The 288,358-nt window shown below is 42.2% G+C and overlaps 3 protein-coding genes across 4 annotated transcripts; 2 read left to right on the top strand and 1 right to left on the bottom strand.

Moving 5' to 3' along the window:
- Nucleotides 1–90,524: 90,524 nt before the first annotated feature.
- LOC147626893 (abscisic acid 8'-hydroxylase 1-like) lies at nt 90,525–94,408 on the top strand. Of its 2 annotated transcripts, none has more exons than XM_086815436.1 (9): nt 90,525–91,316; nt 91,570–91,888; nt 92,000–92,149; nt 92,469–92,717; nt 93,024–93,113; nt 93,370–93,448; nt 93,537–93,643; nt 93,758–93,876; nt 93,982–94,408. In XM_086815436.1, exons 1-9 carry the CDS (start codon nt 91,132–91,134, stop codon nt 94,070–94,072), a joined length of 1,389 nt encoding a protein of 462 aa, XP_086671562.1. In that variant the 5' UTR covers nt 90,525–91,131; the 3' UTR covers nt 94,073–94,408. The 2 variants fall into 2 exon arrangements, with proteins under 2 accessions (XP_086671562.1, XP_086671563.1); XM_086815437.1 differs by having other exon boundaries at nt 90,552–90,684.
- A 37,102-nt stretch (nt 94,409–131,510) lies between these two features.
- LOC147626892 (beta-glucosidase 42-like) lies at nt 131,511–196,767 on the top strand. The gene is made up of 13 exons (XM_086815217.1): nt 131,511–131,693; nt 152,566–152,647; nt 153,070–153,128; nt 153,370–153,445; nt 153,557–153,631; nt 153,890–153,977; nt 154,088–154,337; nt 188,511–188,626; nt 194,944–195,179; nt 195,267–195,298; nt 195,504–195,606; nt 195,979–196,087; nt 196,163–196,767. The coding sequence occupies exons 1-13, from the start codon at nt 131,511–131,513 to the stop codon at nt 196,341–196,343; spliced, it is 1,590 nt and encodes a 529-aa protein (XP_086671343.1). The 3' UTR covers nt 196,344–196,767.
- Nucleotides 196,768–211,249: 14,482 nt separating this feature from the next.
- Nucleotides 211,250–273,304, bottom strand: LOC147626891 (uncharacterized). Its single transcript, XM_086815435.1, has 10 exons — nt 272,992–273,304; nt 248,173–248,345; nt 247,270–247,428; nt 246,776–246,925; nt 214,815–214,958; nt 214,546–214,702; nt 212,420–212,592; nt 212,063–212,118; nt 211,636–211,738; nt 211,250–211,508 (listed from the first exon to the last, which is right to left on the bottom strand). Exons 1-10 carry the CDS (start codon nt 273,182–273,184, stop codon nt 211,419–211,421), a joined length of 1,398 nt encoding a protein of 465 aa, XP_086671561.1. The 5' UTR covers nt 273,185–273,304; the 3' UTR covers nt 211,250–211,418.
- Nucleotides 273,305–288,358: the final 15,054 nt, after the last annotated feature.

The raw sequence follows: 288,358 nt of genomic DNA, 5'->3' as shown, positions 1-288,358 counted from the left end.
AACCTTCACCTTGGAGGAAAACTTGGTGAAGGGGTGAGAAGAGCTTGGCCGGGAGATTGGCAAGCTTCAACGCGCGTCCTCAACAATCCTCACCATCGACTTTGTGGATGCATTTGGGCAATGGGGCCCCTTTTCCGTCATATTGTGTGGATATTGCAAATGCTTTGATGGACAAAGAGTGCATATGATTGTTCATGACATTGTGGGATACAAAGAGTATTGCATTGTGATTTGAGAAGTTGCATTTTCATTTGAGATTTGGTTCCAATTACAAATGAGACTATGGCGGAATTTTTCCAACAAGGGAGCCAAACAAGCTTATTGATTGGAGATTTACCCCATGGATACACTTGAAGAGTTATTCACAACTACCAAGGGGAGAAACACCAATCATTTGTAGCCGGATTGAGCTTTGGGACCGAATTTTGGGAATTTCTGGGATTTTACAAAATCCTAATTCAGTCCTAGGGTTTTTGGGATTAGGTCCGAGTGATTACACGACTCTATTCTACTCCTTGAGAGTTTTCAAATGAGCCATAGAACCCCTTAATCGGATATCACAATCTAGGTCAAAGTAGTCTTGTTGACTTTCTGGTCAAAGTCAAATAGAATATACTTCCACTTTGACTGAATCAAAATGCTTTTAGGGGTAGGTTCTATCTTCCGTTAGCTTTCTATAGAGCCATCAAAATCCTAATTCCGACATATATTTTGCATTTTAGAGCCAAATTACTACTTTCAGCTGTCCCGCACAAACCCTAAAACAGAGAGTACTTGCCCACATCTAATTCTTACTGTGTTCATTTGGGAGGATAGTAGACACCATTACCTACCCATAGAACCTTCTTTTGTCCAATTCCGACATCATTTGGGCATTCTACCAACATCTTGCATTTCTTCACTATGCCGAAGGGAAGACCACGCAAGGGTGGGGATGTTGTGCAAGACATGATCATTGGTGATGAGGACATGGAAGGTAATATGGATGCAAGGGATGCATTCATCAATGAAGACAATGGGGGCAATGTACATAATCAAATTTCTCAAGGGACACAAGCGGCGGGTAACCATGACACCCTCATGCAAATGCTTGTACAACGATTGGAGACCTTAGACTCCAAGCTTGATTCTCATTTTGAAACATTATCCTCACGGATTGGTGTGATGGAGGACAAGTTTGGGAAGTCTCAAGCACAAGAAAAGCATGGGAATTATGGTGACTATGAGCAAAGAAAAGGCAAGGGCATCTTGAATGAGGATTCCATGAAGGCCGTACAAGAGGATCCATTGGGAGCATCCACTCGGGGATTCATGGCGGATGCACGGAGACCTCTTGTCAAGGACATGTTTCCTCCTTCTTTTCATTCGGGTTTGTCTCACCCTAATGCATCAAAGGGTCCTACCTCTTCTAGAGCAATGCATTCCAGGGAAGAGGATGAGGCGTTTGTGAATGATGAGGAGACTGCACTCGATTTCAAGAGGGATTACAAAGACTTTGCACAATTTATGGAGTCATACTCAAAGATGCAAAGATTCAAGCCCTCTACCCAACATGATAACCCATCCCACATATCTTCCAAGGATGTCAAAGACAAAATCTCACTATCAAAGTTCAAAGGTGACGGGTCATCTCCGCAAGAGTTGGAGGAGTGGGCTACCAAGCTTGACACCTATTTCCAACTTTACCCAAAAAGTGAGCGTGATATGGTACAATTTTCCTCCTTACATCTTGAAGATTATGCTCATCAATGGTGGAGGCACTTGGTCAAACAAGGGAACACGCCATCAACTTGGGAAGGATTGAAGCGGGAGATGAACTTGGCCTTCATTTCACCCTTAGTGCTTGACCGATACCATGAAGAATGGTATGAGCTTTCTCAAAAGGGGATGATGGTGAGAGGTTACATCAAGAGATTTTTGAAGCTTTCAATGTACGTGGAAGGCTTGAGTGAAGACATGAAGATGAAAAAGTTTGTGCATGGGCTTGAACACTTCATCAAGGCGGATGTGTCGGCTCAAAGGCCTAGCTCTCTCAAAGAAGCTATGAGGTTAGCCGAACTCTATGAGCCAAAGTACAAGAGGTCTCAGCCCATGACCTTCACCAAAGACACACTCAAACCAACCACTACTTCTTACAATTTTGGGAAAGGTCCTACCTCTACATTACCATCCTCTAATCCAAGAACTCCTACATCATTTGGGGGTGGACAGCCAAAGAATGGGATACATCAATTTGATGCCAAAAAGAGTAGTGACTTCATGAAGAAGAAGCCCTTTCAACCCTTCAAGAAGACTCAAAGAATGGATGATCCAAAGATTGAGGAGTTGAGAAGCAAAGGGCTATGTTTCAAGTGCAAAGAGAGGTGGTCACCCGGGCATGTGTGCAAATCAAAGAAGATTGTGGCCACTATGATCCTCATGGATGAGGAAGAGAACAAGGATGACTCTCATGACATTGAGGAATGGGAGGATTGCAATGAAGAAGCACATGAGGAGTCACTTGAAGACCATTCTTTCATCACGGAGGATGGTGAGTTTCCGTTTGATCCGGGAGGTGGAGTTAAGGAAAGCCTTGTGGACGGAGACATGCCTACCAATGCAGAAATTTCAGCTTGATTATGCTCTATCTCACAAGAGTTGTTGGCGGGTTGCAAGAACCCAAGCACACTAAGGTTGGTGGGGACCATCAATGGGAGGGTTGCACATATTCTTGTGGATTCCGGGAGCACTCATAGCTTCATCAACTCTAAATCCATCAACTCTCTCAAACTCAACACAAGGAAGACACCTACAACGTTCCAAGTGCAAGTGGCAAATGGGGAAAGTGAGAAGACTAGCTTGGTTTGCCCTTCTACAAAAGTGGTTTTATCCTCTTCATACACTTGGGAAGGTGATTTGGTGGTTTTGGATATGGGTCCCATCGACATTATCATGGGGTGTGATTGGTTGGCTTCACTTGGTGACATTCACATGAACCTTCAACAAGGTTTCATGAGCTTTCTACATCATGGGCAACAAGTGGTACTTGCTGCAAATGCACCTAAGAAGCTCTCTTTGATCACTCCAAGGTGACTCAAGAAAGAGATTAAGGCTTTTGGCACTATCTATGTGTTACATGTTACCCAAGAGGGGATGGAAGGCAGTGGACAGCACATAGATGAGGAAATGGCAACTCTTCTTAAGGAGTATGAAGATATTTTGCAAGTGCCAAAGAGTCTACCACCTAAGAGGGAGATTGACCATGCCATAGTACTTGAACCGAATGCAAAGGTTGTCAACAAGCCTCCTTACCGTTTGTCTAAGGTAGAAAGAGAGGAAGTGGCTAAGCAAGTGCAAGATTTGCTTGCTATGGGTCTTATTCAACCTTCACAATCTCCATTTGCATCTCCCGTTCTCTTGGTGAAGAAGAAGGATGGATCCTTTCGCATGTGCATTGATTATCGTGACTTGAACAAGGTCATAATCAAGAATAGGTATCCCATACCTCGCATTGATGATCTTCTTGATGAGCTCAAAGGGGCAAAGTTCTTCACCAAGATTGATTTGAGATCGGGATATCATCAAATAAGGATGAAGGAAGGTGATGAAGAGAAGACAGCATTTAGGATGGAAAGGGGATTGTTTCACTTCATGGTGATGCCCTTTGGTCTTACAAATGCTCCGGCCACTTTTCAAGCATTGATGAATTGGATATTGGCTCCCCTTCTTTTCAAGTTTGTGCTAGTGTTCTTCGATGACATCTTGATCTATAGCAAGAGCAAAGGGGAACATCTATGTCGTGTGAAGCAAGTGTTTGAAGTGTTGAGGAAGCACAAGCTTTATGCAAAGGAGAGCAAATGCACATTCATGGTCAATGAAGTGGAATATCTTGGACACTTGGTGGGTGAGAATGGCATAAGGGCTGATCCTAAGAAAGTGGCATGTGTCAAAGAGTGGCCAACACCAAGCAATACAACTCAATTGAGAGGATTTTTGGGATTATCTTCTTTCTATAGAAGATTCATGCAACATTATGCATCCATTGCGGCACCTCTTACCGACTTGCTCAAGAGGGAGGCTTTTTTTTGGGATTCCATTGCCAACAAGAGCTTCAATGAGCTCAAGGAGTTGCTCACTTCAGCCCCTATACTTGTATGTCCGGATTTTGCAAAGACATTTTATGTGAGGGCGGATGCAAGTGGTAGAGGAATTGGGGCAGTTTTGTATCAAGAGCATGGAGTCATTGCATTTGAAAGCAGAAAGCTTACCGAAAAGGAGATGGGGCTTCATGTTTATGAGCAAGAGATGCTAGCCATACTTCATGCCATCAAGAAGTGGCATCACTATCTTTATGGTGCTCATTTCAAGGTGAGAAGTGATCATAGGGTGCTGAAATTTTTCCTCTCCCAACCAAATCTTTCTCCAAAGCAAAAGAGATGGCTGGCCACACTTCAAGGATATGATTTTGAGATATCCTACACACCCGGGAAGGACAATGTAGTGGCGGATGCATTGTCTAGAATGTGGGCATGCGCTACAACTTCAATCATGGAGGTATATAGTGAATGGATCAAGGGGATTCAAGAGGAATACCTCATCAATGAAGGTGCTGCCCATATTTATACCAAATTACAGCAAGGTGATGGTGGAGAGTTTCCTCATTACAAGCTTCACAATGGTCTCTTGTGGTACAAGGATAAGGTGTACTTGGTTCCTACCTCATTCTACATACCAAAGGTGCTTCATGAGATGCATTCTTCACCACTTTCGGGCCATCTTGGTGTACTCAAAACCTATGATAAAGTGAGCAAGAGTTTTTATTGGAAAGGTATATGGGGAGATGTGAAGAAGTTTGTGATGGAATGTGCTTCTTGTCAAAAGAATAAGGATAGCCATCAACTCCCAAGTGGTTTACTTCATCCATTACCTATTCCGGATGGTAAATGGACTCACATTTCTATGGACTTCATCACGGGTCTACCAAAGACAAAGCATGGATGGGATCAAATATTTGTGGTGATTGATAGGCTTACAAAATCAGCCCATTTCATTGCTTCAAAGACCACTTATGGAGCATCTCATATTGCCAAGCAATTTTTGGAACATGTATTCAAGATACATGGCTTGCCACTCAACATAGTTTGTGATCGAGATACCAAGTTCATGGGGACTTTTTGGAGGTCATTATATTAGAGCTTGGGTACTCAAATCACTCCATCTACGGCCTATCACCCTCAAACGGATGGGCAAACGGAGTGCACAAACAAATGGCTTGAGGTGTACTTGAGGCACTATTGTCATGACATGCAAACATCTTGGGATGAGTGGCTTTATCTTGCTGAATTTTGCCATAATTCAAGCAAGCATTTGAGTATTGGCATGTCACCATTTGAGGCTCTCTATGGATATCAAGTACATGTGCCATCGATAGCCTTCCATGAAGACAAAGTGGTCAATCCATTGGCAAAAGAAGAGTTGGAAAGAATGAGACAACTTCTTCAACTTTGCAAGGACAATATGAAGAAGGCTCAAGATGTCATGAAGGCTAATGCGGATGTTCATAGAAGGAATGTGGAGTTTGAAGAGGGTGATTATGTGCTATTGAAGCTTCCCAAGAGTCGGCATAACACTCTCAAAGGTGTAACCAACTCAAAATTGGCTCATAGGTATTATGGACCATACTTGATTATCAAGAGGGTTGGTGATTTGGCCTACAAGTTGGATTTGCCTTGGATCCATAATGTGTTTCATGTATCTAACCTTAAGAGGTTTATGGGATCTTTGCCTCAAGAGATGGAAGAGCTTCCACCCATGAATGAAGAAGGTGAGATCATTTATGAGCCGGAGAGGGTTATTGGCAAGAGGACAAGAGAGTTGAGGAATCGGAATATTGATGAATACCTTGTCAAATGGAAGCAATTACCCATGGATGAGGCTACTTGGCAATCATTGGAGTATGTCCAACAACATGGCTTACTTGTGGATGACTTTCCGTGACCAAGTGGTATGGTTTACTTGAGCAAATTGGGTAATATGAGGAGAAGTATACATGCTGTAATTTCTGGACAGCTTTGGGAAGGTCTACTATTGGGCCTATTTTTCTACTCCAACAAGCTTCATGGCGTATCCTAATGAAAGATTATGATGTGGGCTACATATGGATAGGAAACATATCATTTTCAGCCCAATATATGGAGTCTAAATGAAGGATTTTCAAGGGTCTTCATCGACTAGAAGGGCTGTCATAACAGTCCCACTCATACACTTTGGGCTTGAAGCTTTGTGGACTTGTATACATCTGGATTTTCATTGTATATGTGCTTTGGATGTACTTGAGAACTCTTAACCACTTCCCATTGATTACATTAGAGTCTCATACTTTGAGATTGTACATGTTATTGATTTTGAGGACAAAATCTTTGGGAAGGGATGGTTTGTAATAAAGTAGGAACTTTATTCAATAGGGTTAATAATGGGACAAGTCCATGTATAAAAGAGGGGACTTGGACCATGGTTGTAACTTTTGATGATCATTTTTAGAAATGGAAACTTATGTTTCTTGGAGCTCATGGCTTCTCTCTTGGCTTGTGGAAGGCTATTTCCATTCTCTTGGTGAGAGACTAAACACACTTAGGCATCATGTTTACATGGTGATTACTCATATTTTTCATGCATTACATCCCTTCATTCCAAACACTTTTATATTAAAATTAATAATCTTTCATGCATACCTCTATGCATGAAAATCAATTATGCATAATATAAAAATCAATTTCTCTATGATTACAATGAATATCTTTCAATTAATCTAGGATGATAATTCCTAGAATATGGTAGGAAGTCCTCTTTTCATGCTTTGAATGAAATTATTTTATGTGTAATTTTTGTAAAAATTTTGCCATAGCTCCGCTGCTATGACTGATAAATCTCAATTATTCTAAGGGATAAAGTTTGTCATTAAGGAAATAATTAGAATGATCCCTAATTGGATCATTAATCCATAATGGATGGAATCATCAATATTCATGAAATACATAAACTAAAAGCATAGAAAAAAGCCATTAATTTGGCCTCAAGCATAGATTAATCTTGGATTAAGGAAAAGCTTTATGAAAAGCTTCATTTGGATTGAGAATGGGTCATGAGTATGACCATTTCTTGAGTGAGAGAGAGAAACTACATAAAAACCATTAGAATTAAGCATAAATGGAAATTTATATAATTCTTTACTATCAATTAACTTCAATAGCATTCATCAAATTATGTAACTCTTCACTACCATTCATCAATTAACTTCAATAGCATTCAAAAACCATTCCAATTAAGCTTCTCAAGCTTGAGAGGGGTTGAGAAGAGAGAAACATTGAGAAATTATAGAAAAGATCAAAATTCACCATTTACCTTACAAATTGCTTGATTCTTTGTTCACGGTAGAGGCCCCCAACCAATCAATTGGTCAAGTATGTTGATGGAGCCACCAATGGGGATTGAAGAAAGAGGGAAGCTCCAATTTCATCAATTTGGAGAGAATTTTAGAGAATAGTAAAAATTAGCATTATTTTAACATAATTCTAATATAGTAAAATTCTCCTATTTTTTTCAAATGATTCATGTTCTATTTATAGAAGAGGGAAGCTCTAACCAAAGTTAACTGATTTCTAGAATTTTCTAGATTTCAGTTTGGTTGAATTTGGACTAGATTTGGACCTAGTTTGGTTTCTTTTTGATTCGGTTTGGTTCCATTTTGATTTGGTTTGGTTCAAGAGAGAGGAGAGATAAAAATATCACATTATATTTTGAGTTTAAAACTCATTCAAGCATGTGAAGTATGCACCTCCTTTAATGGACTCCCCTTCCTTACATATGTGTCAAAACGGAATCATTATACCCAAAATATCTCATATTTTTTATATTACTCATAGTTTCTTACTAATAAACCTTGTACATAGTCAACTCTTCATCTTATGTAAGCATTTACTCATTTTTGGGTATCTTCTTTTACAAATTGGATTTATCTCCTCCCCACACATGGATTGATCCTATTGGCCCACAGGAACCTTAATTGGACCATAATCCAAAAATTTCTGAAAATCTAGACCCTTAGGCTAAGGTCCTTTATACCCATTTCCAATTAATTCCAATTGCACATTGAAAAGTTCTTTTTGAATTTCTATTTTCAGGGGAATTCATTTTAATAAGATGAGATATTTTTCTATCCAAAAATATTCAAATTTTGAATATTCTCTCTCTAGAATACTTTCTCTCTCTATGACAAAACAGGCAGAGACGAGATCTCTTATTTTTCTGAAGAGGGAATTAATTACAGGGGGAAGATGCTGGACATTTTGAGAGGCTGGGGAGGAATCTTACATATCCAAAGGCAAAGAAATGCATCTTCATTGGTTATGCTATGGAGCAAAAAAGTTATAGATGCTATAACCCTAACATTCGTGAGATGGGAGTAAGAAGAGATGTTATCTTCAATGAGATGAGTAGCTAGTATGCACCAGTAGTAGTGAAGGTAATAGAAGATGCAGATGTAAGAAGTGTTCATGTTGCACCACATGTAGAGTAGTAATCACAGGTGCTAAGTGGACCTGAGGAGTCCTCGAGCAATGGATCCAATGTTAGTCCATGGTAGGCAGGTTGAGGAATGATGCAGGTGCACATGTATCATGAAAAGGGAAGGAAAAGGTAGATCAACCTTTTGTGCCTGATCTATCACAGCAGGTCACGTATATGTGGATGGTGACTCTAGTGGCTCTAAGCAGAGCCTTGATGAGGAGCTTGGCATTCCATCTGTGGTTACACCTGGTATAAGGAGAATAGGGTTATTTTGAGGGTAGGTCTACGAGGGTTAGATACCCTGTTGATGACAGGTTAAGATATAATGGATGTACAACCCATCATTATGCTTACATGGTAAAAACAATATAGGAGGTTGAGCCCACTTGCTTTGAGCAGGCAATTGGAAATAAGAAATGGGAAGATGCCATGGATGAGGAGATGGCAGTGTTGGATGTAAATGCAACATGGGAGTTAGTGCCTTTGCCTAAGGAAAAGAAGGTAATTGGATGTAAGTGGGTGTATTGATGGTTCAGTGAGTAGGTACAAGGCAAGATTGGTTGCCAAGGGCTATGCGCAGACTTATGGCATAGACTATGAAGAGACATTCAGCCCGGTTGCAAGAATGGCAACCGTGAGAGCTGTCATTGCTATGGCTGCAGAGGGTTGGTCTTTACATCAAATGTATGTAAAGAATGCTTTCTTACATGGTGATTTGTAAAAAGAAGTGTACATGATGCAGCCACCAGGTTATGAGAGTGATACACATCTAGATTTATATGCAGGTTACGCAAAGCCTTGTATGGCTTGAAGTAGGCACCCAGAGCATGGTTAAACAAGATCAAGGAGTATCTTGTTACCATTGGATTTTAGGTATCCAATGCGTATTTTTCACTATATGTGAAAAAGACATATAGAGGGATCATGCTATTAGTCATCTATGTGGATGACTTGATTATCATTGGTGATAGTGAATGTAGACATACATGATGTCAGGATGCTTTTGAACCAGAAGTTTGAGATGAAGGATTTGGGTGAGCTACGGTATTTCTTGGGCATAGAGGTGGTGAGATCACCTCATGGCATTTTGCTATTACAGAGGCAGTATGGCTTGGACATGTTGTCGAAGTATGGTAAGATAGGCTATAAGCCTATTTCAATGCCATTGGCGTGCAGAACACAAAGCTTATTGCACTTATAGGTGAGCTTTTGGAGGACCTCACTACATACAGGTGCATAGTGGGTAGTTTTATCTACATGACCATTACAAGACCAGACTTGAGCTATGTTGTTGGACTTATGAGTTAGTTTATGCAAGCCCCTAGGAAGCCACACGTGGATGCAGCTAGATGGATCCTCAGGTACATAAAGTCCACAGTTGATTATGGACTTTTGTATGATGTTGGTACATAGATACAAATGCATGGGTACACAGATGGTACATAGATACAAATGCATGGGTACACAGATGCTAATTGGGCTGGTAGTATTATAGATAGGAGATCTACCATTGGTTTTATGTTCTCATTTGGGAGTGCTACTGTGAGTTGGAGCAGTAAGAAGCAGCCAACAGTTGCCTTGTCAATTACAGAGGCAGAGTATAGGGGTGTTGCTATGGCATCTTGTGAGGTAGCTTGGTTTTAGAAGCTACTTGGTGACATGGGAGAGCCCGTGGATAGGGAAGTTGTCATATATTGTGACAACATGATCAGCATAAAGTTGGTCAGTAACCCAGTATATCATGCTTGAACAAAGCACATTGAGGTGCATTATCACTTTGTGAGGGAGAAGGTTCTAGCAGGAGATGTAGATCTGGTATATGTCAGCACAGAGGATCAAGTGTGGCTAACATCTTCACGAAGGCATTGGGCACAAAGAAGCTCCACAGGTTTAGGAGCTTACTTAGAGTGTAGTGTGTGGAGTTGAGCTCGAGGGGGAGTGTTAAGATATTGAGCTCAACTAGTGCTATGGGCGGACATCGATGACCCGCCTGGGTGATAGCTTCCTCATCTACACCACTGGCATGGTTGGTGAGATTATGGGTGATATGTGGCCAGTGGGATGACAGGCTATGTAACAGCCATTTTGGATTACTAGAGACTGGCATAGTTATAGCGCCAGCTCATTTAGTCGGGTTCACATTATGGACCGACCCTTGTATGTTATAGTAGTTAAGTACTAACCCATATAGTGTGTACTCTTATCTTTATGTTATGTCAGTTGAGTAGAGAAGAAGAAGATAGAAGAAAATTCAGCTATCCATCTCTCTCTTTTGTCTTACTCTCTCTTGTGTGTGTGTGTTTGCTTGCTAGGGTTTGAAGCTCTCCCTCTCCCCCACATCTCTTTATGTAAGGACACAATGGGGTTCAAGGGCATATGATCCTTGAAACAAGGGATTGCCACGTGATGGCATTCATCACATCGTTTGACATACTCAACAACGTTAGCCATTAAGGTGGGCTACCATAACACACCAACTGTGAGAACCTTACGACAAGCAGTGATGTTTGTTGCAAAGTGCCCACTAGCACAGGCAGAATGAGCAACCACTTGGTGATTCTGCCTCTTATATAGGGCTTATTTACTAGGTACAAGAGGGCTTGATGGTCTACAAAGAAGACAAACTTGGTCGCCCCAAAAGATAAAATGGCAGAATTTCTTAACAGTGTAAACCATCGCTAATCCTTCTCTCTCAATTGTGGTGTAATTTCTCTCAGTTTCATCGAGGTGGCGGGCTAGCAAAATGGGGAAGTCCATCTTGTGTTGTGACATGGTTGGGGGCCAGCACGCATCCTATGGCAAATGCTGAGGCATCAATATGGACATGGAAGATGAGATCCCAATTGGGGGATCTAAGGATTGGAGCACTTGCCAAGGCTTTTTTGAGTGTGGCGGCATAGGCCCTTTGGCATTCTTATGTCCACTTGAAAACTATAAGGAGTCCGTAGTAAAGAGGTCTAACAATATCAGCGTACATAAAAATGAATCGCCGATAATAGCCGACGTGTCCCATAAAGCGCTAGACACCCTTGAAGTTGGTAGGTGGGGGCAGCTCGAGAACGAGCTGCACCTTGTTGCCATCAGTTGATACTCCTTTTTTGGAGACAATGTGTCCTAGGATCCCTCTGTGTCGAACCCAGAATTGGAATTTAAGAGGGTTCAACGAGATGCAGTATAGTCTGTGCATCACTCTAGCACCTTTGCATAAGGCACGTCCCTAATATACAATGGAGACACCTCAAGTTGTACCCAAATCAATAGTCCTATTGGAAGAAGAAAATACCAAATTTATGGTTAAAATTTCACTTAACAAACTAGGACAATAATTTGAAGGTGATGAGTCTAATGCACTACTACCAATTACGGCCAAGGGTTTCATAGTAATGGGAGTCCTTGATGGTGGTACAAGAGTCAGTATAATCACCAAGAAATGCTAGGAGAAGATGGATAAGCCATGTCTAGAAGTCTCAGACATCATTATTAAGATGATTGATGGGATTGTCGCCAAACCTATTGCACCAAACCTATTGGGATACTACAAGACTTATTAAAGATCAAGGTTCTCGGACATCGGGTTAAACATACCTTCATTCTTATGTACTTTCCCAAACAACAAGAATCATATGAAATAATCTTAGAACTCTCATTCATGAGAAAAGTAAAGATGGTAAATGACTTGTCTAAGAACCATGTCTATCTCTAATTCGATGATTCGATCACCATCAGGGTTGATATTGTAACTAGCCACGTACATCCTATGGGTAGTCAAGGACTTTTTGAAAATCGTTCAAATACCACCACTTATTTAGCCCCATTGCTATATTGTTATACTTGCAAAGAAGAGACTGATGTAGGGAAGAACCCACCCTACAAAGATGCTAAAAAACAAGCTATTAAGCCTAAAGATTATCTAAAATGGATACATATAATGGCTACAATTGATAACTAGGGAACTAGAGGATCTACATGGGCTACACGAGCACCCTATGTTTGTTCCCCTATGAATGATTTGTGCTCTACCTTCTGATATCGAGGGATTTGTTATAGTGAACTTGAGTCCACATGGGATGACTCAAGCTTAAGCACCAATAGTGGTGAGTGTGGTATGAAACAAAGGCTGAAAGCAACACCAACTCCTCAGTCACCCCACAAGAAAAATAGAGCCCACAAGATCCAAAGAAACTAGGAGTAGCTCCAAACTTGATACAGATTCCCAATCTGAAGAAAGGAATGAAGTTATTCAAGATGCCAAGGAGAATCTCCAAAGATGACAGAGACATAAATGCTATGCAGTGAATCATCATCATAAAAGGCTGCAAGAAAGAACAACTACCGCCCAATGGCTCTAGTACATGGGTGTAGTTGACTTACATCGAAAGATTATAACTATTAGGGAGAGGAGTTACAATAGGTCAAGTATTGTAGACCACCCCCAATTGATATAGCTAAGGTGGAAGTCTCTGATGAACAAAAATTGAGTCACTCAGATAGAAGGAAACAAAATCTTAAACTTGCAATAAAGAAGGAATGAGAGGCTAAGGTTGCAGCTAAAGCAGCTTCTGATGAAGGAAAGGAAAATGAGCCTGATTTGCACCCAGCACCTAAGCATTATAAGTCTTACACCATAGGGGAACACAAGTTAGTTTTTGATAATGCCAAACATAATCCCATAAGTGAGAGTGGAGGAGTCTATGAGATGAGCCTGTAGAGGTCAAGGGAGTAGACTTGGTTGAACCAGGAGAAGATCCTAAGCTTGTCTACATAGCGAAGGACTTAAGTACGGCCAAGGAGGCTGAACTTGTAGCTCTCCTCAATAGGAGTATAGGGATTTCTTTGCATGGACATACCATGATATGAAGGGAGTTCTTGCAGAGGTGGTACAACACACTATCACCATGGTACTCGAAGCTAAACCAGTCCAGCCTCCTAAATATGCAAGCATTGTTAAGGAGGAAGAGATCGATAAACTCATTGAGTGTGGATTCATCTATGAGATTGAACACTAATAATGGATCTCACCCATTGTGGTTGTGCCCAAGAAGAATGGAAAACTTAGAGTGTGTGTTGATCTCAAGAAAGTGAATTCTACCACGTGCAAGGATTATTGCCCCTTGCCATATTCATAACATGTGCTTGAACAAGTTGCAGGCATAGAGACATAGCTTTTTGGATGGATACTCAAGCTATAATCAAATTTCAATCATACCTGAGGACCAAGCCAAAACAGACTTTGTCACTGAGCATGGTGTATATGCTTATAGAGTTATGACATTTGGTCTAACCAATGCACTAGCCACGTTCCAAAGACTTATAAATACTACTTTTAAGGACTTCTTAAGAAATTTTCTCAAAGCTTTTTTGGATGATTTGTGCATTCATTTGTCTTGGAAAGAGCACCTAGCGTGTCTAAAAAGGGTGTTTGAAAGGTGTCAATTTTATTGCATATCCTTAAACCCTTATAAATGCCAATTTTGGGTGAAACACGAAGTTATTCTTGAGCATATAGTGTCCAAAAATGGGATTTTCACTGATGAGAGAAAAATCAAGGTCACCTTGGAATTGCCCCACCAACAAACTACAAAGGAGTCCAGAGATTCATGGGCCATGTTGGCTACTACCATCAGTTTATTCTCTTTTGTGGAGAAATAGCTCCTCCTTTGTACACCGAACTAAGATCTCATCTTTCATGTACACATTGATGCCTCTAATTCTATAATTGGATGTGTCCTAGCACAGCCAGGGGAACACAAATTGGACTATCATATTAGTTTTGCAAGTCGGCAACTAGATGATGCTAAATTCAATTGCACCACCATTGAGCATGAAGGGCTAGCAATGGTTTATGCTGTAAAGAAATTATGACATTACCTTCTTGTGCTAGCAAATTTATTTTCTATGTTGATCATTAAGCCTTGTTATATCTGGTAAAAAAACCATGCTCCACGGGAAGGCTCACAAGGTGGTTGTTGGTCTTCTTGAGTTTGATTTTACAATGGTTGTGAGGCCTGGCAAGAAATATGTCATGCAGATCATGTATCCCGCATACCTAATGTGGCGAAGCACCAATCGGGGTTGGTGACGGGCTACTGGATGCTACACTATTCAAGGTTGAGGCTATTCTAGAATGGAGTGAGAAAATCATTAACTTTTTAGCTAATGGTTTTCCAGAAAGAGAGGAACTCAGGAAAGATTTAGTAAGAAAAGTTGCTAAAAGAGAGTGCACCTTACCAACTTATTGCCAGGACTCTTTATAGACGAGTTAAGGATGACATATTAAGACGCTTCCCCAAGGAGGATGAATACTTATACATCAAGCACACGGGGTAGCTCATGGACACTTTGTAGGTGACGTTCTAGCAAGAAAAATACTCCTATCAGGGCCCATGCTCATCAAAGATTGTGCACTATTTGTCAAGGGATGTGATGAGTACCAACATTGTGCAAAGCCACAAAGAAGGACATGATGCCACTGCATCTTGTCAGAGTCAACCAACCTTTTGAAAAACAGGGCTTATATTTCATTGGCCCTATTAGTTTTGCTGCACCTGGCACACAAGCACACTTTATTTTTGTTGCCACAGATTATGTAACCAAATGGGCTGAAGCAAGAGCGTCACGAAAAGCAAATACCATGGTGACTACTAAGATTCTCTGTGAGAATATCATTACCCACTTTGGATGTCCATTTGAGCTAGTGAGTGATCAAGGTAAGCATTTCATTAACGAGATGAAATAAAAAATCTCACTAACACATTCATGATTGCTCACTGTAAGTCAATGCCATATTACCCATAGGGAAATGGCCAAGCAAAGAGCACAAACAAGGTTCTTATTTTGATATTGACAAAGATTTTTGAGCTTGATGCACTGATTGGGAATCTAAGCTCATAGAAGCTTTATGGGTCAATCGTACATCATACAAAGTTGCAAATTTGTTGTAAACCATTTAAGAGACGGTGTATGGACTTGAGGTAGTAATGCCTTGGGATTTCATGATCCCTAGCTTAAGGGTAGCTGTAAGTGAAAAGCTTTATGGTAATGAATTGGCTCACCAGTTATTTATTTTAGAACAACTTACAGAGGAGAGACAAATTGCAATGCAAAACATGCTTACAAAAAAGGATTGAAGAAACAAATGGTTTGACCAAAATCTCAATGTAAAGGAGTTTGAGGTAAAAGATCTTGTACTTATGGGGTTTGCAATGAAAAGAAAAGGCTTAAACATACTAGAAAGGGACTGTTTAGGGTTTTTGAAGTTACTCCACAAGGTACTATACGTGTTGAGACTCTTGATGGACTTGAAAATATTGGTTTCCTACGTGCTTTTCATGACAAGAAAGCCGCCAAGGAAATGGCCGCTCAAAAGGAAACCCAAGCCCCAAGAGGAGCCAAGGGAAAGACAAGCCAAACTTCAACGACGTCAAGAGAAGAAAACCTAAGACCTACTACATAACCTTATGTTGGAGAGGTAATCAACAACATGGAGGATCACATCCTAGCTCTTAGAACATCCATCCAATTGCCTAGCCCTTATGGTAAAGTTCTTTAGAATGCATTACTTGATATGGGGGCTAGTCACAATCTAATTTCCTTCAATGCATGGAACCAATTAGGACCACCCCAACTCGTAGAGACCTCCTTAAAGGTGAAAGGTATCCATGGTAGAAATACCAAGGTTCTTATGCTATTATAAATAGAGATATAATTTGATGGCATCAAGCAACTGGTGGGAGACTTCCTAGTTATGCTTGCGGAACATTACCTATACTAATAATACTTGGCCATAAGTGGAAAAAGGCTACAGGATGTATGATTGACAAGGGGAAGACAAGCCAAACTTCAACGACATCAAGAGAAGAAAACCTAAGACCTACTACATAAACTTATGTTGGAGAGGTAATCAACATGGAGGATCACATCCTAGCTCTTAGAACACATCCATCCAATTGCCTAGCCCTTATGGTAAAGTTATTTATAATGCATTACTTGATATGGGGGCTAGTCACAATCTAATTTCCTTCAATGCATGGAACCAGTTGGGAAAACTCTAGCTCATAGATACCTCCTTAAAGGTGAAAGGTATCCATGGTAGATATACCAAGGTTCTTATGCTATTATAAATAGAGATATAATCTGATAGCATTAAGCAACTGGTGGGAGACTTCCTAGTTATGCCTACGGAACATTATCTACACTAATAATATTTGGCCATAAGTGGATGAAGGCTACAAGATATATGATTGACAGGTTCGACAAGGTGTGTCTTTGTGGGTGAAACCACAACTAAATAGTCTACTCATAGTCCCGTGCCCCCTCTCCCTATTATCGAGGGTACAACAAGGAGGAAGCTTCAATATCCACAAAATCTATGGAAACCCCCTTTGCTTCAGCTTCCACTATTCAAAAAACTCTCGATTGTTCTACCTCCACATAGCAAACACTTGCATATCAAAAGAACGAACAAATACGACGAGCTATAAAGTGGCAACCCAAATCTACCTTGAAATGGGTTTCCAATATTTCTCCATCCATACAACCTCAACCAACCAAGGAGGACCTCAACACAAGAATCAGCGCAAGATGTCCAAGTTATAAGTTACCCCAAAATGGCATTAGAATAATTCGGAACTCATTTTGGAGCCCTATAAGAAATTCTCAATTTCTTTATTTTTCTCATCTCCAAAATGTACAAAATCAAAAAGTGCATCCAACAAAAATAATAAAATATGTGCACTCACTGCAAAAAGTGAATCTCTAGAGGAATAAAGAAACTGACGTTGATGGCACGGAAGCGGTAGAGCTGTCTACGCCCTTATAGCATGCCACACTTCCACACACGCATATAAACACACCAGAACACCAGACCAAAGAGCATGAACAAGACTCATATTTCATAAAAGACCTTGACCTTTACAGAGGTGGATATCCCAAGATATCCCTGACACCAGCTACACCAAGCACCTGCTCGCTGCCAGTTCCCCAAAACAAAACCCAGTCACACGAGTGATTCCTTTGCACTATCAGGCTTACTCCCCTTCTCTTTGCTTCAGCTACCACTGGCGGTCCAAAACAGTCTGAGCCTGTGGTTGTTGCCCACCTATTGCCAACCTCACACAGTTGGCTTCCTTCTCTCCTCGTCGCCCAGCTCCAAAGGTGACCCTTCTCCTTCCTGTTGCTTGCAAGTCCACATCTCTGCCAGTAGCCCCACCAGCCTTTACTTTTTCCTAGACCCTCAGGCGGATTCCACACACAGCTGCTCTCTCAGCTCTCTGTGATCAGCCCTTCACCCGGGCGGCTATTTTCTTTGTCTGTCTCTGCAGTCTCCAGAGGTTGTATTTTGCATCTCTCAGCTGCCCCATCAGCTTTATCTCTACAACTGCGTGCTGCTAGTCTCTCTTACGATGCCTTCTATCTTGCGCTCCCTTCTCACCAGGCGGCTGTTCACCCCCCTGGCCACTCACTCTTGCAGCACTTCGGCGACTCCCTTCGGCTTCCCTCTCTGGCTACTTCTCTTGCTTCCTTCTGGCGACCACCCTGGCGACTCGCACCTTCCCCTTCCTTCAGCGACCACCTTCGACTTCTCTTGGCGACCTCACACCTTCGCTTCCCTCTCTTCAGCGACTCCTCAGGTCACCTCTCCCTTTGGCTTCTCTGGCGACTTCTCAACTTGGCTGCGACTCGCTTCTTGGCGACCCTCTTACACTCTCTACAGAACACTTTTGTGGTCCTCCCCTCTGCAGCACTTCGAACACACTCCCAGCGGCCCCAGCTTACCTCTCCCCAGGCGTCTCTGTTTCCTGCAAGGCCTCTGCACCAACACCTACACCAGCCTTCACACAACAGGGCGGCTGCTCTGCTCTCCCCTAGCGTCCCTGTTCAGCAAGGCGACGACGACCCTTGACAGCACACCGACAGCCTTTTTCTCCAATTCTTCGTGAGCCACCTTCGCCAGCTTCCAAAGCCTTCGAGATGTTGCGCTGGTGGCTCCACGAGCTTCCATGTGGCCATTTTACAAAGTGGCCATGTGGATTATATCTAATATATTTAAAAAAAACTCCAACCACATAATGATAGCCACCCACAAATGCTAAGAGAGCCCCTTCTCCTTATACTTTTTCCAGAAGATACGGTACCCATAATTTCCAAATAAATGCGAGAGTTGCCCGCCGTCTTCAGCATCATCCACTTACTAATCATGACCACTTCCAGCTGGTGCTCTGCTTAGTAACCACCCGCACACCATACAATTGCCATAAAACTCCCAGTCTCCAGATCACCAGCATCTACTCCGAAACAAACACGTGCAAATACCAACTCACAACAAAATCACTCGGCCTGTACACTTGCCAGGGCATTCAGGGCAAATTTATTCACACACCACACACACCATATGTACACGTTTCAACTCCTATTTTTGTCCACACATATTTAGCAACCCCCTACTTCTGCTGAGACATTCATGTCCAGCAGCTGTACAAAGAGGCATGAAATATTCTGATCTTCCTTTGTACTTTCCACATCTTCCTGACATGCATCACAAGCTTCCTGATCTTCTTCTTTCACGGCTAACATCAATCGAGCAAAATATTTCTTCAGTCGTAGACCATTCACTCTCCTTTTATGCTTCTTTCCATCCAAATCAGCAAGCTGATAACTCCCATTATCAAATTTTCTCTCAACTTTATACGGACCCTCCCACTTTGTCTGGAATGCAGTATGAAAAGTGCTATCCAGCTTGCTATTATACCTGAGAACCAGATCACCCTCTTCAATTTCTTTCTGCTCCACCTTCTCATTCTCTCTCTCTTGTCTTTTCAATTGCATAGCTGCATAGTGATCAAATGCAAGCTCTCTGTCCAGCTGAACTATTTGCAAAGCCAGTAATCTTTCTCTGTAACAATTAATAGGTTCATGCCCTTCTTCAATCAAAAACTTCAAAGCTGGAATTTCCACATCAATAGGCATGAGTGCTTCTTTCCCATAAACTAAATGAAAGGGTGAGAATTGTGTACCAGATTTTACAGCAACCCTGTATGCCCATAATACACGATTCATCTCTATATCCCAATTCTTGATATGGCCTTCTGTCATTTTGGTTATCATCAGCTTAAATTCACCATTGAACCTTTCATTCAAGCCATTGCATTGAGGGTGATAAGGAGTGGAGTACTTGTGGTTGATATTCAATCTTCTGCATAAATGGTCAACTACCTCTCCTCTAAATTCAGGTCCATTATCTGATAGTATCTCCAGAGGAATTCCAAACCTGCAGCATATATGTTCATACACAAAATCAGCCACCTCTTTACTATCCACTCTCTTTACTGCCTTCACTTCTGCCCATTTTGATAGGTAATCCACCGCAGTAAGCACATAACACTTTCCTCTGGCTGTCCTGGGAAATGGTCCAACTGCATCTACTCCCCATCTTTCAAAAATGTCATATACCAGCATGATATTTCTCGGCTCCATTTTTAAGATCCTCTTCCCCATTCTCTGGCACTCATGGCAAGACCTGCACCAGTGTTGAATATCCTTCTGGATGGAAGGCCATACATAACCCTCCAGTAATATCTTCTGCAAGGTGATCTTAAATGCATAATGACCCCCACATGCTCCCTCATGATTTGAAGATAGAATATAATAAATCTCTTCTCTCCAGGGAATTCTCCTCAATACCTGATCAGCTCCCTGCATGTATAATTCATCCCCAATCATGACATAATGCTTACTTTTTCTGATGAAATGATACCTTTGGCCTTTTTTGAGCTCCTCAGGCAAGCGACCTGAAAGTAAATAATCCACCACCCTGGATAGGTATTCTCTCCCTCTGTACAATGGCTCTTCGATTTTTGCAATCACTGGATCCTGATTAATTGCCTCCTGAGCCAACTCATGTGCCATATGATTTTCCTCCCGCCGCACATGTTGAATACTCCATGCTGTAAATTGATGTAGCAGCCTTCTAACATTAGCCAGACATTCTTTTAATCTCGGATTCTTTGCTCGCCAGCTACCCAAGACCTGCTTTACCACTAATAGAGAATCTCCCTTTATGATTAGCTTTTGAATTTTCTGCTTTAAAGCAGCCTGCAACCCTTGAAACAATGCTGTGTACTCAGCCTCATTGTTACTTTCAGCTTCCAGATGTATTCCATTCTTTAGAATCAGCACACCTTCTGAATCCTGGATTATATATCCTCCGGTGGCCTGATGTATACTCCTTTTATACGAACCATCAAAGAATAAAACATGAGCTCCAGGAATAATAATCTGTTCCTCTTTTTCTATCTTTGAATCCACTTCCTTCACCAGTATCGGGCCATCTTTGTATGTTAGAAGATCTGCCAGAGTTGCCTTACAAGTATCCTCAATCAAAAATGAGAAATCATACTCTTGAAGCTCTACTAACCATCGCATCATACCTTTTGAGAGTGAAGTACCATTCACCAGCTGAGGGAGTAAAGTATAATTTGTCAGCACCACAAATGGTTTCATCAGGAGATATGACCTGAATTTCCTGCAAGCATACACCAGACTTGATAAAACCAATTCAGCCTCAGTATATTTCCTCTCTGCTTCTGTCTTCACTCTACTTGCAAAATACACAGGCTTCATATATCTGGATTCATCTCCTTTCTGCATTAAGATTGCTCCAACTACATCCGGACCAAAAGATGGATTCACATAAAAGACCTGAGAGAAATCCGGAGCTTTCACACTGGAAATACCTCCCAATACCTCCTTTACTTTCTCAAACACTTCCTCGCATTCTTCATTCCATTGCAATGGTTCCTTCTTCATAGCCTGCTGAAGAGGATAAAGCAGTTGAGACATTAAAGGAACAAATCTTGCCAGATATTTTACCTTCTGGACAAAAGTTTGCAGCTGCCTGGATGTTGATGGTGCAGATAATAAGACAAGAGCTTTTATCTTCTCTGGATCAGGTTCAATTCCATTCTGAGATATCATATGCCCCAACAGCTTCACCTTTGAATGTCCTAAATGACACTTCTTTGGATTCAGCTGTCCACCTGCATCATCCATTTTAGAAAATACTTGCTCCAATTTATTACCATGCTCTTTTTGAGAACTATATACACATATATCATCCAAAAAAGCTCTCACAAAATGATCTGTAAGAGGTGCAAGTACTCTATCAGTGTTCCTCTGATACCACGAGGGTGCATTTTTCAAACCAAATGGTACTACTCGGTAACAGAAGCAACCCCACGGTGTAATGATAGTGGTTTTAGCCTGATCTTCCTCAGCAATTGAGATCTGAAAATATCCAGAGAAGCCATCGCATACACTATACCTCTCATATCCAGCTACCTTGTCCAAAATATCATCAATAAATGGCAGAGGATAATGATTGCTTTTTGTTGCAGCATTCAGAGGCTTGTAATCAATACAGACTCTCCAACCACCTGTATGCTTTGGAGTGAAGACCACTGGATTTGCCCAGTCTGAGTGATCTACTGGATAAATTAACCCTGCTTTTAACAACTTACTCAGCTCCTCTCTTAATACAGGCAACAACTCTCTATTTATTCTCCTCAGTTTCTGAAACACTGGCCTCACACCCTCCTTCAATACTATGGGCATTGGCTCACATTTGAATCCTCGGATCTCTTCATATGAAGTAATAAACAAATGAGGGAATTTATGTATTACCTTCATATACTCTTCTTTCTCCACTGGCTGCAATTTAGGATTCAGCATGCCCTGTAACAGCTTCTCTTTCTCCGCACTGGGTGATAGAGGCTGCATCAGACTGTCCATATCTTCAAGTCTGCTCTCTTCTTCCTTCTTTATCTCCTCTTCAGCTTGCATCACATGCTCATTTTCTTCCTTCATTATAAATGATACCTGGCTCTCATCATCTGAAGTAGAACTCTCTTCTTCAGTTTCACTATCTGAATACCCATCAGCACTTGTTTCTTCAGGCTCACTCTTCATTTCCCGCTTACTACTCATGTTAAATTTCCTGGCTCTCCCTCTCCTATTATGTACTGTTATGGTTCCCCTTTTCCAGTTTTGGATGGCACCCACCTGTCTGAGCCAAGGTCTGCCCAAAATCAGCGGATAAGCTCCCAAACCAGCCGGCATAATATGGCAATTTATATTGCAAACCACACCAAAAGCAGTCACTGGCACTTCTGTGCATACACCCAGACACTTTACTTTTGCATGATTTGCCAGACGGAGTCTAAAATCTGAACTAGCATTCAGCTTTAACCCCAATCTCTCCATACAGGACTGAGTCATCACACTGATTTGTGCACCGCCATCAACATATGCCTCTCCAACACTTACATTTCCACACCAGGCATCAACTGATGGACAAATATCAGGAAGGTCTTCCACAGACATCAGCTCCATTTCGCCTTGTGTGGGTTCCTGCTCATTTACTTTCCTCGGATTTGCCAACTTCTTCCACTCTCTCTTAAGCTTCGGACACAATCCAAGCAATTGGGCAAATGTTATATTGGCTACCCTTCCCTTTAAGTCTCCCATCAATGTATACTCCTCTTGGCCTTGACCAATATGCAAATCTGAAGTTTTATAATGTTTTCTTGGCTTCCTTTTCTTCTTCTCTGGTTGAGGACTTATATCAAATTGGACATGTTTACCTTTTTTAGAAGATGGTTCAGGTTCTGCCATTGTACTCCTCGTCCTCTTTGCCACAGGCATAATCTCTGGAATGGTCTCCACTTCTATCAAGCTGAGAGCCGGTCCCTTTCCCTTATCCTCCCATTTGACTCCACTGGTAGAGGGTTGATTTGGATCTTTTACTTCAACACTATGATCCCCCGATCTATCATTAGTCCTCTGCATCACAGGATATATTCCACCACCTGCTCTGGGCGGCTTGTCACATTGAGGGCTGATATGTCCCCGCTCCCCACAATTCCAGCATTGAACATTACTCAAATAGTAGCCCCGTCCTCTCCCTGTTCCTCCCAATGTGTTCCCTTCACCTGTTGAGATACTGTCCCTTCTATTATTTGGTGCACCTCGGCTTCTTCCCTTTCCACCTGCTTCCATCCAATTCAAACTTAGAGACTTCATGAGCTCCACTGCATCATGTATGTCCCTCTTCAAAGTGTCTTCCTGTTCTGGAACAACAGCAGCTTCCCTTTCAGGATGTATACTCTCAATCTCTGGCATCTTCATAAACTTCTTCGGCTCTTCCTGTATTCCCATCTGCCGCAGACGCTTCACCTTCCACTCCTTCTCACGAGCTACTCTGACAGCCTCCTCAAAGCTATCCAGGTTCTTCAGCTCCACCTTCAGACGGAGGGTTGGCTCCAGACCAGCCACAAACCGGTCTCTCTTTATCATCTGCGGGGGTACTTCAGGAATCAGAGCCTCACACCATAGACTCCACAGTCTACCAAACTCTATCAGGTACTGATCCACATCCTGACCATCCTTCTGCTGAATGTTGCACAATTCCTTCCACACCTCATTTGGACTCCTCACTCGGGCAAACTGTGCCAAGAATGCAGCTCTGACTACACGGTACTCAGGATCCTGCTGATGAATGTTCCTGTGTGTAGCCACAAACATCTGTAACCATGTTTTTGCATCACCCTGCAAGCAATAAGCTAAAATCTGAGAAAGGATCTCCGGGGTTGCCCTGTCTTTCATCAAGGCTGTAAATTCCATCTTCTCCAGAAACCTGACTGCACTTTCCTATGGCAATCCCCAATACTCTGGAAAATCTTGAGCCATCTTTCCAAATCTTGCTTCACACAGCCCCTATCTTCTTTCACAAACCAGAGGAAATCTGCTCCCCTGTGGAGGCACCAAAAAGTGATGGCACGGAAGCGGTAGAGCTGTCTACGCCCTTATAGCATGCCACACTTCCACACACGCATATAAACACACCAGAACACCAGACCAAAGAGCATGAACAAGACTCATATTTCATAAAAGACCTTGACCTTTACAGAGGTGGATATCCCAAGATATCCCTGACACCAGCTACACCAAGCACCTGCTCGCTGCCAGTTCCCCAAAACAAAACCCAGTCACACGAGTGATTCCTTTGCACTATCAGGCTTACTCCCCTTCTCTTTGCTTCAGCTACCACTGGCGGTCCAAAACAGTCTGAGCCTGTGGTTGTTGCCCACCTATTGCCAACCTCACACAGTTGGCTTCCTTCTCTCCTCGTTGCCCAGCTCCAAAGGTGACCCTTCTCCTTCCTGTTGCTTGCAAGTCCACATCTCTGCCAGTAGCCCCACCAGCCTTTACTTTTTCCTAGACCCTCAGGCGGATTCCACACACAGCTGCTCTCTCAGCTCTCTGTGATCAGCCCTTCACCCGGGCGGCTATTTTCTTTGTCTGTCTCTGCAGTCTCCAGAGGTTGTATTTTGCATCTCTCAGCTGCCCCATCAGCTTTATCTCTACAACTGCGTGCTGCTAGTCTCTCTTACGATGCCTTCTATCTTGCGCTCCCTTCTCACCAGGCGGCTGTTCACCCCCCTGGCCACTCACTCTTGCAGCACTTCGGCGACTCCCTTCGGCTTCCCTCTCTGGCTACTTCTCTTGCTTCCTTCTGGCGACCACCCTGGCGACTCGCACCTTCCCCTTCCTTCAGCGACCACCTTCGACTTCTCTTGGCGACCTCACACCTTCGCTTCCCTCTCTTCAGCGACTCCTCAGGTCACCTCTCCCTTTGGCTTCTCTGGCGACTTCTCAACTTGGCTGCGACTCGCTTCTTGGCGACCCTCTTACACTCTCTACAGAACACTTTTGTGGTCCTCCCCTCTGCAGCACTTCGAACACACTCCCAGCGGCCCCAGCTTACCTCTCCCCAGGCGTCTCTGTTTCCTGCAAGGCCTCTGCACCAACACCTACACCAGCCTTCACACAACAGGGCGGCTGCTCTGCTCTCCCCTAGCGTCCCTGTTCAGCAAGGCGACGACGACCCTTGACAGCACACCGACAGCCTTTTTCTCCAATTCTTCGTGAGCCACCTTCGCCAGCTTCCAAAGCCTTCGAGATGTTGCGCTGGTGGCTCCACGAGCTTCCATGTGGCCATTTTACAAAGTGGCCATGTGGATTATATCTAATATATTTAAAAAAAACTCCAACCACATAATGATAGCCACCCACAAATGCTAAGAGAGCCCCTTCTCCTTATACTTTTTCCAGAAGATACGGTACCCATAATTTCCAAATAAATGCGAGAGTTGCCCGCCGTCTTCAGCATCATCCACTTACTAATCATGACCACTTCCAGCTGGTGCTCTGCTTAGTAACCACCCGCACACCATACAATTGCCATAAAACTCCCAGTCTCCAGATCACCAGCATCTACTCCGAAACAAACACGTGCAAATACCAACTCACAACAAAATCACTCGGCCTGTACACTTGCCAGGGCATTCAGGGCAAATTTATTCACACACCACACACACCATATGTACACGTTTCAACTCCTATTTTTGTCCACACAACGTGCATTTAACACAAGGGAGTAACTCACGTCGCATTTAAGACTCTAGGTGCTTATAACTATCTTCGGATATGCAGACTCTTTGTTCTTTTGAACATTTTAGACCTTCAATGCCATCGCAAAGTTTTGATTCATGAAGAGATGCTGCATTGTGAGAACGTAGAGAAAAACAATGGCAACCTGCAATCCAATGGGACTGAAGAATCTAATAAGAAAAGGCTATATCATCTGCACATGGACTTACAAGAGAAGAGTATGCTCCTCTTCAAAAATGAAGAAAATGTCCAAGAATAGATGCCATGCACATAGAAAAAATGAGGAGAGAAGGCTTGCACCATATTGATTTATGGTGTGATGGAACAATCTACCCCAAATGCCCAATCAAAAACTCCACTCCTCCTTTTTCTAGTCCAACACAACTATTGAAGTTTGTAGGTGACAGCCACAAAGGCTTGGTTGGATACATATCTAGCCAATATTCTATTGCTGATATGTATAGGTGTCTATACCAACAAGCGGTAGAAGAGAAAGCTCAGAAGGTTGCTGAGTGCTGAAAACTAAAAGAACAACTTCAAAAAGAGGTTGACAAACTAAGGATGACCCAATAGAAGCTGAAGAAAGCAAGGACAAAAGCTACCCCATTGGGAGATAGACATAGATGTAAAAAAATTCATAATATTGCTAAACTGAAACCTAGTAGTGGAGGGTGCAAGCACAAGGTCAACCAAGCAAGGTAAGATTGTTTATATCTTTACTATTTTGAATGCAATGATAATATAGATTTAAACTAGCAATTGATTGAAACCACTCTTATTGCAAAAACGTTTTAAATCCTGACAAAAAGAATGTCAATCCTAATATCCTTTCAATCAAACAAATGAAAGGTTTGCTATCGAGCAGCATTGCAAAAAACATGATTGAAGAGAAGAAGTACATGATAGTCAAACAGAATGTTGTTCAACAATTTGTGGACACCAACCCAATTGATGTAAATGCTATTCAAGAGGCACTAGATGAAAGTGGAGTTAGAAAAAAAGGCTACACCTCTATCTTTAAGGCTATGTCATCGACTTTAAAAGATCAAAGAATCAAACGTGTGCTTTTTCATACACCTGCAGAAGTTTGGAAGCTGAGAGGCCTACTAAATCAGCAAGTGGATGACTACATTGGCCAATGCTTCCATATTGAAGGACTGTTTGAGGATGAGAAGGGAAGTACTATATATAATCATTGGAACAATATTTTTGTTGATCTCCAATAAGTGCAAATAAGAATGGTTGAGTACATGGTATCACTTTTGAAGAGTGCCAACAAGGACGTCTGAAGTTTGTTATAAAACTGGATGAATGTGAAATTGTTAAAGAGGAAAAGATTGAGCATGTGACAATCACACTCATGAGTAGAGCATTGGACCCATCAATTACAGAAGGTAACCCAAAATATTCTAGTGTGCAATGAAAAAAGCACATTTGGTGGTTAGGGGTATTTGAGGTTAGTAAACACTTGTAATTGGCACACTATTTGTTGTGATGTCTATGTTTGTTACTAACACAAGCTTACAATTATCAATGATAGATTAAGACAAAGGACCATGAAACACTTGAATAGGTATTCCACAAAACAAAAATAACAACTATAATTAAAAATCGGGTGCAAGGAGAGCATCTTCATGTGGAAGGCAAAGGTGATTTTCAAGTCGAGTGGCATATGGCAGGTGACCTTAAAACCCTTAAATGCATGTACAACATAAGAAAAGGAGGTGTACTACAAACCAGCATATGTCTTAGACCCTAAGTGGTGGAAGAGAGAAACTAATAGAGACAAGAAGGATTCTACATTAAAAGTTGTGTTGGACATCCCTTTGTGGAATGTTCACATACGCACATCACGTGCCTTATGTTGGATTATCAAAAAGTTGGTGTTTCTATATATTGGTTTTGCTTGGAAGATTCATCCTAAGAAACAAAAGAAGAATTCTATTCAAGCATTAGAGAGGGTCTTGTCTGACATTGGTCTTCATGGAGGAGATGTTCGTATAACAAAGAATCTAAAGAAATCAACAAACAGAAAAGAAGTTACCTTTTTTTGTGTCTTAGATGATATAAGTGCACTCACAATAGAATAATCCTATCAAAATCAAAAAGGATCTCTTCATTGAATGTAAACAATTGTATATTCAATAAAATATGATTCTTATTTCTTTTTTTTTTTGAATTTCACTTTGTTTTCGTAATTTCTCCACCAACGTTAGTTGGACTTTCTCTGATTGGTGGAGAGGGATTTTTCGTTTTGGGAAAAAGGCCCCAAAATGAGCTTTGTTCTCCCCTAATAATCCCCAAACTCTTATTAAAAGCTCAAGGCTACTATGAGGGTAACCAATGTATATGGATCCTAAAACATAAAAGTATACCACTATAGTCTCATTGTCGCCCCTACCGCCTCTCACAATTATCGATGGGGAGGAAGCTTCAATATCTAGAAAATCTATGGAAACCCCCTCCACTTCATCATCCACTATTCAAAAAACTCTCGATTCTTCTACCTCCACACAGTGAACACTTGCATATCAAAAGAACGAATAGATACAACAAGCTATAAAGTGGCAACCCAAATCTACCTTGAAATGGGTTTGACAGCAAACACCTCTCACTATTATCGAGGGTGAAAGGAGGAGGAAGCTTCAATATCTATAAAATCTATGGAAACCCCCTCCCTTTAGTGTCCATTATTCAAAAAACTCTTAATTCTACTACCTCCACACAGCAAACGCCTACATATCAAAAGAAAGAACAAATATGATTAGCGATACTATCGAGGGCAGCTAAGTATTCCTCCTTTCCAAACCGACTCACGCTATTTTTGTGCACCACTAGGAAAGAGATGTTGTGGAGCCACCTTTGTGGACCTGCTCTACCTACAGTTCCATCCCCTTTCACCATGCATTACCTAAAGGCATCGCATGTTGTACACGGCGTCCTACCTATGTTGGAATTGTAGAACTTATTTTAGGAACTATGGGATAGGACTATCATAGTCCATGGTAGGAGAGACACCACAACAACACATCATGTGAGTGTACGTTACCCAGTGGGAGGACCCAATCAAGATAGAATTGCATAGAAACAACTTATAAAGCAAGGAAGGAGGGTAAGAACTTAAGGACTTACACCGTCATTTGCGGTAATGTTTCTTCTTCCTTGTCCCTTTTGGAGCATGGTAGGTGATTTCCTATACTACCCATGCCATTTCACAGCAGTGAGGATGCACTCAAACCATTGCTCTACTAGTATACCATAGGACACATTGGAGAGACGGAAGCCTCTCTCACTTGTAGCATGAGTAGTATGATCCGTGTGTAGCTCAATTCAATGGGATTTGCATCCCTTTCGGAAGGGATTCAACCCGTACCGGTGCACAAAAGCTTATCCACAAATGGAGAGAATGCTTATGGCTACCATCACATGACACTAGACTAAGCACACACACACAAGCTCAACTTGCCCTCATTCCTACACACCCATTCATTCACAAATACAAGCAAGAGGAACACAATCACTATGCACACAAGAAAAGAGAGAGACCTCACTCCACTCCTATCTTCCTATAAGCATGCACACACTCAAGCATCAAGCTTCCATGAAAGCTTCAAATCAGCCCACATACACAAAAACGAAATACTAAAAGCATGCATAAGAGTAAAATGATTAGAGAAGAGGATGAGAAAGACTCATGACATTGCTATTGATTCAATGGAGAGATTTATCTCATACAAAGATGTAGATGGGGTGAGAGAAGAGTCTTCACCTCTATGGAGAAGAGGGAGAGTAGCTCTCTCAAAGGAGCTCTTGCATGAACTTAGCCCAAAGTGTACCTAAGCTCTCAAATGAGCCACTTTTTATACTAAAACTCCTAAAACTCCCAAAACTTCCCATGTGGGATTATTCTTAAGCCCACTCCCACACTCATCTACAACTTGGAACTCTTTACAAGAGCCCTAAATAAGAATGTCACTTGTTTTCCTGCTTGCATCTTTGTGTTGCATCCTTGCATTGATCACCACTCGTCACGCAACACTCCCCCCTTTCTATTTTGCGCACGTCCTCGAGCGCGGTAGAAGCAAACGCTACAAAAAACAATGGATACAAGTAAAGCCTTTATTGAAAAAAAAAAACCAGCAATGACAATCTCACACGTGAGCATACAAGTGAAAGGCTGATTAGAGTTTTAAAGAGTGCTAAAAGAGGTGAGTAAAGACTAGTCAAAGTGAGACTAGGTGGTAGATAGTGCTATGCAAAGGCAAGTGTGCTTGTACACCGCAGGTTATGACCGCAGTCTCAATGTTCTACAATTGTTTAAGTTATTCCTACGTGGCAACCCGACTCCTAAATATGAGCAAAGGTGATTGGACCTCTTTTTTTTTGTGTATGTGTGTGTAAAAGTTGAATAACGAGGAAGGTTCCATCCCAATGAGACCCAAGCAATGGCCAAGAGACCTCCGCCAAGAGAATCTAAAGGCCGCTAAGTATCTCAAGGGCGACAAACCCTTTTCTTTTTTTGTGACATAAGGAGTACCCCATGAAGATGAGAACATCGGTCTCGAGGGCCCATAATGTACCCCAGAGAGTCCTACCAAAATCTATCAAGGCGATAGAGTCCTTGAAGGTCTTTTTCTGAATCTTTTAGACGTCAGTGTTCACCCCATGGAAACCAAGGCATCGGCCCCAAGGTGCTAAGACAACCCAAGGTCCTACCAAGCATTCCACATGGCTGTAGACACGTCATGTCTCGATTCACTTGTATATATTTTTTTAGGGCATGATTTTCGTAAATTTTTTATTAATCCTAGCACCTAGCCCATACCTAAGAGGTAGCTACCACTAGGGATAACTAATATACATCGAGAGCATAAGAACTTGGCATACTCCGTTGGTATATATCCTACACCATCTTCAAATAGAAATACCTTCTACTAAGTCCTCGAATCACTCACCACATTTTAACAACTAATTTAAAACTTAAACCAGCCAACTGTGTGTGAACATGCAAACAATATATCCAAAAGTTAAAAGCACATAAAGAACAAAAGATTATGATTTGAATACACCTGTTGTAGTGCTCGTTGATGTTGTGCGTTTGCATTGATGCATTGCTGATGTTGTGTAGATTGCTTCTCTTTGCTCTTTGTAGGCATTGCATGTCTCCCCCCTTCCTAATTTGTGTGCACGGTAGGTGGACTATTGGGGCGTGTTTATATGCTCTTGTTTAGCTGAGATCTCTACAAAATGTTTATTAACAAACAAGAAAAGAAAAGAAAGGAATAAAATTTGTTATTGGTGCCAATCACCGAATATAGCCGAGGGGAAAAACCCAGTGGGAGAAAAGTACCCTGGCTTGTTGATCTTATTGTGGAGTTGATAAGCTTACCCTTGTACTGGTGGTGGATCCGTGTGCACTTCTGTTGGAAAGATGGTATCAATCACTTCAGGATACAGGGACAACCCTGTACAAAAATTGGCCTCTGGAGAAGGTGGTAGAGGAAGGAGTGCTTCCTCGCTAAAATATAGCATTGGTTCTATGGGAAGGTTAAGCAGACAATTTCGATTTTGGAACTGCTCAATATAGGTACTCATAGTGATCCAAAATTGACATGTTGAGGCTGGGGGAAGGAGGGCTTGCAAGATAGGTGGTTACAAGTCATTTATGCATGTATCCCTCCATTGTTGTGTTTGAACCTCCTCAGGTAATCTACGTTGATTTGGTCCTTGGTCTGGTACTCTCACATTAAGAAGGTTATGGCGTTGGGGTGTAATTCCCACAATTTGTTTCATTAAGCCCGTGCCATATCATCGAAAGTAAGAGCGGCATAGCCAACAAATGTGTGAAGCTTCTCCTAATACGAGTCGTGCACACTCTTGACAATGTGAAAATGGGTGATGCTGTTGATAGAATAAAGTGACAAAGTGATGCCCACAGCAATTTTCACCTAAGGGAGCATAAAAGTACCTAGAATGAGTTTGAAAAGGAGGAGCACTATAACCCCCGCGATGTTCAGGTTGAGTACTATCAGGGTCAATGCATGGTGGACATGTATCTCGCCAAGTATCCATCAGGAGGTATCTGGTCGTAGAACAATGAAATTTAGAAACTTCAAACTTTATACACTCATATTCATCATTACAATCCCAATCAAAAACATTGTAGATGATATCATCTCAAAAAGAACACAATCCTCTAAAGGCATAAGGAACCACATTAGTAAATGTGAGACTATTCAAACACTAATCTACCAAAGAGCTTCAATTGTAGTGTTAATGCGTTACCTTTGGTTTTGGGTATGTCCTTCTTAAGAGGTGGGAAGGTTAGCAATTGTCGAGAAATTTGAGCAAGATAAGAGGATTTAGGCATTGAAGTGCTAGAATCTATGCTCAAAGGAGACTCATGTAAAGTTGGATTTATCTTAGGTACAGAAGTTGATGGTGGAATTGTGTAACAAGGAGAAATTGGGACAAGTGGTGATTCAATACATGTTTTGGGAAGGTCAACACAAGGAGATTTGTAGGTGCTATCACAACCACCTATCCTATCTTGAAGAGGTTGTGTTGATTTCCTTTGCACCCACTGATATGGAAAACCAAGGGTGGCTTTTGGAATCTTATTGATACACTCTTTTACCTCTAGTAAACCATGGCATTTGGGAAGCCAAAGTGCTGTTGCACCCTCATAATAGCCTTGTGCTTTAAGAAGATACTTTGGGACCCAATGAGTAACAATCTGAGGTTTAGGTTTGGAAAAGATGTGCTTTTTAGGAGGCTTAGCAACTAGGCTAGATGGTACAAGTTTGTACGCATCTTTGGGTAGCCAAATTGATAATTTCTTCTTGCCTGGCCTTCTTTGAGCAGTGACTAAAGTAGTTGGAACATGCCAGCCATGGCCCTCACTTGAGGACTCATCGATTATCCACATCATTTGTGTTGGAGCTTCAAGAGCAGATTTTGAAAGTGGGTTGTGTAAGGTAGAAACACCACCCTTTTGACATGATAAAGCTCGTGGAGTAGCAGATCCCAGGATGCAATCAGAATCAATTTGCAATTTGTATTGTCTATTCTTCCAATCTAATGAATAATTGGTAGCACTTAACCATGATCGACCGAGAACAGCCTCTACCACTACCTTGGACTTACTTGCCACATAAAAGGGAACTGACATCTGGTGATCTTGAATGGACATCATAATGACACATTTTTCCTCTATAGGGTTATCTTCATAAGTCAATAGGAATGTGCACAAGTGTTGGTTGTCCCAAGGCTATCCATGTGTTAAATGAGAGAACATTATAATCTGCACCAGAGTCAATTAAGGCAAAGACAAAGTAGGTAGTCTCATGAAGATGAAGGCACACTTGAATATTGAAAGGATCGACATATTGTTCGATCAGTAGCTAACTGTAAGGCCAACATAGAAGCCTTGCGATGCTCCTTGGCTTTTGCAACTCTAGCTTTAGCCTCTTCTTGAGCCTAACGTTTAAGTAGGTCATGTGCTTCTTTCCGTGTGTGTGCAGCATGCATTTATTGAAGCATGGCTTCAGTTAATGGTTCATTGTGTTTCTTGAGACGACTTCCATTAATGAAGTTAGGCATTTGCTCACCTTCTAGTGTCTCTAAACGCACTGCACCACTTGGAGTAAGCTCATTAATCACAAATGGTCCTAGGCCACGTTTCTTGAGCTTTCTCTTATGCTTCTCAAGTGTGTACAAGAGCACAAGGTCCCCTTTTTTGAATCGGCCAGTTGTTACATCTCTATCATACCATTGCTTTTGTCTCCTCTTCTCGGCATACATCCCCATTACCACCAATAAGCGGGTCTCATCAAGCTTTTCCAATTCATCAATGCGGTGTGAAAGCTCATGACCAGTCCAGTCCAATTGTTTAGCAACTCGTAGAGTAGGTACAAGAAATTCAATGGGAAGAATTGCATCTAGCCCAAAAGCAAGCTCAAATGGGGTTGTGCCCACAGATGTTTTATAGGTTGTCCTATATGCCCAAAGAACTGAGTGCAACTTTTGCTCCCAATCAGTCCTATGTCCCTCAATAATCTTTGTGAGTGCTGTGCAGAGAATCTTGTTAGTACTCTCAGCTTGTCCATTGGTCTGGGGATGATAGGGTGCAGAACGTTTGTGAATTACCATAAATTCTTGAAGCAAAAACTCTATGACCTCATTCACAAAGTGCACACCTTGATCACTAACGATTTCAATAGGTAAGCCATAGCGTGTAAACACTCATACAAGAACTTGGCTGTGGTTCTGGCATCATTTTTAATTGTAGCCTTTGCCTCTACCCATTTGGTCAAATAGTCAGTTGCGACTATAATATATTCGGCATGCGTGTGACGAGCTGGGGGTTTAATGGGACCGACAAAATCAATACCCCATTTTGCAAAAGCACATGTGCTTAACATAGGCTGCAATGGCATATTGTCCTTTGTGATGGGAGGTTTGGTCCTTTGACAATCGTCACAACGTTTTACATATTCTTCGGCATCCATTTTTAAGGTTGGCCACCAAAGCCCAGACCACCTAATCAACTTAGCTGTGGTATTGCCCGAAAAGTGTCCACCCCCAACACCTGCATGTGCATGAGTCAAGATTTTCAAGTAGTCGGCTTCAGATACACACATGCGTAAGTTGCCATCCTTGCCCCTCTTGTAGAGTTGGCCCTCTATCAGCATATAGTTTGCCGCTTCAACTTCAATAGCATGCTTTCGATATTTAGGAATTTTTTGATCAGTATGACCATGCTGAAGATAGTCCACAATATACTTACTCCAACTTGGTGTAGTTGAAATTTGGAATAATGTGACATTATGAATTGGCTGTTGAATTTGACATGAAGCACAGTTACGAACAAATTTTTCAGCATCCGCATGCATGGTAGGCCACCATTGCCCATCCTGAGATATACGTCGCACACAAGTAGTAGCTGATGCATGGATTCCACCGATACCCGCATGTGCCCATTCCAAGATCTCCTCATATTGGTCAGGGTTAGGTATAAGCCGCAACACTCCATCATTACCCTGACGATATAATCTCCCTGAGATTAACTTGAATGGTCGCATAGGTCCACATTAGGACCCGCTAGTTGTATCTGCCCACTTGTCAAAATTTCTAAGATGGATTCAGACCAGTTAGGAGCTATCTCTACAAGGAAAAGTGTTGAATCTAACATATCATCATCCACACCCACAGGAGCTTCGCCAGAGGTGATTCGAGACAAATGATCTGCCCTAAGATGAGTTGTTCCTTTTCAGACTGCCACTTCAAAATCAAACTCAAGAAGGATGACAAACCACCTCACAATCCTTCTAGTTGCACAAGGCTTATTCACCAAATATAGCAATGCTTGATGGTCCACAAAAAATATGAATTTGTTTGCCAAAAGGTAATGGCGAAACTTTTTCACTGCATATATCATGGACAAACCTTCTCTTTCTGTTGTGGTATAATTCTTCTCAGCATTGTTCAACTGTCGACTAGCATATGAGATTGGGAAATCCTTATTATGTTCTCTCGATTGAGCCAAAATACATCCAATTGCAAAGTTTGAAGCATCAATATGGACATGAAAGATTTGGTTCCAATCTGGTGCCTGTAAGATGGGTGCAGTCACTAATGCATGCTTCAACTTTTCAAAGTATTCCTCACACTCATCAGTCCAATTAAACTTTACAAGAAGAGCATATAATGGTCTGGCTAGGACAGCGTACATGTAGATGAATCGACAATAATAGCCACAATGTCCCATGAATATTTGTACCCCTTTAGGGTTGATAGGCCGAGGTAATGAGATAATGGCATCAATTTTATCCATATCTGTTGAAATCCCATTGTGAGAAACAATATGGCCCAAAATTTTCCCTTGTCTTACCATGAATTTGCACTTGTCAGGATTCAAGCATATACGATAAACTTGACACTTTTGAAACACAAGTCTGAGGTGTTCTATATGATCATCATGCTCTTGTGAGTGAACACATAAATCATCCATGAAGATCTCAAGAAACTGCCTAAGGTACTCCTTGAATACATGACTCATTAACCGCTGAAAGGTTGCTGGTGCATTTGTTAGACCAAATGGCATAACACGATAGGCAAAGATGCCATCTTCAGTAGCAAAGGCTATCTTGTGTTGATCCTTTGGATCAATTGACACTTGATTGTAACCAGAGAATCCATCCAAGAAACTATATGCCTTTTTCCCTGCAACTCGTTCCAAAACATGATCCATGATTAGAAGTGGGTAATGATCACGTACAGTAGCTGCATTTACCTTCTTGAGGTTTACACATACTCGAAGTTTTCCATTTTTCTTGGACACCACTATAATAGGGGAGACCCATTCAGTGTGTTCAATCTCATAGATAAATTTTGCCTCTAAGAGCTTGTCTATTTCTTCTTTTATTTTTCGTGCAAAATTCTCATTGTAAGTATAAGGACGTTGCTTGGAAGGCTTTGCATCCTCTCGCAATGGAATGGAATTGTATGCTGACATATGCTTGGATCAACTCCTTTGAGGTCTTTATAACTCCAAGCAAAAACATCGCGATACTCCTTTATTGTTTGAATTAATAACTTCTCCTCATCTAAGGACAAGTCTGTGGCAATCCACACATAGCGAGGCTCTTCTCCTGGCTTAGCGATATCAATTTTTTTGCGTCTTTTGGACCATCATATGAAACCCCTGGCATGCTTGGATTTTGTCGCATGGGCTGTTGAAGAACAATCTTCCGATCTTGAAGAGTGTACTATGTGAAGTTAGGGGGAACATTGAGACCTTGTTCTTGTCCACTTGAGTCATCACTCATTGAAGACCATGCGGTTTTGAGCTCTCCTTTGCAATCTTGCATCAGATTTTTTTGTTCAACCGTTATCTTTGCACTTCCGACATTCTCTTTTGAATCGATTTTAGACTTGAGTTTTGGGTTTGGTTTTTGTTTCTTCGTTTTTTTACAATTTTTGCTAACAATTTTTAGCTTTTCTCCTGGTTGGAATCCATCTAATCGTTTTACTTGGTCTTTGATACTATCTTGTGCTTGGACATAGTATAGATATCCATTCTTTCCTGAGAAGTGAGGTGGTGTTCGAGAGTGTTCATTCTTAAACTCCTCCTTTTCTTTTTGTAGTCTCTCACGTCATTCCCTCTCATCTTGTTTACGGATTCTCTTATGGCTCTTACAGCATTTACGTTTAGGTCGGCTTCGAGGGATCTCTACTTGAACCTCCCTTCCTCTCAAGAGCAGGTGTGCCTTTCCTAACTCTTCCTCAGGGATTATCACATCATTATCAAAATCAGAGTCCCATCCATCTTCCTTATCAGCATCATTAGCAGATTCGAGTGTTAAATCCTCCACTGAGACTTCCTCTACATGCAGTGCTGTTGTGGATGCATCCCCATAGTACAAAACATCTAGAAGGTCACGTGGTTGTACCATTCGTATAGGAATAATGTCATATCCATCTAAGTCACAAAATTGAATTGGCTTAGGTAAAGCACATGTCGATAATGTTGCAAGGACATGACTCCATTCTAGTGGATCAATTAAGTGCTCAGGGAAGGGTTGTGGAATGTATGCCTCATCTGATACACTTCGATTACCCTTAAGTCTCTCAGTGTTGAGATCCCTACATGAGGCTCCACACATCCATAGATCTTCTCGCCCATCTGACAATGTAACTCTTGAGCCCTCAGATGAAGCAGAATCAAACTCATCTATTGGAGACCTTGTTACATCACGATATGAGTGATTCTTTAGGTTGACCCTTGTGATGACAGAATCATGTCGGAGGTACAAATAATTGTATCCCCAATCTTGAATCATTTGAAATTGTGGCATGAATGGTCTACCCAATATCACTTCATAGTTTGGATGTTTTCCAAAATCCACTACTGCAAAGGTGTGCTCATATTCAATCCCACATGTGGTGACCAATATGTTCTCAAGCAGCCCAAGGGGATGTTCTAAGCTTCCATCTGCTAGCTGCAAGCGCATCCTGGTACTTCTAATAGCTGGTTTGCCCCACTTTTCCCAAATGGACCTTGTCACAATGCCCACTCCTGCACCACTACTATCAAGTATTGCAGTTGAAGCTACTTTTCGCACTTCTAATGGGAGGGTAGCATTTCCCTGATCATCCTCACAAAATTTTCCTACTTTGTTGATAGGAACTGGCATAACATGCTTTGTCTCAGGGTGTATAGTACAATGATGGTGACCCTTTTGTAGCAATACCTGCTCTGACAAACATGTGGCAATATCATTCCACAACTCAGGTCGAAGCTTTATCAAATCAAGCAAAGGTAAGGTACAAGCCACTGGTGCTGACAAAATAGCTTGCACGATACCCATATCCATCTCCTTTGTCAACCTTCTATGCATGGAGGGTATCCTCAAGGTTTAAAAATAGTTCTCATATTCTCCCAAATATGATGGTAAGGTTTTCATTGTATGCTTACTTCTAGGAGAAACAATTGTTTGAACTTCCTCCTGGATGCTTGGGCGTCTAAAGTTGTTTTCTGTGCCCCTGGTAAAATCCACCTCAGAGAATGGAGGTGAAATAATAGAGGACATATTCTCATTAACTCTCATGAACTGCTGCCCACATCTCATTTGCCATGTCCTCATTAGCATCAATAACTTCATCATTGCATGGGAAGGCAAGGCTAGGTGGTGGCAGAATACCTTCTTTCAATGGGGTGGCAATTGGTGTAGACTTCTCGCTATGAGATCGTGAGATGAGATCACTTTTCATTTCCCAACTTGATGACACTTCTGGTATGGTTTCTAATGTTGGCTTAAGAGAGGTTGGGCCCCGAGGGATAGGTGGAGGTGGGCCCTCAAGTATTGATTGAGCTTCCCTAATGAGTTGCTGATGTACAGCTAGATTGATCTTCTCCTCACGAGGGTTTGGGTATTCTTGAAGCTTCTTGGGTAGCTCAGATAAAGCTGCAATGCGACTTCTATGAGCATCAATGATGGCATCTAGAGTCTCATTCACCTTATCCACAAAAATAGAACCCCCAGAACTATCCTCGGTCGTACTAGCCTCATCTTGTTTAGCACGAGGTTGATGCTCCTCATGCACTTCTTGGGATGTAAAAGTTTGATGCCTCATGTTTTGTTTATAGACTTCTTGAGAACTAGTGGATGCACTCTTAGTTTGCTTGTTGCGGTTCTTTTTCCTCCTAGTGGTCCTTTTTCTATTGGAATGTAGGGTCTTGTCCACTAGATTTGCCTTTGCATCCCTAGTTCGAGGTGTCTCATCAGTCTGCATTTCAGCATTTCGTGTCTGTGATCTAGTCATGACTCTAAGTGGCACGACATCCTCATTCTCTAATGAAGGTGGTGATGGAACTGCCCCTACAAAGTTGAGTGAGACCTTTGGTTTAGAGGTGCCTTCCTCATGTGGTTTCAGCAAACAATCCTTTGGGAAGTGTTCTACACAACACCCTAGACAATATCTTTCAATTGGTGGAAACTGTGGTACTATTGTATTGGATCGAGCTGCTTGCCTTGATCGATGTCGACAATCACGAGCCCAATGGGGTTCTCCACACTCATAACAGGGGCCCATTAGTTTGGCTTCTACTTTCCTTTGCTACCATTGACCTGAGGGGCTTGGAGTCCTAGGTTGGTAGCCGCCTAGCAACATCAAAGAATTTTGTTCCCCTTGGATATGCGGGACTTTCAAAGAGATTTCCCTTCAAAGAGATTTCCCTTGGATGAATATGATGCATATTCCTCCTCCACATAGCCTGGGTTTACCAAGTCTCTACACATATTTGAATTGTTGTAGTCAACAACCCTCACAGGAGCAGTCCCAGGAGCAGGAGGTTGAGCACCAAGAACAGGTCGTGCTTGCTCTTGCGCCATCGGTGGCTTACATTCAAAATTAGTGGAGTCACTCCACCCCTTTGCTGCTCACGCTCCTGTCTCATTCTTGCAATGCGAGTACATTCCTGTGTGGTGTGGGTAAAGTTCCAAGCACAGGCCTGGCACCACTTCTTTGTGGGTTGGTTTGTGACTAGAGGGGGAAAGGTATTACATTCTTCGGTTTTATGGTTACCACCACATGCTCCACAAAGATGAGGACCTGTAGGTAGTACACTCCTCATTCACTCTGCTACTACTGCTGCTGTTGTTGTGGCTGCATGGGTGGGCGATAGGTTTGTCCCAATCCCCTTAGTACTAGGTTAGCTATCTGGTCTGGATTTACTAGCGCACTAGACCCTGAACTTTGTTCATCACCCCACTGATCTCTAGGTTTCACCTCAGGGCCAGTACCATCTTGGAATTTGAAGTTATCGGTGAAATCCATAGCATCATGGCAACACTCATTGAAATTTGTATGCTTCTTTGCATAGAGATGTGTATGCAGTGTTGAATTTTTGAGTCCTTTTAAGAAGAGAGAAATTAATCGACTCTGGGTGGGCTTCTCATCTTCTGGGCAACGATTAATGTACTACTTCATCCTATTTACACAATCTCTAACACTCTCAGTCTCGCCTTGCTTGAAAGAGTAGATGTTTGCTACTGTGTCATGTTGAATCCCCATCAAGGAAAAAGCAGCAATGAATCTCTCTTCCAGAACTCGTAAAGAAGATTTGTCTGAAGCCTCTAGTGCCTGAAACCAAGCAAGGGCCTTTCCCAAGAGTGAGCCCAAATCCTTCAATTTGTGTATGCTTGTCAGCTCGAACTGCTTGCCTAAATGTTGCTACATGGTCATATGGATCTCCCGACCCTTCGTACTTCTTTACCAGTATCTAAAGAGTTGATGGCCTTACTTGTCTTGAATACTCATCATCATAGGGCCTACGGCCTCTCACTCTCAGTGGGAATTGTTCCTCTCTTTGGTAAGATGGTCCACATGCATCCCAAATTGGTGTGGGTCCCCTATTACCTGCCTCACCAACCCCCTCCAAAGATCTTGTTACCCGCATTTCAGGAGGTGCATTTATGGGAGGCCAAGTTGGCTCCCCTACCCTCCGATTGTCATAGTGAGAGAAACGTTGTTGTGGTGTGATCTGTGGTCGCACTTTTGGTGTAGGATAATATCTTGGTGCTAGAGTTGGGCTACTTGCAGTGGTCCACTTTGATGTTGAGGGTCCCTCTCTAATGAACTCTCGTAGGGGAGGAGCAGCAGTTTCTCCAAGAAAGGCTATCTCTCCTGGTTTAGCTGTATTTGTTGAGAACACTTCCATGAATAATGGTTGTCCTTTCCACGTGAGCTCCCGAATCTCCTTCCAATCTAAGGTTCGGTATTCATTGGCCCATTTATCAACGATTCAGTTCTTGTATTCTGCAAGCTTCTCGACTACCACCACAAGTGCTAGAGGAAGATCTAGCTCTGGCAATATAGTTGTGGCATAATATCCTTCTAAAGAGTCCTTATAGACCTCTTGAAGTGGGTCATCCTATAAGACCTTTGTCACTAGAATTTGTCGTACAAACTCCCATTGGTTCTCAGTCCCCTGATCCATTTTGCTCTTGCCTTTCCTATCCCTTTTCAAATTTAGTTCTACAAGAAGTAAATCATCTATGGATGGCTTTGAGGACTGGGCATTGGATGGTCCAAGCATGTCCGGCTTAATGAGCCAATCATCTCTAGACTCCCTTGCTCTGGAAAGCTTTGATAAGTCCAAGAACTCGCTTTTAGAGAGCTCCCCTAATTTGTCTACATTCTCTGGATGATCGGTGACTTCGTAGCGAACACCATCTCCACCCATGTACATGTTACCCTGGTCATTGACTAGAGGTGCTCTATCAAGTTCTGAGAAAAAGTCTGCGATCTTAACAAGATACCGTTGTTGTGGATCCCTAAAGATCTCATCTCCTTGAGCATTCGTGTAGACATATTGAAGTCTCACATTGAGTGGTAACCCCATGGTGTCGGCTTCAAATGGATTAAAAGATCTTGTGGGTGTCCTATTTGGGGCTAAGGGATGACTATTTGACGGCCCTAGATTGTCCATGGACAATGAGCTAGTTGTTCTGGAAAGGGTATCAGATTGGGATTAGAAAAAGGTTTCAGCAATATCTGCCAAATTTTCTACCAATTGGGTCCCACTTTCCTGCGTAGGTACTCTAGAAGGTGCCCTAGGCCCTATGGCAGCAGTGTCTATATGACGTCCCGACCGCAAGTGCATAAGGTCAAATTTTAAGTTTTTTTTAAAATATATATATCTATATATGTTTATGTATATATATATATATATATTTTTAGACCCTACCTAACCACCACTAAATGCAACTAACATGAATATGTGTGTAACTATCTATTTTTTTATTTTTATTTTTTTTTTAATTTTTTAATTTTTTTATTATTATTGTTTTTTTAAAAACTAATTACACAAAAATACTAATTATGCACAAAATTACAAAAAAAAAATTTAAAAAAATGCAAGTTACATTAATTATGCAAAAAAAAAAATTAAAAAAAATACAGATTATGCAAAAAATGTGGACTCAAAATAAAACACATAATTTACAGATTTTTTTCTTTTCTTTTCTTTTCTTTTCTTTTCTTTTTTTCTTTTCTTTTCTCTTTTTTTTAAAATTATTTTTATTTATTTTTATTGTTTTTTTTTCTTTTTTTCTTTTTATTTTTATTATTTTTTATTAAAAAAATGTAAAAAACATGAAAATTAACAAAAGAATAAAAAATAAAAAAAATACTAGCCTTATCTTTCTGTCGGTGTGCCTTCTTTTTCGCCGCCACACGTTCTCTGCACGTTCGCCTCCTTCACACCTCCACTCTGCCTGCGGATGCCTTCGCCCGCAACTTCACTTTCCTCTTCGTCTCCTTCTCGTCACCACCGGCCTTCTTGCCTTCTTTTTTTTTTGAGCCTTCGCCGGCCCCTTCACGCCTGCAGTTGCCTCCTCGCCCTATGCCACCGCCTGCGCTTCTTCGCCTTTTGCTTCTCTTGCAGCTGTCGCCTTTCTCCTCTGCTTCACTTCCACCGGCTCTCTTCAGCGAACTCACCTCCCTCGCGTGCGTATAAGTTTTGGGAGAGCCTCAGCTGCAGCCGCCGCCAACAAGCATGGGCCTACGCCACCTCCTTCGCGTGTGTGTTAGCCTCCTTGCAAGCAATTGGATCCTCTAGCTTCGCCTCCTTCGCTTTCGTCTGCTATACAGCCAGCCTTGGCTTCTTTGCCTCAGCGGCACCACTACTTCGCCTCCCAGTAGCCTCGCTGCCTCCACCTTCGCTCTCAACGTTGCTCTCAGCTGAGGCTCACCTTCACCGGCCCAGCTGACTTCTCTTCGCAGCCTCCACCTCCTCTTGCTCTCTACGTGGGCTACTACAGCCTGCAGATAAAGAGAGCTAAGGTTCTGAATTAATAAAACTAAGGCTAGTGGCTATGTTAGCTATTTATAGTGGCAGTTATCACTCTTCGCTATCGCCACCTTCCAGCCTTCGCACCGCAGCGCCACCTTCACACTTGAGAGCCTATGGGGCTTGCATAAGCTATGGAAGAGCTTAGCAACGCACCCAATAGCATTCTGCAATGCTCCATGAGAGCTACAACCCGTCACAATGCATGGTTTCTTTGTGTGTTTTAAAAAAAATATAACAAAAATAAAGAATAAAATTTGCAACCTTATCCGGCCCCTCCTTTGTCTTTGTAATCTACCTTTTTTCTCTTCTAATCACTAGCTCCGAGATTCCACACTCGTGCTAACCCTAAACCTAAAAACAAAAAGAAATAGTGGTAGTAATGCAAGCTTCTCAACCGATTTTGTCTTCTCCCCGCGACAACGGCGCCAATGGAGAGACGGAAGACTCTCTCACTTGTAGCATGAGTAGTATGATCCGTGTGTAGCTCAATCCAATGGGATTTGCATCCCTTTCGGAGCTAGGGATTCAACCCGTACCGGTGCACAAAAGCTTATCCACAAATGGAGAGAATGCTTATGGCTACCATCACATGACACTAGACTAAGCACACACACAAGCTCAACTTGCCCTCATTCCTACACACCCATTCATTCACAAATACAAGCAAGAGGAACACAATCACTATGCACACAAGCAAAGAGAAAGACCTCACTCCACTCCTATCTTCCTACAAACATGCACACACTCAAGCATCAAGCTTCCATGAAAGCTTCAAATCAGCCCACATACACAAAAACGAAATACTAAAAGCATGCATAAGAGTAAAATGATTAGAGAAGAGGATGAGAAAGACTCATGACATTGCTATTGATTCAATGAAGAGATTTATCTCATACAAAGATGTAGATGGGGTGAGAGAAGAGTATTCACCTCTATGGAGAAGAGTCTTCACCTCTATGGAGAAGAGGGAGAGTAGCTCTCTCAAAGGAGCTCTTGCATGAACTTAGCCCAAAGTGTACCTAAGCTCTCAAATGAGCCACTTTTTATACTAAAACTCCTAAAACTCCCAAAACTTCCCATGTGGGATTATTCTTAAGCCCACTCCCACACTCATCTACAACTTGGAACTCTTTACAAGAGCCCTAAATAAGAATGTCACTTGTTTTCTTGCTTGCATCTTTGTGTTGCATCCTTGCATTGATCACCACTCGTCACGCAACACACACATATATATGAAGCAAACCCAAGTGAGGGGGAAGATCAGCCTAATGACACCGAATTGGAGCATGCCTACGAACTATGGTTATCTAACACGAATGAGCTTACTTATTAACTATGGTCTGATGATGAGCTTGCTAGATGAGTTTGATTTACAAGTTATTGAGGTGCAGTCATGTAGACCTATCCAAATTTATAACTTACAGTGGACGTGCAACCTCACTATGGACAAGATTTTCCTCATTGCCCAAGTGTATTCTAACCCATCCTCACCTTTTGCTACTGTTTCAATCTTTTTGTTAATTCCCCATTTAGTGTTTTTTGCGTGCTCTCTTGCAACATTATGTAACTAGTCTATCAATTTTCTAGTTATTACTTGGATAACCATTTAGGCTTTGGTCCTAGTTCAATACTCCCTGAGATCGATACCTTTTGATTTTTGTCATTGACAACAAGCACCGCATCCTTCCAAAGGTTAATGCTTGAAGAGGACTCTCCTCACTCTTGAATCTCCCCATGTGCTCAATATTTAACCTTTTCTGTATTTGTTGAAATTCATCTTCACTTGGAAGACCTTCTATCTCGTGAGCATCATTGTACAAAAGAGCTAATGTACTTAACAACATCCATATATTCATTGTCTTTTATCTTTATATCCAAATTCAAATATTTGTTAGGCTTCAGATCAACAAAAACTTTCTCTTGTTCTAAATGTTGAGCAATTATTGCAAGGCAGTAACCCTCCCTTTTGTCAAAGACTTTTTGAATATCTGTAGTTAACACATATTCATAGTCTCCAAATCTAAATGATGGGAGCATAGGAGTAGCGACAATGATGGTATCCACCATTTCACCACTTTTTGGATCCGGTCTGACAATTGTCTCCTCTTGAATCCTCCTCACATTTAGCTCATAGCTCATCTCTGTCTCTTCCTCTAGGTTCAATGGCTTTTCTTGTTCACGTCATTAGAATGTACTAGCTCCTTCACATGGTCTGTTTTCATTGCACTGGTTTTTTTCCTTAGGCTTTTATCTTCCTCTAAAAGCATGAAAAGATAGCAAACAAATCCAATGTGATAATCGAGAAATTTGCATTTTTTTATATGCCTTGCATACTTGGGCTTTGTTGTTTTATAGTCTACATGCAACTCTATGATGCTTCTATTTAGCTTACTTCTTAAATAATTTGAAGGAACCAAGTCATTAATGTGGAAAAACTTCTTTTTCTCAAAAACCACAGAATCTTTGTACGTGATTCTATCATACTCTTCCAACTTCTCATTCAAATAATATTCCAAGTTCCTAAGAATATCAAGAAAATTGAATTGCATATTGAGCAGCTATTAGTTGCATAAGAGAATGAATGGTGAGAATACAAATTGACCCTTATCTTGGCCCCCAACCTTCACACCTTGGGTGGCCATACTTAAAATATAGATCCATGGCTATCCAGGGCCACCTAGGCTTGTGCAAACACTTAATCTAAGAATGCAATCTCCATAATTAATCCCATGGCATGTCTTTCATAGAGAAGCAATAATCGCACACATAAAATATACAATGTTAGCATTTTTAATGTCAATGACCAAATGAAGTGATGGTTGGCAATGGATGTTATCAATACTGTGGAGAGGTGTCCAATGAGGGCTAACATGCCGCCCTTCTTGATGCAGATTCCAGGTCTTCAAGGCAATAGGGAACCACAAGTAATGTGCTCTTGTGGAAAATAATTGAATTTAAGCATAATGCAAACACCAATCAAGAAGTGAGGAAATATTTTTACGACTGGTCAAATTTTCTAGTTAAGACAAGGGTAATATTAAGGTTGGTCCAAATTTGATCTAAACTAATATAGAAAAAAAGCATGCCTCTGGTTAGTCTCGACACACTATCACTTTGGTGAAACCATCTCTAGGTATCTAGCCTCATAAATGAAAGTGATAAGTGATTATTACAAGCGTTCATTTTTTATTATATAAAAATATAAAAGTAGGGCACCATTTTGTAAAGACCCAAGCAATGGTCTAGAGACCTCATACAGAGTATCTAAGAACCGCTAAGTGCCTCTACAATGATGTTTTTTTTTTTAAAGTGATAGTTTTTAGCCACAAGGTCCCATCCCATGGAGATCAAAGCTATGGTCCCAAGGCTTCATCACTAAGAGCCAAAAGTTTATACCTAGATCACACATGGCGATGGTTATCTTCTTGTGGGTCTTTTTTTATATTTTTACTTTGTTATTTTGTTTTTGTTTTATTTTATTTTTTTTAGTTCACTTTCACAATTCACCTAGAAGGCTCTATCATTAACTAAAGAGGACACACTAAGGAAGGCGGATGCATTCAAGTACTCTCTTAAAGTGTGGTGGTATAGTTCCTTGTCTATGAAGACAAGTTCTTGAGTCAAACAAAAGGAAAAAGAGTCGGTGGGCTTAGAAAGGATGTAGCATTGGCAGAATATCTAAAGTGGTTCAAGAAACCACAATTCCTAGTACTTCACAAAAAAATTCTCCAATAATCAATATGTGGTGTCATTGTTTGTCATCAAAACACTCTCTAGATATCTAGGTGGATATTTAATATTGTGGGATGCTGACAAAATAATAATTAGCTTTGTGCATATTTGGACAAGGGCTAGGATTTTATGCATTAAAAAATACCTATTATTTGACATACTTATCATATGCACTAGCATGTGGAATAGAGGAGTCAAGTCAACTTGCATACTATGGAAAACATGAGCTTGTTCAATACAATAAGAAAATGTTATCAGGCAGAGGTTTCTACCCCAAAAAAGAGAAGACCATGCAAAGCCAAAGATTTCTATCTAGTGAAGAGATCTCCTAGGCTTGAGGATTGATGTTTTCATTTTCTGATTCTATAAATAAGGCTACCAAATTCTGAAGTAGTGACCCATCTTTTTTTGCATCTTTGTCTTAATGACCTCCACTCAAGACATTTTAATGCTCCATTTGATCTATGCCAAGTTTTGTCTTCTTTGTTTTTGAATAAAAGTTGTATTGCATTTTTATCCCTTGCCACACTTGAAGTTTCTTTTCAAGAGCTTGAATCCTTCTGTGTCATCTTTCATTTTTTGAAGACTCTGTTCTAATTTTTGTTTCATGAAATCAATCTAACAATCAGCAAGATGATTTTCTACTTTAAGAACATCATATTTCTTATATTACCATAAAAACCATATCATAAATTAAAACTTTCTTACAAGGACAATAAAGTTAATCGTAAGTAAATCGGTTCTAGTAGCACATATGTGAAAGAATAAATAACACAATGAAGAAGAAAGGTGATATCTCTTCAATGATAGCATCATCGTCTAAGCAGGCACAACCACAAGAGCCAATTATATTGAAGCTATATCATGAAGTAGAAAAAGTCGATCCTTCTTTTATTCCAAAAGATACCGGTAGTATAGAAAACATGATGGATGTGTGTGTTGATACAAGTACAACAAAAGAGCCAAAGGATGAAGCTATGTCTAGCTTCCTTCTGTGCTCAAGAGTGTGTAGCATTGTTGATGTCTTGACATTTAAAGCATCATTCTTGCATTTTAGGTACCTTGAAAAAGTCATAAAAGTGAGTCAAATGCATATAAAATCTTATTGTGTTTATGTAATGTATTATAATGTGTTTAGTCAAATTATACCTTTTGATTATTTACTTGAAAGAATAAGTTACGCCTTCTTCATTCTGTAAGACAGCTCTAAGTTGTGCCAAAGAACATTTTCACCTAATGGATATTACATTAATACTATTTTCATTAATAAACATTTCAATATCTATGAGTGGATTATCACAGAAGTCATTCAAGTTATGATCCAAAGGAATAAGTCGTCCAGCACAGTGTGCCCACAACGACTATAATATAAAGATAGCAAAAAAATTTGACTCCCTATCATGTATTTCCATGACAATGAATCTGATAGGACTCGACATTCCACACCATTTTCTATTTTCTTATTGCATCCTTGATCTGAGAATTCTAAATGTAGAGACTTGCATATAAACATTATCTTTATTTTTATTTGCTTGGTAGCTATATGCGATTTCATTGACTTTCATAATTATTGGAAAATCTTGCATCTATAGCTCACACTTAGTGCAAGTTCTTGGCAGTAAACTTTACTCACCTCTAAAGTTGAGCAAAGTCAAGCTTTGTAGTGACACAAATTGGTCATTACTGCGTGGTGCATTATAAAAAGAGTCATAGAAGAATAAACCACTTTCTGCAAGTGATCTTGGACTTCTTCCTCTGTATTTTTACATTAAAGATTCCTATAATAGACTCCACAGGTTCCGAATCCATAAGAGTTGAAGGGTACACGTGTAAAAATACTACAAAACTTCATGTAAGTATTAAAAGATATACCTATGCAAAATATGTTAAAAAATAAAGAAATATTCTTTCAATTCGGTCGATGGAAAGGAAGTTCTCTATGTCTTTTTGGCAAGCAAAGTTCTTTGTGTATGTACACATGCAGTACAAGAACTTCTTTGATAGACTTTTTTATTTTTTCCAAGTCTAAAATCTTTTGTCCTTCACTTCCATGTGATAAGATAAACTCATTCAAAGTTGATGTTTGAAACTTGAATTTTTGTAGAAGAACCCAGCTTTCTTTCCCAATCATTGTGGGTATCCAATTGTTATCTTCATCTAGTGTATTTTATATAGAAATAGAATTAATTAATGAAGAAGGGCGACGAGAACATAACATTGTTTGTAATAATGTATTAGAAAATGATACATATACAGATAAGAGATACACAAATAATTGAAGATAAGGAGGAAAGGTAATAGAAGATAAAGAAGAAGATGGTATTGAATGTACTTGTTTTCAATGAATAGTTTATCTTTTATGAAATGTTATATGTAATAAGTGAGTTTTTAGTAAAGATTTTATATAAAGATTTTATATAAAGATTTTGAGTACAATCACTGTCATATCAAAAGTATTATAGGATATTTATCTCTATACTTTTATATTGAGAAATAATAAGAGGTAAATAAGAAACTTTTTTTATAGATGCCTTTCTCCTATTGGTCTAGGACCCTTCTCTCTCTAGAATGAAATGACCCAAAAATGGCCTCTTAATTCCCCTAATGTAGTGGTGGTGACTTAGATGCACATGAAGAGCAAGCCAGTGTGCACACAGACTATTACTAAAGATGTAAGATATTATTTCTGCAACTATATGACCTATTTGTAGGGAGTATGAGTATGTTTTTATGTATTCACATTGGGAAGTGAATGTAGAATGGATCTTGCAAACAAATGAGTATGTATTCACATTGGGAAGTGCATGTAGAATGGTTCTTGCAAAAAAATGAAAAATAGTGACAATGGTTTTAAGTTTACAAGAATTATGTGAGATTTAATCAATGTATTTAATCTTTGCCAAGGGGAATTTCAAAATTAGTTCATGGGTTAGAATTACAAAGTAGGAGAGGGTTCTATGTTTACAAATGAGCAGCTTCTAATTGAGTCCCCACTAGAGCATATAGCTACACCTACAAAGGATAACACCCAGCCATTTGAAAATACAACCGGTCGTGAGTTGTAGTTTTGAGAGACCAAAAAAATCCTTTAAAAACAATCCAAATCTAGCACCAAAAGAATCTTTGACGTGCCCAATAAAGTAGAACTTTAAAAAGAGAACTTTTTGCTTAACTTGAAACATACTTGCAAGTGATTCATTCGCTAAATTAAAAATTTGCCAAATTTTCCACTATTTGATATCTAAGTACAAGCCTATCAACTACAAAGTCTTAGAATATTTCAAACAAAAAAAACATGACACAAAAGTTGCATTAGAGACTCACAACAAAGAGCTTCACTTTGAATACAAAATTATTGCTATCGTTACTAGAAAGCAAAATATAACTACTTTTACTGCACAACTTCAATGTCATGATTAAATTAATCTTCATTGATTAAAAAAACAAGTCTAATTACGAGACAATTCCTATAAATGCTTCAATAGTGGACAACATTTGACCAATTTTTTTAACCAATCTCAAAATGCAAGCTCCTCAAAAAGATTTGTGATGCTAGTTTTGAATACAAACAAACGTTGTTCAAAACACTCTCAAAACCTAGAAATCCTTGAACACCCCCAATGAGGATTTAAATACCAAAAATTGTTTGAAACTACAAGTGTTTAAATCTATTCTAGCACAAGAAATTCCTCCTCTTCATGACTAACTTCTTCATGAGTTTGCTCGCGTCCTACAATGAGTGGTGTTGACTCCGTAAGAGGAATATCAATATCCACAGTATGTGGATCTTCATAAGGCTCAAGATCTGCAAACTGCATTTCATCATCAGGTCTAAAGGGAGGCTGAGGTTCTCCAGATGCATCCACCACTCTTGGTTTTGCTGCCATGTTTTTCATTCCAACCTCTTGAAACTCGTGCGGCAATTCTTTCATTGCAGTGACTCGTTGTTGAATAAAATGAACTTGAACTAGATCTAGCTCAACAGCAACAACATTCCTTCCTTTTCTAAGAGCACTAATAGTGGTTGTTTCTAAGAAAAAAAGAATCAACATGGGAAAGCTCACTTAAATGAGCAATATAAAATATGTAAAAAGTTAAGGTTGCATAATTACCTGTCCCCGCAAAAAGATCCATGATCCACTCTCCTTTTAAAGATAGAAGCTCAATTAATTCCATCATCAAAAGTTGTGGTTTTTGATAAGGATGCATGATCTCATTTGAATCACCAGAAAGATCCCTAAGCTTTCAACACACGCCTGGTCTATCAAAAATATTTGTTCAGTTAGGTTTCAAAGCAAAAATTAAAATTTCCTTTACTGTTCAAACCCGCAGGAGACCAGAAACCAATGGTAGCAAAATCGGCAGCAAAAGAAAGTCTGTCAAGCTTATAGCCTTTGATGTTAGGCTTTGTCCTACAAAAGAAAAAGTTAGGCTTTAACTTAAGCTTTTATAACTTGCAAAAGAATCCTTGAAATTTAACATATCATATGCATAGCTGATGGACCATTTGATTGCCAACGAATGCTTTCTCTGCAGAGCAGAGATTTGATCATGAGCATGAAAAATTACCAGTGCCCATGATTCAGCCGTTGTGACCTTCGATGACTCTTTTATATGCACTTACACCATAGTTTACTTCGTTGTGTATTGAGTGTGGTGCCTTAAATCCATACAAAGCATCAGCAATGGCTAAAGTAAAATGTTGTGCAATCACAAACGATTCCATGTTCTCTACTTTGTCTTCATGAACAAAATATTGAACTAGTTCTGTAGACAAAATATTGAACTAGTAAAATGTTGTGTAATCACAAACGATTCCATGTTCTCTACTTTGTCTTCATGAACAAAATATTGAACTAGTTCTGTAGACACATCATCAGAAATGAAAATATTTGCCTCTTGAATGGTCTCCAAAGTTTGTGCCTCTTCTAATCTCTTCTGCTCTGCCCTTGCGCGACTCAAATGTTGCTCAAACTCTTGAGGAATGCTCTTTATGGGAGCACAAGGTGCTCGAGACTTGTTAAAATGAAAATAAGTAAACATTAAATGTATTCTAGAATACACATTGACTGGATTACAAAAATCAAAATCAATTTTTTGAAATATTTGATCTAAATTTTTATAAAACCTTCAAAAACACTCAAATTAAAAAAATTCTATTCAAATATGTAGTTTACTTACCGCATTTTTGAAAAGATAAATGAAATGCTCTAAGGAGCTTGGTTGACTAGTGATGGGATGAAACATTTGAACCTCGTTCCAATCCTTGCAAAATTAAGTTTTTCAATCATGATTCTTTGCATGTACAAGAAAGTCTTTTGCCTGTTTTAAAAAAACACAAAATGAAAAAACAACTTTAGATGAAATAAAATAAGTAGATTTAAAAAGAAGAATTAGCAACGTACTGTTCTAATTCCTTTGCCATTTCATCGAGTGTCAAAGAACCTCCTTTCACTCGCCAAGATGGGTATGATAGTATTTTTCTCGCGTATTCCTTACATTGCTTGCCAATTTGTGATACGCATTTCTTCAGGAATTGGCTTCAAAGTGTCCTCATTCCCTGTTCCTTTGCCCTTTTGACTTCCAGGTGGGAGCTTTACTTTTTGCCCTTTGATTTTACCTTCCTCCCAAAGCTTGAAAATGTCTTCTTGTAGATCCCATATCTCTCCACGAAAGGCCAACTGAAAGAAATTGTCATGACTTCGAACATTTGTTTTTCCAGAGCGTCCAGCTTTGCTTGACTTCTTTGTGACAACGCTAACTTGCTCACAAAGCTTGATTTTGAAAGCTTCATCAACTTTATGACCTTGCTGAATATGATTGATCCACTCGTTTGTGAAAAAATCTTATCTTTGTAAGAAAGACATGGATATTCGCATCTCGGAATCAATGTTGTGATCAAGGGCAAGTAGCTTTGCATCATCATCACTTAACCCAGCATAGACCCATGCTAGGACTGTCTTATAGCTCTCTACATGAGGATACTCAGCACATAACTCTTTTTTAGCCAATGAGAGAGTGAGTTCCCCCCAAGACAAAGTATTTGTATTGATTGATTTTTGATCTCTCAAAACTCTCTTTGTTAACACAAGAAGACTTATCCACAAGAACAAGAAGAGGTAAAACATTTGCTGTTGGTTTCTCCTTCATCTCATTACTTTAAGATTACTCACATGTCTAGGGACAATGGTTCAAACTTCTAGTGGTCTCTTATTTGAAACAGGATCCAATGGAGGACGTTCTATGTTAGACACTAGTAAAATTAAGGGTCTCTCATCAACCATATGAAACCTTTTGGCTTTATTTCTTATGGTATTAAGACCAGAAGATTCTGAAGAATCAGACTTTGGAGCTCCAGGTCCAGAAAGCAAAGTATCACTCACATCTTGAGACTTTGACCCAGAAACCTCTTCAAGAACTTCAACATCTTCCTCTGAGTCATCTATGTCTGTACCTTCATTCTCTTCATAATCAAAATTATCAGTGGAGTGGTTGGTATTGTACAAATTGTCATGATGCTCTTGGAATGCTTCAGAAAAAGACTACATTTAAAAAAAAGAAAAAATCATTCTAAGTAGAAGAGGATTTGAAGACTTGATAGAGTGAACTTAAAAGTAACAACTAAAGCGTAACTTATACAAAAGTAAGAACACTATAAAACCATCTCTTTGTATACTAGAATACATGGTAAACTCATTAAACCAAACATAAAAAGTAAGCCAAACTTTTTTCTTGCTAAAATTCATTCAAACTAAACAAGACAAACTTCTTGTATACTAGAATGCATTCTAGCATATGCTAGAGCAGACAAACTTCTTGTATACTAGAATACATGCAAACTAGACTTGACTAGACCTCTAAGTGTTTCAAGATATGAGCTAGAAAGACAAGAATTAAATAGACTAAAAAACAAAGAATAGTTCTCAACGTATTCTAGAATACACAAAGACAAGAAGTTTTATGAACTACGCGTACACTCGAATACATACAAACTAGACTAGACAAACTTCATGTATATTAGAATACATGCAAACTAGAGTTGACTAGACGTCTACATATTCCAATATATGAGCTGGAAAGACATGACTCAAACAAACTTGAAAAAGAATAATAGTTCTCTACATATTCCAGAATACACAAAGATAAGAAATTTTTTTAACACTAATGAAAAAAAGGTCAAGAGAAAGACATTCATACCCGTTTGCGAGTAATCATTGCATCTTTAAACTCTTGCTGGGTAGAAATAGGATTCATCTCTTCAAGCCAAAAATCTGTAGAGAAAACTCTAACTGCAAGAAACTTCCCTTTGTTGTTGTTTACCAGATGATGAATGATCCCACGAGATATACTTTCTTTGACTTCAACAATGCGATCATAAGTTAAATACTTTGTATTTTCAAAGTAGTCTCCTTTTTCTTCAACAATAGAAAGGAAAGGTGTGTTTGGCTCAACGATTGTCTTGTGCTTACCTACCATGCCAAAGTGAATTGTCCAAGCAAATCCTTCTCGTGCTTTACCTCTTGCACTACTCCAAAGAGTTGTAGCTTTGATGCTTGAAGACTTTTTCTGCTGATGTTGAGTTAAAGGTGTGCTTCCTTGAGATCATGGAGGAAGTCCATGAGTAGCTAAAACCATTCTTCTTGATGGTATTTGATCTTGTAACTCTGGAAACTGGTGAGCTGCTAAAAGTTGTCTTCTTGGCTCACTTGGACGCCTATCAGGGTTTGGAAGAGTCACAGTCACTCGAGGTGCCTGAAAGTGAGGACTAATTGGAGCAGGTTGAGATCAGGAAGGTGTCAAGACTCCTGAAGGTCCTGAGTCACCCACAGGGACAGATGCAGTTGCTTGATTACTTTTCTTTTGCTTCTTAGAAGTTTGAGCATCACGTATTAGTGAGGCCATCTTAATCCTAAACAAGACAATAAAAATTCATTATCTCATTTGATAAGATAAACAAACAGAGACAAAATCATATTTCTCATGAACAAATATGATTTGTTAAGTGAAATAACATTTAAGATTAGCAAACGTGTATGTAGGGCAAACAAACGAGAAAGACAAAAAGTGAAAGAGAACAAATAGACATAGAGAGAAAGAGAGAGTGTGTGTGTGTGTGTGTTAACCTCCATGCAAGAACGGACCTAGATGTGTAAGCAAACATGAGATAGGAATGTAAGAGAGAGAGCTCCTCAACACACTAGAGATAAAGAGGGAGAGAGAGAGATGTATTCTAGAATACAACAAGTTGTTTTCCTCCAAAGATGTGTTTTGTAATTGAATGTCAACAAATGACTTTCTAGAGCTATGTATTCCAGAATACAACTCACAAGAAGCTTCAAAACACAATACAGAGATATAAAAGAGAGGAGAAAGCACAAAGAGATGAATAGATCAAACCCAAAAGAATTAGGACCCTTTTTATCACCAAAGTACTTACAAAACCTCTTTCTTGAACACAATTTGAGAAAAATTTACCCCCAAAATCCATCTTTTGCTACGTTGCTCTGATGGAGATTCTGACTGCTCCATTGGCTTCAAAAGGGGGGTAAAACCTAGGACACCTAGTCCAAATACTCTCGGGTCGCTCCTCCTCCGATTTTTATGTTAAAACTACAGTTTGCTATTTTTTAGTCGTGCGCGCATGCGACGCAAACTCGAGAGCTTTTGCTTTCTTTGCATATCTTCTAAAATTAGATAATAAAGCAAATCCTTTTTACATGAAGGTCTATTCTAATGGTTTACATTGAGTTTGGATTATTGTAGAACACAGCTTGCCGAAGCCGTGTATTCTGGAATACAACTCAAGTGTAGAGAGAAGTTGTATTCCAGAATACAACTTGATGAAGCTGTGTATTCTGGAATACAACTCAAGTGTAGAAAGAAGTTGTATTCCAGAATATAGCTTATTGAAGCTCTGTATTCTAGAATACAACTCAAGTGTAGAGAGAAGTTGTATTCCAATATACATCTTGCTGAAGCTGTGTATTCTGGAATACAACTCAAGTGCACAGAGAGAAGTTATATTCTAGAATATAGCTTGTTGAAGCTGTGTATTCTGGAATACAATCTCAAGTATAGAGAAAAATTATATTTTTAAATACAGCTTGTTAAAGCTTCATATTCTGGAATACAACTCAAGTGTTGAGAGAAGTTGTATTCTAAAATACAACTTGTACAAGCAATGGATTCTGGAATACAACCTCAAAGTGCATAAGTGTTAAATTTTTAAAAATGTAACTTCAAACTTTGTATTCTAGAATACAAACTACTTAATACACAAGAAACATGGCAACTTATCGATTTTTGTGTTGTATTCCAGAATACAACACAAGAATTAGCTTTTTTAAAAATGAAGTCATTATAATTTTTAAAAATTATTAATTAAATCTTTATTTTATAAAATATTTTTTTTCAATCCCTTTATTCTTAATTTACATATAAAATCTTCTTTTTGGTATTTTTGTGTATTTAAAAGACAAATAATTCTTTCAAAAAAATATCTTTTAAAAAAAGTCTATTTTTGAAATCACTTACCTCCTTAGATAATGTTTTTGTTTTCTTCCTAGCCATAATTTCCTCGTATAGCAAACTTTGAACCAAATGACAATGAAAGAAAAATTCAAAATTGTAGCAAATAACAAAGTAATCAAGAAAATGCATACCTTACAGAATTGAACTCAAGAAAAATGCTCCAAATTCAAAAAAACACTCTTGTGGCTCTCTTAGCCGGTAGACCCTTGGAATGTGTGTCTAAAAAGGACTTCCTCTCATCTTTTTTAAGTCCTATTTTTTATAATAATTAATAATTTTTAATATTTAAATTAATATTATTATTTTTGAATCCAACCATTAAAAGTAAGTTATTTGGATTTGAGATTACACTCCACTTTGTAGCTTAGACCATTGTTTTTTTAGAGAAACTTAGAGGTTTGAAGTTCCTAGTCATGGTGCAGGGCAACAAAATTCTCTCTCAAGCTCGTTTTGCTCTTTTCAAGTGCCTGTATCTGTACTCACTCCTAAAAGTCTGAGCCAGTCTATCAGTGAGATGATGATGTTACAAGCCCACTATTTGCTAATTTATCAAATTCTGATACCGATGTTCCAGTTTCTCCATCATTAGTTCAGCCTATTCGTGTGGAGACAACCGCTCCCTTGAGAAGAAAAGACAAGTTTTTGCATCGCAATGTGTTGAGAGGGGCATATAGGGTGTATTGTTGTAAAAAAAACTGCTTGAGGACACTTGGATTCAGAAAAATTAAGCAGGAACGTGAAAACTTCTTTGCTTTAAAACGTGCTCAATAGAATACAGCATTACATGGTTTTTTATAAAGGTCTGGAGAGAAGATAAAATATACAGTTTTCGGCACGATTGTGTGTCGAAAGTGTTTTCTTCAAGTGTTTTCTTCAAGCAATCAGTAGATGCAAAAGATATTAAAGCGGTTGCAATAGGTGGAAGAAGATTCACGGTACTCATTTAGCACACGTGACACTCCTCAGCTGTGTTTTCTCAAGAGCTGGATGGAACGATTTGTCACTTACAATGGTGAGCGCATGCCAAATTTAGAATTCGCCCATTTGCCTGATAATTTTACAAAGGGAGAAGTTTATAACCTCTACGTGGAAACGTTGAAAGGAAGGAACATGTCATTTCTTTCATTAACTTCAGTTTGGAGACAATATTTTGCTGATGTGAAAATTCCCAAGAAAACTAGAATGGGGATTTGTCAAATTTGTGCAAAGCTCAAAGCCAAAAGAGATGTTGCAAAGACATTTGAAGAAAAAGGTATGTTTGATTTGTGTTTTTTGTACGTTTTAATTTATGAATGAGAATTCCAAGTGGTATAATTTAAACTAGCTTTACATTGTTTTGAGTTTTTAGGTCCTATTCTACAAGCACTTAAAGCTCATCGAGAACAACAAAGTACAGAGCGTCAAAAGCTAGCAAAGCATCGAAAGAAGTGCCTTGTGAGCAGAAAGAAATGTATTTGGAATTAGTCATAGATGGAATGGATCAAAATAAGACGATACCCCATTTTATGCGTGCTCCAAAGAATTTGAAGGAAGAGAATTTCATACAACTACACGTTGTGGCATCATGACGTCGAAAGTTTTTATAAACTTTCCAAATTTACACAACGACCCTAACTTGACCATCACCATAATTCAGAAAATAGTAAGTGAATGGCAAGGAGAATTACCTGGCACACTTTATGTGCAGCTAGATAATACGGCAAGGGAAAACAAAAATCAAATAGTGCTTGCTTATTTGAGTATGTTGGTGCAGCAGAAAGTTTTCAAAAAGGTCAAACTTGCATTTTTGTTGGTGGATCACACTCATGATCAAATTGATCAGATGTTTAGCAGGTTTTCAGTCAAACTTGCAAGAAAAGTGCATTTGACCTTCCAGAGGTGTGCACAATTCTTAAAGAAGCTTATGATCCTGCGCCAGAAATTCATGTTTTGAAAGGCACCTATGATTTTAGAGAGTTTGCAACATGTGGAGATTTTGCAAGCCCTGCATTCGCTCAGCTTAATGACCATAGTTTCCAACATTAATTCAAAATAAAAGAAAAAGAAGCTGAATCACATTTGTGGTGTAAGAAGTACTCTAACTCAGAGGCATGGCATCCTCCGGATAGTTTGAAGTTTTTACTCCAGTGTCCCAGAACAACAAATTCTTCAGGCAGCAAAAATGTTTTTGGCATCAAGCATTGAACAGCAAAAGCTCAAAAAGAAAAGCGAGCCATCAATTATCAACAATGTTTGATAGAAATTAAAGAGACCATATAATCAACACATGTGTATTTTCCAGCTTGCTCACTTGGATGATGGAATACATTTTTTTATGAGCAAGAAATCTTGATTGAGGAAGTTCAAAGCAATTTAAGATCACTGATGAATCTGGAGTCCTTTCTTTGGAGGGTACAAGAACTTGAAGACCGTGATGATAATATTCAAATGCCAAATCAACAAACAGAATTGCCTGAAGAATTGCAAACATTGGTGCATGGGGAGACTCGCGAAGCGTATGTTGGTGCTAGAAGGACTAGTCAACGACGGCTGCAAGAGAAGGAAATGTGGGAAGTAAATATTGAGGAGCTCACTATAGGTGCAATGATTGCAGTGTTAGCAACAGATGATGAAAGCGAATGTCCTTTTTGGTTGGCAAAGGTACTTAAAGTCCTTGAGGAAAATGGAAAAGTAAGCTCAATTGAGGTCCACTAGTACAAGGTCAATGGAGATGATGCATTATCAGGAAAATATTATCCAGAGATGATTCGAGTAAATAAAAAGGGAAAGAAAGCAAATCGTAGTCAACGTTGCGTGGATAGCCTAAGCATGGAGGATGTGGAAGTTCTTGTTTATGGTTTACCTTGAAAAAGTCGAGTCATCTACGAGAACAAACCAAAAAAATTCTTCTAGAGAAAGTCAAAGATTTAACATGAGAGGCATAAGACCTATCATTGGTAACCAATTTTGTGGACATTATTATTTTATTGCAAATTGAGTATTTTTTTTCTCAAAAAATGTGTGATTTTATGAGCAACTCTATTATCTTTCAAAGTATTGAAGTGTAAAACTTGCACTTTTTAACAACTTTTTTGGAGCTTTTTAGGAGCTCGTGCTCTTTTTGGTTTAAAAATAGTGTTTTTTGAGATATTTTAGCATTTTCAAAAATGGGTTGTATTTTTGATGGTTTAGTTGTACTTTTAAATGGCTGGATGTTGGATCATAAAGGGGAAATATTAGACTTTGTTGATCAGCTTCTTCATGATAGACCAAACACAACAAGTGTTTAAAAACACACCTAGTTCTCATTTTATTGGTAAGATAGTTTTTTCCATTGTGATATATAAGTAAATGCCCTACGAATATCATCAGTTAGATTTGTATGTATGTTACTTATGATCTTGACTTGGTAAAAGAACTTCTATTTCATATTGTCAAATTAAAAGACACTATTATTGAGATAACTTGACTACATCATAATTTGTTCATAATGTGACAAAGTGACTACATTATAATTTGTTCATTGTTATAAAGTAAAACATATGCCATATTCATTAGATCAATTTTAGACCATGTGTTTACGATTTTTTGATTGACACCCCAAACAAAGATTTGAACACTTGTTCAAAATTAATCCTCGCATATAGTTGATCGTTTGGGTATGTTAATATGGCCACATAAAGTTCATAAGATTTGGATAATTGGCCAAATCCATAGCATTAACACCCATGACATAGATTTGAACGAGTTACCAAATCTAGAAATTCACATCCATCGATAAGATTTGACCACTAAGATTACCCACCCTTAACATACTATGAATTGTATATATATTTGGATAATTATTCAAAACTATATTGAACGGTTGGTCAAATCTAGTGAGAGGAGCATTAGGCAAGTCCCCAACAAGGGTTAGTATTAGAAAGTCTTTAATAGGGGTGAGTTCTAGTGAGAAGAGCATTAAGCAAGTCCCCAATATAAGAGTGAGCTATGAATTGTAGATAGGTTTGGATTGTCCAAATATGTATTAAATGGTTGGCCAAATATAGTGGATGGCCAAATATAGTGGATATGAGCATTAGGCAAGTCCCCAATAGGAGTGAGGTATGGATTATATATAGATTTGGACAATTGTCCAAATTTACATTTAATGATTGGCCAAAACTATTGAGAAGAGCATTAGGCAATCCCCTAATAGGAGCATTAGGCAAGTCCCTAATAGAAGTGAGCTATAAATTGTATATAGAGTTAGACAATTGTCCAAATCTACATTGAGTGGTTGGTCAAATATAGTGACAGGAGAATTAGGAAAGTTTGTGGTCAGGGTCAGCATTAGGAAATTCTCTAATGGGGGTAATGTCTAATCAAAGGGTAATTAGGTAAGTCCCCAATAGGAGTGAGCTATGAATTCTCTAATGGGGGTAATGTCTAATCCAAGGGAAATTAGGCAAGTCCCCAATAGGAGTGAGCTATGAATTGTAAAATAAATTTGGATAATTGTCCAAATCTGTATTGAATGTTGGCCAAATATATTGAGAAGAGTATTAGGCAAGTCCCTAATAGGAGTGAGATATGAAGTATTTATAGATTTGGAGAATTGTCTAAACCTATATTAGACGGTTGGTCAAATCTAGTGAGAGAAGTGTTAGATGAGTCCCCAATAGGCACGAGCTATGAATTGTATATAGATTTGGATAATTTTCCAAATCTATATTGAGTGGTTGGTCAAATCTAGAAAGAGGAGTATAAGACAAGTCCCCAATAAGGTTTAGCCTTAGGCAAGTCTTCAATAGGGGTGAGGTGTCTAGTGATGAGAGGAGTATTTTGGAAGTCCCCAATAGGAGTGATGAGAGGCGTCTAGTGATGAGAGGAGTATTTTGGAAGTCCCCAATAGGAGTGAGCTATGAATTATAGTTAGATTTGAAAAATTATCCAAATCTTTATTAAATGGTTGGCCAAATCTAGTGAACTGAACATAAGACAAGTCCCCAAAAAGGGTTAACCTTAGACACAATAGGGGTGATGTGTAGTGAGAGAAGCCTTATAGAAGTCCCTAATAAGAGTGAGCTATGAATTGTAGATAGATTTAGACAATTGTCCAAATCTATATTTAATGGTTGGCCACATCTAGAGATGAGAATTAGACAAGTCGCCAATTTGGGTGAGCTATGAATTAAAAATAGTGAGAGAATCATTAGGCAAATTCCCAATAAGTGTTAGTATTAGGTAGGCCCCTCTATAGAGGGATGTGAGGTCTAGTGAGAGGAGCATTAGCTAGGTCTCCCAGAGGAGTGAGCTATGAATTGTAGAGAAATATTTGGATTTGTCCAAATCTATATTGAATGGTTGGCCAAATATAATGATAGGAGCATTAGGTAAGTCCCAAGGTAAGTCCCAAATAGGGGTGAGGTATGGATTGTAGATAGATTTAGACAATTGTCCAAATCTACAATTAATGTTTGGCCAAAACTATTGAGAAGAGCATTCGCAAGTCCCTAATAATAGGAATGAGCTATGAATTATGTATAGATTTGGACAATCATCCAAATCTACATTGATTGGTTGGCCAAATCTAGTGAGAGGAGAATTAGGCAAGTTTTTAGTCAAGATTAGCAATAGGAAATTCTCTAATGAGGGTGAGGTCTAGTCAAAGGAGCATTAGGCAAGTCCCCAATAAGAGTGAGCTATGAATTGTAAATAAAATTAGATAATTTTCCAGATCTATATTGAATGGTTGGCCAAATCTATTGAGAATAGCATTAGGCAAGTCCCTAATTATAGGAGTGAGATGTGAATTGTTTATAGATTTGGAGAAGTGTCTAAATTTTTATTGAACGGTTAGTCAAATCTAGTAAGAGGAGCATTAGGTGATTCCCCATTAGGAGTGAGCTATGAATTATAAATAGATTTGGACAATTCTATATTGAATGGTTGGTTAAATCCAGCGAGAGGAGTATTAGAAAAATCCCCAATAAGGGTTAGTAGCCTTAGGCAAGTCTCTAATAGGGGTGAGGTCTAGTGAGAGGAGCATTTTAAAAGTCCCCAATAGGAGTGAGCTATGATTTGTACTTAGATTTGGACAATTTCCCAAATCAATATTAAAAGGTTGGCAAAATCTAGTGATATGAGCATTAGTAGGCAAGTCCCCAAAAAGGGTTAGCCTTAGGCAAGTCTCCAATATGGGCGATGTGTAGTCAGAGGAGCATTATGGAAGTCCCCAATAGGAGTGAGCTATGAATTGTAAATTGTCCAAATCTATATTAAATGGTTTTCCACATCTACTGATATGAGCATTAGGCAAGTCCCCAATTGGGGTGAGATATGAATTGAAAATAGTAAGAGAAGAATTAGGTAAATCTCCAATAAGAGTTAGTATTAAGAAATCTCCCAATAGGGATGTGAGGTCTAGTGAGAGAGGAGTATTAGGCAAGTCCCAAATAGGAGTGAGCTATGAATTCTAGATAGATTTGAATTGTCCAAATTTGTAATAAATGGTTAGCCAAATATAGTTATAGGAGCATTGTTCCCAATAGGAGTGAGGTATGGATTGTAGGTAGATTTGGACAATTCTACATTTGATGATTAGCCAAAACTATTGAGAAGAGCATTAGGCAAGTCCCTAATAGGAGAGAGCTATGAATTGTATATAGATTTGGATAATTGTCCAAATGTACTTTGAGTGGTTGGTTAAATATAGTGAGGGGAGCATTAGGCAATTCCATGGTAATGGTTAGTATAAGGAAAGTCTCTAACAAGGGTGAGGTGTAATCAAAGGAGCATTAGGCAAGTCCCCAATAGGAGTGAGATATGAACTAAGTTTTGAACAAATCTAGTGACATGAGCAGTCAAGTCCCCAATGGGGTGAGCTGTGAATTGTAAATAGATTTGGATTGTCTAAATCTATATTAAATGGTTAGCCAAATGTAGTTTGATAGGAGCAATAGGCAAGTACTCAATAGGGGTGAGATATGGATTGTAGATAGATTTGGATAATTATCAAAATCTACATTTAATGGTTGGCCAAAGCTACATATAATGGTTAGACAAATCTGGTGAGAAGAGCATTAGGTAGGCAAGTCCCTAATGAAAAGATGTAGGGGGGAAGAGAGCTTGAGCTCTTGCAAGCACACACACACACTCACAAAACCCTAATAGAGAACACACAAGGTGAGAGGCTGAAAATCTTCTTCTTCTCTTTACTCAACACTCAACACACCATATACAAGAATAAGAGTACACATAATATGGAAGGTACTCAACCAATACATACACGGGTTCTCTATAGTGTGAACCCGACTAAATGAGCTGGCGCTATAACTATGCCAGTCTCTAGAATGGCTGTCACACAGCCTGTCATCCCACTGGCCGCATATCACCCAAGATCTCACCAACCATGCCAGTGGTGTAAGTGTGGGGCCTATCCCCCAGGCGGGTCATCAGTGTCCACCGCCTCACTAGACGAGCTCGATATCTCAACACCTAATAGGACTGAGCTATGAATTATATATAGATTTAGACAATTGTCTAAATCTATATTAAGTAGTTGGCCAAATCTAGTGAGAGAAGCATTAGTCAAGTCCATGGTCAAGGTTAGCATTAGAAAAGTCTCCAAGGGGTGATCTATAGTTAGATGAGAATTAGGCAAGTTCATGGTCAAGGTTAGAATTAGAAAATTCTTTTAGGGGGGTGAGGTGTAGTCATAGGAGCATTAGGCAAGTCCCCATTAGGAACTATAGATAGATTTGGACAACTGTCCAAATCTGTATTGAACTCTAGAGCCAAAGATATCCATTCGAAGAGTAAAAGAGCAAAAGGGAATCCATTCGAAGAGCAAAAGAGTCAAAGGGAATCCATCCTAAGAGCAAAAGAGTCAAAGGGAATCCATGTATAGGTAAGCAATAGGTCTTTCTTATTTAAATGACTAACTCATCAAGATAAAAAAGCATGTTAATATAAGCCTAATCTTAGATTAAATGACTTGCAATAGATTATAAATTAAAGATAGTTTAATTAAATGTATTAATAGATAATGATATACTAAATCTGCTAATCTCATAAGTTAGTCTAATTAGTGACTGTGATGAATTAGCATATTCAATTTAACTAGTGAGATGATTGATTAAATATATTAATCAAGAGCAGTTAATAAAAAATCTAATTAGTGATAATATTAACTATAAATAAAGATTAGTTAATCAAGATTTGCATGTAGCTTCTCTACTCTATAAGTGTGTGTGGGGAGAGAGAGAGAGAGAGAGAGAGAGAGAGAGAGAGAGAGAGAGAGAGAGAGAGAAAGGAGATAAACTCTCCTTCTACCAAATCTTTATTGCACAACAAGCTATTTTTTAGATTATGCTTGGTGGAGAAAGAGGAAGGGAAAGATTGATTTTGATTTACGGTATCACCATCACCATCATACAAGAAGTCATTTTCACAAGGCCACCAGGGTGAGATGATTTATATGGAGAGAGAGAGAGAGTGAGAGACAGAAGATGATTTACACACACACACAAACACACACACAGATGTCCTCTTGAAAGACTCACATTTGAGGATGGCTTAATAATCCTCGTTCAAGATTATTCCAATGATATGGATGACCAGTTCATCAATGAATGTGTTGATGCTCCAACTAAGAAGAGGAGATACTACATGGTGAAGAGGTAGCCTAAAGTGTTGGGCATAATAGGGAATTCAAAGAGGACAACACTAGATGTTGTTTCCCATGTATCTATAATTGATTGTTATAGGAGAAAATGTTGCCAAGTTGTTGACCATGACAGAGTGATAGAATCGCACAACGATTTTAACGAGTGTTGCTTGTAATATTGCACTAATTATGTGTATGATTCCATGGAAATGGCATGCCATATGGATGGACTAGGGACAAGATAGTATAGCTTCACATTCAATGGTGTGGAAGTATGTTCAAGGGAATGGTATTCCAACTACAATATTTTACAGATACAAAGGTTAGTTTGAGAATGGTATACGAAGGTCAATGTAGGAAACAAGGGGATTGTAAGAAAGGCATGGGATCACACTAAACTAGGAAAGGAAATGATTTGATAATTTATACAAACAATTTTGAGCAAATGCCTCATAGAAGTAAGACAATGATAGATGGTTCTAGGGAAACCCAACTCGTTATCCTGGATGTCTACAAGCAGGTGGACATTGCAAAACAAGTGAGTTTTCAAAGTGCACTATATAAAGTGACATAAAGGATCAGTTTTGGGAGCCACAAAGTGCTAAGATGAACATAATAGATTAATATGTCAAAGAAAATCCCAGATGTTGCAAAATAACTTAGTTCTAGGAACCTGTACTATGCTTGGAGATTGTAGCGGGCTGGGATGCCCATTGTACAGGCACACTAAATCACTAGGGTCCTCTTTAGGGTAGTATACCCTCAAGAGTTGGCACAGGCTAGGGAGATGGCGACCTCTCTGTCCCACTCCACTATGCACGCACACTAACTCAAGAATGGAACACCACACAAGAGCTACCTAGGTAACATACACGCAACACAAGATGTAAGTAGGCAAAAGTTGGGACACCACAAGACCATGTATTGCATTGGGGATCCTCTCTCGATACAACAGAGTCTCTCTATATACAATGGGTGTGGCACCTTGGGCTATCATGAGCCAAGTGCTAAAAATGGCCACTTATAAATGCAGTTGGAGTAGGTGAGAGGCGCCGAGCTTAAGTAGGTGTGACAAATGTCATTGGAGTAGGTGAGAGGCATCGAGCACGAGTAGGTGAGTGCCGCTTCATTGGTCAAGTGGGTAGCCAACTTGGGAAGTGGGGCCTCCAGAGATTCCCTACTTGTGTGACTAGTGAGTAGCCTTGAGGTTCACGAACTTGGGATGCTCGATCTTAGGGGTGCTCGACCAAAGGCAGTGAGGGATGCCAACTTGGGGATGCCCGATCTTGGGGGTTCACGGGCTTGGGTGCCCGACCACATGCAGTGAGGGATGCCGACTTGGGGGTTCACGGGCTTGGGTGCCCGACCCACAAGCAGTGAGATGCGGCGGACTTGGGGATGCCCGATCATGGGGGTTCACGGGCTTGGGTTCCCAACCACAGGCAATGAGGGTGGATATACAGAGATTGACCTCACAATTAAATCCTAATAAGTACTATGCATAATACATGATAAGATGGACTAGAAGAAAATAATGATTTCGAGATCGAAGGCGCATTCCAAGGAGACTCACAAGTCAACATAATTACTAATGGCAATAATAACCCATGGACATGGACAAGGGTACTATGGACATTTTTCTATTAGCTTATGGCCATATGATCCAAATTTCACAATACTCAAAATTAAATCCTAATAAGTACTATGCATAATACATGATGAGATGGACTAGAAGAAAATAATGATTTCGAGATCGAAGGTGCATTCCAAGGAGACTCACAAGTCAACATAATTACTAATGGCAATAATAACCTAGTAGGTTTTCTGAGAAACTATGAGGACTAGCCAAACATTCACCTTCCCACATTTAATGAAAATATTTAAGGATAACCAAGTATCTGCTCCAACCCCATTCTTGATGACAAATATCCTAGACTTCAAGGGATTCATTGATGGGTACTTGTCTTATGGACACGATATGCTACTGGGGCACTCAAGACCATTACAATTCAAATTCTTCATACGAGAAAAGGTTTCAATATAGGAAAAGATGGGCTGATGTTCAAGGATATGATGTAGCTTTCACCTTGTACATCAGCAACAGTGTGATTGAGTATTGGGAGACCATGGTTCAGGAACTAGAGAGACCAAGTGTCTAGGATGGAGGCTTCTGTACTCTAGGTACACATGTGGATGATATTACTATTGATATTGATGATAAATTCTTGGGATTAGAGGAATTTGATGCTCACACCCTTTGGTCGAGCATCCCTCACACTGCCTTTGGTCAAGCACCCCTAAGATTGGAGGAATTTGATGCTCACTGCCTTTGGTCCAGCATCCCTCACTGCCTTTGGTCGAGCACCCCTAAGATCGAGCATCCCAAGTTCGTGAACCTCAAGGCTACTCACCAGTCACACAAGGTGGGAATCTCTAGTGAGTAGCCTTAAGGTTCACGAACTTGGGGTGCCCGATCTTGGGGGTTCACGGGCTTGGGTGCCTGACCCACAAGCAGTGAGATGCGGACTTGGGGATGCTCGATTGTGGGGGTTCACGGGCTTCGCTGCCCAACCACAGGCAATGAGGGTGGCTACAGAGATTGACCTCACAATTAAATCCTAATAAGTACTATGCATAGTACATGATAAGATGGACTAGAAGAAAATAATGATTTCGAGATCGAAGGTGCATTCCAAGGAGACTCACAAGTCAACATAATTACTAATGGCAATAATAACCCATGGACATGGACAAGGGTACTATGGACATTTCTCTATCAGCTTATGGCCATATGATCCAAATTTCACAATAGGTTCTCTTGCCTTGTGTCAAAGAAACCTTGAGAGGTGTGACAGATCTGAGTATGGAGATCTTGCCAATGATGGTATGCCCAGATCTACTAGCACATTGTTAAATGCTTTAAACTCCAAAAAGTCTCTTGGTTATCATTACCTGCATGATGGATACATGGGTGTTTGTTTAACTACATTTAATGATGTTGGGATAGCAACAACAAAAGTGTTGAATGAACACAAATTATAGTTCAGAATACAAGTGGTTTTGCCAAAGGATTTGATGTCGCAAATTGGACAACTGTGCCTCCAAGAAAACAGAATTGGTATTTGTTTGCCTATCTAGGCTACCAATGGAGTATTTAGGATGGTCCCGTTAGGATTTTTTATTTTCGTTAATCATACACAAGAGGGTATTGATGCAATGTTTAGTAGGTTTTCTGAGAAACTATGAGGACTAGCCAGACATTCACCTTCCCACATTTAATGAAAATATTCAAGGATAGCCAAGTATCTACTCCAACCCCATTCTTGATGACAAATATCCCAGACGTCAAGGGATTCATTGATGGGTACTTGTCTAATGGACACGATGTGCTAGTGGGGCACTCAAGACCATTACAATTCAAATTCTTCATACGGGAAAAGGTTTCAATATTGGAAAAGATGGGCTGATGTTCAAGGATATGATGTAGCTTTCACCTTGTACATCAGCACCAGTGTGATTGAGTATTGGGAGAGCATGGTTCAGCAGCTAGAGAGACCAAGTGTCCAGGATGAAGGCTTCTGTACTCTAGGTACACATGTGGATGATATAACTATTGATATTGATGATGAATTCTTGGGATTAGAGAAATTTGATGCTCACTTCCTTTGGTCGAGCATCCCTCACTACCTTTGGTCAAGCACCCCCAAGATTGGAGGAATTTGATGCTCACTGCCTTTGGTCGAGCATCCCTCACTGCCTTTGGTCGCGAGCACCCCTAAGATTGGAGGAATTTGATGCTCACTGCCTTTGGTCGAGCACCCCTAAGATCGAGCATCCCAAGTTCGTGAACCTCAAGGCTACTCACCGGTCACACAAGGTGGGAATCTTTAGTGAGTAGCCTTGAGGTTCACGAACTTGGGGTGCCCGATCTTGGGGGTTCACGGGCTTGGGTACCCGACCACATGCAGTGAGGGATGCCGACTTGGGGGTTCACGGGCTTGGGTGCCCGACCCACAAGCAGTGAGATGCGGAGTTGGGGATGCCCGATCATGGGTGTTCACGGGCTTGGGTGCCCAACCACAGGCAATGAGGGTGGCTACAGAGATTGACCTCACAATTAAATCCTAATAAGTACTATGCATAATACATGATAAGATGGACTAGAAGAAAATAATGATTTCGAGATCGAAGGTGCATTCCAAGGAGACTCACAAGTCAACATAATTACTAATGGCAATAATAACCCATGGACATGGACAAGGGCACTATGGACATTTTTATATCAGCTTATGGCCATATGATCCAAATTTCACAATAGGTTCTCTTGCCTTGTGTCTAAGAAACCTTGAGAGGTGTGACAAATCTGAGTATGGAGATCTTGCCAATGATGGTATGCCTAGATCTACTAGCACATTGTTAAATGCTTTAAACTCCAAAAAGTCTCTTGGTTATCATTACCTACATGATGGATACATGGGTGTTTGTTTAACTACATTTAATGATGTTGGGATAGCAACAACAAAAGTGTTGAACACAAATTATAGTTTAGAATACAAGTGGTTGCCAGAGGATTTGATGTCGCAAATTGGCTCCAAGAATAGAATTGGTATTTGTTTGCCTATCTAGGCTACCAATGGAGTATTTAGGATGGTCCCATTAGGATTTTTTATTTTGGTTAATCATACACAAGAGGGTATTGATGCAATGTTTAGTAGGTTTTCTGAGAAACTATGAGGACTAGCCAGACATTCACCTTCCCACATTTAGTGAAAATATTCAAGGATAGCCAAGTATCTGCTCCAACCCCATTCTTGATGACAAATATCCCAGACTTCAAGGGATTCATTGATGGGTACTTGTCTAATGGACACGATGTGCTACTCAAGACCATTACAATTCAAATTCTTCATACGGGAAAAGGTTTCAATATTGGAAAAGATGGGCTGATGTTCAAGGATATGAAGTAGCTTTCACCTTGTACATCAGCACCAGTGTGATTGAGTATTGGGAGACCATGGTTCAGGAACTAGAGAGACCAAGTGTCCAGGATGGAGGCTTCTATATATATATGAACTTTTGGCCAAGAACTCTAGGTACACATGTGGATGATATAACTACTGATATTGATGATGAATTCTTGGGATTGGAGGAATTTGATGCTCACTATTGCAAACCACAAAGTAAAAGGCCAAAGTAAGATTTTCAGCTCATGGTTGATGTTAGAAAGAGAGACTTTGTTCTTATTCAACCATCAGAACCAATATACCCTATATGGTTTGGGTGTAGCTCAAAGTAACATATATGCCAATAGATCATCTAAAAACTACAAGAGGAATTCAATACAATATTGGGCACATGCATGTAGAAAGAGAAATATTATTGATGCTAAGGTTTATAGAGATTGTTGGATCAAATTCTGGATGTGTGGTAACAAGAAGAATCCTGTGCACTGGGAACTAAGACACGATAGTTTTTGCTTGGGTCACTATTAATCCAGTTCTAGGATTAACAAGAGCTACCGCCATTATCTTATATCAAGGAGTCACGGTAGATACACCAAAGGGCATACATTCAAGATATGAAGCAATAGTGTCCAAAGCTACAACTTGGATGGGCTCCTGTTAATGGTGTGACAAAGTATTTATGGTGATTCCCGCTTCAAGAGCGAGTGGTAGCAAGATAGGATAAAGTCCTAAGTGATGTACTTCATGGATATATTATGAGAGTAGTCATTGTAATAGCATTAGGCCTCTTATGAGCCTAAAGTGCCTGACCGGCCACAGTTTAAGTGAGTGTGAACATTTATGGCCATGTATATAAGTGAATTTCTCTCATAATACAACATACTCTCCCATTGTGCAATTGAGTCTTGCTCTTGCTAATCTCTCTCCCTAATGCATGCTAGTGAGTGTGTGTGAGTGAAGTGAGGTGAGAGGAGGGACGAGGACCCATAGTGCAACGCGGCAGTGTGACAACGCTCATGGGAGACGCGGTGGAATTGCTTCTCAAGGAGTTGTAGAGCTTGGAGACCTCAAGGGTTACGAGCTCGGCCATTGGAAATATCCTCACGACAATTGCTGTTCACCAGGTAATCTCTTTTTAAATGTGTTTCAAGGAGGGTTAGGGTGAGCCATAACATTTTTGCCACCGCCGCTACTGGGGAGCTATCCCTTGGCTTTTCCCATCGTTTTGTCCCTAATCTAATCATAACCCATTGCCCATTATCTTTATTAATGGTTTTCCATGAAAAAGATGTGGATTTGATGGTGATTTGTGTGAGATTTGGTTTAGAACAGCTCTCTTTTTGGTTTTTGAATTTTGAAAAGAATGTTTTTTGCTTAATTTTTAGATTAATTTGTTGTTTTTGTGGTTTTTCATGTTCTTAGGGCTTACACATAGTTTGTATTGGTCTTATTTTGCATCCATTGCATCAAACAATGCAATAGAATGTAATTTTTAGTGAATGTTAGCTCTTTTTAGTATTAAACATAGAACTAAGATCATTAATTCTAGTTTAATTGTGTGTTTTTTGTTGAAATTGTTTGGATTAGAGTGTTAGCAAGCATTAGGAGTAGCTTAATCTTTCAAAAAAAATTAAAACCATCAAAAAATCCTTGAATTTGACTAATTTCTCTTAATGGACTAGTTTTTGTCATTAAGGGTGATTAATCTTGTTCAAAAGGCCAAAAATTTAGAAAATGTGTTAATTGGGGTCTAAATGGATTATATGAGTAGTCAAAATTGGTGTTTTTGAGTGTTTTGAGAGCATCTAGATGCATCAAAACACCTAATCACATCAATTGGAGAAATTTGACTCTCTTTGCTTAAATTTGCCTTAAAAGAGGAGACCATAATTAAGAGTCTAATTAATCCCCTATTTTAGATTATTTACACAATTGTTGATGCACAAAGATTAGCATTCCTTTGCTCTATCCTAATGTGCTCAATTGTGTAAATTAATTAGGGATTAATGGTTAATTAGTGTCTTTGATTAGTGTAAAAGAGAGAAAGATTAGTGAAAGGATTAATCTTGGATTAATTCTTAATCACTTTTTTACATAACTTATTAAGGCTAATGAGAGTAGATGCTCATGAGTTGTCAAATTATCCATTTTGGGGGTCATTTATGAAGGGTGTAAGGGGTGTCATTAAAAGGTTGACTTTTTTGATTCCCACTTACTTTTTTGGGAAAATGCCCTACCCCTTTCATTTTAAATTTAAAAATATTCCCCCTCCAAAAGAAGGGAAATTCGTATTTCCCACTAGACTTTTTTTTAAAAAAAAAGAAGTTCGGCTGTGAAAATTCAAAAAGTCCAGCTATGATGAAAGAATTCCGACGAAAAAATCCGGTCGTGAAAGAAGTTCCGGCCATGAAAGAAATTCAGGCTGTGAAAGTTCATGCCAGGCTGTGAAAAAGTTAAAAAAATGAATTTAATATTCCATGGAGTCCGGTTCACTGCATGAAACCATGAACCGGACTCCATGGAATATTAAATTCGATTTTTTTTAAACGCCATGAAAACCTAAGGTTTCACGGCATTTTAAAAAAAATCAAATTTAATATTTCATGGAGTCTAGTTCACGGTGTGAAACATTTAATGTTTCACGAGACGTGAAAACTCAAGGTTTCACGGCGTTAAAAAAATAAAAAATCAAAATTTATAAAACTCATGAAGTCCATCGATGCGTGAAAAGGGGTCCGTTTGCAAAAAACAAAAAAACAAAACTAGAAACCCACCCTTGTTTGGAGGCCCATATCTCCTAAATCGTGTATCCGATAAAGGCGCTCTAGGGCTCATCGGAAAGCTGACATCGAGCTCTTCAACTTTGGACTCGGCCATCCGAAGTCAAAATCAACCATTTTGGCCTCTAACTAGCAGCCTCAAAATTCGACCCGAAAATCGAGGCAAAAAAAGCTCAAAAATAAAAAAAATTATAAAAATTAGCGCAAAAACGAGACGAGCCACATTCGGGCTACTTTTTGAGGGTCTAAACGACAAAATCACGGATAACTCAGGGAAACAAACTCCCTCATACAGAGTTTTTCAAAATTCTTTTTGGAACTCTCTAAAAAATGTGCTGCAAAACAGGGAAAATTTTCTCAAAAATTTTTTTCGTCTTGAGACAATGCTAGAAAATAGGTTTTAGGACCTCCTCTTCCATCTGGGAAGTTTCTAGCATACATTTTTTTTAGAAAATACGTGCGTATAGTGCCTAAGATAATTAGGGTGAACGGACACCCGTTTGACCCAATGAAGAGTACGCCAAGCCTCTTGAGGCTATAACGGGTTGTGGGAAAGTATAAAAAGCAAAAAAAAAAAACTGTGATTGCTCATTAAGGAGCATTTAGGCACTCTCACATAGCCACAACAAAGGGATTGCCAGGAATCAACCCAATGGCTGACATCTTCGAGCAATTGAGATCTATGTAATTTTATGCAGCCTTGCTTAAAACCTTACAAGCAACATCTCTAAGAGAGGATAAAAACCTTCAAACCCAGACATCCTTAATGCCTCTAAAAGTGAGGAACGAAATGCCTTGTGTTAAGTGCAATCACTACGACCATCCCAATCCTCATTGTGCATACAAGGCACCTGTTCTTCTATACTACATATATTATTAAACCTTTGACCATGATACTAAAAAGTGTCCCACTTCATCCACAATGGACTCTAAACTTCCATCTCCCATGCACCAAACAGAAATAGTCCAAAGGGTAGAAACTACTCAGGAAGCAGTTAATCGAACAGTTCAGTGTTTCTATTTTTGTGGACCTCACAGGGTGGCAAACTGCATAGTTTGGAATACTTCCATACCCATAGTCACTGACACCTTGCGACCAATGTGTGAACGATGTGGCATTGATCACATGCTCCAAGATTGCCCAAGAACGAGTTGCTTCAATATGCAACTTGTCTCACAGAATACAACTATTAACATCTTAAGTGTACAAAATGGGCAACTGGCCACGGTACCCTTGAATGTGCTTACATGCTTACAAGCTAAGGCACGAGAAATAGTCAAAAGGAATACAAAAGACAATACCTCAATATGGGTAGCAGAACATGCTTTAAAACAGAACCCAAAAGAAGGAGCAAAACCTTCTAAAAACAAGAAAAACAAAGGACAACGAACTATCGAAACCGAGGTCGAATTAAAAGATAGGAAAAAGGAGTCTATAGAGGACATAAACCCAAAAGGGGACATAAATACAAAAGAGCCAAAAGCTATACAGGATACAGAAGCATCCACATCAAAATCCACAACACAAACCACAACACCCATATGTGCGACACAGGATATAAAAACCCAAAAGAAAATTCGATCTTGTCGCATGGGTAAACATAATGACAAACTGACAAACCAAAGAAAGTCAGAAAATGAAACAAGTTCTAGTGCATCACTAAGTGAGGATGAAACAAGTTCTTACTCTTCGCTCAGTGCACCACATAGACCAATCAAGAAACTAGAACCCACCCAACCACCCCAAATGGATAATAATGATCACATGACATATGCGGAATGCAAAAAGCAAGCTCAGGAGAGCATGCTTAGCTTGGTTGAATGTCTTACAGGGTCACCAATTGTGATTGAGCCTCATAATGCCAATCCTAAAACAACAACCAAAATACAAAGCCCAGAGGAGTATCGCTTTCCCTTTCAAGAGGAAGACATGCTCTCTACAGAAGAGTCATTTGAAACAGATTGTACAAATTAAACGCTTGAGAAAGCACGTGAGGAATTCGATAATTCCCTTATAAGATTAAAATAGTCTCTCAAAACCTAATTTGGAGGAATGCTCTTCTCTCATGAGGATAAAGCCAGCATCACATCAACACTTGCACCTTTAAGGGCTCAACCTGAGTTATACAAGGACATAAATAACTCCATAAAATAAGACTGTGAGGATTCACAAGTTTTCAAATAGACCTCATGAGGACCTCATTAAGAATTGTCAGAGAGCCAAGTGTGTACACATTGGGTAAAGATGAAAGCCAAAATGAGGATGAAAGTGAATGGGAGTATGAAACAAAAATGAGATCTGAAGCCGAGTCAATAATCGAAACATCCATGGCTCCTTTGGAAGATTCTATCATGGTATGGTTGGGTTTCCCTATAGGCAATGATGTTAAGCGCAAACACACATTGATTAGACCTTAAGCTAGTCATAACATCGTGGATAATAGACACTTGGGTGTCATTCGGACAACCTAAACTCATCCCTACAAGCAATAGTCTTGCAAGAAGAGCCAATGGACAAAACATTGAAATTCCAGGTTACTTCAGATACACTACTCAAACAATTGATGGCGATATGGAATTTACATTCCATGTTACCCTAGATTCCCTTGAGTATGATGTCGTCCTTGGTGGAACTTGGATAAGTGAATCATTGTATTCACTAGATGAATCCATGCAAATAGTCACCTTGAACACTCCTGCAAGCAATGTACAATTGCTATTATTACGGGAGGAAGAAACCTTGCAAGAGCTAGAACTACCAACATATCTTACTGTGAAAAGATCCCTAAGATTCTAGTTGGATTGGAAATTTCAAATAAAATCACCATAGCTCAAGCACAACTTTATCCAACACGAGAACACAATCTCATGACCCCCGAGCTATGGGATTTGTTAGGTCAACCAACACTCAACGGCACATCCTGAAAGAATATACTTTACACAAGACTTGAACATGCCATGTTTGGGGTACTTTAAACATACAATATATATTGAAACTAACCCTCTCACTTGCAAGTTTTTGGTGGTTGAGTATGTGTTGGAAGCAGATTTGATCTTGGGACATAAATGGACTATTACTGCCCAAGCACCACTGTGCTTTGCTAGTAGCGATAGAGTCATCATGATAGTCAACGAGCGACAAAAAGTTGACAATACCATATTGCAAGGAAGAGGATCCAACCTTAATGGATATCTATGATGTTGAACGCAAAAGGATACAAGCCTCTTCCACAAAATCCCCTCTATACAATGACCTACCATCTGCGTCGTCAACGACCAACTCCGATAAAGCCTGTACTCCTTCAACCCTATCCTCACCTACGTAGTTCAATGCCAAAACCTCGCAAAATCAACAGCTATTCCTGAAGAAGTTCCCATAGCCAAACCATCTATCTCTCAAGGAAAGACCCACCCTGGAGCCTATGCATCTTCATCGACAAACCTCACCAAAGGAGACAACCACATGCTCAAAGGCCTCATCATCGTCGATAGCCACTCCACAAGAGACTCTAACCTCATCATCAATAATGCCCATGAGTCTTAAACTTCCAGCCTCAGCGCCAACCAAAGTCAAGGAGGGCCCCAAACATTCCACATCCACCCAAAAGAAAACTCCACTAGGACTACCACAATCACGATACCTTAATAGTCTCAAAATGTGGGTCGAGAAGCGGCTACTTGGGTGCCTGGACAGGCAAAACCTCTTCCTCAACGCAGCACTCGGAGGCCAATGAAGAAGAAGAGTACTCCACAACACCGTCCACAAAAGCCTATGCGATTTCCTTAAAGAACTCCACCAATGCAACAAGTGTGGGTACCAAAAACACTACTGCAGCGCAGGCACAAGGGTACTACCAAAGAAATACCAAAGCTTGGGTCCCCAAGTGCATCACAAACTCCCCTAAGCTTGCACAAAGAAGAAAGCCTCAACATCAAGCACATCGGCCCACCAATTTACAGTGTTTATCAAAGATGGGTGCCTGTGCATGTACTTCAACAACAACAAGGATACTATGATGGTAATTCCATCATATGGTTGCCAAAATCGAACAATGTGAAGAAAACCTCACCACCAAATTCAACCCCAACAACTTCACACCTAAAGTTCGACAAGAATGTAGGCCCAAGCAACGACCAGCAAATCACTCAACAACTCTCGCGTGCATTCAGCACCAACACAAGAGCTGTTCAAGCAAACAATCAGCAGTCTTCCCTACTGCCTCGATAATATTTGAGCAATAAATTCAAGAATCAATACCCACGTTGCCAATGGAGGCATATTTGAGCAATAAATTCAAGAATCAATACCCACGTTGCCAATGGAGGCATATTTGAGCAATAAATTCAAGAATCAATACCCACGTTGCCAATGGAGGCATATGAGCGCATCAAGAACAAAATAATAATTCTCTTGTCACTCCTCTGGATGTGAGAAATAAGTGCATAAGATGCTGTTGTTTGCAAGTCATGACCTAGATGACCCATAATTTATTTATTTTTTACCCTCGGATCAAAACCCGCAACTTCACCGAATTAGGCCATTTCACGAAATAACCCTTTCATGGGCCAAAATTCTTGCAATCTCACGAGTTCAGGTTTCTCACGAATTATAGTCTCATGGCTTAAAAACCTGCACTTTCATGATTTAAGGCCCATCATCACAGATTAAGCCATATCACGCAATAGCCACTATATATTTGTTAAGCTTATTGCTTACTATTCTTTTGGCTAAATTAATGTAGCGACTGCTCCATGAGTACATATCCATACTCATGCACTGGAGAACATTTGCACCAAAGCCTCACCCATCAACAACTTCCAGGTACATCTTTGGATGGGAGGGCCATGGTGGGCAAAAGCCTAGTCAATGGTACAACCCATCGCTTGCAATTTTCCTTCAAATTACAAACCTCTCCAAACGACGCCACAATCTTCACAACTCAATTATTTTCAATCCCTAGTGAAGATCTCTATATTAGCCTCGCAAGTTGATGTAATTCTTTCAATCCTCACCAACAAGTGGCTACTTCAACACAGAGCAGTTCAATAAGAGTCTATATGACTCAATTCTTGTACTTCATGTTAATATACTTCATAAGAGCACTTAAATATACATAAAAACATAAAAAGCACATGGGTAGAAGAAGACAGTGTGAGACCCCTCTGCCCCCTCTATGCACCGGATTCCCGATTGCTAGCAACGGAAGTAACTTTCTCTTGCGCGGGGCATGGTTTCCCACTCGGGGCCTCGCCCTCGAATGTCCGAACACGAGACTAATCTGGTGGTCATTCAGAAACCGAAACCTAGAAAATTTTCCTTGCCCGAAAAACGGGGACGATTCCACCTTTTTTATTTTCTTAATAAAATGAATTTTCTAACAGGGTCAAGAGACTCAACTATCCTTCACCTGATTAAACCAGATAGAAGAAAAACTATCACTGACTTAGTTTGAAGAAATCAACGCTTTTTTCCTAACCGAAATCAGGCACAGCCATTGATCTAATCATTTGAGGAATTCAACGCTTTTTTCCAGGCATAGCCATTGATCTACTCATTTGAGAAATTCTTCAAGTTTTTATTTAACTACTCGAATTCTAAGCGTATTCCTATTATTTCAATTTAATTACTAAAACTCCACTGATTCCAGCCCATCCGGCCCATGGGTTAGCCACCACCCAACCACTGGAATTGGTAGAACCAGACAATTACTCACCCACCCATAATTGAATGCCTTTCTTAACTTTTGCTTTCGAATAAAGATACGCACACACTCCTCTTTAAAACTTTAACATAAAAAATAATCCATTGATTATTGGTTACAGATGTCATAACTCAAAAATCCAATCCAGTCCCTTGTTTCTCAAAAAACAGTATCACTCTGGACTCTCCGTTGAGACCAACTGGTCACACAACGAGATCCAGTAACAGATTACAATAATCATTTCATCCATCATACATATCTTCCATGACATACGCATGGATGTCCTAGTAGGCACCGCGAGCCCGTGCATCGCCTGGTCAGAACCCTCCAGGATCCTTCTTAGGTGTCCTGGCACTTCATTCAGGGACCGCTTCGTCGGCCCTCGCCCATCATACCGGAAGCGCACCATTTTTCAACCATACCGAGGCTGGTCAAGACATGGGCAGCCTTTGAGGCTAGTCAAGACATGGGCAACCTTTGCTGCATGAGATGTCCTTAGAACACTCCTCGCGAGATGTTGCAACCAAACTTCCCTTAGAAAAACATATACCAAATGCTCCCTCCAGCATTCTGGCGTAAGACAATCCTTTAAGAAAATAGGGTTTCTATGCAAGTTTTCTGTTTGATTTTCTTTTGAATAATACAAGGAATATTTTTTGAATCAGTATCCCCAAAACTTCTTGATCGGAATTATGAATTTCATACCAGAATTCCTCAAATTCAATAACCTTGATCCACATATCAATTCGAAGGGGTCTCAAACTTAGTTTCAAATTTGGCGAGAGTTTAGAGTGTATTTTTCTAAATTGGTCACATCTTCTTTCCTCAAAACTGACGAAAGAGTTTGGTCTTGGTCATAGTCTAAATCAAGGTTCGAATCAGATAAGATTTTTCTTGAACTATCTTTCTCGAAAAGGTTTGATAATTCAGTTACTATTTTACTGAATTTCTTTCTTTGAATATTCACTTAACCGATTTCTAAACTAGTTATTACGAATTCCAATGAGGAATAAATTAATCATTTATCTTAATATTTCGACCTCGATAACTTCAATGAGAATAACACTTTTATAAAAAAATCCTTTTATGCATCTATTTATGCATAAAATCAAATTTAATAGGAATAACACTTTTAAAATAAAAATAAATTCTTTATGCATCTATTTATGCATAAAATCAATATTCATAAGAATAACGCTTTTATAATAAAAAAATTCCTTTATGCATCTTTCTATGCATAAAAATCAAATTTAATAAGAATAATACTTTTATAATTTAAAAAAATTCCTTTATGCATCTTTCTATGCATAGAAATCAAATTTAATAAGAATAATACTTTTATAATAATAAAAATCCTTTATGCATCTTTCTATGCATAGAAATCAAATTTAATAATTAATATCAGTGATATCCATGCATATTCATAGGTGAATATATACATGGAGTAATTAGAATATTTCTTTTAGATGCAAAAATGGTGGGAATTACTCTTTTGGAATAACATAAAAATAAACTTTCTTTTTCACAAAATTTTAGAAAATTTTGCCATAACCTCCTTTGTATGGCTGACCATTTCTCATTTTTATCTTTCTTTATTTAACTTAATTAACCCAATTTAGAATTATAGAACTCCAATCTACACAATTTTCTAAAAAGAGAGTAAACAATAAGAAGAGTTTAATTAATCACTTAGTTAATCTTTCTAGGATTAAGAAAGGTTGGAATGTAAAGAAGAGAAGGGGGTGGCCTTTTCATCAAAGGCATAGCATTTGAATTTAATTCAATCATTTGCAAAACATAAAAATCAATAAAACCATAGATTTTTCATTAAAATTCGTAAAACAAAGTAAGAAAATTAGCTTACATGGAGCTTGTAAGCTCTCCTTTGGCTTGAGGGATTGAGGGTTCTACTATTGTTTGAAGCAATAGTGGCCACCAATTTACTTTGGAGAGCATTAGGCCAAAAACAATTGAATTATTAAAAAATTCAATGTAGATGGATCAGGACAGGAGTAGAGTAACAGTGCATAAACACCATTAAGCTTTTACAAAGAGGGAGGCTTCTATTTATAGGAAAAAGTGAGCCTCTAACTAAGCAAACTGATTCTAGAATTTTTTAGATCAGTTTGGTCAATTTTCGACCATTTTTGAGTCACTTCAGCTTACTTTTTGGATCTAGTTTTGAAATAGGAGAGAGGAGAGATAAAAATATCTCATTTTATTGATTAAAAATTGGGAATAATGATGAGAAAAAGGCACCTACTTCATGAGGGGAGATCCCCACTCTGAGAGTGTCAAAATTCAGTTTTTTTAATTCTTTTCTTTGGTCCTTAGTCCACTCTTCATCTTATGTGAGCATTTACTCATTTTTGGGGGGGTTTTCTTTTATTCTTCAATTTATCTCCTCCCTACATTTGGATTAATCTTATTGGTCCATAGGAACCTTAATTGGACCATAATCTAAAATTTTTAGAAAATCTTGACCTTTAGGCTAAGGTCTTTTGTGCACATTATAATTTATTTCTAATGCACCTTAGGAATTTCTTTTTAAACTTCTGTTTCGAGGGAATTTATTTTAATAAGAAGGGATATTTTTCCATCCAAAGATATCTAAAAACTGAATTATCTCTCTCTAGAATATTTTCTCTCTCTAGTCCAAAACAGGTAGAAACAAGATCTTTTATTATTCTGAAAAGGGTATTGATTACAGGGGAAGAAACTGGACATCTTGAGGGGTTGGGGAGGAATCTTACAGACAGGAACATGTCCTTCTCAACAACATTTAAAAATAATCCTGCCACATAAAGGGACATTATCAAAAGCCAATTACTTCAAATGATGAATGTAGTTTCAATGAATCAAATGAGGAACTAAGAATCACCATCTCATTCTGATGATTGAGTCTACATTCCTCCGGAATCCTTCCCTCTCTTCTCTCCCATTATTAACATCTCTTAGTGTCCCCACTAACAAAAATCACATGTAACCTTGCTGATGATTGCCAAAAACAAATTGAGCAAAAAAAATGGGCTCACACAAATATAAAAATGCAATCATTCGCAAAAAACCCCACCTCCCACCCCGTTAGGAATTCCCAATACACCACTAACCTATTCATTCATTAACTAGCTTTTCTTATTCCTTCCGGAGGAAGAAAGACCATTGAACGTCACCCAACATCAACTCCATCGACAAATCTTGTTCATTCTCCCCACACAAAGGTCTTCAACGCGATCACGAGGACACGATAGCCATCAGGAAGGGGGAATATTAATCCAATTCTAGGATTAACAAGAGCTACCGCCATTATCTTACATCAAGGAGTCACGGTAGATACACCAAAGGGTCATACATTCAAGATATGAAGCAATAGTGTCCAAAGCTACAACTTGGACGAGTGCCCGTAATGGTGTGACGTAGTATTTATGGCAATTCCCACTTCAAGAGGAGCGAGTGGTAGTAAGATAGGATAAAGTCCTAAGTGATGTACTTCATGGATATATTATGAGAGTAGTCATTGTAATAGCATTAGGCCTCTTATGAGCCTAAAGTGCCCGGTCGACCATAGTTTAAGTGAGTGTGAACACTTATGGCCATGTATATAAATGAATTTCTCTCATAATACAACATACTCTCCCATTGTGCAATTGAGTCCTGCTCTTGTTAATCCTCTTGATAATCTCTCTCGTGTGTGAGTGAAGTAAGGTGAGAGGATGGACGAGGACCCGTAGTGCAACGCGGTGGTGTGGCAACGCTCGCGGGAGACGCGGTGGAATTGCTTCTCAAAGGAGTTGTAGAGCTTGGAGACCTTAAGGGTTACGAGCTTGGCCATTGAAAGATCCTCTCACAACAGTTGCGGTTCACCTAGGTAATCTCTTTTTGGATGTGTTTCAAGGAGGGTTAGGGTGAGCCATAACAGTCACTAAGGGGCAAAAAGTGCCATAACGGATTAAGATACCAGCAAATGTGTGTGCTAAGGCAAAGGAGACTTTGGCAATATCAGAGGAAAGTGATGAAGGCCAATGAGTTTAGATTATTTAGAGTACTAGTTCGATCTATGTTGGTCACTTTTTGTTTATAAGTTAGTGTATGTTAGTCCCCTACTATTTAGAATTTGATTTTTTAATACTTTTCTTTCAAATTTTATCTCGATATAACCAAAATTAATTTAAAGATGTCAATTTTATTTTTTCCAAAATGCATAGATTTTTCCAAATTCCCTAATGTGGACTTGTAAGTTAAATTTTACTTTATAGCCCATAACAATACTTTAGAGATAGAGACATATAGATAGATAGATAAATAGATATTGTTAGAGAGAGAGAGAGAGAGAGAGAGAGAGAGAGAGAGTTTCATTACTCAAGCATGTTTAAACCTATCATAAAGATACAACTACAATCTCTTTCACAAAAATAAATTTAACTCGTCCTTTTTTTTCTCTAGAGATGTGATTTCATAAATAGTACCTATACTAATGGGCATCACAGTTAAATTCAACATTCTCAAATATGTGTTTAAGATACCAGCATGGGCTACTTGACTTCCCAACATTTTCTTTGATTTGAAAAAACTTATAGGTTACTTGTTTCTTTTAAGAATTTTTGAAAAAGTGTATAATGCGTGGATATAAAGCTATAAGTAAGTGTTGAAATAGGCATACAGTTACACACAAACACACACACACACACACACACACACACACACACAAAGGATGGCTTAGGGGATGCAGAGAGGGTGGGTAGGTTAGATGCCTAATCAAACTTCCATGGATGAAAGTTAAGTTAAAGAATTCTAAGAGATGCATAACCTATAAGAGATCCGTGGGCCTTGCTGCATAGTAGCTAGGGGGATGCCACGAAAGATTTGTGGTTCAACCTTGCTTGTTGTTACAAACCATGAATGCAAAATTTATAAGAAAAAATCTCTAGAGAAAATTCTAGATAATTACCTCTAGTTTAAGAGTTTTTATTAATAGACTTTCAACCTCACCTAGTCAATTAATGTTTTTGGTTTTCTATTGATACCTCATAAAATTTCCAAAGTGATATGCATGAGAATGAGAGGTCCATTTTAAGACATTAGACCACAAAAGTTTACTTTCCTTTTTCCTCAACCCCAAACATCTTAGCTTTCCATAGATAAATGCTATATCAGGAGATTTTTTGTAGCTTAACATGTCACAAACACCATACATGCATAGTTACTATTTGCATGTCATAAGCACCATATATGCATAGTTACTATTTGCAATGAGCATCAATGATGGATAGTCACAAAATAAACGCATGGATGGTACTAGTGCATTTTTGAAAAGCACCTCATAGGGTAGCCTCGTATATAAAATATGATGAGCGACAATACTTGCATCATGACGTAGTTGGTGATAGTGTTACATTAGCTACATCACTTTGCAATGAATTCCTCGTGGATATTTGTTTAGAGATGAATGTCATTTGCAATGAAAGAGTTTTATGCTTAGTGACAAGTCGACATCAACACACCTTGTTCAATATGACAGAGAAGAATCTTTTCCTCTTTAGGTTGCATGCATAAATGTCAATTTTCTCCTCTCATCTTTCCAAGCTCAGTCTGATACAGCTAATATTGTTGATGACATTGCAGTTATCTAATTAGATTATTCCTTTTAGACATTATATGGTTAAGGTATGGTTAGTTGCTTACATGAAGTATTATTGCTTTATAATAATTGAACAAGCATCACTGATAGTTACCTCTTGGTACTCTATTAATTTAAAAAAAAACCCCAATCCTCACCATAATAGGCTACTCACAATCTTTTGGTTGGTTTATGTATTCAGCTACTAGTTGGAATGTATAGGGTCAAGTATTTTGTTTGGAAGAAAATGGATCCCAATGCTATGTCCTACATTGTTTTATTGGCTTGAGAGAGGTTTAAAAACGAACATTAGGGATTACATTTTCTAGTTTAAGATGTTTAAGGGATGTAAGCCTTTCTAGTTTGAGATGTTAGCTAGTCTGAGTTGTTTAAGGTAAGCATTGCTAGGAAGGTAATTAGTTGGCCCATTCGATTGAAAGGGTGGTGAAATCATATAGAAAACGAAATGGATGGAGATGGGTGGTTATAGTCAGCTCGTGAGAAATTGAGACTAGAAGAGGGTGAAAAAATTAATAATTAGAGAGGCAAAGAGACATAGGAAAGGTAATGAAAGGGAGGCAAAGAGACATAGGAAAGGTGAAAGCAATGGGGAAGGGTGATGGACGATCGTGCAAGACTACACAAATTATTTCCAAAAGCTTGTTGCATGGTTAGAACGTCGAAAGGTTGTGGGCTGGCTAGCACAAGCTTTTAAAATAGATGCATAAAGGGAGGGAGAGAGGGAGGGAGGGAGGGAGGGTTGGGGTCCATGTACAAAAGGAAGGTGATGATAGGCTTTCAAGGCTCACGAGTGACAAGAGCTTAAAATCTCATTTCTTTAGGTAAGGGTTTGGTGGGGGGGGGGGGGGGGGGGGGAGGGTGGGGGTGATGTCCCACTAGCTCATGTATAGTAGTAGTTAGTGGCTGTTGGGCTGGGATGCACTTGGGTATGGGAGTGGGAGGGAACGTCATTAATATAATTTTAGAAAGGGGGGGGGGGAATATGATATGATATGATATGATATAGGAGATCCCAAAGACATTAATCAAATGAAATAAAACGTTTTGACATGCACGTTGAATTGTGCGGTTCATGCATGCATCAAAATCAGTGCGTTTGTGCATGCAAAGCGAAAGCTTCAAAAGGCCAAAGAGGGCGAGGGCCCACCCATTCCAGCTGGTCAAAAGTGAATGTAGTCCGTTGTTTTGCTCTCGTTGACCCCTTGATACATACAAAAATTCGTAAAGGGGTGGGGTTAAGGGCCTGCATTCTACGCCACACACGCAGCCAGCTGGACGCTTTTAAATATACAGGTCAATCTCGAAAATCTTAAAAAGTATGGTCAAGCTGGAGCTAGCGTGTCCTTGTGTCAAACCCACCCCTGCCCACTAGGATCTGGCCTGATGGCCTCCCTCCATTGGTTCCACCCTTGCAAATTTTAAAAGAAGAAAATATCCTTGCAATTCACCCCTCTCCTTACACGTCCTCTTCGTCCGGCTAAAGTACCAAAGATATCTACATTGTACATACCTTTACATGATCCGATCCTAGCAACTCTTTTTCTACCACATTCCTAGGGATTGTTCACACGCGTGTCCCCCCCCCCCTCCCTTCATCAACCAAGTTTCCCTCTTGGCTTCTAAATCCAAGTCTCCCATCCGGCTTCAAAAGCATACTGGTCTTCAAGTAATTTTCAAACCGACTTCGAATCCCTCGCTGAGATAATGATCATGGACAATGAATGGTGTCCATCAGAACTTCAGATCATTGTAATGTTATGCTCATTCCAAATCCAAGGGCTTGCTCACATGCCTAGGACAATATAACAATGCTTCTGTGACCATTGCCAAATTTGACTCAACAAAATAAGTCTTCTACTTAGCTTCAAATGTCTAAAAATCAACCATGAATAACGAAAGTTTCCTTGGCAACTTCAAATGCATAAAGTAGTAAGTCTCCCATTTGGCTTGAAATGCATATTGGTAGCTCCCTTGGAAGGACATTGGTCATGGAAAATGATTGCTAAATTAGTTTCCATGAGGACATGACAAATGTTGGATTAGTGGATGTGAAAGCTTTGCTATTATATGGCTTCTAGTGATTAAAATCAACTAACTACTACAAATGAAAAACAAAATTATGAATTGCTCACTTCAAACTAACAAAGGAGTGTCCAGTTTAGTTACGACAATAGTTTCCTTGTTGACTATTGTTGACAATAGTTATCGCTATTACAATAGTTTCCTTGTTGACTATTGTTGACAATAGTTTCCTAATAGACTTCAAATACCTATCACTATATCAAGTAGTTTCCTAAGTGACTTTAAATCCCTTGTTGTAAGGATCATATCCATGGTGAATGATTTCTAAATTATTGTCCATGATAACATGACATATATTGCATTAGTGCATGTGTGAAAGTTAATGGCGCTTTCATGTTCTTTGACCTAGAGGCATCATGGAGACTCATGTGGTGAGAAACAGTTACATTGATTTCGAATGAGCTAAGTTAACCTTTTGTGTGTGTCTCATGGAATATCAAAATGGCCCGACAAGTTTACCTTTGTTAAATCATTGAATAAAAAAGAAATTCATAGGGTATTTGAGGTACCCTCTCCCTTTGTTACATAGAAACACATATAAGGTATTACACAATTATTTGAAGTGTCATTTTCCATGCCAGCTAGATAGTTGATTGGGCACCTAGAACTACCATGATGAAAATAGGCCTAAGAGTATGTCGGACAAAGGTGCAAACAAAGGTGCAAGTACTGGCCATTTGGTCTCTTAAGTATGCCTTGTGGTTTTCCACGTCACATGTGCATGGAGCGAAAGGAATTATATGAATGTCTTAAAGAAGACAAAGGCATATGAATGCAACCCCTCTTCTTGTAGTTCTCTTCACTATTAATGTACAAAGTTGATGCAAGCATGGTTTTTAGGAGGAGTGGGCTTCCAGTTAGCCTACAAAGATATGATGGATATTTACAATTGAAGAACCTTTTTACATGTGTCTTAGGCATTATAGCCTTGTATGGTAACAAAGGTTATAAAAACGAGGATTAGGAAATAATGTTTAGAAATGCTAAATTTTATTAATTGCATTACATGACATGTTGCTATGCATAAGGTGGCCATTTACAAGTTTTTTGATAACATGCTCAAGAAGTTGCAATTCAGTAATGTTCTCTTACTTATAACTTCTTTATGAATAGATTGGTAGAATTAAAGGATCTAAATAAGTTCTTACTGCTCAAGAAGTTGCAATTCAGTAATGTTCTCTTGCTTATAACTTCTTTATGAATAGATTGGTAGAATTAAAGGATCTAAATAAGTTCTTATTTGTCAATGCAACCTCTCTTCAAGAGCACAAAAACAAGAGAGAGAAAAAAGACTACATATTATTATTTTGGGTGCAAAACAACTTTAATAAATGTAAGAAAGGTTCACTTACACCACTAGCATAAAATTGAAATGCATCAAATGAACATAGGCTAAGAAGGAAGGAAACTAGCGTAGATTGGATCATTCTATTGTTATATATTTCCAATTTCCTAATATGTCCAAATGTTGTTTTAAGTTTCAACCTCATGGGAGGTTGTGGTAGGGTGTTTTAGCCTCATGGGAGGTTGTGGCAGGGAGTTTTACGTCCAATTCATTAATATGTCCAAAGGTTGTTTTAGCCTAATGGGAGGTTGTGGTAGGGTTTTATTTCACGTACAAAGCATGCCTCATGGGAGGTTGTGGTAGGTGTTTTATTTCAGGTACATATCACACATTATGTGCATGATTGAGCATGTTGTTAAGCATGTACTTGCTTGAAATTCCTATAAATTGATTATATAGTGAGAACCAATACTTGATGTTACCATATATCCTTCTTGAAGAAGGCATTAGACTGCTATTACTAAACGTATAGGTTCCATGCTTGCATTAATGGTTGTATGGGGTAGTCACTATTGAATCCACAAGTTGTCTTATGGTATGACCATGTCTAACATTTAAAAAATTCAAAGACTAGGATATTTGTACACTTAATTTGATGTGTTGAAGTGTATCTTGAAAAGAAGAAGAAGAAATATATATAATCTTGGTCCTCCATGGAACACTAATTTAAAGAGATGTCAAATATCATCGTGGGGTGCATGTCATTAACACTTTAGATCAATAAACAAGGGTGCATGTCATTAACACTCTAGATCAATAAACAATCTTATAAAGGAAATAATCTATATGTAGACTACTAAGAAAAGGGATAACATAAGATGTGGATTAAGAGTTATGGCAAAAATGAAAATTAGTGCTCTTTAATGCTCTTGGGAGCATTCACGTGTGCTAATGCTAGAGGAGTTTGACCTTAGGACATGGCACAAAATTGGTATTAGAACATGAAGTTCATTATTGAAATTGACATAGATTGTGATAATTTGGTGTTGAAATTGATTAAGCCCAACTTTGAAAAAGAAAATAGTGTTATTTCTCAATGTTTTCCCTCGTGTACCTCTTTCCGTAGGATAGTGTTGATGAATTTAGGATCTTGTATGTTTGTCATTGCTAATAAGAATCAAATGGTGACATGCTAGTGACCATTAAAGAAGGCGATGGAACAACAACCAATGAACAAGATTGCCATGTGAGAATTGTAATCTTAAAGCTACAAGTGGTTATTCTTTAAGGAAAAGCCTCTTAGGTTAACCTCAAGAAAACTAGCCACCATGAGAATTCTAAACTATTCTAATCTTTACATGATTTGTTTTTTGTATGCAAGGTAGCCACCCAATGTGGACACCAATTGACTTTTGGCTTATGGTTGAATTGAAGCCTCAAACTAACCTTAGGAAAGTCAAGTAGTTAAAAGGTTAACCCCAACCATTGCCAAACTTTTGAATATCTTCATTGGGTTTCTTTGGGTGGTGTGTGTTTTGTGGGGTGAGTGCAAAGGGAGGGGGGGTCTTCTATACTATTTGATGGGGTTGATGGATGATGGCATCGCTAGATTTTTGGAAGTTGGCCAACTAACATTCACTCTCGCTAGAGCAACATGTTCTACTTTGTTGTTGCTAGGAGGTAGATGTTGTAAGCATGAAGTCATTTGCAATGATAATGCAATAACTTTTAGAAATTGGTCTCTTGGCCTTCTCTAGGTCTAATCGGGACTTTTCATAAAATTTTCATCATTCCTACATCGCCTCCCTTTAATCTTGCTTTCTCTAACTGTGCCAAGTGTGGCATAGCTAGCAAAGATGATGGCCCAATTTAACCGTCATCATTAAACAGTGCAAAGTCTTTGTAATAGTGAGTTTCACCCAAAAAAATAGCCTACCAATTTGGAAAAGGTGTCTGGATAGGAGTTGAAGCTTCAACAGGAATCAAGCACGAGGAGATGGAATTACCTTCCCATCGTATTCCCACGCAGTAGTAAACTAGGCCTAACTGGGACTTTTCGTAAAATTTTCATCATTCCCATATTGCCTCCCTTCAATCCGACTCGAATATCACTAGCCTTGGTTTCTGTAGATGTTCCATAATTGTGCCAAAAGTGGCAGAGCTAGAAAAGATGATGGCCTAGTTTAATCGTCATTATACATTGCAAATAGTTGTTAACAGGCTACCAATTTGGAGAAGGTGACCGAATAGGAGCTGAAGCTTCAAGAGAGAGAAAGCTCGATTGCAAGATCAAGAGAAAAGTATGGCTAACTGGGCTAAACTACGATGGCCGAGATTAGGTGGTGTGTGGGAAGAGGGTGTTCGTGATGTACCACATATGCAAGGGGGGAGAAATGGCAAGGATCGAAGATGGCAATCCAATCAAAAAGGGGGGGGGGATTCGAAAGTGTGGAGTGTGTGAAGACCACACATATGCCCATTGGTCGGGATTGGAAAGTGTGGACTTTGTGAAGACGACACATATGCTCAGTAGTCGTCGGGTGACCCATTCTTTGAAAGTCTCTTCAAACCTCCAAATTCAAATTCTTTGAAAGTCTCTTCAAACCTCCAAATTCAAATTCTACTTCTTCTCTTGATCCCCAAATGTATGCCACGTGGAAGCTTTGTGAAACTAAAACCTTTACGTGATATAATATAGAGATAGAGGTGTACACGAGAGGTACTTTGGTGTGTACATTGGGGGGTTTTTATATGGTGTAAATGGAAGCGAAGTGGGCAAACACTTTTGAGGCGGTGCGCCGCGTGGATGGGGTGGTGGTGGTGGCGGCGGTGGGGTTAAGAGAGAACCCTACCAGGGCCGCAGAGTGCGCTTGCTAAAAACGGCCTTAAATCGGAGCTCGAGATCGTCTGGCAGCCGGATGCGCCGCCTGTAGGTAAAGATATAGATTCGTGACACCTTTTTTTTATAAAAAAATTCTTGCAGATGACGCAGCCAAGTCAGATGCAAAAGGGCAAGGGAAGGCGCTGTGCAGGAGCCCCCACTCTCCTCCTCTTCCTTCCTTATAATGCACCCCGTCTCCCTTCCTAATTGCCTATCTTGCTGCATGTTCTCTGCGCTGCGTCTTCTCTGCACACCCCCCATCGGAGCCATCTAGATTGAGTTGGCACACGTAGACATCTCTCTCTCTCTCTCTCTCTCTCTCTCTCTCTCTCTCACACACGCACACCCCCACCCGCCCATATCCCTTTGCTTGCTCATCGCCGCAGCACTTGCATTTTGCCTCCTCCGCCCACCCACCTGCCTCAACTTGCCAGCCCTCAGCTCCTCGTCGCAGTGTCGTGGCCCTGCTCTCTCTCGTAGCCTCCCCATCCATTCGAGAATGTCGCTGCTCTTGATCAGCTTCGCACTTGCTTTTAGCTGCTTGATCGCCCGCATTCTGCAGCACCGGTTCATAGAATGGCAGAAGAAGCTGCCCCCTGGCTCCATGGGTTGGCCTTACATCGGAGAGACTCTCCAACTCTACTCGCAAAATCCCAATTCTTTCTTCGCATCCAAGCAGAGAAGGTACACACACTCACACACACACACGCGCCACTTCTGCTCTCTTATGCCAATCAATATATGGCTACCTTGCATTAATTCGATTCTAATCATAGTGCTGCCCTTGTCCTTGCAAGAATTGGTAGGCACACTCTATAGAGGAAGATTACACTCTTGGCTAGATCCAATCTCCTCTTAACCCTCATTAGTAAACTTAATAATTGGGTATGATTATCGCTTTACATTGACTGAGATGTTGTCCATGATGATATACCAGGTATGGGGAGGTCTTCAAAACACACATACTTGGGTGCCCTTGCGTGATGATTGCAAGCCCCGAGGCCGCTAGATTTGTTCTTGTCTCACAAGCTCACCTGTTCAAGCCCACTTTCCCAGCCAGCAAGCAGGGAATGATAGGCCCCCAAGCCCTTTTCTTCCACGAGGGAGCTTACCATGCTAAGCTGAGAAGGCTTGTTTTGAGCTCATTTCTACCAGAGGCCATCCGGGGCATGGTCCCAGACATAGAGGAGCTCTCCCTCGCAACTCTCAATTGTTGGGAAGGCCGAAAAATCAACACTTTCATGGAAATGAAGAAGGTAATTCTCATCATTAATCTTAACAGTAATCTCTTATTAGTCATCTCTTAACAGTTTTTTTTATATAAAAAAAGCACAATTGTATATGCTCTTTTGATTGCGCTTGTGCAGTTTGCTTTCAAGGTCGGAATCCTCAAGATTTTTGGCTGTCAAAAAGGCTTGGACATGGAAGACTTGAATAGGGCCTACACAACGTTGGAGCAGGGATACAACTCTATGCCAATAGATGTACCGGGGACCAAGTACAACAAGGCAATGAAGGTAAGGTTGATTGCTACATTGGCTCTGATGCAGAGGGCAAAGCAGCATGACAAGGTGGATGGCTAGGAAAAGTGCAAATGCTGTAATTTTGGATGTAGTGGGTATGCTTAATCCAATTGAGGCAAGGATAGCATAGATGTGATAGCGAAATGACATATGTATGTGTGTGATGCATGATGATAAGGGATGGTATGGTATATGGTTTAGCATGTGGGAGTATGTATGTGTGTTGATGGAGCTAGGGGTAGCCCTAGCATGAAGTGATTAATTAGCACTAATTAATGGGGATTTGGTTGTGTGTGTGTGTGTGTGTGTGTAGGCAAGGAGGCACCTGAGCAAGATAATAAAAGGGGTGATAAAGGAAAGGAGGGAGAAGGGGGCGGTGTGCTCTGATTTTTTGGGGACGCTGCTGGCGTACAGAGACCAGAGCCACGTGGGTTTAAGCGAGCAGCAGATCGTGGACAACATAATAGGGGTCATCTTTGCGTCCCGTGACACCACAGCAAGCGTACTCACATGGCTCATAAAGTTCCTCAAGAGCAGCCCTGCCCTCCTGGACTCCGTCATCGTACGCTCCTCTCTCCCTCCTCTCTCTCCTCTCTCCTCTCTCCTCTCACCTCCCTCTAACCTTATGAGTTCTTATCCCTTACCTCCCCTCACACCCTCCACATAATTTGCCTTCATACCATCCTTTATCCCATTTGTTCTCTCTTCTTTTTCACCTAAGATCTTACAAATTATTATGAAAAAATTTGTTACTCTCTGGCATCCTCTTTACCATCTCTGTGCACCACTCTTTTTTCAAAACATCCCCGTTTTTTTAAATAAATTCCTCTTCTTATGATCTATTATCGTATTTTCATTTCACCACCAGGCTGAGCAAGAGAGCATCAGGCAAAGCAAACTTCATCACAGCCACAAGTTAACATGGCAAGACACCAAGAATATGCGTTTGACATCAAGGGTAAGTCTAAATTCCATTACCCCCTAGAGATCGAGCTTTTCACTTCAAAATTGAATAATAATATATTGCCTCCAATTTTTTCTCAAGGTTCTTAGGCCTAAAACTATTTGAAAAAGTTGTAAAATTCACATAAGTATATTAAATAAGAATACAAAATCATGTGTGTCTAGAAATGGACTTACAATCTAGGTGTAAGAGTAGTTCTTTATTTCTCAGTGAATATGTGTGCCTACTAAGGTTTTTGTATGTGGTACAGGTCATCCAAGAGACCCTTAGAGTTGCAACCATTCTTTCATTCACCTTTCGTGAAGCTGTGGAAGATGTAGAATACAAAGGTAATTAAGATACAAATACAGGTAGCTCTATCTTCTATTTCTTTAAGTCTTCATGATTCAATCGACTTGACCTTTGTTAATTTTATAGGTTATATAATCCCGAAAGGATGGAAAGTATTGCCTCTTTTTAGAAACATCCACCATAGTCCAGAGTTCTTCCCAGAACCTCAAAAGTTTGATCCTTCAAGATTTGAGGTATAATTTGGATTTCAACTTTAATTCCATCTTACCTTAACCTTGGGCTTATGACATATTGAAATTATGGCATTTAAAGTGAAGTTAAACAAATGGGCAAACTTTTTTTAATAGGTTCCTCCAAAGCCAAATACATTCTTGCCTTTTGGAAATGGTGTACATTCTTGTCCCGGTAGTGAGCTAGCTAAGCTGGAAATGCTTGTTTTCATTCATCATCTCACCACCAAGTTTAGGTAAACTCTTGTTACTTGATTATGTTTAAACCATGTTTTAGTGTATTATCCTTTTAATGGTTTGCTAGTAAACTTTAACCTAAGAATGTTGATGTAAACTTGTAGGTGGGAGTTGGACGAGTCAAAAACCGGTATTCAATATAGTCCTTTTCAAGTTCCACAAGAAGGTTTACCCATAAGAGTTGTGCGAAAGTGAACGGCATGCTGCATGAGATTGTAGAGAAAAGCTTCACACAACTTCAAAGTGATTCATTAGACACCACAAGTAGTTAATGAGGAGAGAGAAGTATATGATGTTTAGAGTATTGCTATATTTCCATTGGCCTCTACAGTTGTATGTATATTATCATTCTTTGATGGAATATGGAGAACAATCTCCCGTTCTATCCCATTTGATAAATGGTTCATAGCTCAAAAGCCACAATGGTTGTATGAGCACTCCCCGTCATGGGTAGAAGACTTTAGTTTCATGTGTAATATTTTTTACAAATATATAGAAAAATCGTTTCATGATGTGCACATTAAACTACATGTGCCCTTACTTTAAATTTACACAGTGTGTCTCTTTTCTTTGGCACATTGCACCCTTTCCCATATTGAAATTGCGATGTAACAACTTAGGATTTTTTTGAAACATTGTGCCCTTTCCCATATTTTTGAAAGCACATAGGATAGTGAATAGACACATTGAGAGGTTGACCTACATGAGTATTGTTAAGTTCAACTTGCCTCAGTCTCTCTCATGTGATACGTCCCAATTTTTTGTGTCGATGGAAATTTTCCATGCTTTGAAATAGGTCTCTTCCATCATGACTTTTTTATTCGTCATTTTTATGATAACCAATGAATAATGTATCTTTATTAAACTTCGTTGTCATTCATTCATATCCATTTGACATCATTTGTTGACAATCTATGGACATTAGCACAAGTTGCAACTTGAATCTATGCAATCAACCCCCAAATTCATGCATCCAACAAATCTATCTAGAGGACACCTCATATTGCAACTTGAGATTGTGTAACCAATAATCTGTGTATAGCTTTAAATCCAAGAAAAAACTATTTTTATCATATACAAGTGGCTGGAATATGGATAGTATGAGAGTATGACTGTTGGCCAAGGGAACTCTCAATGTTGATTGACTTTATAATAACATATTACAATGATGTGCTATATGTTACATGTGTCAAAAGAGGACGCTATTTTAGAAAGGAGAATAAGAAATTGACTATAGTTTAAAAGATATAAAATGCTCACACATGAAACTCTTGGGTGACATAAGTGAAACAAACAATGTATCTTAAAATTTTGTTGCTTTATAGATCAACTACCACAAATTAAGTTCCACCACTCTTTGCAATATACAAGGGAAGTAAATCGCACCACGTGTGATTACATTGGCTTACCTCCCTTGATAGGCCCTTCTCCCAATCTAGCTTCCCCTTTTCCTCTTGACCTATCTCTCATCTCTTCTCCCTCTATCTCAAATCTTGTATCCATCACTCTACCTACCCACCCTTTTTCTCTTCATAGCGCTTGACCTCCATTAATTACCTTTCCACTCTTCTTTGTTGGCATCCCTTGACCTTCATTCATTACCTCCCACTTTCTTTAAGTTAGCCACCTGTGCGAGAGAGAGAGAGAGAGAGAGAGAGAGAGAGAGAGAGAGAGAGAGAGAGAGAGAGAGAGCTAAGAATGAATAGGATGATCCAAACTCCAACATAGGTTCAATTGAGCTTGGATGCATAATAGATGGAGTTAAAATTTAAAATACAAAATCACTTTTTGAGTTTTAACAAGATCAATTTAAGTAACAAGGGCATTATAAAAGAAGAGTTTTTTAAAACGCACATTAACAAGAAGCTTACTAAGGCAAGAAGAGCTATTACCTTTCAAATTTATCAAAATTTCCAACAATATTAATAATTATCTATGCAACTTTTGACGCTGAGTTTGCTTTTGTTTGATCTCTACATGTTGGAGATGTCTTACATGGACTCACTTATTATCATGAATATTTGCCATAAATTTTACATTATGATAATTTGGGTCTTGACTATTGAGCTTTGACTTTCTCAACTATAATAGCTTTTGACCAAAAAATGTTTTGACTCTTTCAAAAAATTCTAATAAAAATATCTTACACTGTGCACATCAAATCAATGCATTTCCATGTGCTTATAGTGCCTTGAAAAATTATGTGTGCTTACAGTGCTTTGAAAAATTATGTGTGCTTATTGTAAATATCTTACATTGTGGACATCGAATCAATGTAACTCCATGTGATTGTAGTGCCTTGAAAAAATATGTGTGCTTATAATGCCTGAAAATTTTTCAAAAATCATGATAAGCAAATGGGTAGATATGATTTGGAAAAAGAATCTTCTCATGTTTGAAAAGAAAAAAAATTTTAGATGTGCTAAGTGCGTGCTAGAAAATTTGGTGAGTGTTACTAATAGTTATGTGTGGCTCTTCATTGCATGCATGTGTGGGTGTGTGGGTGTGTGTCCCATGTCTATGTGTGTATGTCCCGTATGCATGCATGTGTGTGTGTGTCCCATGTGCACATACATATGCATGCATATGTGTGTGTCCCATGTGCGCATAGATATGCATGCATATGTGTGTGTTCCATGTGCACATATGTATGCAAGCATGTGTGTGTGTGTGTGTGTCCCATGTGCACATACATATGCATGCATGCATAATGTGTACAAAAGTGTGCATGTGTGAACTTGTTGAGAGAGAGAGAGAGAGAGAGAGAGAGAGAGAGAGAGAGAGAGAGAGAGAGAGAGAGAGAGAGATTGTCATCCATAGAGGCAATATATAACCTCTTGGACTATATACATTACATAGATATTAAGGCCTCACTCTAAACTAGAACAAAGAAATGAAAAGAGATATTATGAGTTGGGTACTAGGCCATACTTCTAGATCCTCGAGAAGGCCTCATGGCACTTCTACATGCGGTACGAGAGCTGCCACCCTCTGAAGCTACCCCCACTTACCATGGAGGGTATGATTGATATCGAGCTAGATGCTCCAAATAGACTCTTCTAGGCGGTGTAAGGGTGCCTTCGATGGCTTTGCAGCATCGAGACCCCCATATATGCCATGCAGCTATACTACTATAAATCTCCCATCTTTGGCCAGAACTAGAGTTCATCGACTTATAGGAGGAGCTAGAACTTGCATTGCAACAAAAAATACGAAGGTGAGAGACCTAAAGGGCCAGTCCCCCACCTTCCTCCTCATATGGCATGATGATCACAGCCTTTGTGGACCAAGCAACTATGCCCCCATGTAACAATACAACGGGTAGGGGCCTGATCCATAGTAGTGAAAATGCATAGGATCCTCTGCCAAACCAGTTGAAGCTTTGGGAAATCCCAAAGATAATGATGTTGAGAGTCATTTTTGCTTGTGCGCAGAAATGAGAGAGAGGGTTCTCTCTCTTCCCTCTCCTTCCCTCTCCACTCTCCTCTCTCCTTCACTCCATTTCCATGGCACCTCTCCACCCCCTCCTCTGTAATCAGAGGGGAGGATTAACATTTGATTAATTTTTTAATTAATCTTGTTAATCACAATTAACTCATAATTATGATTAATATTAATAAAAAAAATCCTTTTTTAAGAGGTGTTTATACACGCGAGAGGAAAATAGAAGAAAATTCAGAATTGAGAGACGAAGAGGGTCCCACGCGCATACAATGCATCAACATGCTACCCCCTATAGCATTTCAGCAAAAAATCGACAAAAATTTGATCGCATACTCGTGGAAAAACCCTTGGATTGCACTTGGATCATAGAGACCAACGCTTTTTTCCTCATTGAGAGGCACAGCCGTTGATTCTTTTCCATAGAACAATTTTTGTCCGGGATTTACTTCATCTATCGTACCATAACAGAATTGAGTCTCAATTTAGGGATCCATCAATCCAGCCTAACCCCATCCAGTCCCATGGGTTAGCCAACCGCCCAACAACTGTAGTGATGGGATCCAATTTGGTTAGGTTTTGTCCCGGGTACCAAGGAAAAGAGTTCCCAGGCCCCCTAGCCGGATATTCATGCAAACTTAAACTAGACACACCACTTACACACCCAATATGAAATTACCTTTTTCACAGAATCAGCTATCTTTAAAAACAATCATTTAATGAAACCATGGTGTCACTAATCATAATCCTCAAAATCTTTGGTTAAATCCTTATTTTCAATCATTTAATGAAACCATGGTGTCACTAATCATAATCCTCAAAATCTTTGGTTAAATTCTTATTTCCAATCATTCCTTCATTGGTGTACCTAATATGGCATCATTTTGGCAAACCAGAACGCTCACCACTTGTCCACTCATCAGGGGCCTTTTCGATAGTTCCTAGCTCATAGCAACCGGCAATATATTCACATATCAAAATGGAATCTCCGTTGAAGATCAGCAAGATCAACCAACAGATCCATATAAAAGAGCCATGGACTCATCCGTTGAGAATCAACCAGATCCATGCTCAAGTTCAGAAAACAACTCTTACTCCTTGTTCCAATATCTTCCACGGTGCATGTGTGGGTATCGTCGACGACCCAGAGCCCAAGCACCGTATGGTCAGCACCCTCTAGGATCCTTCGCTCTCGCAGGTGACCTAGCACTTCACTCATAGGCCGCTTCCTTGGTCCCTCATCTACCGTACCGGAAGCTCACCATTTAAATCAAACCAAGGCTGGTCAAGACCTTGGCCGACCTTGCTACGTGAGACGTCCTCCATTGACTCTCCGTCAGCAGTTGCAACTTTAACAGATAGGTCTCCACGACCTCATTCACAAGATGGTCAAAATGCTTCCCTAGCATTCTTGACATAAAACAGTCATTTAAAGACAGATTTCACATACAAATACAGTTCCAACAATATTTCCATCTTTTCTCATCACTCCACATCTTTTCACATTAGTCCCCATCTTTTCTCATCTTCCCATAATTTTTTTTCTTCATCGATCCCTATCACATCACATCGTTCCCACATCCAATTGCATCATCCACACATCAATCCACATCATCCATATATCCATCCACATCAATCCACATTATCCACACATCCATCCACAATCCACACGTCAATCCACATCATCCATACATCCATTCACGTTTAATCGACTTTATCCACATCAATCCACACCATCCATACATCCATTCACGTTTAATCGACTTTATCCACATCAATCCACACCATCCATACATCCATTCACGTTCAATCCACATTACTACCCACACATCAATCCACATCATCCATACATCCATCCACATCATCCACATCAATCCACATCATCCATATATCCATCCACATCAATCCACATTATCCACACATCCATCCACATCTTCCATCCACATCTTCCATACATCCATCCACACATCCATCCACATCTTCCATACATTCGTTCACGTCAATCCACATTACCCACACATCAATCCACATCTTCCATACATCCATCCACATCAATCCACACGCCAATCCACATCAGCCATATATCCATCCACATCAATCCACATCATCCATATATCCATCCACATCAATCCACATTATCCACACATCCATCCACATCTTTTATACATCCATCCACATCAATCCATACGTCAATCCACATCATCCATACATCCATCCACATCAATCCACATTATCCACACATCAATCCACATCATCCATACATCCATTCACGTCCCTTATCAATCATTCACATCCCGATTCACATGCTATCACATTCATTCACATCCTATATCATTCATTCACATCCCGAATTACATGCTAACACATTCATTCACGTCCCTTGTCGTTCATTCACATCTCGATTCACATGCTAACACATTCATTCAGGTCCCTTATCATTCATTCACATGCCGATTCACATCAAATCACATCCATTCACATCCCTTATCATTCTCATCTATCTGATTCATATCACATCTTATCACATCTATTTATAGAATGTAAGAGAATTCTTATTTTTGATATAAATATTCTTTACGCATCTATTTATGCATAAGAACAACTTCAGTGGGAAATAACACTTTTATAAAAATCCATTTATGCATATCGTACCATAACAGAATTGAGTCTCAATTTAGGGGTCCAGCCTAACCCCATCCAGTCCCATAGGTTAGCCAACCGCCCACCAACAACTGTAGTGATGGGATCCAATTAGGAATTTGGTTAGGTTTTGTCCTGGGTACCAGGGAAAAGAGTTCCCAGGCCCCCTAGCCGGATATTCATGCAAACTTAAACTAGTCACACCACTTACACACCCAATATGAAATTGTCTTTTTCACAGAATCAGCTATCTTTAAAAATAATCATTTAATGAAACCATGGTGTCACTGATCATAATCCTCAAAATCAGCTATCTTTAAAAATAATCATTTAATGAAACTTAAACTAGTCACACCACTTACACACCCAATATGAAATTGTCTTTTTCACAGAATCAGCTATCTTTAAAAATAATCATTTAATGAAACCATGGTGTCACTGATCATAATCCTCAAAATCTCTGGTTAAATCCTTATTTCCAATCATTCCTTCATCGGTGTACTTATGGCATCATTGGCAACCAGAACACTCACCACCTGTCCACTCAGGGGCCTTTTCGATAGTTCCTAGCTCATAGTAACCGGCAATATATTCACATATCAAAATGGAATCTCCATTGAAGATCAGCAAGATCAACCAACAGATCCATATAAAAGAGCCATGGACTCATCCGTTGAGGACCAGCAAGGTCAATCAACCAAATCCATGCCCGAATTCAGAAAACAACTCTTACTCCTTGTTCTAATATCTTCCACAACGCACGTGTGGGTATCGTTGGTGACCCAGAGCCCGAGCACCGTATGGTCAGCACCATCTAGGATCCTTCGCAGGTGACCTAGCCCTTCACTCATAGGCCGCTTCCTTGGTCCCTCATCCACCGTACCGGAAGCTCACTGTTTAAATAAAACCGAGGCTGGTCAAGACCTCGGCCGACCTTGCTACGCGAGACCTCCTCCGTTGACTCTCCATCAGCAGTTGCAAATTTAACAGATAGGTCTCAACGACCTCATTCACAAGACGGTCAAAATGCTTCCCCAGCATTCTTGACATAAAACAGTCATTTAAAAACAGATTTCACATACAAATACAACAATATTTCCATCTTTTCTCATCACTCCACATCTTTTCACATTAGTCTCCATCTTTTCTCATCTTCCCACAATTTTTTTTTTCTTCATCGATCCCTATCACATCACATCATTCCCACATCAAATCACATCCAATCGCATCATCCACACATCAATCCACATCATCCATATATCCATCCACATCAATCCACATTATCCACACATCCATCCACATTATCCACATATCCATCCACATCTTCCATACATCCATCCACATCTCAATCCACATCATCCATACGTCCATTCACGTCAATCGACATTATCCACACATCAACCCACATCATCCATACATCCATTCACGTCAATCCACATTACCCACACATCAATCCACATCATCCATACATCTATCCACATCATCCGTATATCCACATTATCCACACATCTATCCACATCTTCCATACATCCATTCACGTCGTTAATCCACATTACCCACACATCAATCCACATCATCCATACATCCATCCACATCATCCACATCATCCATATATCCATCCACATCAATCCACATTATCCACACATCCATCAACATCTTCCATACATCCATCCACATCAATCCACATGTCAATCCACATCATCCATACATCAATCCACATTATCCACACATCAATCCAAATCATCCATACATCCATTCACATCCCTTATCATTCATTCACATCCCGATTCATATGCTATCACATTCATTCACATCCTATATCATTCATTCACATCCCGATTCACATGCTAACACATTCATTCACGTCCCTTATCGTTCATTCACATCCCAATTCACATGCTAACACATTCATTCACGTCTCTTATCGTTCATTCACATCCCGATTCACATCACATCACATCACATCCATTCACATCCCTTATCATTCTTATCTATCTGATTCATATCACATCTATTTATAGAATGTAAGAGAATTCTTATTTTTAATATAAAGATTCTTTACGCATCTATTTATGCAAAAGAACAACTTCAGTGGGAAATAACACTCTTATAAAAATCCGTTTATGCATCTATTTATGCATAAATTCAATTTTAAGGAGAATAACACTCTCGAAATAAAAATAAATCTTTTATGCATCTTTTTATGCATAAATTCAATTTTGATGAGAATAAATCTTTTGAAATAAAAATAAATTTCTTTATGCATCTTTCTATGCATAAAATCAAAATTGATGAGAATAACTCTTGAAATAAAAATAAATTTTCTTATGCATCTTTAATGCATAAAATCAAAATTGATGGGAATAACTCTTTTGAAATAAAAATAAATTTCTTTATGCATCTTTCTATGCATAAAATCAAAATTCATGAGAACAACTCTTTTGAAATAAAAATAAATTTCTTTATGCATCTTTCTATGCATAAAATCACATCAAAATTGATGAGAATAACACTTTTGAATTTAAAAAAAATTCTTTATGCATCTTTCTATGCATAAAATCAAAATTAATGAGAATAACTCTTTTGAAATAAAATCTTTCTGTGCATAAAATCAAAATTGATGAGAATAACTCTTTTGAAATAAAAATAAATTTCTTTATGCATCTCTCTATGCATAAAATCAAAATTGATGAGAATAACACTTTTGAAATATAAATAAATTTCTTTATGCATCTTTCTATGCATAAAATCAAAATTTGATGAAAGTAACGCTTTTTTAATAAGAAAATTTCTTTTATGCATCTATTTATGCATAAATTCAATTTTAATGAAAGTAACACTTTTATAATAAAAAAATTCTTTTATGAATCTATTTATGCATAAAAATCAATTTTGATGAAAGTAACACTTTTATAATCAAAATATTCCCAATATGCATCTTTCTATGCATAGAAAGATGCATCTTTCTATGCATAGAAATTAATTCTAATGAAAATAACACTTTTATAATAAAAATATTTCTAATATGCATTTTTCGCGTAGAATAAAAATAACACTTTTAGAATACACAAGCGGTGGGGATTACTCTTTTTGAATAATAAAAAGATAAAACTAACTTCACCAAATTTAAGAAAATTTTGCCATAACATCCTTTGTATGGCTGACCATTTTTCAAAATTTTCACTTTAAAATTTACTAGAAATCCAAGATGATTTAAATCATTCTAATCTAATCAATTTTCACTTTATTAAGAGTAAACAATATGAAAAGTTGAATTCCATCGATTTGATTACACATCTAGGATAAAGAAAGGCCGAATTCAATAATGAAGAGAAGGGGGAAAGCCTTTCCAGCAAGGCATAATATCCATTTTCATTTTAAAGAAAGCAAAAATAAAAAAACCATAAAATAGAATAAGAAAAAGTAGAATTTCTAACTTACTAGGAGTTTTGTGAGCTTTCCTTTGGCTTGATGGTTTGAGGGATCTACTCTTATTTGCAACAAGAGTGGCCACCAACTCTTTTGAAGAGGAAATGGTCAAAAACAAATGAATTCACTGTTTTTGGCTCTCGGAGGAGTAGAGTAACAGTGCATAAAACACTATTAACCATTTACAAAAGGGGGAGGCTTCATTTATAGGAAAAAGTGAGCCTCTAACCAAGCAAACTGATTCTAGAATTTTCCAAATCAGTTTGGTCAATTTTTGACCATTTTTAGGTCAGTTTAGCTTACTTTTTGGATCTAGTTGAAGTAGGAGAGAGGAGAGATGAAAATATCTCATTATTTGTGTTAAAACTCAACCACACATGTGAAATAGGCCATTTTTGGACACCCAATATATCTCCATAGGCTTTACCCAAAATTGGCATTTCAAAGGGCTCAAAGATATGCAATATAATCAACACCTTTCATACACTTTTCTCAGGGAAAATACGAATAAGCATAAAGATCATCTATGAGAACACATCCAACCACTTTTGCAAGTAGTCTTTGAAAGTTTTACTCATCAAACTCTGGAATGTTGTAGGAGAATTGGTTAGCCCAAAGACATAACCTTGTGTGCAAAAGTTTCCCATGTGATAGTAAAAGCTATTTTATATGGGTCCCCACACTGAGGTGTCAAAAATGCATCATTTCTTCTAAATATTTCTTCTTTTTTAACTAATAACCTTGTCCTTAGTCAACTCTTCATCTTATGTAAGCATTTACTCATTTTTGGGAGAGATTTTTTTATTCTTTCATTTATCTCCTCCCTACATTTGGATTAATCTAATTGGTCCATAGGAACCTTAATTGGTCCATAGGAACCTTAACTCAAAAATTTCAAAAAATCTGGACCCTTAGGCTAAGGTCCTTTTTACATGATTTCAATTTATTCCAATTGCACATTGGAATTTTTTTTTGAATATCTGTTTTAGGGGAAACCGTTTTAGACACTAGGAGGATTTTTTAATCCAAAAATATCTCAATTTTGAATTACCTCTCTCTAGACATTTTCTCTCTCTAGGCCAAAACAGGGTAAAAGAGGATCTTTCTTTTATTTCAAAGAGGGGAATAATTATAAGATCAGAAAGGGAGGTTCTTACACCTGCACACCTCAAAAGTCGGAGGGAGGAATCTTACATCCTACCTTACTTAAAAAAACGCGAGATGTCCTCATCTCGTAAAATTAGAGGAGAACTCTTTTCCTTAAGATCCAACTGATTCTGGGGTTCCGTATAGTCTGGTGCGTATAGTCTGGTGAACCCAATAGAATCCTGGGATAAAGATCCCTTATATAAAAGTCATCATCAGATAATAATTCACTCAGATCGTAACATTCAATCCTTATCACAATAATGGTCCATTAGACTGAAATTTCTATCTGAACAGTCCTTCATGGAAATTTTCAATTATATAAATTTTTAATTTCACATCCCTTAACTTGATCCACTGGGTCAAGTGTTAACAGCAGCTGCTAGCACAATCCACTAATCTCATAGTGATTTGCTGAAGTCACTAACGTCATTCCAGCTACAAACATCATCATAGGGACTCGTCCCATTCATCCTCATTGTGGTTTTGCTTAGTTTATTACATTTTAACCAAAATTCAAGAATCTTCATTTTTCAATTAGAATCCAAATCAACTCATCAGTTCTCAACCAGAATTTAAAATCATATCAACCACATTCGAATTCATCGTTTGGATAGTATTAATGCTTATAATTTCAAGTCTTAGATTTACTCGTATATACTGCCAGTAAAGAGCTGCAGTTATACCCTTGGTATATACGGGTAGTCACGGTCCTTGGAACTATAAGAGGTAAATACCATCATGTCTAGACCTCAAGCAAGTCAGGGATTCTATACAATTGCGATACTTCCATTTGAAGACCCAATTACCAATTTACGAATTTCAGTTTGAATATCAAATTGTATGAATTTTATCACACAATTACAACCTTTTACTGCTTCTTCATAAATTTTAGACATTTTTGGCTTCTCGGTTGATCCTCATTAGCCAATTCGCTCTGATACCAGCTGTGAGATCCCTGTCCCCACTGCGCAATGAATTCAGGGGTGCTAGCAGCGGAAGTAGCACCTCTTGCGCTGGGCAGAATCCCACACTCGGGGCCTCGCCGACCACGGATATCCAGACAAGAGACTAATCCATCAGTTCTTCCAAAACCGAACCTTAAAAAACTTTCCTTGCTCGGAAAGCATGGGTGATTCCTCTAGGATAACTTTCCTTGCCCGGAAAGCATGGGTGATTCCTCCAGGATAACTTTTCTCTAACGTAGTCAAAAGCCTTAACTAACTGAACTGATTTGAGCGAACCTGTAAGTCCCATAGTCAAATCAGGGAAAAGATTACACTTGGATCATAGAGACCAACGCTTTTTTCCTCATTGAGAGGCACAGCCGTTGATTCTTTTCCATAGAACAATTTTTGTCCGGGATTTACTTCATTTATCGTACCATAAACGAATTGAGTCTCAATTTAGGGACCCCATCCAGTCCCATGGGTTAGCCAACCGCCCAACAACTGTAGTGATGGGATCCAATTAGGAATTTGGTTAGGTTTTATCCTAGGTACCAGGGAAAAGAGTTCCCAGGTCCCCTATAGCCGGATATTCATGCAAACTTAAACTAATCACACCACTTACACACCCAATATGAAATTGCCTTTTTCACAGAATCAGCTATCTTTAAAAACAATCATTTAATGAAACCATGGTGTCCACTGATCATAATCCTCAAAATCTCTGGTTAAATCCTTATTTCCAATCATTTCTTCATTGGTGTACCTATGGCAACATTGGCAACCAGAACACTCACCACCTGTCCACTCAGGGGCCTTTTCGATAGTTCCTAGCTCATAGTAACCGGCAATATATTCACATATCAAAATGGAATCTCCATTGAAGATCAGCAAGATCAACCAACAACGGATCCATATAAAAGAGCCATGGACTCATCCGTTTTTGAGGACCAGCAAGGTCAATCAACCAGATCCATGCCCGAATTCAGAAAACAACTCTTACTCCTTGTTCCAATATCTTCCACGACGCACGTGTGGGTATCGTCGGTGACCCAGAGCCCAAGCACCGTATAGTCAGCACCCTCTAGGATCCTTCGCAGGTGACCTAGCGCTTCACTCATAGGCCGCTTCCTTGGTCCCTCATCCACCATACCGGAAGCTCACTGTTTAAATCAAACCGAGGCTGGTCAAGACCTCGGCCGACCTTGCTACGTGAGACGTCCTCCATTGACTCTCCGTTCAGCAGTTTTGTAACTTTAACAGATAGGTCTCCACGACCTCATTCACAAGACGGTCAAAGTGCTTCCCTAGCATTCTTGACATAAAACAGTCATTTAAAAACAGATTTCACATACAAATACAACAATATTTCCATCTTTTCTCATCACTCCACATCTTTTCACATTAGTCCCCATCTTTTCTCATCTTCCCACAATTTTTTTTCCTTCATCGATCCCTATCACATCACATCGTTCTCCCACATCCAAAATCATCATCCACACATCAATCCACATCATCTATATATCCATCCACATCAATCCTTATTATCCACACATCCATCCACATCTTCCATACATCCATCCACATCCATCCACACGTCAATCCACATCATCCATACATCCATTCACGTCAATCCACATTATCCACACATCAACCCACATCATCCATACATCGATTCACGTCAATCCACATTACCCACACATCAATCCGCATCATCCATACATCCATCCACATCATCCATATATCCATCCACATCAATCCACATTATCCACACATCCATCCATATCTTCCATACATCCATTCACGTCAATCCACTTCACCCACACATCAATCCACATCTTCCATACATCCATCCACATCAATCCACACGTCAATCCACATCATCCATACATCCATCCACATCATCCAACATCAATCCACATCATCGATATATCCATCCACATCAATCCACATTATCCACACATCCATCCACATCTTTCATACATCCATCCACATCAATCCACACGTTAATCCACATCAATCCACACGTTAATCCACATCATACATACATCCATCCACATTATCCACACATCAATCCACATCATCCATACATCCATTCACAACCCCTTATCATTCATTCACATCCCGATTCACATGCTATCACATTCATTCACATCCTATATCATTCATTCACATCCCAATTCACATGCTAACCCATTCATTCACGTCCCTTATCATTCATTCACATCCCGATTCACATCACATCACATCCATTCACATCCCTTATCATTCTCATCTATCTGATTCATATCTCATCTTATCTGATTCATATCACATCTTATCACATCACATCCATTCACATCCCTTATCATTCTCATCTATCTGATTCATATCACATCTTATCACATCTATTTATAGAATGTAAGAGAATTCTTATTTTTGATATAAAGATTCTTTACGCATCTATTTATGCATAAGAACAACTTCAGTGGGAAATAACACTTTTATAAAAATCCGTTTATACATCTATTTATGCATAAATTCAATTTATGCATAAATCCGTTTATACATCTATTTATGCATAAATTTAATTTTAAGGAGAATAACACTCTCGAAATAAAAATAAATCTTTTATGCATCTTTCGATGCATAAATTCAATTTTGATGAGAATAACTCTTTATGCATCTTTCTATGCATAAAATCAAAATTGATAAGAATAACACTTTTGAAATAAAATAAATTTCTTTATGCATCTTTCTATGCATAAAATCAAAATTGATGAGAATAACTCTTTTGAAATAAAAATAAATTTCTTTATGCATCTTTTTATGCATAAAATCAAAATTGCTGAGAATAACACTTTTGAAATAAAAATAAATTTCTTTATACATCTTTTCATGCATAAAATCAAAATTAATGAGAATAACTCTTTTGAAATAAAATCTTTCTATGCATAAAATCAAAATTGATGAGAATAACTCTTTTGAAATAAAAATAATTTTCCTTATGCATCTTTCTATGCATAAAATCAAAATTGATGAGAATAACACTTTTGAAATAAAAATAAATTTCTTTATGCATCTTTCTATGCATAAAATCAAAATTAATGAGAATAACTCTTTTGAAATAAAAATCAATTTCTTTATGCATCTCTCTATGCATAAAATCAAAATTGATGAGAATAAAACTTTTGAAATAAAAATAAATTTCTTTATGCATCTTTCTATGCATAAAATCAAAATTTGATGAAAGTAACGCTTTTTTAATAAGAAAATTTCTTTTATGCATCTATTTATGCATGAATTTAATTTTAATGAAAGTAACACTTTTATTTAAAAAAAATTCTTTTATGCATCTATTTATGCATAAAAAATAATTTTGATGAAAGTAACACTTTTATAATCAAAATATTCCCAATATGCATCTTTTTATGCATAGAAATTAATTCTAATGAAAATAACACTTTTATAATAAAAATATTTCTAATATGCATTTTTCTATGCATAGAATAAAAATAACACTTTTAGAATACACAAGCGGTGGGGATTACTCTTTTTGAATAATAAAAAGATAAAACTTACTTCACCAAATGTAAGAAAATTTTGCCATAACCTCCTTTGTATGGCTGACCATTTTTCAAATTTCACTTTAAAATTTACTTGAAATTATCCAAGATGATTTAAATCATTCTAATCTAATCAATTTTCACTTTATTAAGAGTAAACGATATGAAAAGTTTAATTCCATCAATTTGATTACACATCTAGGATAAAGAAAGGCTGAATTCAATAATGAAGAGAAGGGGGAAAGCCTTTCCAGCAAGGCATAACATCCATTTTCATTTTAAAGAAAGCAAAAATCAAAAAACCATAAAACAGAATAAGAAAAAGTAGAATTTCTAACTTACTAGGAGTTTTGTGAGCTTTCCTTTGGCTTGATGATTTGAGGGATCTACTCTTGTTTGCAAGAAGAGTGGCCACCAATTCTTTTGAAGAGGAAATGGTCAAAAACAAATGAATTCACTGTTTTTGGCTTTGGGAGGAGGAGTAGAGTAACAGTGCATAAAACACTATTAACCATTTACAAAGGGAGAGGCCTCATTTATAGGAAAAAGTGAGCCTCTAACCAAGCAAACTGATTCTAGAATTTTCCAAATCAGTTTGGTCAATTTTTGACCATTTTTAGGTTAGTTTAGCTTACTTTTTGGATCTAGTTGAAGCAGGAGAGAGGAGAGATGAAAATATCTCATTATTTGTGAGTTTAAAACTCAACCACACATGTGAAATAGGCACCTCCTTCATGAGGAAAATTCCCCACACTGAGGTGTCAAAAATGCATCATTTCTTCTAAATATCTCTTCTTTTTTAACTAATAACCTTGTCCTTAGTCAACTCTTCATCTTATGTGAGCATTTACTCATTTTTGGGGGATTTTCTTTTATTCTTCCATTTATCTCCTCCCTACATTTGGATTAATCTAATTGATCCAGAGAAACCTTAATTCAAAAATTTCAAAAAATCTAGACCCTTAGGGCTAAGGTCCTTTTTACCTGATTTCAATTTATTCCAATTGCACATTGAAAATTTCTTTTTGAATATCTGTTTCAAGGGAAACCATTTTAGACACTAGGAGGATTTTTATATCCAAAAATATCTCAATTTTGAATTACCTCTCTCTAGACATTTTCTCTCTCTAAGCCAAAACAGGGTAAAATAGGATCTTTCTTTTATTTCAAAGAGGGGAATAATTATAAGATCATAAGGGGAGGTTCTTACACCTGCACACCTTAAAAGCCGGAGGGAAGAATCTTACACACCCCATAAATTCAAAAGAAATCATTGCAATGTTTTTTTGGTAGGGATGTGTGCAGGCGCTACATGTAGAAGGCCTCTGTAGGCTACAAGGATGAATAGCCCCTCTATATGGAAGGGGATTCTTATATATCCCCTCTACATCTCCCTCTCTCTATTTTTTTCTTTCTTGTTGTCTTTATCTCTCTCATTCAATATATATTCCCTTCAATATCTTAAAGATCTACGAATCTCTATATATTCATATTTCTTAAATGTCTCATCATGGGGCTTTCTTGTTCTTTCAAATATTCTCATGTGTGACAACATAAAACAATTGGTTGCACAATGTACTAAGCGAAAAAAATTGTGTTGGATCCATGGAATAGATGCCACATTTGAATGGCTTCTTTGCATTCATCTTGCATAAATAATTGAACCATACAACATAATGCATCATTGACCAAACCACGATGTCATTAGAATTAACTAACATCATGAGAGCTGATCTCTTGAAGAAGAGCTCTTTTGATGTGGAATCTTCACCTTGATTTGAATTATAGTAGATATTTGAAACCAATGTTGTTTCAGTGGTTGGTTGTGGAGGTTGTAAATTATTAAATGTAGGTTGAAGGATGAGTTACTGAAAGATCTCTTTTTGAGTATTTAAGTCCATCCCCCAAAGTATGTAGTTCAAAAAAATTTGAAACATTTCTAAAAATTTGGGCTCTTCTCTTGTCATTCACATGAATGATCGGCTTATGAGAATGCTTTAAGTTTCCTATTTTCCTAGCTCGGATCTATGACTCTTTTTTTGGTAGCCCAATACTCTCTTATGTTGGACTTTGTATTAGCATAAGGTTCACTATCTGCATGTTCATCCACATCCCATTAGTAAAAAAGGAGATTAATCAATGATATGAAAGTTTAGTAAAAAACAACAAATATAATATGTAAGAAGAATTAAAGGAGCTATGGATAAAACTTACCAACATAGTTTTCATCCATTTCTATCTTGTGGCTTGAATCCCCATACAAAACTGTAAAAGCCACTTAATTTTTTAATATAAAAGCCACCATGCCATAAGCATATCTGTGAGAGAGAGAGAGAGAGAGAGAGAGAGAGAGAGAGAGAGAGAGAGAGAGAGAGAGAGAGAGAGAGAGGAGAGAGAGAGAGAGAGAGAGCATATTCAACATCTACTCATGGATTATGACATCCAAGATTCTATTGAATAGTAGGATTAATGCTATACCTCTTTTGGTGGGAGAGTATAGAGAGCTGCTAATATAGAGAGAGTGAGAGATGACTACAAATAATTTCACTTGAAAGATTTAAGTAGAAGTTCTCATAGTTACTACACTTACCTCTTAATAGTTGCACTTACAAGGAATCATTTGAACTCTCAGTAGTTGCAAGTAGAAGGAGTCAATGGAGCTCTCAAAAAACATAATTAACTCTCAGTAGAGCATCCACAGTAGTGCATGTGGGAAGAGAGAGAGAGAGAGATGATTGTAGAGAGAGAGAGAGAGAGAGAGAGAGAGAGAGAGAGAGAGAGAGAGAGAGAGAGAGAGAGAGAGAGAGAGAGAAATGACTATAGAGAGAGGGAGAGATGACTCTAGAGAGAGGGAGATGACTATAGAGAGAAAGAATTGTGGAGGGCAGGAGAGAGAGAGAGAGAGAGACAGACACAGAGAGAGAGAGGGAGAGATGACTATAGAGAGAGAATTATGGAGGTGGGGGAGAGAGACAGAGAGAGGGAGGGAGAGTGAAAGTTCATCATGCTCAATCAGACCATTTTTGTTCCAATAATGATAGTGGGACAAATCACGATCACACCATAATGATAGTGTGATATATTACCATCATAGTGATAGATCACACCATAATGATAGTGTGACATATCACCATCATAGTGATAGATCACACCATAATGATAGTGACATATCACGATCATAGTGTTAGATCACACCATAATCATGATGATAAAATTACAAATTTTAAGGAGGTTTCAAAGTTCTCCCAAAAGCAATGTCACACCACTTTTGGGTCCACCTTACCTTACTTTCACCCATGATTGTGCTCCTTATGGACCTTAATGAGAGCTTTGGTGGCCTCATGGTAGTATCACACTCCTTTGAAAATTGGTTAGCCACATGGACCACTTGGGCCTTTTTGGCTTTAGCTTTCTTGAGCTCATTTAGGATTTGGTCTCTTTGGGCTTTATGTGCTTGGGCTCATAATCTTGGAAGTTTCTAGGGGTTGGTATTAAAGTTGAATGGCATCCATGTCCTTGTGAGGGTGGCTTTGGCTACCACCACGAGCTCATTTTGAAGGGCATCCATGTTCTTCTTGTGAGGGTAGCTCCTCCTAGGTGGCTTTGGCTGCCACCAAGAGCTCATTTTGAAGCTGATGGATTTCACATGTAGCTTTCTTGAGCTTGGCATTCTTCTCATGGGCAACCTAAAGTGTGCGCTTTTGCCGCACAGGTCGTAGCTGGGGACTTGCCGGACACCGTATGCGAGCCACGAATGGCTGCAAGCATACAACCAGGGAAGGAAGCTCAAACAGAATGCAAAGGGTGTGTCACTCACCGCTCAACCGCTGCCTTGAAGGATTCCCGCGTCGCAGCCGTGAAGAAGGAGCCGTCGTCGCCACTCTACCGCCTCTCCGCTGCCGTGCCGCTACACAATGCTCGATCGCTCTCTCACTCTCTCTCTCTCTCTCACACACAGGAGAAGGAAACCAAAGAGATAAGGCAAGAGCACTCTTGTATTCACAACACATGAGAATGAGGATTTTAGGGTTACATTTGACTCTTATAGGTGACTTGGCCGTTCACACTTGGGCGCCCATACATGGCCGGCCGACCCTAACCCTTATCCTACTGATATCCAAGGTGTGCCTCTCATCGGCGATCACCCAATCCCTTCATCCTTAACATATGGTGCCGACAAGCCCGGCCCATGACTCAGAATATTTAAATTAATGACGTAAAATATAGTACGTCGCAATGTCCGCCATGGGTTAACATGCCCCCCTTCCTGATGTAGATTCCGTCCTCGGAAGCTATGGTATGGTAAGCTCGAGAGGGTTGTTGTGGTAGACCGTCTGCAAAACAGGGAAGTAGAGTGAAGGTATGCTGGAATTCAAAAGATATAAAGTGTATAAATTCAAGCATGTGAGACCACAATGGATGTTGCTATGAGAACTTAGTTTAAAGGTCACATGAGTGAGCTAGTGTAGCAAATTAATAGGAGTTTAAAATTATTGAAAGGAATTCAAGAGTTAGCAAGGTGTCAAAGGTTAATCAAGGTTTATAAACTGGCCTAAGTCAAGGAAAATAACCAAGCTTAATAAATAAACAGATGACCACACTGTGTCTACTCTAAGAACAAGTTAATACCACGCGTCTAGGGACACAAGAAACATCAGAGTTACAGGAGCCTTTTGCCTTTATTTTTATTTTTTTAATGCACGTGACAATTTTTACACACAATGGCGACCTTCCTAAGGCAAAACTAACATCGATCCTGGTACCATGTTTAACGCAAGGCATTATCCAGGAATCTATTAGCTCACTTTAGGCAAGGCTACCCCCTACCAACCAAGGCATCGGTCTGGAGTAGAATACTCCTCGCCTACCAAGTATCAATAAGGCGATAGGCCAACATTAAAGCACATCATAGACTTGTATTGCCATTTATTATAGGCTTTTTTTTAATAATCTATTTCTTTTGATCTTCGCTCCTGAACTATAATTTGTCTTACATCCTTTCGACAAAGGGGTAATAGCTATGTCCTAGAGGTCAACACACACATGGCCAGGTGTCAAACATTAAGATGGTTTGACCCTAGACCTAAGATAATCGTATTCCAAGGTTAACTAAAGACGTCATGCTGCCTAGGAGTATTTCCAATAAAGTTAAGCTCATTAATGATTTACACTAGCATGCAAGCAACTTCAAAAACTAAGTAGTACATTGACAATTTCCATGTGGTCATGCCTTATAGTTTATGAAATTAATTGAACAGTAAAAACGAAAGAGAGTGGGTATGGAAGAATTACACCTATAATTGGAGATCTCCTTGATTTGACGAGACAGCTTGCAATTTGATGTAGATATATTTTGATGAACGTTGCGGCAGTCTCAGGACTTGAAAGCGAACCCACCTCAAACTTTTTAACCTGTACAATCAACTAACAAGCACTATACCTCGAGAGGCACATCAGTGTGGAAAATCAAAGACTCGTTTAAAGAATCCAAACTAGAAAAAACTTGAAAACACTAACCTACCTACCAGTTACCACACTACTACTGAGGATACGGTAAGAGGATGTTGTAGAGTCCTGGCTCTAGCCCTAAGGCTAAGCCTCTATCCGCATCATCCAAACAAATAAAGTCAACCTCAGTAGTGCCATGAGTTTCATCCGTCCATTCATCATTATCAGATATTTCCTTTTCATTTTCCCATCCACATAAACTCATCAAAAATGTAACCATGCGAGGATAGTCATCTTGTGGAAAAGGAAAGCATTGGGCTATCGGGGATATGTCCTCTACGGAGTAGGGGTCAGTCATGGTCAATAGGCGAATTAGCCATTCTAATTCCTCAATATTTTCCTCTCTGGCTAGTACATCTATATGATCCCATTCAGTTTCAATTACAGGATAGCACATGTGGAATATCTGAGAAAGGTACAGATGATACCTCTCACCAAAGGTAGGAGTGGATGAAGTGTATGATGATCGGGCATCTGCCATATCTGCAAACACAGATATAGCATCAGTAGGTTTAGACAGGTCAATCTAGTTCTTGATTGTATACGGATATTTCTCTTGTTTTGTGCTCTTGCTCTTTTTACTATTTTTTGTTTTTCTTTTCTTTGTTTTTTTTAAAAAAAAAATGTATGAAGATATATATATACATCCCCTTGAATTTGGCAATTACATCTCCTTGAATTTGGCAATTACATGGTCAGGGGAGAAGGTTATAAGGAGGAAGCATTAGAATGTCGAGTGTGAGTACATGCTCCCCCTTTCCTTGGGTAGATCATATTATTTGCAATGATGTTGCAGCCTCTTGGAACCAATTTGTCCAGCGGGTCATAGGTTGTGATGTGGGCAGATAGCTTTTTATGACCCTTGTGGCGACATCCAATTGCAGAGATGGTAGTGTACGCTCCCATTGACGAATGGAGGAAATGGTTTCCGACGATACTATTACAAGGGGAGACGTAGAGTCATCGGTTGTTTGTTGGGTGTTGACAAGAGTAGGTGTAGAGCATGTAGAAACTTCTATATGAGTGTGTGCCTGGCATGAGGAGCTAGAAGCTTCATGTGGCTCCCCCCTTCCTGAGCTAGGTGGTAATGATCGATACCGTTTCGGAATCCAAACTAACTCTGGAAGAAGTGGTGCGGAGCACTCTGTTACCTTTCCCTTACCACGGTCTTGAATTGTCATTGGGGTGGCAACAATTGGTTTGCAAGGTTTTACAGGTGATGTAGAGGGATTCACCTTATGTTTAGGGACCCAAATCTGGTCCTTGGGCTACTAATAATTTTTTAGGGATCCATCGCGATGTTACATTTCCCTTTCTCGGGTGGGTAGCTGCTTTCCTTTTACGAGGCTTCTTGGTGGCTGAACGAGATTGAGCAGGGGAAGTAGCTGTTAACGAAGCTTTGGGGACCCATTTGTATGTACTCTTTGGCATAGTAAGCGAAGCTTTAGGGACCACCTTTCCTATTTCCACTCTTGGCGTTGAAGCGTTAGAGGGGTGGCCTACAATCGAAGATGGTTTTGCCACTGGACTTTGTGATTTTTCATTATCTAATATTTGAGTGGATGACTTAGGTGCGGGATTTTGAGCGGTCAGACCTAGTGTTGGTTCTTGTGTTGTGACTTGTCTGGTTGCCCAATCGATATTGCACTTGGTGGCCATCATCCATTTGCGCCCTAAGATTACAGTTCCTTCCATGGTACCAGCAGGCATAACCAAAAAGCTTTGAATTATGGTTCCCTTGTCATAGGCAACCGGAGTGTGCAGAATTCCTGAGACAGGGGTTTTCTTCTTGTTGATTCCTTGAACTTGGATAGAACTCTTGGATAAAGGTGGTTTTCCCAGTTGACACCACACACCATATGATAGCAAATTGTGTTGAGCTCCTGTATCCAATAATGCATTATACAGCACCTCCCCGTAAGGACTCTGTAACTCAATTGGGTATCTTAGAGGTGGGTCAGATTCCAGTGCATCCTCTTCTGCTTCCTCGAAAAATACTTGCGTAATTCCCAAGTTGGCTTCTCGTTGTCTCCTAGCACGCTGTTGACGTTCTTTGGCTTCGACTCTCGCTTGTATCTTTTTAAGCTCAGCTTGTTCTTTAGCTGCCTTCTTTTGATGGATTGCATGTAACTCCTCCTAGCTCAGGGGGTCATAGCATCGTTTGAATTTACTCCCATTAAGGAATCCAATGGTTTCAACTCCGTCGAGAGTCTCCACTCTGATGGTACCTTGCGGGGTAATTTCACATACTCTATATGGTCCCTTACCAGCATATTTGAGCTTCTTCTTTTCGTTTCGCACTCCATACATTAGGACTTTATCCCTAACCTTGATGTCCTTGTCCTTTAGATGGCGATCAAACCATTTTTTCCTTCTATCCTTCTCCACAAGGGCATTGTATACAGCCAATTGTCTTTCTTCGTTTAGCCGCTCAAGGATATATAAACGCTCTACTAAGGGATTACCATCCCAACCCTCTTGAGTAGCAACACGAAGACTAGGAATGACAAATTCCCACGGCATGACTGCTTCTTGGCCATATACCATTTTGAATGGTGTGCAATTAATAGCCACTTTGTACGCAGTACGATAGGCCCATAAAACTGTCGTAAGTTTTAGATCCCAATCCGTGCGATGAGCTTCCACTGTCTTTGTCAAAATAGAGATTAAAGTCTTGTTGGTACTCTCGGCTTGGCCATTCGCTTGCGGATAGTAAGGAGTAGATTTATGATGGGATATCATGAAATTTGTTGTGAGCTCCTTAATCACTTCATTTATAAAATGCGTACCATTGTCGCTCACAAGTTCAAAAGGACAACCGAATCGTGTGATTATATTTTCAAAGAGGAACTTGGCTGTTGTCCTCGCATCTGCCTTACGTGTCGCTTTCGCTTCAGCCCATTTGGTCATATAGTCAGTGGCCACAATAATATAGCGAGATTGTGTGTTTCGGGCCGCTGGACTAATTGGACCTACAAAGTCTAAACCCCACTTTTCAAATGGTTGGTTTACTTTGATCGGATGTAGGGGCATCTGATCTTTTCGTTGGGGTTTCTTGTATCGTTGGCATTCATCGCAACCCTTCACAAAGAGTGATGCGTCTTGGAACATAGTGGGCCACCAATACCCTGATTGTAAGATCTTTCGCGCAGTTAAGTCTCCTGAGAAGTGATCACCGGCTACGCCCATATGTGCCTCTTGCAAAATGTATAGATACTCATCCTCTCGGGCACAACGCCTAAGAACGTCATCCTTTCCTCTTTTATAAAGAGTCCCGGCTATCAGGCAATAGGGTTCGCATTCTTTGATTAGCTTTCGAGCTAGATCTTTACGAAGCTCCTTGGGTGGAAAGCCATTAACCAAAAAGTTAACAATCTTCTCACTCCATTCAGGCATTGTCTCCACCATGAACAGGGAAGTGTCCGGTCTCAAAGGTGAAGATGGAATCACTTCCTCTTCAATGGGGTCAGGCATTCCCTCACTAAACATTCTTTCCAGCAAGAAGGGTGTTTGCCCACTTCCTGATGTCCTATCCTCACTTTCTTCCCGAATGATACTAGGTATAGCTAACGGTTTATGGTTCCTGTGAGGCTGAACTTGCGTAGGAAACACTGTGTCTGGAATTTTGATTTTTCTCGGGTTTGGCTCCAGTTCTCTTTGTGTTGCTTCCACCAAACCCCTTAAGTGTTGCACTTGTTCAATCTCCTCAACTGGGTTTGGGTAAGTTTCAATCTTTTTCTTGAGGGTTTTTGGCCCACGTGGCTTGTCTTGGGGAGTCTCAGTCAGTTTGGGTGGTCGAGAGGGCATTAACTGACTTGGTTGTGGGGCCGAGGAAGTTTCCTTCTGTTTTCCCTTATTTATGTACTCACTTGATTCTCCTTCATTGAGCTCCCGAGTGGGTTCTTCCCTTAAGGTAGTGGCTTTGGTCCCCATGGTTTCTATTGAATCGGAATCATCTTCAGGATCATTCATATACACGGGGTCGTCTCCTGTCCCTATGTTAGTCTTTGAACTAGGCTTGGAGCTCGTGGCATTAAGCGATCTCTTCCGCCGTGTTTTCTTTTTCTTTGCCTAAGCGATTGATGCAGTATCCCTCTCTTCAAGAATGTAGTTTTGATTTTGAAGCATTGACCGTGTAACTACATTCGCGGGTACAACGGGTGTGGTTCTTCGTGCTTGGTTGGTGACCTCAACCAAATTCAATGGCGTAATCTTGGGTGCATTAGGATTATGTGGACATTGAGCGATCAAATGATCTATGCCACAACGATTACATGTAAGTATCGGCATTCCCGATGTGCTCCCTTGATTTGGTTGCATCTGAGTAGCGATCTTTTGTAACCTATTAGGGCACTCCACTACACGATGCGGTCCACCACACTCGTAACATTGAAGAGGTGGTCTCCTCGCCATGGTATTAAGGTTTTGCCTTCTTGTGGCAAGAGCAGCCGCTTGATATACAGGCTTGACTTGCCCGAAATGATCCTCCATGTAGTACTGGGGAATCATTTCAAACGTATCAATCCCGTATGGAGCAGTAGAGTCTATCTGCTCTTCATAATCCTTACATGCACTATGTGACTCACAACCCATCTGGTTTATTGGGGTAATCCTTGGATGTGGAGGTTGTGGTCCTAGCACTGGCGGTGGTAACGACACAGACTGGACTACATTCGGATTCCTTGGAACTATGTGCTGTGACGGTTGCTCGATAGATTGTGCAGGCATTAGCGCGGGTACTTGAGGTGTGTTTGACCAAGCTAGTGGTGCCTGGTTTGCCAACATTCGCTTAAGTACTAGGCAATCTTTAGATTGATGGCCATACTTACCACATGCATTGCAATTCCCATTGAATTTGACTCTGAATGTGGGACATTCACTCGTGCTATGTGGTCCTAAGCACACCGAACACCATTGTTGCTCTCTTCTTGGGTACATATGGCTATTCTGAGGAGCTCGATTACCCCTAAGTATTCTTGGAGAGCCTGAGTAAGGTCGGTCACAGACATTTCAGATATCTTGGGCTCCTTGGCAATAGGTTTTACCGTCATTGGCTCGTGCCCAGATACTTGCGAACTAACGGATTTTGTTTCTGAAGACACCTTTTTACCTGCAAATCATCAAGTTGTCTTCTAACTGGATTGCATTGGCAGTGACTGCTTCCCACGTTGTAAGACCTCTAATGACTAGGCCATTGTAAATGTCCTCGTGGCGCAATCCTCGGATGAATCTATCGAGGAGTTGGTTGTTATTAAAGCGTTCATCGGGAGTGCAGCGAGAATTTAGATGCTTCAATCGACTTATAAAGTCTCTCACTGACTCCCCTTCCTCACGTTCAGCTTTTTGGAGTTGAGATGCTACTCCCCAAAGCACACCCTCACGTATGTATTCTTTCAAGAACAATCTCTTGAGAGTGGGGTAGTGAGTGCGCTCTTCAACCCTTAAGGTTCGATACCAATCTCCGGCCTTTCCACTCAAGGTTAAGCCTAGGGCTTTACACTTATGCAGCTCATTGTGCTCTTCCAAGGAATCACACACGTGTTCAAAGACTTCAATGTGCTTCCTAACGTCCTCGTTACCACTGAAGTTTTGAGTGAGCTTAGCCTCTTGTACTGCCTTGCTTCTAGGTTCTCTCTCAGGCATGCCCCGCATGTTTTCCGCAATGGATCGTCCGATCGTCTGAGCAAACGCTGCGAGATCACCTAAGTGAGCAGGCATAGTTGGTGGAGGCACTTCTGGGATAGCCTGGCTGATAGGAGTTGGCGTTGGTCTGAGTATGTTGGCAAATGACATAGGATATGATATGTGGCTAGGCCTAGCTCCCCTTGGATAATGGTTATGATAAGGTGGTCGTGGAGCATACGCCATTGGCATACTAAGAGGCGTAGGAGCTACATGAGCATGAGTAGCGATAGGTACATATGGTTGATAGGCACTGGCACGCACTGTTGTAGGTACTGTTCCACTAGGTAGCGACGTCGTACTAACTACAGCGGTAACAGGTGCACTTTCCGTTATGCTCATCATTGGGGTCGGCATTGTGGATTCGTTAATGGAAAGTTGAGCCAAGGTTGGAAAACTAAAGTTACTGCTCGTGGGCTCAACCTGCATTGAGACTCCAGGCGAAACAACATACGAAGGGTCTATGGGACTCACCGAGGGAGTCTCCAATTGTGATAGGGTTGGTTGTTTTGCCTTGCCTGTATCCAAAAATCTCATAGGGCCAGTGGAAACTAAGTTCACTCCCCTATTTTGCCTCTCAATTTGGATAATTCTATGAATCACCTCATATATCATTTGCTGTTGCTCTTCTAGATTAGTGGCGCTAGATGTAGATCGTAGAACTTCTAACCAACCCACATGGTATGTGTAACCCGTGTATAGGTCCGTTAGAGTCTCTGTGTGTAGATCATATTCCCAATTTTCATTGAGAAATATCCCATCTAGACTTGGTGTGCCAATCGGTTCTCTTGAAGTGGACGCAATGTCACTCCTTATGGATTGGCTTCTAGGGACCTCTACTTTAGGAAGAGCATCGGAATGTGGTAGCTCAGTAGGGCCCTCATTAAACGAAGTGGGTAGAATATCCACATGGACACTCTTTGGTAGGGTAGGGTCTACATAAGATGTGAATGGTGAGTCTACTACCCCTCCTTCCTCATTTACTTCGCTTGTCGCATGTTCAGAGCGTGTAGCTCTACTAAACTATATATATATATCAAAAGACCGAGACCGAGACCGGGGTCGTGGGTCGTGGGTCAATTAGGGTTCTTTCTTTTCAAAAAATTTTTCTCCAATTAGAAAATCTTTCCTCTCCACATGTTTGGTTCTTTCTTCAAAAATAAAATTTAATTTTTTATTTTTGATTGTTTATATTTTTTTTAAATTTTTATTTTCTGTTTTTTTTGGATAAGTTTTCTGGAGTTTCTGTCTAGGATTCAGCCTTGGCCGCGGTGCGGTTCGCACACAGCACAGGTCTAGGGATTCAGAAATCCCCCCTCGCACGCAGAAAACCAGATAACAGAATGCACGCCCGCACGTGGAGCGGAAATATAACAAAAGAAACAGAAATGCAGAAGACAAATTGCAGAAACAGAGATTGAAAACCACAGAAACACCTCAACAGCAACACAGACGCCTTTCCTACAGTGTAAATTAAACTTCACACAGCAGCCCGAGCTGCAAACTGGAGCTTGGTGCAGGGCAACTCCCCGGCGCGGTGCCAAAAATGTGCGCTTTTGCCGCACAGGTCGTAGCTGGGGACTTGTCGGACACCGTATGCGAGCCACGAATGGCTGCAAGCATACAACCAGGGAAGGAAGCTCAAACAGAATGCAAAGGGTGTGTCACTCACCGCTCAACCGCCGCCTTGAAGGATTCCCACGTCGCAGCCGTGAAGAAGGAGCCGCCGTCGCCACTCTACTGTCTCTCCGCCGCCGTGCCGCTACACAATGCTCGATCGCTCTCTCATTCTCTCTCTCTCTCTCACACACAAGAGAAGGAAACCAAAGAGATAAGGCAAGAGCACTCTTGTATTCACAACACATGAGAATGAGGATTTTAGGGTTACATTTGACTCTTATAGGTGACTTGGCCGTTCACACTTGGGCGCCCATACATGGCCGGCCGACCCTAACCCTTATCCTACTGATATCCAAGGTGCGCCTCTCATCGGCGATCACCCAATCCCTTCATCCTTAACATATGGTGCCAACAAGCCCGGCCCATGACTCAGAATATTTAAATTAATGACGTAAAATATAGTACGTCGCAATGTCCGCCATGGGTTAACATAAAGCAATTTTTGAAAAATGTTAACTCTCTTCTCATGGATGTATGCATCCCCACTCTTGAGCTTTTGTTGTTACTAGAGGATGTGGTGCTTAGAAGTTTTGGCCAGATGGTCGATAAGATCGACCCATCAATGAGTGTCAATGTCAAAAGTATTGAGGGGAGTTGTAAAGCCATGGGTTGATTCTAGTGGAATGAGATGGTTCGTGTGAGAGACCAATCTATGGCACCCTTGAGTGTGTCACAGAGAGGTGAGGATTATATAGTCCCAACAAGGGTGGATTTACGTGGACGTGGTGGAGGTTGGGATGAAGGAGGAGTTGGTTTATGGTTTTTGCGGAGGGTGGCGGCAACCATTGTCTCATGGGTTACTTGGTGACTTTCTTGAAGGGCATCTTCAGCTTGGGCTCAATGCACTTCTCCCGGATGGGGACCATTTTTGGACTACAAGCATTTGTATTTTATTTATATTCATGTACTAGGTCTGCACTGCAATTAGCACATGATTATACATTCACCATGTCCCTTTGAAAGAGACCTTGCCTTTATTTTAAGCTAGCCTTATCAAATTAAACCTGCAAATCGATGAGGTGATTGGTTACTTAGAGACTTGCAGTATTTTGAACTATTCCCTTCCTCTTTTGGGATATGTTTTTTTCTTGGCCGAAATTTTTATGTTTTTTGGTCCACTTGGAAGTCTACTTGAAAGTATTTTTCATGTTTTTTGTACGTGAAATAGTAAAATATATTTTATGTCCATTGGTTGTATTTTTTGGAGGACCATAGTAGGGGTCCTCGAAAAATTGCCAAAGCTGCCAAAGATATTGGGGGACATAAGAAACTTGTATTTAGAAAAAGTGAATTTATCAAATGAAGAGGATGGAGTGCTACCCTTATCCACATGTCAAAAATAGCCACGTACTAGTGAAATTACACCTATGGTTAGGGATCTTGTCTTTAACTTTGGGAATCAACAACTTGGGTCCATCAAAACAAGAAAGATGTATGCAATCAGCGGGTTGGAAAAAGATGTGTCATGAAGCATCCAGTTCATCTCCTTGATGTATGCAATCAGCGGGTTGGAAAAAGATGTGTCATGAAGCATCCAGTTCATCTCCTTGATGAGACTCGGGTTAGTTATTGCTTTGAACTAGTTTAAAGCATTTACTTTTATGTGCCTTTAATGCTTTACAATGGATGCTACTACTTCAAAGCAATTGACTGCTTCCATGTGCTTCAGAATGGTTCCACTGCTCTAAAGCAATTGAATACATCTTTCACATGCATTTAGTTGGTTTACAATGGTCATTTTACGTATTAAAGCAGTGGGATTCTTTCATGTGCTTTTTAGTGCTTTTAATTGCTTTATAGTGCTTGTCATTGTTATTAAAAGCAGCTTGCTGCTTTCATGTGATTTGTAGTGTTTTTTCACTGCTTTACTACAATTCGATTCTTTCCTATTCTTTTTAGTGCTTTTAACTACTTGTCATTTCTTATTGTTGAAGCAATTAGTGCTTTACTACAATTCGATTCTTTCCTATTCTTTTTAGTGCTTTTAACTACTTGTCATTTCTTATTGTTGAAGCAATTAGCTACTTTCATGTGCTTTTAATTGCTTTAAAGTGCTTTAAAGCAGTTGGCTACTTCCATGTGCTTTTAATTGCTCTGCAATACTATCACTATTTTAAAGCAATTGGCTAATTTTAAGTGCTTTTAATTTCTTTGAAGTGCTTTTAACTACTTTAAAGCAGTTGCCCATTTTCATATGCTTTTGACTACTTTGCAGTTCTTACTTTCATATGCTTTTGACTACTTTGCAGTTCTTACCACTACTTTAAAGCAATTGGCTACTTTCAAGTGCTTTTCATGTGCTTTTAATTGCTTTTAAGTGCTTTAAACTACTTTAAAGTGATTGGCTACTTTCATGTGCTTTTAACTGCTTTACAATGCTTGTCACTGCTTCAAAGTAGTTGGCTTCTTTCAAGTACTTTTTATGTGCTTTTAATTGCTTTTGAAGTGCTTTAAACTGCTTTTGTATGCTTTTAATTCCTTTGTAGTAATTACCATTGCTTTAAAGCAGTTGGCTATTTTCAAGTAGTTTTCATGTGCTTTTAACTGCTTTTACGTGCTTTGAAAACTATTGTTCAGCAGTTGCCTACTTTTGAGTGATTTAACTACTTTGTAGTGCTCACCACTACTTTAAAGCAATTGGCTACTTTTAAGTGTAAGTGCTTTGCAGTGCTTGACATTGCTTTAAAGCATTCGGCTACTTTCAAATGTTTTTCATGTGCTTTTAACTGCGTTGCTTTGCAATGCTTATCACTACTTTAAAGCAGTTGGCTACTTTCATGTGCTTTTTAGTGCTTGTCTAAAGCAATTTGTTGCTTTCATGTGTTTTAGTAATTTGAAATACTTTGCAAGCCTTGTCACTAATTTAGTTTCTTTTATGTGCTTTTTGGTGCTTTAAATTGCTTTGTAGTGCTTTTGACTACTTTAAGCTGCTTTACAGTTCTCACTGCTTTGCTTGTAACTGCTTTAAATTGCTTTAAAGTGCTTATTACTACTTTAAAGCAACTAGAAACTTTCATGATTTGATCTTCCATTTTTTGTAAAATTTATCACATGTTGAGCTCTATAGAAGATTCTAAGAGGGATATCCAAAGTTGAATATCTCTTTACGAAGTTTCGAGGGGCTGAAGCCATATTTTGTATGGAAGCTAAAAGATTGATATACTTGTTGTGTTTGGCATATACAGATGATGTTTTTAAAGACCTAGATACTTCTTGTGTTTATCATGTATAAATGATGTTTTTAAAGGATGCGATTAATCACACGCACTATGGGATCCACATGTACTTGTTCAATATGCAAGGTGTCAGGAAAACTTTCTTGCACAACTGCCGAACATCCTTACAATAGTGTTACAGCTATGTGGGAATCCATACTCTACTCCAAGCCTGCAAATGCCATGTTCCATGCGCATTAGTGTTTGATGGGAAAGTTTGGTTAGTGTGGCATTGACAATACGGTGGTATTCTATCGACTTGAGCATGGGGATAAGGAGAAGTAAAGTTCTGTCGAGGTTTTTAAGGATATAGAGACTAGAAAAGTTGATGAGGCTGGAAATAAAAAGAAAATAAAGGATCTTATTATGAAGAATATGACCTGTATGGACCTAACTTGCTTATTCAAAAAACATTTGTGAAGCTTTGTAAAGCATAACTTCATCTCTAGGTGGCATGCTCAATAGTTCAAGAACTGTGTCTCTAGCTTCTTCCTAAGTGATAGAGTGGTCTCAATTGTTGACTTTGCTAAGAACTACTCTTTTAAAGAGCAACATGAGATTCAGTCCATGCACTGGCATTCAAGCCAGGTGACCATATTGGTTCACATCTCATATTGCGGAGTGGGGTCAGGTGATGTGAAGAAGACTATACATTTCTCAGTGTCATACGACAAACAACATGATACCTTGTTCATATAGCACTACTTTCTACTTCATGATAAGTGGTTGAGGGATGAAGGCTTTGTATTGAAGTGGCATCGGGTATGGCCGATGGAGCTGCATGTCAATTCAAGGCAAAGAGGACTTTTTACTTTGTTATACAAGATTCTAAAATCTTATAGGACTAGAGATGTAATGGAGCTTTTTGGTTTAGGACATGGGAAAGGGGAGCATGATGGAGCCGGTGCAGTCATCATCAAGAGGGCTCTTGCCCTTGAGCAACTAAATTCAGATAGAGTCCAACTGATGTGGGGAATTTTTGAGGGTTCATTTCAACCAGGAACAAGCACACATTGGCATCTCAACTAAAACCAAGCAAGTCACTAGAGTGCTTTGGGAGATCAAGATGAATTACAGAGAAGTGTGAAGTGGGATTGCAAGCATGTGCATGGATCAGACTCAATGCACTATGTGAATGGATACTGGAGATCTAGAAGTATCATACCTTGGTTCTTGTCAATGATGAGGAGTTATCAGATACCTCAAGTGATGATGAAGAGGGCATTAAGGAGCCAATGTATGTAGGCCATCATGATGCTTTATGCATATAGGAGACAACTTGGCAATGAATGTTGAGGAAGGAAAAGATGAAAATGTTGATTTGTACTTATTGAAATGCATTACACCTAAGCATCGAACAAGCAAGGAACAAAAGGACCATTGGGGAAATGTTATTGATACAAAATTATATGTAGTTATAAAGTACTGGTACCACAAAGAAGATAACCATGTGTATAGCCTTAGTGATACGGAAGGCATTACCCTAGTATATTGACACCTAGTGAGGGCAATTAAGTTCCACATGGTTAGCCGCCACCATGTAAGACTAATGTCTATAAGCTCACGCCCAAGCTAGAGGAAGCCATTTACAATAGCATGCCCTTTAGACCTATCGCCTTCTTTGTTTACTTGACTATTTGAAACACTGCTCGAACTGAGACAACTTTGAAGTTTTTTGAGTGACATGATGATTATCCAACGTGCTCAGTTATCTTTTATTGCTTTGAAATACTTTATATACAATTTAAAATACTGTATACAGTTCGTATTTAATGCTTTGAAATACTTTATATACAATTTAAAATACTGTATACAGTTCGTATTTAAAATACTATATACAGTTCGTATTTAATGCTTTGAGAGACTTGTGAGTGCTGAAGGGTATACAGACCTACAGGCTGTTAGTTTGTTTTAAGCATTTAGTGAGAACATAAATTATATTATGAAACTATGGACCAAGGTACAAGTAGCGCTGCACAACTTGGATCCATACAAAATGTCTCGTTCAATAGAATCTTCCTATCTTATAAGTCCATGGGGAGCCTACTAAATCAGTACTTGAGGAGGCAACACTGTCTCCTCAGATATTTTAGGAAATATATAGTTTGGATTTACTATTATTTCATCTACAATAACTTTAGTTTCAACTAAATGCATGCACAGTACTCTAAAAGTTTCCCTGCCTATGTAATGCATGCAACAACACAATAACGTAATCCCCATCAGACATGGCCTTGCCTATGTACAATTGCTTGGTTTCAAGTTTGAGAGAGCCATACTGTTTTATAGATTATCAACTATGTCAATTGTGGAATTTTGTTCTTTTTCTACCCTAAAAGATAGGCACAAGTATGAAACTCAAGTATGTACTCATTACAATTAATTTAAAGACAAACATTGCATTACATATCCATGAACAAAAGATATTATAACACATATTTTATTATAGTTGTGAAACATGCCCAATACATCAGTTATAGGCTTTCAATCATATAGCTTTAATACAACTGTGAAACTAGTCCAATACATACAAGCTTTCAACCATGAGGTTTTTAGCCATGAAGTTTCAATTACACACTTGATGGAGTGGGCGCATCTTTTGCCACATCATACTAGGTCTCTTATATTGACATGGCTGATGTTCTAGTGTGCATCCTCCATGTGTGTGATTGTCTTATTCATTTATTTGTTCTCTTTTCTTGACATGGCTAAGATTCTTGTGTGCGTCCTCCGTGTGTGCGATTGTCTTATTCATTTATTTGTTCTCTTTTCTTGACATGGCTGAGATTCTTGTGTGCGTCCTCCGTGTGTGCGATTGTCTTGTTCATTTCTTTGTTGTCTTTCTCTCCAAGACATAATCCTACCTCCATGTTTAATCTACCTAGATATAAATGAAAATTACGGCACGTGTGAAATACATCATGTGACTTGCCCCATAGGGTGTGCCTTGCCATTACTAGCTGGCCTTTTACATGTAGTCAGCTACACCCCAACAGATGTCATGAGGAATGTGTGCAGACCATGGCTTGACTGCTCGTGGAACTTTGGTAGAATAGTAAAATTCCTAGGCTTGTTGAATGCCATCTTGTAGAAGCTGTCATCCAACAACATGGTACTTGATATATCATAATTTGGTAGCTTCCACCAAAAAGATTGTAGATTCTTGAAGAAGCAAGGCTTTCCATCTGAAAAATTGAAATATGTGATGTTGCATTCTTCTTGGTCAATCCGCCCTGCAAAGCAATGCATTATGTGTGAGAAGCATAATCTGAGACGCTACTCAACATTACGGAATGTTACAAAGCTCTAAACGTAGACATCAATAAAATGATTTTCCAACACTAGGAATCCTTGTGCATCTTTTCGCACATAGTGTGTGACATTATCGTCCTCTTTCACTATCTAGAAGAATTTTGTGTACTCTCAAGGTTTAGGGTCTCTCCTAGCATCATGGCTAAGGATCAATACACCATTAAGATCCACAATCACTGCCGAGCATTGTACTAGTGTGAGTCATTGAAGTGATTGTGTATTGACCTCCAAAATGGGTTCATCATCACTGGAGGACATAGCACTTGCCACGTTAGGCACTCTTGAACACATGCCAATAGAACTTAATTAAGATGGAGCTCATAAGAGCTCCCAAGGGATTTTCATCTTAAACACATTACACTCTCATTTAGCTAATGATGAAAGAAAATAGAACACACGACATTATCATTCAGTCAAGATGAAAGAAAATAGAACATATAACACTCTCATTCAGTTAAGATCAAATAAAATAGAACACACGACACTATTATTCAATCAAGATGAAAGAAAATATAACAAACTTGGACAAAGTTGAAGGTCTTTCATTTAATTAGTATGGGGTTACAATACACAAAAGGGTCCTCCATACGGTCAAGAGAACCACAACAAATGTGCATACATGATACATGGAACTACACGATACTGATGTAATACATGATGTTGAGTATTACAACTGCCAAAAATAATGTATTATACGATACTGATGTAATACACGATACTGAGTATTACAACTGCCAAAAATAATGTATCATGTGTTTCAAAATTATATAGTGCTGAGAATTAAAACTACCATCATGCATATAGTATACATGGGGTATGTGGGATTGCAAAATCACAATGTAGAAAGGTTGCACATACAAGGTGTTGAGAATTACAACTCCCATGCATATAGTATACAAGAGGTATAGGGGATTTTAGAATTACACCACAAAAAGGTTGTGCATATAGGGTGCTGAAAATTAAAAAAATGTCATGCATATTGTATGCACGATGTATATGACATGGAAAACTAAACCCTTTTAGTAGAGGTTAAAACATGGGAGTTACTTTTGTCTCCAGTTGCACTCCTACGACTGCGTGTATACACTGCTCTCTCTTTCTTTCCTTCAAAATCTACTAAGCAAGTGAAATATTAGTACATGTTCAAATTTTTGTATGCAAGAACTTTGGGCAATGAAAAGAAACACACCAATGCCACACATGTCTTGACTAGCCTTGTGTTTTTTGGAAACAACCCTTGCTAGATCATCCAATGTTTCATTATCACCTTCTGCATCGTTTCCTCTTGCATCATCATCCTTAGAACTGCCATGCTCAGTATCACACTGGGCTGCAAATGTTAATGTATCATTGCCACTGCTATTCTCAAGCATATTTCCACCCTAAGATACAGTTCTTGCTGCACCATCACTCTTCTTGTTCATACTTGCTTGTGGTGTAGGTGCTGCTACATCATGGCCCTCACTCTTATCTTCTGCACCATCAACCTTCGCCTTCTCCATAGGTTTAGGTTGGCCACCACCACCCTCAATAGCACTATCAACCTCTGAAAAATATTCTTTACTTCTGACATACCTACATTCATAGCCTCTCCTCCTGCATCCTCTTTATCACCTTTGGGTTTGACCTAGCTGCCATCATGATTTCATGCCTCTCCAACATCCTTATCATGTTCACCACCTTGGACTTGGGTGTGAGCTAGGTCTATTGCATTCTTCTCCTCCTATTCACCACCTTGGACCTAGGTGGGATCCAGGTCCATTGGATTCTTCTCCTCTTGTTCACCACCTAGGTGAACAAGAGGAGAAGAATGCACTCTTCTCCACCTGTTCACCACCTTGGACTTGGGTACAATCCAAGTCCATTGCATTATTCTCCACTTGTTCATCACTTGGGTGCGATCCAGGTCCATTGCATTATTCTCCACTTGTTCATCACTTGGGTGCGATCCAGGTCCATTGCATTATTCTCCACTTGTTCATAACTTGGGTACAATCCAAGTCCATTGCATTATTCTCCACTTGTTCATCACTTGGGTGCAATCCAGGTCCATTGCATTATTCTCCACTTGTTCATCACTTGGGTGCGATCCAAGTCCATTGCATTCTTCTCCTCTTGTTCACCACCTTGGACTTGGGTGCAATCCATGTCCACTGCATTCTTCTCCTCTTTTTCACCACCTTGAACCTAGGTGCAATCTAGGTCCATTTCATTATTCCCCTCTTGTTTACCACATTCCTATTCACCACCTTGGACTTGGGTGTCATCCAAGTTTACCTCGCTAGCCATCCACAAGAATGCATTCTTCTCCACCTTTTCATCGCCTTGGACTTGGGTACAATCCAAGTCCATTGCATTATTCTCCACTTGTTCATCACCTAGGTGCAATCCAGGTCCATTGCATTCTTCTCCTCTTGTTCACCACCTTGGACTTGGGTGCGATCCATTTCCACTGCATTCTTCTCTTTTTCACCACCTTGGACCTGGTGGGTGCAATCCAGCTCATTTCATTCTTCTCCTCTTTTTCACCACCTTGGACCTGGGTGCAATCCAGGTCCATTTCATTCTTCCCCTCTTGTTTACCACCTTCCTATTCACCACCTTGGACTTGGGTGCCATTCAGGTTTACCTTGTTAGCCATCCACATGCTACTCTCTTGCAACACATTGAAAGTTGGTATATGCTAAATAAAATATTTTATGTTACATGCTTATTATAATTACAGATCACCACCTGTATTAACATTGAAATCCCTTCCATTCTCACCACTTGAAGGTGTCCCATGAGTAGACATGGGTCTCGGTTGACATTGTGGCTTCTAGACCGTGCTTTTTTTAGAGGTACAGGGGATTGCAGAATTACACCACAAGAAGGTTATGCATACAATGCACTGAAAAGTAAAAAATTCCATGCATATTGTATGCACGAGGCATATGACACAGAAAAACTAAACCCTCTTAGCAGAGGTTGAAACATGGGATTGACTTTCAAAGAATGTGTTGTAGGAGAGTAGTATTATGTGCATGGCAGCAAGGTAAACCTGGATGGCACCCAAGTCCCAAGTGGTGAACATGAAAAGAAGAATGCAATGGACCTAGATTGCACCCAAGTCCAAGGTGGTGAACAGGAGGAGAAGAATGTAGTGAACCTAGATCGCACCCAAGTCCAAGGTGGTGAACAAGAGAAGGATGTTGGAGAGGCAGGAAAGCAGGATGGCAACCAGGTCAAAGCCAAAGGTGATAAAGAGGATGTAGGAGGAGAGGCTACAAATGTAAGTATGTCAGCAATAAAGTAGTTTATAGAGGCAGTTCTAAGGGTGATGAATGTTCTAGAAGGTGACAATGAATCATTGGACAATCAAGTGAGGGTTGTTGCCAAAAGGCACAAGGCTAGTCAAGACATGTGTGGCACTGGTGTGTTTCTTTTTATTCCCCAAAGTATACAAACATCTGAACATGTACTAATATTTCCCTTACTTTATAGATTCTAAAAAAAGTATACAAACATCTGAACATGTACTAATATTTCCCTTACTTTATAGATTCTAAAAAAAATAAAGGGAGAGCGGTGCATACGTGTAGTAGTAGGAGTGTAGTTGGAGACAAAAGTAAGGTATATGTTGAATAAAATATTTTATGTTACATTCTTACTACAATCATAAATTACCTATATTATAATTGAAATCCTTTCCATTCTTGCCACTTTTTGGTAGGTGTTCCATGAGTAGGCATGGGATTCGGCTGATGTGGCCTCTGGCTGGGACCCTGCTGGAGAGACCCATAAGTTTAACAGAGAATTGATGTTTTACAAAGCCAAAGGTATAATCAAAGCCAAAGCCAAAATCACCTGACTCTTTCTCTCTCCCATTTTTGCTCCTTGTTTTTAAATCAAGATATTGATTGTATCTTGCAGTGTAAGAACTTGACACCATGCTTTTGCCTCAACAAGAATACCTTAAAGTCCTCAAAGTGCAACACACACATTTCTTGTTCTCTACAAAGGCTTGAAAAGCACAGAGGGTGGTATTGATGTATACATGGTAGGATGTACACTCCAATGACCTACAAAGAGAAGCCAAATGCCACATAGTTTCCCAGAATGACCCTCTAAAGTCTAATTCATATGGCTCTACTTGAGGAGGTGTAAGATCCAAGTACAACCTCTACCCCTTCTACATAAGTAAAGTGGACACAAATGTGCACCGACATTGAACTTTTTCCAATTCTCTATCCAACATGCCACATTGTTCCTGAAAAACATGTAGAGGGAGAACTTGTGGAAAGAAGAGGTTGAGTGGTAGTGGTACCAAAGGTAAAGGCTGTTATGCATTCTAATATTTTTTGATTACATGTCAAATAATGTGCATATTTATGTAGTGGTAGAATTTTTTCCAAGAAAGTCCATTAAAAAAAGTATCTTTCATTCATGAAATTTATAAATAGTTTTTTATTTGAAAAAGATTGATATTTCTTTAAGTTGTGTGGACTCCTATGCCATTTTAAGTTGTGTGGACTCCTATGCCATTTTAAGTTGTGTGGACTCCTATGCCATTTGAAGTCAAGTTTATTTTTATGTCACAAATAATACTAGTTTATAAATCTATGGAGGTCAAACGTGTTCTCAATCTTGAAAAAAATGCCAAAATTTGTTGGGGATTTTAGAGCAATGCCACCTACTAGGAGAACCAGCATGGAAACATCTCCTATATGTTTATGTGTTTTTACTTTTGTCAAGGGAACGGCCCCTTAGCCGTTTTATGTCTTGTAATCTCATTTGTGTGTATTTGTGTATGAACCACCTTTTGTGAGGAAGCTAGCTAGGGCATATCGAAGGAACTGAAGCTGGCCATGGCAATGCAGAGAGTAAGAGCCAAGAGAGTGAGAGATAATAATGCTCGAAGTATTACTGGGAGTAGGCTCTTGACCTTATCTTTTAACATAACCAGACCACACATATTGTTATGACATCGCAAGCTCATTGTCACCACACACACAAACTTATCTAATCCACCCATAGGAGATGGATTATACACAAATACACACAAACGAGATTGCAAGACATAAAACAGCTAAGGGGCCATTCCCTTGATAAAAGTAAACACACATAAACATATAGGAGATGTTTCCATGTTGGTTCTCCTATAGTAGGTTGACATTGCTCTAAAATCCCCAACAAACCCCCCCTCTTCAAAGCAAAGGGGAATAATGCTCGAAGAAGTCTCTAGTACTATAGCAACATGTGACCTCTAGGTTACTCCTGGACCTCAAATCAACAAAGAGAAAATGAGCTCCACCATATCTGCTAGCTCCAAGCACTCCTCCATGGCCAGGATAGCCCCCTCTTCTTTCATACCGTGCAAAGGCTTGTACTGATATGTGAGAGTAGGTAGTGTAGAAGTCGGTGTAGGGTACCATAAGGATTACCTGAATGGAAAACTCAATTTTTTAGAACTAAAATGTCCAATCGTAGTCTTTCTCATCAAGAGAAAGACCTAAAATCTCTCTTATACCTACCATCTCCATGTGTTCCTGTTTTTCTTCTTCTTCTTCATTTTCTACTACTGTTAAGGTTCGCATAATGCTTCTCTTGCTCTTGCTCCATCTTCTTGAAGCATTGATCTTCCTTGTGTCCAAGCCTCTCGCAGTATAATGAGATCGAATCTTACTACCCTTCTTTCCACTTACTCAGCATTGCCTTATCAAAGTCAATGCTAGTATTATCCTGTGTTGATTCTCATGTCCTCCTCAATGAGTACGGCAACCACATCTTCATAGGAAGCATCTTTTGATAGGCGGAGAATAGTCATGACTTGGGAGAATCTTGGTACTTTTTGCATGCTTTTGAGCAACATAGGAATTTTGTCATCATCCTCTACAATCACTCCAATGCTGGAGAGTTGTTGAGTGGTGGACCCAAGGGTACTCAAGTGATCCCCAAGTTCAGCATTTTCATGCATTTTTAAATAAAAAAATTTTTGTTTCAAGAAAACCTTTGAGTTAACAATCTTGTTCCCAAATAAACTTTCCATATTCTCCCATATCTCTTTTGCAGTTTTCTTGAGGTCAAGGTGGTGGTGAATGAGACTGTCACCCAAGCCAAGAATGATTAATGCGATCGCTCGATCATTGCAATCCTCCCAAACTTGAATCTTTTCAGCATCATTCTCTTCTCCTCCCTCATCAGCACAGCAACAGTTACATCTTAGTCTGCCATGTTGGAATGTTGGTAGTACTGTCAAATTTGACCAGTTTGTAGTTGCTCCTTTTGGGTGCCATGATATTGGATGTTGCGGGCAGGTCCGTGATGAAGGGGTAAGGAAAGTGTCAGGATTGATGTACGTGAAGAGGGTCGCAGAAAATGACTCTTAGCATGGTGTCAGAAATGTCCTGCAATAATGTTTACTCCCAATCGTTTTTTTCTTGCCTCCTAACTACTACCTATTGTAAAAGATGTTATACATCAAGATTACGAGCTTTGACTCATGATGATTTAGTTTTTGGTAAAGAACAATTGGCATTCATTGGCATGGTGAGAACTGTGGGGCCCATCCTCCCCTAACATGCTAGTCTAACTTCTATGAGCATAGATATGTCATGGCATTTCTATGGGTGAAAATCTATTGATGTCAAGTGACATGACACTTCCATGGCAGGTACGCTAAGGACTATTGAGGATTTCTACAAGTGGAGGAGAAGTGACTTGGCACTTCTACACTAAAGTGGGCAAATGTGAAGAAGTGCTGTGAGGATTTCTACATGAAAAGAAGTGACACATGGAACTTCTACATTAACGCAATAGGAACTTCTACAAAGTAACTTCTTTGGGCCTAGAAATTATCTGGTAATTATACATGCGTAAAAGTGTGACTTATATAGAGAGATGACCTGGCACTTCCATACTAACATGGCAAGTCCTACTATGGGGGTAAAGAAGTGTTGATGATTTCTATGAGTGGATTAGTGACATAGCACTTCTACACTAATCTAAGAGGAACTTCGAAAAAGCACTTCTACACTAAATGTGGGAGGAACTTCAAAATGTGAAGAAGTATTGAGAAGTGACATAGCAGTTCTACACTAAGTATTGAGAAGTGACCTGGCACTTCCACACTGACATGGCAACAAGTACTATTATGGGCAAAGAAGTGCTGAAGATTTCTACAAGTGGAGAAGTGGCATAGCACTTCTACACTAATGTGGGAGGAACTTCTAAAAGGCACTTCTACACTAAATGTGGGAGGAACTTCTAGATGTAAAGACATGTTAATGATTTCTTTAGCCAAATAAGTGACACATGGAAATTTTACACTAATGCAATATGAACTTTTATAGGCTCAAAAACATTGAGGACTTCTACAAGTGCATAACTATTAATGTTTTTGGGCATAGAAATGGTATGGCACTACTATAAGTGTAGAAATGTGACTTGTATAGATTTTTATAGATTTTGAGGTTTGGACCTTTTTGGTGATTTCTTCATTTTGGACACTATGGAACATTGATATTGGACCTTTTCTTCTCCTTCCTTTCTACTTTCCTCGACATTTATCTAACTCACTTGTCTAGTTTCTTTAACATTTTTCAACAACTTGATTGCTTCCTTTAACATTTATCTTGATCAATTTACTTTTCTTGATATTTCTCTTTTATTGGCAAGACTTACTCCATCAACCTACTTTGTATATAAGTCAGCTTGTCACATAATACATAACACACTATGCAATTGAGTCTTGCTCTTGCTTTGACATTTCTCCTGCTCAATCTACTTTCCTTGATATTTCTCTTTTATTGACAAGACTTGCTCCATTAACCTACTTTGTATATAAGTCAGTTTGTCTCATGGTACAACACACTTGCCAATTGAGTCTTTCTCTTGCTTCTCTACTCTATCATTGTTCTTGTGTAGCTACTGTAGGTGTGAGAGAGAGGAGTGTTTGTTTGGCTACCTAACGATAAGTTGGCATGACAATGGATCAAGAGGAATATGATTATATAGAGGTCTTTGAAAGAAGAGAAGGTTGCATCCATTGCAACACATTAGTAAATTCCCAACAACGTATCTTCATTGTTCTTATTTTCTCTCGTGAATGTATTTCTAAGAGAGATTGGAACATGCCATAACATTTTTGGCATAGGAGAGACCAAAATGGGCTATAACAATGGGAGGCGGCGATGCTTTGCCTGTAGGAATATAAATCATGTGTAGTATATCTAGTGACCTCCCCTATATGGAGTACACCTCATAACCTGTTGCATGAGAAAGTCCTTTGATGGCTCAGTGTGCTCGAAATAAATCCTTTAACAATCATCTTACAAAAAAATGCCTCACACTCACCTCTGGGTCTGTGATGTTCAATCCCACTCTTACTTGGTTAGGATAATGGTTTCCAAGAAACTCTAGCCCTAGTGTGTGATGTTCAATCCCACTCTTACTTGGTTAGGATAATGGTCTCCAAGAAACTCTAGCCCTAGTGTGTGACGTGTCATCTAATCTTGACCAAAGAAAATTTTGAAAGAGGTGGCATAGCTGGACAATGCATATTCTATGAAAAACCTAATAAGAAGTGATAAACCAAGTAGTGGTTAGCGTGAAGTACAAGGGTCTAGATGCCAAATCAAGCTTCCTCCTACTCTAATTCTCAATTTTATTTTTAATGCTCATAAACACACGCACAAACTGTTGTGATGGGGAGATGTCAATGCCAGCCTAGTAACCAAGGTATCTGCTAGTGCATCCTCTCTCAATCCAAGTAAACCACCCCACATCCAAGCCCCCGTACCTGCAAAGAATGACTAATCCAAAATCCCACTGACTTGTGCCAATTAACGGTGGCTCTTCTACCACCAAACAAAATAACTCCAAGGTTATCCAAAAGACACATAGACATGCATGTGAGGCCTCTGAGAACATCTAATAACTCCTCCAAGTCCACTAACTCTTCCTTTTTATGTAGAGGTAATCTAAGGCCCAAGACTCCTGATGAACTTCTTTGTGAGCTGGCGGCTAACTATGTGTGGGCTACATTTGTGAGTTGTAGCACTCAACTCATGATTAGCTAAGAGTTGCTACAATATAGCTAATATCAACTTTGTGTGATAAAGCATGACACCATGTGAGCAATTAAGGGTTTGGAGAAGATAAAGATCACTAGCTCATCTAGTTCCTATGTGAGAGAGGGTGTAATAGCTCCTCAAGTGTGTGATAGTTGGCCTAGAAGTTAGCCTAGAACTATGGCTAATATTACACAATCACTTATTAAAGAAAAAGCTAGAAGCTATAGACAACATTAGTGTGTAGTAAGCTCTCTATGAGCATAAAAGTATCCAAAATTTCTTTGTGTAGCGAACTAAAGTAATCACCATAAACATTGGGAATTCACTCCTAGCCATCCCGTTTATACTAACTTCAACATTTCCTAAACTAGCCTTCCCCGTTCCTTCTGGAGGAACAACGACCATTGAGCATTCGTGCAACATCATAAGCATCAACAAAACAACTTCTCAATTATCCCCATAACAAAGTCTTCTCCTCAATCACAAGGATGTGATCACTATTGAGAAGGGGGAATACTAACTGATTTTGGGGTTAATAAGAGTTGCCACTGTAATTCTACATCAAATTAGATATGGAGGGATGAGCTTCAATATACCATGTATCTATAATGCATCTATCCACATATCCAAAATCTATCCATGTAAGTTTTATAATTATATTCATTGTTTGTGTGTTTCCAGCATCATTTGGATTGTGGTTTGTGAAGCCACGAAGCCAAGACTATAGAGACATTGGGATGCTTCCCTTGATTTTTATCGCAATGAAATGAGATGTGGTTTAAACATCATTTTTCTTATGATGTGACATGTAATTTGAAGATCAATTTTCTTGTGATGTGACATAATTACTTCCCTTGATTTTATGTGATGAGATGACTTCCCTTTATTTTTCTTGTGATGAGATGACATGCGATTCGAAGTGCATTTTTCTTGTGATGATGACATGCAATTTGAAAAGCATTTATACATTCCACATGAATACATTCATTTTGTGTATGACCTTATGAGTGAAGATCTAGCATAAGGCCCTATTCCTTAGCACATTGCCACAAAGGTAAGCACTCAAATCTTGTTGGTGTGCAGAAGAAGATGACAATATCACAATATCATTGCATCAACTTGAGATAAGAAAACCTATTCACCACCATAAGCGTTGCCTAAGAAGAGTCTCATTGTGGAAAACTTGTGGAATTTTCACTCTAAGGTTACTACACTAGTTATTAATAGCTTAGATTGCTCAACTTGGCTTAAGAGAGTAACAATCATTGATTATTATTATTCACCCACCCTATTTGCCCAATGTGAGTTGGGATTAGATGTCCACCTTGCTACTCACTAGCATGTGTTAAATGAGATATTGGGTTCATGATTTGCCCAATGTGAGTTGGGATTAGATGTCCACCTTGCTACTCACTAGCACGTGTTAAATGAGATATTGGGTTCACGATTGCTAGGTATCTTTTGTCTTATTCCATTTAGGATTTCCAATCCTAGACTACTTGGCTACTACTAGCCTACTCATCGCTAAGTTAGTAAACTCATTAGCTAAGATCTACTTGTCGATTAGTATTCCTCAACTCCTCCCTAATAGAGTTAGTATTATTAAGCCATTCAAATAGCTACAAGACAAATGTATAGACCGAATGCTTCATTATATTAATTACTAAGTGTTTATACAAGTGTATCTCACAACTTTCATGAAGCTAATTATAACTTTCATGTATCTCACAACTTTCATGAAGCTAATTATAACTTTCATGTATCTCACAACTTTCATGAAGCTAATTATAACTTTCATGTATCTCACAACTTTCATGAAGTTAATTATAACTTTCGTGTATCTCACAACTTTCATGAATTATATCTCACAACTTGCTAAGAATGTATACAAGTGTATCTCACAACTTGCTAAGAATTCATACAAGTGTATCTCACAACTTTCGTGAAGCTAATTTGATAACCTATCTTTATGATATAACTGAAAAGATAGTATAGTGTCCGACCACACCCTTATATAGTATTTACAATGACTTATGTCCATTGGTTTCTATACTAGGATCTTGGAACCTCTTCAAAACTCATTGGATTTATCAAGAATCTTGGGACTCATCGACTCACCTATTGCTTGGTAATTTCTTCACCAACTCTGTATTTCTTATTAGAGACTAAGATCCATGGTCCTTCCACTCCTCTCACAGATCATGATGGTAAAAATTTAATTTGAGCTTCGACCATTCTTATTAAGTCTCAATGTAACCATTCGGACTTGGTAAATTTCTTCTTGCCCAAAGCCTCCACGATCTCCCTTGGCCCCCAGTCTTTTCGTGGCCTTTTTATTTCCTTGGGGCCTTCTTCTTTCTGCCCTTGGGGCAACTCTATAAGCATTAAGCTCCTACTGCATTTTCATTTTTCTTATTTTAAAAAACTGGCTCAGATGGTTCTTGAGTGTAGTTATGTTAATTTGTTGTGATTTTGGAGAGAGAGAGAGAGAGAGAGAGAGAGAGAGAGAGAGAGAGAGAGAGATGCAATCTTTTTGTAAATCACAACTAGCTTGATGGTTGGCGGGCTAGCTAGCTTACTATTTTAAACACATTAGGAGGTAGCCTAGTGGTTAGTGGATTAACAGTAAACTAGCTTGATGCCTTACTATGTCAAACCATCTTGTTGGTTTGGATATAACCACCAGAGACAAGCTCATAATTGAAATAATGTCTAAAAAACCAGCTAGCTATATGCCCAAAGAGAATAAGCTAGCTACGTAGTTTGCTAGTTGAGAAAAAATAGCTATGATTAAAACATTGTCTAAAAAATCAACTAGCTAAAAGAATCAATGAGCTAGCTAGTTTTGCAGGGCCAAGAAGAAATAGTTTACCGATGTTGAAAACATCTAAAAAACCAGCTACTAAGAGAACCAGTTAGCTAGTTGGAAAACCACTACACTAGATCCAAATTATCTTATAAATGTAATTTTATTCATAAATTTAAGTGATCTCTACCTAACATTTGTGGGTAAGAACCCTAACATAAAGATTGGGAGGAAGAGCTTCAAAAATTACAAGCCTTGGTACGTCTGAAAAACTCATGAACATGTGCTACTAAAAAACAAACATAGACTTTGACCTAACCCAATAAGCTCTTAACATATGATCTAGATGGACAATCACTACATGCCCATGTGTCCTTAGTCAATTCCTTATTTGTTAACCATTGAGATCTTCATTGTGTGTCATAAACCTAAGTGCCTTGTGGAAGCTAGTTATTTTTTCAAAGGGAGATAATGTGAGTGGCATTGAATTGAACGTATTCATGGGACATGCAAAGACTATGGGTGTATATTAGTCATGGGGTTATATGCTTCTAATCAAGCATAACGTTTGAGGTAAGTCATATAGATACAATGCATGTATCTTAAGAAATAATATAGTAATCATGTATCTAAATCATATTTATAATGCTTAATGTTTAACTCCACTTAGTTCTTGAATATTGTAAACTAGTTTTATGAATTATGTACTTGTACTCAAGAAATGCTCAATTTGCATCAAAGAACATGTGAGTAAAAATAGTTTTTAGAAGTTTATCAAACAAGTTTATAAAATAACATGAAGTTCGTAATTTAAAAAAAGATGAATTTCTATGTATCTTCTCATATGAGTCATACCAAGTCTTTGTGGTTGAAGAGGAATGCAAAAGAGTAGAATGCATGTGTCATGTTAATTATATGAATGATATGTTTATAATTCATAATGTTCATCATACTACTTGCTTCAAACCCATACCCTATAAACATCCTTCTTGTTTTGAATATCTCTCATGTTATCATGCCAAAATAGTTTCATTCTAGCAATGGCTTCATTACTTAGGACTTCTCGTTGTATGGCATTGTGTTGATGCAGAAGAGAGGCTTCTTAGTTATTATAGCAAAATAGCTTTACTCTAGTAATGACTTCATTACTTAGGACTTCTCCTTCTATGGCATTGTGTTGATGCCGAGAGGCTTCTTGGTTTGTGATCCATCACTTCCATTCTATGGCCACTATTGGAGGCATTTTGATGTAGGGGGGATATTTGGATGTAACTCACAAAATCCAAGAGGGGGGGGGGGTGCTCTTGGGAATTTCAAAATGGACAAGGGGTTATCCCACATTTTTATCATGTTCAACTCAAGAGTGGTATCTCACTTTTAAAATTTGCTTAAGGTCTCGAAAGGGGGTAATTTAAATTTGAATAACCCCCACTACGTACCCGTTATTAATGCTTACAACTCCACCTCTTTTCTTATGACTTACAGCCACTAACACCATGCCATAGGGAGAGCACTCAATAATTGTTAGGGGGATCAAGGACAGCCCACTAATTTGCTTATGCCTACTAAATTAGAGATTTCTCTATGTCTCCTAAGGAATTAAGCATGGCTAATCACCTTGTTGAATTGGTTGCAAATTTACAAGATTTGGGAGGCTAATGGAACTTTAAGTATGGATTAATTTACCAAGGTTCTTGCACCAATGGCTTAGTAATTCGATTGCTTAGCAATCTATCCTAATTAAGAACACAAATCTTTTGCCTAATTCACATGCCCTAAAGTGGCTTGTTTAAGCAGTTTCATGAGGCTTAAATCCACTTAATTCTTCAAATGTTTATGGTTTTGCAAAAATGAAGGATTCTAAATAACGGCTAAAATTGGGTTCTAAGCACCTAAAAACACTTAAAAATCAATCCCATGATTAGATTAAGTTCAATTTTTAGGTTTTTATGTCTCTTGAGCTCCCTAATTACCACTTAATCCCCAAAAAAGTAGATAAATGCTACTAAAATGTGAATTTCTTTTACTTTTTGATGTTCTGATGCCTTCTAAATGCTTTTAACTAATTTCTAAATGATTTGCAAACAAAAACAAGAATCTACAAGCACTTTTTGGATCAAACAAGCATACAAACCAAGCCTTTTCCCATCTTTTTTCTCACATGAAAACATGAAAGTTCACACACACACACACACACGCACACACACACAAAAAGGTCTCTTCACCCTCAGGCTATGAAGACTCCAAGTAAATGAAATGAAAGAGAAAAGTAAAGGAAGCTTACTGACCATCCCCAACAATGACATATTAAGGCAAAAAGTCTCCTCTAATCCCTTAATGTCATGGACCCTCATTCTCAATAAGTTAGATCTTGAGCCGAGCTTAAGGACTTGCTTACTTCTTCCCACATCTGTTATCACCTCGGTGTGTGGCTCAATCTACTTGGGTAGTCACCTCTCTCTCACACACACTCTCTCTCACAAGCACAAGCACAAGCACAAGCACACTAGCATGGATTAAGAAATGATTAGCAAGAGGGTTAACAAGAGCAAGACTCAAATTGTTAAATGGGAGGGTCCTTTGCATTATGAGGGAAATTAATGTGTATACAAGGTCGTAGGTGTTCATACTCACTTAAAGTGTGTCCATTATGGCACAATATAGTTTTGGCTCACTCATGGCCTCATATAATTATAATGATGGTTCTCATAGTACATTCGTAAAACATTCATAGAGCACCTTCACTAGGAATTTGTACAAGCTTGTTACTACTCTTGAAGCAAGAATTGCGAAAGCAGCACCTTGAACATCATGGGCGCTTGTCCATGTTGTGGAATCTCCTTGTTGCTCTTGGTGTCAGTGTGTTTGCCCTTTTTTGGTTGGTGTCGGCAAGATGACCCCTTTCCCACCAATAAAGCTTAATATACTCGTTGAACCAACAAAAGAATACGATTTGGTTAAGAACTTGGAGAACTTCCATTTAAATATCAATTTTTAGCAACTCTTAGTCTTGTCTCTACCTTGGAAAATAAGTTTAGAGCAAAGATGTTTTACGCCTATCCAAATGTAATCTTGGACCTCTACCTTGCAAAATAAAGTTCAAAGCAAAGATGTTTTAAGCCTATCCAAATGTACTTGTATTTTGATGCTTTGGTGACATGCGGGCCATTGCCTCCTCTTAGCCGGCCGCCCAAGATAAAAGCAGCGAGTGAGAGAGTGTGTGGCAGCATACATGAGAGGTGGTCTCCCCTTGATTACAGAATTTTTTGAGAGCCCCTCCCCCCACCTCCCCACTCTCAAGCGAGGGGGTGAGTGACGCCTTGCCTTGTGGCAAGTGTCCTGGAGTGGATGGACTCCCAGTTTCCCTGTTCCTTCGTCACGGGGACCTCATGGAGGACAGCTTTTAGACCACCTTCAAAGAGATAGTCTCATGCTTGAGGGGCTTTTGGAGGGGCTCATTCACTTGATTCCCAAGGAGGGTGGTGACCATTTGGAGGTATGACAGTGGTGTCCCATCACCCTCCCTGGCAGCACCTACAAAGTCCTTGCCAAAGCCATCAGCTGCTGCCTGCAGCCTCACCTTCCAGATCTGTTTCATGGCACATAGATATACGAGCATTTTGGATAACATCTTAACTTTCTGGAGGTGACCCCCATGTCCCGCTTTCCCCACGAGGCTCTGGCAGTGCTGCTCCTTGACTTTGAGAAATCCTACGACAAAGTGGATTGGGATTTCCTCAAGGGAACCATGTTTTGGATGGGATTCCCGGCCAGATGATCCAGGGACTCTCAGCACTTTATTCGGCTGCCCGCGCTCAGGTCCTCATTCAGGGGGCAAACGGAACAGGTTCCTGGTTTCCAAATCAGTCCGTCAGGGGTGCCCACTCGCCCCTTTCTCTTTCTGTTTGTTGCTGGGGCGATGAGCAGTTTCTTGGATGCCCAAGGGACTGGGCTGCAAGGTCTTCATCTCCCCAACTGCTCATAGGAGGAGATTCTACACTCGGAGATTGCAGCTGATACCGCCGCCTACCTATGCGAACATGAGGGAAATCTTCAGTGATTTGCACAGGCCATCTAGGTCTCAGGTCAATTGGCACAAGTCATGTGGTTTTTGGGTTGGATCCTCCTCACCCGCCCTGGCTTTGAGACCATTTGAGTCTTCTAGACTCGGAGTCTGCAGATGATACCACAGCCTACCTATCCGGAGAGGAGGGAAATCTTTAGTGACTTGCACAGGTCATCAAGGTCTTCTGCTTGGCATTAGGAGCTTTGATCAACTGGCACAAGTCATGTGGTTTTTGGATTTGATCCTCACACACCCCATGGATTTGAGACCAGTTGAGTCTTTTTAGTGGATTCCCCATGGCACCTTGGTCATATACCTTGGATGTGAGGCGGGGATTGATATCTCGCCACCACAGCAATAGCTTGCCCCTCTTCTTATGAGCATTTAGAAGAAGCTCCTCTACTGGAGCACCACCCGGCTCTCCCTCGTTGGTCATTGTGGTGGCCAACCAAGTGCTCTTGGCCACCATGTGGTACATTACCTCTTGCTCGGCGAGGCTCATGGCCATCTTGTGAATGCCAAGATGGCATGGAGGGTTATTATTCAGCCCCATCATTGTGATGGGTTGGGCATCATCAATCCAGTTGTTCAAAGCAAAGCCTTATTGGGCAAGCTGGTTGTTCGAGGCCTTCAGCCAGGGGAAAGCCCTGGAAGGTCTTCCTTCTCGCTTGGATTTTGGCCCATATGTCGTCTTTGAGTGGACGGTGGATCCCTAGTGTAAGGTGGATCTTTACAGAAGCCTGAGCCTGTGGCCTCAACTCCTCCTTCAAGGAACACTTCACTGCCATTTTGATTAGAGCTTGGGGCCAAGCCAATCCTTACCCAGTTATCCCCGATCCTTGATGAGGAGAGACTCCGCCAACCCCTAATTTGGAACTCCCTCTTCAAGATGCCCAGTTGCCACCCCTTGGGCACTCGCTCTCACATTGTGTGGGGGCCCCTCGGTATTGGTCCCGCTTAGTTGCTAGTTGCATGGAGAGTGGGTTAGCTTCAGGAGGCTCCCCATAGAGACATAGGACCGTCGACGACCGTAGCCTTACAGGCATCCGGGGCCGCGATCAGATTACCCTCGACATCGACTCCCCCCCCGTGGAGTGGTTTGGCACTTTCACTCGCCATGATATCCCTCTAGTAGTCCTTGGTTCTGATGGGGGGCCTGTGCTCATTTTCTCAGTTGGTCCCCATGCTGACTGTCCCTCTCCCCCTCAGTGGACTACAGTGATGGATCTCTTCAGTGGGTGAGGCTTCTTGCCTTTCATGCTCTTTAGTGGCACATCGACGCTCCTTCGTCCAAGGTGGCCCGAGACAATTCCTAGCACCTATGGCTCTGAGAGAGTCGACCTGTGATGTTGCGCACTCCCTATATGCTCATAGTAGGAGCTTCTACACTCGGAGATTGCAAATGACACCGCCGCCTACCTATCCGGGGAGGAGAGAAATCTTCGGTGATTTGCACAGGCTATCCTAGGTCTCAGATCAACTCACACAAGTCATGTTGTGTTTGGGTTGGATCCTCACCCACCCCGGCTTTGAGACCATTTGAGTCTTCTAGACTCGGAGTCTACAGATGATACCGCCACCTACCTATTTGGAGAGGAGGGAAATCTTGAGTGATTTGCACAGGCCATTGAGGTCTTCTCCTTGGCATCAAGAGCTCATATCAACTGGCACAAGTCATGTGGTTTTTGGAGTGGATCCTCACCCACCCCGGATTTGAGACCAGTTGAGCCTTTTCAGTAGATTCCCCATGGCACCCTAGGCAGATACCTTGGAAAGTTGGATGTGAGGTGGGGATTGATATCTCGCAACAGAAATAGCTTGCCCCTCTTCTTCTGAGCATTCAGAAGAAGCTCCTCTACTGGAGAACAACCCGACACTCCCTAGTCATTGTGGTGGCCAACCAGGTGCTCTTGCTAGCATGTGGTACATTACCTCTTGCTCGGCGTTCTCTTGGGCATACCTTGGATAGGTGCAGAGTCTAATGGCCATCCTGTGAGGGCCAAGATGGCCTGGAGGGTTATTATTCAGCCCCATCATTGTGGTGGGTTGGGGATTATCAATCGAGTTGTTCAGAGCAAAGCCTTCTTGGGCAAGGTGGTCGTTCGAGGCCTTCATCTAGGGGAGAGCCTTGGAAGGCCTTCCTCCTCGCTTGGATTCGGCCCATACGTTCTCTCTCAGTGGACCTTGGACCCCTAGTGTGCGGTGGATCTTCATAGAGGCCTAAGCTAGAGGCTTGAGCCCATGGCCTCAACTCCTCCTTCGAGGAACGCTTCGCTACCATTTTGATCAGAGCTTGGGGCCAAGCCGTCCCCATGGCCAGCTATCTATCTCCCCTTGAGAAGACTACAGTGGTGGATCCGACAAGACTAACATTAAACAATTGAGGCCCATCACTCTCCTTGGATCTGCATATAAGATCCTAGCTAAAGCCTTGAGTATAAGGTTGCAGCCGATTCTCCAAAGGACTATCCATGATACACAGAATGGGTTCCTCCAAGGAAGGAGTATATTTGATAACATCTTTTCTTTCTGGGAAGCTGTCAAGTGGGCAAAGTCTAGTCAGCAGCCTCTTGCCATTCTTTTGCTTGATTTTGAAAAAGCTTATGACAAAGTGGATTGGGATTTTTTGGAGGGCACTAAGGCACATATGGGGTTTTCCCAAAACTAGATCAGAGGGGTGTCCTGCCTATACAGGGAGGCTCATAGCACTGTTTTAGCTTGTGGGGGGCGCGGTGAGCGTTTTCAGATTTCCCGTTCGGTGAGGCAAGGCTGTCCCCTCGCCCCTTTACTGTACCTCATTGTAGCTGAGGCTATGAGCAGGTTTCTTCAGGCTGCCCCTAGTGTTGTGGGTCTCAAGCTGCCTTTATGCACGGAGGAAGAGTTTTTGGACTCTGAGTTAGCAGATGATATGGCATTGTTCCTTGAGGCTTCACATGCTTGTTTATGTGCTTTCCGGACAGCCTTGGAGGCCTTTTGTTTGGCAGCAGAAGCTACTATCAATTGGCATAAATCAATTGGTTTTTGGATCAGTGATTCTCCTCTTGTAGATTGGGACACAGATGTTGGTTTTACTTGGATTGAGAGAGGATGCTCTGACATCCCCCCTGCACAACAGTTTGCTCTAGTGCTCTTAAGCATTAAAAGCAAACTTCATCATTGGAGTAGGAGGAAGCTCGACTTGGCCTCTAGAGCTTTGGTGGTTAACCAAGTTTTGCTAGCCATGACTTGGTTTATTGCTTCGTGCTGGATTTTTCATAAGGGCTGCATTCGCCAGCTTCGTCGCCTCATTCAAAACTTTCTTTGGTCAGGGCTTGATGGAAATGCACACACCAGGGCCAGAGTTTCTTGGGAAACCATTATCAGGCCTAAGCAGGAAGGGGGATCGAATATCATTGACCCCGAGGTGTAGTGTAAGGCTTTGCTTCTGTAAGCTTGTTGTTAGGGGCTTTCTTCCAGGCACTAAGCCATGGAAGGACTTTCTCATGCAGCAGATCACGAAGTGTGTCCCTGTTCGCGGAGGTGACTAGAAATTCACCTCACGCTTTATTTTTTTAGATGCAGTTCACCGCTCCCCTTCATGCCCTCTGGTTAGGTCCCTCCTACGGGCTTGGGACTGCCTGAGGAGTTTTTTGGTACACATCCCCCTGCGTTCAGTGGAGGAAGCTAAGAGGCAACCCATTTTGTGGAATGATTTGATCTTAGATGTGCAAGGTAGGCCTCTGGGGGCAGCTATGCATATTCTCTGGGCTGGCTGGGAGACCCTATGCCCCACAGTGCTGGCTTGGAAGAGGTTTCAGAGCCTTACCGAGGTGCAGAGATTGGATTTCACGCAGCATTTGAGAGGCTCTAGCCGGAGGATTGCACAGATTGATGCATCCATTCCCAACCACTGGATTACTGGATCTTTTTTGGAAGGTCGTCATCATTCTTGGTTTGGGGTTTTCTCTAGGACAGGTGTTCCTCTTCAGGTTATGGGTATCTCCTTGCCTAGGGAGGATGATGTACCGGTCTTTTTTTCTGTACAGGATGGATGGCAGCTGGAGAGATGTGATGTGCAGGACCTTATTGAGGGCCCCCAGATTCGTCCAGTCAGAGTTGTTGGCAGGTTAGGGAAGCACGTCTTTGTTGACCCCCCCCCCTCCCCCCACCCCCGCCAGGGATGATCACAGAGAGGGTTAGCCTTTGGTTGTAGCCTTTGGTTGTTTGGGGGCTACCCTATCAGACATTTGCTTTGGGACCCCGGTGAGTGGAAGTGGAAGGATGCTTGTAACCCTTTGAAAAGCATGCCTTTTTTCGGTTGTACGGTACGGAATGCCAGACATCTTATCTTGGGACACATTCAGAGTGTCCTTACTCTTAGACCCCATTGGGAGTCTTATGGCATTTCGATTGACATTCAGAGGGTATTTTGGCGGAGATTGTGGCATTCTTATAGGAAGCCACAGATTTCCTCCTTTATCTGGGTTTTCCTTCATGGTGGTCTGGCCACCAATCAGTGGAGGTCTGTTTTACTGGTGCTTGCCCAGCATGCCCTAGATGTGCAGGAGTTTCGGAGTCAATTTACCATTGTTTATGGGAATGCAGGGAAGCACAGAGGGTTTGGTTTGCGATTGCACCCCTCTTTGGTAGGATTAAGAGGGACGCTATCATTTCTTTTGGTTCTATCATTTGGTTGACACACTCTGGGCCTGAGCTGAGGTTCGAGGGACTGACAGGAGCTTGGCCATTATGGTTAGGCAAGGAGTTGCTCGGCAGTGTTGTCTTCAGGATTTGCCACTTTCACACTTTGTCCCTCCAGCACAGAGGTTAGACAGTTCTTGGGAGATTATTGCTAGCATCTCAGGCTGGAATATCTGGAAGGCTAGATGCACTGAGGCCATTGAGGGTACTCCCGTTCTTGTTAATGAATCTCCCCAGTATGCGCTGGTCTGCTGCCTCAAAGATCTGGTGTAGGGAATGTGGCTCTCTGAATAAAATGGGATATCTCTCTCTGATGGCTGTATATGCTTTGCATAATGCTCCTCACTCTCCACCTCCTCTCTGCACAATCTGCATACCCTCTCCTCTCAGGGGATCCGTGCTGCTCTGCCAGTCTCGATCTCCAATCGATGTGATGAGACTCTAAGCTGACCAATAGCTACTCGGGAGCCGTGTGGTAAAAGCCCTCCATGTATCTAGGCCTCTCTATAAATCCATCATCAGTGCTACTCATGAAGTGATCTCTGTAGTATAGCATCTTCGGTGGAAGAGGCTGTGTAGGCAATATCCATGTCTCTCGTGTATAGAGCTGCCATAGGTCCTGTCTCAATACTTTGTTCCTCTCACTATGAGAGAGACGGATTTGTGGTGCATCCCTGTCATACTGGAATGGTGGTAGATGATCCATGTCTAGGCCATGCTGTGAGAAAAAATGTGTGACTTGTGCATACCATGATCCTCTGTCTCCTGCCTCAGCCAGCTGTCTAGATGCCTCAAAAGCTCTGTATGACAATCTGTCTTGTGGCATCTCTCTGAATCTATCTAGCAGGCATATAGTTTGGAATATGGCCTCTACCATCATAGGAGGCGCAGCAAACTCTGCTCGGATAATGTCATGAGGTACTGACGGTTTGCTGCGTATCATGCGTGCCATCATGAGGGCCTATGGTCTCTCTATCTGTGTCCACCAATGGGTAGCAAGGCCTGGCGCCCATACCGCTGCTCCATACATTAGTGCCGGTGTGACTAATGTGTCAAATAGCCACCCCTTTGTCTCGGGCGCCTGAAAATGCGCCTGGTGGCACTGTCTCTCTAGCATAGCCAATGCTGCCCGTGTCAATCTAGCTTTGGCTGCTGAACTCATGGTTAAGCGCGTGGCTACTGCAGAGAAGGTAACCCCTAGGTACACGTATGATGTCACCACCTCCACCTGGCGTCCTGGGAGAGTGAATGTCAGCTGACTCCTGCCCTGTCTTGATGTATGAAAGACCATAAGCTTGGTTTTCCCAAGGTTCACAGTAAGACCCCTCTGTGTGCAGAAATCATCATCAGCATAAAGCATAATATGCACTAAGGTACCTGCTAGATCAACTCCATCTCCGCCTCTCCGTGTAATGAAGTCAGCCACCTCATCAATGTATAACCCAAATAGCGTGGGGAAAAGTGGGCATCCTTGCTTCACACCAATGGTGCTAGCAATAGTCTCGGACATACCTCCTGGGCATCTGACTCGCCCAAAAACCTGCTCATTTTATGCATAGATCCCCCATGTCATATCTGCTGGTATGCCAAGAGACTGCACGCGCTGAAAGAGCCTCTCTCGTGGTACTGTGTCAAATGCCTTGCGGAAATCCACAAAGCAGCAATAGAGCTTTCTCTTCCTCACTCTGGCCTGATCAATCATACATCTCAAAGTGAATACACGGTTAGTGGAAGAGAAAGCTCTCCTGAAGCCTGCCTGCCCTGATGAGCGTAAACCTGCTCGCTCGGCATATAAGCTAAGCTCTTGCTCCAACACTGCACCATAGAGTTTGGCCAACATGTGGCCAACCATAACCGTCCTGTAGTTGCTCGGATCGAGCATATCCCCTGTTTTGTGGATCGGCACAATGGTGTGCATCGTCCACTCCGCAGGCAAACCCTCTGCTAGTGCCTTATTAAACAGGTGTGCAAGAAAAGGAGCCAAAGAATCTACTGCATATATGAGATGCTCACCCTGTAGGCCCATATGGTCGGTGGCCCGTCCATGCTGTAGGCGGTGGATAGCTTCCTTTACCATCGAGTGGGTAAAGAAGCTAGCTGTGGTAGGTCGAGGCTCCTGTGGTGGCTGAGGTATAGGTGGCTGCTATGGGGCGTGGTATATGCCCTCTGCATATGTGTGCCATGTCTGTGGGTCTGCAATGGGTGTCGGTGTCTGGGGCTCTCTGAAATGCCGCCATGAGATAGGGCTGTCTCTACTCATGAAGAAATGGAAGATCTCTAGCTCCTGTATCTCTGCGAAGGCCCGCCTTTTGCGACGAGTAAGTCTCCTCATCTCTCTCCTCGACTCCTGCTCTGTGATGGCTCCCAAGGCTCTCTGTATGCGGAGCCGTGAGTATAGGGCTCTGCACTCGTCATCATACCATCTGTTATGGGGCATAGTCCCAGATCTCGTAGGCTCTCCTGAGTGGACACGATGTGGGAAGCTCTGTAATGCAGCCTGTGTAGGAGTGATGCCAGCCGGGCTATAATGGTATCCATAGGTGCCAGGGGATCCATGAGTAGGAGCCCATCCTCTACTCTGCCAATGTATATGTCTGCCATGTCATGTGTGACGTAGATGGTAGTGTGTGGCGTCGGTATGTGGGGGGCTGGTGATACTGGTGATCCGGCTAGTGAAAATGCCAAGTATGTATGATCTGCCCCAATAGGAGGAGGTGGGATGGAGAATGAGGTGACAAGCTGTGATGCCTCCAAAGACCCCATAATGTAGTCTACCACCGTGCCTCCGGTCCGTGCATGACCCCCATGTGGGAAGCATGTCAGCCCTCCTGATCCCGGAGAGAGTGGGACATTGGTATCTTTTTCACATCCGCTCATTCGGGACCCTATTGGCAGCACAGGGCTCGTGATTGGTTGAGATCTCCACCTTGCTTGGTGTGAAATCTCCATTTTGTAAAATTTTTCATACTCAATAGAAGTCTCCTTTCTGAAAAAAAAAACGCATGCGTAGCCGGAAGGAGGCCTTCCTGTACACATGGTGCATGGGTCCCTTCCTCACTAATCCGGCCGGTGAGATGACTTGGTATTACAGGCCACTGTTATGGCCCCCCCTTTCTCCCTTGTATGAGGTAGATATTCCTCTGAGAGCAGCCAGCCATGGAGGGAACCACCCCTCCCTACTTTGTTTTCATGCCTCTTATGAGGGTTTTGAGCATGTACATTTAGCCTTCCGGCTTCTTTTTTTTTAAATTAATAGAAGGATCTCTTTTCCGGAAAAAAGAAAGAAAGAAATCACTATGCATTTCCCAGTGGGCTCTAGCCCGAGTGGTATAACAATTGGGCTTGCTATAAGGCTGGTCTGCCTGGCACCTTTAGAAAAATAAATAGATCAGTCAATCAACTAATTAATGCGCATATTTTTGTTGCTTGTACAATACTTGCCTTGCAACTTTTAAGGGTCGTTGATATTCTTGCTCAAGTTTGCATTTTAATATATAGGTACGATTTTCTCAACATGTAAAAGAGTAACATAGTGTAGGTGCTTTTCTTTCAGGTTGAAGGTGCCACAAGAGAGGGAAACAGAGGCCTTTCCATTTGGGATACTTTTGTCAACACACCTGGTTAGTTGAAATGGATGATTATCCTGCTCATGAGTAGGGTTTAAAATAGGGTTTATAAGGAAGTCTTGCCATCATCGCCATCATTATCATCATCATTGTTTTACCCCCCCCCCCGCCAATCACCATCACCATCACCATCATCACCACCACCACCACGACAACGACCACAACCATCATCATCATCATCATCACCACCACCACCATCATAATCATCATCACCACCATCATCATAATCATCATCGCCACCACTATCCATCTTTAAGACTTAACGGTTTTCTCAATCTACTTAATAGGAACTAAAAGTGCCACTTTGTGTGTAGCTAGCTTGCTTGTGTTGTACCTCACTGAACACTCTTTTCTCTTACTTTCTTAATGCCCAGTTTTCAGTATTTTTTAAATTTATCAAAGTCTTTGGTGCACAGGCAAGATCGAAGATGGAAGTACTGCCAATGTTGCATGTGATCAATACAATCGCTTTAGGGTTTGTTTTTGCTTCTCATATCTTCATGGTTCCCCCCCCCCCCCCCCCAAAAAAAAAAAAAAAAACACGTGTACACAGGCGCATGCAGAGCTATACAGATATATAAGTTCTCAATAATATAAGGTAAAGCTTGGTTTTCAGAGTGTCGGTGAGTAGTGCAGTTGTCACCCTAAAATGGCTTGCAGTCACAATGTTGGCAGCCTGGTATGCTAAGGGGATAGCATTGTTGCTATTTTGACAGGATGATGTAGATTTAATGGATGATTTAGGATTTAAAGCATATCGGTTTTCCATCTCATGGCCTCGCATATTCCCTGGTACAATCCGAAGCATAAGTTCTTGTATTAGTACTTCTTTACTCGTAACTGAGCTCTCTGATTTTGATTTGAAATGGAACCCTTACTTTTAAACCATGCACTTCAATGCAGATGGATTTGGCAATATGATAAATCATGAGGGTATTCAGTATTATAATAATCTCATTGACTACCTTTTGGAAAAAGGTATTGTGTCACCTAATGTCAGTATTGCAAAGCATCTAATCTTTTCAAGAAACAAGGACGTTTCAAAATATTAGTAATGCTTAGGTGGTTACATTATATTGAGTGAATAATAGTAATCTTCAAGTGCTGCACTGGACATATATGTCAATTCCCTGGGGTGTGTGCATGTATGTTTGTGTGCATGTGTGCATATATAAAACTTGCCTTTCTACCCTTGAATACTGAAACAATTGCTATATAAATTGTTTGGATTATTAGGCATGACACCCTTTGTAACTTTATATCATTGGGATCTACCTCAAGTACTGGAGGACAAATTAGGAGGTTGGCTAAGTCCGGAGATATCGTAAGTACACCCTATTTTTGGCTCTTTATTTTTTTGGTACATCAAGAAAACTTCTCTATTTTTTTTAAATGTTGGGAGGTTTTAAAAAACAAATTCTCTTTATGATGCAGGAAGTATTTTGCAATTTATGCAGAAGCATGTTTCAAGGCATTTGGAGACCGTGTGAAACACTGGATCACAATCAATGAGCCTCTTCGGTTTGCAATCTTAGGTTATTCTATCGGCGTCCATGCACCTGGTAGATCCTCGGACAGATATAACTGCCCTTGTGGGGACTCCTCTGTGGAGACTTACATTGTTGGACATCATGCACTGCTGGCTCATGCTGCCACCGCAAAAATCTACAACGAAAATTTCAAGGTACTCCCATGCTGTACGAAGTTTGAAAACGAATAATTTATAACAGATAAAGACTGGGAGTGGAAAGTTTATATGTCGTCAATGGGATCAATACATTGTGGTCTCCAAACCTGCCAAGCCGTTAGGTTCCCTATATTACATGTTCTTGCCTGGTCAGTTTCTCCCTATGGATTGGAGACTTGCATCTACCCATCACCTCAGAGGGAGTCTTAGACGGATCGATCAAATTGATGCAGCTGTACCTCATGAGTGGATTACCGGCACATTTCACGATCAACATAATCCTAGGTGGATGGAAGTTTTTTCTCCAGGATAGGAGTGCCATTAACTTGTGTTAGCCTTGCTGGATCACAATGAAGAGGGAGATATTATATCCATCCAGGATGGAGATTGTTGAAATGTGAGATGCAGGCGATTATTCCTAGCACTTCCCTTAATCCAGTGAGAGTAGTTAGTCAGACAAGAAAGCATTGGCATGTTGACCCTCCGCCTGATATTGTGACCCATGGGTCTTGGTGCTTATGGTTGTATGGTGGATGTCCTGTCAGATATCTTCATTGGGATCTTGGTGAGTGGGAGCGGATGGATGCAGCCAATCCTATGAAGAGTCAGCCTTTTTTCAGCTATAGTGTCCGTAATGCTAGCTAGGCTCCTACTTGGACAGATTCAGAGGACGACTACACTCAAGCCGTGCTGGGAGAGCTATGATATCACCATTGTTTCAAAAGAGATTTGATCAATGGAGGGCTATATTTGGAGTAGACCCCGCATGCCTCTGGTAGCTTCTAAGACAGTGCATATGGGGGTGTAGAGCTTCTCAGATTTGGGGCTCAGCTCAGCGCAAATTGAAGAGAGATACCATTTATTTTACTTGCGATGCTATTGCTTGGCTCACTTAGATTGGTCCACAAATATTTTATGAAAGAAGGGATCTGGACACCGCCATTGCATGCTATAGGATATTCCTCATCCACAGTATAGAACACCTCTGCAGAGGATTGATACTACTTGAGAGCGCATTGCCAGTATCATAGCTTGATAGATTTGGAGGGCTAGATGCGCAGAGGCTATTGAGGGCACTCGGATATACGACACTCAATGCATTTGTACTATATGGGGAGATATTATTCACTCTCTTATGGCCACGTGGGCTTGTATACAAGGACCATCCAAGTCTGCACAAGCAAAGCACAATGTTTCCATGAGGGAGTGGATCAAGGGATGTTTTTCTCAAAAACGACCCCCTGGTGCCTTTGTGCCCTATATTGGTTGAGATCACCCTACATTTTGGGATGTGGTCTTGTTTTGTTCTGACTTCCAGCCATGATTTAGTATGGTATATTCATACTTAAGTCTCCTTTAACAAAAAAAGAAGAAGCATAATGAATGTGTGTGTGTGTATGTGTGTGTGTGCGCGTGCGTGCATGCTAGTTTTCAGTTATGCCGTTTATTCTCACGAATGCCCCGGCCATGTTCAATAGAATGGTGGATCGCATTTTTCCGTGAGCATTAGAAACTCACAGGTGTGTTTTTTGATGGTATCTTGAGCTGGAACACCGCCAGCATTTTGGCCATTGTGTTTGAAGAGCTTCGTAACCATAAGTTCTTCATTACTGCGAAAAAGAGTGAATTTTTCCTTTCCAAGATTCACTATTTGTGTAACCGATCCCGTCAAGTGGGAAGACTCCGTTGGACACCCACACGCTTAATAGCACAACTTTAAAACCACAAATTTGAAATGGACAACTTAATACAACTTGAAATTGAAATGAAATGAAATGGAAAGATGGACACCAGCACTGGGGCCGGAACGGGCCGACCCCCCCCTCAATATATGATATATTTATTGGGAGTATTTAACAAATACAATGCTCCATGGGTTCCAAGAACCAAATGATGTCCATGTACATATGAAAACAGTACCAAACAAATAGGCTCGAAGTTGAAGTTCGATGTAGATGCTCGAAGCAGAATGACCACTAGCGTGGTCCAATCTCTACGGTCCTCTGCTTTCACTGGACTCTGCGGACAGCGCCTCACTGGTGTTCCGAGACCACGCACAAACAGGCGCTCTCGTACTAACGCCTGGCTCTCCCGATCTCAGCACCTTTGGACCGAGGTTCTCCAATAGAGCTTGGACAACCCGGCACCGAACGGGTGGAAAAAGGCCGTATAGGGAGTCGGAAATCCCTTATCAGGTTTAAACACAAAATACTTTACTTAAATCTGAAATTCACTTACTTGTGGATTGTAGTTGGCAGACCAGAATTCATGGTGTTAGTACGCAGTTACTTGAGAGAAACACCATGATGCAGCAGCATGTTGAGAGAAGTGGCTGCCTGGAGTAAAGTATAGCCTTTTGGTGTGGACAGCCGCCTGCTTAAGCACAGCCTGTTGGTGGTAGACAAAAAAAAGGCCTAGCTGCAGGATACAGCGTGTTGGAGATGTTCACACAGCCTGCTGGTGATGAATACACAGCCGGCTGCTGTGCAGTGCAGCAACTAGTAGTGCAGCTGCCCAAGAGAGAAACGCCATGGGCTGGTGATCATGCGCACAACCGCCTGGGGGGTAGTTCAGAAGTCGCCTAGGTGTGCAGAGAATACAGCCGCCTGTTGAAGGATTAGCGCAGTCACTTGAAGCGTGTACAGCCACCAGCCACGATGGAAGAGATGGCCGCCTAGTTATATAGAAACGCAGCCAGCAGCCTTAGATGTAGTCGCCAGCTGTAGAGGTAAAGCATGCGCCGTCTGTATGGGAGAGGCAGGTGAAGCGCACAACCGCCTGGGAGAACATGCGATGGAACAATCTGAAGAAAGCGTGGAAATGAACGCCCAGCTATCCTTCACGAAGGGTGATGGCTCTTTTTTATAAAATTTAAGGTGGAGTTTAACAAATTGATTTGGCTGGGCCCCCCACGCTTGCATGTTGGTGGCCAGTTCCAAAAGGGTGTGGTGGGTGACCGTGCCCACCCCCACACTCACTTAAGTGGGGCTCCCCACCTTGGCCCCTAAGTGGGTGCCCAAAGTGGTGCCCACATTTAAATGAATGTGAACACTTAACCTTATAAAACAAAGGGGTTAGAATAAAATATTAAAAACAACATGTGCGACATACTTACCACCGGTTCACATGCACCAAAACTTGTCAGAATACAGAGCAGACTTCACGACTCACTGGCAGGCGTCCCCGCTCAGTAAGTAACACGTCAAGCAGGCAAACACACAAATACATGTCATGCGAAAACAGTTTCAAACATGCAAAACATGTGTGCATGTGCAAATAGTAACATGGACATATCTCTCGTTCATGGAGCAAGTACAAAATATCTGTCGGCACAAAACTGGCACGACATAAAAACATATAAACCTGGTCTTCCTATGGAGTGACAGTCCCATAGGTAAGACACAGTTCCAGGCACGAGTCTCCCTATGGTGTGACAGTCCCATAGGCAAAACACGGCACGAATACTGGCTCTTCCATGGCGTGACAGTCCCATGGGTCGAACACAGTCCAGGTCATACACGGGTGGCACTGGTCTGGCTCCCGTCCATACGACACCATCCTGCTAACACACGGGTGGCACCAGTCTGGCTCCCGTCCATGTCAGCAAAATACTGGCCTCTTCACACGAGACACCGGCCTGGCCTCAAGTGAATGAGACGCAAAAACTGGAGATGGACCAAATGGCCCAATTGGTGACATCCCCCCGGGCTTCTAAAGAGTTGACCTCAACTGAAAAGCCTCAAGATATGCCTGCAATAACTGCGGATAATCTGCAAAATAATCCTCATTTACCCATTTGGCATCAATCGGCAAATAATTCTTAAACTTCACAAGGTATCTCCTGGAAAGCTTTCCTGCAGGTAGCTTTCTCTCCTTGTGAAAAACAATCTGTTCTGGCTGGAGGATCTCCTCAAGCTCTTCAATTTCTGGCGGATCTTCTGTGACAGGGTCATCAGGATCTGGCCCCACATATTTCCGAAATAGACTCACGTGAAAAGCATTGTGAATCTTCCAATGACTAGGTAAAGCAAGCCTGTAAGACACTTCATTGATCTTGTGAATCACCTTGAAGGGTCCATAATAGCGAGGAGAAAGCTTAGGATATGATCCTTCTCGTCCTGGCCTCTTCCGAAGCCTAGCCTTCTCAAATTTCAGCAATACCCAATCACCTTCTTTGACTTCCATGTCCCTTCTATGCTTGTCCGCAGCCATTTTATGCTTATCCTGAGATCTTGCAATGGCTGTCCGCACCTGACCAAAGGCAACATCCAAGTCACGAACATATTCATCAGCTGCAAAAATCTCATCCTTAGTACGAAGGATGGGTGGCAATACCACTCTGCCATAAATAATCTCAAACGGAGCCTTTCCTGTGGAAGCATGGATTGTATTGTTGTAGGCAAACTCAACAAGTGGAAGATACTTCTCCCATGCACTCTTTTGATCTGCCACATAACACTTCAACAAATCCAACACGGCTGAATTTGCAGCTTCACTTTGGCCATCCGTTTGGGGATGATAAGCTGATGAAAACTCAAGCTTAGTACCCATATTATCAAACAAAGCCCTCCAAAATAGGCTTGTAGTCCTGGGATCTCTATCCCCAACAATGGATTTAGGCATACCATGATGCTTGAAAATATTAGCAAGAAAAAGCTTTACCATATGATCAGCTTTGATGTTTCTTGACGGGCAAGAAGTGAGCTTGCTTGCTAAACCTGTCCGCAATAGTCCAAATAGCATCATTCCCATGCTGGGATCTAGGCAAATCCATAGTAAAATCCATCGTGATACTTTCCCAAGGTTGCGAGGGAATTGGCAATGGCTGAAGCAAACCTGGAGGTTTTTGTCTGTCAAATTTCACCTTTTGGCAAGTAATACATGCACGCACATAAGCCTCAATGTCTTTACGCATGCTTGGCCAAAAGAAATACCTCTGAATCATACGAGTAGTAGGCATAATACCTCTATGACCAGCATAAGGTGGAGCGTGACATTCGTCCATAACCTTTGGACGCAAATCCTTCACCACACATAGGCAATTATCCTTCATGAGATAACCCTCGTTGATAACATAAGAGGCATGTGAATGACCAGCCATCAAATCAGTCCATATATGGCAAAAATCAGCATCCAAATGATACAAATCTCTCAGTGGTAACCGATCCCGTCAAGTGGGAAGACTCCGTTGGACACCCACATGCTTAATAGCACAACTTTAAAACCACAAATTTGAAATGGACAACTTAATACAACTTGAAATTGAAATGAAATGAAATGGAAAGATGGACACCAGCACTGGGGCCGGAACGGGCCGACCCCCCCCTCAATATATGATATATTTATTGGGAGTATTTAACAAATACAATGCTCCATGGGTTCCAAGAACCAAATGATGTCCATGTACATATGAAAACAGTACCAAACAAATAGACTCGAAGTTGAAGTTCGATGTAGATGCTCGAAGCAGAATGACCACTAGCGTGGTCCAATCTCTACGGTCCTCTGCTTTCACTGGACTCCGCGGACAGTGCCTCACTGGTGTTTCGAGACCACGCACAAACAGGCGCTCTCGTACTAACGCCTGGCTCTCCCGATCTCAGCACCTTTGGACCGAGGTTCTCCAATAGATCTTGGACAACCCGGCACCGAACGGGTGGAAAAAGGCCGTATAGGGAGTCGGGAATCCCTTATCAGGTTTAAACACAAAATACTTTACTTAAATCTGAAATTCACTTGTGGATTGTAGTTGGCAGACCAGAATTCATGGTGTTAGTACGCAGTTACTTGAGAGAAACACCATGATGCAGCAGCATGTTGAGAGAAGTGGCTGCCTGGAGTAAAGTATAGCCTTTTGGTGTGGACAGCCGCCTGCTTAAGCACAGCCTGCTGGTGGTAGACAAAAAAAAGCCCTAGCTGCAGGATACAGCGTGTTGGAGATGTTCACACAGCCTGCTGGTGATGAATACACAGCCGGCTGCTGTGCAGTGTAGCAACTAGTAGTGCAGCTGCCCAAGAGAGAAACGCCATGGGCTGGTGATCATGCGCACAACCGCCTGGGGGGTAGTTCAGAAGTCGCCTAGGTGTGCAGAGAATACAGCCGCCTGTTGAAGGATTAGCGCAGTCACTTGAAGCGTGTACAGCCACCAGCCACGATGGAAGAGATGGCCGCCTAGTTATATAGAAACGCAGCCAGCAGCCTTAGATGCAGTCGCCAGCTGTAGAGGTAAAGCATGCGCCGTCTGTATGGGAGAGGCAGGTGAAGCGCACAACCGCCTGGGAGAACATGCGATGGAACAATCTGAAGAAAGCGTGGAAATGAACGCCCAGCTATCCTTCACGAAGGGTGATGGCTCTTTTTTATAAAATTTAAGGTGGAGTTTAACAAATTGATTTGGCTGGGCCCCCCACGCTTGCATGTTGGTGGCCAGTTCCAAAAGGGTGTGGTGGGTGACCGTGCCCACCCCCACACTCACTTAAGTGGGGCTCCCCACCTTGGCCCCTAAGTGGGTGCCCAAAGTGGTGCCCACATTTAAATGAATGTGAACACTTAACCTTATAAAACAAAGGGGTTAGAATAAAATATTAAAAACAACATGTGCGACATACTTACCACCTGTTCACATGCACCAAAACTTGTCAGAATACAGAGCAGACTTCACGACTCACTGGCAGGCGTCCCCGCTCAGTAAGTAACACGTCAAGCAGGCAAACACACAAATACATGTCATGCGAAAACAGTTTCAAACATGCAAAACATGTGTGCATGTGCAAATAGTAACATGGACATATCTCCCGTTCATGGAGCAAGTACAAAATATCTGTCGGCACAAAACTGGCACGACATAAAAACATATAAACCTGGTCTTCCTATGGAGTGACAGTCCCATAGGTAAGACACAGTTCCAGGCACGAGTCTCCCTATGGTGTGACAGTCCCATAGGCAAAACACGGCACGAATACTGGCTCTTCCATGGCGTGACAGTTCCATGGGTCGAACACAGTCCAGGTCATACACGGGTGGCACTGGTCTGGCTCCCGTCCATACGACACCATCCTGCTAACACACGGGTGGCACCAGTCTGGCTCCCGTCCATGTCAGCAAAATACTGGCCTCTTCACACGAGACACCGGCCTGGCCTCAAGTGAATGAGACGCAAAAACTGGAGATGGACCAAATGGTCGGCCAATTGGTGACAATTTGGGACACATTGTATTGAAGAATGGTGTCAAGATGGATCCTTCAAAGATTGAAGCCATTTGGAATTGGCCTGAGCTATCTTCTGAACATGAAGTACGAAGCTTTCTGGGTTTATGCTCGTATTACAGGGGTTTTATCAAACACTTTGCATGGATTGCTTCGCCATTGCATGAGCTCACTAAGAAGGAGGTGGTCTTCAAATGGAGAGTTGATAAGAAAGAGGATTTCATTCGCCTCAAGGATGCTGTTATGAGTGGGCCTGTGTTAGTCATTCCAAACTTGCAGAAACCTTTCCATGTGAAGTGTGATGCATTCGGAAGTTGCATTGGGGCTGTCCTAAATCAAGAAGGACATGCCATAGCTTATGAAAGCTGTCGTGAACCTGCGCTGCTGCCCCCGCCTGACCTCTGTTGCCTGCGCCTGCTCCTTTGCTGCTCCCGCATGCCTCTTCTGCCTTCGCCTGCCCAATTGCAACCCCCCGCCTGTCCCTCTGCAGCCTTCGCTAGCCTTTCCTCAGTCCTCACCTGCCCTTCGCTAGCCTTTCTTTAGTCCCCGCCTGTCCTTCAGCTGCCTACGCCAGCCCCTCTGGTGCCCCCCGCCTGCCTTCGCCTGCCCCTTGTGCTGCCCTCGCCAGCCTCTTTTACTGCCCTGCCTCCTCCTTTGTTGCCCGCCCCCTGCCTTCTTCAGTCCTCGCCTGCCCCTTTGCTGCCCCCGCCTACCCCTTTGCCCTTGCTTCCCCAGCTGCTCCCACCTTGCCCCCCTTCCTCTGCTCCCGTTTTCCCAGTAGCTATTTTATCTGGATTCAAGTCAGCCGCCCACTTTTCTTGATTGGTCTTATGGCTTTTTCTGCCGCAGCCAATCTCTCATCACCCCCACTGGACGGGAGAATCATCAATTTCTCACAAGACGAGCTCACCTCTCTTTAGCACAACATTGACCTTGAGGTCCAAACTACCCTTGTTGCGAGAGTTTATGGTTCCCACCCCTCTCGTTTGCAGGCCCGTGAATGGCTTCTAGCAACTCTCCCTTCGGAGCTGATTGTGCACTTTCAGGATACTCGTTTACTTGGTCGAGGCTTCTTCCAGGTGGACTTTCATTCTTCAGAAGCTACTTCTCAAGCTTTGGCTAGCAGCCCCTTTCCTCTTGGTCCTAGGAATATTTTCTTCTTTCAGTACCAAGTAGGCTTTGATCCAGTGGTGGAGGATCAACGCCTTACCCCAGTCTCACTACGGTTCCTTGCTCTTCCTCGGTCCTATTGGAAGCTTTTAGCTTCCATAGGGGCATCCTTTGGCCAGGTTCTAGAGGTACCAATCCTCCCGAGCTCTTCCGCCTCAGCTTCCGCGGCCGTTACCACCACTCTTGATGGTGTACCCTAGGTCCTTGTGCTTGTTCTTGATCCATCGATTACTGATGATCATGTTATGCTTTAGAGACCTGATGGATCTCATTTCCGCCAGAGGATGGAGATTGCAGGCAGACCTGACCAGTGTCGGATTTGTCGTCGACAGGGTCACATTGCTAGAGATTGTCCCAGATCGAGGGGCCATGCTAGGAGGCGGCGTGGTCCTGCCTATCAGAGGCCTTCTACAGATGCCGAGACTCCAGCTGCTCCTTTGCCACAGCAGACCACACAGCGTTGGGTTGTGGTTAGGGATGGCAGGCACCCTCGGACCCCCGTGCCTGCCCCTTCACCCACACCCCCTGTGGAGCACCCTAACCCCTATGCAGCTCTTGCCTCACAGGATGTTGATCCTTTTTTGGAGGATGAGGCCTTGCAGGCACATGATCTGGATCCCTCATAGGAGGATGTTGCATTACAGTTACAGGATGATTGTACCCTTGAGGATGATGTTGCACATTCTCATGGTACCTTTCCAGTTATGAGGACTTGCCCTGGCTTTTCCCCGGAGTGGGAGAGAGAGGTAAGGTTTACATCGTACTTTCGCCTCTAAAGGGGGTCCTTCGTCGACCACGAGATCTGGTCGTTCCTACTCTGAGTCTTTATGAGGATTGTCTCTTGGAACATTCAGGGTCTTGGGGGTTTTTTTCCGCGTCGACGGAAACAAATTGTAAAAACCCAGCTTCATTGTGCAGTCACAGGTGGACCTATGGATATATTGCTCTTGCAAGAGCATAAACTGGATGCTAGTCAGTGTGGGAGATCAGGCAAGCTTCTCTCGGGACACACCTTTTGGTCACCGACTGTTGGTACCAAGGGTGGTGTTTGTATCTCTGTTTCAGCTTTGATCTTGCCTTGCATCATTGGACATGGTGTCATTTTGCCTGCGAGAGCGCAGTGGATCCTTCTTATGCAGGGTACTACACGCATTGGTATTCTCAACCTCTATGCTCCTAACCATAGAGGTGAGAGGATTGCCTTTTGGAAATCTCTCACTACATTGATGCCTCTTGCCAACCATTGGATTATTGGTGGGGATTTTAACATGGTTGAGATGCCAACGGATAAAAGAGGTGGACATGAGGGCTTGGTGCATCCTCTTGAAAAAGCGTCTTGGGAGAGGTTTATACTCTCCATTCATGGTTGAGATTGTTGGCATGAGGATGACATTTTGAGGAGTCCATCCACTCTTCTTTATTCATGGTCTAACAGGAGAAGAGATGTAGGATGTATCTATGCACGGTTAGACAGATTTTATGTGGATGATAGGGTGCTTGACAGAGGTGGACATACTTTTATTGCTACAGGCACCTCCAAATCGGATCATTGCCCAATGGTTTTATGTATTAGAGATCCAAATTGCCTTGGATCAGCACCCCATGTACACATCCCTGATCATTTGTTTTCAGATGCAGAGCTATCACGTCGTATGCTTGATATTTGGAGATCTCATGACTTCTTATAGGCCTCTCAAAGCCTGGCCTCTGCTCTCTGTGATATTAGTGACTTTTATCACACATGTGCCCTGTCTAAGAGGCAAGAGGCCTTGGACTTAGAAAGGGCTATTAGACGTAGATTGGCTGCCTTGCAAAAAGAGCCGGAGAAACATCCTCATGCTCAATGGGTTGCAAATTCTTTATGTACTGTTAGAGCAGATTTTCATCACTCTCTTGAGCAGTGCGTGGAATATCGTTTCCATGCCCAGGAATCCTTTTGGACACAGATGGGTGGCGGATGTAACAAACATTTCTTTGCTTCTCATCACGGCCCATCTCATGCCAGAGATAGTGTCAGGCAGTTGCAGGATTCACATGGCACTCTTGACTCAGATCCTCTTATGGTTAAACAGATTGCCACCGATTTCTATTGCTAGCTTCTTAGTGCTGAGCCGCATTCTGATTTGAGACACAGGGCACAGAGGAAGGTTTGGAATGCATTGCCACATTTGATCACTGAGGAGATGTGTGCCGCTCTGGATGCCCCTTTTTCTATGCAGGAGTTCAGTCATGCTCTTCATGCCTTACCTCATGGTAAGTGTCCAGGGGAGGATGGCCTCTCCCCTGTTTTTTTCATTACTTTTTGGGATGAGATTGGGGCTGGGATCACATCGGCTTTGCATGAGATGTGGGACACATGTTCTATGCCTTCTTCTCTCAGTGAGGGGCTTATTTATCTTATTCCTAAGAGCGGGGATAAGACATTGATTGGCCAGTGGAGACCTATCACCTTACTTGGGACTGCCTATAAGATTCTTGCTAAGGCAGCGAGCATCAGGTTGCAACCAATTTTGCACGATGTTATTCATGATACCCAGAATGGATTCTTACACGGCAGGAGCATCTTTGATAACATTTTCTCGTTTTGGGAGGCCGTCGAATGGGCTAAAGCGAGCAATCAGCCCTTAGCCATTCTGCTCTTGGATTTTGAGAAGGCCTATGATAGAGTGGATTGGGACTTCCTTGAGGGTACTCTTAGTCATATTGGCTTTTCTCAGAGATGCATCAAGGGAGTTTCATGCATGTATCGTGATGCCCACAGTAGAGTTCTTGCTTGCGGTGATAGAGGAGAGCAGTTTCAGATTTCTCGCTCAGTACGACACGGCTGCCCATTAGCCCCTTTGTTATATATCATATTTGCAGAGGCCATGAGCATCTTTCTCCACTCCACTGCTGGTATTTCAGGATTGAGGTTGCCTCTTTGTAGTCAAGAGGAATTGGTTGACTCTGAGTTAGCTGATGACACAGCCCTATTTTTGGAGGCTTCACATATATGCTTACCTTCCTTCCGGGTAGCATTAGAGGAGTTTTGTTTGGCAGCAGGGTCACTCATTAATTGGCACAAATCTGTTGGTTTTTGGGTTAGTGATTCACCGAGAGTTGATTGGGGTGCAGAGCTTGGTTTTACTTGGATCGGTAGAGGATGCACTGCTAGATATTTGGGATGCCAAGTTGGGATTGATATTTCTCCTGCACAGCAGTTTGCTCCAGTACTTATGGGTATCCGGAAGAAGCTCCTCCATTGGAGCTCCAGGAGATTAGATTTAGCCTCCAGGAGCTTGGTTTTACTTGGATCAGTAGAGGATGCACTGCTAGATATTTGGGATGCCAAGTTGGGATTGATATTTCTCCTGCACAGCAGTTTGCTCCGGTACTTATGGGTATCCGGAAGAAGCTCCTCCATTGGAGCTCCTCCATTGGAGCTCCAGGAGATTAGATTTAGTCTCCAAAGCTTTGGTGGCTAATCAGGTTTTGCTTGCATTAGCTTGATTTATTGCCTCTTCTTGGTGCTTCTCTCGTGCATGCATTGGCCAATTGCGGAGATTGATCCGTAATTTTCTTTGGTCGGGCTTGGATGGCACCTCAGACACTCGTGCTGCCAGGGTAGCTTTGCTCACAGTTATTTAGCCCAAACGAGAGGGGGGCTTGAATATTATCGATCCGGATGTTTAGTGCAGGGCGTTGCTTTGCAAACTTGTGGTCAGAGGTTTCCTACCTGGCACTAAGCCTTGGAAGGATTTTGTCTTGTCTCAGATTTCCAGATGTACACCCAGGGTCAGGAGAGACTGGATGCCCAGCAGATGTTTTTTGTTCACAAAGTCTGATATTAGGACACCATCTTCCCCTCTTATTGCAGCCATTGTCAGAGCATGGAGAAGCATGAGATATTTTTTGCGACAAAGGCTTCCTAGGTCTTTGGACGAGGCTGACCAACAACCTATTATGTGGAATGAGTTCATTAGGGATGAGGTTGGTCGGCCACTTGGTGCATCTCGTTATATGCAATGGTCAGGATGGGAGAGATGCGCATACAGAGTTCTTGCTTGGAAGACCTTTAAGAGTCTTCCGGAGGATCGAAGAGTTGCATCCACTCAGCATCTTAGGGGCTCTCGCATTTGTATTGATCAGATTGATGCAGCTATTCCGCATGAGTGTCTTTCTGGGACCTTTCACGGAGACTATCATCCGAGTTGGCTGGGAGTTTTTTCGAGGATAGGCATAGCTCTGCAGGTCATTGCTCTCCCGGGCCAGGAGGATACCGATTGCCTCATTTATTCTATCATGCCTGGTGGGAGATTGAGGAGATGTAGTATGGAGGAGATCATCCCAAATACTAGGCTTAGTCCAATGAGGATTGTTGGTCGCTAAGGGGAAGCACTGGTTCATTGACCCTTCTCCTCATATAGTGACTCATGGCTCTTGGTGTTTGTGGCTATATGGTGGTAGTCCTATCAAATATCTTCAGTGGGATTTAGGAGAGTGGGAGTGGATTGATGCATTCGATCCTTTGAAAAGCCTTCCTTTTTTTAGTTTCACTATTCGGAATGCCAGGCTTCTCCTCACTCGAGAGATGCATAGGATCCCTACTCTTAGGTCTCATTGGGAGAGCTATGATATTTCTCCAGTGACACAGCGCAGATATTGGCATAGACTTTGGCACTCATACAGAAGGAGCTAGATCTCTCATTTCTTTTGGTTATTCTTACATGGTGGTCTCCCCACAATCAGTGCACCTTCCTGTCCTAGATGTGCGGCAGATTCTGAGTCCGTACAACATTGTCTATGGGGATGCAGCTTTGCACAACAGATTTGGAGTCCTGTAGCCCAACTTATGGGCAAATTGAGTGGCCGAGCCATGCATGTGACTTGGGGGGCAGTTGCTTGGCTCTCCTAGTAGTCTGGTCCGTAGCTTTTTTATGAGGGCAGTGGTACAGATTCTGCTTTTTTCATCCGTAGAGGTATTGCCCAGCATGGTTTATTGTAGGATGTTCCTCACTCTGATTATACACCCCCTAGACAAAGGATTGACACCAGTTGGGAGATTATTGCCAGTGTTACAGCATGGCAGATCTGGAGAGCTAGATGCACGGAGGCTATTGAGGGTGTCCAGATTTTTGGGTCTCAGTGCATTAGTACTATATGGGGTGATATCATCCACACTCTTATGGCTACTTGGGCTCGCATTTAGGGGCCCTCTTGTTCTGCGCAGGCGAAGCGTGTGATATTTATGCGGGAATGGGACCATGGCATCTTCTTTTCCTCTAGTACCACAGGTCTTACATGGCATCATGATGCTCCTCAGTGGTTGAAATCACCTTACATATTGGGGTGATTCTATTCTTTTCCGGCTTATAGCTGTGATTGTTGTATGTTTTTCTTATACTTAATAGAAGTCTCTTTCTGGAAAAAAAAAAAAAAGAGAGCCTAAGGTGCTTCTTGATGCAAACAAAGCTTTCGGAGAAGCATATGAGGATGGCAAACTTCTTGTCTATGTTTCATTTTAAGATCATGCACACTCCAGGAAAGAAGAATGTGGTGGCAGATGCACTGTCTAGAAATTCATATGTGGCTGCAATGTCAATTACCTCACATGGGGACTTGTTTGCCATGCGTGGATTGTAACATACGGATGCTGATTTTGGGCATATATGGACTGATTTTGTGGCTGGACATGCATGTGCCTCTTAGAAGACGGGTATCTCATGAAGGATAACTGCCTCTGTATCTCTCAAACATGAGGCAAAAGGTCATTAATGAGTGCCATGCTCTTCCATATGCATAACATAGAGGTATAATGCCTACTACGCGCATGATTGAGCGTTACTTCTTTTGGCCAGGAATGCGCAAAGATATAGAGGCATATGTACATGCATGTGTCACTTGTCAGAAAGTTAAGTTTGACAGGCAAAAGGCTTTTGGTTTGCTTCAGCCTTTACCTATTCCCTTATAGCCATTGGAAAGTATTGTGATGAATTTTATCATGAATTTGCCTCGTACTCAACAAGGCAATGATGCTATTTGGACCATTATTGGCAGGTTTAGCAAGCAAGAACGCTTTTTGCTGGTCAGGAAGACCATTAAGCTTGATCTATGATCAAGATATTTGTGGCACAAGTGTTCAAACTCCATGGTATGCTTAAATCCATTGTGGGGGGTAGCGACCGAGTAGGGACCCCAGGACTAGCCTCTTTTGGAGAGCTTTGTTTGACAATATGGGCACTAAGTTGGACTTCTCGTCAGCTTTTCTCCCCAAACGGATAGGCAAAGCATATTTGTCAGGTACAATACCATATGATTCGTACGATATGATACTGTATGGGAAAATATGGTATGATATAAATTTTTTTCTTATCGTGCGGTAAAATATGGTGCTTTAAAAAAATACTTATAAACTTAGGTATTTCCAATTTCAAGATATGGAGTATTTTAAAAAGGGGGGAAGCATCATAGTACAGAGGAAGCTCAAACAGCCGTAGACAAGCAAAAACAAGATCATTACCTCCCAAAAAATTATTTTTTGGGAGATGTTTTTATTAAAAAAAGTTGATTTTTTTTGGGGGAAAAATCCGTACGAATCCGTATGGTATTCCGTATGATATGGTGTCGCACGCCGTACGGAAACAACTATGGGGCAAAGTGAGGCTGCAAATTCAGTTGTGTTGGATCTTCTCAAATGCTATGTTGCAGACTAGGAAAAGTATCTACCGTTGGTAGAGTTTGCATACAACACAGTGCATGCCTCCATGGGAAAGGCGCCTTTTGAAATTGTTTATGGCAAAGTGATATTGACGGCCCCCATCCTACGCACTAAAAATGAGATCTTTGCAGCTATTGAGTATGTCAGAGATCTTGATGTTGCCTCTACACAAGTGCGGATAGTCATTTCTCCTTCACAGGATAAGTATAAGAGGGTTGCCGACAAGCATAGGAGAGGTGGACATCAAAGAGAATGATTGGGTATTATTGAAATTTGAGAAAGCAAGACTCTATAAGAGGCCAGGAAAGGAAGGAGCATGCCCTAAGCTCTCAACTAGGTATTATGGACCTTTTAAGGTGATCAAGCGGATCAATGAGGTTGCTTTCCAGCTTGCCTTGCCTGATCATTAGAGGATTCACAATGCCCTTCATGTGAGTCTATTGCGTAGGTATGTGGGGCCAAAGCCAGAAGAGCCTATCACAAAAGAGTCGCCAAAGGTTGATGAGCTAGATGAAGTTCTTCAGCCTGAGTAGTAGATTGTGTTTCACAAGGAGACAAAGTTACGTGCCGGTATGCTCTCCAGGAGATACCTTCTGAAGTTCAAGAATTATTTGCATATCAATGCAAAATGGGTTGATGAAGACTACTTCAAAGATTACCCACAGCTTCTTCAGGTGTACTTGGAGGCTTTTCAGTTGACGTCAGCTATTTAGAAGCCGGTGGGGATGTCACCATTTGGCTGCCCAAGTGGTCTTCCCCTATTTCGTGCAAGAGTACGGGAGGCCAGGGAGCTTCATGTCACCCGTACTAAGCCAGGAATCACGTCACCTACGGGAGGCTAGGAATCACGTCACCTACGGGAGGCCAAGCCTCGTGTCACCCATAGAGTGGCCACAATGTGGAATCCACTGTCAGGGATCCCAGTTTAGACTTCCCACTGAGCCAATTCCGTGCTTGGGAAGACCTGCTATCTTCAGGTTCTAGGAATGGGAGATATATCCATTTCATAATGCACATGCACGCATCTTTGCTTGCTTGAAACTGATTTCACGTGACTTGTTTTTGTGTGGCTGCCTGCTATGACATGTCCAATTCACGGGCAGGGGATGCCCACTTGTGAACCATGTGAATGCCTTGTATTCTGACATAATTTGTGGCATGTGAACAAGTGGTAAGTATTCATTTTAATCATTATTGAATTGGGGGGAAAAGGTTTATAACATTTGGGCGTTCAGACTTCGTTAAAGTCTGGAGCACCCACTAAGTTATACCCAGGGCCTAAGAGCCATGTGTGGGCAGCCCAAACCTTGGGCACCACACTTGGTCGTTTAAACCCGCCATGTGGCCACTCTAATATGTGGATACCTTATGGAGGTGCCCATGCTTATTCTAGATGGGTTGTGCCGCAGGGTTAGACCCCTCCATCACCTCGCCCAAATCTTCTCCATGACTCTCTCCTAGTCTGTCTCCTGCAGGCGGGCGTGGGGTTCTCTTTTCCTCTCCCTGGCTTAAAGTCGACTCTCTCCCCCTCTGATGCCATCTCACATCTGGCAGCTGGCGCATCCCTCCCTTGCTCTGGGTCTGCAAAAGGCGACTAGCTCTTGTGTGATCTCTGCTGCTGTACAATGTACGAGCAGCACCCGACTGTGCTTCTTGTGCTGTGGCCGCCTTTTGTACCTGATGTACCAGCCGCACCCGACCAACTGCTGTGCTGTAACCGCGTACCTGATGCACCAGCAGCACCCGACTATAACTGCTGTGCTGTAACCGCCTTCTGTACCTGCTGTACAAGCAGCACTTGACTGTAGCTGACCTTGTACCTGCTGTACTAGTGGTACCCGACTGTGTACCTGATGTATTTGACTGTGTACCACTTGTACCTACGTACTGTACCTGCTGTACTGCTTGTACTACTTACTGTACCTGCTGTACTGCTTGAAATTGAGAGGAGAGAGGAGAGAGGAAATGTGTGTGTGAGTTTATCCCATATGGAGATGGGTGTGAAGTGCTTTAAAAGGTTGTATAAAAGGGCATGTACTTGGATCTTTGGAGGGATCATTGTAGTACGAGTTATTTGCCTCAGCATTTGTGAGTATTGTTCTTTTCTATTTCATTTCCAATTATCTCTGCTCCTTAGTTCAATTAGGCACACAAGATTGCTACAGATGTAGCAATTTCTGGCATGCCTGGTGGGACAGGGGGTGTTCCATCTCCTCCCTGCCCCCAACTCTTATTCTCAAATTAGGGTTTACTGTATTCCTTGCTCCTAGGGCTCGGGATGGTGAACTCTTATAACCCGGGGTATCTATAGCAGGGTCAAGTGCCCGCTTTTATGAGTTGTAACAGTGATTGTAATCGAGAGGAGAGAGGAAATGTGTGTGTGAGTTTATCCCATATGGAGATGAGTGTGAAGTGCTTTAAAAGGTTGTATTAAAGGGCATGTACTTGGATCTTTGGAGGGATCATTGTAGTACGAGTTATTTGCCTCAGCATTTGTGAGTATTATTCTTTGCTATTTCATTTCCAATCATCTCTCCTCCTTAGTTCAATTAGGCACACAAGATTGCTACACTCCAACACACTTTTGTTTGGGTAACTTGTCTTCATCGTAGACCAAGGATTTATTTTTGACATCCACGAGTTGCTTTTCTGTGTGCTTGGGGTGTGGAGCAAGCTAAGGGCAGCCAAGAGAGCTGGCAGACTGCTTCTCTAGGGAACATAGGGCTGTTGGACAACAAGGAAGAGACCTATGTGACAGGCCGACTCCATCTACTGCTGCCAGACAGCTGGCCGACTCATGAAACAGTGAATACGTGGCTGGTCGACTGTTGAAACATCAGCTACAGGGCTGGCCGACAACGTTTCCTCTTTTCTTTAGTGCTGGCTGGGATGTATACAGGCTACAGGGACCAGACAAGTTGCATAAATGCTACTTAGGGCTGGTTGACTTCCTCTATAGCTTCTCTTCTGGCTAGCTGTGCTGATTTACAGCAGATTTCAGCAATACTCCAAGGGTTTCCTTGAGATGGAACAAATACAATTTGTGCCTGTCTTCAACCCTACTTCACTGGATGCAAAATGAGTGGTCTAAGTGCTGTTTGGGCCAGTTGGGAGCTACAGATTTGCACAAATGTGTGGACAGCCGTGAAACCAAGGGAACAATTGGTGACTGCTGGGCCCAGGTTGGTGACCGTGGGCTTGGTTTCATGGAAAGGCTGTTGGTGACTGCTTTGGCCCTGGTTGGTAACCGAGGGTTGGCTTTTCCAAAAAGAAGTTAGTGATTGCTTTGGCCCAGGTTGGTGACCGAGGGTTTGCTTTCTCTATTGAGCAGTTGGTGACTGCTTTGCTCTGGTTGGTGACCGAGAGCTTGTATTGCTTTGTTTTACACAGATTTGGATAAATCTAGTGCCATCAAAGGAGTGGAACTCTTGGGCACCCGCATCTTGTACAAGAGATTACTATGTTGGTAATAAAGATACCTCAGGGGGGGCTGGCCCAACTTCAGTCCCTAGTGTTGTGTCATGTGCAAGATTATCTTATGTGATTGTAGGATGTGTATGTGCTTTATGATGTCTGTGGCAGATGTATTGATTCATGCTCATGTTGTGATGGATGTTGAATGTATGCTGTGATTTGAGCCATTGGTTTTTTGTATTCACGTGCCCGGCTGTGACATGGACAGCTTGGAGTGGTATAACACGACACAAATGCGGATGGGAGCCATCATCTCCTCAAACATGCTAGCTCTATCAACTAGGAGGCATCGAAAAAACTATAGCTGACTGGTTGTCCCAACACCCTGGGAGGGCCGCCTAGCGACTTTGAAGGGAGAGTCCAAACCGGAGAGAACAATGGTCATCTCTACTAGCTCTGAAAAATGAAGAATCAATCATCGGACAGAGCCGGTCGGCTATCGCTGCTCCAACTCTGGCGCAATCGGAGGGTGGGCGGGAGTGCTCTAGAGAGGCTGAGGGGGGGAGGAGGATCTAGAACGGCTGAAGCAGAGGAAGCATGAGGGGGAAGAGTCGAGGAAGACTACAGGGGGAGGGAGAGAAGGCGGGGGGGGGGGATGGCTGCAGAGGCAGTGAAGGGTCAACGATCTCCACTGGCTGAAAACTCGGAGGGAGGTCCCAATGAGGTAATGGTCTCTAGAAGGGGGGGTCCGGGGTGGGTTCCCCGGGCCGTACACAGTGCGACGAGGCTTAGCTGCATGACTCTATTTGAAGCTGCAGGCGAATCGAACTCAACCTGGTAGTAGCCACGCCCAAGAGGATGAATGTTTGTGATCTTTCTAGGTGCGCCAAGAAGGCTTGCCTGTAATAATAGATCCCTGAACTGTTCGCATGCTGGGCGGCTAGCCACAATCTTGCATACCAAGGTGGAGGCCTCCAAAGAGGCAACTGTCGAAGCGAGCAGCTGGAGATCTTCTTTGGAATGAAACCACAATGGCATGTGGATGCACATGAATGATTCCATAAGCATGTAAATGGCTTCAATATACAATCCAAAGCATCAATGGTGCATCCACAGGGTTGCATTTGTACGTACGTACCTTATGATAAGGTACGTTTTAGTGTAAAGTATGGTACTGTACCGTACAGTACGGATCCATACGGGGTAGGTTTTTCTCTCCCCCTCCCGACTAGCCTTTAGCCCAAGATCCTCGTGTAGTTACCGATTTTTCACCGCCTATAGCCGCTTATTTATCCACCCGAAGGCGATGCCACCGAGGAAGCACCAAGGGGGGTTTTGAACCCAAGACCTCTTGGTCCTAGGCAAACACCTTCACCACTTGATCTATCACCTCATTGGTAAGTACAGGGCAGTTTTTTGGGACAAAAAAAACCCTAGGCCGGCCGCCGTCGCCGATTTTAGCCGACTTATGCAAAGTGCGAACATAGCCATTCCTCTCATTGATACAGGAATTGCAACGAGAGATGATGATGATGTGGTCACCGCCATTACAAAGCCAGATCTGAGAGTATTATAGCGAAGGAAGCATGTTGACAAATGGAGATCTTGAATCTTCATCTTCTTCATCATCCGATGGTGATGAAGTGGATTGATCATTGAGCGCTCTACAATGTGCAGTGATAGTGACACTAGTGACTATATTAAACTGTCTTTTAACTTTTAAATTTTTATTGATTGCTTATAGTATGTAACCCGTGGCATTTGAGTCATGGATACCTAATGTTTGAGTGATTCCATTTCGTGAAACCTATTTATGCTTTTGTTTACTAATACCTCTCATTTTGTTAATTGTGTTGTTATTCAGAAATGAATTGTTTTTCAAATTTGAAGTTTGCAGTTTTTCATTCATTTTTTTGTATATATATACACTATATAGTATATTTTTTATGTTTTTACGTACCTTACGTATTTAACGTACCTCAAAATCTCAACCCACACTTGAATGTGTACCTTACGTACATGATTCATACCGTACCTTACGTACCTTTCCACCTTGTGCATCCATAGCATGTATTGTCACTCAACACATCATTACTTATGCAATTGGCAAGCCATAAGCTTGAAATTCCATGCAATGATGCCATAATAAGCCCAATCTTGGACAAATGTTCAAAATGAAAGCCTATGCAAGCATTATGGCATAAGCAATGCTTCCAATAGCCTCAATGAGTTCCCAATGGCAAGAGGAAATGGCCAATTTCTGAGAAATTAGAGTTTCTTGAAGAAATCCGTAAATGCCATTGAATCTTGCAAGAAATCAACCAAGAAATCAAGATTTGGCAATAGCAACTCACCAATGGTCCTTAGGAAACACCAATGCTTGGAGTTGCTGAAGATTTTCCCTCTCTTTGTGTAGATTTGTAAAGAACTTTTCTCTGGTTTGTCCACTTCAAGAGAGCTCCAAAATCACCAAGATCTTCAAGAAGAAAGTTTCATTTGGTCTCCCAAGACCATTGCTAAGCCAAAGAAGACATCAAATCTTGCAACAAATGATTGGTTGAAGCAAGGAAAAGTCCCTACAGGCTGAAAATCACCGCCAGCTCCATGAGGGATTTGGAAAAGAAGCAAACACATATAATGCTCTCAAGTGTTCCCTAGGGTTAGTAGATAGTGTATATGATGGATCTTGAACAACTTAGAAGCTTGAGATCACCATTTCTAGGGTTTCTTGAACACATGGGAAGAGGGAGAAAATCAGAAAATACATGCTTCAAGAATAGGTCAAAATGGTGCTCTTATGTGTTGCTAAGAATGTCCTCAACCAAAGTCCCAAGGTTGTGTTTGCAAACGGCTACTGTGTGATGAACCCTAGCCATGGAAAGCTTGAGGAAAAGTGGAAGAGAAGGTAAAAACGTAATTATCAAAAAATTAACACTAATCACTCCCACTTAGTTCAAATTTGATCCACAACCTCAAAAGATTTTGTCCAAGAACCATAGTCTCTGCAAAAATTTGGCAAAAATCAATGGAACCATGGATAAAAACACAAGAGCTCTAATACCAATTGAAAGGAAGTGACCATAAGCTAAGATTTGGGACAAATCATTATGTTGATTAGCATGCAATTAGCAACAATCACACATAATTCCTAAGTGATTTAGCCTTTCACCAAAGGATGAAAGTAGCCTTCCATAAGCTAATGTATGGTAGCTCTAGGCTCCGTTGTCATATGATCAAAAGTATCAAAAGGTTACAAATGAGGGTCCATGAGCCCCTTTTATACTTGAGACCATGCCCATGCCCTAACTAAAGTTCCTACTTTATTACAGATTCTTGTTGTGTTCATACTCTGTTTGGTATTTGAAGTGTTTGTCTATTGTTCAGGGTCCCCGATCAGTTACAAGGCATCGAGCAATCTTACTCTCCACATAGCCAAATAAAAATTCCCAGTGAGTTAGCTGCCATTTGCCAAATGTATCTATATTCACATCAAAGCAAAGAGCTGCAATCAATTGAATCCAGGGCTACTACTGCGCAATAAAAGTCAGAAGCAGAGTGGCTTTGCGTGCCAAAACATGATAATGGATATTCAAAATATTAAGCCCTCTATGCATTTTCGGCAAGCATATAAACTCATACTTAAGGAGTTGCGAGGCCTTCTTATAATGATAATTTTGTCAAAAGATCTCAATGCTTTTTGTCATAAAAGAAGAGATTTGGTTTTTAGACCATGCCAGAAGAGGGAGAAAAAACTGAATGTATGCCATCAAAATTGATTGAACTATTCTCAGTTAGACATGAAGTGGCCAAGTAGAGAGTTTCTAATATTCCAACACCCAATCTGTAGCATCACGAAGGGAAAGATTCCATCCCACAGGATATCCCAAATGTCTGACATGTTGTGTAGGTGATATGATTTTCCCATGCCATAGAATGATGTGCCATTCAAATTCATTAAGAGGCAACAATTTTGATTTTTTAAAATTGATAAAAAGACCTACTGCCAATCCAAATATATGCAATCTTTTGAAGAAAGTTTTTGACACAAATCCTTTTTTGGCACCAATCTTATCAGTCCCTCCTAACAAGCAGAAGGCATGATGCCCGAATTCCAAGTCTCATTGATCATAAGCAAAAGTGATTCTTCAAGCATAGGCCAAAACTGCAAGAACTCCATAGTTAATCCATCCCATTTCGGAGTCTTCCATTTACCAAGTGCCTTTAGTGTCTTGTTTAGTTCCACAATTGAAAACATGGCCTCCAAATCAATTGCTTCATGATTCATTCATATCCACAATGTTAGAACACAAGACAGAAGCTCCTGCCTAGCCCTATGAATATCAGGAGTCATCTAGGGCAGTGTTGCAAAAACATGCTGAAAATGCATAACACATTCATGCTCTAACCTGTGTCCAATTGCCATCCTCTTTCATCAGTCAAGATATACATTGTTTTTGACTAGAAGTGTGCAAGCTTTTGAAGAAGCTTTGGATGAACAACTCTTATCCAAAAGGGGTTTTTTGGCGTGATCTTGTGAGGGGAAAAGGACGAAAAGACCAGATGTAGGAGAGATCAGAGAAAATCAACATAGCATGAAATGGATGAATGAGTATATGAATAATGGTGAATGTAATCCAATACAAGAGGGCCTCTGAGTGAGGCAAAGATGAAGTAACTCTGAGTAGTAGACTGGCGATGAAGCAAGGACAAAGTTAGTGCAAGAGCACGGTTGATGACGAAAGCTCGCGTCGAGGACAGCACTAGCACTCCGTGTGATGTAGAGGGCTGTGAAAGCAGTGCTGCTGCAAGGTCAGGGTGTTGGACCACCTCCATGCCGAGGAAATACAAGAGAAGACCGAGATCAGTCATCTCAAACGTTTGTCGCAGTTGTGTCATCATATTAGCCACTTTGGCTTGATTTGAACTAGAGATGATAAGATCATCGACATACAACACTAGGTAGCATACCATCCCCGATCTGTGTGGAAAGTAACTGTATATTGTACGACCAACGCTGAGTGGAGGAGAGAGAACAACTGTAGTCGGCCAGAAGGTTCATGTGCATGATGCTACAACAATAGCTCCTCCTCATGCTTTTTAAGGAGTCGTGTCACCAATTGGCCGACCATTTGGTCGATCTCCAGATTTGTGTCTCGTTCACTTGAGGCCAGGCCGGTGTCTCATGTGAAGGGGCAAGTATTTTTTTTTGCATAACATGGACGGGAGCCAGATTGGTGCCACCCGTGTGTTAGCAGGATGGTGTCGTATGGACGAGAGCCAGACTGGTGCCACCCGTGTATGACCTGGACTGTGTTCTATCCATGGATTGTCACGCCGTGGAAGAGCCAGTATTTGTGCCGTGTCTTGCCTATGGGACTGTTACTCCATTGGGAGGCTCGTGCCTGGATCTATGTCTTACCTATGGGACTGTCACTCCATAGGAAGATCGAGATTTATACTTTCTGTCGTGCCATTATTGTGCCCAACAGGAATGTTTAGTACTTGTTCCATGAACGGGAGATATGTCCATGATATTGTTTGCACATGCATTCATGTTTACATGCTTGGAACTGTCTTCGCGTGACTTGTATTCTTGTGTTTGCCTGTTTGACGTGCCACTTACTGAGCGGGGACGCGTGCCAGTGAGTCGTGAAGTTTGCTCTGCCTTCTGATGAGTTTTGTTGTGTGTGAACAGGTGGTAAGTGTATTGCATTTGTTTATTTTATAGCACTATTTCTAACCTTTGTTTTTATAAGGTTGCAGGTTCACACTCATTAATGAGTGGGCAGCCTCCCCAATATCTCTTGGTGCCCTTGGTAGGGTGGGCACCCACACATGGGCCATGGTGGGGAGGGAAGCCCTCCCTTAATCATGTGTGTGGGGGTGGGTGCATGGCCACCTACCCACCCCCCCCCTTGGGAACTTTGGAACTGGCCGCCTCCATGCAAATAAGGCTGTTCGACGTGTGCCCCCTCCATCGTTTAGGCGTGATCCTTCTCTTGCATATAGGCGGCTATGCATGGCCACCCTATCTCATCTTGCCGGCTGACGACTGCAACAACGAGACGACTGTGCACAGGCGGCTGCGCAGAGGTTCTTCTTTCTCCTTGCTTTGTAGGCAGCTGCACACAGGGGGCTGCACAAGTCTTCTTTCTGTCTTGCCTTGCAGGCGGCTGCACACAGGACTTCACTCCCTTGCCTTGCAGGCAGCTGCGCATAGGCGGCTGCATACAGGCTTCACAACAGGCGAATATTACTTCCCATACTATTGGGCAGCTGTTGGCTCTCCATCCCTTATCTCTCAAGCTGGCAGCAACAGCAGTAATAAAGACTTCTCCTTTCATACGTGGGTGCCTAGTGTTAGAAATCTAGCATGGTATCACACAAAACTAGAACATGGGAAAAGTGCAAGAGGGATGAAGCAAACTGAGATTGTTCCATTGATGTGACCCCTTGAATATATAGGGGAAAGTACAAGAGCTGAGCATGAGTGCATATGGGATAAATCCCTGAGTGCCACGTGGCATACACTGAGATGACCAAGATTAAAAGTACTCCTAGTGAGCACTTATTTCCAACACCCTCCTTAAGTGGACACTAGGAGGAAGACAAAAAACAAGATTATAACATGACAAAAGATAAGACCAAGACAGAGAGACTAGACAAGGATTGAGAGACAAGCTAGAAGACAAGATAGACAAGACTAGAAGACAGACATAGAGACTGATAGACTAAGAGACAAGACATAAGAGACAAAAAGATCCTGAGACACCCCTCCTCAAGTGATATCCTCATATGGGTCCACAAGGGTAGGGACAAGAGTGGATCATAGACAGAGAGAGAGAGAGAGAGACAATCAGCCAGTAGAGTGGTCCCACAGAGAGAGACTTTTAGATAGACATGAGAGAGACTGACAAATAGAAGATAAATGGGGACATAGACAAAATGCCAAAGACATGTGGGTAACTAATCCACAAAAGATAGGCATATAGACTGATAGACAGAGTGTCAGAGATATATGACTGTAAGATCACACAAGATAGACACATAGACAGAGAGACTGACTGACTATAGATAGACAGAGAGATGGACCTTGATAGATAATCCCTCCTCAAGGTCAATCCTCCTGCTAGAGTGAGTAATGCAGGGGTGCCTCTTGGATAGGGACAAAGATAAGTCCATGTAGACATGACATTACCCCATGATCTACATCATTGGTGATCAATGGTGGTATATAGACAAATATGAGAGAGATGGGAAGGTAAGTCCAGAACAGGGTCCTCTTTGGTCTACATCATGTGGTGACCAAAGTAGGAGAGAGAAAAAAAAACTTTTTATGCAGAGAGCAAGGGCAGAGTACCCAAGAAGAGATGCCAAAGATAAATAAATGAGAGACAGCATCAGAAATGAGAAGGTCTTACCCCTATTTTGATGGGCAGTGTCTGTTCTCTTACAAGATAAAATTCAGTTCTGAAAATTAATTTTTAAGAGTAAAATAGAACTGAGAATATTGCAGCATACAAAGGATAATCCATTTTAGTTTTTACCTCAGGTCTTCCACCCTTTCAAGCCCATGTGACAGACATGCTATCCAGGGGGTAACCCGAGAGAAAGGCAGCTGCAAACAGAGATTTCTTAGAGGAAATGTTGCTGCAGAGAGAGAGGCATACGGGCCTGTCAGAAGCAAAGGAGCACCAACTCATACCTTGTTTTGATATAGGAGTGGAGCAGCCAGTAGAGAATATGTCTTGAACAGAGAATGGGGGCTGCCCATATTGAAAACGAGTTGTTGTTGCAGCACCAGCAGCAAGAAAGGTGTCGACAGAAGCGGCCTGCTGCTGTAGCATAATGGAGAAAATGGAGACGACCCCAGGGAAAGAGAGCAGGTCGGCCTGCTTGCTGAACAGAAGCGGTGGCACTCGGCACAGAAGAGAGACGAAGAGGAGAGCCCTCTGATTGAGCTTGGCGAAGTCGACGCGGCCTGTTTCAGCAGTATAGAGAAAGGCGACACTATAGCGGGCTGCGCTGCCTCCGCTATCTCCGGCACCACCATCGCCGCTGCAACCGCCAACGCTAATGCCGTCGCACCGGCAGCCCTTTTCTCCACATTGAAGACCTTCGCCTCCCCATCACCGGCACTCATGGTGAAGCGACAGCATCGAGGATGATGAGCCGGAAGGAGAGGTTTACTAGACGGCGAAGAGAGTGAGCTATTCAGAAGGGAAGACTTGGCATGGGCGCATGGAGAGACAACGGTAGAGAAACTGAGAGAGGCAGCTTGTGGCAGATCAGCAACACCTCAAAGAATAGGAGAGGAGAGTAGCTAGAGCTGGATCTAAGACCCCCGATGGGGCAAAGCTAAAAAGGAAGCTAGACCTAGAGAAAATCTATGGCTAGATCTAGACTAAAGGGCTGAGGAGAAGAGGAATCTACATGGCTCTGATACCATGTTAGAAATCTAGCATGGTATCACACAAAACTAGAACATGGGAAAAGTGCAAGAGGGATGAAGCAAACTGAGATTGTTCCATTGATGTGACCCCTTGAATATATAGGGGAAAGTACAAGAGCTGAGCATGAGTGCATATGGGATAAATCCCTGAGTGCCACGTGGCATACACTGAGATGACCAAGACTAAAAGTACTCCTAGTGAGCACTTATTTCCAACACCTAGTACTACTGAAGGCCATATTCATTATTTTACAAGTGGATTGAGATTCAAGCAAAGGTCTTTGGTGTAAATCTTACAAGGGATACTCTCTGCTGTGCTAACACCCGTTCGGTGCCAGGTAGTCCAAGCTTCTGGAGAACCACGGTCCATGGGTGCCGAGATCGGGAGAGCCAGGCGTTAGTACGGGAGCGCCTGTTTGTGCGTGGTCTTGGAACACAAGTGGGGCGCTCTCTGCGGATTCCAGTGAAGGCACAGGACCGTAGAGATTAGACTTCTTCAAGTGGATCGCTCTCCTTCGAATGTCTACTTCAAGTCTCTTGTTTGGTAACTGTATTCATCTCAGTTGTACATGGACATCATCTGGTTCATTGAACCCATGGAGCATTGTATCAGTTAAATACTCCCAATAATATATCATATATTGAGGGGGGGGTCGGCCCGTTCCGGCCCCAGTGCTGGTGTCCATTGATCATCATTTCAATTTTCAGTTGTTATTGAGTTGTCCATTCATATTGTGATATTTAAGTTGTGCTATTTACGCGTGTGGGTATCCAACGGAGTCTATTCCCACTTGACGGGATCGGTTTCAAGTCGACCAGCTCTAGTTTTGCTATGCTTATCTGCTTTTATGCTTTTTCCCAAACTTGCTCCCCAAGCTGGAGCTAGGTGCCTCCTTCTGTCCACTAATACATGCCCAAAAATAATAAAATGTCCAGCTAGCTATAATAATGTGTGAGCACACTGACTTATAAACCTAATAAGTCACTTTAATGATTATATTCCCATGTTGCTCATGCTGTGTAGCCATCTTTTAGGCCAATCTTTGGCAGTGAATGCTTCAGCTTTCTTCTTTGGAAAATCCATGTTCTCACCTTGGTTTTGTTCTGTGCATGGACTTGCCCCAAAACACTCATCAAGACTGGTGAAGGGACCAAATGGTGACATCCCCTCCGGCTTATGAGACAGTTATTCGCAACTGTATAAGCCTGATACCATTGGAATACTCTTCAAGTATAGCAGATACTCTGCCAATTTGTAGTATTTCATAATCCGGGCATTAAAGCCATAAGTCCAGATCCACGATCCTAAATCAGATACAGACGCAAGTGCCAACCATATCGAGGAACAAACTTTTGCCATATCCCGAGTGAACAACTTTGATAATAATTAGACACAAGCATAAGAGCCAACTGTGTCGCAAATATTCATAAATCCATAAGTAGCTTTAAGTACCTCTGCAAGAAGAAAATAAGCAAAAGACAGCCACAAAACATCGTGCCATGCCATTGGTTGCATAAAGGCACCACCCCTATGATCCATACACATGCCGAAGCTTAAGATGCTTCATTAGGGCAACGACCCTTCCATGAAGTCAAACATGCTCGCCAAAGTTTCCCCTTTCTATGAGACTTCACTCACTTGGGTTACTAACCCTTCCATGAGTTCTGATACTCACCAGGGTCACCAGCCCTTCCATGAGTTCAGATACGAACTCACTAGAGTCACCAACTCTTGCATGAGTTCACAGGGTCACCAACCCTTAGTCACTCACTAGGGTCACCAAGTGCATCGAGTTTTCCATGTTAGTAGACTACGTAAAATTATGGATCACCAGGATAACATGGTTAATCCCAAGGTTTCAGTTGAGTTCATAGAATCGCGATCACTTCCATATGAACCAAAAATGATTCTTGAGTTTAGAAATTGGAACACAAGGCATAATGTGTACTGAGAGGCACTTGTTAAGTGGAAGGATACGTTGGAGGAGGCCTCAACATGGAAATGATTAAATACATCCCTTCCATGAGTTGACATACTCACTAGGATCACCAACCCTTCTATGAGTTCACATAACTCACTAGGGTCACCAACCCTTGCATGAGTTTACATAACTCACTAGGGTCACCAACCCTTCCATGAGTTCAGATAGTGAGTAATCAAAGCGACCAACTCTTCTCACTGATCAAAGTCACCGACTCTTCTCGCTTATTAGAGTTACTACTCACTGGACAGAGTCACCAACTCTTCCATGACTTTAGATACTCAATCACCAGAGTCACCAACTCTTGGATGAGTTCAAATAAGATAAGAATGAATCATAGGCATAGAGATCCTGGTTCTCCATAAGCATGTCTGCGATAGACAGTTTTACAGGCATTTCGGCCGATGATAGAAATCCATAGAAAAATCCTCGATCCATGAGATATCCATGAGTTTCATAAGTCCATTGCATCCCAAATAAAAGGAGCCGAAAATATACTTCATCCCAGTAAAGGGAGCACTAAACCAATGATAACCATTGTAGAGACCTCGGTCTCGCTGGGATTGGTGAGTGCAGCATGGGCTGGCGAGCTAGTGGTGACCATTGATGTGGGCCACCGGGTGGGCAGAATTACATGGTAAAAAATGTGTAAAGCACTTGCAAGGGTGCCCGAAAGTGGAAAGGGCAATGAGCCGTAGCCAAACGCGCCGTTTGGTATGGATGGCTCACAACGCATGGCCAACATCGATGGTGACAAAGGCAAGCATACTGGCGAGGGAGCTGGTTGGCGCAAGAGGGGATGCATGCTTGCAAAGAGGCAAGGGCGGCAGTAAGGAGCGAAGTAGGATGAATGCTTTGATGGTAGCACAGTGGTAGAACAGCGCCTACCCATACCGGTTATCCCCGCCATGTGCTTTGCGTGACTGTTTCTTCTTTGCCTTTGTCCCCCACAGCAAGTCACCTGCAAAAAGATTCGAAAGCTTTCTGTTTGTTTTTTTCTACGCTTCCTCCTCCTGCCTGTCTGCTGTACACAGCACTGGTCAGCGCTTTGCCCATGGCGCCTTCTTCTGCGCTTGCTTTGCACTAGTAAAACTTCCCGCCGGCGAATGCGTTTTTTTCTTCCCTTTCTGTTCATCAGTGAAACTTTGTGGATTGGGGACACTGTGGACTGGTGAAGCTTTCTAGCTATGGCATTTTCTATGGATCTGCAAAGCTTTCTTTGACTATGGCATCCTCTTCTCCTCTTTCTGTGTATTGGTGAAATACTCTGCTCTTTCCTCCAACAGGCAATGCGACACCTTCCTTCCTACTTTATTCACCGAACCACAACCCAACAAGATTGCACTCCACTATGGTGCCCGAAACAGCACTAGAAACTCCTACAAACCCTAGAAGCAAAAGCAGAGAAATAGAATGACTATCCTAACCTAGAATAAGAGCTGGGGCAGGGGGCGATGGAATCCCCCTTGTCCCACCAGGCGTGCCAGAAAATGGCTACATCTGTAGCAGCTCTATATGCCTAATGAAATAAATAACTGAAGATGCGCAAACAACTAAAGAGACACACGTACCAAAGTGCTCAAATTTACACCAAGCCAAGAGATAATGTTTCCATTAGAAAAAGGCCCTTTTGTACAACTTTTGGACCCATTCACACCCCTTCGTATATGGGATAATACACACACTACAACCTATTTTCACACAACCAACTTCATTACAATGGGCATCCCACCCCTCTACAGCGCCAAACTATCGTATATGTATAAATCCTCGAGCAAAGATATGCCAAAAACTTAGTCCCTAGTCGTTGAAACGATTCAAGGCAAACTACACACAATTCTACTTGTACGGGCATACAAGGGTTAAGTGTCCAAAAAACACTTTTCTACACAATGACCTACCATCTGCGTCAATGACCGACTCCGATAAAGCATCTACTCCATCAACCCCATTCTCACCAATGAAGTTCAATGCCAAAACCTCGCAATCAACAACCATTCCTGAAGAAGTTCCCCCCGCTTAACCATCTATCTCTAACAAGGAACTCAAAGGAAAAGCCCCGGAGCCTATGCCTCTTCACTCATCGACAAACCTCACCAAAGGAGAAAACCGCATGCTTGAAAGCCTTATCATCGACAGCCACTCCACAAGAGACTCTAACCTCATCATCGTCAATAATACCCATGAGTCTCAAACCTCCGACCTCAGCGCCAACCAATGTGCAGGAGGTCCCAAAAACTTCCACTTCAACCAAAAAGAAAACTCTACCAAGATAGCTAAGATCAAGGTATCTTAATGGTATCAAGATGTGGGTGGAGAAGCAGATACTTGTAGCTCGAGGCTACTACGAAGGTTCCATTCAAATTTGGGTGCCTCAACAGTCAAAGCCTCTTCCTCTCAACGCAGCACTCGGAGACCAAGGAAAAAGAAAAGTACTCCACAGCACCGTCCACAAAAGCCTATGCGAGTTCCTCAACAAATTGCAAAAAGCAACATCTTTTCAAAACTCAAAGTATACTTAGCTGTTCTTTGCCAAGTTCATCATGAAGCCAAAAGAAATATCTCCTCACTATATACAGAATATGTCTTGAGATATAGCTCCATATAGCTTGCTTCTTGTAAGCTCAATTTATAATAATCCATATGGAAAGAGTGTTGAACACAGGCACATAAAACCAACTCCATACTTCAAGGATAAAATTTTCCAAGCTGTCTACTGCTCATGCTCTTGACACATGACTGCTTCCATAAGCTCAATAGCAAAAGTGTTGGTCAGTGTGGTCCCCACTTTTGATCTTTTCTCTTCCTCGTTGTTGGAAGGAAGTCTTTGCTTTCGAGAAAGCTTATGCTCTGATACCACTGTAACCGATCGAGGACCCAGAAAAATAGACAAACACTTCAAATACCAAACAAAGCATGAACACAGCAAGAATCCACAAAAATATAGAGACACCGCATTGAGCCGGAATGGTCGGCCCCCCATAGGAACTTCTTTATTCAGTAGAAGCTTCTACAAGAACTCAAGGTGGGGGTGCAAATAGCACCAAATTTTCCACAGATCTAGTTAGCTTTCCACAAAGCATAAACGAAACTCTGGCCAAGTTCTCTTCCGAGAGCCAGAAAAAAAATAGCCGTCCCAAAACCGTCTCAAAATAGTCCCAAGATTCAGCCTCAAATCTGCCCATTGCATGGTCAAAAGAAGAACACCAGCTGAAGTCACACGTATGGCTAACTGTACGGCTGTCTATATAGCCCACAGTCGACCAAGTTTTGGAGGCGGTGGATAGATGCATTACACTACTAGCAACTAGCTTCTGAACTGTAGAGAGAGAGAGGTGGCTGTTGTGCTGTGTGCAGACAGTTGGAAAAGAGGAGAGAAAAAGCACCACTGCTGCAGTCGACCAGCCCAAAGCAAGAGAGAAAAACGGCACTCCTCAATACAGCCAGCAAAAGAGAGAGAGAAAGTAACTGTATATTGTACGACTAGCACTGAGTGGAGGAGGAGAGAGAACAACTGTAGTCAGCCAGAAGGTGCATGTGCATGATGCTACAACAATAGCTCCTCCTCATACTTTTCAAGGAATCGTCCAGCTCTATTTTTGCTATGCTTTTGACTTGGCTGCCAAAAATATCTGCTTTTATGCTTTTTCCCAAACTTGGTCCCCAAGCTGGAGCTAGGCGCCTCCTTCTGTCCACTTGTTCATGCCCAAAAATAATAAAATGTCCAGCCAGCTTTAATAATGTATGAACACACTGACTTATAAACCTCATAAGCCACTTAAATGATTAAATTCCCATGTTTCTCATGCTATGTAGCCATCTTTCAGGCCAATCTTTGTGAGTGAATGCTTCAGCTTTATTCTGTGGAAAATCCACATTCTCACCTTGGTTCTGTTCTATGTGTGGGCTTGCCCCGAAACACTCATCAAGACTGGTGAAGGGACCAAATGGTGACATGTCGTTGTGTCTCTCATCTCCTTGCAGACTGGAAGTTTGTTCTGCAATATATTCAGTGGTTGGGTAGACCTCCTAAGATTGGCAATACTTTCAGACAAGAAAATATATTTTGGAGCCAGGCATTCCCTATGCCTTTGGCTCTTGGTTCCCCTTGGTGAGCTTACTTTCTTTCTACAAAAGGCATTCGGGTTTGCCAAGATGATGTTGATGCTGAAGGAAATGTTTTTTCCTTTCCTCGAGCTCAAAGCCGTTGGCAATTGGGTACAGACCTTTAGGCACATGTTACAAGAACAATTGCAGCCTTATACTCCTCTTACGGTTGTTCCGGATGGTGAAAGAACGGAGGATTGGATTTTCCATAGGGCAGATCCTGGACCTTAGCCTAGATTCTCTTTCTCTCATGTTTCGGCTACTTTGATCTACAGGTTGATTTTTCCTACGCCTTAGTTTGTCGATCGAGTTTATAAGATTTGGCTCCTCACTAAGACAACCCATTGGTGGAAACAAAATCTAAAGAAAATTTGGCATAGTAAATTGCCACTCAAATCTAGATTGTTTTTATGTCGATTCTTGTCCCAGTTGGTGAAAAAGACAGATAGCTGCACCGAAATGCCCTTCTTGCCGTTGCATAAAGGAAACAAAGATGCATCTTCTTTGGTCTTGTCCACAAATCAAAAGTTTCCTTTGCCAAATTTCACATTTGCTTTGACTCAGATTTCCAGGGTATTCCTTCTTTTGGCTCTTTGGTAGGTGGCCTTCTACATTGGATCATGCACAGCCCTTTCTAATCTGGACTAGATATTGGGCTTTGTGGACAATATGGCATACAAGAAATTAGTTGGTTTTTCATTCCGTAAGGATTGCACGCTATCCCTACTTTCGTTAATCCTTGTGTCAGTCTTTATTTGACTCCATCCACCTGGATTAGATTGATGACGGCTAGTTGGCTATGTTTTTTCAGTGCTTTTAGCTTCTGTGATTGTTCTTTAAGAAGTTTGCCTCTTTTTTGGGACTTCTTTCTTTGTACAATGAAGCAATAGAACATAGCCCTTTACAAAAAAAAAAGTGTATGTTTGGCGGGGGGGGGGGGGGGGGGGGGGGGGGGGGGGCGCGGTTTGGTTGTGGTATTTGTGTCTGCACTTGGCAAGTAAATTATATGTCTTACATGTAGCTTTTAGGTGTTTCATCTTGATATTTTTTATATGGATGATTGTACATTCCAAGGAATTTGATGAATTGATAAAAAGTGCCACACTGTAAGCTTCAAGAACTCGTTTCTAGGACTTTGCAGGAGAAACAAGGTGGTCTCATTGGTATTACAGTGGATTCAGAGTGGCCGGAACCACTTACTAGCTCACTTGGGGACAAACAGGCTTCCCAAAGACACTTGGAGTTCTCATTGGGCTGGTAAGTTCCGTGTTTGACAATTCACTTTTAACATTACATGTGGTTAACAAGACTTGTTTCATGTATAACTGGATCTCATCGAGCTCACGCTGGAGTTCCCCCTGTTGCACACCTGCTGCCATCCCCCAGCCCCCCCCCCCCCCCCTCGCCCCCCCCCCACTCTGTCCTTCCCTTGCCATCGCCAGCACTTGCGCCTCCCCCTCCTCCCACTTCCTCTTTCCATCGCACTGTTGCCCACCTGCACCACCTCAGTCCCACCTTCCCCATCGGCCTCAGCCCCCACCATTGCTCCGCCTCCGCCTCTTTATCTTCACTGCCAGCTCCCCTTCGCCCCCCCTGTGCACCGCCCCCATTCCCCTCCATTGCGCCTCCTCGACCTCCTCATCCTCTTCGTTTTTGCCGTCTCCTCCCCTTTTTCTGCCCGTCAGTGCCTCTTGTGTGCTTTTCATCTCGCCAGCCCTTCCTCTTTCATCGCCCTTTTTCCTCAGCACTGCTGCTTTGCTTCCGGGTTGTTCTTCATCTGCAAGAGTAGGCGCCTCTGGTCTTTGCCTTTCAAGAGGACTCCATGGCAGCCGGTCTGTCATCCCCGATTGAGGCTGCCATCCCTTGCCTATTTTCAGAGGCAGACCTCCAGCTCTTAGCTTCAACAGTATCCTTCCTTGTGGTCTCTTCTTTGGTTTGCAAGATCATAGGGAGCCATCCCACCCGCAGACATACCCAGGATTTGCTCCAGGCACCCCTTGTCAGGGACCCCGGAAAAATCACCAGCATTCATTTTCTTGGGTTTGGCTACTCTCAGCAGGTAGAGTTTGATTCACCCGCAGGCGGCTGATCGTGTGATGCAGCAGAGTCCCGTTGTGATACGCAGCGCTCAGGCATTCTTCGCGAGATGGCACCATAGCTTCGACTCTGCATCGGACCCCCCAGCAGGTGTATCCATCTTCTCCATGAGATGGTTTGCTTCCCCGGCCTCCGAAAGGAGTATCACCCTCTGATTCAATTGATTGGACGGTCGATAGGGCAGGTTTTTGAGTTCCTGCAAACGACTGCTTTAGTGGTGGCCACCAGGACATGGGTATCCCATCCATAAGAGTTTGCATTGCTTCCCCAGAGGATCTCCCGTAGGTCATAAAGCTCCCCAACCTCCAGGGCGACCCGATGCTTCAGCGGGTAGAGTATGCCAGTCTCCCCGGCCAATGTTTCATCTACAGGCAAATGGGCCACCTTGCTCAGTCCTACCCTTAACTTCATGCCCACAAAGGATGCCCCTAACCCCTGCCCGAGGCCTCAGCACGAGTGCTCGGCGAGAGCAGGAGATGCAGGACCCATGGCTTGACCAGTAGATTCCAGCGGCCTAACCTCCCTCTCAGGCTCAGCAGGAAGAGCCCAGGCACTAGCCGCTGGCAAACAGTTTTGTTGCCTTAGGCATCCCCATCGCCCGCCTCATTAGGAGTGCCACCAGCCAGATTGCCAAGTAGATCCATCCCCCCCCCATCTCGAGGTAATGGTGCCCACTGGGTGGCAACTGTTATGAGCATTTAGTTCTTCACGAGGAGATGGATGACATGTCGACCCTCCCCCCGGTGTCCAAGAGATTCTTGCTGATTTTGGCTCGTCCTCCAAGTTTCCGGACCTGGTGCCCCCCCCCCCCCGCCCCCCCCCCCCCCCCCCTCTCTCGTTTCTTCCCCCCCTCCCTCAGCTTCCCCGGTCCATTCTCGGCGCCCCCTTGCTGCTCCTGACCCCCACAAGAGCCAGCAGCCCAGCCCGGCCACATCAGCTTTCAGATCCTATGGAGATGACCGCCCTTCCCCCTAAGTCTCCCCCCCACCCACCCCCGCCGGCATCATGGGGGTGCCTATGGACTATAGTCTTCTCAGATGCCTATCGGTTGAGGAAGGGGAGTTCTCGGAGACTGTGGTGCCTCTCCGTATTTGTGTGGTCTTCCACCACACCCGGGCAATGGAGCGGTGGTCCTCTCTTTCTCACTCAGCATTGCTCCAAACAGGGAATGGGACTACGACAAGTCGTCCTCCATCGCAATCCACTGTCAAGCGCGGTCTCCCTTGCTTAGCACCTAGGAGATAGCTGTCTTGTCGACATTGTCACCCACTTTTGGGCCCTGGCCCGCATGGAGGTAGAAGGATCCTGCCTTAAATATCAAGATGGAGACACTGATGCCCCGAGCTTGGAGATGATATTGTATGTGAACGTTCTTCCACATGGCTGTCACTAATCCTTTGAGGCACTTCTTCCGGTTCCTTTACTGCGGCAACGGATGGAGCACAGAGCAAGAGTACCACAGGGCCAGAGCAGAGTGGAGCTTTATGGAGGAAAGGATCAGGGATCACCTAGACTGCGTTAGATTGTGATTATGCCCCCTCCAAAACCGACTCCAAAGACCCTCCGTGGTGAGGGTGTCTTGAGTAGGTCTCAATCCTCCCATCCTTAGTTATGCGGATCATCTCTTGGAATGTTCACGAGATGGTGGGACCCCGCTTCCATTGCCGAAGAGGGGTCCTTCTTCTGGAGCTTCAAAGAGCCTGTGTAGGAGGCCCGATGGATCTCTTGTTCCTACAGGAACATCACCTCTCAACAAGATGCACCCGCAGATGCGGGAAGATCTTGCCTAGATGCAGCCATACTTTGTGGTCCCCTGCCTTCGGCCCTAAGGGGGACCAGGGAGGGGTTTGCATCTCGTTCAATGAGTAGTTTCTTCTGTCAGTGCTAGATTCAGGCACCACTATGCAAGGGAGGGCACAGTGGATTATAGTCAGGATTGGGGAAAGACCGCGTGGGTTTCCTCAACATTTATGTCCCCAACAGTGTGGCAGGGCAGACTGAATTCTGGACCTAGGGGAGGCAGGCACTTCCCCAAGCAGATTTTTGGTGCTCAAGTGGAGAATTTAACATGTGAGGTCAGGAAGGGAGGAGGCTTGGATACTATCACAGGGAGAGAGTACACGGCGTAGGAGGAGCTCATCCTCTTCTTGAGGGGTTAGGATCCATGGCACTTACGAGAGTTTGGTGGTATGCCCGGGAGCTTTCGCTTCTCCAGATTAGACCAGAGGATACAAGGACCGAACCTCTCATGCATCGACAGATTTTGTGTGGATGAATGGGCGTGCATCAAAGGTGGTTTGATTGGTATTCTTGCAGGCATTAGGTTATCAGACCATTTGCCAATTTTCCTGATTACTTGGTCCACGAGTCTCCGTAGGGACCTAGCCTCCCTCCAGCAGCTTTAGGAGCAGACTCTAGACAGCCCATGGGTGGAGTCCCAGTTGGAGGCCAACCGCATGGAGATCCGATCGATCAAGGAGAGAAGAGTGGAATATCGGTACCATGCTAGACCCTCCCTTTGGACTCAAGCAGGGGATAGGGTCACCTGTGATTTCTTTGAGACTGCAGACCCTCACCACCGCAAAGATGGGATGCGGAGGTTGACGGGCCCAGGTGGTACCACTGAGGAATATCCCCACCAGATTCCGGCCATAGCCACAGGCTTTTTTAGAGATGTCCTATTAGTAGATGCCCTCACCCTGTAGGTGGATGCGGCGAGGGAGAGAGTTTGGCAGGTGGTGCCCTCTGACCTACATGCCCTCTTGTGCTCCCCCTTATCTCTCATCGAGCTGCGAGATTCTCTTCGTGCCCTTTTGTGGGACAAGTGTCTTTACGAGGATGGCTTACTGGTCTCTCTTTTTCTACGCTGCGAGATTCTCTTTGTGCCCTTTTGCGGGACAAGTGTCTTTACGAGGATGGCTTACTGGTCTCTCATTGGGATATCATGGAAGGCGGTTTCATGGCCACCTTCAACGAGATCATGGCCTCAGGACACATGCCAGACAGACTCACTTGATTCCAAAGGAGGGTAGTGATCATTTGGAGATTTGTCAATGGTGCCCCATCACCCTCTTAGGAAATGCTTACAAAATCCTCGCCAAAGCCATTAGTCAATGCCTGCAGCCTCATTTACCTAACCTGATTTATGGCACCCAAACGGGCTTCATCCAGGATAGTAGCATCTTGGATAATATCTTCACCTTGACAACTACAACCAAGTTTCATACATGGCAGTTTTACTTCTGGACTTTGAGAAGTCCTATGACATAGTCGATTGGGCTTTCTTGGAGGGAACCATTCTAAGGATGGGCTTTCCGGCGGGATGGATCAGAGGTGTCTCTGCCCTTTATTCGGTAGCTCATAGCCAGGTCCTCATCCAGGGGGCCAAGGGACAGGTTTCCGATTTCCAGATCAGTTAGACAGGGATGCCCCCTCGCCCCGCTCCTCTTCCTCTTCATAGCTGAAACAACAAGTTGTTTTCTCTCCACACAGGAGACAAGACTCCAAGGTCTCTATCTCCCCATCAGATCCCAGGAGGAGCTTCTCAACTCAGAGTTCGCAGATGACATGCCCACCTACCTCTCATGAGAGGATGGGAACCTTCAGAGATTTGCCCTCACCATCAAGACATTCTGCTTAGCCTCCGGAGCTCATATCAACAGGCACAAGTCGTGTGGTTTTTGGGTGGGATCTTTGCCCGCCGTGACTTGGTGTCTAGTTGAGTCATTCTAGTGGATCCCCAGGGGCACCCCAATCGGATACCTCAGGTGCCAGGCTGGGATTGACATTTCAGCCGAGCAACAGTTAGCCCCCTTCTTCTAAGTATTCAGAAGAAGCTTTTGCATTGGAGCACCGCCCACCTCTCCCTCACCAGTGGCATGATAGTGGCCAACCATGTGCTCCTTGCCACCATGTGGTACATCACATCTTGCTGGGCATTTTCCATGGCATGCCTGGGTCAAGTTCAGTGAACAACTGATCCGGAACTTTCTGTGGGCTGGGACCAACGGCCGACCGGCTCAAGCCAAGGTGGCTTGGAGGGGTGATCACTCAACCGCTGCAAACTCGTGGAGGATTGGGCATCATTGACCCAACTGTGCTGCTGGGAAAGTTGATCATCATCAAAGGCCTTCTGCCAGTAGGTGATCTCAGCTCGGACCCCCTCACTTGGGGCCCCTGGACTCCCAGTGTTAGATGGATTTTCACAGAGCCCAATCCCAAGGCCTGAGCACTGCCTCTGAGGAAAGATTTGCAGCTAGTTTTATGCGAGCTTGGGGCCACCTCAAACCAACCCTTAAGCAGCTCCCCCCGGCCTTGGATGAGGAGAGACTCTGCCAGCCATTGATCTGGAACCGCCTCTTCAGGTGGCCACCCCTTGGGCACACGTTCTCACATAGCCTGGGGCCCCTCCAGCTCGGGCCCTACCCAGTCTCTGGGCGAATGGACTAGTTTCAAGCGGCTTCCCCAGGAGGCTGAGGATAGGCATCTTGTTGAGATATGAGGTAGAGAGCAGATAGTCCTCACCATCGGCTCAGACATCCCCCCCCCCGACTAGCTGTCTGCCTTACAGGATCCTTCCCCCACTGGCTGGGAGCTTTCGCGCGCCATGACATCCCTCTAGCAGTTCTAGGATCAGACGGGGTCTAGCTCTCATTTTCTCCGTCGGATGCCATGGGCATCTGACCCTCTCCCCAAGCCTCACCACCCCCTTTTTTCACTACTCTATGAGGCTAGGCCGACGGATAGAGATGCATGAGATTGACAGTATTCTTGCTTCAGCAGATCATTGGTTCTCCCAAGACATCTCACCTAGCTTCCTAAGAGACTATTGGAAGCGATTGTGGGACCAATTCCGACCTTGAAAGGTCACTATGTTCCTCTGGCAGGTGGCACACAAGAGTTTAGCAGTTTGCATGTGGCTTGCCATTGGTGGTCGCCCAGCGCAGTGCAAGAGATGCAGCCACCCGCAGGAGTTGCAGCCACAGTGCCGTTGGGACTGCCCCAAAGCGCAGCAGGTATGGCAGAGGATTCTTCGACTATTCACCACCTCTTGGGCTGCCTACTGCATCATCACTTGAGGGGCAGTCGCCTGGGTGACAAAGTCAAGACCGGCCCTCCACTATGAGGAGACAGCTGATGGCCAAGCCCTCAAGCACACACATTGCAGGATAGAGTCTATCCCCACCCCCGACTCTCCAGTAGAGGCTTGGTCCCCTGGCATTTGTCAACAGATGGGAGATCATCAGCAGCATAGCGGCATGGCACATTTGGCGGGCACGATGCAGCGAGACCATTGAGGGCACCCTATTGGCTGGTTTTTCGTATTACTAATAGAAGGATCTTTTCCCGGTAAAAACAAGACTTGTTTCTACAAAGGACTGACTATACCATATCAGCCACCACAAAGGACGACTAGTGGTGCATAGGCAAATTTTACTTGTTCATTGCTTACTTATCAACAGGTTCGACTCATGCAGGTTTTTGGACCCTATATACTTTGGACGGTACCCAGCTTCTATGTGTGAGGTCCTCGGTGAACGTCTTCCACGGTTAACAACAGAGCAGATGGATTCAATTCAGGGATCAGCCGACTTTATTGGGCTCAATCATTACTTTTCGGGATACGTGACAACTGCTCGTTCTGCGACAAGTGACAGCTCTTTTGGAAGCCCTGAATTGGGATGGTTTGAGGATGTCAAGACTCACATTCTATGTAGGTGTCTGAACATTGAAAACATTCACATTCATGGATAAAGAATCATCTTTTGAACTTGTAGCCCCGTGGAATGATTGTGTGCAGTTGAAAAAGATGGAGAGCCCATTGGGGACAAGGTAGCTTCTTCCCCAGCTTTTCTACATATCAATCATTATGGGAATACTTGTAAACTTACATGATCTCTCTCTCTCTCTCTCTCATACACAAGCACACACTCCTGATATGGGGGGTTTGAGGTCCCTATGCCATGATGGTTGAGGTAGGTTAGTGATACCAATAAGAAGTACAACATCCTTAACAAGAACTTGCATGTTTTCACAGGGTGCCTCATTTTGGATGTACATTGTTCCTTGGGGTTTCGGGAAGCTATTGAACTGGGTAACAAAACGATACAATAGGCCACCGATTTTTATAACCGAGAATGGTAAATAAAGCCAGAAGACACAAATCTCTCTCTCTCTCTCTCTCTCTCTCTCTCTCTCTCTCTCTATATATATATATATATATATATATATATATGTATATATGTATATATATATATATATGTATATGTATATATGTATATATGTATATGTATATATGTATATATGTATATGTATATATATGTATATATATATATATGTATATATGTATACACACACACACACACACATATATATATGTATATGTATATGTATATATGTATATGTAACGCGTATGTGTGTGTGTTGAAGGGGGGTGCATACAGACATTGTGGTTATGTATATTATGGTACTGTCAAGATTTTTAGCATGATTTTTTTTCTGCTGTGGTTTAGGTGTGGATGAAGAAAACGACCCATCAAAATCAGTAGCGGAGTTCCTACATGACAAAAAGAGAGTCAAATTTTATCAAGATTACCTGTTTTATGTCTCCCAAGCAATAAGGTAAAACAAGATTTGCAACATTAAGATTTTATTTTTCAATGTTTCTAAATGGTGGCATTCTTATGATTGGCATAGGGAAGGTGCGGATATACGCGGCTACTTTGCATGGTCTTTGTTGGACAATTTTGAATGGGGATCTGGGTACACGAAGCGGTTTGGAATTGTGTTTGTGGATTACGCTGATAATAACAAACGCCATCCCAAAGATTCGGCCTTGTGGTTCAAAAAGCTATTAGCATATCAGCCAAAAATTTAATCCTTAGCTAATTATATCTTAGCTTCTAAAATAAGGTCACTAATGGTCTCCCATTGCCGTTACCTAAAAATGGGTGATCCCTGGTAATGGTCACCCATTGCAATTACCTAAAAATGGGTCCTCCACCCAACTCTTTATTTTGACAATTGTGATCTTCATGTATACTTCAATGAAAAAAAAAAAAGAGAGGACACGTGCCATGAATTTACGGCGCCCATCCGTCGAAATGCGGGCGTGAACGATGTGTACATTAATTCAATTGGTCTTTTACATAACACAATGTGATTGAATGATGTGTAGCTCTACAAGCTCTACTTTTTTGAACTGATGGAGCATGCCATTTTCAATATCTAGCCTTAGCCTTTTGATTTTCTACACCCTTAGAGAGGGGAAAAAGGGTTTCTCCACTGTTGCCAAAAAACTGTAAATCGCAAATTTTTTATGATGTTCCATCACAAGAGCTTCATCGTAGAGCAGCCATGTTGGCGCACATTTCTCCATGCTGCCACACATAGGGGAGGTAGCATATTCTTCAAGTGGATGTAAAACCATCTTTCCTCAACGGGAACCTCGGAGAGGCTGTAAATGTGGAGTAGCCACCCACTAGGGTTCGTAGTTCTCGATTCCAAAAGAAAAGTTTGTAGGTTATGCAAGGCACTTTACGGACTAAAATTGGTCCCATAAGCATGATACCAGAGGATTGATGCTTACTTTCTTATGCAACCTTTCAGATACACATTTATATGCATATCTGATGCACATTTTTATGTGTATCAGATACACATTTGTACCAGAGGATTGATGCTTATTTTGTGAGTATTAGTCTTTTATGCAACCCCTCATATTCACATTTGTATGTGTTTTATGAGCAAAGAAAGTATGTATTCTCTATGTAGATGACCTTAATAAGGGATCACCAAAAACAGATGTCACAAGCACAACGGAGATTGAGATGACTAATTTTGGGCTCATGCATTATTGTTTAAGGATTGAGGTTTGATAACATTTTCATATCTCAACAAAAATATGTAGGTGAGAGATACAACGTCTCTAAGAGGCCATAATGGCCTATGAGACCAAAACTAAGAGTACATCTGAAGTTGGTGTCTCATCAAAGAGAACAACTAAATGAAATTGAAAAGTACAATAAACTGATTGTCTTACAGTTATAAGAATGTAAGTAAGACTTCACTGGAAAATGTATATCAAGTAGATCCATTGTTACCATTTTTTTTGTTGGGTCATTGTACATTAAATTCTATGTTTCTACTTATCAAGGGTGGCTAGTTCCTAATGGACATCATGAGGGAATACCGAAAGGCCTTGCAAGGAAGTCAAGAACAAAGGTGGGGACCATACCTTAAGCTTTGATTTATTATTATTATGAGGTCAATGGTAAAGAGATACTTGCAATAAAAGTAGAATTATTGGTAAGGAGAGAGGTGCATGCATCTTTGGTGTGAATGGAGTGTAAAGGGGATGAGGACATAGTCTTACACGGTGGGACTACATTGACCAAGCATTAAAGTGCTAAGTCCATATACCACATGTATACTTATATGCATTATGGGTGGTGAGTGAGGTGGAAAAATATTTCTTTATTATTTAACAATGCATGGGAGGGGGCCTCCAAGAAGACTTTGGTGCAGATTATTGATGGGGAGTAATGATACCTGATCTTGGGCAACGTTTTTTACAACCTTCCGCTCAAAATTTAGTGCCAAAAATGTACTTACAAAGTACGTACTTGTCAAAGATCTTCAGAGCGCATCGCGAGCTTTCCAACACTTCAATCCATCTCAAAGTCGGAGTTACGCGGCAAAAGTTATGCTCGAAACGGTGAACTGCAAATAGTGAGGGAGTCCCAGGCAACACACATGTCCCTCTTTCACATCTACTCTAACACTCTCACACACATGTACACTCCCACAATCCACCCAACTCTCTCTCTCTCTCTCTCTCCATTACAAGGTGCTTCCTTACCATCACTTCTTTCTTCTCTCACAATTACACACTCTCTTACTGTCCTTCTCTCACTCTCTCTCTCCCTTCTATCATTCTACCTAGCCTCTCCACCTCCACCTAGCAAGCATGGGGAACATGGGGGTCCATTGTTGCTCCACCATGTCAATCACCTTGTGCATTACCCTTCCTTCTCCAAAAACCCTATAAATAGAGCCATCCATCACCATCAAACCAAGCCACAACCTAGACGCCCTTTATGCTATCAGTTTGCCTTTAGACATTTTTATCTCCTTAGCTTAATGGCCATAACCCTCTATCCCTCTCTTCTTCTTTATGCTAAGCTTTATGTATACCATATATGCATCTATATTGCATCCATATTGCCGTCTAATTTCTTATCAAACCCTTGTAAAAAGACCATATAGTTCTACCATCTATGCATAGTAGTCTCTTTAGCAGCCCTCTCTAGTCCACCAATTGCTTCGTTGCCATTCATAATAAATAAGCAACTCATCATGAAGTCCGGCCAGCCACTCTTTGCATGGGCAACCCTAGACGAAGAGTAGCAAATTCGGTGGAGCCAACCAAAAAGGCCATGGAGTATCTATCGAAGTTTGGCACGACGGGAGACAACGGGCCAGCTGAAGTTTGAGGGTGGGAAGTTGGTGATGTACTTCAAGGAGCCTCAACATACGGTTGCATATATGGTAATAAATAAAAATGTCATGCCGCCACCGTTCATGAAGAAATTCTCACTTGCTATTGATGAGTCAACTCCACTTTTATCAAGTTTTCTTTATGTGTTTCTTAATTGCATACGGTATAATAGAGAAATTTACAATTGTGGGTGGTGAATTCTCATGTTTATTCTTTCTTATATTGTACCAACCTTGAATCAATTGATCCTTAACATCATATCATCTGTAATTTTCCCACAAAGCAATGTATTGTAATTTAACTCCAACGCGGCACATGCTTTTGGTCTAACTTTCATTCTAAATCAGCAATGGCAATGAATCGGCCCAACTTACCCATTTGCCCAAATCACCATACCAGTCCATGCCTTACTCTCTATTCATATAATAATTAGTAATAAAATGAATTTTCAAGAAAGACTAGCCCTTCGCTTTGGGGCCGAGCGTCTAGCCAAAATAAATGCTTCTCAACCATTCATCTTTCCCACCCTCAACTATGATATTTCATTTGACGTCTATATCTTCATACTATTATAAGTTGATTTTAATTTGAATTCCTTAGAAGGATTCCATCCTAGTCTACTCCTTCACCATAACCACCGTGAGGATATCACTGTCTCTTCCGAGAGGTAATAAAGAAAAATGTCATGCCACCCTCAACTATGATATTTCATTTGACATCTATATCTTCATACTATTATAAGTTGATTTTAATTTGAATTCCTTAGAAGGATTTCATCCTAGTCCACTCCTTCACCATAACCACCGCGAGGATATCACTCTCTCTTTCGAGAGGTAATAAATAAATCAGCAACGGCAAATGAATCGACAATTCATCTTTCCCACCCTCAACTATGATATTTCGTTTTACGTCTATATCTTCATACTATTATAAGTTGATTTTAATTTGAATCCCTTAGAAGGATTCCATCCTAGTCTACTCCTTCACCATAACCACCGTGAGGATACCTACGTCCAAGGTCAAATTTTTTCCTCACATAAAATTGGCGATCTTGCTGGGGAAGGCTCTAGACTAGGAAGGGGTCTCTTAATATCATTGGCACATGGGAGATTTTCATGTATTTAGTGGGGCAGACAAGGAGGATGTGAAGGAGTTCTTACTAAAGTTCCGTCGGGCATGTTTCTTGATTAATCGGAGGCAACCTGCAGAGATGTTGGAAGCATTACCTATGTTCCTAGAGGGTAGAGCACAATTGTTTTTCCAAGAGCTTGAGGATGAAGTTGCACAAGATTGGGGGAGGGTAACACAGGCATTAGAGGCTGAGTTTGTTCGTGAAGAATCACCGGATGCCGTATGGAAGGAACTTCAAGACTTGGGGAAGAGGGAGGGAGAAACTATGCAACAGTTTGAGTCCAGGTTTAGTGGAATTTGGCAGCGTTGGGAGGGGGCAGTTGCATTGGCCCAAGCTAGGGCTAGGGGGGGAGAGTAGCCCCTATAGCAACCCCTTCACCAGAGAAAGATTTCATTAAGATGGACCAATTTGTGAGCTCCTTAGACCCTCTTCTAAGGACTAAAGTTCAAAGTCGGGCACCTAGATATTATCACGAGGCAGTAAGGTTTGGAGTGGAGAAAGAGAGGAAGTTAATATTAACCACAAGCTCTATGGAAGGTCCTGCACTAACGCGGGAGCCACGTCAAGGGCCAATGATCGGGTGACTAGTGTGGAGAGGCACATGGAAAAGCTCATAAATGAGTTTGCAGAACTTAGGGTGCAGTTGTTGCAAGTTCCAAGGCAAAGGCCTCCCTTGTTACCTAGGCCCGGGGGAGAAATTGTCTGTTACCATTGCAATGAGCGAGGACACTTGAGGACAAATTGCCCACTTCTCAAACGACCATTGGGACCAAGGGCTGAAGGGGTAATTCCACCATGTGTAACACCACCAGGAGAGGGTTTCAGGGATCCACCAATCCATGTGATCGGTATTGAAGAGGGGAGTCGAGAAGAAGAAGAAGCAGATGTGTTGGTGGGTAAGAGGGTAAGAATTAGTGAGACACATGAGGAGGGTGACAGTAACAAGAAGATGAAAAAGAAGAAGAGTTCAAGAAGGAAGATTGGTTTAGGGGATTTCCAGGGAGAGGGGGTCTCTGATTAGGATTTAGTTAAGGATGTCCAAAGTTTCAAGACTGCAGGGTTCATTTTTCATGTTGATAATTCAGAATGGGTCTCGCCAGTGGTGGTGGCTCCCAAGAAGGGTAACAAGTGGCGCATATGTGTGGACATGTGGCCACTAAACAAGGGCACAAAGAGGTATCATCACCCTCTTCCATTTCAACATGAAATCTTGAATGAGGTAGCGGGCCATGAGTGCTACACAGTATGTGATGGATATTCAAGGTATTTTCAGATCAGGATTGCTGAGGAGGATCAAAAGAAGACCACCATTGTGACACCATGGGGTTGCTTTGCCTACAGGGTGATGCCTTTTGGTCTCACAAATGCACCAGCGACATTTCAAAGATTCATGAATTTAGCGTTTGAGCCCTCCTTGGGAACATTCATAAGGGTTTCTTAGATGATTTTTGCATTTACAACTCCAAAATTGATCATTGTAACAAGGTCCGCTTGGATTTCAAGCGGCTCTCTCAGTTCCGAGGTAGTCTCAACCTAGCCAAATGCCATATTGCAAAGTCCAAGGTAGCTTTGTTGGGCCATCTTGTGTCAATGGAAGGCATTCATATTGACCCTGTTAAAGTGGAGGCGGTCTTGGCACTTCCCCCTTCTTCAATTGTCAAGCAACTTCACACCATTGTGCAAAAGGTAACCTACCTAGGAAGGTTTCTTGAGGATCTATCCCAACTCTTGTTTCCTCTTCATCAGTTAACACAGAAGGGGATCTCTTTCATATGGAGTAAGGTTCATGATGATGCTTTTCAAGCAGTAAAAAATGCAGTTAGCACAGCTCCCATAAACAACCTGAATGGGACAAAGAATTTTATGCCAATGTGAGCATTAGTGAGAATTCTTTGGGATTAGTTTTACTCCAAAAGGATGATAAGGGCTTCATGAAGCCAATCTATTTTGCCAGCAGGGATCTCTCTCCAGCAGAAAAGGGTTACACTGATGTGGAAAAAATGGGTTTGGTGCTAGTATTCATTGTCAAGAAGTTTAGGGCCTACCTTCTCCCTAAACCTGTTATTTTTCTTGCAAATTCATGTATTAGTTAAACACATGAATCCACCAAGCAGGTTTTTAAAATGGTTGATGGAATTGCAGGAGTTTGAATTTTCTTTTTTGATAGAAGATTCTACAAAAGGGCAACTCTAGCCAATTTCTTGTCTAGGAAGGAATATCAAGAAGAGGTGGGTCATATTGATAATAAGCAGCTGGAGACACCTGCCAAGGAGGACCCTATTGAATTAGAGAACCCTCATGTAATGCATTTTGATGGGGCCTTTAGGAGGTCCACAAGTGAAGCTAGTGGGGGGTGGGAGGGTGGTGGTGTATGATAGCAACAAGGAGGAAGTTTTTGCAGAGTCAATGCAGCTGCCATTGGCAAAAACCAACAATGAGGCTGGGTATGGGGCCCTACAGTTTGGGTTGGGGCAATGCTAGAGGTTACAAATAAAGCAACGTCTCATAAAAGGAGATTCCCTTGTTGGTCATCCGTCAACTACAAGGAGTTTGGAAGGTGAGGAATACACGATTGCTTGAATTATTTAATGGGGTAAAGAAACTGCTTGAATCTTTTGCCAAATACCAGGTTATGCATGTGCCAAGGATAGAGAGTGCACGGGCCGATTTCTTGGCCACCAATGTGATGTCTACATGTGCATGTATAATGGATGTTGATGTGGGGCTAGAGTCACTATTAGATGTACAAGATTATTTACGCAGTGGTACTTTTCCCAAGGCATATGTCTCAGGATAGGAAGAGATTAATGCAAACGGCCCGAAAATATGCTCTCTTAGATGATATATTATATCATGGGGGTAAAGATGTTGAAATTTGAGCATAATGATGAGCTATGGTGGATCATACACTAGAATCAATATCATTAACAAAGTGATTAAGAAATGATTAAGATGTAATTAGTGAATAATTAGCAGATAGATTAATGTAGGCATGGATACTCAAAAACCAGCAAATTCTCATTAGGGCTATGCCTCAATTTATAGAGTTTACATCAAGCATCAAATCCCATTGATTTCTCCATGATTCACTCCCAGAATATCTCCACCTCTTGCCTGATTCTCTCCACCTCTTCTCTTTTCCCTGAATATCTCCCAGAATATCTCCACACTCCTACATTCTCTCATGCTACCCATTATTCTCTCCCAGTAGATTCTTCTAACCTTTTCACAGGTTCTTTCACAATTACATCTCCTCTTTTACAGCCTCTAACCAAGAGCTTGTTCCCACACACACCCTATTCACTTGTATATTTCAACAAAAGACTTGGTTTACAGGCAAGTGGTGAATGCAGAAGAAGCAAAGCACATAATGCAAGCATGCCATGAGGGCCTTTGTGGGGGCCACTTTGCACATGAGGGGACGGTGAGGAAAATATTTTCAGCAGGGTTTTACTGGCCAACTATACACAAAGATGTTCATGAATGGTGCAAAAGCTGTGAACAATGCCAAATCTTTGGAGTTGAGAAATTGATGAGAGGTCCACTACACCCAATAATTTCTTTTGGTCCATTTGAAAAGTGGGGAGTGGATTTTGTGGGGCCTTTGCCTCGTTCTTCTTCAAGGAAGTATTATATCTTGGTGGCTACAGATTGCATGATGAGGTGGGCGGAGGCCAGGGCCACCTCCAATGCAATGGCAAAGACTGTTCTTAATTTCATTTTTGAATTCATTTGCTCACGATTTGGTACTCCTTTGGAAATTGTGACTGACCAAGGCCCAGGTTTTCGAGGGGACATCTTGAAAGAGCTTATGGAGAACCTTTCTATCAAGCACAGGCACTCCACACCCTACTACCCACAATGCAATGGGCTAGTGGAGAAGACTAATGGAGTTTTATGTAGGACTATTTCCAAGATGGTGGTGAATCACAAGAGGGATTGGGACACATGGCTAGCACCTGCATTGTGGGCCTACCGTACAACATATGAGGTAGTCACAAGGTTTACTCCTTTCAAATTAGCCTATGGAGTGGAGGCAGTCCTACATGTGGAGCTAGAGCTAGTAGGCAGTCTCAGGATTGCCCATCATGAAGGTTGCGGGGATTATGTAGAAAGTCTCACAAGCCGACTAGCACAGTTGGAAGCTCTCGAAGGAGATCGAGAAGAATCCATTCAACGGGCAAAAGCCAAGGCTTCAAAGATAAAAGCCAATATAGATGAGCTCAGCAAGAAGCCAGAAATCTAGAAAGGGTCACTCTGGTTCTCCGTTATATGACAGCCGTCTGGATGACCGTCATGACAAGAAGTTTCTCATTAGATAGGAGGGGCCTTACCAAGTGCATCAAAGTTACAGCAATGGGTCATATTCGCCTCAAGGACCTGGATGGGACTCTCCACAAAAGAAGGGTAAATGGCTATCGTCTGAAGCCTTTCATACCCAGGAAAAAGGATTGATTTGCTAACTTATTTGTTAAGTTGGCATCAAGTACCATCTTGACAAATAAGGGGGGGGAAATATGTTACCATTTTTTTTGTTGGGTCATTGTACATTAAATTCTATGTTCCTACTTATCAAGGGTGGCTATTTATACCTATGTACATAATTATTCGTGTTCCTAATGGACATCATGGGGGAATACCGAAAGGCCTTGCAAGGAAGTCAAGAATAAAGGTGGGAACCATACCTTAAGCTTTGATTTATTATTATTATGAGGTGAATGGTAAAGAGATACTTTCAATAAAAGTAGCATTATTGGTAAGGAGAGAGGTGCATGCATCTTTGGTGTGAATGGAGTGTAAAGGGGATGAGGACATAGTCTTACAGGGTGGGACTACATTGACCAAGCATTATAGTGCTAAGCCCGTATACCACATGTATACTCATATGCATTATGAGTGGTGAGAGGTGAAAAAATATTTCTTTATTAATTAACAATGCACGGGAGGGGGCCTCCATAAACACTTCGGTGCGGATTATTGATGGGGAGTAATGATACCTGATCTTGGGCCCTGTTTTTTACGACCTTCCGCTCAAAATTTGGTGCCAAAGATGTACATACAAAGTATGTACATTTCAAAGATCTGTAGAGCCCATCATGAGCTTTCCAACGCTTCAATCCGTTTCAAAGTCGGAGTTACGAGGCAAAAGTTATGCTCGAAACAATGAACTGCAAATAGTGAGGGAATCCCAGGCAACACACGTCCCTCTTTCACATCTATTCTCACGCTCACACACATGTACACTCCCACAATCCACCCATCTCTCTCTCTCTCTCTCTCTCTCTCTCTCTCTCATTCTCACAATTACAAGGTGCTTCCTTACCATCACTTCTTTCTTCTCTCACAATTACACACTCTCTTACTATCCTTCTCTCACTCTCTCTCCCTTCTATCATTCTACCTAGCCTCTCCACCTCCACCTAGCAAGCATGGGGAACATGGGAGTTCATTGTTGCTCCACCATGTCAATCATCTTGTGCATTACCCTTCTCCAAAAACCCTATAAATAGAGCCATCCATCACCATCAAACCAAGCCACAACGTAGATGCCCTTTATGCTATCAGTTTGCCTTTAGACATTTTTATCTCCTTAGCTTAATGGCCATAACCCTCTATCCCTCTCTTCTTCTTTATGCTAAGCTTTATGTATACCATATATGCATCTATATTGCATCCATATTGCCGTCTAATTTCTTATCAAACCCTTGTAAAAAGACCATATAGTTCTACCATCTATGCATAGTAGTCTCTTTAGCAGCCCTCTCTAGTCCACCAATTGCTTAGTTGCCATTCATAATAAATAAGCAACTCATCATGAAGTCCGGCCAGCCACTCTTTGCATGGGCAACCCTAGACGAAGAGTAGCAAATTCGGTGGAGCCAACCAAAAAGGCCATGGAGTATCTATCGAAGTTTGGCACGGCGGGAGACAACGGGCCAACTGAAGTTTGATGGTGGGAAGTTGGTGATGTACTTCAAGGAGCCTCAACATACAGTTGCATATATGGTAATAAATAAAAATGTCATGCCGCCACCGTTCATGAAGAAATTCTCACCTGCCTATTGATGAGTCAACTCCACTTTTATCAAGTTTTCTTTATGTGTTTCTTAATTGCATACGGTATAATAGAGAAATTTACAATTGTGGGTGGTGAATTCTCATGTTTATTCTTTCTTATATTGTACCAACCTTGTATCAATTGATCCTTAATATCATATCATCTGTAATTTTCCCACAAAGCAATGTATTGTAATTTAACTCCAACCCGACACATGCTTTTGGTCTAACTTTCATTCTAAATCAGCAATGGCAATGAATCAACCCAACTTACCCATTTGCCCAAATCAACCATACCAGCCCATGCCTTTACTCTCTATTCATATAATAATTAGTAATAAAATGAATTTTCAGCAAAGACTAGCCCTTCTCTTTGGGGCCAAGCGTCTAGCCGAAATAAATGCTTCTCCTCAACCATTCATATTTCCCACCCTCAACTATGATATTTCATTTGATGTCTATATCTTCATACTATTATAAATTGATTTTAATTTGAATTCCTTAGAAGGATTTCATCCTAGTCTACTCCTTCACCATAACAAACGTCAACGAAACCTAGGTCCAAGGTCAAATTTTTTCCTCACACCATGTATGCTGATCAGTTGAAGTGTTGCCCTCTCCTCAGATCAAATATCTCCGTCATGGGTGTTGAAATTTGAGCAAAATGATGAGCTATGGTGGATCAAACACTAGAATCAACATAATTAACAAAGTGATTAGCAAGTGATTAAGACGTAATTAGTGAATAATTAGCACATAGATTAATGTAGGCATGGATACTCAAAAACCAGCAAATTCTCATTAGGGCTATGCCTCAATTTATAGAGTTTACATCAAGCATCAAATCCCATTGATTTCTCCATGATTCACTCCCTGAATATCTCCACCTCTTGCCTGATTCTCTCCACCTCTTCTCTTTTCCCTGATTATCTCCCAGAATATCTCCACACTCCTAAATTCCCTCATGCTACCCATTATTCTCTCCCAGTAGATTCCTCTAACCTTTTCACAGGTTCTTTCACAATTACATCTCCTCTTTTACAGCCTCTAACCAAGAGCTTGTTCCCACACACATCCTATTCACTTGTATATTTCAACACCTCCCCTCAAGTGAATAATCCTAGCACACCTGGACCCTGTATCAAGTTTCCCTCTTACTTGATAGCCCACGACCAGTGCCTCAAGTCCCTAAACTCCATAGTCCTTGACACTCTCTCTCTATGTGTCCAAGGCTATTATAAGTGCCCGCGACCTTGACTAAAGTGCTCACACATACATCTACCACTTGGCCTACATCATCGGTGGCTCAGAGGTGGTTTTACTTTATTGGGGCAGGTTACATTGGGTTGTGGGTTCTCTCTCTCTCTCTCTCTCTCAGAAAAGATGATCCGACTCCACTTCTCTTGGAGCCTCCATGAAGTTTGCCGATGTCGTTCCTTCTTCACTGGGTTTGCTGTAGCAGTCTCTCGCCATGTGTCCTGGCTTTCCACATTTGTGGCAAGTGAAGATCCTCCCCCCTACTCTGCCTCTTCCTCGTCCTCGTTCTCGAGAGAATCCTCCTCGGGTGAAGAATGCTTTTTCCTCTCCTGCTGTTGAGTCGAGCTCTTTCTTCTCTTTGCCTCTGCTCTCTTGCTCTAGTAGAGCTGCTTCTATCTCGTGTATCTTCAGTTCAGGTACATTCTTTAGTGTTGCTACAATGTTTTCATAATCTCCTTTGTCCACACTCTTCAAAACTACAGCTAATGCTTCATCATCTTCTACCTTTTTGCCAATAGCTGCCAGCTGTTGCTTAATGCTTTTATATTTGTTCAAGTGTGTGATTAAGGGTTCACTTTCCTTCATGTCCAATTTGTAGAATTGCATTAATAGATTTATCTTGGAATTTTTTGCTTGTGTACCAAATAATTTATTAAGTTCATCCCATGCATCTTTTGCCCACTGTATCCCTGTGATATGATGAATGATCTCATCATTTAAACTGAGTGCAATAAGTCCCAATGCTTTTTCATTCCTACTCTTCCACTCATTTTCTCCTCTCTCAAGGCATTCATCTCTCCCTTCAACTAATCCCCACAGATTTTTCCTCATCAGCAAATACATGGTTTTTGTCTGCCATGTATAAAACTGTTCCCCATTAAATTTGGCTATTTCCTGTGCTGAATTCATGGTGATGTGAAGGGGGTCTTACCTCGATCCAAATTCAAGATTCAAGGGCAGTGTCTATCCTTTTACAACTCAATCTGGTGTTTAATAGATGATTACAACAATTTTATCAGCATAAAATTACCAGAAATTACATTAAATTGAGAGTAACCAATTTGTACGGAATGGTTGGAGTATCAAACCAACTCCGATTTGCAATCTGAAGCTTTAGGGATCTGTATCAGATACCTAATGGTTAATTTGAACCCTCAATTGCACCAAAGTACAGTGATTAGCACTGATTAATCACTGATTAGCAAATTAATGCTCTGGTTTGTGTGCAGAAAACAGAGTATGCAGGGAGCCAGATCTGGTGCCTTCCACTTCAAATGAGCTCAAATGCTTTCAAAGGCATCAATAGCAATGAGTCTAGTAGAGGATTAAGCCAAGAAACACAAGATTTGACCAAATAATGAAAGCTTAATCTCTGTTTTACCAAAGTCACCTCTGCAGATTTGATGAAGAGCTTGGATCTCACTATAGACTTGATGAAATTGATTTCTGTCTTCACCAGCTTGTAGAGCATGCTTGATTACCCCTTGGGCTAAGAGGAATTAGAAAGATTTGAACTAATGAGCTCAAGATCTGCAGTTTCCTTCAGAAAAACGACGCCTGCTAATTAGCGAAAATTCGCTGCTTCCGCCGACGGTTTGCTGCGTGGAGTAGATGGGCTTGAAGCTAGGGATGTTAGCTAGCTTGTGTATAAAGCTTGTGCCCTAATTTTATGTGTGCAAGGTGCTAGAGACCCTCCACTGACTGGGGGTGAAGGGGAGAAGTGAAAACTCACTAAAAATTTGATTTTTTTGCTAATTACCTACTAATCTTGATTAATTCACTAATGGGCTCATAAATCTGGTTGATTCTAGGCATGGCTCTGATACCATGTTGAAATTTGAGCAAAATGATGAGCTATGGTGGATCAAACACTAGAATCAACATAATTAACAAAGTGATTAGCAAGTGATTAAGATGTAATTAGTGAATAATTAGCACATAGATTAATGTAGGCATGGATACTCAAAAACCAGCAAATTCTCATTAGGGCTATGCCTCAATTTATAGAGTTTACATCAAGCATCAAATCCCATTGATTTCTCCATGATTCACTCCCTGAATATCTCCACCTCTTGCCTGATTCTCTCCACCTCTTCTCTTTTCCCTGATTATCTCCCAGAATATCTCCACACTCCTAAATTCCCTCATGCTACCCATTATTCTCTCCCAGTAGATTCCTCTAACCTTTTCACAGGTTCTTTCACAATTATATCTCCTCTTTTACAGCCTCTAACCAAGAGCTTGTTCCCACACACACCCTATTCACTTGTATATTTCAACAATGGGACTGTCTAGAATGGAGAGGTCGTAGAAGCGAGGTAGGCGTCTCCGTTGCCGAGCAATAATGGCTCTAATTTGGCGATGGTGAGGATAACATGGTCGGGATCCTGGTGGGTGTGGCCGACGAGCACGACATAAGATGACTGCTCTATCAGTCATGACTCCCTGGAAGCATGGCCGGTACCCTGATGGCCCGAAGGAGGAGGTGTGTGGGCTAGGTTGCTAGTGCTGGAGCTATTGCCAAAGAAATCTGTTAGGATCCTCTGTCTAGGTACATCATGGCTCGGTCTCCTGTCTGTCAAGAGGATCTCTCTGTGTCTCCTGAGCTCAAGTAGGAACAATCCCATGCATCTCTGATCCTCAAACTCCATGACCTTGCGTAACGGCCCAAAACCCTCTCGGAAGAGACAGTGATATCTCCCTCGGATCTCATAATAGACTGTACATCGGCAAATGTAGTGCTTCTGCCTCCTGGTAGCATAGCTGACAAATGCGATCATCTAAGATCTGATCCATGTATCGCCCTATCTCAATCCACAGCTCATGTGATGAGGTCTGCATTTGCCCAATGGCACAACATATCCCATGTGATACGTGTACATCCATGTACGCCGGGCGGGTGATAAAACCATCTGGTGAGAGGTGTAGAAAATGGCCATTTTCATGCCTAGGGACTCAAGGGGACTAGTCCATGTCCTCTCTGTGTCCACTCCGACAATATCTTGTAATGAGCCATTTTCGTGCCTAAGGGCTCAAGGGGACTGTGAGAGAGAGAGAGAGAGAGAGAGAGAGAGAGAGAGAGAACACGAGCTGTAGAGAAAGAGAGACACAAAAATTGCACAACTCAAATTAGAATAGATTAATGTTACATAACTTGAATCAAGTACATGCTTTTTGTAGGTTTACAACCGTATCTTTTGACTATCAAAATCACATAAACACATGACACATGGCATACATTTATCTTATCCACTTAAGAAGTGTTCACACCTTAGCAGGTGTTCACACATATACATGGATGAGGTGGACACACACACACACACACACACACACACACACACACACACATTTACTTAGCCCTTTGGGGCAGTTCACACATACATAAGCAGGGACACAAACAGTGAATCACATACACGGTGAATACACACACGAGAGCTCCGAAACCCCAACACATCACGCTCGAGGATTTGACCAAGTGCTACCTCTTGCTTGAGACGAGCACATGTGATGCGGCACACTCATCGTCATACCAACCATTCTCGAGCATGGTACCCGTCTAAGGCTTAGCATTGGAGCGGGGGGTGTATGGAAAGCTTGCTATGGCTGCAGAATGTATGGTGTCCGTGAGTTGGGAGGTGAGGGTGCCAAGGGGAACTGATGGGTCCATGTCCATTGTCTACCAAACATGTACATTTTCTTGTGTATCCTACACTTCTTGGTCCTTACCTTGTTAAGGCAGAAATTTGATGCCAAGGGAGCGTGCTTTAAACAATGGGCATGAGAATTCCTACATGACTAGCTGCGTAGGAAATATAGACAAATTTGAAATTTTCGGTAGCTTTAAGTTTGAAAAAATGCATTAACAAAAAGAAAGTCCAAACAATACTTTGTAAGGTACTTTGTAAGGGCTCTACTTGGAGGCAGTGAAATGGGTAATGCACAGTGTGTGTTCTTGAAGAGGTCAATTATTGACAATTACATGCAGTTGTCTTATCAACAAATCAAAGCTAAACAACCTTCATTCGGGTTGGTATATCTATCTTTGCTCTCTTCAATATTTTACTAGAAGCCTCCTTCGCAGCTTTCAAAATTGCTGCCTACACTCACACACACATGAAAACATGATATAATTAGAAGGTTAATAAAACTTTGATATGATTAGAAAAAAATCTCAAATAAAAATCATTAAAGCTCATTATTATATAATAAACTCAATACAGCTACCTCATCAACGGTCAATATCTTCTGTGCACGCATGATCCACCGACCATCACACATGACAGAATCAATATTTTCTGTTCTCATGCAGTATACCAAACTGGCAACCCTGGAAACAGCGTGTATAAGGAGACATCAGACAAGCCATCCTTATATGATTCTTGACATCGTGTGTGTGTGTGTGTGTGTGTGTGTGTGTGTGTGTGTGTGAACAGTGGTTTTCACACGCACAAAAAAAAGTGTGCACACGCGCAGGTGTGTGACATCAGAAAACTGGCTTTTACCCAAAAAAAAAAAGTGTGACATCAGACAAGCCATCCTTTATATGATTCTTGACATTGTGTGTGTGTGTGTGTGTGTGTGTGTGTGTGCACGTGTGAGCGAACATGCATTGATTTCTATGGAAACTTTGTACTTGAACATGAACACTTACGGGTCATGTATGGGCATCATTGTCCATGTATTTGGATTTATTACCACCAGGTCTGCCTGTAATATTAGAAAGTAATCGTCAAAAATGGATTGCAAGTCCACCACAAAGTCATATTTATTTCTGAAGGCAACATTGATCCCTGTGGGGTGAAATGTGGGTTCAACATAAGGAATTTTATAAACAAATCTCAAAAGAAAATTTTAAAGGAATGTGCTTACATTAGAGATATTTTTGTGTGTATTTGTTTTTAGAGATCATTTTATAGGACCAAGTTTTACAAGTACGGAGTTTTATAAATACCCTTTAAAATACACAAAATTTACAGTGTTTTTGGACAGTGAAGCCAGGCTTTTGTACCTTTTTCCCTACTTCTAAGGACCCGATATTTTTCTCCTGAAGAACAGCTTTCGCTCCAGATATAGTCGCCATTTTCAAGATGCATTCAGCAGGTAGAGCACTGGGATCTGTAGCCCCTTTTGTGAAAACAACCTTGCCTTTATGAATAAGGGATGCCAAGTACATCTCGTCCACTGTTCTCGGCAAGATATATTATGCAAAGATTTATAAGTGGTCAACAAACCCAGGACTCATAAAATCCCATATTATCATATTTAAAAAATTTCACATAAAATAGAAAAATTATCTGCCTCAAATGGAGTGCATAATTTTTTCCCTTTAGTAAGGCCTCCCTAAACAACAAAAAAAACTTCACTAGAAAACAGTTAAAATTTATATTTAAAAAACACTACAAGAGAACCCCATGTCTTATGGGGGTGTGGCCAAGCAGAAGTTAACACCCCCAGCCCTTTCATATCTGGATGATCAAACAGCCAGCTAGTTCGGGCCTTTTCCACTGCCAAAGGTCCCAAGGGGTTGGTTACCCTATATTTAAACACACCAAAATGGGTTATCAGCCAATTGAAAAAATGCACGGGGTTGACGTACCAAGTATGCCCAAGGTAACCAACCACAGGAGCACATAAGATCAGTGAAGATTAGCCTCCTGGGAAAACTAGACATGAGCACATAAGTCTACGGAACATTGGCTTCCTTGGTAAAGAGTAGTCGATGCTCTAGCCCAATGGTGAAGACCACATGGGGTTGCTCAGAGTGTGAAGCAACAGGGACCTCCCAAGAGGAAACAATGTGCACCCATAGAGTCCAAAGAAAAGAGGAGAGGGGGGGGGTGGTCCTGAACTGGTTAACAAAACAGCCAAGCATCAGAGGACTAGGCTGGCCAAATGTCCTAGGTACACCAAGGGAGATGAATCTAGCAAATCCTCCATGCTCCAGGTAGGCAGCCAGAGTCCTCGACAACCTATTCCCGTGCCACCAAAAAGTAGTTCCTCTTTGGCATCACACTGTTCTGCATAATCTCATTGAAGGCAGTTCACAGACCTTCCACAAGCAACAGAAATAGTTAATAAAGACGATCAATTGGCCATCCTCCTTGAGGCGCTTCCCTGGCAATGCTGCACAAAGCACCTCAGCCTCAATGAACGGGAATATCAAGAAGTCACACAAGGGCACAGAACCATATGTGCCTTCTCACCTGCTATTATGCCGTATCCCTGGCTTCTAAGTCTAGATCAGTAGGGAGTGATTACACAACATCCTACACCATATACAACTTGAACTGTATGTACCCTAATGATCTTGCAAGCAGTATAGAATTACACCATCCCAGTGTTTGGGGCCAGTGGTGGCAAAGGAAGTCCCTTGAGACCCAGTCCGGCAGGCACCTATTACATCCCCAACTGACATCCTCAAGGAAAGAAAAAATGTCCTAAAAGAGAAAAATGTCCCGGCTGCACAGGGTTCAAACTGGGGTGAATGCCAGGCTCGTTTTCTGAATCTTGAGAGCAGATCAGCGTGTCTTGACCTGACAGTTACTGCGGGCCCACCCTTGTCCTCCTGGGGATCCTGGGAAAAAAGCTTTAAAATAGTAATGCCAGTTTTCAAGGGTCCAACCCTGACATGGATAAGTAACTCAGGAGTGGCAAGCATCCCGTTGGCTTCGCTGCCACCATTCTGCTGTCTGCCATCCCTTAGTTGCCCGAGGCACCTGTCCTCCATTGAAGACACAATCACCAACACACACCCAAAGGGTCTTGTGGGGGGCGGGTTGTTGTCAAGCACCCTGAATGACTTTGGAGGGGGAAGGAGGGAGAGGCCTTGCGAAAGCCAAGACAAACGTCTGGCATCATCTTTTGGAGCCATGCTTTTCCAGGTGTACAATCTGCCAACAAGCACTCAAGAACTCAAGACATTGAAAGGATGATGTAGAAGTTCCGATCCTCAGACAATAAGGGGAAGTGTGGGAATGCCCTAGGTGGTGGCCAATCAGGAGAGCAGCTCATGGTCCTCATTTAATTATAAAGATTTTTTTTTACATGTCGCGTTTATAAAGCAAAACTTGGATTACCACAGCCTCCGTGCTTTTCACAAAATATTATTGAGTCATTAATAAAAGGGAAGATGACCTAAACTCATTCTGTTGTTTGATGGTGCACCATCAGTTCCAAGAGAAACACAGACCCCTGCTGCAAGCATTTCTTGAACAGGAGAAAAACCAAGCATTCTCAAGTTTGATGCCGGACAATGGGACACCTTAACTGAAGCTTTGGCCATGAGCTCAACCTGTCAAATAGCAGGCAAAAAAAAACTATAATCTAGCTTCTTTTTTTTAAATTGAACACAAATTAAGCCTGTCAGGCTGGTAATGGTTAGAAAGGTAGTATGTATTTTGCACCTCAGTTGGGTTAACCCATACAGAGTGTGCTGCAAGAAGGTTGCTGCCTAAGAGCCCAATTTTATTCAGATAAGTTACAGTCCCATGCTCAATATTTCTTGTTTCCGATACATAATTGTTCTCATATGGAATTTCCGCCACATGCTGCCAAAAAAAGAAGACAAAATTAGGTTCATGGTATCGATATTACAAGACTTGATCAAACCAAGAGATATTATAATGTAGGACAAAAAATTCAAATAGAGTGCAAGAAGGTTGACCCTCTATCTGCACACGTGCACCTGTACCTCGAACATGTTTGCACACACTCGTGTGTGCACGCGCCTACGTGCGTGTCCGGAGAGAGTTGACTACCGCGTTTGGGAGCTGTTTGCTGCATGATCCAGCCTGGGGGTTTTTCTGCCCATGACAAAACTATTGGGAGGGTTTCCAACCCCTGCGCAGTGCCCAGGACCCCTCCTGACGTGCTGCGACCCTTGTATCTAGGGTTTCTGTGCTTTCGGCCTCCCTGCAGAATCTGCCGCCTACCTTGTGTAACTGTCTTCACTCTGCGTTTTCTCCTGCCCAGTGCCCGTGTGTGTGTGTGTGTGTGTGTGTGTGTGTGTGTGTGTGTGTGTGTGTGTGTGCACGTGTGTCTGGGCATTCCCTTTTCTCTACACGACTGTTACCTGCTCTTGGCTATTTCCTCCTCACTCGACTTTGCTGCGCATGTTTTTTTTTCTCCTCTTCCTTCATTGTGTCTGTCCCCTCATCTTCTTCTGCTCTACCTGTCTAATTTCTGTTTGCCCTCTTTTTCTTCTCCCCTGCTCTCTCTGTGTCTGTGCGTGCTTGGGATTTTTCCCCCTTTTTTGCACAATTGTTACACCTCAGAAAGCATTGGAAATCGAAGTGCCTTTTACAAAAGAAGAATTGCATGATGCCTTACGTGGTTTAGGGAAATGGAAATCTCCTTGGCTGCGATGGCTTGATAGTAGAGTTCTTTCTTGAACATTGGGATTCACTTAAAAATGAAATTATTTATATGATTAATATTTGCTAGCACTCTGGTGTCTACCAGCTTCTTGGAAGCACGGACTAGTTGTCACCATTTGGTCCATCTCCATTTCTGGAGCCACTTCTATGGGATTGTCACTCCATAGAGCGGCCAGATTTGTGCCATGTTCACATGGGGCCAGGCCGGTGTCCCATGTGAAAGGGCCAATCTTTTGGTGTCACATGGATGGGAGCCAGATTCATGCCACCCGTGTGACCAGTACTGCGTCACATGGACGGGGACCAATTTTGTGCTACCTGTGTGTGACCTGTTTTGTGTTGTATGGACGGGAGCCTACTGGTGCCACCCGTGTATGGCCAAGATGGCGTCTTACCTATGGGACTGTCACTCCATAGGAAGACCAGGACATATATTTATTTTTCTGTCATGTCAATTTTGTGCCCGACAAGAACTTTTTGTACTAGTTGCATGAAAGGGAGATTTCTTCCACTACATGTGCACATGCATTTATGTCTGCATGCATAAATTTGTTTTTGCATGACTTGTTTGCGTGTGTTTGCCTGTTATGCCGTGCCAGTACACTGGACGGGACGCCCCCAGTGTACCGTGTGAGTGATGTTTGCTGACTCGGTGGTGTGGCATGTGAACAGGTGGTAAGTGTTAACATTTTTCCCTTTTCAAAATGTAAAAATCTATAACTTATAGCCAACCTTAATATTTATAAGATATTGTGTTCACACGCATATTAATTAGGGGCTGGACATTACCTTTGTAGGGTGCCCATGAGCATTTTAAATAACCATTAATATTGTGTAACCTTTAAAACCTTTGAAAAGGCCTTTGCATGTATTAATTATTTTTTACCCCCACGTGGGTGGTGGGGAGGAGGAAAATCGTTGCTTACTGGCCAAGAAGGTGGCGGCCGTCTTCCTTTTGCTCCATCGCTGGTACTCTGCACCACCTACCCCTCATTGTTTTGTTTCCTAGGCGATGATTGCTGCCCATAGCTGTACCTGGCTGTACCCGCCTGATGGTACCCGACTGCTGCACTTCACCCCGTACCTCCCTGTACCTGCTGCCCACCTATTGTACTTGCCCTGAACTTGTCTGCAACAGCACATGTACATGCTGTACCCTGATTATACTTGCTGCCCATGTGCTGAAATCTCTTGCTGTACCTGCAGTAAGTACAGTACCTGAATTGTAACTGGCTGATTGTACCTGCACACGTGTGAAGCACTTGTTGTACTTGCTGCAAGTACAATACCTGAATTGTACCTGGCTGGTTGTACCTGCACACGTGTGAAGCACCTGATGTACCTACTGTACCTACTGCAAAAGTAGTGCTTGAATTGTACCTGGCTGGTTGTACCCACACATGTGTGAAGCACCTGATGTACTTGAATTGTACCTGGCTGGTTGTACCCGCGCACACGTGTTAAGTACCTAATGTACCTGATTGTACCTGCTACAAATTGTACCTATTGTACCTGAATTGTACTTGCTGTACCAAGTGCCTCGTGTTTCTTATTTGTGTAGATCTAAAATTTGTTGAATTAAGTTCAAAGATTTCTTTAGGTTTTGTGCAGAGCAGGAACAAAGCATGTTTATGCTGACCATGCTCAGGAAGCTTCCTAGTGTGGTTAGTTTTTCCGTGTGTGGAGGTGCTAACCGCGTCCTCAGAGCTTCTGAGAGCAGTTAGACACACTAGGGAATCTGAAAGTTAGACACACTAGGGAATCTGGGAGCAAAGCTTATTTGGGAGAACCAGGCCATGTTCCCTCCGCGGTGTACCCCTCGGCCTGTGTTAGTACGGGCGTGCTTGTTGGTGCACGGTCTCGGAAGACCAGTGAAAGACAGGCGTGCATCTAGTGAAGGTGGGAATGTGCCTGTGATTTGAGACTTCTCCAACCAACACAACTTCATCGACTTGAACCAATTTGTTTGAGTTGCATTCACTCCCTGTGTGGAGAAATCTGGGCTATCTGGCCCGTGACACTTCTACTATAAATACTCCAAGAAATACCAATGTATTGAGGGGGGCGGGCGACCCTTTCCGCCCCAGTGCTGGTATCATGTGTATTTTGGTATTTCCAGTATTTATGTTGCTAATGTTGTTTCCATTGTTAACTTTAGTTAAGTGTTCTAAATGAGTGTATATTGTCTTCCGATTTGTAGGCCTCCTGTAGGGAGCGGTCACACTAGTGCGCTTGCTCCCTAAAAACAGCTATGTGATGAATTGACAGATTGGAGACCCATCACTCTTATGCCTGTTATTTACAAGCTGGTCGCTAAAATGCTAGTCAATAGATTGAAAGATGTCTTTCATGATGGGCTGCACCCTGCTCAAAATGGTTTTGTTTCTAGGCGACAAATCATGGACTATATTGCGAATGCCTACATAGGCATTGAATATGCTAAATATACGAATCAAGATGTACTCATCATGCAAATTGATATCGAAAAGGCTTTTGACAGTGTTCAATGGCAATTCATAGCTCAAGTGATGGACAAAATGGGTTTTGGTCCAAAAATGAAGAATATCATATACTGGCTGTATGAGGAAGGCACAACCCAATGTATTATTGAAAATGAACTCTCTGCTCCTTGGAAGCTTGGACGATCTGTGAGCAAGCATGTCCATTGAGTGCCTTGCTTTATGCGATAGCCACTCATCCATTGCTCTTATATATGGATAATTTGATTGTAGAAGGCAAGCTATGTCATATTTCTAACTATACACATGTGGAGGAACACCATTGAACGGTAGGTATAGACCTTGGCGTGTGTTCCAAGCATGGTTTAGCACATGTGGAAGGACTCCATGGAAGAATTGAGATCTTGGTGCGAGTTCTTGGCATATGGTTACATGTGGAAGCATAGTCACAAGGGAACGTCGTTCCAACCTCTTGGAACGGGGGAACGCGTTCCATAGAGATAGCCGTTCCCGTTCCCGTTCCAAAATGGCACCGCAGACCATGTAAGAAATATAAGTGAACTATGTATCATGTAGAACACATCTATGCATTATCATGGCCACTACTGAGATGGTTTGAGGTTCTTTCTTTACTATGCCTCTTTCCAAAGCATTTACAGATATATAAAGTACATTTATAAACACATTTATGCAATGATGTGGCGTTCCCGATTCCGTTCCCTTTTATTTAAGCTTTTCGTTCCCGTTCCAAATAGTCATCCGTTCCCCAAAACGTTCCCGTTCCCTTGTGACTATGTGTGGAAGGGCTCCATGAAAGGATGGTGAGAGTTCTTGGCATGCTGATGAAGTATCAAGGAAGGGTGGACACCCTGGTGAGCGTTCTTTATACCTGTATAGGTGGTGCCCGAGAAGGGTTTGGTACAAGATGAATAAGTTGGAAGAGGGAATCTGTGTTTTGACATGCATAAATGACTTATCTTGACTGCCTGGACAATGCTTGGTATTTCTGCTTGTGATTGTCCATGGGCTCCAAGGACGCCTGGAAACCCCGTGGACGTGTGTGTGCACACCTGTTTGGGACTGGTGGTAAGTGACCCCAAACTCAATTTACAGCTTATATTTTATTATACTAGGGTTTATGAGTGCAGGTGTTCACATACATTTAAATTTGGGCGGACAAATTATAAAGTGTTCACATACACTTAAGTTTGGGTGGACAATTTTTAAAGTGTTCACATCAAGAGGACCAATTTTTAATAAAACTCAAGGTGGGCAGCCCATCAAGCCAAAAAAGATCCACGAGTTGCTATTCTAGGAGGGGAGGGCCAAAATCAGCTAGGTGCCCCCCTTTCCAGTTGTTTTTGGAGGTGGAACACCCTAGGCTTGAGACAGATGTCAGTTGGGCATGCAAAACAGCTTGGGGGAGCTGGTCGACTACTGACAGGGCTGATTTATAGCTGGTCGCTTGCCTCCACGGCTCTACAGGCACTCTCTCTCTCTCTTCCTTGAAGTAGGCGACCCCTTCTGGCTTCTCTACAAGGCTGGTCAACTGCTGTACAGCAGGTTTCTGGGCTGAACTTTGATGCTCCGAAGGCTCGGGGTTCAAGGCAAGCAACAGGGCACCCATCTCATCTCTTGGAGTGACCTAAACAGCATGTTTGTGGGCTGAAAACAGTGCTGTTCAGTCCAATTCAGCAAGGTTCTTCGCGACGATAGATTTGAAGGCAAACAGTCTCTAAACCTACGTGAAGCATGTGGCTCTAAGGGTGGAACCTTCGGGTGGCCAGAGCCAAGGTTTTCATGGCTGGTTATTCGGGGCAACACCATTCTTAGAGGGTGTGATCACGTACTAGACTGTGGCTGTGCCCGAGGAACTTTTGGAAGCTTGAGATTGAGGACTCAAGCAATTGTTTGATTTGTTTTCATCTTATTCTGGATGTATCTGGTGCCATTCTAAAGAGTGTTTACTCTCTGGCACCCGTTCTCTTGTACTGGAACACTCTGTTGATAATAAAGATATCTCGTTGGGGGGGGGGACTTCAGCCCCTAGTGCTGTGTTTTGTGCAGGTTTTCATATTGTTGTTTTTAGTTGTTTCAAAGTATGATGATGATATTGTCAGATGCTATGTATGGGATAAGGTTTTCTATGCAAACACTTCCGTATTTGTGACAGTAGTATCAAAGCTTCGGTTCTCTAGTCTATGGTAAATCCCCTTGTTTAGGATAGCAGATAGAGCGTTCCAGGCGCAAAAGATTACTGTGTTGGCAGAAATGTTTGACCTACAATCATGGCTGATCATGTGAGTGATGATGAGCATGTGATGACTACACCCGACAGACAGATGCAGGGTGAGGTGCCCAGCGATGCACAAAACACCCAACTTGCCACACCACTTACGGATGTATTGTCTGAGTTGGAAACTCTCAAACGCCAAGTTAGGCGATATCGTGATGAGACTGCAACACTGAGAGCCATACAAGAAGATCCCAATGTACAGAGGGTTTTGCAGTCTCAGAGAAAGAGTAATACAGATGGTGAGGTTTTCGAGGCCATAGCTGCCCAGTTGGGATATCCGAATCCCAAAGAATTGGCCAAATCTTACTTGCAAGAAAAAGGAGAGATGAAGAAGGATGTGTTTCATCATGCCACTCATACAAACTCTAAGGAGTCTGATGATGCTTCCTCTCATTCTCGTCATGCCTCTCGAAAACGGGAACACTACAATCATGAAGGCTCTTCTCATTCTCGGAGTAAGGGAGACCAATCTGTTTCTCCTGACAGGTTACGCAGCAAGAAGAAGACCCGAGAATTCAAATCGAGAGATAAGGACATAAAATTTGAAAATTTCCATGGAAAGATGGAAACTACAAAGGCTCTTTCTTTTGTCAAGCAATTTGAGATAGCCTTTTGTGATGGAGACTTCACAAAGAAGTCTAGGCTATGACATGTGGGCATGCACTTGAAAGATACAGCCAGTGATTGATGGATGGCAAAGTTGTTGGATGGCACTACAGCTCTCTCTTGGACTGACTTTAAGCGGCAGTTTTATGCACAATTTTTGCCACCAAAATTTGCTAAGAATGTGAAGAAGGAATGGGATTGGCTTAAACAAGAAGATGGACAGTCTGCGCAAACTTATGTGGGCAAATTTTGGAAGGTGCTGCTAAAGGTAACCCCCTTCATGTCTCTTGATGAAGAAGAGAAGAAAAGAAGGTTTGAAGCTGGCTTGCACTCTGTAATACAGGACAACCTAGAGGTGTACCCGAATCAGACTCTTCAAAATCTCATTCATTCGGCTATTGTGGCGGAACGGTTGCATGTTTTGCCAAAAAACAGGCCATTTTCAGATCCATATAAAGGCAAGAAGAGGGCTGGTTATGACCAGAAAAAGGAGGGGCAAGTGATCAGAAAGGTTCTTCAGTCACAAAGGAAGGCTCATTTAAGAAGCTGGGGAGTAAATTCTTTGATCATGGGCTGTCCAAATAGTAGAGGCTTGAGTATGTACAAGATGGGAAATGTTTTGGATGTGGCAGTAAAGGACCACTTGTATCATAAGTGTCCAAAGAATCCCAAGAATACAAGAGACAAAGCTGAGAAGCCTAATGTCAATGTGATTCTTGATGTTCACAGAAATACGGGACAGCCTGCTAAGAGCAAAACCATATGCAAGGCTTGGGGGCAACTGAAGGATCAGCCCGCTCTTTTCCTTTTTGATGATGCATCCACAAATAACTTCATCTCTGAAGAGATGGCTGCAGCTATTGGGTTAAATTTATCAGATTATGGTATGCGAATGAATGGTGATGCCGCTTTTGCTGGTAAAGGGGTTAATGTAACTCCTAAGTCCTATCATTGGGAAACTTCACATTCATATCCAAGGCTATCTAGATCATGAGAGCTTTTTGGTTGCTCCACTCACGAGATGTGATGCATTGTTGGGAATGCCTTGGCATGCTCGTATGGAGCCGAAGAAGGACTAAGTCCAAGAAAATATCCTTTTTGCAGAGAGGTGGTCATAGATGCTTGCGCTCCAGGAAGCACCATACCTATTGTCAGTCATGTACAAATTCGCAAAGTAATGAAAAAGTCTACTTGTTCTTACGTAGTTTTTGTCAAAGATGAAGTCGAACATGCTCAAACTAATGTAAATGTGGATCATTTGACGCATGAAAGATTAGAGTTTTTGCATGGTTTTAGCGATTGCTTTCGTGATGCTTTCCTTGGTGAGTTACCACCAGAGAGACCCGAAGATCATCGCATTGATCTAATCCTGGGTAGTTCTCCTCCTAATAGGCCACCTTATCAGATGAGTGACAGTCAGCAAGAGATTGCTTTTGTGATGCTTTGCATGGTTTTAGCGATTGCCTTCATGATGCTTTGCCTGGTGAGTTACCACCAGAGAGACCTGAAGATCATCGCATTGATCTAATCCCGGGTAGTTCTCCTCCTAATAGGCCACCTTCTCAGGTGAGTGCCAGTCAGCAAGAGGAGACTATGATGCAAGTTAATGACTTGCTTGAGAAAGGGCTAGTACGTGTGGATTATCATGCCTTAAATAAAATCACGATTAAGAACAGGTTTCCTATTCCACGCATTGATGATATTTTGGATAAACTGGGAGGAGCTGCTTGTTTTAGCCACATTGATCTCAAAAGTGGCTATCATCAAATCAGAGTGGCACCTCAGGATGTTTATAAGACAGCTTTCGGAACTGCTTTTAAGCTATATGAGTTTTTGGTAGTGCCTTTTGGCCTTACTAATGCTCCCGCCACATTTAATCGAATGATGGACTGCATATTCAAGAAACACCGGAAGTTTACTGACACATTCTTTGATGACATCATTGTCTTCTCGAAGAATGAGGAAGAGCATAGAGAACACTTGGTGATAATTTTTGGAGAGCGTAGACAGCATAAGCTCTACATAAATGGTAAGAAAAGTGAATTCTTCTTATCTAAGATTCATTATCTTGGTCATATTGTACCCAAGGATGGGGTATGCATGGATCCAAGCAAAATACATGGATCCAAGTAAAATACATGGATGGGGTACGCATGGATCCAAGCAAAATACATGCCATTCATTCAGGATTGGCCAGAGTTGAAGTCGGTTCACCAAGTCAGAAGTTTTCTGGGATTATGTGCATATTACAGAAGGTTTATCAACCACTTCCCTGAGATTGCCTATCAGGACCGGTATTGATTATTCCGGATTTACATAAACCCTTCTCAGTTGAGTGTGATGCATGTGAGAACAACATTGGAGCTGTTTTGAATCAGGAAGGACACGCCATAGCTTTTGAGAGCAAGCATCTTCAACATGCAGAGCTCCACTTGCAGGTTTATGAAAAAGAGCTATTGGCAGTGATTCATGCCCGTACTGTATGGAAGCATTATCTTCTTGGGACTGAATTTGTTGTCAAAACAGATCACTAGAGTTTGCAGTACTTTTTGACACAAACTAAATTATCAAAGAAACATATGAGATGGAAAAATTTCCTCTCTATGTTTCATTTTCAGATTTTGTCTCTATGTTTCATTTTCAGATTTTGCATACACCTGGTAAAAAGAATGTAGTGGTAGATGCTCTTTCTAGAAGACCACAGGTACATACTGTCACTATTGCCTATCATCAAGATCTTTCCAATATGCAAAATTCGTATGATTCTGATGATGATTTTCAACTTGTATGGACTGATTTACAGAGCAGGGCAATTAAGCCCCGAACTATTGCATGCGGGATGGGTATTTGATAATGCAAAATCGCTTATGTGTGCATAAGGATTCACGGGTTAAGGTGATGGATGAATGCCATGCACCACCGTATGCAGGGCATAGGGAAATTCTTGCCACTACGTAGGCTTTGGAGAGGTACTTTTTCTAGCCAAGCATGCGCAAAGACATAGATGTTATCTGCGCAAATGTATGGTTTGCCAGAAAGTGAAGTTTGACAGGCATAAGGCATCCGATTTTCTTCAACCGTCGCCTATTCCGAATCAACCATGGGTGTCCATAGCCATGGATTTTATCATGGACTTGCCAAAAACGCAGCAGGCAAATCACGCCATATGGACCATCGTTGACAGGTTTAGCAAGCAGGCTCATTTCATTCATGTGCGAAAGAATATTAAGCCTAAGCACATGGCAAGGATATTCTTGGCCGGGATTTTCAAGCATCATGGTATGCCTAAGACTATTGTGGAGATCGGAACCACAAGTTTGTTTTGGCGGGCTTTACTTAATAATATGGGCACAAAGCTGTCACAAAATTCCTTACAGCTTCTATTTTTCTATTGTTCATGTGTGGCATGTAGAGCCTAACATGACATACAGTAGCCTGACATGGTGTGTCTGTGTGGCATATGGAGCCTGACACGACAGTACATGTATGGCTGGTGTAGCCTGACATGATAGTACATGTGTGGTTTGTGGGGACTGAAATGGTGTACATGTATGGCCATGGAGCCTGACACGATGAAAGTCTCTGGAACTAGCTATCTTGGAGATCTTGTGTATTTATGCTCGGGGAAGGTTCCGGAAGGATCATGAGCCTTGGACATTTTATCGGATACAACTGAGCAGATGGGTGTTTCTTCCAATATAATTGCACTCATGTGTGTGTATGACTTTTATTTTATCTTTGGATGACTTGTCCTGTTTGCCTCGACAATGCCTGAGATTTTTGCCTGTGTTGTCCCAAGGGCCGAGGACGCCTGGGCACCCTGTGGACGTGTATGTGCACACCTGTTTGGGACTGACAAGTGGGCTACATGTGTTTTGCAGGTGGTAAGTATTCCCAAAAACTCAATTTACAGCTTTATGAGTTCACATGTTAATAATTATGGGTGTAGGTTCACACTCACTTATAAGTGAACGGACAACTTATAAGTGAGTACACATTGAGCAGGACTTATTTAATACACGTGGTGGCCAAAGACCGGGCATTGGACATTATTTGGATCTCCTTCATGTAGGCACCCCTTTCTGGACCAGAAAAGCACACGTGTGGGCTATTTTCAACGGGGTAGCCTCTATTATTGACAAAAACTCCAGATTGGAGGGGGGCACATGCTTTTCAGAGTGCATGAGGACTGGTCAGCTGATTTTCAGCCTGTTGGCAAGTTTCTACAGTCATCCATCACGACTGAAGTTCACCGGATGCATGGGAGAAGCTGGCTGACTCCTTCTGCATGTTCTCCACTGCTGGCCGGCTGATTTACAGCTTGAATAGAGGCTGGACAGAGGTTAAAAACAGGGAGGAAGAGCTGGTCGTGGGCTTCAAGACAATTTTCCTTCCAATCGGAGGTTTGCAGGCTTGTGCACAACTGCTGGTCGCTTTCTTATGTGGCTACTAAGGGCTGGTCGACTGCTGAAAACAACCTTCGAGGGCTGGTCGACTTGCTCTATGAGCCAGACAGGAGGAAGATGATGATGTTGAGTTGTCCCGGGCTCATGTGGGAGTGCTATGGGCTGTCCATAGTTGTCCTGCATGTGCTTGATGCCGAGAATGCTCACTTGTGCTGATATTGTCAGCAAATTAAGATATTGTGATGTTTTTCTTGTTTTCATATTGTATTGGAAGAAATAGGTGCAACCAATGGTGAACCCTGGGCACCCGCAAAGTTGTATTGGAAGCAGACTCCTTTTTGGTAATCTAACCATAAAGGGGGAGGGGGGGGGGGGTCAGCCCATCTTCTAGCCCCTAGTGTGGTGTACTATGCAAATTTGTCATCTTGTTTTATCTGGCATGCATATGTGTATTTTCAGATTTCATGATTGATTAGATGTTCAATTGCCCCTTCCGTTTCATTGGTATCAAAGCCTGGCTTTCTACACAGTTGTGCCTAATCTGATGTTGGATATGGCTGTAAGGAGTCATTATCCATGAGAGAAGGTTGGGATTCTGAGGTAGCCGTCGTCTTATTGTCGCGCCTTGAAAGAGGTTACCTTTGGTTTAAGCGGCAGTGAGCATGTGGAAAGACTTCGTGGCCCCCCTGTCTGTGTAGGGGCACTGTTGCACCTGATAGAATGTGCAGTGGAAGAAGGGAAAGTGGAAACACACGAGAGAGAGTGAGAGAGAAAGATGGAGAGGAAACACAAGTGAGAACCTGCTCACCGCAAAAGGGCAAAACATCCTCCTTGTTCTGCAAATACTCCAAAGAACACAAGCTCGGACAAAATAAACTCTGCTCAGGATCTCTGAAAAGATCACTGCTCTCCTCCAAATAACTATAAACTCTTGTCAAAGAAAGTCTCTACAGATACAACACAGCTCCTGAAACTGATCCTCAAGTGAAGTAGCTAGAGAAAGGCCCCCTCTGAGTGTAGAAAACTCCTGTGGGAAGCAAAACGCAGCCACAACACTGCTATCCAGCAAAAATAGCACTCCACCGCCAACAGAAGGCAAGGAACATGTAGAAACCGGGAAACCGTGTAGATCAGGAACAAAACACAGGTAGAGATGCTCCAAAATCAGTAAAACGCTGACTAAAATCTGAAATCAGAATCCGCCTCAAGTACCAAACTGCCTCCAAAGTAACAATCCAAACAAGAAGCCCCCCTCTGCAAGTGATCTGTGTCCACTGGACAAGAAAACGCAGCCAAACAAGGGCTACAAACCTGAAAATTCAGGCTAACCAGTGTCCACACCTCCTATGAGGAAAAACACTGAAGAGAAGGTACCTTCGGGTCCACCAGATGAAGCCCAAGTGAAGGTAGAGCTACCAGCAAGATCGGTTCAGAAAAACGCAGCAACCATGGCTGCAAATCTGAAAACGGAGAGATATAAGGGGCTGAATATGGAAACGCTGAAGCCTCAGATCAAGAACTGCTGCAGAGAACAATCAGGGGGTGGGAGGGATGGCACAAGATAACCAGAAAGGATAGGCAAAAGGGAGCCCAGAGAGCTCCAAGATCCGGGCTGGGAAAGCAAGCCCAAACAGGCCAAAAAATGCAACCTGTTTGGGACAGCTATGTTGTTGTCCAATCCTGAAAAAAACGCCTGAGAACCCTGGAAGGTGCCACCAAGAAGGACAGGTATGCTATCCAAAAAAAACACCCTTGTCAGGCTGCCGAGAAGCTGCAAACTGACGCCCTGAAGAGAGGAAACTCCAGCCCACTGAATGGGTATCAATCAACCCTTGAAGAAACGCAAGCTTCAACGCATGAAGACAAAAACGCAGATCTGTCCATGGGCGGAAAAACGCAGATATGAAGAGGTAGAGGAGGAAGCATCCAACGCTGAAAATCACTGGCCCTCTGATACCATGATAGAATGTGCAGCGGAAGAAGGGAAAGTGGAAACACAGGAGAGAGAGAGAGTGAGAGAGAAAGATGGAGAGGAAACACAGGTGAGAACCTACTCTCAATACATGTCCCAAGCAAGAGGGGAGAACCTCGTAAGTGAGGGACTACAGCTAGACAAGCTAGGCAAGCAATGAAATATGAGGGAGGCATGCCGGCTATATATACCTCTACATGAAGGCAGCCGACTGGTGATAAATATCTCCACGACTGGGAAAAATACCCAGGACAATAAATGCGGAATAAATATTGGTAAAATACATGTGAGGGGTGACCAACCCCTCAGACTAACATGGTCAGCCCTAGAGGCTAAAATAGGACACCAAATAGGAAGCCAGCAAGTACAGGATGATATCTAACAGCACCCTTGCAGTCTATTCGGTATCATACTTGGGAAACTGGTAGAGAGCGATTTTGGGGCACGTAGAATTCTTTTCTTTATGAAAAGCTGAAAGACAAATTATGGCCAGCCAGTCTGATCATTCTGTGGAGGACTCTATCACCCGTATTCGCCACATGCAGGAAGAAGATAGAGACAGGGATCACGTTGGGGCTTTGGCGGGTAACGGTCCATCGTTATCTGCCAGGGCTGCGGATCAGCAAGATATTGATGCCTTGATGAATGAGCTTGAAGAGCTCCGTGCTTTGCAAAGAGATCCTGATGTCCAGAGGGTCATAGAATCAAAGTCTCATGTCAAGGTTGATGTGGTCACTTTTGATGCAATTGCCCAACAAATGGGAATCGACAAACTTTGAGAGTTGGCTGTTGCTTATTTAAAAAGCCGTGGCGAAGTTGTTTCCAATGATGAGGGCAACTGGGTCTTCACACGACAGCCTCGAAGGCTATCCCGTGAAGGGAATTCCGATGATGTTGTGAGAGGGCATGCAGCCTGCACCAGTGTTGTAAGAGGGCATGCAGCCCGAGCAAGTGATGTAAGTGGGCATGCAACCCGACCAAGTGTCTTGAGGGGGCTTGCAGCCCATGCAACAGATTTGAGGGGGCATGCAGTCCGAAGAGATGATGTACATCGACATGCAGCTCGTGGGGATGATGAGGGGTTTTCAGCCCATTTGAGAAATGCAGAAGATCTTCATGGATTGTCGGTGGTGTCTCCACCTTCTAGGTATGTTCCTGCTCCTAAAGTTCCATCCGAGGAGGAAGGTGTTACGCGGGAAATCAGCCCTAGATCTGGGCATCGTCGCCAACGTAGGCATGACAAGGAGGAGGATGTATTAGAGCGTCGGGATGCCCGCCATGGCAAGAAGGCCAAAGAGTTCAAATCAGGGGACAAGGACATTAAATTCGAGAGCTATAATGGAAAGTTGGATTCTACCAAGGCACTTGCTTTCGTAAGGCAATTTGAAATAGCCTTTTGCACTGAGGAATTTACCGAGAAATCTATGCTCAGGCATGTGGGTATGCATCTTAAAGAGATTGCAATTGGTGGATGGCAAAGCTTTTGGATAGGACAACTGCCCGTACATGGAGTGCTTTCAAAGAACAATTTTATGATCAGTTCCTTCCTCCTCACTTTGAGAAGGATGTACGAAAGGAATGGGATTGGCTAACATAGGATGAAGGCGAATCCATTTCTTCTTATGTTTCAAAGTTTTGGCGGATTCTTCTCAAGGTCACACCTTTCATGATGATTAGTGAGGGCGAGAAGAAAAGAAAGTTTGAGTCAGGGCTACAACGAATCATTCAAAAGAGCCTTGCAGTGTACCCCCACAACACTTTACAAGAGCTCATATACTCGGAAACTATTTCTGAGGAGTTGCAAGGCAAGGGAGCATCAAAAAGACAAGAATTCAGCTCATACAAGGCAAAATTCAGAGTTGGAAATGAGCAGAAAAAGGGTGGACAGCCACAGTCCAAGGATGCAAAAGGGGGCTCAGAAAAGAAGCCGGAGGGTAAAAAGGATGATCCTAAGCTATCCAGACAGTATATCTTTGATTGCATGAGAGAGGGGAAGTGTTTCTCATGTGGGAGCAAAGATCACATGAAAGCTCAATGCCCCCAGAATCTCAAAAAGAATGTGTGCAGGATGCTAAACCGAGTGTGAATGTTATACCCGATGTTCAGGGTAACACTGCACATGAACCAAAGAGCAAGATTTTATGCAAAGCTTGGGGCAAGTTAAAGGACCAAACAGCTTTATTCCTTTTTGATAATGCCTCAACAGATAACTTCATATCCATACAGATGGCTGCCGCTCTTGGGTTAAAGCCTAAGGAATTGGACATGGACTTTCATACAGATGCTGCCTTTGAGGGCAAGAAAGTTAAGGTCACTCCCATCATTGGGAAGCTTCGCATACAGATTCAGGGATATTTGGATCATGAAGACTTCCTCGTGACACCACTTACGGGATGTGATGTGATACTTGGGATGCCTTGGCATTACCGATTGGATCCCAAGATTTTGCACAAAGATAAGAAAATCATGTTTACTCATTGGGGTAGGGAAGTTTGTATTGATGCGGGTACTACTCGGAGTACCATACCCGTTGTAAGCAATATATCTATTTCAAAGGCAATAAAGAAATCAGCTTGTTCTCACTTGGTCTGTGTACGTGATAATGTTGAGCATGATGCTGGAGCTCCCGTAGATCAAGATAAGATTGATTTCTTAAGTGAATATGCTGATTGTTTTGCCGATTCACTTCCAGGACAGTTACCCCCAGAGAGGCCAGAGGATCATTGTATTGACATAATCCCTGGGGGCTCTCCTCCTAACCGACCTCCTTATAGGGTGAGTGCTGCCCAATAGGAGGAAATCATGACTCAAATAAATGATTTACTTGAGAAGGGGTTGATAAGGCCAAGTTCTTCACCTTATTGTTCTCCACTTTTACTTGTGCAGAAAAAGGATGGGACATACAAGATGTGTGTTGATTATAGAGCCCTTAACAAGATTACTATCAAGAACACGTTTCTGATTCCCCGAATCGATGATATTCTTGATAAAGTTGAGGGAGCTGCTTGTTTCAGTCGCATTGATCTTAAGCGTGGTTACCATCAAATTCGAGTGGTATCTCAAGATGTGCACAAAATGGCTTTTCGAACATCATTTGGATTATATGAGTATTTGGTTGTGCCATTTGGACTTACGAATGCTCCCGCCACTTTCAATAGAGTGATGGACATAATTTTTAGACCTCACTGCAAGTTCACAGGAACTTTCTTTGATGATATTATGATTTTCTCAAAGAGTGAGGCTGAACATAAAGAGCATCTTGCCATTGTTTTTGAAGAGCTAAGGAAACATAAGCTTTTCATCAATGGAAAGAAGAGTGAATTCTTCTTGTCAGAAAATCACTATTTCGGGCATATTGTTTCCAAGGATGGAGTACGCATGGATCCCGCAAAGATTCAAGCAATCAAGGATTGGCCAGAACTGCAGAATGTGCATCGAGTTAGGAGCTTTATTGGTTTATGCTCGTACTATCGTCGATTCATTCAACACTTTGCTTTCTTAGCTTCACCGTTACATGATCTAACGAAGAAGAAAGTAGCATTTTGTTGGTCGGAACCCGAAAAGACAACTTTTCAGAAGTTGAAGGATGCCATCATATCAAGGCCAGTTCTTATTATTCCAGATTTGCATAGGCCTGTTGTGGTCAAGTGTGATGCATGTGGAGATTGCTTGGGGGCTGTTTTGAACCAAGAGGGACATGTAGTGGCTTTTGAAAGCCGTCGATAGGCAAACTTCTTGTCCATGTTCCATTTTCAGATTTTGCATACCTCTGGCAAGAAGAATTTGGTGGCGGATGCTTTGTCACGCAGGCCACAAGTGCATGCCGTAACTACCGCCTATCATCAAGATTTATCAGGGATGCCGGATATGTATGCTTTGGACATAGATTTTTAGCTTATTTGGGCTAATTTGAATCATGGTACTGCTGTCCCATCTTATTCGATTAGAGATGGGTTTCTGATGATGCAGAATCGTATTTGTGTAGTGCGTGAATTAAGCCAAAAGGTTATGGAAGAGTGTCATGCTCCACCATATGCTGGTCATCCTGGTATTCTAGCTACTACACAGGCTTTGGAAGGATATTTCTTTTGGCCAGCTCTACGCAGGGATATTGAAGCTTATGTGCGAGAGTGCATAGTGTGTCAGAAAGTCAAGTTTTACAAACACAAGACACCTGGTTTGCTTCAACACTTACCCATTCCACAAGAACCATGGGAAAGCATTGCTATGGATTTCATTATGGATCATCCGAAATCGGCACATGGAAATGATGCTATATGGACTATTATATGGAAATGATGTTATATGGACTATTATAGATCGTTTTAGCAAACAGGCACACTTTATTCCTGTGAGAAAAACAATTAAGCCTGAGCACATGGCAAAGTTGTTCTTAGCTCAGATTTTCAAACATCATTGCATGCCCAAGTCTATTGTGGGGGATAGAGATCCTTGGACTACCAGTTTATTTTGGCGGGAATATGGGTACAAAGTTGAGTTTTTCATCAGCCTATCATCCTCATACGGATGGTCAGAGTGAAATAGCAAATTCAGCTGTGCTTGACTTGCTCAAATGTATGTATTTGAGCAGAAGTCAGATTGGGAAAAGTATTTGCCATTGGTTGAATTTGCATACAATAACGCAGTGCATTCTTCAACTAATAGGACTCCATTTGAGATAGTCTATTGCAAGGTGGTGCTTCCACCTATCTTACGAACAAAAGATGAAATCTTTGCACAGATGAGTATGTTTGTGGCAGAAAAAGGCAGCTGACAAACACAGGCGAGAGGTGGTTTTCAAGGAAGGTGATTGGATATTACTAAAGTTTGAGAAAGCACGTCTTCGGAAGCGGCCAGGTAAGGAAGGCCGGTTTCCTAAGCTTTCAAACAGGTATTACAGGCCATTCCAAATTTTGCAGAAAATAAATGAAGTGGCATATAGATTGGCATTGCCCGATCACTGGAAAATCCACAATGCCTTTCATGTCAGTTTGTTAAGGCCTTATGTGGGACCACCTCCTATGGAACCAGTTTTGGAAGATCCACCTGAAGTGGATGAACTTGAGAAGGTATTGCAACCTGAGCAGATAGTGTTTCATAAAGAGCGCAAGCATATATGTGGCAAGCTAGTGCGCAGATATCTTGTGAAGTTTAAAAACTATTCGGCTATGGATGCAAAATGGATGGACGAGGATTATTTTGCGGATTATCCGGAACTTCTGAAGGCCCACTTGGAAGCTTTTCAGTTAAGGTTAACTGCTTAGAAGCCAGGGGGAATGTCACAAAATTCCTTACAGCTTATATTTTTCTACTGTTCATGTGTGGCATGTGGAGCCTGACATGACTTACCACGAGGAGGTGAGAGAGCTGAACTTGGGCACAACAGAGGAGCCACGCCCCATCTTGGTGGCAGCTTGGGTTTGGGAGGACCCTTCCACTCTGCAGAGAATCACCAAATTTTTCAAAGAGCACCAAGATGTGTTTGCATGGACTTACAAGGATCTCCCAGGGATAGACCCAACCATTTGCACTCACAGAATTCCACTCAAAGAAGGCAGTCGGTCAGTCAGGAAGGGCATTTACCGCATGAACCCAAAATATTCTGAGGTAGTGAAGAAAGAGCTGGACAAGATGGAAGAGACAGGTATCATCGTTCCCATTGAGCACTGGTTGTCACCTATAGTGGTGATTCCAAAAAAGACGACCAACAAGATCAGAATATGTGTCGACTTCAGACCCCTCAATAGAGCGGGTTCTAGAAGATGTGGCGGGCCATGTGCTTTATTCTTTCATGGATGGGTTCAGTGGCTACAACCAGGTAGTGATTGACGAGAAAGATTAGCTCAAGACAGCATTTGTCACACAGTGGGGAACATGTGCTTACAAGATGATGCCCTTTGGTCTTTGCAATGCCCCAGCCTCATTCCAGAGGACCGCCACCAAGATTTTCCAGGATTATTTGAATGATTTTTTACGCGTCTTTTTGGATGACTTCTCTAACTTCAGTGGGAAAAAAGGCATGCTTAGGGTGGTGGTTCTAGAGGAACACCTACCTCAACTCACTTTGGTGTTCTTGAAGTGCAAGGTATCCGGTCTCTGCTTTAACCCCTTCAAGTGCCACTTCCTTGTGGGTCATGGTGCCCTTCTTGGTCACATCATCTCGGCCGATGGTCTTTCCCCTGATCCAGACAAAATCGTCATTATTCTCAAGTTAGGCCCCCCGTCCAATCCTAAAGGTGTGTAGGAGTTGCTCGGGCATACAGGCTACCAGCATTGATTTGTCCGCATGTATGCAAATATTTGTTTTCCACTCAACCAGTTGCTCCACTTGGATGTTCCCTTCCATTTGGGCCTAGATCAAGAGAGAGCCTTCACTTTTCTCAAATACATGCTGGTGCATGCTCCCGTCCTCATCACTCCGAATTGGGAGTTGATCTTCCATGTGCACACGGATGCTGGTGCAATAGCAGTAGGAGCAGTACTAGCGTAGCCAGATGTGGATTTAAAGATGGATAGGCCTATTCACTATGCAAGCACGCAGCTCAATCGGGCCGAGAGAAACTTCTCCACCCCAGAGCGGGAGGGTTTGGCCATAGTCTACTCATTTCAGAAATTCAGGCATTAATTATTAGGGCATCACTTTGTGGTGATCACTGACCATATCAAGCACTGAAGTATTTGTTGAATAAAGCCCAGGTCACCGGTAGGATCTGGATGGCTCCTTCTCTTTCAAGAATTTGACTTTGAGATTATGGTCTGCCCAGGGAAGGACCATGTCATGGCTGATCATCTGTCCAGAATCCTGAGTGGGGAGCCAGCCTCCGATGAGGGGATTTGTGATGATCTCCCCGACAGCATGTTGTTTGCTGTGGATGCCACCCCTACTTCGTATGAGGACATAGTGATGCTGCTGAGCACAGCGAGGTTTCCTCAGAATGCTGATGCCAAGGCAAAAAGGAGGCTTTTACTTAAGAGTAGGCCTTATCTGCTCATTGCCGGACAATTGTACAAGAGGGGCAAGGATGAAGTGTTGAGGAGAGGTGTCAACCCTCATGAGGTTCCCCTCATCATGGAAGATGCGCATTCCGGACCAGGTGGTGGTGGTCACTCGTCTGGCCTTGTCACCGCCCGAAAGATCATGCAGTCTGGTCTATGGTGGCCCTCCCTGTTCTCTGACTGCAGAAAGTGGGTGCAACAATGCGACATATGTCAAAGGTCTGGACCCAAACCAAATAGTAGGCACTACTTGCCTCTCCATGCTACACCACCCTGGGAGCCGTTCGAGAAGTGGGGCATTGATTTTGTGGGCCCTATCACCCCAAAGTCTCACCCCACAGGCTGTGAGTACATTTTGATAGCCACCGACTCGACTAGCCTCTAAGGTCTTGGTCAAGATAGCACATAGAATCTTGTTAGTGCTCTTAGCTTGGCCATTTATATGTGGGCCAAGGCTAGAGCCACTCGAGACAACACCGCTCTTACAGTGGCCAAGTTCCTGTATGAGAGCATCTTCACCAAGTTTGGGTGTCCCATAGAAATTATCAATGATAGGGGGAAACATTTTGTGAATGAAGTCATAAATACCCTGCTAGCACGTTACCAAATCTTCCATTGGAGGTCCTGTGCATACTACCCCAGAGCTAACAGGCAAGTAGAGAGCACCAACAAGGTCTTGTGCAAATCCTTGTTACGGGTAGCCAAGGAGCACTCTCACCAATGGGACCAAGCCCTTTTGGGGGTATTGTGGGCCTATCGCACATCCTACAAGGCAACCACCTTACACACTCCTTTCCAACTTGCTTTTGGGCTTGAGGCAGTGTTACCCTTTGAATTTAATGCAGGCTCATCCAGAGTGGGGCAGCATAGGGTGGCCACCTATCACCCCGCATACTCTGCTCGGCAGGAGCAGCTCGAAATCTTGGAAGAGACCCGTCAACTCGCTCGGATGGCCACAGAGGTGGAGCAACTTCGACGTAAAGCCTGGCATGATCGACACTTGAGACTTCCTCAATTCTCCAAAGGTGACTTGGCTTTGGTTTACAACTCTAAATATCTAAAAAAGGCTAGGAAGTTGGTGTATGCTTGGCAGGGTCCTTTCCGGGTGGTAGAGATCTTACCCGTGGGTGCGGTACAACTAGAAACTCTCCAAGGTGCCGCCCTTCCATTGGTGAACGGATCTAGGGTCAAGAAGTATTGGCTTCGTCGAGGGTGACAAGCGAGCTAGTGGGCATAAGAAGGCAAGGGATTGTACATATTTTTTATACATTTTTTGTATCATTTTTTTCTTTCTCCTTCTTTTTAGAGGGTTAGAGGGTGGCTTCACCACCCCTTCCTCACGGACCTCCTCTCCTCTCACTTCTCCCTTCGGCCTTCTTCACTGCCCCAAAAAAAAAAACCCACCCCGTCACTCCCTCTCGTTCCCTCACCCATGCCACCCCCTCTCTCTCTCTCTCTCTCTCTAGTGTTCTCTCTCTGTCTTCTCCTTCGCCCCCTCTGCACCATCCCAGAAAAAAAAAACGACTCCCCCATCTTAGTTTTCTTTTTTCTATTAAAAAACAAAACAAACCCCCTCCCCCCAAAAAAAAAAAAAACACCAACCACCTCTCTCTTTCTCTCTTTTCCCCCTTACCTCACCCACCGACCACTCCCCTCTCCCTCACTCCACCAACCACCCCCTCCCTTCACTCCTCATCACTGACCACACGCTCCTCACCCTCTCACCCCACCGACCACACAACCCCCTCACTCCCTCGGCCCCTCTCACCAACCACCCCCCTCCCTTTTTTCTCATCGATTCAAGCCAATAACAAAAAAACTTCCTAGTTTTCTTTTTCCCATTACAAGTTTTTAAAAAAAAATTAAAACTCCCCCTTAGTATTTATTATTATTATTTGTTCTTCAAAAAAAAAAACCCCCTCTTAGTTCCTTTTTCATTACACAAAAAAAAAACCTATTTCCTTCTTACTTCAAAAAAACAAAAAAAAAGCGTCTCTCTTGCTCTTTCCCCTCACTGCCCACCTCCTCTCTTCCTCTCTCTCTCTCTCCCCCTTCACTCCCCACCAACCACCCCCTCCCTTCACTCCCCCACCAGCCAGAGACGGAGGAGCACTACATCTGTCGCTGCACAGCATATTATGAGATTCGAGGGCGCTACCATTGCCTTTTCAAAGAGGGATTTGGACCACTGGCTAGAGTCGTGGACTATTGTGATCAGTGATGCTTGGGTTTTTATCTCCTGGAGATCCGCAGGCTCAGAGAGTCCATTATCAAGAGCAGACGCCCGACTGGAAGAGAGTCCACACAGAGACAGATTACTAACTTCTTTAGAGGGACTACCCGAGAGGACACACAGCCGACAGCCCAGCAACACACCCCGTGGGACTCTAGTTGAGAGAGCTATCCAGTTGGGCAGATCTAGACGCCCGAGGGTTCGCGGATCCTCACATCGGAGACGGTGCCTACACCAGAGGATTCAGAGCATCATTGCGAGGCATCGGGCTCGTCCAACCAGGCATCTCACTATGGCAGATATCCAGGCCATCCGGCACAGACCCATGCTAGAGCTCCTAGGATGATTACGACTCCAGCCATATACTGTTGTACTCACTATCACTTTTGTACTCCCCCATATTCATGTATCCATGTACTCATGTACCCCCATTTTGACTAGTAGCATTAGCTTCCCCCCTACTGCTGTATTGTGGGGCTATCTCTTTTCTTTTCCAGACAGTGTATCAAATGTCACATGGTTGTAACTTTGGTCTCATAGGTCACTTTGGCCTTTTGAAGACGTCAATATAACATTACATTTCATTTCATTTCACTCACCCCACCGACCAACCCCCCTTTTTTCCCCTCACCGACCAACCCCTCCCTTCACTCCCCCACCCTTCTCTCTCTCTCTCTCTCTCTCTCTCTCTCTCACCCCACCGACCAACCCCCCTTTTTTTCCCCTCACCGACCAAGCCCCCCCCCCCCCCCCCCTCCTTACATCACCCCATCACTCCCTCACTCCCCACCGACCAACCTCTCCCCCTCACTCTCACTCTCCCACCCCCTCTCTCTCTCTCTCTCTCTCTCTCTCACCCCACCGACCACCCCCTCTCTCGCTTACCCCACCAACCACTCCCTCTCACCTGCACGCCTCACCCTTCTCTCTTGCGACCCCACCACCCCATCTACCCCCTCTCCCTTTCTCTCCCTCTCCCTCACCCCACCGACCACCCCCTCTCTCGCTTACCCCATCGACCACTCCCTCTCACCTATGCGCCTCACCACCCCCAGCCCACCGACCGATCGACCAAACCCCCCCCCCTCTCACCTCAAGTTCTCAACCCCTCTCTCACTATCACCCCCCCTCTCTCGCTCACTAACCCCACCCCCTCTCTCTCTCGTGCAGCCAACTCACCGGCCCTTGTGCGCATCCCACTCCCCCCTCTCCTCACCACCCCACCGTCACCAGCCCCCTCACCAACCCACCGTCACCAGCCCCCTCACCAACCCACCGTCACCAGCCCCCTCACCGACCACGCACCAGCTGCCTCTCTCTCACTCGACCCAACCCCACCCTCGCTCCCCTACACACCCCCCTCTCCTTCTCTCATCGGGTGCAGCCAGTAGCCCCCTCCCTCTCCCACCTGACCCCACACCCTCTCCTTCGCCACCCCACCCGTCTTCCCCCTAGCCTTCACTCCTCACTCACATTGGTGCGCAGCCCCGACCCCACCCTCTCTTTCCCCTCTCTCCTTGCGACCCTGCACTTCCTGCCCCACCCCCACGAATTTTATTTTTTTTTTTTAATCAACAACAACAACGTCTTTCTCCTTGACCCCCCCCCCCAAACGTCTCTCAGCTTCTCTCGCCCTCACCAACCACCCCCTCTCACCCCCTCCCCTCACTCCTCACCGACCACACACTCCTCACCCCCTCACCTACCTCTCATCCCACCAACCCAACCCTCTCCCCTCTCGCCCTGAGCTCTCTCCCTCCCCTCACTCTTGTGTAGCATCCCCCCTCTCCTCTAGGCTCTATCGTGCGCGACACCCCAGCATCCCCCCTCCTCGCCTTCGCGACCCCACACGTACTCGCGCACACTCCAGCCCCCCACTCTCCTCACCCCACCGGCCAACTCCTCACCCGACCAGTCCCGGCTGCTCTTCGCTCCCGTTCCCTCCTCTCTCACCTCACCACCTCCCCCCCCCCCAAAAAAAAAAAAAAAAAAAAACCGCCTTCCCAACTCTTTTCTCTCACCCTTTTGGTTATTTTTCATTTTTTCTTTTATTTTATTCATATTATTAATTGTTTTTCTCTCATATTCATCGACCCTCTCTCTTCTTTTTCTATCACCAAGCAACCACCACTCTCTCTCTTTCTCTTTCCTAGCCACCCTTCTCCCGTGCCCTCATTTGCCTTCCGCACCCCACCCTTGCACAGCAGAGTCAGTGTCTCCGCCCTAGCCTTCGTCATGGAGGAGCACCCAGCAAGCGGTAGGGCCCGCACCCAGGGTTCGACTTCATCCTCGAGAGTGTCCCTCTTCTCCGGCCCGCCACGATCGCTCTTCTTCGGCCCACCTCCGACAGTCTCTTCTTCTCGGATCCCCCTCGTGCCCACCTCTCTCGTGGCCACCGTCGACATCGCCAGCACGGCTCGCGCAGCTGCTTCGACCATCGCCACCGCCGCCACCACCACCGAGTTGTCATCTCCACTAGCTGAGGTATCATTTCCTCGCCACCCTCTAGGTCCTCCATTATCTTTTGTTTTATCATCGCACGATCTTGCCTTAGTAGGGTTGGCTCACTTTGACTCTTTAGATTTCACCACTGCATCGGAGGAGTTATGCAGATCCTTCTTGGTGGACTTAGCCACCAAGCGCATCCCCACACTCCCACTACCTACATTAGTGAGGTTTTTCAGTTTCCCACCATTCCTAAGCCTGCAGACAGGATTGGGTATTCCGGGATTCAGGCCCTTCGGTTGGAGCATGAGAGAGAGCTCGCCACTTTGTAGGACGCACATGAGCACGCTCTTACAGAGTTCAATCAGCAACATGCGTTGGAGTTAGCCGATCTCCGCCAACAGGCTTCATCTGCAGAGGATGACCTTGCGGAGTTCCAACGTCTCATTGAGCGGCGTCATTCAGTTGGCTGTCCACACTCCAGATCCACCACAGGTCCACCAGGGCTTGGGACTGATACCTCCTCCCATGCCACTCATGATGGCTGATTCGGTCTTTTGTCATTTTATTTATTTTATTTTCTTTGTTTGCCTACGGGCGTGTACTGGCCATGGCCATGTTTCATTTTGTATCTTTGTATGCCTGGACTTCATGCTGGAAGTTTTGCCCAGACGAAGTGGCCAATGATTATTGTTTAGATGGGTTTTGGTGTATTGAGGTAACCTTCGGCCGGATGCTTTGCCCGGGGGATGACAGTGGTAATACAGTTAGTGATCGCTTGCCGGAGGATGAAGTGCCCAGGAGCTCTCAGAAATAGCTTGCTAGATAAGTGCCCAGGAGCTCCTTGTTCAATCATTTTTTACTACAGCTCGTTGGATGAAGTTGCCCAGGAGCCTAGTTGATTCATTTTTATTTATTTTGTATCTCTCCAAAAGGTTCGCCTGGAAGGATCATTGTATGAGGTATGCCTGGCAGCCTACTTGCCGGATGTTTTTCCCGGAGGCTCACCTAGGTTTTCTTGGCATTCACCGAGATGGTGAATTGAGTAGTAGTGGCGACCTGTGGATAGGAAGCCAGTTCCTCCACACTCCACCGACTACTCCGACTGCTCCGACCGCCGTCACCGCCGGTGTGCTCCGACCGCCGGTGTGCTCCGACTTCTCCGACCACTCCGACCGCCGTCACCGCCGGTGCCCTCCGACTGCCAGTGCTCTTCGACCCCTCTGACCGCTGGTCCCCTTCGACATCTCATACGTGCATGGCCAACTCCGATGGCACTCATGGAGGCAACACCCCTCTCCCTTTCCCAAGGCAGGGAGAGATCCTCTTTGAGATCCTGAGCACCATCTCCCTTTCCCCTCTCCCTTTCCCAAGGCAAGGAGAGATCCTCTTGAGCACCACCGGAGGAGGAGGACACCCAAGGAGGAGTTAAGGGGAGCACTCTCTCAGCAGTAGGGAGAGTCTGGGACATACTCGCAGAGAAGAGGACACTCTCTCGTGTATCACCTGGGGCTCTAGCACAGTCCTTCTATCGGAGCGGAGTCTCCCTTGTATCATTCCTTTTTGGTATTGTGATTGTAGTGTTGTGCTCTGTGTGGTGTTTTGTCTCTCTTTGTGTGAGCGAGGTGAGTGAGGTGTGAGTGGTGTGTGTGGTGTGAGTGAGAGGCCTCTAGGGGTATTGCGGTGCTAGATGGTGGTCGGAGAGCACGGTAGACAGTGTAGAGCCTAGGTCTTGCATGTTTAGCCAGTGAGGTCGACTCATCCTTGGCGGGTATACTTCCCCGAGAGGATTCCACGCTCCCTTCTCCCCCAACCATAGTGTTTGTGGCGGTTGTCTTCGAGTTCCCTAGCAAGGACCGGTGGAGTCATCCACAAGCATACTTGGGATTCAACTTGTATGCAGGATGTGCACCGTCTTGTAGGGGAAAGGAGTGCACACCTATGTCTGTTGACACACCTTCTAGGTCTTTGTAGGTCCAGGCAAAAACATCTTTGTAGAAGTGGAAGAGAGAACCCTGTGTCTCAAGAAGGAGACCCGAAGCCCATCCTCACCTGAGCACTTTCTGTGAGGCAAAGCCTGAAGAGCCTGATCAAGCTCATCCATGAAGAAAGGCGGGTGCAACATTCTCTACAAGGTGGGTTACACAACCACCCTCGTGTGCTACCAAATCCTCTGGCAAGCCTGCTGGGGAGGGTGGATCAACCGAGAGTAGCTCATGGTAGAAATCAGGGACGATGGTGCAAACCCGTTTGGGATTTTGGGAAAGGGGGGGAGGGCGGGGGTAATATTGGGCTAGCGAGCTCCACTTGAATTGTAACATGACTACTATGCGGAAGCGTGCTTAAATGATGATTAATGCAAAGCAATAAAGATTAATGCTAATCACATGCTCATGACATAGAGTAGAGAGAAGGAGAAGAGAGAGACTCTTTACCTAACCTACTCCTACTATATATTACTGAATGACTGAGTAATTACAATGATTGTCAGATCCAATGTAGATCTAGACTATAAATGCTATGAATGAACTTATGCTTATTGTTCTCCACTGTGCGTTAATGGAAAACGCTGATTTGGAGATGTACTTGGCTGATCCAAACTGTTAGACTGTATGTCCTTGGTCTTGGCTCTGCAATCTCTGTCTCTGAATGATTATGAATGATCCATGACTTGCCTTTATATAGGAAAGTGATAGCAAGTCATAATCAGGTCGGTTTTCACTTTTCAGGGCATAAAAAGTCATCAAAAATGTCATAAAATGTATTCATATTGTGACCATAATATGTCCCAACCATTGGTACATGTCCTCGGCACCTCCGGGCACCTATAGGGCCACCAAATTGGCTCCAAACTGCCCATATATGACCTCTAACTTTGCCCTTAAGGCGGCTGTAAGGAATAGTCATGTCTACGTGGCACCGAATTAACATGTGCACGTGACATTCCCTCCTGCTGAAGCACTGGGGCACATATGCGCCTTTGCTCTACTCCCATATGGGTCCTCGAAAATGCGGGAACTTTGTTGTTGTGGAGACACCCACACGATCTTCGAAACTGACTTGGGTAGCACGGCTACCGAATCTGCTTGCTTCTTGGATGTCTTTGCTATTGCCTCCTTGGAAACTACAGGCGCTGGATCTGGCCCCTCTAACTTAGGATGCTTTGCTGGCACGGTAGACTCCATGGAAACCGTGGGGTTGACCTCCTCCTCCTCCGAATAGAATTTGGAGAGATTTACCTCCTCTAGAAAAACTACTGAAACACTTAACTCATCCTCCTCCTCAATGGATTTGGAGAGAATTGCTGGAACTTCCTCCTCTTTCTCAATGCATTCGGAGAGAACTGCTGAAATCTCATCCTTCTCCTCAATGGATTTGAAAAGACATACTTGAGATTGGGAAACTGTGATGACTTTTGGTACTGGATCCGCTTCTGCTTCAGATTCCACTTCTGGCTTCTCTGGATCTTCGGAAATTGATTTTGACTTAGAGAGAAATGTTGGAACTTTGGAGATTGTGATGACCTCAAAGATTGGCTCGGGAACTATTGGTGGCTTTGCATAACTAGACAATTGTGGTTCTTGGTTGACCTCGACCCGTGGATCCAACACTGTGTCTTGTGTCTCCATAGTATCCCTTTGTCTTTGGTTCTTGTACTTCACCACACCTGCTTCCTCTATTTGAGCTTCCTCCATGGGTGGACTCACTGCGGTACTTGCTGCCTTTCTTGCTTGAATCTCCTGTTAGCATTCTATCAACTGTTTCTCCAAATAATGATCTTTGAATTAGATTCCGTACTTCTTTCCCACTTCGTGCAAACAAGAAATTTCATTCTTGCAATACTCCACCTCAGACTGAAGATACTCCATGCTCACTTTGCTAAGGTCGTCGTATTGATAGGAATCCATGAAGAGCTGCTTGCTGTTTTTATGCAGAAATCAGTCCAAAAACCCTAATTCTAGGCTTCTACATGCATGCTAGACTCCCTAGAATCATACTAGGCTGAAATCTAGACTTTCTAGCACTATGCTATGCTAAAATTGGGCCAAAAAATGATGCAAAAATGCTGATTTACCGCAAAAACGCAAACCCTAATTTTGCATGCAAACCCTAAAACGCAAACCCTAATTCAGCATACACAACTCCTACCTAGGATAGACCTAGATGCTCTCATACCAATGTAACATGACTACTATGCGGAAGCGTGCTTAAATGATGATTAATGCAAAGCAATAAAGATTAACGCTATTCACATGCTCATGACATAGAGTAGAGAGAAGGAGAAGAGAGAGACGAGAAGGAGAAGAGAGAGACTCTTTACCTAACCTACTCCTACTATATATTACTGAATGAATGAGTAATTACAATGATTGTCATAGATCCAATGTAGATCTAGACTATGAATGCTATGAATGAACTTATGCTTACTGTTCTCCACTGTGCGTTAATGGAAAACGCTGATTTGGAGATGTACTTGGCTGATCCAAACTGTTAGACTGCATGTCCTTGGTCTTGGCTCTGCAATCTCTGTCTCTGAATGATTATGAATGATCCATGACTTGCCTTTATATAGGAAAGTGATAGCAAGTCGTAATCAGGTCGGTTTTCACTTTTCAGGGCATAAAAAGTCATCAAAAATGTCATAAAATGTGTTCATATTGTGCCCATAATATATCCCAACCATTGGTACATGTCCTGGGCACCTCCGGGCACCTATAGGGCCACCCAATTGGCTCCAAACTGCCCATATACGACCTCTAACTTTGCCCTTAAGGCGGCTGTAAGGAATAGTCATGTCTACGTGGCACCGGATTAACGTGTGCACGTGACATGAATTTCCGTGTGCAACTCAATACTAAGCAGTCAGGAAAAAGTTCAAGGCGCACTATGTGTCTCAAGTTTGCCAAGAGTAGGGGGTGAAAACATGGTCAAAGGTGCACATAGCACCACTACAGACCTAGAGTTTGTGCATGAGTAAGGAGTACTTCCTAGATATCATATTTTGCCTCAGCAATAAGCTTTTCCGGATCAAGGATACACCTTGCAACAATACCATGTTGATGCCGTCTGATCATAGGTGGATGCCTGGCTTTGGGACATCATCAAGACTGAAATGATTGAGCTAGGATTTGGAGGTTGCAGATTATGATGTCCTCCACAATCACAAAGAGCAAGTCCTCAGTACCACTTGAGAGCATCCTTTTGCAGAGTTCAAAGCTTTCCTCTTTAAGGTTGGCACAATCTTTGACAACTAACTATATTCATAGGATTTAATCCTTAAAGGAGCTGAGGGTTTCACTTGCCTTATCATAGAGTCGGCTACACAGTGGAATAACCAACTAGATGGTTACTACCCTTCAAGTACAGCCTTGATGCCAATTTAGCCAACAGGAGCTGGACCGGACCAGCTTGACATCTTCCCGATATGGATCAAGCTGCCTCACTTTTTAACAATGTTGCAATTTTCCATGAGCCATTTCTTACCGCTTACCAGTGATGGCTTCTTTCGATGGCTAGGGTTTTTGCATAGGCAGCTATCAGAATTGACATTAGTCAGATCAGAGTCGGCTTGCATCCTTTGAGATGCGAGAAAGGCTACATGGGGATCCACAGTCATGGAGTACTCACAGCATCTGCCAGCTATGCGAGATATTAGTATTGAATCATAGGCGTGCATGAATGAAGCATTATCTTTTAATAGGTGTGTGGGTCCGTGCTGCAGCACTTGCTCATTGTGGGAAGGCTGAGTTGGAGGAGCACTATTTTTTGAGATGCCCTGCCTGTTATGAGATCTGGGGTAGTTATTGTTTGTTCAAAGCATTTTGGGCCTCTATCACACTTCATTCAGTACCCTAATGAGAAATGCTTGGACCTCTTCTTTCTTAAGGTGAGCAACTCGGAGAGAGGCTGAAGACCCCTAGAGAAACACTCATCAGCCACAAACCTCATCATATTATAGAGGATGGCAGGAAGGGGGATAGACAAGACTTCACATCTGGGCTGCAACATAGTAGATCCAAGACTTCCAAAATGCCTTCTATGTGGTGCCCATTAGAAACAATTTTCAGAGTAGCTCCAAGATTATGTAATGGGCAAAGGTTAGATGATGTGGTTCACGTGATGGTCAAAGGAGATGTCCAATACCCCACAAGGTGCCCCGTATATAGCTGCTCAGAAGACGGTAGACAATGGAGTCAACACAGTAGATTCTGAAAATAGGCTTGGAAACTTTGTGCCCCCAATGGCCTTCCTCATGGTAAAGCGGGCCAGGAAAAACATCATCTGGATATGTCTATAAATCCACCACCTCTATTGGTTCCTCTTTCAATATAAATTTATACCTGCTCATCCCTACTCTAGAGGTATGAATAATCACCACCTTGGTCTTGCTGAATCTTACCTCAAGAACCTTGTGCCCACATAAGGTTTATAGTGCACCCAATCGCTTCTGAACCCCTTCTCATGTAAGGGAATATATCTGCATACAATCAAATCGCAAAAAGAGCCTCTCAATAAAATTAGCCACCTCATTGATTTGAAGCTCAAATACAGTTGAAGATAATGGCAGCCCTGCTTAACTCCAAAGGTGATTCTACTCTCTCCAGACATCCTCCTGCAGTTCTGATACACCCTGTAACCTGCTCATAAAAAGCCATTGGAGCCCAAATCGACTCATCTAGAAAGACAAGTGCTCAAAGAGCATTTTGCATGAAGTGGTAACCATTGTCACATATGCAAAATGGACGAGTTTCACACGGCATCTTTGATGCCATCCAGCACCCCCCCAGAGTCACCTATTCTTATGGCCACTTGCAAATGGTGGACTTGCCAAAGCCAACCAGCTACGTGCAGGTGTTCTGATGGGATTTTTGTGGCACGATGGCATTGTATGTGGGATTGTTTAATTTCTTAACAAGATGGCTTGATTGATCTCCCATGGTCTTCACCAGGCCACCAAGTTCTCTTAGGCTATGGAGACAAATTCGTGACCCCCACTCTCCCTGAAGGCCATTGAGCCCCATGGGCTCCCGGTATGAGATGATACATTAAGCACCATATGGATACATTTTATTCACATCTCTATGGATGTTGGGAGTGAAATCACAATAATTCAGTGCCACCTCAAAGTTGCCGGAGGCCTTTCTATGGCCTCTTCTTTCAAGATAGCCCCATTAGTCTCCATTGATGTCATAGGCCTCTAGTGTTTCCCTCCACCCCCAGCCCTCCAGCAAAGTCAGTGAACCGATCAGTAAAAGCATCTGCTCCAAATGTAGAGTATGAGCCCTTTCTTTGAGGAACAGCTCACAGCTCACTGGGCTCTGCTGGTGTTTAAGGCCCCCAATGTGGCTTCCCCCATTCCAGCCTGATGTAGTCTCCCTCCAAGACACCTAACCATGGAGGAAGCGGGGTTCTCCCTTCCCGCTTTTTTGGTAAAATATTATTTCTTCCCACCTGAAGGGTAGTGAGGGATCTTGTAGAAACAACTTGAATACAATTTCCACTTTCATAGGGCATCCCAAGACATGGAACTCACAAAAAGGCTAGAAAATTTTGATATTCAGAACAAGTCTCTTACCATGTGAATCCCTGTGCTGTACTTATCGGCAAGCTTTTTTGTATTCAGCAATAAATCATCTGTTGCATTAAGTATTTGCCTCAAACCCAACCACACGTGTACACGGCCACCTGCTGAACCATGGAATTCTTTGAATAAATCCTCTTGAACCTGCACCTCCAAAAAATAATTTTATATACAGAAAACATGCAAACCCCTAAACAAGCCAGAAATACTGAAATTGCAATAAGTTTGTTGCTTGGACTGACACCATCAAGGTCTCTCATTTTGTCATAAATTCTATAAGCATACATACGTATGTAGTATTGTGTACACAGGGTGTGCGCGTGCATGTGCGTGTGCATGTGCGTGTGTGTAGAGAGAGAAAGAGAGATACATATATAAGTGTCGGGGTTCAAACTCGGCAGTGTGGCACGGTAGATAAATCTAAAAACATGATTGGAGGTGAGTTTTTTGTTGAGGGCCATTGGTTATGTACTTAAGAATGAAAATACCTTTAAACAAGAATCAGTAGTCTCAGAAGCCCATGATGCAGGTAAACCTTCACCAGTGTTCATGGTGGAGCGAGCAAGGCAGGCTCGTATTCCTAAACGTTCAACTGCACGAGCCATTCCGGCCACGTGTTGGCCCCCAGCTTCAGCAAAGCAAGTTACCTGCTTTGTCCATTAAAGACAAAAAATGCACACATTATTGAATAAATCTACTAAAATACTGATGGTCTTGTGTAACTTTTTAAAAAAATGCCATTTAAGTTCATCAATGCGCTTGTATTGATGAAGCTTGGCTTAATGAATTGAACTCAGTCTCAGATCATGTCCTTGGTGAGTATGCTAATTCTAGCTCCACTGTCCAAGATGATAATCGTACTTACTCCATCCATGGTATGAGCAGCTTGCTCTAACCTCTGACTCAGGAGAAAATATAATTGATGCAGCCATACCAGGTGAGGGGCTTCTAAAGAAGGAAAGGCACGCTTTGCAGGGCTACCTTGGGTTTTCTCCCCAAATCCCGTTTGCAGTACCTATTCAGGTCCTATCCATTTCAGAGGCATTATGTCCTTTGCAATGGGCCATCATTAAAGAGTACCTCAGAGGATTTTGTTCATCAGGCTGATATACATGCCATCAACCTTCTACTGCTTTCGATAGCCCTTGGAGGCTATGGCTGTACAAGGAGTGCTTCTGTCATGCTTGGAGTAAGATCCAGAGGAATGGATTTCGTCAAATCTCTCAGACGGTTATTTTAACTAATGCTTGTCCTAGAGACTCAGAATGATGAGATGGTGCTAGATGTATTGCACCCAGTTAAGGTAATAATGATGAGAAACAGAGACATAGAGGCATTTGTGTACAAACTTATACATTTAAGTTACCACCAACAGGCATGAAAAGAAGTACCCCAGAATGTATGAGTTCAATTCCACATAGAAGGGTCGATAAATAGGAGTCCTCGATAGTCATGTGGGACTCGAAAGGCCATATACGCTTATGTAGCCAGGTTAACAAGTCAACGTCATCCGCAATACCCCTTGCCAGCTGTTGCGAAGTATGCACATGTGTGTTAATCAACCCTGGTTGTCAAAACAAAAAAGTCAAATAAACTCTCTCTCTCTCTCTCTCTCTCTCTCTCTCTCTCTCCCCAGGCCCTACCCTCTGTTCGCGCGCCACAGACTGGCGCCTTGCCCTGTCCGCTCCCACCCTGCTCTGGCTACACCTGCTCTGCTGCCTCTTCCCGCGCCACCCCGCCCGTTCTGGCCCAAGCTCGTGCGTTCCAGCGGGCCCTGTGCTGGCTGCACCGCGAGCCTCCGCCCTCTGCCTGGTGAAGAAGGGAGCCGGCCCGATGTGTGATGAAGGAAGGATGGGAGGCGCACATGCGGAAACGCACGGCAGAGGTTCAATTATTGGTCCGGGGTGCAGCAGCACTGCACTCGAGGAGCACAGGTGGAAACACACGGCAGAGGTTCAATTATTGGTCCGGGGTGTGGCAGCACTGTACTAGAGGAGCACATGCGGAGGCAAAAATGGGTGTGTCCTTGAGCCTAACTTGAGAAAGGCAAGAAGTAGCCCACGCCAGAAATGACCAGATCGAGCAGGTGGGATGGATTGCAAGGGGAATTGAAAAAGGTGCTCGACAAGATTGATGCCCAGGTCAATGCAAGTACAAAACCAAATGGATGCGGTGTGCTTACCAGAGATTGTGTACAGCTGCTCAAAGACATTTTGACAATCCAGGAAGAACACCGAGAACAGATGGCAGAAATACGAGAGGAGATGGCCAAGATGAAAGAACAACATGCTACGCAGGTAGATGGAATGGAGAAAGACATTGCCAGGCTGAAAGGAGAAATACAGGCCCACAAGAAGGACGAAGAAGAAATCCGTCCCTCCATCCTCTCTGAAGTTGTAGACCTCAAGGTGAAGCTTCAGGAGGACTTAGTGTAGACCAAAGGGAGATTGAGTGAGGGTGGGCTGCAGCAGTGAAGAAAGAAGTTGAGGAGTGGCCAGAGGTCACCAAGAAACACAGGACACCACACACGCCCACTATTATTCATGACACGATTGAGGAGGATAAAAGAAGGGAGATTCAGGCATTACATGTGCGGGAGGTTGGGCTGCAATAAGGGGAGCCAAGGCAGACGCCACCATACTATGTCAGAAAATGAGCATAGAAGGCACACCGTATATGGATGCATGGAGAGCACGTAAGGACACCACACATGCCCGCCCACTACTCATTCAAGGACACCACCAGCCGGCAAGCATTCTTGCATCATAGAACAGCCCTCAAAGAAATTTTATCTTGGTGATGACCTCACTCCCGCACAGGTGGAGCATAGGAAAATGAGCATGCTGGTGCTTGAAGCCCGTGAGGCAGGAAAGTGGGCAGTTTATAGAGATGGCAAGGTCATCATCACAGACAAACGTCCCAAATAGGGACAGGGGGTCTATGGGACCACACATCTGCGGACGGCAGTCTGGAACTGAAATGGGACTTTGTGGGGTCAAAAATTGGGGGATTCAGGGAGACTTTCACAGGACGGGATATCATCTTCTACATAGAGACGCACCAGAGGCAGGAGGGGACTCCCACATGTATCGGGATACCAGTGGGAGTTAGCTTACCGGGGAGAGACCCAAACAGCAGGAAGGGTGAGGGGATCAGGAGGAGTAGTGGTTATATTCAGAACACACTTACAGCCCATGGTTAGCATAGTCAAGAGGCATGAGGTGGCCCACTTGTGGGTTCGGTTGTAGATTACACCCTCGAGATGCATCTATGAGGCAATATGCTACTTCGTCCCGGATTCTTCACGATATGCCCCATAGGAGCGGAGGGAGTCTCCATACACAGCTCTCTTCTGAAAAGATGCAGGGGGGAAGAGAGCTTGAGCTCTTTCAAGCACACACACACACTCACAAAACCCTAATAGAGAACACACAAGGTGAGAGACTGAAAATCTTCTTCTTCTCTACTCAACACTCAACACACCATATACAAGAATAAGAGTACACACAATATGAAAGGTACTCAACCAATACATACACGAGTTCTCTATAGTGTGAACCCGACTAAATGAGCTGGCGCTATAACTATGCCAGTCTCTAGAATGGCTGTCACACAGCCTGTCATCCCACTGGCCGCATATCACCCAAGATCTCACCAACCATGCCAGTGGTGTAAGAGTGGGGCCTATCCCCCAGGCGGGTCATCAGTGGCCACCGCCTCACTAGACGAGCTCGATATCTCAACACTCCCCCTCGAGCTCAACTCCATCTCATGTACACCAAGCGAAGCCCTGAATCTGCGGAGCTTCTCTGTACCCAATGCTTTGGTGAAGATGTCAGCTACCTGATCCTCTGTGCTGACATAAACAAGATCAAGGTCTCCTGCCAAGACCTTCTCTCTGACGAAGTGGTAGTGGACCTCTATGTGCTTCGTACGAGCATGAAAGACTGGGTTCCTGGCCAACTGTATACTGCTAATGTTGTCACAGAAAATGACAACTTGTCTATCCACTGATAGACCCAAATCTGCAAGTAGCTTTCTCAACCAAGCTACCTCACATGCTGCCATAGCAGCTCCTCTGTACTCGGCCTCTGTACTCGATAGAGCAACTGTAGGCTGCTTCTTGCTGCTCCAAGTCACAGCAGCACTCCCCAAAGAAAACATGAATCCACTGGTAGATCTTCTATCTGAGATACTACCAGCCCAATCAGCATCTGTGTACCCATGTACACATATCTCTGTCCCAGTCTCATAGAATAGTCCACAATGCAAAGTAGACTTCACATACCTCAGTATGCGTTTCACTGCATCCAAATGCGGTTTCCGTGGAACCTGCATAAACTGACTCACCAACCCAACAGCATAGCTCAAATCTGGTCTGGTGATCGTCATGTAGATCAAACTTCCTACTATGCGTCTCTACATAGTAGGATCCTCCAAGATCTCTCCTGAATCTGCACTCAACTTGCCATTCTGATCCAATGGCACAGAAATAGGCTTACAGCCTGTCATACCATACTTGGACAACATGTCCAAGCCATACTGTCTCTGCAGTAATCTAATACCATGTGGTGACCTAATCACCTCAATGCCCAAGAAATATCTGAGCTCCCCCAGATCCTTCATCTCGAACTTCTGTCTAAGCAAGATCTTTACATCAAAGATCTCTGCATCATGGTCCCCCGTAATGATCAAGTCATCTACATAGATGACAACAAGCACAACTCCTCTATCACCATGTCTCACATACAATGAGAAATCTGCATTGGCTACATGAAAGCCAATAGTGACAAGATATTCAGAAATCTTGTCAGACCATGCTCTTGGTGCTTGCTTTAAGCCATACAAGGCTTTCTTCAACCTGCAAACATGCTCGGGGTGACCCACATCCTCATAACCAGGTGGCTGCAACATATACACCTCTTCTTGCAAATCCCCATGCAAGAATGCATTCTTTACATCCATCTAATGTAAAGGCCATTGCTTTGACGCAGCCACTGCTATCACAACTCTCACCGTTGCCATCTTGGCAACTGGGCTGAAAGTTTCCTCATAATCAATCCCATATGTCTGCGCATATCCTTTGGCTACCAATCTAGCCTTGTACCTATTTATGCTTCCATCACTGTTATATTTAACTTTGTACACCCACTTGCATCCAATGGCTTTCTTGCCTTCAGGCAATTGCACTAAATCCCAAGTTTCATTTCCATATAGTGCATCCATCTCCTCATCCATAGCTTTCTCCCAACACACATTTCCAACAGCCTCATCAATGCATGTGGGCTCAACAACCTGCACAACCTTTGCCATATATGCATAGTGATGTGCCACATAACCATCATAAGTAAACCTCTGCACAGGGTTCTTCACTCTCCCAGATCTTCGCAGCTTTTCATTCATGGCTTCCATAGCCTTCTTTACACCAGGTGTTCTCATAGCTGGGATCCCAAGCTCCTCATCAAGACTCATATCTGAGCCACTAGACTCTCCATCAACATGAGAATGCCCTGCAGAAATGTCAGGCATACCAAGGGGCTCAACCACTTTCTCTTTTCCTTTACGTGATGTAGTAATCACATTTGCAAGACTGGTATTATGACGCAGCCTGCCACTCCATGGTCTATCAACACACACACTAGATGAGGACTCTCCTGGTCCACTCAAAGACTGTGATTGCTGACCTGCATTCTGTGCAACCACACTTCCACTCACATCAGCCCCAATAGCTTCTTTTTCAGCAGCATACCAGCTGCTCATCTCATCAAAGACAACATCCCTGCTTACCCTCAACTCACGTGTAGCAGGGTTATAACACCTGTATCCCTTTTGCTCAAGGGAATATCCAATAAACACACATTTTTCAGCTTTCGGATCCAGCTTAGTTCTCAGCTCATCTGGCACATGCACATATGCAATGCATCCAAAGACTTTCAGATGAGACAAATCTGATTTTCTGCCAGTAAACCTCTCCTCTGGAGTTACATCATGTATGGCTGCAGTTGGAGTCCTGTTCATGATGTATACTGCTGTAGAAACAGCCTCAGCCCAATAGCAATGCGGCATATTCTTCTCTTCCATCAATGCTCGCGCAATCTCAGCAATGTGCCTGTTTTTCCGCTCAGCAACTCCATTTTGCTGCGGAGTGTATCTGCATGTAAACTGTCTCCGAATACCATTCTTCTTCAAGAATTCAGAAAACTCATTGGAGAAGTACTCTCCCCCTCCATCTGACCTTAGGCACTTTACATATTTCCCTGTTTGCTCTTCAACCAAAACTCTGAAATTCTGAAAGTGAGTGAACACCTCACTCTTCTCCTTCATGAAATATACCCACACTTTCCTTGTGTGGTCATCAATGAAAGTCACATAGTACCTGCAGCCTCCCATAGATATGGTCTTCGTAGGACCCCATACATCTAAATGCACAATATCTAGTGCATTTCTGCTCACATATCTATTACGTGGAAACACATGCTTTGTTTGCTTTCCAAATTGGCATGCTTCACATATTTTCTGCATACCTTCAACTTTAAATTTTGGCAGCCCTGTCACAATTCCTTTTGTCTGCATAGACTTCAATCTCTGCACATTTACATGTCCAATTCTTTTATGCCATATGTCTGTGTCTGCAACAACTCCTGAACCATTTGCAAACATCGCAGCACTCATTTCAGGCATGTCTACATCTAACGTAAACATTCTGCCCACTCTGTTGCCTTTTGCAACCAACCTGCACTTGTCTTTGAAGTCTTCGACATAACAACCATCGGGGTTAAACCGAACCTGCAAACCCTGCTCAATCATCTGGCCAACTGAAACCAGATTCTTTGTTATGTTCGGTACATGAAGTACATCTGCAAGGTACTTCACTTTGCCATCCTGCATAGACAATGGCACATCTCCAATGTGGGCAATTGGATGAGCAGTGTCATCCCCTGTTTCCACAAAACCTGGTCTTTCCGGGTTTTTCATCTCCTTGAACCACTCCCCATGACTCGTCATGTGGTTCGAAGCGCCTGAATCCACATACCATACATTATCTTTTTGTGCTGCATCAACATTTTCAGACATGGCATTCACGACATGCTGCATAACAAACAACCTTTCATTATCCTCATTATTTCTGCTTGAGGATGCATAGTTGTTTTGCTGCACTTTCCCATTTTGCATGTCAGCCTGCTTCTTATAACATTCTGACTGCACATGTCCAGGCTTACCACAATAATAGCATTCACGTGCATCATTATATTGCCTTTGCCAATTTCCACGGCCTCTTTGACTCCCCCTGCCTCTGAGTTTGCCTCTTCCACCTGCGTGTTGTTGTTGCTGTTGATTCTGGGACTGTTGTTGTTGCTGCTGCTGCTGGCCATAATTCTGATTACCTGTTCGGCCACCTCCTTGACCGCGTCCACGGCCTCCTCTACCTCGTCCTCTTCCTGAACTCGTGTAGAAGGCCTGTTGCTCTGAACTGTTTTTGCTTTGTGAAGACTGTTGGTCTTCACCCAAGTTCTTCTCTTCGATAATCAGCATAGACACCAAATCTGTAAAGTTGGGAATGTTTTCCCGAGTCTGAATAGACGTCTTAAACGCCTTGTATTGTGGCCCGAGACCACGTAGACAGACTTCCACCTTGTCATCATCATCTACTGACACACCAATAGATGCAAGGGATTCCACAATACCCTTTATCTTCAGCGCATAGTCATTCACAGACATGCTCTTTTTCTCCACAGTATGAAGTTCATTCTTCAACTGTATCTTACGTGCCTTGGTATTTGTTTCATAAAGCTTTACCAAGGTGTCCCACGCCTCCTTGGGGGACTTGGCATCCTGAATGTGCCCAATCATGGTGTCCTGTATACTAATGGATAGCCAATACATAACCTTCCTGGCTCCTTGGTTCCAGTCTTTAAACTCTTTCACATCTGCAGGCAGTCGGATTTATATCCGGTATCTCCGGTGCCTCTTCATGCTCACCTTCTATGTAGTCCCAATAGCCTTTTCCCATCAGGAAATTCGTTAACCTGAACCTCCAAGCATGGAAGTTATTCTTATCCAGCTTCTCAGCCACAATCTGTGTTATGCCATCATTAGACATCTTGCCAAACACACAATTTTACCAGAAACTGCACTCTGGTTTTTCCTGCACAAATGCTGTATTTTCTGCACAGCGGTACTGCAGTCCACTCAAATGTCACAACCAGTGACCTCAATGTGCATACATACACCCAATGGCAACTGTAGACCTCTTTGCAGCACCCACAGTGTCTGCACAGTCAATCTGTCTTCCTGCAGTTCTTAAAACAGAGTTCTACAAAGAATCGATGACTTACCCGCAGTGCTCGAAATCGCCTGCTTTTTGAAAAACGGAGGTCCAGACGCGCCCGAAACGCGTTTTCGGCCCGGAAATTATAGTCCGAAGGACTGTATAGTTGCCCTATAGCTTTACTCCCGCGAAGAAAGCTCCTCAATCAGAGACCGTTTGCCGGTGCCTCCCGTAGAGCTCCCGACAAGGGTGTAGTCACCAACACAATAGGGAAGAGTAGTTGAAGCTCTTACCCTCGTACTGCTTCCTGTGGTTCTCTTGCTTGCAGCTCAGCCCTTAGCACGAACCAGGCTCTGATACCATGAAAAGATGCAGGGGGGAAGAGAGCTTGAGCTCTTTCAAGCACACACACAAACTCACAAAACCCTAATAGAGAACACACAAGGTGAGAGGCTGAAAATCTTCTTCTTCTCTACTCAACACTCAACACACCATATACAAGAATAAGAGTACACACAATATGAAAGATACTCAACCAATACATACACGGGTTCTCTATAGGGTGAACCCGACTAAATGAGCTGGCGCTATAACTATGCCAGTCTCTAGAATGGCTGTCACACAGCCTGTCATCCCACTGGCCGCATATCACCCAAGATCTCACCAACCATGCCAGTGGTGTAAGAGTGGGGCCTATCCCCCAGGCAGGTCATCAGTGGCCACCGCCTCACTAGACGAGCTCGATATCTCAACATCTTCGTCGACGAGGATATCATTGGCTTCTTGGGACTAGGTGAGGTCCTCTTACTTGGGGACTTCAATGCTAGGACCAAGAGAACAAATACAGATGCATGATTTTGAGGACCCTATCAAGTTGCAGGTGATAGACTAGGATGGCACAGGGCTACATGTCATGTGCAAGAATTGCCATGGACATTCTCTGGAGCTAGTCCAGCAGGGGCAGCCAAGAAAAAGATCATTAGAACCAGAATTTAGGAGCACAGAGTGCAGATATGGCAGTGTTGGACTTGAAGCAAGGCATGGAAGACTTGGAAGATGCTGTCGGCTGCTAAACAAGGGGCTGTCGGCTAAACAAAGTGGAGTCGGCTGTACCTGATGAAGGCGGCTGCAGGCGCTCAGCATTTAATGGAGAAGTATGCCAGTCGGCTGGCCGACTGCTGTGAAGGCGGCTGCAGGTGCTCAGCATTTAATGGAGAAGTATGCCAGTCGGCTGGCCAACCAGCAGTCGGCCAGCATTCCTAAGGTTCAAGAGGCATATAAATAGGCGTAGGTGCTCATTGTTGTAATCATTCTCTCCCTTATGGAGTGAGTCAAGAACTAGGACTGTTTTTGGTGTTTACCACCTTTTATGCAAGGCAGCCTAGGGCTGTAGAATTAGGTATCTTTTTGTACCATATGAAATATACTGAATTTCCAGCCATATCCGTCTCTCTCTACTCTCCCTTCTATCTGCGTTTTTGCATCAGCATGTTCTAGATGGTGTTTAGGGCTGAAAGAAGACCCCCAGAGCTTCCGCGTGTTACCCTACAGCAGATCTCACATGACGATGGAGCCATCACTTTTTATGGGAGATGCCTCCTACATTTTGGTTCACGCCACAGCCTTGCTATCTATAATGGGATGGCACGGTGGCCTGCATCAGGAGGGCTTACTAGTTTTCTGTACAAGAGGGGCACTAGTACAGTGGATTATCTTATGGGATCGCCGGAACTAGCCTCACTAATACCTGACTTTACCATCCCACCATGCTCTCTTGGTGCTGACCACAGCTACCTCACCTTCACCCTCATTCGCACACCACCTACCATAGCACAGGCACCACCCATCTCACACTACACCCAGATCCATTTTACCCATGATTGTGATCATATCTATGCATATCAGCTCCACCGTCATCTCTTGAATGTAGACCCATCTGCACCCCTCACCTCATAGCTCACAAGAATCATCACACCTGTCTCATCAACAGTTTTTCATACCCCCACCAGTCCACCGCCGAAGCCCGGGCACCAGATTTATCCCTGGCAGATTGGCAGCGCATAGAGCGTCCTCAGATCATGATGCTATCACGGCGGATGATACGTAGCAAGCCATCTATTCCCCACATGCAAAGTTTGTTGCAGCTCCTATGTTGATGTATGCCCTGTTCCAGACAGTCACTTATATACAGAGGGTGAGGGAGATGGATCCATGTCGATTCCACCAACTTGCACTACAGTCGCCACAGCAGATAATGGTCGGAGGAGAGCTCCAGATTCCCCATACATCAGGCTTACACATGAGGACAAGAACCGGGTGATCCGAAATGATCTATTGGGGCTATACACACTTAACACATGGATCACACCGGTAGGCCCATCGCCTACCAAGATGCAGTACTATGGTTTCTTGAGATTCACAGCAGATGGTTTCATATAGAGACCAACTTATCTCAATGCCTTCATGTCCCATGCTATGAGGATAGCCATTGGCCAGCTTAGGGTATCATCCCATAGACTGAGGATAGAGACTGGCAGAGTTGAACGAATACCCAGAGAGGACATGACATGTAGACTTTGTCAAATGGAGGTTGAGTCGGAGGAGCACTATCCCATCACTTATTGTAGCCTAAACCTGGCACTAGAATTTTCTTCACAAGACAATAAACCATCAACTCCATCATGCATAGAATTTTTCAGTTTTAGTTTATTGTCGCTTTTTCTTACTTCATCCATGACGAGATTTCATGGACACTATGCACACATCATTTTGGTCTCATAGACCCCTTGGGTCTTTTGAAGATGTTAATATAACTTTCTCTCTCTCTCAATTTGTGTAGCTACTCTCGGGTTGTCGCATGACTTAGAAGTTGTTGTGGTGGATTATCCCATATGCGAGAGCATGGGAAGTCGAAGAGCCATATATAGGGACCTTGTCATAGATATCTCCTCCAGCCCGGGTTTTGGGGGGAGCAACGGTTGGGAGATGGAAGCCTAGCCACCGACGTTGCTCAGTGCCCTAGGGTGGTACGTTGCTGCTGCTGCATGACTCTGACATGGTATCAAAGCTCGAGCCTGTGTAGTCCTGGGGTTGAAGGAGGGTTTTGGAGGTGGCAATTCACGTAGCTACTCTCGGATTGTCGCATGACTCGAAGTTTTGGTGGATTATCCCATATGCGAGAGCATGGGAAGTCGAAGAGCCATATGTAGGGTGTGGTGGCACCTTGTCATAGATATCTCCTCTGGCCGGGTTTTTTTTTGGGGGGGGGGGGGAGGGGGGGGCAACAGTTGGGAGATGGGAGCGCAGCCACCAACGTTGCTCAGTGCCTTGGGGTGGTGTGCGTGTTGCTGCTCTGCGTGACTTTGACACTTACTGGGAATAGAGTCATCCACATTGTTGTGTTATTTTGCACTGAGCCGCTCCCCTTACGCTGCACAGCATGGCCAGTCACCATACTTACCATTATATGGGGATATTATGGAGTTCTCACGGCTGGGGAAAGTCCTCCTGCTGCTCAGGGATGTCAACAATAGGACAGGGAGATGCCAGGTTCCACTACTTGATCTAGACAACCTTATCACACTACAGGAGCTAGACATCACTGACACGGGTTTACAAAGACCATCACAGGATTGTGAGGAGGTCACGGTGTATGGGAGACATTTCCTAGAGCTGGGAGCTACACAAGATGTCCCAATGGCCCCCCTCCAACAGCCTCACCTCCTTCCCTTACTGAAGAGGTTCGAGCCCGGGGACTACTTGATGGAATCTCCAACTTTGGCACACCTTCTCCATCCCGCCCCACTATACCCCAAGCCTGCCTCCTACAGCATCTACAGGAGATAGGAGTCCCATTTGACATGGTTTGCCGCATCATCTCCCTCTATGAGTCCGTCATCAGACGAGTCTGTTACAACCCCACGGATCTCCTAAACACAAAACACAAGTAATTAGTATAAACCCCCTAAAAGGAGTGTAGGCTAGCTCACCTCCTGGCCGTAGGTTCTATGCTTCGAACCACCCTCGTGCTAGGGACTGAGGTTTGGCTCCCACAAATCCATGTCAGGTTGCCCCATAGAGACCTTTGGCATGCCGAGCTATACTCTACCACATGCCTGGCTGGAATCTTGTTCGAACTCTGACCAATAGTGAGGTTATGACAATAATAACCCATGTTTCACTTATATAGTGCTTACTACTCTTATAAAAAACCATCCTATTATAAATAGCTAGTACACATAGATTTATTAATGATAATCTTAGCCGCCCGTATTACCTTGTGCTCTCCTAATCATAGGGCTCCCCTAACCTTGCCAAATTAGGACACTAATCTCGAGGATTAGCACTAGGTACGAACATACTTCCCCTCCTCAGACGTTTCCACACCACCCAGTTCAACTTTTGGACTCTAACTTCTCTCTTAAGAGGACACTTCTTCATGTATATGTTCCACATGCTGTGGATAGGATCTTCTCCGACATGTTGGCTTTGATGATCCAACTACTGCATGGAGTACATGGAATGCATCCTTCACCTCCGTAGGAAACTCGAGATAGATGACCTAATGGACATAGATGGTGAGTAATTGGCCAATTCCAAATAAATCATTTGTTGTATGTTGCCTTGAAAGATTGTTTTTACCAAGTAAAAAGTGTATTAATTAAAGCATTAAAAAGAATACGGCATGAGGGCCGGAGAAGTGACCCAGAGAGGTCCCTACTGAGTCGCCTGTAAGTCCAAGAATACGGCATGGGGGGCCAGAGGAGAGGCCCAGAGAGGTCCCTACCGAGTCACCTGTACGTCCAAGAATACGGCATGAGGACCAAAGGAGAGGCCCAGAGAACTCCCTACCGAGTCGCCTATAAGTCCAAGAATAAGGCATGAGGGCCAAAGGAGAGGCCCAGAGAACTCCCTACCGAGTCGCCTATAAGTCCAAGAATACGGCATGAGGGCCAAATGAGAGGCCCAGAGAACTCCCTACCGAGTCGCCTATAAGTCCAAGAATAAGGCATAAGGACTGGAGGAGAGACCCAATGAGGTCCCTCCAAAGTCGCCTGTAAGTCCACGAGGCATGAGGACTGGAGGAGAGATCCAAAGAGGTCCCTATCGAGTCACATGTAAGGCCAGGAAAATCGGAAAGAAAACAAAAATAAAAATGTTAAAAGCATAAGAAAATTATAGAGGAAAATGATGTAATGATTTCTAGAACATAGTTACTTGTTGGATGTTGTAATTTCAAGAACCAAGGGAGAACTCACTTTGTGGACACCCGGAGCAGAAGCAAACTTCCCAGACTCTCAGAGACGGACTTCCGAAGATGAAGCTGACTTCCCAGACACATGGAGCAGAAGCAAGTGACTACATTGAATCACCTACAGAGTTGGTTGATGTGGATGACTACATCCACATCCAAAAAGAGGAAGAGAAGGCCGAAGTTGGTGGCCTAGGTTGGTAAGCTTCACCGACACAAATGTTAGTACACTTGAGTGCCCATAGACAAGATTCTTCATCAACATATACTTGTGGATTCTTCATCGGATTAGCAGAAATCATCTTCCCACCATCTCCTTGGTCTACCATCAGTTTTATGTGATTCTACATTATTATATTGTATGACTTGAGATGGCTTGCACTATACCTTCTAGCAGCCACTTATTCACACATTTTCGTGATGGACTTGGCATTGATAGGAGATAGTACACCCCAATTAAACAAAGGGAAAGAGAGGTGTTGACAAGTGTGAACACCTCCCATAGTTGTTACGAGGCGCGCCTCTAACCGTTAGAGATGTTTAAGAGGCGTATGAGTCTTCCGAGACGTTCGAGGCATCTAGGCATAGTTGATTTTTTTTTTACCGTTTTTGGATCCTGCCCGTTTTCATCTGTTTGAGTCTCTAGACAGGAGCTATAATGACTCCTCTAAGCTCTCCAGACACACAAACTATCTCGAGTCTCTCTCACACTCTCCCAGATGACACTCTCTCTCTCTCTCTCTCTCTCTCTCTCTCTCTCTCTCTCTCTCTCTCTCTCTAATAATCTATCTATCTATCACTATCTATACATACATATATATATAATTTTACATATATATATATATATAACAGACATCTCTAACACACCTCTAACGTCTCTAAAAAAATACGAGTCTTTCAAGGCACGCACCATACCCGCCTCATACCAAACACCTCTGATACCTCTAACAACCATGACACCTCCTAGCATTTTGGTATTAGCTTAGGTGTGAGGTGTGAACACCCCCTACCATTACTAGCATTAGCTTAGGCTAATGAGTTGTGGGATTTAGTCATTAAAAGATGTCATATCAAGAAGTGGTTACAAGAGGGCTAGTGGAAAGTTAGGATCTTGTGGAGGTTATGGGAGCCCTGTCACATGCACTCTGCACTCAATGCATGGTGACAAACTGGCTCATCATCAGCAGTGCAACATTTGTACATTATTAGAACCTAGTAGGATGATATTTGTCGTACGCCGCGACCCCATTGTGCATCCTCAGTCCAGGATAAGTCAAGCACGAGCTACGTAAGTCATTCCTTAGCCTTAACGGGTCAATCAGTCAGTCAAGTCCCTTAACCCACTTGGAGAGAATCATTCATGCATGTAGAGTCAGTGTAGAAGCCTTAGGGTTTGCATCAGAAAGCTCTTGCATAATATGCATTCATATGCTTGTGCATCATTTAGAACATCCCAGAAGCCTTAGGGAATTTACTAGGATTTATCTGGTATTTTTCCCATATTTTATGGTATTTATTTAGCATTTAATGTCATTTATAAATATAAACTTTATTAAATAAATGACCAGCCAACTTGACCAGCCCCTAGTTAGTATAAATAGGCTTGCATAGGGCTTAGTTCTACCATTCAGTCTACAGTCAGCTAAGAGCTTTCCTCCTCAGCCCTAGGAGTACCCTTGCCTTCAGCCTAGATTGAACTGCTCCTTGGTAGTTGGTGTCTTCTTGCAACCCTTCTTGAAGCCCATCTAGTAGCCCTAGGTGCAACCATCAGACCCCTTCAGCCAGCAGCCAATAGTCCTTTTAGCGCAGCAGTTCAGCTCTTCATTCCCCTGCAAACCTAGGCGCAATCCATAGGCGCCTGCAGTCAGCACCCTCGCAGGCCTCAGATCAGCATCAACCTCTGCGTTTGTGCATACAGCATAACCAGCAGGTACATAGACCACTACAGCCCTGCGTTTGCAGATATCCAGCCTTGTAAACTTGCGTTTCAGTCATACAGCAGGTGTAGATCTGCGTTACAGCCCTACAACAGCCCTACAGATCTGCGTTTGCAGATTCCCAGCAGTTTCAGCCTTGATTCATCAGTCTACATCAGTATCCAGCATTCAGTGCATCATCCAGGCATACACCAGTCATCTGGTAAAGGTATTCTATCATTCATAAGCATTTACAGCATTCTAACATAGCTTAGAACAGTCCACCGCCTTCTTTTCTCAGCCTCAGGTGTGCAGCCCTTCCTCATGCCCTTGGGAAGAGTGCATAGGCTCGAGATCAGTTCATTGAGGTGTTTCTACAGCCGTGTACAGTTCAGCCAGGCTTCAGATCCTCCGAGATCTTGCGTTTGGCTTATCTACAGTCCACAGTCATTCTCTCTGAAGTAATAAAGCAAATACTATCTCGTTATCGGGATAGGGGGCCCTTCAGTGGGTAATTCGGAACCCAATCTGGTGTACAGTTCTCATATCTCTCTCTCATATCTCTTTAAAGTTTGAAGTATTAAAGTGGATTGCTAAACTCACGAAACTCAGGATATAGAAGACGGTGTGAGCATTTGTGTGACAGGATCCTTCCAATACAAAGACTTCCGCTGCCTTCAGCCTAGACTGGTCCCTGCCTTTGGAGCTTGTGTTTGTGCTTTCAGCCTTCCTTGCAGCTCAACGCAGCCCCTTCATGCAGTCCATTCAGTAGCCAGCAGTTACAAAGCCTCTAACGCAGCAGTTCAGTCCATCTGTACCCTAAACGCAGCAATTCAGACCATCAGCACTTAGGCGCCTGCATACAGTACCCTGCCAGGCCCCAGGACAGCAGTTTACCCTCTGCATTTGAGCACATATCACCACTAGCAGCCATTCAGTCCACTCCAGTCCTGCGTTTGCAGAGCTACAGCAGTTTCCAGTGTTTCGGTCTACAGTCTGCGTTTCAGTCCAGCATCAGTTCTACAACAGTATTCTGCCTTCTGTGCATCATCCATACATGCAACAGTCATCTGGTGAAGGTAACATATCATTCATAAGCATTTACAGCATAGTTACATAGCTTAGAACAGTCACCGCAGTCCTTTCTCAGCCTCAAGTGTGCAGCCCTTCCTCATGCCCTTGGGAAGAGTGCATAGGCTCGAGATCAGTTCATCAAGGTGTTTCTACAGCCGTGTACAGTTCAGCCAGGCTTCCGATCCTCTGAGATCTTGCGTTTGGCTTATCTAGAGTCCACAATCATTCTCTCTAAAGTAATAAAGCAAATACTATCTCGTTATCAAGATAGGGGGCCCTTTAGTGGGTAATTTGGGACCCAATCTGGTGTACAGTTCTCATATATCTCTCTCTCATCTCTTTAAAGTTTGAAGTATTAAAATGGATTGCTAAACTCACGAAACTCAGGATACAGAAGATGGTGTGAGCATATGTGTGACAAGATCCTCCAATACGAAGACTTCCGTTGCATATTACATTGGTATCAGATTCAGATTGTCCACACACGCCGTATCCTAGCGTGAGGGCATCCTTGGATGGTTAGATTGCGTTCCAGCACGACCACCGACTTCAACATCATGTCTACAGAAGAGAGTACTCATCAGCCGGAAGACGTCTCCCCCGAAGGAGACCATGTTCTTCCGCCTACAGCAGATACCATAGCTCTTCTTAGAGCTCAGAACCAACTGCTCATGGAGCATCTCAAACTCTTGGAGGCAGCAACAGCACGTCCTCCTCCGCCTCCAACAGCACCCGACTACATCTCCCTCTTCTTTCAGATGGTACAACAAAGGAGAGAGGATGAGGCCCGAAGGAAAGAAGAAAAAGCAAAAAGACGGGACTATGAGGAAGCCCAACGCAGGATCGACTCGAAGACCGGCGTCAGGCTAAACTCGCCGCTCGGGAACGTCAACGTGAGCTTGATCGAGAATGTATGTTACTCGAGCACCAACGGGAAAAGGAGGCCATACACTTGAGGTATCAGCAGCTCTCCTCAATCTCCCCAATCATAGGTGTCACTAGCCCGCAGTCCGCAGCAACATCAACCACCGTCATTCGCAGTCAACCAAACTTCAGTAAGTATGATGGTAAGTGTGATCATTCATCAATTAATCAATTTATTCATCAGTTTAATGCTCATTTTCCATTAAGCTAGGATCACAGACCCACAAGATAAAGTCCACTTAGCGGCTCCCCATCGCACTGGTGAGGCAGTCACTTGGTGGCAGCATTGGTCTAGTATTCATACAGACCAAGCCACAGGTGTCACAGCCTTTGACTGGGACATCTTTGTCCATGACCTGAAGACCAGATTTCTCCCGCCCCAGTACATGACCAGTCTGAAAGATAAGTTCTATGGACTCGGACACAGAACGGATCCCCAGTGCTTCAGTTTTTCGATAAGGTTATTACTTTAGCACAGCAGTTAGGGCTATCTGTGCAAGCCAAGATGGAGCAATTCATTCGTGGATTGGATCCTAACATTCGGTTCACAGTTCGTAACTTTGAACCTAGTACATATGACCGGGCTCTGACTCTCGCTCAGAATGAAGAAATGAAGATGAACGAAGGCAAGCCCAAGCAGTCATCTCAGTCCAGTACCAAACCCCAACAGGGGAAGGGTAATTCGTCTTCTAAAGACACTAAGACAGACAACGGTCCTAGCTCTAGTTCAGGGGGTAAGGAATCCAAGCCTAAGAAGACCCCTAAGGAAAAGGCTCAAGCAGGCATCACTGGAGGCTATCTTCCTCCAGAGGAACAAAGACAGTATCAGTTAGAAAATCGATATTTTTTTTGTCATACCATTGGGCATGGTAAGAAGGATTGTCCAAAAAGACAAGCGGAGCAAGCCTCCAAAGAGCCTTCTGCCACAGTTGCCGCAATATGCCCCGCTCCTACAGACCCGTCTGCTACCACCAATGCGGTTCAGATCTTACCTTCTATGCATCCCATGCCATCCGTGGTACTTGATGCTAAGCAGGAGGGTGAGGCAACAACCACACAAAAAAGCCTGATCCGAGCTTATGGCTCTGCTAAGGGCTGACAGTTCATAATCCTTTTTGACATGGGCAGTTCTGAGGACGTTTTCAGTCCCTCATTTGGCAGATCTCCTTTCTCATTCAGATATTTTTAAGGATGATCTCCTACCCAGTTTCCCACAATTAGCAGAACCTCCTAGCAAGTTTCCCTCGTCTTTCCAAGACTTTCAAGGGCAAGCTAGAACAGCAATCAGTTCTCAAACATTTGAAACCTGTTCCTTATCGACACATTTTCACAGTCACCCCACAGACCACCAAGCACTTAAGTGGCTCCCGACGATGCCAAGTGCCCAGTAGAGTGATCAGCAAGCTAGATAGGGTCAGCTCTTCCACCAGTTTGGAGGAATGATCAAGTACATCCTTGGTCAGCATAACCCAGTAGTAGCAGATGTTCTTAGTAGAAAGACCAGCATCCACACCAGTCAGGAGTCTACCATTCTCAACATCTCTGGAAAAGACATAAAAAGCATAGAAGATCAGTATGTCGATTCCGCAGAGTTTGGTACTCAACCCAGTTTGGCCCTCAATTTTGAGCCTTGCCTTTATTTAGTTCACAGACAGGTAAATAAGTTTAGACGAGATATCCACTTCAAGAAAGGGGATTAGGTCTATTTGCGTATATTCCGTAGTTTTGACCCTTTTCCAATAGTCAAAAAGTTAAGTGATGTCTCCATGAAGTGAAAGTTCCCTACCAGTTGGACAATGCATGATGTTTTCCATGTTTCTTGGCTAAAACCATATGTTGGTCCAGAAGTCTTCGATGTTTCAGATGAACAGCACCCAGACGTGGTAGACGAAGCAGAAGTTATTGAGCCCGCTTCATCGTTGGAAGCATGGTTCCGATCAACGGATACGTCAGTTCTATACGAAATTCCGAGATCGAGGTACCCACGAAGTCGTATGGCTAGACGAGGAGTTCTTCCAGGAGTACCCCCAGTTGTTGGCGGACTACTTGGAAGCCATGAACCTGCCGCCAAGCTAAGCAGGAGGGAATGTCACATGCACTCTGCACTTAGTGCATGGTGACAAACTGGCTCATCATCAGCAGTGCAACATTTGTACATTATTAGAACCCAGTAGGATGATATTTGTTGTACGCCGCGACCCCATTGTACATCCTCATTCCAGGATAAGTCAGGCACGAGCTACGTAGGTCATTCCTCAGCCTTAACGGGTCAGTCAGTCAGTCAAGTCCCTTAACCCACTTGGAGATGGAGAGAATCATTCATGCATGTAGAGTCAGTAGAAGCCTTAGGGTTTGCATCAGAAAGCACTCTGCATCTTGCATAATATGCATTCATATGCTTGTGCATCATTTAGAACATCCCAGAAGCCTTAGGGAATTTACTAGGATTTATCTGGTATTTTTTCCATATTTTATGTATTTATTTAGCATTTAATGTCATTTATAAATATAAACTTTATTAAATAAATGACCAGCCAACTTGACCAGCCCCTAGTTAGTATAAATAGGCTTGCATAGGGCTTAGTTCTACCATTCAGTCTACAGTGAGCTAGGCGCCTTCATCCTCAACACCAGGAGCATTCCCCGCCTTCAGCCTAGACTGGTCCCTGCCTTTGGAGCTTGTGTTTGTGCTTTCAGCCTTCCTTGCAGCTTAACGCAGCCCCTTCATGCAGTCCATTCAGTAGCCAGCAGTTACAAAGCCTCTAACGCAGCAGTTCAGTCCATCTGTACCCTAAACGCAGCAATTCAGACCATCAGCCCTTAGGCGCCTGCATACAGTACCCTGCCAGGCCCCAAGACAGCAGTTTACCCTCTGCGTTTGAGCACATATCACCACCAGCAGCCATTCACTCCACTCCAGTCCTGTGTTTGCAGATCTACAGCAGTTTCCAGCATTGCGTTTCAGTCTACAGTCTGCGTTTCAGTCCAGCATCAGTTCTACAACAATATTCTGCCTTTTGTGCATCATCCATACATGCAACAGTCATCTCGTGAAGGTAACATATCATTCATAAGCATTTACAGCATAGTTACATAGCTTAGAACAGTCCACCGCAGTCCTTTCTCAGCCTCAGGTGTGCAACCCTTCCTCATGCCCTTGGGAAGAGTGCATATGCTCGAGATCAGTTCATCGAGGTGTTTCTACAGCCGTGTACAATTCAGCCAGGCTTCAGATCCTCTGAGATCTTGCGTTTGGCTTATCTACAGTCCACAGTCATTCTCTCTAAAGTAATAAAGCAAATACTATCTCGTTATCAAGATAGGGGCCCGGGCCTTCAGTGGGTGATTTGGGACCCAATCTGGTGTGCAGTTCTCATATATCTCTCTCTCATCTCTTTAGAGTTTGAAGTATTAAAATGGATTGCTAAACTCACGAAACTCACGATACAGAAGATGGTGTGAGCATTTGTGTGACAGGATCCTCCAATACGAAGACTTCCGCTGCATATTACAAGCCCAATAGTTACATGGGTATCCCAAGAGTCACATGGTTGGATGGCTATATAAAGCCCCTCTTGCATGTAAATTGGAAAGGGGGAATACACTATGATGTTTTGCTTGTATCTTTATCTTGTTCTTGATCCATGCTCATGTGTACATGTGTACTCCATGGCTATGTGTTTAGAAGCATGTGTTTTCCACCATGTTAGCAAGCCTATACTAAAATAAGGCAACATAGACAGTCTATGGCCCTGCACTTCATGCTTCTACATGCATCTATATGCTACCTAAGTGCCCTTGCATCTGGATGAAAGCCTATAAATGCTCAGAACACCACATCATCATTCCATAGGGTGACTCACAATATGGACCAGCACTGCTCCATGTGTGCGCAAGCACACCTGACCATGACTATGTACGGGACTTGTATACCTAACCATGAACTCTTAGAGTGGATCCCTGGTTGACTCGTCCCAGACTAGGGCTCACAAGGAGCCAATTACCACTCTAGGTCCTACACCTGTTGTACAGATATGTCCACATTGCATCCACGTGCAGGGTGCACCTAACAATGATATGTTGCTAGCAAAGACCTAGCAAGGACCAAGAGAACTCATGCATATCATGGTTGAGTAAAAAACAACCTATTGTGGCTTTCTTCATCTTCATGTAAAGCTGAGTACAGGGCAACTTTCGCTATTACCGTTAAGTGTGTACGGCTGAGGAGATTGATGGTAGATCTTCATGGGGGTCATCAGACACCCACTCCCATTCTCACTCACAGTCAGTGTGTTGAGGCTGTAGCACAGAATCCAGTCTTCCATGCTCGCATCAAGCACATATAGATATGTTATCACTATGTGAGAGAGAGGCTACATGCATGGAAAGATTTGTTTGGTTTACTGTCCTACACATGAGAACATTGCATATCTGTTTATTAAGGCATTGCCTAGAGAGAAGTTTGAAGCTTTTTGCAAAGCTTTGAGCTTCCTCCCGTTTCAAGCGTGATTTGCTACCATGCACATATTCACACTATCACTCCAGGGGGGATTTGTAGGAAAACTCATAGTGGTAGTGGTAGTGGTAGGTGTGAACATGGGCTTATAAAGGGCACTTTTTTTTAGACCAGCCCTAGGCCCACGATCTTCCCGTAGTCACCATTTTTTAGTGCCCATAGGTGCTTTCTTATCCGCCCGGAGGCGATGCCGCCAAGGAAGCACCATGTGGTCCTAGTCAAACATCTCTACCACATGAGCTATCACCTCATTGACTATAAGGGGCACTTTTTACCTTCTATATTGAAGGGTTTTTTTCCCCCTGACCACCTAGTGTGAAAGGACACCATATGGATAGCATTTTCTTACTGTGCCTTGTGCTTGTGGTTGTGTACACACAACCTTATCATTCTAGAACGTTCAGCATCATGCTGCTCTCTCTCTCTCTCTCTCTCTCTCTCTCTCTCTCTCTCCTGTTCTCTGCTCCCATTTCCCTGCACATTAGGGTTAAGCCTAACCCAACACCTAGTACCTGCTAGAAAACTTTGAATAAGACCCAGCCTTTCCAGGCCTTTTTCTAAGTCTTGCCTTCTCAAAACAAAGAAAAACCCAATAACCTTCCTAAAGATCCCATGTATGTAAAAGCGATTTGAGTCTCCCAAGGTTAAGGGAGAGGCAGTGGTGGTCTGAATGGGAGAAAGTAACACTCTAGGGACTTGTTGAAATTCAGAGAGGTGCCAAGGGTCCTGCCATTGAATGGCGAAGAGCAGGGTTCTCACTTACCGCCTAGCAGTGAGATTTCTCCGTCACACCACAGAGATGAAGTTAAATTGGTCCCAGTCCCTTAATGAGAATGGCCCTGGCTCTGTTTTGGAGGAACGCTTCTTCCTTTTCTTCCTCTGCACACGAGGATCTTCATCAGTGGCAGGTAATTAATGAAGATGTGCTTGACCAGAGGTGTTGTCAAGAGATGCATTTGCAGGTACTCATGTTAACAAGGTATGTGAGGAAGAATTTCCACAGGATTTGTAGGGCACCAGTACCTTAGACTCGAGTTTGTCAATTCTTTTGTTGAGTGCCCATCTGGAGCTATACAGCTCAAGAAACTTGCAGTTTTAGTCCACCCTGTCCATCATGTGGTGAATCCAACATGTTGAAGTCAGCCCCATGCACTTGCACCAACATCCAAAAAGAGATCCTGTCCTTAACTGACTTAGTGGCATAGTATGTAAGTTGATGTGCATGTTACCCTCCTGTAGTAGAAGCCATTGCATGCATCCTGGGATCAGCATCCCAGAGTCAATCACTTGATGAAGCGATCACTGAAATGTGAACCCCCTTGGTGGCCCAAGAGACTGATTGGCAGAGAACTAGAAAGTGTGATTGAGCCTGGGTAAATTCTTGCCACTTCTCAAGGTATGGGGTGCTGCAAGATGACCTGAGGATGTGAATCGCTTTGCCTACTAGAGCTCTTCGCAACTCTTCTTGGACGATCATCTTCCAGCTATCGCTGCATGCTACTAATCCTTGCACATCTCACATGACAATGCGCATGGCTAGGGAAAGAGGTTGTGAACTCTATTTGGGTCACCCTTTTTTTTGTTTCCTTGAGTCCATTGGTATTGTGGCCGCTTTGCAACCACAAGTTGTAACACCTTGGGGCGAGAAGATCAAGCCAGCACTGGGCAGGTACCAAATTGCGACTGCAGCCCTTGGCTTGGGGAATCTTTGCAAAAGGCTTGGACAGGGAGTAATGGAAGTCAGTCTAGACAATATTGTGGATCAGGTGTGTGGAGAAGAGGTGATAAGTACAGGTTGAGAAACTTCTCACGGAATTCTCATGATATACTCCATTCCAAAAGTCATTGAAGCATACCTATCCACTGGTGTACCTGATTAAATGAATCACAAAAACTCTCTTTGCAAAATCCAAAGCAGTCCTGTGGATGAGAAGTCATATGGTGCTCCTGAGAACCTCTAACTGAAACCTGTATCCACCTGGACTGCCTTGGCTATACATGCTTAGACCAACATCCATCAACTCCATGTTAGGCTTAACTGGCCGCTCCTCCCCATGGACACACTCCCACGAAACATACTACAGGGGAAAAACACTCTGATAATAAGAAGCAAAGATTGCAACCATTAACTTATGGGCTTCTGTAAAATGTTCTGGTCCAGACGATGGTGAAGACATAACTGGTAACAAGTCATGACTTTGAAGATTCCTCCTCGCATATAAGGCTGGAAATGTGGTCCTCTGCAACTGCAGTCTAAGGGTGCCCCACCGGGAAACATCATAGAGCCCTCTTCAACAAAAATATATTCTTTTACACAGACTCTTACAAAGTCCCTTCTCGGCCTACAGAATATGGTAGCCTTGAGGGATCCCTATGGACTCTTTACATAGTGTAGAGTGGCCAGTTCCAGATAGGTGGGGTGTTAATGCTTTCAAAAACAAGATGTATTCTCACATACACTCCTCCTTAAAATTCTCTAAGGCCTCTAACTCTGTGGGGCTTGGATGGTTTGCCCCAATCCATCTATTTGTATTTATGTTCTCTAAGCTTTCTCCACAACCCACCCCAACAATGTTCATTTGCAATAAGAAATTGAAAATTCACTTCACCCACTCATGCATGCATTGAGCATAATGTTGTGGGTTCACTTGCAAATTGCTTACAAGGTCTTGTCATCCTACTCTTCATTATGCTTCTGCTTAGTCCAAGTCTCGTACTTGAAGCTTAAGTTCCTTCACAAGGGATGACCATAACCTTGAGAAAAAAACAGCCATATGGGCAGTGAACTGATCAGCAAGTGAGAGGACAGCTGCTCCTGCCACAAGCCCTTGAGCAGCCCATCCCTAACAAGGCTGCCTTCTCTTGTCTAAATACCTCGAACTTGTTTGATTTTAAGATTGTTTGGAACAAGGTGTGTCACACCAGTTGATCACTCTTTCTGGTGGTGGCTCACAAGTCACACCTTGTCTCAGCCCCATATCCAGGCACTAGGTGGCTCTTGAGTATTCTCTGCTATCACCCTAAGATATTCCCACCTTGGCTTTCTCCTTTCCTTTCAGCGTCTGGCCAGATTTTTCCCGACTGGGAGTTCAAGAGTGTCTACAATTCACGTTCAGGTGGTCTCTACTGAGTACTCCCAGTGTTCAGGGAAATTTGGATCTCGGACATGCTGCACAGTGCTTGACCACTGGGGTGAGGTAACCTAGGCGGGCCCATCCCCCACTACAAGAAAGACTGGGTCAAGCTTGGCACATCACCTGACATACCAGTGGGTGAGGCCAGCCAGGCCCTTCAACAGTGGGCCACTTCTATGCCCCAATGGGTGGCGTTCAGTAGCCTAGCAACTTGGCCATAGAGGGGTCAGCCACTCCTGCCCAAGAATCCATCTGATACAGTTGGACCGAACTGGTTCACACCCTCCATGACTGGTGGGAGTAGCTCCAGAACTATGCATCAATGTAGGACAGCCTTTGCAAATCTAGAGCCCCAGACCTTTTCTTTTTATAGGAAAAGATGGAATCACTTGGCATTACAGGCTCCTGGTGTGATTCTTTCCCCGTGCCCGGATATGTAAGCTCCCTTTAAGAGTGTCCAGTCATGGAGGGACCCCCCCCCTCTTTCTTTTTATAGGAAAAGATGGAATCACTTGGCATTACAGGCTCCTGGTGTGATTCTTTCCCCGTGCCCGGATATGTAAGCTCCCTTTAAGAGTGTCCAGTCATGGAGGGACCCCCCCCCCCCCCCTCTTTAAGAATTTTCACCTCTAATGATTCTGGAAGTAAAATCTTAAAAGGGCATGTTTCCAAAGGAAAATCTTGTGACTTTCCACTCACCCTCAACCTTCAATGAGCCTGATTTTTTCCTCCATTCCTGCATGTATTCAGCTATTACCAACTTCCTTGTGCGCTTCACCAGTTAATGTGCAAGTTGGCCTACTGTAGGGAAAGCAAAGAGCAACGCCCTTCCTTCTTCTCATGAGTTAGCAGGGATAATATTTACAACAAAGTGACCTCATTTTTCTGATACTATAAATAAAATTCAGCAGTATCCAAAACCTATTTAAAAATGTCCAAAAAAGCAAGCAAAAAAATCAATGGGAGGAGGGGGCAAAACAGAAAAGCAAGAAAAGCTATGGTTTTCCTTCCAAGCCTTATGACAATTGGGTAAGCCATAAGACCCGCATGAGCTTCCATTAACCTAACCAAGGTGATGAGACAAACCATGGTTAGGCTGTCTAATTAAGAGTAGGATTAGGATTACCTGGGATTATCCAATAGCCAGAGAGGTCGATAATCTCATCTGCTTGCTTTGAGAAGGAGTCCATGATGAGCTTGGAAGGCCCCAAAGCCTTGATTCTGTCCTCTTCCACAACCATGGCTCCATCATTAAACACATGAAGATCTGAGTCCATGGTCACAATCCATGCCCCATGAAGAAGAGCCGTTCTCCCCATCGATTGATGATGATGATTATTGAGTTAAAACACTTGCTTAATCACCACAGCGCTGTGTGGAAGAATGATTGACGAACTTCAATATGTGCTTAAATACGTAATTAACCAGGACAGGTTTATGTGGAGAAATGATCAACTTATATGTTTTTGACAACGTTGGCATTATTATTATTATTTTATTGTTGTAATCGTCTAGATTTCTCCTCAATTTCGTCTTGCGTGAGTAAAAGCGATACACACCGGGACTACTTAGTTCATGGGTCTTCTGGGGCAATGCTTTAAGGAAGTAGCAAAATGGTTACTGGGACTACTTAGTTCATGGGTCTTCCAGGGCAATGCCTTAAAGAAGTAGCAAAATGTTCCTTCCGCCTCACGTCTTATGGATTGGGTGGTTGATAGTGGGTGCACTACTCACATAACTCCTGACAGCTAAGACTAGGGACGACGAAGCTAATGACAAAAACATTTCTCTGTTCGAGTCTCAGAACGAGTCCGCTTGTCTCTGACCCCGGCTTGAAAAACAAAAATAAGTAAAAATGATAGTTTGTATTATTAATTTCTTAAGGGCCTTGCTGAGAGCAAAGAGAGGAAATTTTTTTCCATGCCATTTTCATCTGATAGTGATACACTTACTTAGTGCCTTTACACATCTAGAGTTAATCAAAATTTCCATTGGAAAGGTAGAAGAATCCTGAATTTTTGGGAAGGTCTGCCCCGCCCAAGCTCGTGGATGAGGAGTCTCTTCGCCTATCTCCCAACCCACCTAGAAATCCTCGTGAGAGTCCGTACTTATAGCACAAAATATGTAGAGGCCCTTAATCTTGCCTTGTACAAAGACACGTAGCATCTCTCTCTCTCTCTCTCTCTCCCCCCAAATGGTAAGCTTTATAGAGAATTTCTTCTCTAGTTTGGTCAATGTCTCATGCCACAAAGAGGTCACTATTGAAACTTGGGACTTACACCTTCACCTAAACTTCAACGCAAGCCCCTTCACCCCCGATTTTAAGCAAACTTGCACTCATACGTTCCTTCTATGGCATACTTAGGGGAAAAAAATTTGTTAGATCTTATTTTGAGCCATATACATTCGTCCAGGTCTATATTATTGATTTTACAAAATCCCAGCCAAAATTTTAATGAGAGACATGTGAATTAACAAGAGAGGTGAAGATCACACATCAACACTATACAGCATGTTTCATTTTTCATCATTGATCCTGCACCATTTGTCCATGTCTAACATTGATCGTGCACCATGATGGTGAGCTACATACATTGTCCATGTCTAACATTGATTCTTCAACATTCAAGACAAAAATATGCCAAAGCTTAAGCAAATGGATGCATACACGAGGTTACTACCAACAAGCTACCTTGAATGGATATGGCCCACATCGTTTTCTTTTTTTTTTTTAATGCAAGGGAACATACTAAAACTACATTCCATCTCTTTCTATTATAGGAATGGGTGGATTCGAACTATGTACATCCCTTTCAAGAGGCAAGGGTGCTACCGTTGGGATAAAGCATTGTTTCAATTTGATTGAGTGTTATGATCTTACATGTATAGGGTCCACATTATTATTATATTCAACTTATTATGGCATGTAAGCTTGGTTTTGTTGTGCTCAACTCTTTGCTTTATGTTCACACATAGTCACACTCTTGTTAAAAAAGTTGATGTTTTTTAAGCACATAATGAATTATGTACTGCACATTTGTATTATCTCCATGGATAACGTCTTCCTTATCTTTATGATACTAAGTAGCTTAGAAAAAGATAACATCTTCATTATCTTTATGATACTCAGTACCTTAGAAGAAGGTAGCTATCTTATATTCTTAATATTGTTACTTTTATATATTGCCCAAAGCTTTTAATTGGAAGGGATCTACCTAATCATTCTTGAATGCAAAAAAGGATGGATAACATATATAAGGCTATATGACATTATCAATCATTGGCCTATTGATAGTAGCACAATTTTATCATGCATTGTTTTCCTTTAAATGCCTTTTTTGAATTAAAGGACCTCAAGGAATTCGTGTTAAGACCGTTCATGTCATTTTCAATCCAATAGCATATCGACTCAAGCTTTCAATGTGATCCGCTTGATTCTTCCAACAAAGCATGTAACACCAAGTTGTCTACTTGTATTATAAAGGTTAAACGTAGAGAATGGACATTTAAAAGTGTTGGTAGTAATGGGTTTTAAAAACATGGTCATTACCCAAGAAAAATCATATACAATCGTTGTATAGACTTACATTACTTTTCTTGAAAAGCGATGCCTACTAAAGAGACTATGTTTTCACTCCTTGAAAAGTGGCATTTGAAAGTTTCTTGAAATGTAGTGGCTAATAACCTATGTAGATCCCTCGAACCATCACGTCCTTAAAAAAAGAACGACGTTTAATTTTATAAAAACAAGAGGTTTAACCTTCATAATTATGTGATTTGGTTATACAAATATGATCGAGTATGCAATTAATTCTTGTGATTTTACAAGCTATAAACATTTCAAGTCCAATTCATGTAATATCAACAAATCTCATTATCACAATGTAATAAAGTAAGTTTTCCCATTTTGAATACCAAAATTGATTAACTAATACAAAACTACAATTGCACATAATATGATGAATGCCTTCATTATTCTTTAAAACATACCACTAAGTGGGGTCTTGGCCCTTTGCTTGCTTAGATTCATTAGGCAAGATACTCATTCTTATTGCATGTTACAAATGTCATTGTGGTGACGCATGTAATTATTGTATATCCCCCCCCCCAAAAAAAAACCCCAACCCTCTATCCCCCTTTTTCCCGACCAATACATGATCTATTTGAGAAACTTGCCCCTATTTAAAACTTGTCTAGCCCACACATCAAGTTTTTTGTTTCACATATTCATTTTCTCCACTAACATTTTACTAGTTTTATTGACTTTCACGGTATCAAGATTATTCTCTTCAGTTTTCTCCACAATGGTTTTCAAATTGATCTTAATGTCTACCTTTTATAGAAAGTGATATAATTCTTGAATTGTACTTTAGTGTTTGGTTGTACTTTTTTTCCCTTTCATTGGTTGATTGTCACTTTACTTATCCTTCAAGACCCAACATGGATGAGACTTCCCACCAAAATTTAACATATGATGTTCATTGAACCTTTTTTTATTTGTTGTTTCCCCTTTTAAAAAAGGAATGTCCATGGAAACTTGAAAGTCCCTTCTATGCTTGTAGAGGCCATTGCATGCCATTGAAAGAATATATTCACATTAGATATGTCTACTTGTTTTCCATTGTACGACTAGTGAAGTTTTGTCACACTAAATCAAAATAATCGACTCTTAACTTAGCCTTGATGTGAGATTTATTAACATTAACTAAAGTGTAGTTGAACATTAGACTTTGTATAACTCCACAAGAAACCATGCTTGGCCACCCCCGCTATGATAATAGGTTAACGTCCTTATAAAGTTCAAACCTCCTTTTTCCAACATTGTTTTTCGGGGATCTAAAAGATTTGGTAAGGGTATACATTGTTTGCTAGCTGCCACATCTCAAAAAAATGTTTAAGCTTTTTTTCCCAAGGATTTTGAGATTTGCAAAGATTTTCCAGCTACAAAATTTCAAGCAAAAGGAGGTGTATTTTCTTTTGAAAAATGACCTTTGCCGAAGTGTAGCCTTTGTAAAAGGTGAAAATTGATGTATATTATTTTTCAAAGGGAACTAATGCTGCCGTTTGATTTATATGAGTTGGCCAGGTACCATCTTACCTTTAACATTGTCAATAAAGTAGACAATCATGTCTTACATTGTTGATTGAGAAGGTCATGATAAACAAGGGGTAAGTTGTAAGCTTGAGCCCATGCTCGTCTATTGAGAATAACCCCAAATTTTTTTTGCATATTCATTTGACAACTTGTAGATTCTATTTTTATAAATTTATTGATGGAGAATAGTGAAATATCTAATGATTTATCACATCTTTAAGTGTCATTAAAAAACAAAGCTAATGATCAACCATGAGAAGGCACACCTTAAACGATCAAAATTTTTGGGCATACGATACAAGGACTACATGTATATTAGATTTTTCCAAGTTCTCTTAAATGAATTAAGGCAACCTAGACCCAAATATTATATTAGATCAACAAAACAAAACCCATAGCCTATTAATCTTGAAAACACCAGTTTACTACCACTAGTGTAAATTTAAAAAATATCTTTAAAAAAGGAAATCTATTTTATAAAACAAAAAGGTAAGTGTGATGTTAGCCCTATACAAATTTAATAAAAGTGAAACATACCTATGCTATCCAAATAAAAGAGAATTTTGTAAAAGAAACCAAAATGTTTATTAGGTATGAATAGTAGGACCACAAGGAAGGTATTACCTCTCATGTGCTAACATTGAATGCATGTATTTATATTGTTGTATTCTCCACATAGTGAGGCAGTTCTTAATTGATGGGGAGAGCAACTCTATTTCACTGGGATCAATTATGGCCATGGGATCAAATTTTTATGTCTTCACCAATGGATTCATAGTTGTAACAATAGTCAAATAGTATATGAACAAATCAAAATCAAGCTACTTTGCATGAATTTTAAGACATGCTTCTATTTTTTATAACTAATGATGAAAAGGTTGCTTCTTTTATGATTGGAAATAGAGACCTTGGTTTACTATTGTGGTGTCAATTTTCAACCTAGCATCAATTATGAATGAAAAAATATATAACAAAAGTAATGTAAAAGGTATGGCAGGAGTGACACCATTTGTATGTAAGTAGTGATTATGTAAGAGAACAAGACTCCATCACTTAGGGAAAATGTAATCAAGAGTGTTTTAAAAGTATGGGAGGTTGGAGAGTACATTTAGGTACAAAGGAGTAAGATTAAAAAAGAAAACAAAAAGTTATTTTTGACAAGAACAAAGCTACCAAAAATATTTGAATAATTTTATATGCATGAAATGGACACTTCAAAGATTCAAAAAGATTTCCTTGCATTTGTATCACATCAAAAAAAAAAATCAAAGGTAAAGTTTATCACACCTGGAAGTTGCGTGTATGAAAAGGAGTTAGAGTCCCATCGAACACATCACTAAAACAAAAGACATTTAATTTATGAGAAACCATAACCATCAAAGTCAGAAAGAATCCATAATCATCAAAGTCAACAAACTCTCTTTACAAGGCTCCATAACCATAAAAGTCAACAATCTCTCTCTCTCTCTCTCTCTCTCTCTCTCTCTCTCTCACACACACACACACACACACACACACACACACACACACACACACACGTGCGCGGGCACGCATGCACGCACGCACGCACGCACACACACACACACACACACACACACACACACAACAATCTCTCTCTCTCTCTCTCTCACACACACACACACACACACACACACACACACACGTGCGCGGGCACGCATACATGCACACATGCACACACACACATATACACACATTACATGTACACACACATACACACATATGTATATGCACTCACACATACACACATGTACAGGTGTATGCTCATACATACATATGTACACACATGCACGTGCATGTGTACGCAAGCATACACAGGCACACTCATGTACATTCACATGCCCACATATGTGTAGATGCATGCATGCACATATAAATACATGTACATTTGTGATGTACCACTACCCTTGATGTTAGAACTTTGTTATAGTTGATATTCATTTCAATGTAGCTCCATTTAAAATTAGGGAATGAAGCCCAAAATTTTTCATGAGGTTTTTAAAACTCATTGTCATGCTAAAATAGCGTGAAACATGCAGGTCAAATCCTTGCATACATAGCAAGTATGTTTGGAAAGATCAAAGGTAGTAACTTTCAAAGTGTGCAATGTAAAGGCTCTCGTAATCTATGGTTTAAATTTTGACCTTTAACAAGGCCCCCAAATCCAAGAGGATTTGTAATGTTGACTTTGATTTACATAATACTATGTATTACGAAGCTAAATGTATCTTTACAAAATCTCAAGAACTTTGAAAATATGTGTTGCAAGTAAGGTAAAGTCTTGACCTCAATCACTATGAAAGGTTCCACCTTTATCATCATAAGCACATTTCTAAATGCATATACTTTAGTAGCCTTCCAAAACCTAAAAAGTCCCAAAAGCAAACAAAACATTTATGAGGTAGAAGCAAAAAGGTAAGAAAAATGATGGTTTTCTTTGTCATTTCCCAATGGTGTCCAAGCCTTATGATACATGGGAAAACCATTAGCTTCCATCAACCTAATCAAGGTAATTAGGTAAACCATGGTTTGGTTGGCTGATAATGCTTAGGATAAGAGATTAGAATTAGGATTTTCTAGGATTATCTAGTAGTTAGAGACTAGAGTTGGGATTTCCTGGGATTATCCAATGGTTAGAGATTAGAATTAGGATTTCTTAAGATTATCTAGTAGTTAGAGAGGTCAATTATCTCATTAGCTTGCTTTGAAAAGTAGTCCATGATGAGCTTAGAAGTCCCCAAAGCCTTGATTTTGTACTCTTCTGCAACCGCAAACACACAAAGATCTAAGTCATGGTCATAATAATATTTTTTTAATCACGCACAACCACAAACATACAAAGATTCTAGTTGTCACAATACTTAATTTTTTTCTTAACCTTGCCTTTTATAAAGGTAGTCCAATCAGCTTTTAAAAAAAGTATCTAGATACCTCTCTCTCTCTCTCTCTCTCTCTCTCTCTCTCTCTCTCTCTCTCTCTCTCTCTCAATACTTAATTTTTTTCTTAACCTTACCTTTTATAAAGGTAGTCCAATCAACTTTTAAAAAAAGTATCTAGAGACCTCTCTCTCTCTCTCTCTCTCTCTCTCTCTCTCTCTCTCTCTCTCTCTCTCTCTCTCTCTCTCAAAATAAGGTAGGCTTGGAGTCCCTAAGATCTTCTTGAGTGCAGTCAAAGGGGAGGGGCTGCATGAGGCTTACAAAAATTTGAGTGACAAAAAAATGTAAGCAATTCCATTTTTTAAATTGATTCGTTTAAACATATTTTAAATCTTCTTAAGTGCGGTCAAAGGGGAGGGGCTGCATGAGGCCTAAAAAAATTTGAGTGACAAAAAATGTGAGCAATTCCATTTTTGAAATTGATAAGTCAAGTGACATAATTAATTTCGCGTACAAAAAAAGTGCACTTACTCACAATGTAAAGTAAGCAACCTTATCACATGCATGCATACAAGTGCATGAGTTATAAATGTACATTAATTTAAATGCACTCTCATAATATAATATAATTTAATAGTTTATATTATTTGAATAACATCAAATTATTTTTTAAAACCTTTTCTATAAATTATGAAATTTACACAAATTTACACTAAAATTAATGACTTTAATAAATAAAGTTTTAGTTATATAAATTTAGATTTGATTCAAAATATAAAATTTACTCTTGGTTTATTAGAATATATTTATTATTATTATATATTATATATATTATAAAATTAAGTAAATAATATTTAAATTATTAAAACCTAATTTTAAGATATTATTGCTATAGTTTTGGTTAAATTTATTCATACATTTTTTCCATTTTCCTTGATTTCTTTAAATTTTTGCTACACATTTTTTAAACGTGTTTCCTCCCTAAAAAAAGAGAATGTTAACTTGGAAAAAATACTAAATTTTTCTTATTTATTTTTAGGCCTTGCTCCCTTATTCCTATTTTTCTATTTTTTTAATTTCTCCTATTATTTTCTTTTTTTCTTTCTCCTATTCCACCAACCAAGCAAGGTTGACACAAGTTAAAATTCCATTCGCACCGCCCATTAATTACCTTCAAATCTGGCACCTTCATTCATACCACATATATTACCTTCATTCACTACCTTAATCTCTATCCTCTAACACTAATCTCTACCTTACTTTTCATCCTTTAGTCACGCCCTTACATGGATAATGTTGTATATAATCATTTCGGCTAGATACTACACACTCACTTGTAAGATATGCAGGAAAGTACTTTGCATGCTCTCATTTTCTCCCATTTGCAATCCTTCAAATGTTAGAATCCTTCTATGAGAGAGAGTACATTGCATTCTCTCCTTTTCTCCTATTTACAATCCTTCAAATGTTAGAATCCTTACATGAGAGAGAGAGTACATTGCACCCTCTTCTTTTCTCCTATTTGCAAACACTTCAAATGTTAGAATCCTTTGATCATGTTAAACATGCTTTTATCATATCAACTGTGTGAATACTTTTATTGTATCAAACATCTTTGTAATTTGTTTAGGCAACATCAATGTCAAAGAAGTCTAGATTTTTAAAATTACTAACCCTCTCTTTCAATGTTGAAGAAGCCTGATAAGATTATTGCATTAAGTGTGCATTCTTGTTCCGCCAACAATAAGAGTCTCAAGAGACTTCATGTATGCAAGGCTAACAATCCCCCAAAGTACCATTAGTCTTTTGAGTTAATTTTTGGATTATGTTTCCATGCCAAAAGCCTTATGTGTTTCCTCTTTGAAAACCTTAATGTTTCTAATTCACACATATACAAGTGTTTGTTTTAATAAAAGGGAGCCCATCGAGTCAATATCGACATGCTCCAATGTTGAGCATGGATCATACTCCATGGCAACCGCAATGTGTACTTCCATGCTTGATGGTAGTAGTAGTGATAACATGTTTGGATATCTTCTTCGAGTTATTAATGATGATGAAGGTGCTAATGATTATGTGACACAAGGGGCTAAAGGGTTGCCTTTGTTTTGCTAGCATAAAAAGAGCCATAACCTATAGAAACCATCTATTTTCAATGCTACACTGGCTCCTAAGTAGAGTTATCTTACTTTGATGTCAAAACAAAAGTGGTCTATTGAGCTATCAATGTTGCGTACATGTCTTGAGTTCAAAATGCTCAAATCTTGTTGTTATGTGTAGAAAAAAGGCTAGCCCACTCCTCTCATAAGGATATGCTTAAAGGGGATTTGCATATGTTTCTTGCAATTGTAGTTTTTTAAAAGCTCAAAATAGATGAGGAGACTACCCTTGTAAATGTGCATACTTTTTGTAAATTTCTATGTGCTTAATTGATTGTTAGGCCTACAAATTTGCCGCATTACTAATGGATTAGTTTTATCTTCCCATGGAAAGAATAGATAAGCTCCACATCTTACAATTTTTGTGGAACATAAAAAATCAACTAAGGCCATTGCTATCAATCCATCTTTCTTTCTCTCTCAAAAGCACCATAAATGAGGAAGAGAGAAAGAAGACATTTTATTAAACCCTAGAATTTATGTACAGATAGTCCTACCCTAGTCTTCTACTAAACTAGCCTTTGATATACCGGCTTAAAAATCATTATAGCTAGAATGTATTATAACAATGCACTAAATCCTTGTTTAAGGATAAACAATAATAATGACTTTAATGAATAAAGCATAAACTCAATGAATGAAGATACTTAAATTAGGAAATCTTTTTCTCAAAGTGAGAGCAAGAGGGCACATCAATTCATAGCTCAAGTGAGCATCTCCTAGCATCATAACTCAAGTGATCTCCGTGCATCATCTCCAAGTCTCTCCTACATGTAGCTAATCTCCATGAATCATCTCCAAGTCCCTCCTACATGCGCTAATCTAAAATTTTAATATTTATTTTACCTTTGACCATTACTTTGATTGATTTACAAATTATAGATACAATATAAAATAGTTCTTTTTCTAGTGAATTCTATATAATGCACATCTAATACTACTACATTAATATACAATTCTACATTCTAGTGTGCATGTGCATATGTATACATTTACACACACATTCCCATGCATGCACGTGACAAAGTTGTTTATTTTGGATTTAGCAGGTGTATTTTTTGGTACCCATTTTGTCTCACACATCAACTACCTTGGCAAGGTAGCTGTCAAGTGTATTTTTGACTTAGTAAGTGTATTTTTTATACCGATGTCTTGCACATCAACTACATTGGCAAGGTAGAATGCTAGTCTCACTTGATTGAAAATGTTAATTTTGGTCGGAGAAGATTGGGGGACTGGTTAGGTGGATGGGGTATGCCGAGAGAGAGAGAGAGAGAGAGAGAGAGAGAGAGAGAGAGAGAGAGAGAGAGAGAGAGAGAGAGAGAGAGAGGGTGATGGTAGGTACATCATCATGTGTACGTGTATGAGATATATCATCGTAGGTATGTAGGTGTGATACATCATCATCTAAATCTGCGCTGGTGTAGTCCATGTCCTAATAAGGGACATAATCATAATGACTCAAGAGTGTAGGACACTCATGTGAGACACCCAAGGAAGAATCATCCCATGCAAACAATACTGAACCATCCATGTGAAGGTAGTCAAGGAATGAAACAACAAAATCCCTATGTGCGGACCATCTCGCATTACATCCACCTCATCAAACAATTGTCTTGAGTGATTAGGCATCAATCCCTCGAGCTCAAAAAACCATCTTAGCATGAATAGGTTGCCTCATAACATGAAGCTGATGAATGAGGGTCTGAAGGCCTAAACCTCGAAGTACCAAAATTATGTGTGAATGTGGTAAAAGAAATATGACAGGTGATGCAAAATGGTAGTTTGCAAGCATAAAGTGATGAAAACAATGCATGAGCATCCCTCCTAAGAGATTAGGATCTGAGATGGTAACATAGTGATATCGATGACGATGATGGGATGTATAATGGAGGTAGAGTGTTGATCAAATGATGGGTAAAAATAGTAGGAAAAACCCATAACTATGCATGAACACTCTCCACAATTTTACAAAGCACCAAGCATGTGAATAATCCCAAACAATGTCCAATGCATGTGAACAATGCATGTGAACAATGCCAACTGGAACTCAACATAAGCCCCTCAATCTCACAAAATGTAATCTCACATGAATGGACTCATAATCACACTCAAGCGTATGAACATCCCCGAGATGTATGTAGGCAGGTGAAACATGATGTGTGAACAAGCCCAACAGATAATCTCTCACAACACACAAGGTGTGTGAGCAACATGTGTGAACAAGCCCAACAAGTAATTTCTCACAATACACAAAGTGTGTGAACAATGTGTGTGAAGAGGACAATGTGAAAATAGGGGGTGAAAAAAATAAAAGGTGAAGGCTTAAGTGGGCAAGTGGGCGGGGAAGAAGGTGTGAGAAAAGAAGTGTGAATGGACAAGTGGGCAAACCCTAAGGTTTAATGAAATAGGTCCCTTTTCTTGTTAGTTCAAAGAACATTTCTTCTTCTCCTCCTCCACGCTGGTAGCAGCCAAAAAGGTGATAAAAGGTACAATCGCCTAGACCAAGACCACGTATATAACCTCTATTGTGGGTGTGCCCACCCAATTTTGGTGTTCCCCCATTTTTCCTCATGTCCCTGTATTTTTTCCATTTTTTACTACGTGTAGGACGCTGTCCTCTTCCTATCGACTGTTCCATCTACTGGCCAATTGAATCCTGGGCCTTGACCTGTTGTCTAGCCCTGGCCAACTGTCCTTGTGTTGGCCGACTGCACTTTGTGCTAGTCGTAGGCATCTGGGCTACTATCGGCTGGCCGACCAGCAACCTAGGGCCATATAAAATGGCCCCTTTCCCCCCAAACTTGTCATGAGCACTCCGGGATTTATTGGTGTATATATAGCAAAGTTACACTATCTTCTCTCTCTTGCATCTGTGTATTGCTCTCTATAGCAGTTGTCTTCATTTTTGCTATGCATTCTGACATGGTATCAAAGCCCCAGGTGGCTTGAAGCTTGGAGACAGTGGGACGTTGAGGGTTTGCTGATTTAGGTGTAGATTGGAGATTGTTTTGGACTGTACAGGACTTGGAGATCGGGTAGAAGGCGGCCATCACCTTTGGACAACCACCTTGCATTCTATTTGTAGCCTCTTCTTCTTCTTTTTTCCCACCCACCCTCCCTTCACAAGACCTTGTGAACCCTTGAGATGGCAGATTTGCTTGAGATGGCTGAGAAGCACATGAAGATCCGACACTCCCCACGTTCCTAGTTGACCGGCTAGTTGGACGGGAACAACTACGGCACATGGAAGTTAATGATGGAATTTGTTTTGGAGTCTTATGACACTTGGTTGATTTCATTGTTGTTGGGGTCTTATGACTTGGTTGATTTCATTGTTGTTGGGGTTCCACGACCGGAGTTAGAGGAAGGGGAGTTACCCTCTATTTGAAAGGAATGGGAGGCACAAGCACAGTTATGGGATCGTCTCAATGCCAGAGTCCGTTCTTTCATCTTCCTCAATTGCACACCACAGGTGATCAATCACATAAACCATATAACGCTTGCCAGAGGTATTTGGTAGCATTTGGCTTCTCTCTATAACACGATAGCACCCATGAAGAGAATATCCTTGGAAGTTCAAATGCGGGTGATGAATCCTGCAAAGTCGTCGACGATGCGGGAGCACATCAACAAGCTACAGGCTCTTCAATAAGAAGTTCTCTAAGCACGGAAAGAGATATCATCAGAGGATATGGCCATAACGTTGCTATCACATTTGCCCTCTCAGTACTCAGCCTTTTACTCCTCATTGATCACCAGCGGCAGGCTCAGCACCATCACATGGGAGGAGCTTGTGCCCATGGTCTTGGACCAGGAAGAATGATTCACGAACCCTCCATAGGGCGGCGGTTCTGAGGCCTTAACTGGCCAACGGTCGAAAAGTCGTAATAACAACAATAAGGGCAAAGGGAAGGCTTCATCGGAGAAGTCTTCTGAGAAGAAGTCTGATTCAGACCGAGAGAACCTAAAGGCTGAGAGGACCTGTAATGATTGTGGTGAGAAAGGCCACTATTGGAGGAAGTGTCCCAAAGCAGACTCGAAAGAGTGATGATTCTTCAGCTTTTCAACTACAAAGACTCTAGCCTTTTGACAGTGGTGCTTCCAGGCACATGACTCCTTCTCGTGACTTCTTTCAGGATCTAAAACGGCAGTCAGGTCGCATTTTCATTGGCAACAATTCCACCATACCGATACACAATGAGGGCCAGATAGAGATCATTCTCGTTTTGGCAGAGGGGGAAAGCATTCCTCTTGTGTTCTTTATGTCCCCGCACTTGGTTTTCATCTATTGTTGTCAGTGCATGAGGTGTGCAAGATTGGCGACACTGCGAGATTGGACCAGGTTGTTTGGGAAGGCGGTGTGGAGAATGGTATATACAACTCTCCACACTCTCCTCTTTGACACGTTCTCATATTGGTGATTTATGGCACTTTTGGTTTGGCCACTTGAATGTGGATACACTGCGGCGAGCTTTTCAGGAGGAGGACCAGATGGTGGTTGGCTTGCTAGATGTTGGCAACATGCAAGGACGCTGTAGTTCTTGCATTCGTGGTAAGTAGCACAGGGAATCTTTTTCAAAGCAGGCTTCCAGGCGGGTTTCGAAACCTTTGGAGTTGGTACACATTGACTTGTGTAGACCTATGTAGATAGCATCCTTCGGAGGTTCTTTGTACTTTATGCTGCTCGTTGATGATTGTTCCAGATTCACATGGGTTTATTTTCTTTCACAGAAAGGACCAAGCTTTTGCTTGGTTCAAGGAGTGGCATGTGATGGTGGAGAATGAGTCTGGCTTGCAGATTAAGAATCTTTGGGCTGACAAAAGAGGTGAATTTTCTTCCAATGCTTTCGTGAGATTTTGAGCGGAACATGGCATCAAGCGGGATACAGGTTTGTCGCGTCAGAGAATGGAGTAGTTGAACGTAAGAATAGGACTGTGGTGGAGATGGAGAGGACGATGCTAGGGCATCGTGATCTTTCGCATCCACTTTGGGGAGAGGCTGTGGCTATGACTGTCCATATCCTCAACCGTTTTCCGATGACTTCCAAACCTAACTCCCTTTCAGGCATATTTTGGTAGGAAACCTGATGTCTCCCATTTCTGTGTGTTTGGGAGTGATGCATATGTTCACATTCCGAAGAAGCAGAGGGGAAAGCTCAACTCAAAATCCCAAAAGCTTGTCTTTGTGGGATATAACTCTCTTTCCAAGGGATACAAGTTATATGATCTAGAGAGGCACGAGGTTGTTGTCAGCGGGGATGTGGTCTTTGATGAGCATGCTCCAGTTTCCACTGTTGATGAGCCGCCACTTCTTGGAGACCCAGAAGATCTTGATGATGATTCCTAGTCGATTGTTCCACCTAGACAACCTCAGGTTGAGCCTGCAGAGCAGCTGGAGATGATCCCTCGCAACACCAGGAGGCTCTGCGTTCTGTTCGAGTACCCAAGTGGTGGATGGAAACCCTTCAGGAGTCAGCTGTAATGGAGCTTCCCTCCAAATGGACCATACAGAACGGACCTCGACGAAGATCCCACAGAGTTCGTGATAAAAGTCATTCAGCGGAGCTTTTACAGGTAAACTATGCTTCGATGTCTCATATCATGCGGGACAAAGAGCCCACTTCCATCAAGGAAGCCCTTGCACCACAGGATACTTGGAGGAAAGCCATGCAGGTGGATTTGGATGCCATTAAGAAGAATAACACTTGGGAGTTGGTACCGAGGCCGTTAAAACGGTCTGTCTCATTGGTGTCAAGTGGGTCTTTAAGACCAAGTATACATCAGATGGGTTGGTGGATAAACACAAAGCCAGACTTGTGGCTAAGGGTTATGCTCAACGGCCTGGCATCGACTATGAGGATACCTTTGCACCACAGTGAGGATGACCACAATTTGGACCATTCTTGCCTTTGCTTCTTCTCAGCGGTGGCCCGTATATTAGATGTTAAATCTGCGTTCCTTAATGGTGATCTGCCAGAGGAGGTGTATGTTGAGCAGCCTCTAGGCTTTGAGGTTCCAGGATTAACGGGGATGGTTTACAGGTTGCAGAAGGCCTTGTATGGTCTTAAGCAGGCTCTCAGGGCTTGGAATCAGAAGATTGATTTCTTCTTTCTATGGACCGGATTTCAAAGATCAATTTACAGATCCCAACCTATATCTCTTTTGAGAACGCGGCATGGTCACATTGATCATCCTTTATGTATGGAGCACATTGCAGTGACTCAAAGGAGTTTGAGATGACCGATTTAGGCTTACTCCACTTCTTATTGGGATTGGAGATCTGGCAGACCCAGAAGGGGTTTTTTGTCCCCCAGCGGTATGTTCATGAGTTGCTTGAGGCCT

The sequence above is a fragment of the Cibotium barometz genome, chromosome 21 (assembly GCF_041138505.1).
Source record: "Cibotium barometz isolate CiBa-2024 chromosome 21, ASM4113850v1, whole genome shotgun sequence".
Lineage (NCBI taxonomy): Eukaryota > Viridiplantae > Streptophyta > Polypodiopsida > Cyatheales > Cibotiaceae > Cibotium > Cibotium barometz.
Note: the sequence above shows the minus strand (reverse complement) of the source record. Positions and strands in the feature narration are given on the sequence as shown.

Coding starts and splice junctions, on each gene's coding strand:
- LOC147626893 (XM_086815436.1), top strand. CDS start 91,132: ATGTCGCTGCTCTTGATCAGCTTCGCACTTGCTTTTAGCTGCTTGATC. Junction 93,449..93,536: donor GGAAGATGTAGAATACAAAG/GTAATTAAGATA, acceptor TTAATTTTATAG/GTTATATAATCCCGAAAGGA. Junction 93,877..93,981: donor CATCTCACCACCAAGTTTAG/GTAAACTCTTGT, acceptor GTAAACTTGTAG/GTGGGAGTTGGACGAGTCAA.
- LOC147626892 (XM_086815217.1), top strand. CDS start 131,511: ATGGACCTAGATTGCACCCAAGTCCAAGGTGGTGAACAGGAGGAGAAG. Junction 131,694..152,565: donor TAGGAGGAGAGGCTACAAAT/GTAAGTATGTCA, acceptor AACATAGTGTAG/GTGCTTTTCTTTCAGGTTGA. Junction 153,632..153,889: donor TGACTACCTTTTGGAAAAAG/GTATTGTGTCAC, acceptor TTGGATTATTAG/GCATGACACCCTTTGTAACT.
- LOC147626891 (XM_086815435.1), bottom strand. CDS start 273,184: ATGGGGAGAACGGCTCTTCTTCATGGGGCATGGATTGTGACCATGGAC. Junction 248,346..272,991: donor TGGCTATTGGATAATCCCAG/GTAATCCTAATC, acceptor TTTGACAACCAG/GGTTGATTAACACACATGTG. Junction 212,593..214,545: donor AAACAACAGAATGAGTTTAG/GTCATCTTCCCT, acceptor TGCCGAGAACAG/TGGACGAGATGTACTTGGCA.